Here is a 288,358-nt window from a genome sequence, read left to right on the forward strand (position 1 = left end):
AATACCTTGCCAGAACAAAATTTTCAAAGTAAATTGAATGTCGGTACCTACTCAGAACCAACCGTTATTTACAGTAAAAACAACAATACCTGGTCAAAACTAAGTTTTATAAGTAAACTTTATATTGGTACCGCCTCAGAACCAACCATTATTTACACTAAAAACAACAATACATTGTCAGATACAAATTTCTTAAGTTAATTTTATGTCGGTTACTCCTCAGAACTAATCGTTATTTACAGAAAAAACTAAAACAATACCTGGTCAGAACTAAATTTTCTGGGTAAATTTTATGTTGGGACCTCCTCAGAACCAATCTTATTTACAGTAAAAACAACCAAATTTTGTCAGAACTAAATTTTAAGTAAACTAAATGTCGGTACCTCCTCAGAACCAACCTTTATTTATAGTAAAAACAAACATGCCTTGTCAGAACTAAATTTCCTAAGTAAACTTTATGTCGGTACCTCCTCAGAACCAACCTTCATTTACAGTAAAAAAAACATGATACCTTGTCAGAATCAAATTTTCTAAGTAAACTTTATGTCAGTCCATCCTCAGAACCAACCTTTATTTTCATTGAAAACAACCTTGTCAATACCAATATTTCTCGGTAAAATTTATGTCGGTACCTCCTCAGAACCATCCTTAATTTACAGTGAAATCATTAATGCCTTGTCAAAACCAAATTTTAAATGTAACTTTTATGACTGTGCATTCTCAGAACCAGCCGATATATAGAGTTGAAACAACAATACCTTGTCAGAACTAAATTTTCTTAAGTAAATTTTATGTTGGTACCTCCTCAGAACCAACCTTTATTTACAGTAAAAACATTAATACCTTGTCAGAACCTTTGTTTAAGTAAACTAAGTGTCGGAACCTCCTCAGAACCAACCGTTATTTACAGTAAAAACAACAATAACTTGCCAGAACCATATTTTCAAAGTAAACTGAATGTCGGTGCATCCTCAGACCCAACCGTTATTTACAGTAAAAACAACAATTCCTTGTCAGAACAAATTTTTTTCAGTAAATTTTATGTCGCTACCTCCTCATAACCACCCTTTTTTCAAGATAAAAAACCATACCTTGTCAGAACTAAATTTTTAAATGCAACTTTTATGACTACATTCTCAGAACCAGCCGTTATATACAGTTGAAACAACAATCCCTTCTCAGAAAAAATTATAAGTAAACCTTATGTCGATACTCCTCAGAACCAACCTTTATATACAGTAAAACAACAATACCTTGCCAGAACTAAATTTTTCAAAGTAAACTGAATGTCGGTACCTCCTCAGAATCAACCTTTTTTTACAGTGAAAACAACAATACCTTTTCGTCAGAATAAAATTTTCTCAGTAAACTTTATGTCGGTACCTCCTCCAAACTAATCTTTATTTACAGTAAAAACAACAATACCTTGTCAGAACTAAATTTTCTAAATAAACTTTATGTCGGTTCCTCCTCAGAACCAACGTTTATTTACAGTAAAAACAACAATACCTTGTCAGAACCAAATTTTTTCAGTAAATTTTTTATCGGTACCTCCTCAGAACCATCCGTTATTTACAGTTAAAACAACAATACCTGGTCAGAACTCAATTTTCTAAGTAAACTTATGTTGGAACTTCCTCAGAACCAACCTTAATTTACAGTAAAAACAACCATACCTTGTCAGAACTAAATTTTTTCAGTAACTTTTATAACTGTACATTCTCAGAACCAGCCGTTATATACAGTTGAAACAACAATCCCTTCTCAGAACAAATTTTACAAGTAAACTTTATCTCGGTACCTCCTCAGAACCAACCGTTATTTACAGTAAAAACAACAATACCTTGTCAGAACCAAATTTTCTCGTTAAACTTCATGTCGGTACCTCCTCAGAACCAACCTTTATTTACAGTAAAAAAATACAATACCTTGTCAGAACTAAATTTTTTCTAAGAAATTTAAATGTCGGTACCTCCTCAGAACCATCCGTTATTTACAGTAAAAACAACAATACTTTGTCAGAACTAAATTTTCTAAGTAAACTTACCTCCTCAGAACCAATCTTATTTACAATAAAAACAACAATACCTTGTCAGAACCAAATTTTTTAAGTAATTTTTATGTCTGTACCTCCAGACAACCATTCGTTATTTACAGTAAAAACAACAATACCTTGTCAGAACTTAATTTTCTAAGTAAATTTTATGTTGGTACCTCCCCAGAACCAACCTTTTTTTACAATAAAAACAACCATGCCTTGTCAGAACTAAACTTTCTAAGTAAACTGAATGTCGGTACCTCCTCAGAACCAACCTTTATTTACAGTAAGAACTTCAATACCTTATCAGAACCAAATTTTGTCAGTAAAGTGAATGTCGGTACCTCCTCAGAACCAACCTTTTGTTTTACAGTAAAAACATCACTACCTTGTCAGAACCAAATTTTAAATGTAACTTTTATGGCTGTACATTCTCAGAACCAGCCATTATATACAGTTGAAACAAAAATCCCTTCTTAGAACAAATTTTCAAAGTAAACTGAATGGATGTACCTCCTCAGAATCAACCGTTATTAACAGTTAAAACAACAATACCTTACCAGATCCAAATTTTTAAAGGAAACTGAATGTCGGTACCTCCCCCAGAACCAACAGTTTTTTTACAGTAAAAACAACAATACCTGGTCAGAACTAAATTTTCTCATTAAACTTTATGTCGGCACCTCTTCAGAACCAACCTTTTTTTCACAGTAAAAACAACAATACCTGGTCAGAACTAAATTTTTTATGTAAACTTTATGTTGGTACCTCATCAGAACCAACCTTTATTTACAGTAAAAAAAAATACCTTGTCAGAACCAAATTTTTAAACTAAATTTTTTGTCGGTACCTCCTCAAAACCAACCGTTATTAATAAAAATTTACAGTAAAAACAACAATATCTGGTCATAACTTAATTGTATATGTATACTTTATGTTATAGTACCTCCTCAGAACCAACCTTTATTTATAGTAAAAACAAACATATCTTGTCAGAACTCAATTTTGAATGTAAATTTTATGACTGTACATTCTTAGAACCAGCCGTTATATCATACAGTTGAAACAACAATCCCTTCTCTGAACAAATGTTCTCGGTAAACTTTATGTCGATACTTTCTCAGAACCAACCGTTATTTGCAATAAAGCAACAATACCTTGTCAGAACCGAATTTATATAACTAAACTTTATATCGGTACCTCTTCAGAACCAACCTTTATTTTTAGTAAAAACAATCATACCTTCATGCCCTTGTCAGAACTAAATTTTAAATGTAGCTTTTATGACTGTACATTCTCAGAACCAGCCGTTATATACAGTAAAAACAACCATACCTTGTCAGAACTCAATTTTGAATGTAAATTTTATGACTGTACATTCTCAGAACCAGCCGTTATATACAGTAAAAACAACCATACCTTGTCAGAACCCAATTTTGAATGTAAATTTTATGACTGTACATTCTCAGAACCAGCCTTTATATCATACAGTTGAAACAACAATCCTTTCTCAGAACAAATATTCTCGGTAAACTTTATGTCGATACTTTCTCAGAACCAACCGTTATTTGCAGTAAAGCAACAATACCTTGTCAGAACCGAAATTAAACTTTATATCGGTACCTCCTCAGAACCAACTTTATTTACAGTAAAAACAATCATACCTTCATGACCTTGTCAGAACTAAATTTTAAATGTAACTTTTCTGACTGTACATTCTCAGAACCAGCCGTTATATAGAGTAAAAACAACCATACCTTGTCAGAACTCAATTTTGAATGTAAATTTTATGTCGGACTGTACATTCTCAGAACCAGCCGTTATATCATACAGTTGAAACAACAATCCCTTCTCAGAACAAATGTTCTCGGTAAACTTTATGTCGATACTTTCTCAGAACCAACCGTTATTTACAGTAAAAACAACAATACCTTGTCAGAACCGAATTTATATAACTAAACTTTATATCGGTACCTCCTCCAAACTAATCTTTATTTACAGTAAAGACAACAATACCTTGTCAGAACTAAATTTTTAAGTAAACTTTATGTCGGTACCTCCTCAGAACCAACGTTTATTTACAGTAAAAACAACAATACCTTGTCAGAACCAAATTTTTTCAGTAAATTTTTTATCGGTACCTCCTCAGAACCATCCGTTATTTACAGTTAAAACAACAATACCTGGTCTGAACTCAATTTTCTAAGTAAACTTATGTTGGAACTTCCTCAGAACCAACCTTTATTTACAGTAAAAACAACCATACCTTGTCAGAACTTAATTTTGAATGTAACTTTTATAACTGTACATTCTCAGAACCAGCCGTTATATACAGTTGAAACAACAATCCCTTCTCAGAACAAATTTTACAAGTAAACTTTATCTCGGTACTTCCTCAGAACCAACCGTTATTTACAGTAAAAACAACAATACCTTGTCAGAACCAAATTTTTTCGTTAAACTTCATGTCGGTACCTCCTCAGAACCAACCTTTATTTACAGTAAAAAAATACAATACCTTGTCAGAACTAAATTTTTTCTAAGTAATTTAAATGTCGGTACCTCCTCAGAACCATCCGTTATTTACAGTAAAAACAACAATACTTTGTCAGAACTAAATTTTCTAAGTAAACTTTATGTTGGTACCTCCTCAGAACCAATCTTATTTACAATAAAACAACAATACCTTGTCAGAACCAAATTTTTTAAGTAATTTTTATGTCTGTACCTCCAGACAACCATTCGTTATTCACAGTAAAAACAACAATACCTTGTCAGAACTAAATTTTCTAAGTAAATTTTATGTTGGTACCTCCCCAGAACCAACCTTTTTTTACAATAAAAACAACCATGCCTTGTCAGAACTAAACTTTCTAAGTAAACTGAATGTCGGTACCTCCTCAGAACCAACCTTTATTTACAGTAAGAACTTCAATACCTTATCAGAACCAAATTTTGTCAGTAAAGTGAATGTCGGTACCTCCTCATAACCAACCTTTTCTTTTACAGTAAAAACATCAATACCTTGTCAGAACCAAATTTTAAATGTAACTTTTATGGCTGTACATTCTCAGAACCAGCCATTATATACAGTTGAAACAAAAATCCCTTCTTAGAACAAAGTTTCAAAGTAAACTGAATGGATGTACCTCCTCAGAATCAACCGTTATTAACAGTTAAAACAACAATACCTTACCAGATCCAAATTTTTAAAGGAAACTGAATGTCGGTACCTCCCCAGAACCAACAGTTTTTTTACAGTAAAAACAACAATACCTGGTCAGAACTAAATTTTCTCATTAAACTTTATGTCGGCACCTCTTCAGAACCAACCTTTTTTTCACAGTAAAAACAACAATACCTGGTCAGAACTAAATTTTTTATGTAAACTTTATGTTGGTACCTCATCAGAACCAACCTTTATTTACAGTAAAAAAAAAAAATATCCCTTGTCAGAACTAAATTTTTAAACTAAATTTTTTGTCGGTACCTCCTCAGAACCAACCGTTATTAATAAAAATTTACAGTAAAAACAACAATACCTGGTCATAACTAAATTGTATATGTATACTTTATGTTATAGTACCTCCTCAGAACCAACCTTTATTTATAGTAAAAACAACTATATCTTGTCAGAACTCAATTTTGAATGTAAATTTTATGACTGTACATTCTCAGAACCAGCCGTTATATCATACAGTTGAAACAACAATCCCTTCTCAGAACAAATGTTCTCGGTAAACTTTATGTCGATACTTTCTCAGAACCAACCGTTATTCGCAGTAAAGCAACAATACCTTGTCAGAACCGAATTTATATAACTAAACTTTATGTCGGTACCTCCTCAGAACCAACCTTTATTTTTAGTAAAAACAATCATACCTTCATGCCCTTGTCAGAACTAAATTTTAAATGTAGCTTTTATGACTGTACATTCTCAGAACCAGCCGTTATATACAGTAAAAACAACCATACCTTGTCAGAACTCAATTTTGAATGTAAATTTTATGACTGTACATTCTCAGAACCAGCCGTTATATACAGTAAAAACAACCATACCTTGTCAGAACTCAATTTTAAATGTAAATTTTATGACTGTATATTCTCAGAACCAGCCTTTATATCATACAGTTGAAACAACAATCCCTTCTCAGAACAAATATTCTCGGTAAACTTTAATTCGATACTTTCTCAGAACCAACCGTTATTTGCAGTAAAGCAACAATACCTTGTCAGAACCGAAATTAAACTTTATATCGGTACCTCCTCAGAACCAACTTTATTTTTAGTAAAAACAATCATACCTTCATGCCCTTGTCAGAACTAAATTTTAAATGTAGCTTTTATGACTGTACATTCTCAGAACCAGCCGTTATATACAGTAAAAACAACCATACCTTGTCAGAACTCAATTTTGAATGTAAATTTTATGACTGTACATTCTCAGAACCAGCCGTTATATACAGTAAAAACAACCATACCTTGTCAGAACTCAATTTTGAATGTAAATTTTATGACTGTACATTCTCAGAACCAGCCTTTATATCATACAGTTGAAACAACAATCCCTTCTCAGAACAAATATTCTCGGTAAACCTTAATTCGATACTTTCTCAGAACCAACCGTTATTTGCAGTAAAGCAACAATACCTTGTCAGAACCGAAATTAAACTTTATATCGGTACCTCCTCAGAACCAACTTTATTTACAGTAAAAACAATCATACCTTCATGACCTTGTCAGAACTAAATTTTAAATGTAACTTTTCTGACTGTACATTCTCAGAACCAGCCGTTATATAGAGTAAAAACAACCATACCTTGTCAGAACTCAATTTTGAATGTAAATTTTATGTCGGACTGTACATTCTCAGAACCAGCCGTTATATCATACAGTTGAAACAACAATCCCTTCTCAGAACAAATGTTCTCGGTAAACTTTATGTCGATACTTTCTTAGAACCAACCATTATTTACAGTAAAAACAACAATACCTTGTCAGAACCGAATTCATATAACTAAACTTTATATCGGTATCTCCTCAGAACCAACCTTTATTTACAGTAAAAACAACCATACCTGGTCAGAACTAAATTTTCTGAGTATAAAACTGAATGTTGGTACCGACTATAGGACGGTACGTTATATAGATACAAAGGATAAGCGTGGATTCTTGAAAAAGAAACCATGAGCCCGGAGGGCGAATGGTTTGTTTTTCATGAATCTACGCTTATCCATTGTATCTATAACTTAAACTATTGTGTTAATTTCTTTTCAAAATTTAAGCCTTTTCTTAATTAGAAGGTATTGTAAGTGAGTTTAAATAACCATGTTATCGTGTCCAACGATGCATTGATAAATCTCAGATCACAATTAATTGGTTAACAAATACAAATATAACACTTCTACCTTTAAAGATCTTTATATTACCAGGCATATGAATATTATCTGTTTATACAAAATAAGACATATTCGAAATTATTTCTAATAAAATTGAAAATGGAAATGGGGAACGTGTCAAAGAGACAACAACCCGACCAAAAAGCATATATAAAGTATATATAATAAATATGTTATCGAAATGTTTCTAGCACTCTAGGCACATCACGATTTTCTCTCATAGGAATTTGCGAACAAACCTTTGTAAAATTATGTAGTAAAACAGATGAAATCATACTTTATTTATAAAACAAAAATTGACAAATAGAATGTAATCATTTTTGTTTCAAACATGTGAAATAGCCAATAATAATATAAAAAAAAAACCGGTAAAGCTCGCTGTTATTACAAAAATATCCACTATAACTTGCAAAATTAGAAAAAAAACAGGATAACTTAAGAATTGGAACAACAGAGAGAATACAGAGATTCGAACCTAAACCGACAAATCCCGATCTTTAACTCATTGATTTTAACCATGCTAACCTCGCGGCTACCAACTCATACTATACGACTGCCTATTGTGTCTTTATAAAGGTACAAGCCCTGTGTGTCCGATGAACCGATGTATATCAGATGTTCATTTAAATATATATAATAAACATCTATAGTGTAACCCATTGGTAGCCGAGAGGTTTCGTCGGTGTGTTGATGTCAGTCACACATAACAGATTTCAAGGAAGGGTTCGATTCCCAGTGAAGGCATATAAAAATTACAAAAATTAAAGGTAAGTTTTTAAATTATTTCCATTAGTGAACAGAAATCAGTAAATTAGCCAATTCAAACTTAATGAATTTAGGCACACAAAGGAAACAATTGAATATAATTTGGTGAGTTAATTTCAGCGGCAGATTTAGGAAGCGTTGATTCTAGAAAAAGAATCCACGGTAAATGAATAGGCTGACGTCACCACAATGGTTTAACTCCTCAGAACCAACCGTTATTTACAGTAATACAACAATAAATTATCCGAACTAAATTTCCTAGGTAAACTTTAGGTCGGTACATTCTCAGAACCAACCGTTATTTACAGTACAAACACCAATACCTTGTCAGAACTGAATTATCTATGTAGACTCTAGGTCAGTTCCTCCTCACAACCAATCGTTATTTACAGTAAAAACAACAAAACTTTGTCAGAACCGATTTTTTTATCGACTTTGGGTCGTTACATGTACCTCCTCAGAACCATTTTGTTTATTTGAGACACGAAACGTACCATGCTCAGTACCAACCATTATATACATTAAATTCAACTGTATATACCTTGCAAGAACCAACTTTTGTACTTTTTTAGGATCTAAATGAAAATGAATGGGGAATGTGTCTATGGGACACAGATGATGCCCCCGGCCCGCTTGTATATAGATCTCAAAAACAGTCAAAGTGACGCTACCCAATTTCGTACTTGATCAGAGTTTTGTGGTAATAAGCATTATGTATAAGTTTCATAACATTTGGTTGAGGCAAACTTAAGTTGGAGAACGGAAACGAAAATTTTAACAATTTTCCATTTGTAAAGGGCATAACTCTAGAAAGGTAAAAGTGACGCCACCCAAATTCAATCTTGATCTGTGTTTTGTGGTAATAAGCATTGTGTATAAGTTTCCTAAAATTTGGTTGGGGGCAAACTAAAGTTAGAGAGCTACTATTTGATTTTTAAGGGGGAGGATTTTTTATTAGTTTATCCTGACATTTTTTACATAAATTGTCATCCTGCCTTTTTTTGCCAAGTTGCTCACCCTGCCTATTTTTTTTACTCAATACTCTTGTCCTGCCTTCTTTCTTCAAATTTCATCCTACCCCCCCCCCCCCCCCCCCCCCCCCCCCCCCCGCCCCCCCCCCCACATACAAATCAAATGGTAGCTCCCTAATAATATAAGTCAAATCCAATCATTATTTACAGTAAATTATACACCCTGTAAGAACCTACTTCTGTATTTAAAATATAGGACGAAACCTCCTTAGAACCAACTAATATTTCTGGTAATTCAACAAAATCTTCTCAGAACCCAAATTGTCTTCATTATTAAAAGTTGTTACCTCCTTATAACCAACCATTTTTTTACTTATTTTTGAAGTGAAAATTCAGCGGTTGCGATGCTCTATATTGTCAGTTTTCACATACTCATTTTTCAAGTTATGTAATGAGTTAATGAAAAAATTTTTTAATTGTTAAATATACAGCTAAAATTAAGCAAAAATGGATAGACGTACAAATTTATCAAGAAACAACTGTTTTCCCTTATAACAGCTGTATAATGTGACATAAATGTTTTAATTTGTTTATCTACGACTCCCTATTCCATATTTAAGAAAACAAGTGTATTCGAAGAAAAATTGTACGTGTAAATTCGGACAAAAATATTTAGAAAGAAAATAAACCAAAGATTAAGAAACCAATTGTATAATATTCATATTTTATTGTAGGATTCACTATCTAGCACATAAAACCAAATTGAAATATGTCTCTTGGGACCAATAGATCATGAAGTGTAAATAACAGATGTTTCTAATATATAACTGACAAAGATAATAAAATATAAAGTTATCTAATTAAGGACGCATCTCAAAACATTAAATTTTACATACTGAACCCAAAACACCGGCTAACATGCAATTAATGAAGTCTTTAATTTCTATATTTTATCATTAAATCAGAGACATTGTACAAACTAAAAGTGTATATAATCTAAGGCTACTGTGTTATAGTAGTCTCAGATATAATATATGTCTCCGAGTAGATCAATATATATGTCGTGATTATTGGTGTACATTCAGGTCATAATTGTTTGTCGGTAATTAGCTAACAACTGCTGCGCATGACTTTTGAAGAAGGCTTTTGAATGGTTCTGGAGACGTATTCCGGTGCTGCATTTGTACGGTTCTGTGCTCGTACCGGCTGCCGTATATTGATGTTATTTTGTGATGGTGCTTTCAGGACCACTTACGCAAAATGTTTATGATAAATGTTAGTTTTATAACGTTTCAGACGTTGCCCACCGCTGCCCCCATGTTATTTGTGGGTATATTCGGACAGGAAGGCTCGTTAATACAAGAATTGCTTCAGGCAGAATAACAAAATCAGCTTGCTATCATGATGTGTATTGTAGACAAAGGAATATTTAATTACAGACACAACATCCGGTTTATAAATTCATCTATAGATAATTAGCCCTGTGTTGGTTATTATAAAATATAGACTCAAATTTGAATGAAAGAAACGAACACTTATGTTTCAGTTTGTGTCCAATCTCTTTTTGTAAATAAAATGCGTTAAAGCTAAATTGAGTGTGGCAAAGTGTGTTTCAATTTAGCCAAAAGGTTTCAAGCAAGATTTTAATTCGTTATCACACATTACAAAAATATGTGATAACGAATTCAACACATTCGTGTTCACGAACTTAATCCGTTATAACGAATTATGAATATATACAATTCGTTATAACGATTTTAATTCGTTAAAACAAATTACAAAAAAATGTTATAACGAGTTTAAATCGTAATTACGAATTACAAAAACTATGATATCGAGTTCCACAAATTCGTTATTACGAATTTAATCTGTGATAACGAATTATACAATTCGAGATAACGATTTAAATTCGTGATCTCGAGTTGAAATTATATTTTTAGAAGGTCCTACATTCTGACAATTCTAACGCAGAAGTTTTAATAGTTTTTGTTACAGATCAGATCCAATTTCCGAATTAGGATAAGGTATTAATTCCGGTTAGATTTGTTCTGTAGGAAACCACAAAACATATTCTTTCATCAAAGTGGGCGGGACTTGATACGACAGAGAGGCCTATATGATATATGAAGAAAAAAATAGAAATGTTGGTGATTGAAAAATAATTATTCTAACACAAAATGCAAACACTTACAGCCGATACTTTTACTTACAAAAATCAAGCTAATGCATTCAAATAAGAAATGAACCTCATCTATTGCATGATGACAAATATCACACATTCTTTCTTTAATTTCCAGATTCTGAAATCTTCCTTTTTCTATATCTAAGTTATATTCGCTAAGTCTTAATTTACTTAGCACTCGCCTCTGGATTTAATTTCCATATGCAGATGTGTTTCAAGCTGAAAGCGAGACTTAAACTTCCTGTATGTTCATAGCTTACTTCCAAGTTTACATGGTAATTGTTATGATCTAGTTCTGCTGTCCGTTAATGTATGCATTACGGTATGAAAGTGTATTTTAATATTTATTTCAAATAAATATTTTATTTTTTCAGAGTGTGGTAAACATATCCCATCCATGATTTTTAGATTTTCTTTACATATTGCAAGATTCCATGATCAAAAGCTGCCTCGAGTATGGTATTATCATTTAAACATTTGTGTAGGCTATTCCAATTATTTATCATGTCAAATGACATGATATTTAATAGTTAAATAGTTAAATAGCACGACATCCTTGTTTCGCATTAAATTTAAGAACACCGCAAATTTCTTCTTTAAATGTCCAGTCTACAAATTTTCGTCACAATTACAGGAATAGTCTTAATTGCAATTGGTTACCAGATTGGTGTCCTTGTATTTGATCTAAGAAGAGATTATAACATATGCCAAAATGAGCAAAAAAAAAATGAAATGAAAAAATGTTTAGAAATGTTTTTGACTATATTAAAAAGACCAAAAGGTTCCTTGTTTTATCATGTGTATAATATAAATGTATTTATCCACTAACACACACACACACACATACAAATTTTTCTTTCTCCTTTTATTCCAAACTTCCTGTTTCTGTAATATTCGTTAATATGTTGTCTGATAAGAATTATGTCATGATAAATTTGATATCTTGTATGCTGTGCAATTCGATTAATTATCTCAGGAGAAGACGATCTAAGTTGGACTAACTCGTGCCTAATCCTTTTTGTGATATTTTGCGAATAAAATATGTTCCTTTTATAGGCTGTATCTTTGCGGCTTCATTTAAGTACAAACACTACTGATTTCATTTCTCACCAAAAACAAAGTTGCTCCAAAATATGAAAACAACACCTTATAAATTGTATGTGTCAAAAGCGCTTTTCCAGATTTACCTGCATAAGGAACGCTCAAAGCCGAATATTTGAGAACCAAGGATGTATAAGAACCGAAACATTTAAAGGGCTATATGACCCTAACTATTCTTTTTTGTAAAATAAACCCCAATGAGTTTTGGAAAGATATAATATTCACTTATCTTTGTGTATGAATCTAAATGGTTCTCATAAATATGCAAATAACCTCAATGCTTCTTGGTCAGGGATCGCCGCAATTCATAATTTGACGGAGAAGTGACTTTTACTTGGAAACAAATCAGTTTAGAGAAGTGAAGATCCAACAGTAAGACTTCATGGAAAATTTAAGTGAGGGATCATGATCAAATACTTTGCCTGTGATAGATTTGCCAATTTTAAACCTTCTTATCTCGTAAAGATTTTATTTCTTTGCCTTGTGGTATGAATGCATTATTATTTAGGAGTTAATACCGTGGCATAATGCATTGAACTTTGCATAATGTCAAATTTGATTCAAATAAAAACCCTATCAGATTTGCTCACATTTGTGATAAATATCAATCATTTGAAATGAAAACCAACAGTTCATAGCTATAAGAAGATGTGGTATGAGTGCCAATGAGACAACTCTACATCCAAGTCACAATTTGTAAAAGTAAACTATTATACGTCAAAGTACGGCCTTCAACACGGAGTATTGGCTCACACCGCACAGCAAGCTATAAAGGGCCCCAAAATTGACTAGTGTAAAACCATTTAAACAGGAAAACTAACGGTCTAATCTATATAAAAAATGAGAAACGAGAAACATTTATGAACAACATCAACAACCGACAACCACTGAACAACAGGTTCCTGACTTAGGACAGGTGCAAACAAATGCAGCGGTTTTAAACGTTTAAACAGGTGCAAACCTTCACCACAACCTGAAACAATAGTGTAACATCACATCCTGTTGAAGATGGAATCTTTCATATTAGTTCATATGAGTGGCTACCATGCACACGTCTTAATTTTAAGGATCTATAATCCGTGAGAAGTGACAAATTCTAAAAAGGCTTTAGTTTAAATGCGATAGATTTGTAAGCACATTGATATACATTTTAACTGAATGTATATCATTTTAAGGAGCCCTTTTAATGACTCAACTTCAGATTTTATTTCTTTTGCCTTCTCACATTTTGTGGTCTGATATAAATGATAAAGGAATTAAATAACAAATTGAATTTTGTTGGATCCTAAAGCAATTTCGTACAAGTCTGTTTAGAGTGACTTTCATTTGTAATGATACGAATAAAAGAAAAGAAAACCCTATGCCCCCGATCTTATTTTAATGGATGAACTTAAAAGGAAGTATAAAATAGCAAATAGCAATTCCATTCTTTTTCACTGATAACTCTTAAAATGAATATTAATTACACACCTATCATAGGTATTTGGCTTATTCAATGTTTTAAAAGAAAAAATTGTATTTATAGACAGTAAAGAAAAAGGGTTTTCTGTTATTTTCCCGCTCGTAAAAAAAACAACGCGTAATAAAAAATACTAAAATACACACATATTTAGTATGTGATCATGATCATGGATGTATTTTGAAGATTACTTCAATTGATTAAACTTTGGAAATAGGTATCAATATAATGAATTTATTTCTTTGCCTTGTGGATTGAATGCATTATTATTAAATCAAAACTGTGCCGGGCATAATTCATTGAAATTTGCATAATCTCAAATTTGATTCAAATTAAATTCTAATCAGATTTGCTCACATTTGTATTTACAATCATTTGCAATTAAAAATTCAAATAAGTTCATGTTGAAGATGGAATCTTGCATATTTGGTCCTATGAGTGGCTACCATGCACATGTATTAATTTGAGGGATCTATAAACAGAGAGAACTAACAGTCTGAAGTGAGAGATTCCAATAAGGCTTTCGTGACTACTCAGCGTGACACAAGTTCAGATTATATTTCTTTTGCCTTATCACATGTTGTGGTCTGATATAAATGATAAAGGAATTAAAATATAAATTGAATTTTGATGGATCCCAAAGCAATTTGATATAAGTGTGCTTAGATTGACTTTCGTTTGTAATGATATATAGACATTAATAAAAGAAAACAAAACAAAACCCACCCTCAGATGTTATTCTTAATTAAAGGATGAATTTAAATATAAGAATAAAACAGTAGTTCCAATCTTTTTCACTGATAACTCTTTAAATAAATTCTAATGACACACATGGCACACCTATCCCAGGTATTTGGTTGAGTAATGAAATTTTTACACACAACAATTTATTTATAGACATTAAATAATAGGGGTTTTCTATTATTTCTCCACCCCAAAAACAACGCATGGTAAAAAGTATTAAAATACACACATATTTAGTACACGATTATCCTCATGGATGTGTTTTGAAGATTACTTCAATTGATTAAACTGGGGAAATAGGTATTAAATTTAATGATTTTATTTTTTTGCCTTGTGGAATGAATGCATTATTATTAAGTTAAAACTGTGCCGGGCATAATTTATTGAAATTTGCATAATCTCAAATTTGATTCAAATTAAATTCTAATCAGATTTGCTCACATTTATAATAAATTACAATCATTTGCAATAAAAACCATTCAAATCAGATCATGTTGAAGATGAAATCTTGCATATTTGGTCCTATGAGTGGCTACCATGAACACGTCTTAATTTGAGGGATCTATAAACAGAGAGAACTAACAGAGTCTGAAATGAGAGATTCCTATAAGGCTTTAGTTTCAATGTGATACATGTGTAAGCATATTGATATACTTTTGATATACTTTTTAACGTTTATATGATCTTATATTATTTTAAGGACCGCTTTTCGTGACACCTCAGCGTGACACCAGTTCAGATTATATTTCTTTTGTCTTCTCACATGTTGTGGTTTGATATAAATGATAAAGGAATTAAACTAGAAATTGAATTTTGTTGGATCCCAAAGCAATTTCTTATAGGTCTGTTTAGATTGACTTTCATTTGTAATGATACAAATAAAACAAAACAAAACCCTCATCTACCCCGATTTGTTTTAAAAGGATGGACCTAAAAGGAAGTATAAAAAAAGCAGTTCCATTCTTTTTTACTGATAAATCTTAAAATAAATTTTAATGACATCCCAGGTATTTGGCTGATGACATTTTTACACGCAATAATTTATTTATAGACAGTAAAGAAAAGGCTTTTTCTGTTATTTTCCCGCCCATCAAAAAAAAAAACCAAAACAACAACGCATGGTAAAAAGTACTAAAATACACACATATTTAGTATGAATCAAATCAAATCAAATCAAATAATTTTATTGGTGTAAATTCCAATACAGGAATGATACCAGCTGACATTTACAAAATACAAATACAAAAACAGACAAAAATAAACAAAAAAACAAATATACAGAGATATGTTTCTCAATGATAAGAGACACATATTTTATATCTACATTGCGTGGAGGTGTTATTCATACTATATTATCACTTCAAGCTATTACAATAAGCTTTAATACTACAACAGTTCTTAACAACATTATGTTTGCTTTAAATGAATGTTCTAATCATACATATCGCTAATTCCAGCTACACATACAGTACAAATGTCAGTATCATTACTTTTCAAAATGAAACTAAATTTATCTTGTTCAGACATATTAACAAAAGATGGAACTATATCACTTAAATTACAAAAGAGTATATTTCTATTAAATTCTAACGCTTTACATTTAATGAAGAAATGGAATTCATCTTCAATTCCATCCTTGCAAAGTGGACAAATTCTCTGTTCTAAAGGTGTTCTAGTATATCTACCAACTTCTATTAGTAATTTGCTATTACTAATTCTAATTTTTACCATTTTAGAAATAACATTTTTGTTAAGGTCCAGTAGGAGATATTTTTCTAATTCGTAATTATTTTTAACTTTGCGATATGTTCTTAGTTTATTACCATGACTATCTTTATTAGAGTCACAAAAAAGAGCTTGCTTCCAGGATTTTATGAATTCCTCCTCTAATTTCTTTTGAACTGAAAAAAGTAATTTTGTCTTTGACATAGTATTTTTATTTTCCCAAACATGCTGAAAACCAAGTTTACCTAATAACACTTTTATTTTACTACAAAAACCATTAGACATGTTAAAGTTTTCACTGTATGCTTTCTTTACCATACTCTCGCTATTCATATTAATGATATGAATCCAGAAATTAATTGTATTTTTAAGGGCTGACAATGAAAGTGGGAATAAACCTAATTCACGAAGTACAGCATTATTCACAGCACCTTTATTTACACCCAATAAAAATTTAGCAAATTTGATTTGAATCTTATTTGGACTAAAGTTTGCATAGTTTGACTCGATGGTAGTATTTTGTTTCACTAAACTAACAGTAGCCCAAACTTCACTGCTATATAATAAAATAAGTTTAACACATGAATCGAAAAGCCTTAGATGTGGTAGTAAATTCATCTTTTCAGAATATAATAATTTTCTAATACAAAAAATAGCTTTGCTAGCCTTTTTAGATAACTGATCAATTGCTGTAGTAAAAGATCCAGATGGTTTAAAAATTATACCTAGATACTTGTATTCATCAGTCAGCTCTAGTAGTTTTCCATTATAATAGAAATTGTGTTTTTTAATAATTTTTCCTGTTTTGTTGAATATTATAATCTTTGTTTTATTAAGATTAACAGATAGATTCCATTTATCACAAAACATATTTAATTTATCTAAAGCATTTTGCAGGCCAAATGCAGATTCTGATATTACTACTAAATCGTCTGCATAAAGAAGACAAGACACTTGTTTATCATCTAGGCATGCTGGATCACATTTGTGGTCAAACGTTTCAACCAGTTCATTTATATACAATGAAAATAATGTAGGGCTTAATATACAACCCTGTTTCAATCCTACACATGAGGGAAATGTTTGTGTTAGTCCCTCTTTTAATTTTACAGAGAAAGAGACATCTTTGTACATAATCTTTTAAAATATTAAAAAAGACCCTTTTATATTATATTTTAGTAATTTATGAAAAAGGCCATCTCTATTGATTGTGTCAAACGCTTTTCTTAGATCTACAAAACAAGTGTATAGATGTTTAGATTTTTTAAAGGTCTTGTCAATTAGAGTTTTTAATGTTAAAATGTGATCACTTGTTCTGCTATTTTTCCTAAAGCCTATTTGCTCCTTGTCTAATATATTGTTAGTTTCAAGGAAGTTCTCTAACCTGGTAGATAATATCTTTAAGTGAAATTTACCTAAACAGCTAGAAAGAGCTATATCCCTGTAGTTGGAAGGATCATTAAAACACCCTCCTTTAAATATAGGCTTAATGATGTTTTCTCTCCATATAGAAGGAAAGATTCCACTTTTGAATATCAAATTAAAAATCAACACATATGTTTTAACTAATTTACCACATGACACTCTAATCATTTCGTTTGTTATACCATCACAACCAGCAGATTTTTTTAACTTTAAGTCTTTTACAACCTTTAACACCTCCTCCGCAGTAATACTATCATTTAAACAATCATTATTACAATCAATACTACTAATGTTTTGATCAAAATTATTACAATGTTGAAAATTCATTAAATTTTTAAAGTACTTCAACCATTCATCATGTGAAATATTGGAGCTGGGGTCTTCCTTCGCTTTGTCCTTTAATAAATTTACAGATTTCCAAAATTCCGAAGGATTTTTCTCGGATAGGTCAAGTATATTTTTTAGTATTTTATTTTTATAGACCCTATGTTTTTTTTACGTACAAGCTTGTTGAAGTTTTTTCTCTCTGTAAAATTTTTTAGTCTCAAACTAGAATCCCAAGGATTTCTAATATGTGATCATGATCATAGATGTGTTTTGAAGATTGCCTCAATTTATTAAACTTTGGAAATAGGTATTCAAAATAATGATTTTATTTCTTTGCCTTGTGGATTGAATGCATTATTATTTAGTTAGAACCGTGCCGGGCATAATTTATTGAAATTTGCATAATCTCAATGTGATTCAAATTAAATTTTTATCAGATTTGCTCACATTTGTGATAAATTACTGTCATTTGCAATAAAAACAATTCAAATGAGTTCATGTTGAAGATGAAATCTTGCATATTTGGTCTTATGAGTGGCTACAATGCACACGTCTTAATTTGAGGGATCTATAAACAGAGAGAACTAACAGTCTAAAGTGAGAGATTCTTATAAGGCTTTTGTTTCAATGTGATACATGTGTAAGCATATTGATATACTTTTAAACATTTATATTATTTTAAGGATCCCTTTTGGTGACACCTCAGTCTGACACCAGTTCAGATTATATTTCGTTTGCCTTCTCACATGTTGTGGTCTGATATTAATGATAAAGGAATTAAACTACAAATTGAATTTTGTTGGATCCCAAAGCAATTCCATACAAGTCTGTTTAGATGGACTTTCATTTGTAATGATACCAATAAAAGAAAACAAGACCCCCCTCCCCTGATTTTATTTTAAAGGGTGGACCTAAAAGGAAGTATAAAATAGCAGTTCCATTCTTTATCACTGATTACTCTTTAAATAAATTTTAATGGCACACCTATCCCAGGTATTTGGCTGATGGAATTTTTACACACAACAATTTATTTATAGACAGTAAAGAATAGGGGTTTTTCTGTTATTCCCCCCCCCCCCCCCCCAAAAAAAAACGCATGCCAAAAAGTATTAAAATACACACATATTTAGTACGTGATCATCATGAACATGAATGTGTTTTGAAGATTACTTCAATTGATTAAATTACAATCATTTGCAATACAAAAAAAAAACAAATCAGTTCATGATGAAGATGAAATCTTGCATATTTGGTCTTATGATTGGCTACCATGCACACGTCTTAATTTGAGGGATCTATAAACAGAGAGAACTAAGAGTCTGAAGTGAGAGATTCTTATAAGGCTTTAGTTTCAATATGATACATGTGTAAGAATATTGATATACTTTTAAAAAAAAACTTTTTATATTATTTTAAGGAACCCTTTGCGGGATTTCGTGAAACCTCAGCGTTACACAAGTCAGTTCAGATTTTATTTTTTTTTGCTTTTTCACATGTTGTGGTTTGATATAAATGATAAAGATCGATAAAGGAATTAAAATACAAATTGAATTTTGTTGGATCCCAAAGCAATTAATTCATATAAGTCTGCTTTAACAGATTGACTTTCATTTGTAATGATATATAGAAATTAATAAAACAAAACAAAACCAACTCCCAGATTTTATTTTTAAGGATGAATTTAAAAGGCAGAATAAAAAACTAGTTCCATTCTTTTTCACTGATAACTCTTTACAGCCGATTGCCTTGAGTGTGCAGGTAAAGGTAATATCTTTGGTTAGCTTGCTTGTTAGCTGAACCGTGAAGTCATTATTAGTTAAGGTATACTCCCCTCCTTTCCAAAGTGCCTAGTCCTACAGACAGATAGATTGGTTATCTGTCGGACTAGTCTACTCTTAAAGGAGGGGAGTTTACCTAACCTAATAATGACTTCACGGTTCATCTAGCAAGCAAGCTAACCAAAGATATTACCTTTACCTACACACTCAATGCAATCGGCTGTAAATAAATTTTAATGAAACACCTGTACAAAACTCATCAGCCAAAAACCTGGGATATTATAGACAGTTTCCCGCCCAAAAAAACCAACGCATGGTCAAACGTATACACCTTATCGCTATTCCCGCCTGACCCGAGAATCTGTCCCGCTTGAACTTTTGACGTCATACAACAATCACTTTTCCATTGTGGCGTCAGATAGTTTGTATTATGACGTCGAAATTGTACGGGAACCTGTGTGATGTCCAGTAATGGCGGACAAATAGCGATAAGGTGTATTTAAAAAATACACACCACATTTAGCATGTGATCATCATCATGGATGTGTTTTGAAGATTTCTTACAAGTTACAACTTACATTGATTAAAATTGGGAACTAGGTATTCAGGTAAAGTAAAGCATTTAATATATAACACATTTAACATTGATAGGAAATATTATAGCTGAATTATATAAGCCTGACTGATCATCAACTTGGAAAAACCCAGAGACATATAAAATCAAATCAAATATTTATTATTCCAATCATGGTCCCACAGGGGGCATTTACAATTAACAATTATGATAGTAGAAGCAACAAACATGAGACATTGTACAGTATATAACGTGACAGATATTATAATAGACAATGAAAATAGTATTAATAACAAAAATACATTAAAAGTACTCTTGGGTATTTTTTTTTTCTTTTTACCTTCCTTATGTCCAGCAGTGTAAAAAAAAAAAAGTATTAATAATAAAGTTTGATCAACCTTAACTTATTATCTATAAAGATGGAAATTTGTTCATCTGCAGGAGACACCAAGGGACTGTGCTCTAGGATATACATATATACACATGTGTATATATGTCTCTGGAAAAACCAGAGACGTAATAAATGTATTTATATATCTGTAGAAACCGGAACATATATATAGTTAGATATACGGTTCCCAGGTAGAAACGATACATATAGGCCATGATGATCGGGCAGGCATCGTTTAAGATATACATGGACACACAAGTAGGAAAGGAATAGGAAGTAAATGCTGCTATTAATGTGTGAATAATTTTTATACGGCATGATAATTTATATACTGAAAACATTTATACATCTTTATTTTCACTTTACTGACTTTAGTAAGTTTAGAACAAAATGAAAGTAGAACCAATTTTTAGCTAGTACTTTTTATCAGAAAAGGAACACATATATTTGTGTTTGGCCTCTGCAAGTGTAATAGATAAATATGTATATATTATATAAACTAGAACCATTGACATATTTACTTGTATAAATGTCTGCTAGAACAACGAGTTCCAAAAAAAAACCTAAACTAAAAATAAAGATAGGAATTTTCAAAATTACTCTTGATGACATCAGAGACATATATACACATATGTGTAAATATCTCTGATGACATCAATGATTTATATATAGATTGTATGACATAACATGATTTTGCTTTAGCATGTGGTCTTGCAAGATACTAAATTCATTTTACCTCACAGCCAATTATGGTAATACATATTAAAGCAATTGTAAAGCTAGAATTAATTTATCTTTTAAACTTCAGGTTGGCAGTTGCTACTTGTCTTTAATTTGCTACAGTTACTTTACTTTTTTAGAAAACATTAAGATGTAATCCCATGTAGGGCATATGATAAGATATAATTACAATACTACATAGAAATTGTACCTGGTTACAAGATGTACATGCAGGCCTGAAAATAAATAGTGAGTCATGCATGCAACAAGAATATTTCCAGACCGGTCTGGTAAATCAGTTTGTTTTGAATTCTAAATAGTACAATGTTCTGTGAGTTTTTTGTGTTATATATACATGATATAGAATAAATAATAAAAAAATTCAAATATAAAAAAGTATTCAAAGAGTGACCAAACAAAATTAATGTGTGTAGCACATGAGTTAATTATCAGTGTTTTTATTTCACAAGTTGAATATTTTTCGATATTTGAATTCTTCGATTATTTGTTCTTATTATTGCATTGACCATGGACTTTTTAATGTAAATAAAGTATAGGCTACAAGGAACCTAAGGCGGAAACAGGTTACGTAACTGCTGGACTCCTTCCATTTGTCTGCCAGTGTCTGTTTATCAGGTTGTTTGCATATTGATATCGTAAAATATCAACTGCTCGACACAATATGAAGCCTTTTTGATCTTGTTAGCTGCGCTCACTCGAAAAAAGCTTCATATTGTGACTCGCAGCTGATATTTTACGATATCAGTATGCAAACAACCTGATAATCGGTACATATTTGGTCTGCAGCTTGATAATGTTGAGTTGTAGTAATTAAGCAATTTTTACATCTGTGGTGTATAGCCACTTGCTGTTTTGTGGATAGTTTGAAATTTTACAACACTCATTGTGCAAGGAAAATTTTCTTCAAACTTTTCTTGGCTCCTTTGGGCGGGCAGCACCAGCTGTTTCTGTGCAATAGCCATTCAACCAATGCTTTTCAAACTTTCATAAACATATGTTACTGGAGGTTAAGTTCAATTTTGACATTTAACTGGGTTTGCTGTAATTGGTAGCTTCACTTTTTAAAGGAACTGAAAGACATAAGTATGATGAATATCATTGCTAATGCTTGTAAATTGTTAAAAGGTTAGATAAGATGCTTCCAAAAACACATGATCATGTATATGATTTGTAATTTATAATTCAGAGTATTAATTATTTTTTTTTTCTTTTTTTCAGGTGGTTGTTCAAGACAGGAATAAAATTGTAAGAGTTCTATTTCTTTTTTTTTTCAATGGAAAGTACTTTTTGGGGGAACTTATAATATTATAAATAATGTCATATCCTCTATTCCGAAAATAGAAGTTATTATATGCGGTATAACATCACCGTAGAAGTCGTAGTAATGCTGGCTCCTCCCCTGAACACAAATGTTACAATGATACAATTATCTATTGTCAGTTGTTGTTATTTAGACAGGTTGGGGAAGATCCTCATAAAGGGGTATTTATCAGCAACCTTTTGTTGCGCATACATTTATTGTCCATCTTTTGACTCTTTATTCAAATTAGTTATCAACAACTATCTCATGTATATATTCTAAGTCCATATCAATAAAATACTACAATCTATCTATATAGCTGATAGCCCAACATAACTTGTGGACACTGAATTTATTCATATAAAAAGTAAAATAACAAAAATACCGAACTCCAAGGAAAATTCAAATAGGAAAGTCCCTTATCATATGGCAAAATCAAAAGCTCAAACACATCAAACAAATTGAAAACAACTGTCATATTCCTGACTTGGTACAGGCTTTAACACACTGCATTTGAAAATGTTTATCTATACAAAGTTTAACTGATGTACATAAAAATTCAAATATATAATATTGTGATCATTTGTGTTTAAGAAATATACTGACATACTTTAACACAGGATTATTTTATTTTTATTTTAATTTTCAAATAATATGCTACACTTGATAAATACGTAAACATAAATTTCATTCATTTCTTCATTTTCTATATTAATTAAAAAGTTCGAAGAATAAATAGATTACATCATGTAAAATGTTGAAATCGTATGATACATGTATGCCCTGAAAACCTGATTTGTCCTTATTGATGGGTGTGCCCCACCGTCGAAGGCCATGACTGCTGGTAATTAGTGCCTAAATGACTGACAGATAGGTCAACAGTTTTGTGAGGGGTGTTTTGAGTTCAGTTTTATTAACCGGATTTTCGAAGGAAAAATTGGTTATTGATTTGGTTGGGCGGGCGGCTGACACACAGTGTCCGTTCATTAACATGAAAACGCTTTGACGAAATCTTCTCAAATTTAGATATGTTGTTACCTTGACTAAATGAAGTTCAAGTTCAATTTTCACGATTTTAGCTGTTCTCGTTGGATTTTTGGTTCTTTCAATACATGTAGCAAAATTTATTTTTATTATATGAATTTGAGTTATTTCCCTTTGAACAGAAATTGTGATTTGCAAATATCATTTTCATTAGATAATAATCTACATTACATTGTGTAGATAAAATTATTGACATTGATAGATAAGTTGCAGATCTATATTAGTTTGTGGCAAATGAAAGAAAAAATATTGGGAACTATTAATTATATATATAAAGTTTGATTACACTAAGTGTTTTTAAATAATTTTCACCTGTTTATAGATAACAATGCATCTGGTAAATATCTTATCTCACAATTATAATTGGAGTGACAGATTTATTTGAAAATTTTCTGTTTCCTAAGTGTTGATGATAATATCTGTAGGACAGTATAAATAAAGTTTGAAATTTACTGTTCATTATTAGACATTTTGAATATAATTACAGATAAGTTTTATCAATTTTAAATAGATTTTGTATTAATGATAAATGACATGTTGGATTTTTTTTCTTCTTTTCTTTTGTAAATTGTTTGGAGAATTTTGTGGTTGGTTTATTTGTTATTCTGTATAAACTTATTTTCTGAGTCCTATATATATATTTTTTTTGATGAAGCAAACTCCTATAAAAACTTAGCTTAGTTTGTCTATTAATAAACATATATTTAGATTTCTGATTTTGGGCCCAGTTTTCAAGTTGGTCCAAATCGGGGTCCAAAATTATACTGTGTTTGATTTCAACATAAATTGAATATATATAGGCCCGGTTCTTTGAAATGCTGAATCTAAACCTTTATTTATTATTATTATTAATTGGATAATACCCCATTGAGGTCCAAAGGGTCCTAAATTAAATTTTTGTTTGATTTCATCAAAAATTGAATTATTGGGGTTCTTTGATATGCTGATTATAACAATGTTATTAGATTTTGGAGATTGGACCATAATATGTAAATGTCCGATTTCAAATTTTTCAGTTCTTTGACCACATTCATTTTGTGTCACAAACCTATGCTGTGTCAACTATTCAATCACCATCCAAATTCAGAGCTGTTTTAAGCTTAAATGTTGTGTCCATACTTGCTCAACTGTTCAGGGTTCGACCTCTGCAGGAAAATCCGGTTTGCTCACTCTGACAGCCTTTTGTTGACCTGCTGATTTAATGCCACTGTCTGTTTTTTGCAATTATGGGGTTAAACTGTAAACCTTAAAATGAGTTTCTGCAAGTGGATTCAATCTGTGAAATTATTTTAAAAATTGCATGGCAAGTGATCTCATGTCTGCATTTATTTAGGATATTTATGAAAAAGTTTAAAAGAACCCCCCAAAAATATATTATTATTATACCATCACTCAAGAAGTGGGGGCTTTATTACATGTAGCTTCGGAACTGTAGCTCATAGGTCCTTATGATATTTTTTTGACAATTTGCGTATCATAGACCCTCAAATTGTCAAAAAATATCATAAGGACCTATGAGACACAGTTCCACAGCTATATTGCATGTACCTTAATGTCCATTATTGTAATTGTTTTTTCAGGTTTGAAAATATATCAAGATCATTTTATGAAATATATAGTTTGATATTGATGTTATCCTGATCGTGATGATTAATAAAAATATAATTTGTAATAAAAAATTCAAAATAAACTTTCAGGATTGATATATATGTGACAATATGCCAGCAAGTCCAACCAACCCCTGTGATTCACAATTGTATAAACTACAGCAGGAAGGAACTTCTAAACAAGACCAGCATATAGGTAAGTGTAAAACTTCTTTTTGTAGGTACCTGGTACATATATTCTGTGTAAAAATAGTTATTATTCTTTTGATAATGTGAAGTCCTTAAAAAAATGTTTACATTTAACTTATTTGAAAAAAAGATATATAAATATATATATCCAAAAAATTGCACATCATCATATGGATAATGATATATCCAAAGATTAAAACATTGTATGATGTATGAGATATTTTGAGCTACAATGTAGGCATCTGAATTTATCAAAGTTTATTAAACGAAATAGGATTTTTAGATTTATATGTTTTATTTATATACAGGTGCTTAATGTATGTAATTTTGTCATCAAAAAGATAACATTGATGAGAATTATTTTTTTACTTTTGTAGATCACTTAAGGAATTCAAAGATATGGGCTGAAGCTGATACAGGTAATACATTAATGGAATAATCTGCTGACAAGCAGCAACTTTAGTTCATAGTTTTAACAGTAAATACAGTTTCTAGTTTACAAACTGACTTTTGTACTTTACTTAAGTTGTCAATGTATATTTGTTCCGCCTAACAGAAGTTCCCCAGGAAACTTTGTCATAAACAATGCCATAATATCTGTTACTGTTGACATATATGGTATAACCTTTATTCCATTAGAACAAATACTGTAATATTTGTTCCAGTGGAAATAATATTCCATAATATTTCTTTCATTTGGAACTTATATTATGAGGAACTTATATTTCATGACAGTGTCAGGTTCAGGTCCCTTTATTATGAAATGTTCTAGTCTGTCATGTCTGTAAGTTAATGCTCATTCTAACATGACGTTCTTCAAACGCTTTGAGTACACACCCGTGGTAAAATATGAATATATTGTTTGGGCTGTTCCGATCGTACTCCCGCGTCATATGCTTTTTTATGAATGAGCTACCCGACGTCATAGAATGATGACGTAAGAATATAAGCATTTTACGGGAAAATACACGGTTGTGAAACCGAAAATCATCACAACAAGGAAACGTAAACAAACGATGCTAAAATGTGTTATATAAGCCATTTTTTGTATACATATATGACATATAAGTACAATTATCATTTAGATTCATCCAAACCTATCTAAATATGTTATTGTAAATAGTTTAAGCATGTCATTTATTCAGTTCTTTTACGTCAATTTAATAGTGCGTTTATTTATGGGAACAGCAAATAAAGCCTTCATCTAGAGCGCTTTGATCCAAAACAATTGCCGTATTTGTCCTATTAGAATCGAAATAGTTCATGGGGGCTTGAATATATCGTGATTTTACCACGGGTTGTCCCTTTATGCCGATATTTTACCCCTCGCTATCGCTCAGGGTAAAATATTTGTCATAAAGGGCCAACCCGTGGTAAAATCACGATATATTCAAGCCCCCATGAATTATTTCTTAATTTACAAAAGAGAGGACTTCAATTTCCCAGTTGAAACTTGACATTCATTTGTAGTAGCATCCTAGTTTTACCTACACACATGATAATATAACGAATAATTCACTCAGTTAAAAATCGGTACTGCAGGATGTTAAGTTTTCAATTAGGATTATCTTGATGGAGTTTCAAACAGGAAAACTTCTAAATCAAGGATTCCAAATGGTTAAGTTGAAAATTTTGCTTCTCATGCTTGTTAAAGGATAGAGGTGATCATCTCAACTATGCTGACTATCATCAAATATCAGTGTCACAGATAATAGTTCAATCTGTTCAAGTTTAGATGCTTTCTCTTATAGTCGTGGCCTGTTATCTATTTCTTGCATGAAGAGCTATTTATCGTATCACAATGCACGGAATGTGAAACGAAAAAGTGATATGAAACTGTGATAATTTGATTGGATTATCCAGCATCATGAGACAATCTTATGACATTTCCATCGGCTTTTGTTACGTCAATGATGATTTTCAAAAGGTAAGACGATGAACATTTCATCCATGGCAACAAAATTATGTGATTTCTTCAATTATATACAAAATACCACACTTTTCAAAACGAGTATAAAAAAATGATTACATTTAACTAATTGGAAAATGAGAGAGAAAAAGATTTAAAATCATTATGGATATCCTGAAAATTGCACATCATCATATGGATAATGATATATCCAAAGATTAAAACATTGTATGATGTATGAGCTACAATGTAGGCATCTGAATTTATCAAAGTTTATTAAATGAAATAGGATTTTTAAATTTATATGATTTATATATATACAGGTGCTATGTATGTAATTTTGTCATCAAAAAGATAACATGAGAAATATTTTTTTACTTTTATAGATTACCGGTACTTAAGGAATTCAAAGATATGGGCTGAAGCTGATACAGGTAATACATTAATGGAATAATCTGCTGACAAGCAGCAACTTTAGTTCATAGTTTTAACAGTAAATACAGTTTCTAGTTTACAAACTGAATTTTTTATTGAATTTTTTACTGAGCTATTTATAGTATCACTCTGCATGGAGTAAAACCAAAAAAGTGATACGAAAACTGCGGTAATTTGGTTGGCTTATCCAGCATCATGAGATGATATTACGACATTTCCATTAGCTTTTTGTTATATAAACATGATATAGTGATGACTTTCAAAGTTTAAGACAATGTACATTTCGTCCATGGCAACTGACATATTGTGGCTTCTTTAATGATATACAAAACACTTCACTTTTCACCTGAAAATCTTCTTTTTGTCACATTTTCTTACATTCTGAAGTGTCCAAAAAGTTTTTAAATGTCTGTTGTGAAAGTTTGACGCCAGAACAGGACATATGACGTCATAATGGCATAAGCAAAAGACTAGATCAACGATTCCCAAAATTTTTGATTTAACACAATGAGAGTGTTGCCCATAAGAGAAATAGATTAACAACTCTTGAGAATAGGGTATCGCTTGATATCAACTCTTGTTATTTGTTTTTAATAGTTATAATAAACTTGCCGATGGCTTGTGTATTATTTTATTGAAATTAAAGAACTCGAGTTGATATCAAACAATATCCAATTCTCAATTGTTATAATTAAGTTCCCTTTTTCAGGATGATTTGAGGATACAGACAACAATTCATTCTGCTCAAATAAATATACTTTTGATTGACAGGCCTAACATATTATAAACAACAGCTGAACTGACTACCTGGCTCTTGGAATAATTCATTTTAACTAGATGCCAAAATTAAGAATTTTAATTATCAATGAACATTCTTACAGAAAGTAACAGTTTGTCATAACTATGTACATGTACTTTAAATGAGTATTAACATTTTTTATTAAAACACTATACTTGCTCATAATTTTCTCTCTAGTATTGCACATGTATTTTGGTTTTTAAAAAAAATAGATACTACCAAACGACCAGGTACATGCAGTTATTTGTAATAAAATGTTTTGAAATCTGTTAATATGAAAAGTAACTACTTTTTTAGCTGGAGCTAGGTCTGACGCGAATATTAAGACAGTTATAAATCTTCGGTCAGATTTTGATAATCAGGTAAGAACTTATTATCTTTATATTTGATTTGACTGTACATTTTTCAACTGATTACTGTTTTATGCTTCCCTCACAGAAGTTTATGGAAAGTACCTTACTCTTTCTAAACTATATATATAGTCAACATGTCCAAATCTCATAATTCATTAAGAAGACAAATCATTAAGGTAACACAAATTGAGAGAATTGCATTAACTCCAAAAGGAGCCAGACCAGGTGAAATAAGAAAGCAACTTAAGTTGATAATATTCCAAAAAATGCCAAAATATTCTACATATTTACTGAATTAAAGTGGTACAACTGTAACAAAACCAAGCTTGCTATAATGACTTCTGCATTACTTAATTTCATTCTATGACCTATTTTGATCAAAGAAAAATATATGTAGCTTTACAGTCCAAAAACTATTAGTAAAATTCAAGCTCAAATTGGACAAAACAAGACAACACAGAATTAGGATTGATTGTTTCCATTAACTTATCTTTTCTTGCGACAAAACTTTTAAAACATTATAGTAGTACAAACTTCTACTAATCACATAGACAAAAAATAAAACAGCAACTTTATACACAACTAAGGTACTGGCATGAAAAAAAAAGTTTCTTATAAAGAATGATACATTTAAATCTTGAACCTTAAATATTTAAGGAATGACTATAATATTTTTTCTGTCTATGAAGAAATAATTTAATTTTGGATGTAACGCGTCTTCTGATTGGCTGACGGTGTTTTGTTTATCAGCTCATAGACATAATTTAGCCATGTGACCGTGACGTCGTCAACGTTTTTTCATGATTTACTCCGGTTTAAAATGGAATTTAGAATTAAATTATAAGGAATGACTGTAATGTTTTTTCTGTCTATTCGAAATAACATAAAAAATGTGGTGCACACTTTAAAATAACCCGCTATGCGGGTTATTCAGTGTGCACCACATTTTTGATGTTATTTCTTCATAGACAGAAAAAATATTAGTCATTCCTTAAATAACATAGAAAATGTGGTGCACAAATAACCTGTGTAGCGGGTTATTTAGAAGTGTGCACCACATTTTTGAGGTTATTTCGAATAGACAAAAAAATTTTAGTCATTCCTTATCATTTAATTCTATTCCATTTTTAAGGAGTAAATCAGTTGGAAAGCAGGTCACGGTTTGACCCCAAGTCTATCAGCAACAATAGAGTCACGTGACCGTGAAAATTCAATATAACTACGGATGAGACAAACCTCATTTTTATACGACGGCAAAAAATTTTTGCAGTCGTATATTGGTATGACGTTGGCGTCGTCATCGTCGTCCGGCGTCGTCCGAAGACACATTGGTTTTCGCACTCTAACTTTAGTCTAAGTGAATGGATCTCTATGCAATTTTACCATAAGGTTCAATACCACAAAAGGAAGGTTGGGATTGAGTTTGGGGATTATGGTACCAACAGTTAAGGAATTATGGGCCAAAAAGGGGCCAAAAATAAGCATTTTTGTAACTTCCAGACATAACTTGTGTGTTAGTGTATGGATCTCTCTGACATTGTATCACAAGGTTCCATATCACACAGGGAATGCTGGGATTGATTTTGGGGGTAATTGCCTCAAAATTTTAGGAATTAGGGGCAAAAAAAGGGGCAAAAAAACAAGCATTTTTCTTGTTTCATGACAATAACTTGTGTGTAAGTGTATGGATCTTTCTGAAATTGTACTACAAGGTTCCATATCACAAAGGGAAAGCTGGAATTGAGTTTGGGGGTAATTGCCCAAAACGTTTAGGAATAAGGGGCCAAAAATAAGCATTTTTCTAGTTTCCAGACAATAACTTGTGTTCAAGTGTATGGATCTCTCTGAAATTGTACCACAAGGTTTCATATCACACAGGGAATGCTGGGATTGATTTTGGGGGTAATTGCCTCAAAATATTAGGAATTAGGGACCAAAAAAGGGGCAAAAAACAAGCATTTTTCTAGTTTCATGATAATAACTTGTGTGTAAAAGTATGGATCTTTCTGAAATTGTACTACAAGGTTCCATATCACAAAGGGACAGCTGGAATTGAGTTTGGGGGTAATTGCCCAAAACGTTTAGGAATAAGGGGCCAAAAAGGGGCCAAAAATAAGCCAAAAATAAGCATTTTTCTAGTTTCCAGACAATAACTTGTGTTCAAGTGTATGGATCTCTCTGAAATTGTACTGCAAGGTACCATACCACAAAGGGAAGGCTGGGAGTGAGTTTGGGGGTGATGAATCATAAGGGGGTTCAAAAATTTGGGGGGGGGATTTTTTTTTTTTTTTCCTTTTTTTTCTTTTTTTCCTTTTTTTTTCTTTTAAAATTTTCCATTTTAAGTTGGTTATTTCTGTTTTATATTTAAAAGCAAATAATAATGATATGGTAGGAGATACACACCAACCAGGATGTGTAAATTATTATATAATAAGTATTGTGCAATAGCAAGAAATTTTCAATTGCACAGTATTGCACAATAGCAAGAAATCTTCAATTGCACAGTATTGCGCAATAGCAAGAAATCTTCAATTGCACAGTATTGTGCAATAGCAAGAAATATCCAATAGCACAATATTGCGCAATATCAAGAAATTGTCAATTGTACAGTATTGCGCAATAGCAAGAAATATTCAATTGCACAGTATTGTGCAAAAGAAGATACTTCGTATAAATTGCTTATTTCTTGACCAATTTCAATGGAGTTTTATTCTTGAATTCTTGGGGTTCTTTAATATGCTGATTCTAACCGTGTATTAAGTTTTTGGATTTTGGGCCCCGTTTTTAAATTGGTCCACATTGAGGTCCAAAGGGTCCAAAATTAAACTTTGTTTGATTTCATCAAAAATTGAATTATTGGGGTTCTTTGATATATGCCAAATCTAACCGTGTATTTAGACTCTTAATTTTTGGTTCCGTTTCAAATTGGGTCTACATTAAGGTCCAAAGGGTCCAAAATTAAACTTAGTTTGATTTTAACAAAAATTGAATTCTTAGGGTTCTTTGATATGCTGAATCTAAACATGTCTTTAGATTTTTGATTATGGGCCCAGTTTTCAAGTTGGTCCAAATCGGGGTCCAAAATTAAACTTTGTTTGATTTCAACAAAAATTGAATATATGGGGTTCTTTGATATGCTGAATCTAACCATGTATTTAGATTTTTGATTTTTGGGCCCCATTATCAACTTTGTCCACATTGAGGTCAAAAGGGTCCAAAATTAAACTTTGTTTGATTTCATCAAAAATTGAATTCTTGGGGTTCTTTGATATGCTGAATCTAACCATGTATTTAGATTTTGGATATTGGACCATAATAGGTGAATGTCCAATTTAAAATTTTTAAGTTCTTAGACCACATTCATTCTGTGTCAGAAACCTATGCTGTGTCAAATATTTAATCACAATCCAAATTCAGAGCTGTATCAAGCTTGAATATAATGTGTCCATACTTGCCCCAACTGTTCAGGGTTCGACCTCTGTGGTCATATCAAGCTGCGCCCTGTGGAGCATATTATTACTCACTAAAATACCACTGTCATGATAAAAACTTGTCCATCCATAGGCCATCATTAATTTGTCAGATTTGTATCCAGTATGAATGAAATTTTCTAAGACGTACAGTTTCAAACGCAATAAAAATGACCTTTGTTTCACTTTTCCAATGTGTAAATGTTCACTATGCACATGACTCTGACACATATTTTGTTAACGTTATATGACGTGTGTTGAAAAAAGAAAACAATGTCACTGTCAATTTGTGTAGGGGATCAAGAAGGGTTTTAGTAACTTTGAAATGGAAGTATTGTATGGAATTGTGAAAAACAACAATTTTTAATCACAATTTCATTCATATCTCTAATAAAATCAGTATTTTAGAGTACTTTGGAAACAGGTACAATGAAAAGAAGTTGAACATTCACTGTTTTAAACAAGAAACGCAGCCAAAACCAGCTACAAATTAACATGACTGGTGGTCACTAAAATTGATGTATTACAGTAAAAAATGATGGCTTCATAATTGTGTAGAAACTTGAAATAGGTTACCCGGTTTCATTTAAGATTTTTATCGTTCTTTTCGGTATTTGGATACGCGAAACGTCAAGTTATTTAAATTCAATGTTTTTGGCGAACAAAAAAGATGGCTGATAGTTTTTAGAACGGACAGGATAAAGAAATAGCAAATAAAAGTTATTTTGGACAATGTATCTATGTGGTATTGAAACTATATTGCTCACAAAACCTACAAACTTTAAAAATCAATTATAATAAAAGCATGAGAAGTTAAAAAAAATAGTTTAAACGTCGATTTTTTAGCTGATTGATTTGGCGGACTTTTTGACGTCACCGACGACTGTAGCGCCACCTAATTAATTCCCCCTGCTACTGTTGCTGATAGAGCTTGACGACAACGGACGTTTCTAAGGACTTGCTTTCCAACTGAAATCATGAAAAAAAGGGTTAATGTTGTCATGGTCACATGACAAAATTATGTCTTAGAGCTGATAGACAAATTCTTTCAGCCAATCAGAAGACGTGTTACATCCAAAATTGAATTATTATCCTATAATCCCACCCATGCAAACCGTCAACACTTTCTTCATGACCCATGCATGCACATAAAATTAAACTTTGTGAAAAGTAAGAACTGTTGTAAGACAATTTGTACATAAAATTGAGAATGGAAATGGGGAATGTGTCAAAGAGACAACAACCCGACCATAGACAGACAACAGCTGAAGGGCACCAATGGGTCTTCAATGCAGCGAGAAACTCCCGCACCCGGAGGTGTCCTTCAGCTGGCCTCTAAACAAATAGGTATACTAGTTCAGTGAAAATGGACGTCATACTAAACTCAAAAAGAAACTAAAATTAAAAATGATACAAGACTAACAAAGGCCAGAGGCTCCTGACTTGGGACAGGCGCAAAAATGCGGAGGGGTTAAACATGTTTTTTGAGATCTCAACCCTCCCCTATACCTCTAGCCAATGTAGAAAAAACAAACGCACAACAGTACGCACAGTAAAACTCAGTTCAAGAGAAGTCCGAGTCCGATGTCAGAATAGGAAACAAAAGAAAATAAACAAAATGACAATAATACATAAATATCAACAGACTACTAGCAACTACTGACATGCCAGCTCCAGACCTCAATTAAACTGATTGAAAGATTATGTCTTCATCATATGAATATCAGGCACAATCCCTCCTGTTAGGGGTTTAGTATTATACCATCATAAAATATATGAGAAGAACATAACCCGTGTCATGCCAACAACTGGTTTTAGAATAAATATGTTTAATTCCGATGCAAAGACCCTATAAGTGAATCAATATTAAAGCCAAAATATGCAATCTTTAATGACCTGACAACAGTATCGTAACTATATCCCTTCTTAATAAGTCTGTTTAAAGGTTTTGTTAGCTTTTGAGGTGAATACTGACATTTTTGTGCTTTGTAAAGAATATTACCATAAAAGATTGGATGTGAAATACCTGAACGTATAAGATGTCTGCATGTTGATTTATATTTACGAATGATGTCCTTATACGATGATAAGTTCTTTCAGTTTATGTTTGATACGAGAAATAGGATTTTTATGGTTGTTGTTAAAAGTAAAATGTTCTTTAAAATGTTGTATAGGTATATCAACTATCTTCATTACTGAATTAAAAAAAGAGTCCAAAGATTATTTGTCAGCTTTTTCCCGTTTTATCCATTTCAAACAGTAAGCACGAAGTGAGTCGTGTATGATATTACGACACTCATTCCAATTAATAATTGATGGGGGACGATATTTAGGTCCTTTACTGAGGAATGATTTTAACTCTTGGTCGCGAACGATGTTAAGGTCTCCTGTTATAACATGGGAAATGGGGCCATAAGTGTATTCGGAATTACTACAATTACATGACGTAGGTGTATTTTCACTGATATTTACATCTTTACAGACTTGGCTATAATTAAACACAAATTTTCGGGTAGATTTCTTGTAAATATAACAAATAAGAGGGAGTTCAGTATTATAAAAATATCCAGGAATTTGTTCTTTAACAGAATGGTCGTTAAAAATACCGGCAATATTTACAAAATCAAAACCTTTATTGACATACTTTATTTTAATAAAATGTTTTTTATGATTTTCAGGGCGATCAATTTTGGGAAACAGTTTAGAATAACAAATTATGCCATTATAATTTGAACTATTTCATACTTAGGACTGCAATATGAAATTGTGTTGCAATCTAAAATTTTATTTAATTTATTTATAGGTAAAGAACAGAGCTTGGTTAATAAATTATGTCTGCCGTTGTTTTTAAACGACCGCAAAAATTGAAAATTTTTTGGTCGTATATTGGTATGACGTTGGCGTCGTCGTCGTCGTCGTCGTCTGGCGTCGTCCGGCGTCGTCCGAAGACACATTGGTTTTCACACTCTAACTTTAGTTTAAGTGAATGGATCTCCATGAAATTTTACCATAAGGTTCAATACCACGACAGGAAGATGGGGATTGATTTTGGGGGTTATGGTACCAACAGTTAAGGAATTAGGGGCCAAAAAGGGGCCAAAAATAAGCATTTTTGTAACTTCCAGACAATAACTTGTGTGTAAGTGTATGGATCTCTCTGACATTGTACCACAAGGTTCCATATCACAAAGGGAAGGCTGTAATTGATTTTGGGGGTAATTGCCTCAAAATTTTAGGAATTAGGGGCCAAAAAAGGGGCAAAAAACAAGCATTTTTCTAGTTTCATGACAATAACTTGTGTGTAAGTGTTTGGATATTTCTGAAATTGTACTACAAGGTTCCATATCACAAAGGGAAAGCTGGAATTGAGTTTGGGGGTAATTGCCCGAAACATTTAGGAATTGGGGGCCAAAAAGGGGCCAAAAATAAGCATTTTTCTAGTTTCCAGACAATAACTTGTGTTCAAGTGTATGGATCTCTCTGAAATTGTACTGCAAGGTACCATACCACAAAGGGAAGGCTGGGATTGAGTTTGGGGGTGATGAATCATAAGGGGGTTCAAAAAATTTGGGGGGGATTTTTTTTTTCTTTTTTTTTCTTTTTTTCTTTTTTTTTTTCTTTTAAAATTTTGCATTTTAAGTTGGTTATTTCTGATTAATATTTAAAAGCAAATAATAATGATATGGTAGGAGATACACACCAAACAGGATGTGTAAATTATTATATAATAAGTATTGTGCAATAGCAAGAAATTTTCAATTGCACAGTATTGCACAATTGCAAGAAATCTTCAATTGCACAGTATTGCGCAATAGCAAAAAATCTTCATTTGCACAGTTTTGCGCAATAGCAAGAAATATCCAATAGCACAATATTGCGCAATATCAAGAAATTGTCAATTGTACAGTATTGCACAATAGCAAGAAATATTCAATTGCACAGTATTGTGCAAAAGAAGATACTTCGTATAAATTGCTTATTTCTTGATCAATTTCTATGGGGTTTTATTCTTGAATTCTTGGGGTTCTTTAATATGCTGAATCTAACCGTGTATTAAGTTTTTGGATTTTGGGCCCCGTTTTTAAATTGGTCCACATTGAGGTCCAAAGGGTCCAAAATTTAACTTTGTTTGATTTCATCAAAAATTGAATTATTGGAGTTCTTTGATATGCCGAATCTAACCGTGTATTTAGATTCTTAACTTTTGGTTCCGTTTTCAAATTGGTCTACATTAAGGTCAAAAGGGTCCAAAATTAAACTTAGTTTGATTTTAACAAAAATTGAATTTTTAGGGTACTTTGATATGCTGAATCTAAACATGTATTTAGATTTTTGATTATGGGCCCAGTTTTCAAGTTGGTCCAAATCGGGGTCCAAAATTAAACTTTGTTTGATTTCAACAAAAATTGAATATATGGGGTTATTTGATATGCTGAATCTAACCATGTATTTAGATTTTTGATTTTTGGGCCCCGTTATCAACTTTGTCCACATTGAGGTCAAAAGGGTCCAAAATTAAACTTTGTTTGATTTCATCAAAAATTGAATTCTTGGGGTTCTTTGATATGCTGAATCTAACCATGTATTTAGATTTTTTATTTGTGGACCCGCTATCAAATTGGTTCATATTGAGGTCAAAAGGGTCCAAAATTAAACTTTGTTTGATTTCATCAAAAATTGAATTATTGGGGTTCTTTGATATGCCAAATCTAACCGTGTATTTAGATTTTTAATTTTGGGTCCCGTTTTTAAATTGGTCTACATTAAGGTCCAAAGGGTCCAAAATTAAACTTAGTTTGATTTTAACAAAAATTGAATTCTTGGGGTTCTTTGATATGCTGAATCTAAACATGTGTTTAGATTTTTGATTATGGGCCCAGTTTTCAAGTTGGTCCAAGTTGGGGTCCAAAATTAAACTTTGTTTGATTTCAACAAAAATTGAATATATGGGGTTCTTTGATATGCTGAATCTAAACATGTATTTAGATTTTAGATTTTTGGCCCAGTTTTCAAGTTGGTCCAAATTGGGGTCCAAAATTAAACTTTGTTTGATTTCAACAAAAATTGAATATATGGGGTTCTTTGATATGCTGAATCTTACCATGTATTTAGATTTTTTATTTGTGGGCCCGCTATGAAATTGGTTCACATTGAGGTCAAAAGGGTCCAAAATTAAACTTTGTTTGATTTCATCAAAAATTTAATTATTGGGGTTCTTTGATATGCCAAATCTAACCGTGTATTTAGATTTTTAATTTTGGGTCCCGTTTTTTAAATTGGTCTACATTAAGGTCGAAAGGGTCCAAAATTAAACTTAGTTTGATTTTAACAAAAATTGAATTTTTGGGGTTCTTTGATATGCTGAATCTAAACATGTGTTTAGATTTTTGATTATGGGACCAGTTTTCAAGTTGGTCCAAGTTGGGGTCCAAAATTAAACTTTGTTTGATTTCAACAAAAATTGAATATATGGGGTTCTTTGATATGCTGAATCTAAACATGTATTTAGATTTTAGATTTTTGGCCCAGTTTTCAAGTTGGTCCAAATTGGGGTCCAAATTAAACTTTGTTTGATTTCATCAAAAATTGAATATATGGGGTTCTTTGATATGCTGGATCTTACCATGTATTTAGATTTTTTATTTTGTGGGCCTGCTATCAAATTGGTTCATATTGAGGTCAAAAGGGTCCAAAATTAAACTTTGTTTGATTTCATCAAAAATTGAATTATTGGGGTTCTTTGATATGCCAAATCTAACCGTGTTTTTAGATTTTTAATTTTGGGTCCCGTTTTTTAAATTGGTCTACATTAAGGTCCAAAGGGTCCAAAATTAAACTTAGTTTGATTTTAACAAAAATTGAATTCTTGGGGTACTTTGATATGCTGAATCTAAACATGTGTTTAGATTTTTGATTATGGGACCAGTTTTCAAGTTTGTCCAAGTTGGGGTCCAAAATTAAACTTTGTTTGATTTCAACAAAAATTGAATATATGGGGTTCTTTGATATGCTGAATCTAACCATGTATTTTGATTTTGGACATTGGACCATAATAGGTAAATTAAATAAATTGAAGTTCTTAGACCACATTCTTTCTGTGTCAGAAACATATGCTGTGTCAAATATTTAATCACAATCCAAATTCAGAGCTGTATCAAGCTTGAATGTTGTGTCCATACTTGCCCCAACTGATCAGGGTTCGACCTCTGCGGTCGTATCAAGCTGCGCCCAGCGAAGCATTTTATTTGAAATAGAAATTAGGTCCGAAATATTTGTATGGTTGGTCCGAAATTTTCTTTGATTGCGATTTTTTCTACGCCCGTGAGAACGGTATTTACGAACAGTTTTAGAAACTATATACAAAATGTTCTCTCATATATGAATTATACCAAAAGCAAACAAGAAAAGCACAATTTCAAACAAAAGGAAATTAGGAACAAATGTGTTTTTTAATTAAATTTTAGACATTCCAGACAAAAAATTGAAGATAATGTAAAATAATACTCTATCTAGGACATTCTTGTAATTTTAGGACACTGAGAAGACTCCTATTGTGCCAAAAACAGGTATTTTTGTTATTCAATGTTTACTTATTTTGTGTTATATCTCGTCTCACTATGTACCACCTTTGATAAGTATTTATTATGACGATAAATTTTCACTTCTGTTCTCGTACTATGAACAACAAATTTATTTATTTTGTAAAAAATATTTGCATACTAACAACAAAATTATTATATTTAAATTTACCTGTGTACTTTATTTTATTTAATGCCATTTTGTCCAAGGTTATAGTTGTCTTTTTGACATTGTTTTACATCCCCCCTTTTTATTAGTTACCTACCGACGAAGTTGAAGGGGACTTTAGGTTTGCACTACGTCTATCTGTCTGTCTGTCTGTCCATCCATCAGTCCGGCAAATCAGTTATCCACACTTTTTATTTTTGGGATCGTATAATGGTATGATGTCATCGTCTGCTTCATCTACGTCATCTGCGTTGTCTGCATCGTCGTCCGAAGACACATTGGTTTCCGGACAATAACTTTAGTTTAAATTAATGGATCTGTATGAAATTTTTTAAGAAGGTTCAATACCACAAAAGGAAAGTTGGAATTGATTTTAGGGATGATGGTCCCAACTGTTTAGGAATTAGGGGCACAAAAGGGGCCCAAAACAAACATTTTTCTAGTTTCAGGACTCATAATTTCACTTTCATAATAACTTGTGTATAAGTATTTCGATTGCTCTGAAATTGTACAACAATGTTTAATACCACAAGTAGAAGGTTTATAATAATGGGATTCATATTAGGGGTTATGGGGCAAACAGTTTAGGAATTAAGGGCCTAAAAGGGGCCAAAAACAACAATTTTTGTAGTTTCTGGACCATAACTTGTGTGTAAGTGTATGGATCTCTCTGATATTGTACCATAAGGTTCCATATCACAAAGGGAAGGCTGGGATTTAGTTTGGGGGTAATTGCCTCAAACATGTAGGAATTTGGGGCCAAAAAAGGGCCAAAAACATGCATTATTCTAGTTTCCAAACAATAACTTGTGTTAGATGTGTATGGATCTCTCTGAAATTGTACTACAAGGTTCCATACTATAAAGGAAAGATTTGGATCGAGTCTTGGGGTAATTGTTCTAAGGAGGGATTCCAAAAGTCGCGGGGGGTTCCAATTTTTTCAAATTTTGTAAAAGTTTCAAGAAGTAATCTTCAATTGCACAGTATTGCGCAATAGATTTGTATGATCTTTTACCACATTTATTTTATGTCAGAAACCTATATTATGTCAAAAATTTGATCACAATCAAAATTCAGACAGTATCAAGCTTGAATATTATATCCAAATTTGCCCCAACTGTTCAGGGTTTGATCTCTGCGGTTGTATCAGGCTGCACTCGGTGAAGCTTTTTATTTTCTTCATGCTTGAAGATATTGATTTGATATTTAGTGTATTGTTTTATCATGACAAGTTACAGATCAAGTTCGAATTTTGTTCCGGTCTGATGATTTTGTGCAGAGTTATGGTCCTTGGACTTAAAAGATTCACTCAAATAATCAGTTTTCCACACTATTTTTCGTCATGCTTGAAGATATTGATTTGATAATTGGTATATAGTTTTATCATGACAAGTTACACATCAAGTTCGAATTTTGTTCCAGTCTGATTTGATAATAGGTATATAGTATTATCATGACAATTAAGTTACAGATCAAGTTGGAATTTTGTTCCAGTCTGATGATTTTGTCCAGAGTTATGGTCCTTGGACTTAGAAAATTCACTTAAATAATCAGTTTTCCACACTATTTTTTGTCATGCTTGAAGATATTGACTTGATATTTGTTATATGGTTTACACCATGACAAGTTATAAATCAAGTTAGCATTTTGTTCCAGAAGAATGAATTTTTAACCAGTAGATGACTATGTATTGCCATGCAATACTCTCAGAATGCTTGTTTGAAATTGTATTTATATTGTGTCATAGATCAAATTTATTCATTCAGTGTATGTTTACTTGTTTTTGTTAATATGTCTTTTTGATTGAGTTAAGCCATTTCAATTGATATTTTATAGTGTGTCTTTCTATGTTGTAATGTTACACTACTATTTCAGGTTAGGGTGAAGGTTGGTGCCTGTTAAAACGTTGAAACCCACTGCATTTGTTTGCACCTGTCCTAAGTCAGGAACCTGTTGTTCAGTGGTTGTCAATTGTTGATGTGGTTCTTAAGTGTTTCTCGTTTCTCGTTTTTTATATAGATTAGTCCGTTGGTTTTCCTGTTTGAATTGTTTTACACTAGTGATTTTGGGGCCCTTTATAGCTTGCTGTTCGGTGTGAGCCAAGGATCGGTGTTGAAGGCTGTACTTTGACCTATAATTGTTTACCTTTTACACATTGTGACTTGGATGGAGAGTTGTCTCATTGGTACTCATTCCACATCTCCTGATTTCTAATTATATGTAGTTACTGTAAATTTAGATTTTATTACATGCTTATATTATTGCGATTTTTTTAAGAAAGAACAAACATGCGAGATTTATTATTGTATTTCAGGAAAATCTGCATACAAATATATGTATCGGGTATCAGAATGCAAGTGCTTATTATTGTGATTTTCACCCAATATTCGCAATAATAAAAACCTTGCAATAATATCTGAATTTACAGTAAATCTATGGAAAAATATATGATCCTCTAAGAACTGTGGTTGGAAATGATAACTACATTCAATATTTCTAAATATAGAATATATATTCTGTCGCAAAACAATAAAATCCTTAGAAAATTGATCTTAAGGTTCAATTGATATTAAACTTTTGCAGTATGTAACATGACACTAGAAGTTAAGCAAGCAACAATCAATCAGTCATACTATTTAACAATCTATATGGAAATTTAAAACATGACAATATGAGAAAAATATGAAAAATCTTTTAAAGGATGAATAGAAACCAAACTGAAGAGAACAATTTTAAGGTGATGCCCCTCTTCCCTATTTATGCCTTAACAAAGTCAAGATGGAGAGATTTAGGAGTGTTGTATCTTATTTGCTAAAGTCATGATTTTGTCAATTTAAGTTGAAACACTAAAAGCAAGTCAATGATATTTGATATTCAATTGTATTAGCTTTTGCACATCTCATTTTTATGGAGATTATATATATGACCCTGCCTCCTAAGTAAATTGGTTCATTTACTTTGAAACTTGTGCTTAGTTAATATGTGATTAGGTCAGTTTAAGGGAAATCACGTAAGTCAATGTTATTACTAAAATTTGGCGAGCAGTTGAATAAGCACTAGCATATCTGATTTCCATGGAGATTATATGGCCCTATACCCTCAGTCATAGTGCATTGATTTTAGAAATTTTGCATAGATCACATGTTAAAAGTGTTGCCATTTCAATTTCAAATTTGCATAACACTATTATAATGTGTCAATAGTGTATTGAATTATGCTTGATAGCTCAGCTTTCATTTAACAAGACTTCACCAGCTCTTACTAAAACAATATATATGTTTTGAGAGTTCATTTAAACATTATTGTTTAGATTTACCAAACCTCCTGGAATCAGATTTTGATGTCTGGCTGTCAGTTGTCTCTAACTCTTTCAGTGCAATAACTTGAGAACATTTCAATCAATCTTTTTTTCAATTTTAGTGTGTTGTTTCTTGTGGCAAAATGGAGGCCAAGTTTGATGTTGACCATTTTCACTTTTGATATGTTGCTTCTGATGAGAAAATGAAAATCCTGTTCAGTATCAAAAATTTTAACTTCGGTCATTCAGGAGTTATAATGGTACTTGATTGATTAAAAATGGTGCCTATATCTTTTCTGTGTGATGAATTGAGACCTGTTCAACCAATCATTTTTGTTAAAATTTCAATAATTTGTTTCGGATCCAAAAAGAAGGTCAAATGATGTTCATGTTGTTCATGCTAGTAGTCAGGAGTAATGCTCCTTTTTATTGATTTCTAATGAAGAACTGTGCATTGTCATTTCCATTTGATCATGCCAGAACCATGAGAACTGTTCAACAAATCCTATTCAAATACATTTTAGAAGAGGGGCGAAAGATACCAAAGGTACATTCAAACTCATAAGTCTCAAATAAACTGACAATGCCATAATGGCCTAAAAAGAAAAAGACCAACAGACAAACAATAGTACACAAAACACAGCATAGTAAACTAAAGACTGAGCAACACGAACCCCACCAAAAACTGGGGGTGATCTCAGGTGCAGCGTAAGGGTAAGCAGATCCTGCTCCACATGTGCCACCCGTGGTGTTGCTCATGCCAGTACAGACCCGGTAACAATAAAATTGAGAATGGAAATGGAGAATGTGTCAAAGAGACAACAACCCGACCATAGAGCAGAAAACAGCCGATGGCCATCAATGGGTCTTCAACACAGTGAGAAACTTCCGCACCCTGAGGCGGGCTTCAGCTGGCCCCTAAACAAAAATGTGTACCAGGTCAGTGAAAATGGACATCATACTAAACTCCAAAACATATAAATGAACTAAAATTAAAAAACACACAAGACTAACAAAGGACAGAGGCTCCTGACTTGGGACAGGCACAAAAATGTGACGGGGTTAAACATGTTTTGTGAGATCTCAACCCTCCCCCTATACCTCTAGCCAATGTAGAATAAACAAACACACAGCAATACACACAGTAAAACTCAGTTTAAAAGAAGTCCGAGTCTGATGTCAGAATAGGTAACAAAAGAAACTAAGCAAAATGACAATGATACATAAATTAACAAAGGACTACTAGCAGTTACTGACATGCCAGCTTCAGACCTCATTAAACTGATTGAAAGATTATGTCTTCATCATATGAAAATCAAGCACAATCCCTCCAGTTAGGGGTTTAGTTTCATACCATCATAAAATATATGAGAAGAACATAACCCGTATCATGCCAACAACTGGTTTTAGAATAGATATGTTTATTTCCGATGCAAAGACCCTATAAGTGAATTTGGTAGGTCACAATTGGGAAAAGGGGATGGGATTCTATTACGACATTAGGAACATATCCGCTATCATCTGTGAAACGGACATTCCATAAAGGTCAACAAACTCGTGATGGTGTCCGTAAAATTTAAATATTAATAATTTTCACTTTTGCTTTTTAAGTGTTAAGATTCTGGTTTGATTGAAAAATGGCACTTTATATTGTTTTAATGTGAAAACTGAGAACCTTTCAAACAATTTCTTTTAAAATTGTAATATTTTGTCTCAGATGACAAAATGGAGGTAAATTTGATTTTTGATTTTTGTTTTTTAATTTTCACTTATGCTGTTGAGGAGCTTTGGACCTTAATTGCTTTGAGAATAAATGTAATTAAACCTGGTTTAGACAATCATGACAGACTTATGTCCTGATTGTGTTTGTGTCATGCATATAGACTGTATGTAACCTCTTGTTATGGAATCTAAATCTATCTAGTCAATGCTTTAAAACTGAGTTTTCATTGTTCTTGCATATTCCTTCCTGGAACTTGTCTTGACATATTGTATGAGGAATGAATAAGTATTATAATCATATAATCATAGAAATTAAATGAATAACAAAAATTTATACTTTTTGTTTCTATTCACAGTTACAGATAAAGGAGTCAAGAGTTTAGCACCCCGACCTGAGACCAAGATCCCTAAGATAAACCAAACATGTGAGGACAGAGTATCAGAGACCCTTAACAGAAACCATTTGAAATCACAGGATGATGTTGTCCCATTTATATATAATGTGGTGTATGGGCAAGGATTAATTGTTACAGTAAATCTTAAAGGTTATTTTTCAAGTGTTTGTAGAATTTATTTTTTGTATTCATGATATTTAAACTTGTTTTAATAGTGCAGAAAAAGCCAGATGATTTTGAACTGATAAATACATCTCATCAAATCTACTGCTGAATGTGCCTTTTTAAGTAATATGCAACTATATTAGATATTACAAAGTATTGCTAATGTCAACATTAGAGGCTAACTGTTTTGCTGTAAAATGTGAATTTTTGTCTGTTTCTTATCAATGAAAGCCTTCCAGCTTATGACTGCACAGATAAAGAACCACAATAAAAATGTTGTTACTTTTCCCTAAATGTCATGAGATTTTGTCCATTGTTCAAACTCTTTACTTATTATTCTTTCTATTAATTTGAACTACTGGTAGTTAAAAAAAAATACAATAAGACAGATATTAAATTTTGAAAAAAAAAACCACAGAGATAATCATGGATCAAAAGGTATATAAATATTGACCTTTTTGTATGGTTTTTCCATTGTTAAATTCTTGGATTTGTTTTACAGATGAATGTCTAATTAGATTTGTTGAAGACAGATCCTTACCTCCTTTTAGATCGAAACAAGTTTTTGAACAACTTACACAGAGCTGTAGAGGTAAATGATTCTTTTAAAAATTCAAGATAATAATGTGTGTTTAGCAAAAAGTCTTCTCAATATTCACTATGATTTGAAAAAAAAATCCTTAGACTTTTAGACAAAAAAAGGTGATGCATACCTGCTAACCTCTGACACCTTCAATGACGGAAATCTCCTTCTCCGCTATGACAGCTGAGGGGAAGATTTTGCACAAACAATATTTTGAAGCTAAATTTATGACCTGCACACTATTTACATTGACAAAACACCAATTCATAATTTATTTATTAGTTGTTAATGGCTTTGAACTAGCTTTCAGTAACTGCGAGTGCTCTGAGATCTGTAGTTTGTATTTTTTGTGTTTTTTTTCAGGTTTTTATGAGCCTTGTATGAATTTGAGGATTTCAACTTAATCACATACGGGTTAACTTAAAAATAGATGTGGTATGATTGCCAATGAGACAACTCTCCACAAGAGACCAAATGACAAAGAAATTAACAACTATAGGTCACTGCCTTCAACAATGAGCAAAGCCCATACCGCATAGTCAGCTATAAAAAGCCCCGAAATGACAAATGTAAAACAATTCGAACAAGAAAATTAACAGCCTAATTTATGTTCAAAATAATAAAAATGCCCAGAGCCAGGTGAGCTTTCGTCAAAACTTGTCTTCCATTGTCATCTCGTAGTCTGTTAACTTTTACAAAAATCTTCTTCTCTGAAACAACTTGGCCAAATTTAAGCAAACTCTAGTTTTAAAAAATGTCTGATGACCCCACCTTCTATCCAATATGGCCGACATTGCTAAAATTAGAACATAGGGAGTAAAATGCAAGTTTGCCTATTATTTTGAAACCACTATTAATAGGGTAAATCTGACAGAGGCAAAAATGTTAGAATAAGGAGCTCTACATTTTGTCTATTTAGGTCCAAACTGTCAGACGACTTATAGGAGTTATTAGCTTTAAATGACAATTTTATCATTTTAAAAAAATTTTGCCTATTATCTCGAAATATTAAAATAGATGGACAGAAACTTTAAATGGAGAGAAAAAGATCAGCAAGACAAGATCTACAAATAAATTTTCATAAAAAAAAATCCTTTATAGAGTTATTGCCCTTTAATGACAATTTTTTGCGTTATTGCCTAATATCTTAAAAATTATAACAGATATATAGAAACCTAAAAAGCAAATATGATCCATACAACAGGATCTACAAATAAGTCAACTTAGTTGAAATTTTCAGTCAACTCGTTATTAGAGTTAATGCCCTCTAATGACAATTTTTGTCGAGCCTGCGACTTTTGTCGCAGAAAGCTCAACATAGGGATAGTGATCCGGCGGCAGCGGCGTTGACTAACTTCTTAAAAGCTTAATATTTCAGAAGGTAGAAGACCTGGATGCTTCATATTTTGTTTATAGATGCCTCATGATATGAAGTTTTCATCTGTCATATGTCCATTGTCCTTGACCTCATTTTCATTGTTCAGTGATTACTAGAAAAAAAGTTATGATTTTTTTGTAGTGTTAATTTCTCTCTTATTATGAGTAATAGGATAACTATATGCCTGTCAGACAGCTGTTTTCCCTTGACCTCGACCACATTTCATGGATCAGTGAACAAGGTTAAGTTTTCATGGTCAAGTCCATATCTGAGATACTTTAAGCAATAGCTCTACTATATTTGGTGTATGTAATGATTGTAAGGTGTACATGTCCAACTGGGAGGTGTCATCTGACCTTGACCTCATTTTCATGGTTCAGTAGTCATAGTTTAGTTTTTATACGACCGCCAAAAAATTTTTGTGGTCGTATATTGGTATGACGTTGGCGTCGTCGTTGTCGTCGTCGTCCTGCGTCGTCCAAAGACACATTGGTTTTCGCACTCTAACTTTAGTTTAAGTGAATGGATCTCTATGAAATTTTACCACAAGGTTTAATACCACATAAGGAAGGTTGGGATTGATTTTGGGGGTTATGGTACCAACAGTAAAGGAATAAGGGGCCAAAAAGGTGCCAAAAATAAGCATTTTTGTAACTTCCAGACATAACTTGTGTGTTAGTGTATGGATCTCTCTGACATTGTACCACAAGGTTCCATATCACAAAAGGAATGCTGGAATTGATTTTGGGGGTAATTGCCTCAAAATTTTAGGAATTAGGGGCCAAAAAAGGGGCAAAAAACAAGCATTTTTCTAGTTTCATGACAATAACTTGTGTGTAAGTGTATGGATCTTTCTGAAATTGTACTACAAGGTTCCATATCACAAAGGGAAAGCTGGAATTGAGTTTGGGGGTAATTGCCAAAACGTTTAGGAATTGGGGGCCAAAAAGGGGCCAAAAATAAGCATTTTTTTAGTTTCCAGACAATAACTTGTGTTCAAGTGTATGGATCTCTCTGAAATTGTACTGCAAGGTACCATACCACAAAGGGAAGGCTGGGATTGATGATGGGGGTGATGAATCATAAGGGGGTTCAAAAAATTTGGGTGGGGGGTTTGTTTTTTTTTTCCTTTTTTTTCTTTTTTTTTCTTTTAAAATTTTCCATTTTAAGTTGGTTATTTCTGATTTATATTTAAAAGCAAATAATAATGATATGGTAGGAGATACACACCAAACAGGATGTGTAAATTATTATATAATAAATATTGTGCAATAGCAAGAAATTTTCAATTGCACAGTACTGCACAATAGCAAGAAATCTTCAATTGCACAGTATTGCGCAATAGCAAGAAATCTTCAATTGCACAGTATTGCGCAATAGCAAGAAATATCCAATAGCACAATATTGCGCAATAGCAAGAAATTGTCAATTGTACAGTATTGCGCAATAGCAAGAAATATTTAATTGCACAGTATTGTGCAAAAGAAGATACTTCATATAAATTGCTTATTTCTTGACCAATTTCAATGGGGTTTTATTCTTGAATTCTTGGGGTCCTATAATATGCTGAATCTAACCATGTATTTAGTTTTTGGATTTTGGGCCCCATTTTTAAATTGGTCCACTTTGAGGTCCAAAGAGTCCAAAATTAAACTTTGTTTGATTTCATCAAAAATTGAATTAATGGGGTTCTTTGATATGCCGAATCTAACCGTGTATTTAGATTCTTAATTTTTGGTTCCGTTTTCAAATTGGTCTACATTAAGGTCCAAAGGGTCCAAAATTAAACTTAGTTTGATTTTAACAAAAATTGAATTCTTAGGGTTCTTTAATATGCTGAATCTAAACATGTATTTATATTTTTGATTATGGGCCCAGTTTTCAAGTTGGTCCAAATCGGGGTCCAAAATTAAACTTTATTTGATTTCAACAAAAATTGAATATATGGGGTTCTTTGATATGCTGAATCTAACTATGTATTTAGATTTTTGATTTTTGGGCCCCGTTATCAACTTTGTCCACATTGAGGTCAAAAGGGTCCAAAATTAAACTTTGTTTGATTTCATCAAAAATTGAATTAATGGGGTTCTTTGATATGCCGAATCTAACCGTGTATTTAGATTCTTAATTTTTGGTTCCGTTTTCAAATTGGTCTACATTAAGGTCCAAAGGGTCCAAAATTAAACTTAGTTTGATTTTAACAAAAATTGAATTCTTAGGGTTCTTTAATATGCTGAATCTAAACATGTATTTAGATTTGTGATTATGGGCCCAGTTTTCAAGTTGGTCCAAATCGGGGTCCAAAATTAAACTTTATTTGATTTCAACAAAAATTGAATATATGGGGTTCTTTGATATGCTGAATCTAACTATGTATTTAGATTTTTGATTTTTGGGCCCCGTTATCAACTTTGTCCACATTGAGGTCAAAAGGGTCCAAAATTAAACTTTGTTTGATTTCATCAAAAATTGAATTCTTGGGGTTCTTTGATATGCTGAATCTAACCATGTATTTAGATTTTGGATATTGGACCATAATAGGTGAATGTCCAATTTAAAATTTTTATGTTCTTAGACCACATTCATTCTGTGTCAGAAACCTATGCTGTGTCAAATATTTAATCACTTTCCAACTGCAAAGCTGTATCAAGCTTGAATGTTGTGTCCATACTTGCCCTAACTGTTCAGGGTTCGACCTCTGCGGTCGTATCAAGCTGCGCCCTGCGGAGCATTTTATTGTGTTTTGGCCTGTTTTTATACGCCCGTTAACGGGACGTATTATGGTATACCGTTGTCCGTCTGTCTGTCCGTCTGTCCGTCGTCAACATGTCGGACATTAACTCAAAAACACTTTTACTAGTATGCATGAAACTTTATTGAATTGTTTATATCTATTGACGTGAGCTCCCTTTCGTTTTTTATAAATTTCAGATTTACCATTTCTGAGTTTTGGGGTTTTATTCATTAAAAAAGGGGGGATTTTCCAGTTTTCCGACAATAACTCAAGAATGCTTTCACCAACTTGCAAGAAATTTTGGTGAATTGATTATATTTATTTACATGAGCTCCCTTTCGCTTTTTATGAATTTTAGATATTGCGTTTCAGAGTTACAGGGTTTTTATTCATTAAAAAAGGGGGATTTTCCAGTTTTCGGACAATAACTAAAAAATGCTTTCAGCAGTTCTCATGAAACTTTGTTGAATTGTTTATATCTGTTGATGTAAGCTCCCTTTTGAATTTTATAAATTTTAGATTTTACATTTCTGAGTTATAGGGTTTTATTCATTAAAAAAGGGGGGATTTTCCAGTTTTTCGACAATAACTCAAAAATGCTTTCATCAGTTCTCCTGAAACTTTGGTGAATTATTTATAGCTATTGATGTAATCTCCCTATTGATTTTCATCAATTTCAAATATGACATTGAGAAGAAATAGAACTTTATTTGTTTATAGTCTGACAACAGATTTACTTAGTATTGCGCAACAGCACAGTGTATTGCACAACAGCAAGAAATCTTTCATATAACCAATTTAAAGTTCTTTGACTACATTTATTCAGAAACCTATAATATATCAAATATTTAATTACAATCCAAATTCAGACCCGTATCAAGCTTGAATATTGTGTCCATTTTTGCCCCAACTGTTCAGTGTTGGACCTCTGCGGGCGTATCCAGCTGCGCTCAGCGAAGCAGTTTATTCTAATACTGTATGCAAAAGGTCTACTATATTTGGTGTATGGAAATATTTTACGATGTTCATGTCAGTCTGGCAGGTTTTATTTGACCTTGACCTCATTTTCACGGTTCATTGCTCAATGTTAAGTTTTTGTGTTTTGGTCTGTTTTTCTAATACTGTATGCAGTAGGTCAACTATATTTGGTTGATTGAAATATTTTACGATGTACATGTCAGTCTGGCATGTTTTATTTGACCTTGACCTCATTTTCAAGGTTCATTGCTTAATGTTAAGTTTTTGTGCTTTGGTCTGTTTTTCTAATACTGTATGCAGTAGGTCAACTATATTTGGTGTATGGAAATATTTACTGATGTACATGTCAGTCTGGCAGGTTTTATTTGACCTTGACCTCATTTTCATGGTTCATTGCTTATGTTAAGTTTTATACGACCACGGTCGTATATTGGTATGACGTTGGCGTCGTCGTCGTCGTCTGAAGACACATTGGTTTTCGCACATTAACTTTAGTTTAAGGGAATGGATCTCTATGAAATTTGAATATAAGGTTTATAACTACAAAGAGAAGGTTGGGATTGATTTTGGGGGTTATAGTCCCAACAGTTTAGGAATTAGGGTCCAAAAAGGGCCCAAATAAGCATTTTTCTAGTTTCATGACAATAACTTGTGGAACAGTTTATGGATCTCTCTGAAATTATACCACAAGTTTCCATACCACAAAGGGATGGTTAGGATTGGCTTTGGGGGGTTATGGCTCAAACCGTTTAGGAATTAGGGGCAAAAAAGGGAGAAAAAACAAGGGTGTCCTGGTTAATGGACAATTACTTAAGTACAAATTACAGTGTAAGGGAGGTAATTCAAAAACTACTTTGAATTACCTCCCTTACACTGTTTTAAAATACGTATAAAGAATTTTTGTATTGTCATGAGGTGATTAGCTGTCAATTTATTTTTAGAAGTTAGGCCAAATAAAAATATATGTCTGTTTACGGTTACCCGACCAACCCTACTTTTTAGCACAGACCCTAAGTCATTTTATTCCCTTCAAAAAGTGAAGAATTGACTGAACTCGTGTCAAAAGCGAAGTTAGAGTTGCCATTAAAATAAATCATTTGCCTGATACATCTAAATGTTCACAATCGTGAATAAGAAACTCGCGACTCATGTGATGAAATAAACACTTTGCCGCCATTTTTTTCAATGAATAACCAAGGGAAATAATCCAATCATTAAAAATATTGGTAAACTTGGCCCATGGACAACTAGGACCACAGCAAGACGGAGCGCTCGACTCAAAATCATGTCGCAAAAAACAAAATGAAAACATAAAATAAAATGGAAATACCGACCTACCTACCCTATTTTTTTTAATGATGTAACCTTAAACAGACATATATTTTTTTTTGGCCTTACTATTTTAATAATTTTAAAAATGCTGATTAAGGTAAATTAATTTTAGCTATGATTATGTATGTCATTTTCTATTTTAAGACTTTTATGATGTATTTAAATGGGTTATTATGGTTGCAAACTCCATTAGAAATTTGAATTGAAATTATGACCATGACTGAGGGAAAGAATTTTTTTTGGAAAAAAAGGGGGGGAGGGGGGGGGGGGGTTAAAAAAAAATTAGGGGGGACAATTTTTTCTCCTTAAGATTTCAGAAATCAAAAAGAAAATCCTTCAATTTTTTTTTTTTGAAAAAAAAGGGGTTGGGGGAGGTCAATTCGCAACTGCATAGTGTATTGCACAAAAGCAAAAAATTGAATATAAATTCAAATCATTTATCCAATTCTAATTTATTTGACTTCAGTTATTCTGTGTCAGAAACCAATTTGTCAAATATTGAATTACAATCCAAATTCAGACTTTTATCAAGCGCGAATATTGTGTCCATTTTTGCCCCAACTGTTCAAGGTTGGACCTCTGCGGTCGTATCCAGCTAGCGCTGCTCTTGGCGAAGCAATTTATTGTGTTTTGGTCTGTTTTTCTTAAACTTTAAGCAATCGGTCAACTATATTTGGTGTATGGAATGATTGTAAGGTGTATATATGTCTGTCTGGCAGGTATCATCTGACCTTCATCTCATTTTCATGGTTGATTGGTCAATGTTCAGTTTTCCTGATTAACTTTTTTTCTTAGATACCTTAAGCACAATAGGTCAACTATATTTGATGCATGGAATGATTTTAAGGTGTACATGTCAGTCTGGCAGGGTTCAAATGACCTTGACTTCATTTTCATGGTTCATTGGTCAGTATAGAATTTCCATGGTTTGGTCTGTTTCTTTTATACTATAAGCAATAGGTCATCTTTATTCTGTGTATGGAGGAATTGTATTAAAGGTGTACATGTATTTCTGGCTTGGTTTATCTGATCTTGACCTCATTTTCTTCGATCATAAATGTTAATGTGATACTTGTAGTAAAACTTTATATGTAGGATTATCAACATAAAATCAATGGTCAGTATAGTAGGCGAGACATTTCAGCGTGTGCACTTGTTACCAATTGTTTGGGTTTTGGCTAATATCTTTAAATATAAACTATAATAGATAGATAGAAACTTAAAACCACAAAAATGAACAGCAAGACAAGATCTACAAATAATTGAACATGACCGAAACTGCTTTTCAACTCCTTATTGAAGTTACTCCCCTTTAATGACTTAATTTTACATTTTTAGCTCACCTGGCATAAAAGGCCAAGTGAGCTTTTCTCATCACTTGGCATCCATCATCTGTTGTCGTCCGTCATCGTCCGTCGTCGTTAACTTTTACAAAAATCTTCTCCTCTGAAACTACTGGGTCAAATTAAACCAAACTTGGCCACAATCATTACTGGGGTATCTAGTTTAAAAAATGTGTCTGACAACCCTGCCTGCCAACCAACATGGCTAAAAATAGAACATAGGGGTAAAATGCAGTTTTTGGCTTATATCTCTGAAACTAAAGCATTTACAGTAAATCTGACATAGTTAAAAATGTGCATCAGGTTGTGATCTATCTGCCCTGAAATTTTCCAATGAATCAGACAACCTGTTGTTGTGTTGCTGCCCCTGAATTAGTAAATTTAATGAAATTTTGCAGTTTTTGGTTATTATCTTGAATGTAATTATAGATAGAGAGAAACTGTAAACAGCAATAATGTTCAGCAAAGTAAGATCTACAAATAAGTCAAACATGACCAAATTGTCAATTAACCCCCTTAAGGAGTTATTGCCCTTTAAAGTCAATTTTTAACAACTTTTCGTAAATTTTTGTAATCTTTTACAAAAATCTTCTCTGAAACTGCTGAGACAAATTTAACCAAACTTGGCCACAATCATCATTAGGGTATTTAGTTTAAAAATGTGTCTGATGACCCCGCCTGCCAACCAACATGGCTGACATGGCTAAAAAAAGAACATAGAGGTAAAATGCAGTTTTTGGCTTATTTTTCTAAAACTAAAGCAAAAGTATAATGGTTGCTTTATTTCATGCATCAATTGTAAACAAAAATATCAGGTGAGTGACACAGGCACCTTGGAGCCTCTAGTTTTCATATCTTGCCTACTATCTTGAAAACTATAACCGATACATAGAAACTTTAAATAGCACAAATGATCAGCTAGACAAGATCTACAAATAAGCCAAATTACCGAAAACATCAGTTGACTCGTTATTGGAGTTATGCCATTTAATGACAATTTCTAACATTTTTCTGTATTTTTTGCCTTTTACCTTGAATACTATTACATGTATAGATAAATAGAAAATGGAAAAAAGGAAAAATGATCAGCAGGATAAGATATACAAATATGTCAGCATGACTGAAATTGTCAGTTACCTCTTAATAGAGTTATTCCTCTTTAATGATGATCTTTTACTAATGAGTGACCATTGTTGAAGATGCAGACCAGGTGAGCGACACGGGCTCTTTAGAGCCTCTAGTTATATTGTATTGTCAGAAGATTTTTGAGTTTACAGTTTCTCTAAAAACAGTACTGTTGATATCATAATGGTAGTTCCATGATGTATACATGGTTATGTGTAGAAATCTTTCATTCTAATTCATACAGCACAGAGTTCCTTTGTATTCTTTAAGACTTTCCTGGATGTAGAGTAAACATGTGTTATTTTAATGTATATAGGAAATTTTATTTCGAAGACAAGTGCCTGTGTCAGACACAGCCTTGTACTCAAGTAGAAATCAGTAAAGATGCTTGCATTTCAGGTAGTGAACTATAAACTGTGTTCTTATGGAGTTTTATGTTTGGTCAGTGTGGTGGTAGCTAACCTGTAAGCTATAATAAGTATTATAATGATATAATCATAGAAAATAAATGAATAACAGAGAGTGATATATATGTTTCTATTTACAGTTAAGTTACAAGGAGGCAAGTATATAGCACACCAACCTGATAACAGAATATCAGTGATCCCTGAAAGAAACCATTTAACATGTGATTTGAAAATACAGTTTGATGTCTCATTTATAGATAATGTGGTATATTGGCAGAGATTAATTGTAACAATAAATCTTAAAGGTTATTTTTCAAGTATTTGTAGAATATATAGTTTTCATATTTATGATATTTAAGCTTGTTAAGTAAAAAAGAAGCCAGATGATTTTGAACTGATAAATACATCTCATTTAATTTGGCTTTACTTATCTACTGCTGAATGTGCCTTTTAAAGTATGAATATGTAACTATATTAAATATCACAAAGTATTGCTAATGTCAACATTAGAGGCTAATTGTTTTGCTGTAAAATGTGAACTTTTTTGTTTATCAATGAAAACCTTCCATCTACTGTCCAAACCATTTTATATATTTTTATTTCTTATTTGAATCAGTTAAAATAAAGAATACAATAAGACTTAGGCAGATGTCCAATTTTGAAAAAAAATGCTGAGATAATCATGGATCAAAAGGTATATAAATATTGACCTTTTTGTATGGTTTTTCCATTGTTAAATTCTTGGATTTGTTTTACAGATGAATGTCTAATTAGATTGGTTGAAAACAGATCCTTACCTCCTTTTAGATCGAAACAAGTTTTTGAACAACTTACACAGAGCTGTAGAGGTAAATGATTCTTTTAAAAATTCAAGATAATAATGTGTGTAATTAGCAAAATGTCTTCTCAATATTCACTATGATTTGAAAAAAAAACCTTAGACTTTTAGACAAAAAAAAAATTGAACACAAAAAAAGGTGATACCATACCAGCCAACCTCTTAAACCTTCAATGAGGGAGATCTCTCCCTCAGCTATGACAGCTGAGGGAGAGATTTTGCACAAGCTACATTTTCAAGCTAAATATATGACCTGCACACGATATACAACTACAAAACACTAATACATACTTTTTTATTAGTTGTATTGGCTTTGAACTAGCTTTCAGTAACTGCGAGTACTCTAAGATCTGTACTTTGTGTCTTTTGTGTTTTTGTTAAGGTTTTTTGTGCTTTGTATCGATCTGATGAGTGAAGCCCTTTTCAACTGATTTTTATACGCCTGTCAAAGATGGGATGTATTATGGTATACAAATGTCCATTTGTCTGTCCGTTTGTCCGTGAACACTTCGTACGATAACTCAAATTGGCTTTAACCAATTCTCATATAAATTGAATGTAACATTAGAATTGAATGAAGAAAGCTCCATTTCGTTTTTTTTTATTTTTGGTTTGGTCATTCCAGAGTTACGGAACTTTGACCCTTAGATTTAAGAAAGTTTTTCACAATCCTTGCACTGACTCCAGTATTCCTGATTTGATTCCCTCCAAACTTTACATTATTTTGGGGATTGATAAAAGAAAGCTCCCTGGTGAATTTGTTTTATTTTCCTGTTTGTAATTTCTGAGTTCTGGAACTTTAATTGTTACATTTAAGGCAATTTATTTAAAAATTGCACACTTACTCCAGTATTCCTTGATTGATTTCCTTCAAACCTTACATTATTGTAGGGATTTATGAAAGGAAGCTACCTTTGGATTTTTAAAAATTTTTCTGTGTGTCGCTCTTGAGTTATGGGTCTTTAATTATCAGATTTTGTTGAATTTTTCACATACTTTACTATAACTTGAGTTTGCTTGGATGGATTGAGTGGACACTTTACATAATTGTTTGAATTGGTGATCATAAAAAACTGTTTGATTTAAAAAACAGTATCCCCAGGCATGTTTTTCTACAGAGCCATGTTATATGCTTATGATTAAATGCTTTCAAAATATCCAATTTTATTCTTGCACGATTTCAATATGCACAATAAGGGCTTGTTCTGAAAAAATTTCATATCTACATCTTCTGTGAAATGACATCTCCAATTATAACCAAACTTTGTACATGTAGGAATGATAAGTAGAAGGTCTGTTACAAACAAATGTTCAATTGGTTCCATTCCGATGAAAAATATGACTGCCAGAGGACATCTTTAATTTTGATTGGCCAATTTTCTAAAAGCTTTTTTGGAACTACAGGCTAAATATAAGGCTAAATATAAGGAGAGGTTTGACATTTAACTTTCTACAAATGATCCTGAATTAATGTTGATTGATTTGCAAACATTGCAACATTGCCCAGGTGGATCATATTGAAATTGTTAGGTCAATTTGAACCAACCTTGAAAGGAACTCATAGCTGGTCTGTCTTTTGCTATGTTTTGAATTCTTACAATGGTATTGTCAGAATATTTTTGAATATGCAGTCTCTCTAGAAGTTTGAACTGGTAAATATAATGCTAGATCCAAGATTGGTAAGACTGGTTTCTGAGAATAGTATGCATTTTATCTGTTATAAAGTATCTGACAAAGAACCAGTTTTAAATTATCGATCGCAAGTAAACATGTCAAATTAATATTTGTTTTTATCTTCTTTTCTTGTTTTTTGTTTATTACTTTGATCATCAAAGTTGGATTTAATATATTTTCTTACTTGTCCCATCGGACAAGCTTGATATGGCTTTTACTTGTCCGACCTTTCTTTCCTCTGGTACTGGACAATTGGATAAGCATTATTGTCGAGCCCTGGGATTAGGACATTTTCTAAATTCTTCGAAAAATCTAGGAGAAATGTCTTTAAAAATAAGGAATTGATGATTTGAAGACTCTTTATAAATTGATGTTGTTTGGATTGCAAACATGCTGACATTAGTGACACATAATTACCAGTTTATTGTCCAAAGCTAATTACAATAAGGAAAACTGAATGAAATTTCTTTAAAAGTATTTTAAACACTGACATAGTGTGCTTTTGACTAAATTGCAAGCAGTTTGATATATGAATGTACATTTATTTCAAATCCCATTAACATTATAACAAATAGTAAGGTCATATTTGAACATTTATTGCAAAAGATGATAATTTGGAGTATTTATCATTATCAATGTTATTAACCCACACACTGTAAATCTCATTAACCAACAGCTTCACCTCAATATTTCTCATGAAGGAAGAATACTATTTTTTTTTACAATTCTTTATAACCATTGTATTTTATCTTAATATCTTTTTTTACAAAAGTTAATAATGGGGATACCAATATTGGTGCTGATGAAGTATCACATGTGGTAAAGAAAACCTATGGTGAAAGAAACAATAAAGGTATGTGTCACCAAGGTCCAGAGCACTGTTAGATAAGGGGGAGCTAACTCGTATGTGCTGGAACCAAGGGACAGGGGGTCAGTCTATCGCTAGACTTAATGTTCTGATAGGCATATAGCTAAAATGCAAGGAAGGTTTTTCATAATTTAATAAACGATAACAATTTAGATGAATGATGATAACAATCAATTATTAAACAATGCCAAATAATAATAATCAAATTAAAGTACAAAGTATCAAATCTAAATATAAAATCCAAAGTAAAACTATTTCTCCTTACAATGTAAAATGTAAAATAAATGCCAAAACTACTAAATCATAAAATGAACTTAATCTCAAAATCAAAATGTAAAAGTCTCAAAAATGAAAGATTCGCAAAAGTATTTTCCAAAGTTAAATTATGAGTCAGAGATAAATTTTGTCTCAACACTAAACCATCAACTGGTAGACTGGTAGACAGTCTTGTAGGTCCAGTATCATGACGTGAGTAGTGAGAGGTTACGGTTCCGAAACACTGACTGCTTTCTTAAAAATTATCAAAAGATAAAAGGTGAGTCAAAGATAAATTTTTGTCTCAACACTACAAATGTTTAGAATCGTGTTTAGCTTAGAAATAAGTGTTTTATTTCTAAACACTTTCATTTTTAAACACATTAAAAGTGTTTAAATTCAAGTCATGTTTAGATATTATGTGCTTACTGAGAAATGTGTTTAGAAATTAAACACAGTCCTAAACACTTTTAGATCTAAACATGTAACACAAGTGTTTAATTTCTAAGCATGACTTTTACAGTGTAGAAATACATTATTTGTATTGCATCACTCCTAAAATAATGTCCAGTGTCAAATATTACACATCGATGACCACTGAGATGTTCAACTGATTCAACAGAAAATTAAGCTTAGACTAGGATCAAATGCAATTCATTACGATACAATTTAAACCAATATTTATATTGCTAAAAACATTCAGTCGAGGAAAAGACACAGGTGACATTGATATGCATTGATTTGTTCTAGCCTGATACGGCGAGCGCATGTCGACAAAAACAAAAGGTCATGTTTACAACAGAACAGTTATTGGGAAAATTGACCTATGTTCCAACTTTACTCGTAAATATCAATCTCTAATGAACATGTTGGGTTGTTGAACAGAATGTAGGACAGAAAGTCACAAAACAAAAAGTCACAATTCAGTTTCTGAGACTATTTTCTTTGAATAAGAAAATACTTGTTTAAAAAAAAAAAATTTGTATTTGTCTTGAACTATTGTATACATAAACCAACTCTGTAAACAAATGTATTAAATGATCAAATAATTGTTTAGAAAACAAACTTTCAAAGTGGCTTGGTACCTAAACAGCTTCGTGGAGCTAAGAAATATTATATCATTGCATGATTAAAATTTAATAAATGTTCATTTATCAAGGCTAATGAACAATTTCATAAACTGTAAAAAGTATATACTTAATAAAAGGTAATTTTACAAGATCTTTCTCTTACATACTTAAACTTGGCACTCATACCACATCTTCTTATATCTATTAAACAATTGTCAACAAATTATTTGTGACTTTTTGTCCTGTGACTTCTTGTCCGCTTACTGTTAAGAATTGGACCTCCCCAACCCAGTACCTCCCTTACTCATGGAGAGAAATCTGTCTGGACTACCAATGCTAAATGTTAGAGAGAATAATAAGTACATCAGTCATTCTCAATTTTATATTTATTGCTTAAAAACAAAACTGTTTTAAATGTTGAATTTAAGGAATGCTGATTACAAAAATTAAATCTTTTTCTTTTGCTTTCCATTGATATCATCCTGAATATCATGTAATATTGTTTGCTGAACATTCAATGATCATAGCCAAGCATATGATCTTCGGAATGCAATCTATAGAAGAAAAAAAAACTTTTTTAAATCATGTACATTGGAAATCACGAATCGTGTGTCGTGTTCGACCTATATAATTTATATAAAATAGTTAAAATTGACTATCAATATATTTTTTTTTTGCAACTTCGTAACTCTATATGCGTGTTTTTGCCACTTTGCTTAGAAAGATTAACATAATTATCTTAATTATCTTTCAATAACATTTCCTTATTCAATTTACTACTCGTCTACCATAAAAAAAAAAATTATTGTTTCATTTTTGCCACTTTTTTTAAGTTCTTGGTAGATAATGTATGTCCTTTATGATCTCTCAGGTAAATATCAAAAATGAGTCCAAAGTTTTCACGGTTGTGAATTAAGGATTAGTTACTTTATGGAAAACTTATTTCCTTGGATGGTAGTACACACTTGTATTTTTTCCTTTAAAGTTAGTCTGTCTGTTTAATAATTTACAGTTTTAAGGAGAATTCTTCGTCTTTTGAAATAGATAAAGAATAAAATGAAAATGTGCTTTTGATTGCATTCAGGCAGAGAGAAATATGTTTTGTTTTTTTTCAAATAATTGCAGTAGATTTTTAGTACGTATATAAAACTATTCTTAATCTCTTCCAATTTACAAATATAATTTGGTGGTGTTTTTTCTGCACATGGTAGATGAAACTTGTATGATCTAACTTTTTCAGAGGTCTGTGAAATCTTGAAATACGTCGTTCCCGGAAATCACAAGTCGCTATATAGAATTCTTGTAAATTTTAGAAACGTGTAGTACGCTCATATTTTATACTTTTCTGTTAAAAAAGAAAGTGTAAAAATAAGAAGGGGGAAAGGGGAGGGTTGTTACACGAACATGTTCTTCACAATTTAATGTTGAACGAAAAGTGACTATCTAACATTTTATTTTCAAATATCGAATGCACAATCAAATCTCTAGCTTATTCACGCTTGCAGTAATTTTTTTATTGACAGGTTTCTGTTGGCATTTGATTGGACATCAGTTTAATGTAGGCGTGACAATCTATCACATTTATCCAATCAGCTGTCTTATTAAACAAACCTGTGGGCACCGTCCACATAGTTTTAGTTTTTTTTTATAATGAATTGATCATCAAAAGGATGTTGTTGCTATTGTGGGCCAGGGACTTTCTATACTAATGAAAAAGTCCCTGTGTGGGCTTGTCAGATAAAAAATAGACAACGCTTATATTTAAGAATAAAAAAGTGATGAAAAAGAAATATATCTATACATTGGATGGACATTTAGACTAATTCACTAGCTGTGATATACAGACGAAGAAATAACGCCGAGTGTAGGGAGGGAAAAAATTGATGATTTTAATTATGCTTAAAATGATATATTTTCCAATCAAAGGGGAAACGTACGCTAAGTCGGCCCCTGAATCCGCCACTGACCTAGCAAATTACGACATATTTAAACAATTAACAACCTTGTAAAAAAATTTGTATTCCTTAAACTGGGAATATTTTATGATATTTTGTGGACAATGTATATCTTAAATCAGTGTTTAAAAGTCATATCAGATAAAAAAAAATAATTGTAATTTCTGTAAAAAAAAAACGTATTTTTGAATCACGAAATAATAGTAGTCGGATTTGGATTAGTTTTGTGCTCAATGGAATTTATTAAGACTTTTTAAAATATCTATTCCTTTATAGTCAGTAATATTTTGAGATCGAATTTAATGAGGTTCATATATAAGTATGTGCCAAAACAGAAAAAAAAATATAAGTTGCAAATCAACAAGACTTCGTTTGGATGTGACATGTCTTTAAAATTAATACAGTTGAAATATTGTGGGAGGAGGGATGAAATTAAAGACTGAGAAGTGAAACTTTTTTCTGTTAACTATGTACCATAAATTTAGGTACATCTCTCAACAATTAATCTTCCTCTGAGTATATTCATGACTGGAGGGGGGGGGGGGGGGGGGGAGAGAATAGCAATAGATCTATACTCATGCAAATAATCCTTTCATTTATGAATTCTTATAAACTGGCTTAAAAGTAATCAAACTGAACTCAAACTATAGGACATGTAGGATATACTTCAATTTGACAGCAACCAAACGACAAAAACACCAAAGGTAAATCAAGAGGGCACTTTTAGTCTTCAACAAGAAACAGGTGTCTACACGAAATGTCAAGGTCTAAATCGTCATGAGTTTATATAAATAGTGAATACAATAAACAAAAACAATTCATTATTTTACACATATTCGAAGGTTCGAAATAATCACTTCTACAAATTGCTGTTAAATGAAAGGTTTGATGATGGAAGTTTTTAACAATCTTGACTGGCTATACAGCCCTCACTCGGTCGGCTAGTGAAAGATTTAATGCAATTTTACAAATATTTATACCTGCCTCTGTAAATTCGGTACGTCTAAAAACTGCTCAGGACCTCCTGAGTGCACTCATGCCATAAAAAGTGCACTCAGGACATGTAAAAGATGTATTAGTGAGCGTTAAGGTTATGCATTGGATAGATAATTTAATTTTTGATCTTATATTTTTTGTTTTGATAAAATCAATTCAATATTTGAGCAGTTATTTAAGTTTTTATACGCTCGTTTAAGGGACGTATTATGGTATACTGTTGTCCGTCTGTCTGTCCGTCTGTTCGTCTGTCCGTCCATCCGTCCGTCCGTCCGTCATCAACATGTCGGACATTAACTCACAAGCGCTTTAACAAATTTGCATAAAACTTTGTTGAATTGTTTATATCTATTGACATGATCTCCCTTTCGTTTTTTTTAAATATGAGATTTTACGTTTCCGATTTATGGGGTTTTATTCATTAAAATAAGGGGGTTTTTCCAGTTTTCAGACAAAAACTCACAAATGCTTTCAGCAGTTCTTATAAAACTTTGGTGAATTGTTTATATCTATTGATGTAAGCTCCCTTTAGAATTTTATAAATTTTATATTTTACATTTCTGAGTTATGGGGTTTTATTCATTAAAAAAGGGGGGATTTTCCAGTTTTCGGACAATAACTCAAAAATGCTGTCAGCAATTCTCTTGAAACTTTGATGAATTGTTTATATCTATTGATGTAAGCTCCCTTTTGATTTTCATAAATTTCTAATATGATATTGAGAATTAATTGAACTTTATTTGTTTATAGTCTGACAACAGATTTACTTTGTATTTCGCTACAGCACAGTGTATTGCACAACAGCAAGAAATCTTTGATTGAATATAAATTCAATTCATATAACCAATTTCAAGTTCTTTGACTACATTTATTCAGAAACCTGTAATATGTCAAATATTTAATTACAATCCAAATTCAGACCTGTATCAAGCTTGAATATTGTGTCCATTTTTGCCCCAACTGTACAGGGTTGGACCTCTGCGGGCGTATCCAGCTGCGCTCAGCGAAGCAGTTTATTATCGGCAGGCACCGTTATTTGGGACTAGTTATGCACAACCGATGATCATATTCAATACCAATTATCGTGTTGATTAGGTCGTTTGATCTTTAATAATTAGGTGTGTCACTGTGATTAGTGATGGTTTGCGAGGGAGCGCTTTTTCATAGGACATTTGCGCTTCAATTCATAGGACATTTGCACTTTTTAATATGGACATTTGCGCTTTTTGTATAGGACATTTGCGATTTTACAATATTTTCTTTATGGATAAAAGTTAAACAGTAATTCCATTGCAAATTCGTGTTTAAGTCATTTAATAGCACATTGATATAGTTATATATACCTAAAAGTAAACATTACTAAGTTTAGTTATCACATACATTAAATTTGTTTGTAAAAAAGTCTGAATTTTTATGCTTGAAAGAGACCCACAAAATACCACCAAAGGATGCGTCTAACACTCCAATATAAAACATTTTGTAATGAGATTTTTTAACCAAAAATACTACCCCACCAGAACCAGTCTTGGCATTTCTATGTAAATAGTTTTCGTTAACTAACGACAAATATAAGTTGAATTTATTTACGTAACTCATTAAAATTACAGGTAAATGGCTATAGATAAAAAGCGCAAATGTCCGGTCAATCAACTACAGGTGTATCAAAATTTAAAGCGCAAATGTCCATATTGTTTGGAGCGCAAATGTCCTATCGTGTTACAGTTAAAAAGCGCAAACGTCCAGTGCCCGTGTTGTTAATAAACACATACAAGTAAACTCGGTAAACAAACATGAAAAAAGGTTCCTATGAAAAATAATAAACATACATATTGTTTTTGCAAAAATGCTAAATAAACTTTTCGTTTTGTTTCAACTTTGTAATAATTGGATCCAATTGAGAAATCTTCACAAAGTCTGAAAATTCATTCCATTGAAAATTGTAAAAAATTGTAGATTGAATTAATTACAAAATATGGCGTCCTTAGTGATCAAAACCCCGTTTTAACAGCGTTTGTCTACTTTCGCATATTACGGAACATTCTATAAAACATAATGAAACTCGTTGTCAATATCACCAGAATTACATAAAGTATCAATACATCTAGTATAAATAGAATGTTCTCTCTGATTATTTTGCCATCTACCAATTTCAATAGAAATGTTTGTGTTCAAGTTCTATTTCTACAAAAAGAATCACTATTTTGTTATACAGAAAACCAAAGTAGGCTTTGCAAGTTAGACTGTTTTTACATAGTCTTTAATCGTTTCCCCCCTTTTTTTCTTGAAACTCCTGATAGAGTTGAACATTATTAATAGACAGCTTACATACAAATTTTCTTTTTAAAAAAATATTCGCAATTAAAACTCATTCTTGTCCAGGAATACATTTCTTGAGCGAGTGAAATTTTGAAATAATCATTTTTTTATCTTAATTACGATAGGCTATTTGTGAAAAAAAAATACGATCTAATTTCAAATTTTATTCATTCCCCCATTTAAAATTAACTAGTTCTTGTCCAGTTATAAATCCCTCGAAAGAATTTGAAAAGGGAAATAAAATTTGAAGAAGGAATTTCTCATCAATATTTCCCCTTAATTTTGATGAATCAATATTTTGTTTTGTATTGTAATTTATCGTAGGACATGTAGAAAAATATGTCCGTTCGGAACAAATCTTAATTTAAGTAGCTTGATGCATACGGGCCCAGTATTAAAAGCTTTGAAGGAATTGAGATAAATTCTGAAAAATGAATCTATCTTCTGCGTAATCAAAATTGATTTTTTCGTAAAGCATTTTCGTATCACACTCCGTGCGTGCTGTGTAATACGAGAAATATGTCTACATGCAAGAAATAAATAACAGACAAAGATCATAAGAGAAAGTGTATTAAAATGTATTGAAAGTGTTTTTTTTTTAAATCTTCATAATCGTAAAAAACACACAACACATAAAGTAAATTTAATAACATGAAACAATTCCGAAACAACTTAAAAATATCGTATAACGTGTTTAATCTAATTCAAAACACTGTTAATTATTAAGAACTACTAATGTAAAAGACTTGTGCAACTTAGGAAAATATATATTTAGAGCACTGAAGCTCAGAAATGACTGTTTTCAGTAAGTTGATTTGTAATTCATTTGTTTCATATATTTTCTTTTTATACGACCGCAAAAAAATTTTGCGGTCGTATATTGGTATGTCGTTGGCGTCGTCGTCGTTGTCGTCGTCGTCCGAAGACACATTGGTTTTCGCACTCTAACTTTAGTTTAAGTGAATGGATCTCTATGAAATTTTACCATAAGGTTCAATACCACAAAAGGAAGGTTGGGATTGATTTTTGGGGGTTATGGTACCAACAGTTAAGGAATTGGGGGCCAAAAAGGGGCCAAAAATAAGCATTTTTGTAACTTCCAGACATAACTTGTGTGTTAGTGTATGGATCTCTCTGACATTGTACCACAAGGTTCCATATCACACAGGGAATGCTGGGATTGATTTTGGGGGTAATTGCTTCAAAATATTAGGAATTAGGGGCCAAAAAAGGGGCAAAAAACAAGCATTTTTCTAGTTTCATGATAATAACTTGTGTGTAAGTGTATTGATCTTTCTGAAATTGTACTACAAGGTTCCATATCACAAAGGGAAAGCTGGAATTGAGTTTGGGGGTAATTGCCCAAAACGTTTAGGAATAAGGGGCCAAAAAGGGGCCAAAAATAAGCATTTTTCTAGTTTCCAGACAATAACTTGTGTTCAAGTGTATGGATCTCTCTGAAATTGTACTGCAAGGTACCATACCACAAAGGGAAGGCTGGGATTGAGTTTGGGGGTGATGAGTTATAAGGGGGTTCAAAAAATTTGGGGGGGGGGATTTTTTTTTTTTTCCTTTTTTTTCTTTTTTTCCTTTTTTTTTCTTTTAAAATTTTCCATTTTAAGTTGGTTATTTCTGTTTTATATTTAAAAGCAAATAATAATGATATGGTAGGAGATACACACCAAACAGGATGTGTAAATTATTATATAATAAGTATTGTGCAATAGCAAGAAATTTTCAATTGCACAGTATTGCACAATAGCAAGAAATCTTCAATTGCACAGTATTGCGCAATAGCAAGAAATCTTCAATTGCACAGTATTGCGCAAAAGCAAGAAATATCCAATAGCACAATATTGCGCAATAGCAAGAAATTGTCAATTGTACAGTATTGCGCAATAGCAAGAAATATTTAATTGCACAGTATTGTGCAAAAGAAGATACTTTGTATAAATTGCTTATTTCTTGACCAATTTCAATGGGGTTTTATTCTTGAATTCTTGTGGTTCTTTAATATGCTGATTCTAACCGTGTATTTAGTTTTTGGATTTTGGGCCCCGTATTTAAATTGGTCCACATTGAGGTCCAAAGGGTCCAAAATTAAACTTTGTTTGATTTCATCAAAAATTGAATTATTGGGGTTCTTTAATATGCCGAATCTAACCGTGTATTTAGATTCTTAATTTTTGGTTCCGTTTTCAAATTGGTCTACATTAAGGTCCAAAGGGTCCAAAATTAAACTTAGTTTGATTTTAACAAAAATTGAATTCTTAGGGTTCTTTGATATGCTGAATCTAAACATGTATTTAGATTTTTGATTATGGGCCCAGTTTTCAAGTTGGTCCAAATCGGGTCCAAAATTTAACTTTGTTTGATTTCAACAAAAATTGAATATATGGGGTTCTTTGATATGCTGAATCTAACCATGTATTTAGATTTTTGATTTTTGGGCCCCTTTATCAACTTTGTCCACATTGAGGTCAAAAGGGTCCAAAATTAAACTTTGTTTGATTTCATCAAAAATTGAATTCTTGGGGTTCTTTGATATGCTGAATCTAACCATGTATTTAGATTTTGGATATTGGACCATAATAGGTGAATGTCCAATTTAAAATTTTTAAGTTCTTAGACCACATTCATTCTGTGTCAGAAACCTATGCTGTGTCAAATATTTAATCACAATCCAAATGCTAAGCCGTATCAAGCTTGAATGTTGTGTCCATACTTGCCCCAACTGTTCAGGGTTCGACCTCTGCGGTCGTATCAAGCTGCGCCCTGCGGAGCATTTTATTGATTTTTGGCCCAGTTTTCAAGTTGGTCCAAATTGGGGTCCAAAATTAAACTTTGTTTGATTTCAACAAAAATTGAATATATGGGGTTCTTTGATATGCTGAATCTAACCATGTATTTAGATTTTTTATTTGTGGACCCCTCTATCAAATAGGTTCATATTGGGGTCAAAAGGGTCCAAAATTAAACTTAGTTTGATTTTAACAAAAATTGAATTGTTGGGGTTCTTTGATATGCTGAATCTAAACATGTGTTTACATTTTTGATTATGGGCCCAGTTTTCAAGTTTGTCCAAATTGGGGTCCAAAATTAAACTTTGTTTGATTTCAACAAAAATTGAATATATGGGGTTCTTTGATATGCTGAATCTAACCATGTATTTAGATTTTTTATTTGTGGGCTCGCTATCAAATTGGTTCATATTGAGGTCAAAAGGGTCCAAAATTAAACTTAGTTTGATTTTAACAAAAATTGAATTTTTGGGGTTCTTTGATATGCTGAATCTAAACATGTGTTTAGATTTTTGATTATGGGCCCAGTTTTCAAGTTGGTCCAAGTTGGGGTCCAAAATTAAACTTTTTTTGATTTCAACAAAAATTGAATATATGGGGTTCTTTGATATGCTGAATCTAACCATGTATTTAGATTTTAAATTTTGGGTCCAGTTTTCAAATTGGTCTACATTAAGGTCCGCAAAGGGTCCAAAATTAAACTTTGTTTGATTTTAACAAAAATTGAATATATGGGGTTCTTTGATATGCTGAATCTAAACATGTATTTAGATTTTTGATTTTTGGCCCAGTTTTCAAGTTGGTCCAAATTGGGGTTAAAAATTAAACTTTGTTTGATTTCAAGAAAAATTGAATATATGGGGTTCTTTGATATGCTGAATCTAACCATGTATTTAGATTTTTTATTTGTGGACCCTGCTATCAAATTGGTTCATATTGAGGTCAAAAGGGTCCAATATTAAACTTCGTTTGATTTCATCAAAAATTGAATTATTGGGGTTCTTTGATATGCTGAATCTAAACATGTGTTTAGATTTTTGATTATGGGCCCAGTTTTCAAGTTGGTCCAAGTTGGGGTCCAAAATTAAACTTTTTTTGATTTTAACAAAAATTGAATTTTTGGGGTTCTTTGATATGCTGAATCTAAACATGTGTTTAGATTTTTGATTATGGGCCCAGTTTTCAAGTTGGTCCAAGTTGGGGTCCGAAATTAAACTTTTTTTGATTTCAACAAAAATTGAATATATGGGGTTCTTTGATATGCTGAATCTTACCATGTATTTAGATTTTTAATTTTGGGTCCAGTTTTCAAATTGGTCTACATTAAGGTCCAAAGGGTCCAAAATTAAACTTTGTTTGATTATAACAAAAAATGAATATATGGGGTTCTTTGATATGCTGAATCTAAACATGTATTTAGATTTTTGATTTTTGGCCCAGTTTTCAAGTTAGTCCAAATTGGGGTCAAAAATTAAACTTTGTTTGATTTCAAGAAAAATTGAATATATGGGGTTCTTTGATATGCTGAATCTAACCATGTATTTAGATTTTTTATTTGTGGGCCCCGCTATCAAATTGGTTCATATTGAGGTCAAAAGGGTCCAAAATTAAACTTTGTTTGATTGCATCAAAAATTGAATTATTGGGGTTCTTTGATATTCAAAATCTAACCGTGTATTTAGATTTTTAATTTTGGGTCCTGTTTTTTATATTGGTCTACATTAAGGTCCAAATGGTCCAAAATTAAACTAAGTTTGATTTTAACAAAAATTGAATTTTTGGGGTTCTTTGATATGCTGAATCTAAACATGTGTTTACATTTTTGATTATGGGCCCAGTTTTCAAGTTTGTCCAAGTTGGGGTCCAAAATTAAACTTTGTTTGATTTCAACAAAAATTGAATATATGGGGTTCTTTGATATGCTGAATCTAACCATGTATTTTGATTTTGGACATTGGACCATAATAGGTAAATTAAAAAAAATCAAGTTCTTAGACCACGTTCTTTCTGTGTCAGAAACCTATGCTGTGTCAAATATTTAATCACAATCCAAATTCAGAGCTGTATCAAGCTTGAATGTTGTGTCCATACTTGCCCCAACTGTTCAGGGTTCTACCTCTGTGGTCGTATCAAGCTTCACCCAGCGAAGCATTTTATTCCTGTTTGAATTGTTTTATAACAGTGTCTTGGGGCCCCTAGTAGGATGCAGTTCAATGTGAGCAAAGCCTTTGTGTTGAAGGCTGTATTATAACTATAATTGCTTACTTTGACTACACTGTGTCTTGATGGAGAGTTGTCTCATTGGTATTCCTACCACATTTAAAACAGATATTCCCTCTGACATTTGACAAATCCATTAGAATAATCTAAATATTGAAATGGAACTGAAGTTGCCTTGTAGGTTTCTTATATTGACCTATCCTTTTTCTCTCGTGCTGGATAGTTTTATACTAGTCATTTGGGGGCACTGTATAACCTACTGATCACTGAGATGGCTTGTATTGAAAGAAAAAAAATGTAACCTGTAAAATTTGCTTAATTGTACCACATCGTGTCTTGAAAGGAAGTTGTGTCATTGACATTCATACCACATCTTCTGATTTTTATATTGAAGCAGTTTTTAATGAAAAAAATCATTGATTTCCAATATTGAATTTTTTTTTTAACTCAAATTAGTCGATACTAAAGAAACTAATTCCTCAATTATACATGTCATACAATGTCATGTTTCTTGCTGCTTCTGTTTAAGTGAAAGAAATCGTAAATGCAAACAACAAAGCAATTTAATACCAATAATATTTTATTTTAAACAAACATGGCAAGATCATTTTAGAGAAAATACAAAAGCTCAGGCACTACAAAATAATAAAGTTTCATATAACTTTTCAAAATTAAGAATCTCTTTTAAACATTCAGACACATACAATGTATCAATTTATATGCAAAGATATTACTTGAAAAAATTTTGATTTTGAAACTTGAAGTTAATTGGGAAAGTGTTTAAAGAAGAAATTGGCTAAGATATTGAATTTTTTAACTGGTTATAAAATCCTTTTCTCTGACAGATTAATCATAATTAAGCAATAAACTTGTGTTCTAATAATCTTAAACTCTAGTGTCCATGGTATTACTATAATGTGCACTATAAAGTACAAATTATTAACACTTTTAAGTGGGAGACACCTTCAATGTCGTCTCTCTTCTGGGTATGGTGGGGAGAAAAAGATTTTTATTGTTGCGAGCAACCATTTAATGAAATATAACTGGGTATAAGAATTTTTAAGTAAGACTGTAGAAAGATTTTTACCGCGCAACCATTTGATGAATTAAAAATGGATTTCAGATTATTGTATTTAGAAAGGCAGGACAGATGTATTAAGAAAGGCAGGACAAATGTATTAAGAAAGGCAGGACAAATGTATTAAGAAAGGCAGAACAAATAGCAGATTTTATTTATTTAGTAAGGGGTAAATCTCTAAGTTAATTTATCTTAAACCGGCTTTTTGCATTTGCGCCGATCTGCATTTCACTTGCGACGATTTTTTCTTTCAATTGCACCAGTTTTATACGAGAGCATGACATATGTAAGGTATCTTAAAGTATTTAACGACTAAAAAAAACATCTAAAAACGTAATTATAATAAGAAAAAAAAATCATTAACCTCGCAAGATCTTTCTATGATTTTTTTTAGTATTTATATTGTCTTTCTATTTTTTCCATATTAGATTACTAAAAAATCATTTGAATAGGCTATTGTCTCATTCCTAAAGTCTACATCTCACTCCATCTGCATGGACTTTCAATGTAGCCATTATGTCAACATATGGTAACAACAGGCGTCGCTCTATATAAATAAGATTCTTGTAATCTAATTAATTAGTACAACAACCGATTTGTTTTTGCAACGCAACTTTAACATCACAAAGAAAAACTTACAACCCATACACTGTAGCTGTTATATAAGACACCAGAGAAAGTTTAGTTTACACAGTTATGAGAACAGTTGACCAGGAGCTTTTAATTAATTAGATAACGCCTTTACATTGGTACATTATCACAATGGTCACACGAAGCGCTGCTACTTGTGGTCAAAATTATAAAAATATAACATAAATAAAACAAACTTCAAAATTTCCTAAAAACTATTTTACATGCATAAAACATAAGTATCAACTATCCTGTCGTCTTTCAAAATCTCCTTGCACTATTTTACATTTTCGTATTTAATATATTAAAACTGAAAATTCATCATCTGATCGTTTTCAAGAAATATAATAATTATTATACGACCGCAAAAAAATTTTTGTGGTTGTATACTGGTATGATGTTGGCGTCGTCGTCGTCCAGCGTCGTATTCGTCCGAAGACACATTAGTTTTCGCACTCTAACTTTAGTTTAAGTGAATGGATCTCAATGAAATAATAACTTGTGTGTAAGTGTATGGATCTCTCGAACATTGTATCACAAGGTTCCATATCACAAAGAGAATGCTGGGATTGATTTTGGGGGTAAATGCTCCAAATTTTAGGAATTAGGGGCAAAAAAGGGGCAAAAAACAAGCATTTTTCTAGTTTCAAGACAATAACTTGTGTGTAAGTGTATTGATCTTTATGAAATTGTACTACAAGGTTCCATATCACAAAGGGAAAGCTGGAATTGAGTTTGGGGGTAATTGACCAAAAAGTTTAAGAATAAGGGAAAAAAAAGCCCAAAAATAAGCATTTTTCTATTTTCCAGACAATAACATGTGTTCAAATGTATGGATCTCTCTGAAATTGTACTGAAAGGTACCATACTACAAAGGGAAGGCTGGGATTGATTTTGGGGGTAATTCCCTCAAAATTTTAGTAATTAGGGGCCATAAAAGGGCAAAAAAACAAGCATAATAGTTTCAGGACAATAACTTGTGTGTAAGTGTATGGATCTTTATGAAATTGTACTGCAAGGTTCCATATCACAAAGGGAAAGCTTGGTTTGAGTTTGGGGGTAATTGCCCTAAACGTGTAGGAATTTGGGGCCAAAAAGGGGCAAAAAAAACAAGCATTTTTCTAGTTTCCAGACAATAACTTGCGTTCAAGTGTATGGATCTCTCTGAAATTGTACTGCAAGGTACCATACCACAAAGGGAAAGCTGGGATTGAGTTTGGGGGTGATGAATCATAAGGGGGTTCAAAAAATTGGGGGAGATTTTTTTTTCCTTTTTTTTTCTTTAAAATTTTCCATTTTAAATTGGTAATTTCTGATTTATATATAAAAGCAAATAATAATGATATGGTTTGAATAGGTAAATTAAATTTTTTTTAAGTTCTTAGACCACTTTCATTCTGTGTGAGAAACCTATGCTGTGTCAAATATTTAATTACAATCCAAATTCAGTGCTGTATCAAGCTTGAATGTTGTGTCCATACTTGCCCCAACTGTTCAATGTTCGACCTCTGAGGTTGTATCAAGCTGCGCTTCAGCGGAGCATTTTATTTTTTTTTATTTTGACGAACATTTTGAAGAGCCTTAATGACTACAGGTTAGATAATCTGTTCCCTGGCCCAGATAAATATTAATAGAAATTATTTTTTCTTATCTATGCATGCATCTGTCATCACTCGGTGTCTATAAATAGACATTTGATATTATGCTGACCCTGTTAAGTCTGCTGAAATTGCATGCATGATTAATTTTAAGGTTATCGATCGTAATTAATGCGGCACATTTAATTCGTTATTTCATTGCTTGAAGTAATATTTCTTTCATCTGCATGGTCAAATGTATTTTTATACGACCGCAAAAAATGTTTGCGGTCGTATATTGGTATGACGTTGGCGTCGTCGTCGTCGTCGTCGTTGTAGTCGTAGTTGTCGTCGTCGTCCGGTCTCGTCCGAAGACACATTGGTTTTCGCACTCTAACTTTAGTTTAAGTGAATGGATCTCTATGAAATTTTACCATAAGGTTCAATACCACAAAAGGAAGGTTGGGATTGATTTTGGGGGTTATGGTACCAACAGTTAAGGAATTAGGGGCCAAAAAGGGGCCAAAAATAAGCATTTTTGTAACTTCCAGACATAACTTGTGTGTTAGTGTATGGATCTCTTAGACATTGTACCACAAGGTTCCATATCACACAGGGAATGCTGGGATTGATTTTGGGGGTAATTGCCTCAAAATATTAGGAATTAGGGGCCAAAAAGGGGCAAAAAACAAGCATTTTTCTAGTTTCATGACAATAACCTTGTGTGTAAGTGTATGGATCTTTCTGAAATTGTACTACAAGGTTCCATATCACAAAGGGAAAGCTAGAATTGAGTTTGGAGGTAATTGCCCTAAACGTTTAGGAATAAGGGGCCAAAAAGGGGCCACAAATAAGCATTTTTCTAGTTTCCAGACAATAACTTGTGTTCAAGTGTATGGATCTCTCTGAAATTATACCACAAGGTTCCATATCACACAGGGAATGCTGGGATTGATTTTGGGGATAATTGCTTCAAAATATTAGGAATTAGGGGCCAAAAAAGGGGCAAAAAACAAGCATTTTTCTAGTTTCATGATAATAACTTGTGTGTAAGTGTATGGATCTTTCTGAAATTGTACTACAAGATTCCATATTACAAAGGAAAAGCTGGAATTGAGTTTGGGGGTAATTGCCCAAAACGTTTAGGAATAAGGGGCCAAAAAGGGGCCAAAAATAAGCATTTTTCTAGTTTCCAGACAATAACTTGTGTTCAAGTGTATGGATCTCTCTGAAATTGTACTGCAAGGTACCATACCACAAAGGGAAGGCTGAGATTGAGTTTTGGGTGATGAATCATGAGGGGGTTCAAAAAATTTGGGGGGGGGATTTTTTTTTTCCTTTTTTTTTTCTTTTAAAATTTTCCATTTTAAGTTGGTTATTTCTGTTTTATATTTAAAAGCAAATAATAATGATATGGTAGGAGATACACACCAAACAGGATGTGTAAATTATTATATAATAAGTATTGTGCAATAGCAAGAAATTTTCAATTGCACAGTATTGCACAATAGCAAGAAATCTTCAATTGCACAGTATTGCGCAATAGCAAGAAATCTTCAATTGCACAGTATTGTGCAATAGCAAGAAATATCCAATAGCACAATATTGCGCAATAGCAAGAAATTGTCAATTGTACAGTATTGCGCAATAGCAAGAAATATTCAATTGCACAGTATTGTGCAAAAGAAGATACTTCGTATAAATTGCTTATTTCTTGACCAATTTCAATGGGGTTTTATTCTTGAATTCTTGGGGTTCTTTAATATGCTGATTCTAACCGTGTATTAAGTTTTTGGATTTTGGGCCCCTTTTTTAAATTGGTCCACATTTAGATCCAAAGGGTCCAAAATTAAACTTTGTTTGATTTCATCAAAAATTGAATTATTGGGGTTCTTTGATATGCCGAATCTAACCGTGTATTTAGATTCTTAATTTTTGGTTCCGTTTTCAAATTGGTCTAATTTAAGGTCCAAAGGGTCCAAAATTAAACTTAGTTTGATTTTAACAAAAATTGAATTCTTAGGGTTCTTTGATATGCTGAATCTTAACATGTATTTAGATTTTTGATTATGGGCCCAGTTTTCAAGTTGGTCCAAATCGGGGACCAAAATTAAACTTTGTTTGATTTCAACAAAAATTGAATATTTGGGGTTCTTTGATATGCTGAATCTAACCATGTATTTAGATTTTTGATTTTTGGGCCCCATTATCAACTTTGTCCACATTGAGGTCAAAAGGGTCCAAAATTAAACTTTGTTTGATTTCATCAAAAATTGAATTCTTGGGGTTCTTTGATATGCTGAATCTAACCATGCATTTAGATTTTGGATATTGGACCATAATAGGTGAATGTCCAATTTTAAATTTTTAAGTTCTTAGACCACATTCATTCTGTGTCAGAAACCTATGCTGTGTCAAATATTTAATCACAATCCAAATTCAGAGCTGTATCAAGCTTGAATGTTGTGTCCATACTTGCCCCAACTGTTCAGGGTTCGACCTCTGCGGTCGTATCAAGCTGCACCCTGCGGAGCATTTTATTTTTATATATTTTTATTAAATATATTTTAGATTTAGCTTTCAGTTTTAGTTTTTTTTTCATATTCAATATCTATTTATTCATATTATGTTCCTGGATATACCTATAACAATCTGATTTGTTATTTTAATCAAGGAGGTTATATGACCTCCTTGTTTTTTAAAAAGGAAATAATGTTGCAATATTCAAACAAAGAAAATAACTGTATTTCAATTTGTAATGTACTTTCATAATTAATTTAAACGTTATTTTTAATAAACGATATTTTTTTCGAAAAATCCTCATTTTTTACATCTATTCAAGGACGTATAATAGATTATATACGTCCTTGGTCTATTCTAGACGTAAAATTTTAATAAAGTGCAAGAAAGGCTTCTTTTTAATTTCAGTATAAAAAAAATGAATTAGCCTGCTTTGTACATCAAGTACATCTTCCATAGACTCAAAATCTTAAATGAAATGCTAGTAATACTTCTTTTATAGATTTTAGTTTTAGAGATTCTCCTTCCGAATATAAATTGCATTGTTTACATGGAATCTTATCTCATATCTAAATACAGCTGGTTTCAATGTTCGACTCTAATTAAAATAAGTACGGATATATGTAGGTAAATATTAGCAGCTTGTAATTGTGTGCAAGGAAGTATTCAAATGCTTGTTAAAGTAGCTTGCATCATAATAAATTTCGCATCATATGTAACATATCTCTATAGCAACTTTAAGATGCTAATGCTTATTCAACAGGTCAATTAATAAGCTATTGCGCATGTATATGAAAGGTGGTCATAGAAAGAACAGATGTATTCCAAATAACATCCGGTGTTCCGAAAGACTACAGACATCGTCAAATAAAGAATTATAATAACATGATACTCATAAGTAATAAGGGGAATCCAATCAATTTTGTTGATTTGATATTTCACGGCTGAGTAGTTGTGTAATCAGTGACACATGCCCTCATTGTTAAAAATAATAAATATCTCTCGAAGTACGTGTTCAAAATCTACCCCCACCCCTTCCTGTTTGAGAACTTGTAAACGGCCGAGATCCCCACCCCTAAACCATATATATTCTTGTATGGGACAATAAAACAAATCAAATGAAATATAGGGGAAGTCCATGGGGGTAACCCCACCCCCTTTCTTTTTGATAACTTGTAAACGGTCAAGATCCCCACCCCTAAACCATATATATTCTTGTATGGGACAATAAAACAAATCAAATGAAATATAAGGGAAGTCCAGGGAGGAAACCCCCACCCCCTTCTTTTTGATAACTTGTAAACAGTCAAGATCCCCACCCTGAAACCATATATATTCTTGTAAGGGACAATTAGACCAATCAAATGAAATAAAGGGGAAGTCTAGGGGGTAACCCCCATCACCCGTCTTTTCGAAAACTTGTAAATGGTTGAAATCCCCAACCCTAAACCATATATATTCTTTTATAGGATAATAAAACAAATCAAATGAAATATAGGGGAAGTCCATGGGGGTCTCCCCCACCCCCCTTCTTTTTGAAAACTTGTAAATGGTCGAGATCCCCACCCCAAAACCATATATATTCTCCTATGGGACAATAAAACAAATCAAATGAAATTTAGGGGAAGTTCCTTGGGGTAACCCCACCCCCTTCTTTTTGAAAACTTGTAAACGGTCAAGATCCCTACCCTGAAACCATATATATTCTTGTATGGGACAATAAAACAAATCAAATGAAATAAAAGGCGAGTCCCCTGGGGTCACCCCCACCCCCTTTTGAGAACTTGTAAACGGTTGAGATCTTCACCCCTAAACAACCATATATATTCCTGTTCGTCATTTCAAGAAGACTTGAATGACATACAGGGTCAATCCATAGGCATCAGGTATGCATATCACAAACCAATTTGTACTGGACTTTGCCCGATGTCAGGCAACCATAGGAATGACGAATTATGGGAGCTTTGTTCGGGAGACTTCGTAACAGCATCTTGTTACTGATGAGTTTTATAGATTTTGAAAAGACATTGTATTAATGATAAATAAGATTTTGGATTTTTTTCTTCTTTTCTTTGGTAAATTGTTTGAAGAATTTTGTGGCAAGTTTGTTTGTTATTCTGTAAAAAATAATTTTCTGAATGCTATATATTTTTTTTTTGATGAAGTGAACTCCTTTAAAAAAACTAAGCTTATATTGTTTATTAATAAACATATATTTAGATTTCTGATTTTGGGCCCAGTTTTCAAGTTGGTCCAAAGCGTTATGATTTCAACATAAATTGAATAAATATAGGGTTCTTTGAAATGCTTAATCCGCCGTAGCGGAGGGGGCATTAAGTTTTACCCTTGTTTGTCTGTACGTATGTACGTCCCAAAATTGGTTTCTGTTCTCTGACTTTAGTTTGCCTCAGCCAAATGTTATGAAACTTATACACAATGCTTATTATCACAACACACAGATCAAGTTTGAATTTTGGTGGCGTCACTTTTACCGTTCTAGAGTTATGCCCCTTTACAAATGGAAAATTGCTGAATTTATCGTTTCCATTCTCTAACTTTAGTTTGCCTCAACCAAATATTATGAAACTTATACACGATGCTTATTATCACAAAACACAGATCAAATTTGAATTTTGGTGGCGTCACTTTAACCGTTCTAGAGTTATGCCCCTTTACAAATGGAAAAAATGCCGAAATTTTCGTTTCCGTTCTCTAATTTTAGTTTGCCTCAACCAAATGTTATGAAACTCATACACATTGCTTATTACCACAAAACACAGATCAAGTTTGAATTTTGGTGGCGTCATTTTTACCATTCTAGATTTATGCCCCTTTACAAATGGAAAAATTGCTGAATTTTTCGTTTCCGTTCTCTAACTTTAGTTTGCCTCAACCAAATGTTATGAAACTTATACACAATGCTTATTACCACAAAACACAGATCAAGTTTGAATTTTGGTGTCGTCAATTAAAGTGTTCTAGAGTTATGCCTCTTTATAAATGGAAAAATTGCAAAATTTTTATTTTCTTGTAAATATCAAGTAATTTTTATTTAAATTGGAGTTATCTTCCTTTGTCCATGATTATAATTGAATCAACTACATTAAATGCTTTATATACAACGCAATGTTTAATTTTGACTGCCACTGATAAAACACAGATCAAGTTGACCCAATTTGGGTAGTGTCACTTTAACCATTATTGAGTTATGCCCCTTTATAACTCGAAAGATTGCAAAATTTTTAGTTTCCATTCTGTAACTTAGTTTGCCCCAACCAAACATTATGAAACCTATACACAATATTCATTACCACAAAACTAAGATCAAGTACAAATTTTTTGTTTCCGTTTTCTAACTTTAGTGCCTCAACCAAATGATATGAAACTTATACACAATGCTTATTACTACATCATACAGATTAAGTACGAAATTTGGTAGCAACGCTTTTACCATTCTTGAGTTGTGTCCCTTTATAAACATAAAAATTGCTGAATTTTTCATTTCTGTTCTCTAACTTTAGTTTGTCTCAACCAAATGTTATAAAACTTATACACAACCATTCTAGAGTTATGCGTGTTTACAAATATAAAAATTGCTGAATTTTAAGTTTCTGTTCTCTACTTAAGTTAGCCTCAACCAAATGTTATGAGACTTACACACAATGCTTATTACCACAAAACTCAGATCAAGTTCAAATTTGTGTAGCGTCACTTTTACCGTTCTTCAGTTATGTCCCTTTATAACTATATGATATGCAAGTGGGGGCATCATCTGTGTCCACATGTGGACACTATCCACATTTATCATTATTAATAAGATAATACCACATCGAGGTCCAAAGGATCCTAAATTAAACTTTTGTTTAATTTCATCAAAAATTGAATTCTTTGGTTCTTTGATATGCTGATTCAAACAATGTTTGAGTGTTAAATCATATCTAATTTTAGAGAACTTGAAGTCATCACTGGTTGTTGTTATTATATTATTGATTATAATTTGAAAATTTGCATCATATCTTATTTTAGAAAATTTTTATCCAGTTTGAGTTATTTCCCTTTGCACACAGAAAATATTATGGATAAAATTAACCTGTGTTTCATTTCAACATAAATTAAATATATATAGGGTTCTTTCAAATGCTGAATCTAAACCTGTATTTAAATATTAGATTTTTGGGCCAAGTTTTCAAGTTGGTCAAAATCAGGGTCCAAAATTAAACTTTGTTTGATTCAGCAAAAATTGAATTTATGGGGTTCTTTGAAATGCTGAATCTAACCATGTATTGAGAGATTTTAGATTGTAGGCTCCTTTATCAAATTGGTCCATATTGAGTTCCAAAGGGTCCTAAATTAAACTTTTGTCTGATTTCGTCAAAAATTGAATTCTTGGGTTTCTTTGATATGCTGATTCTAATATGTACTTAGATTTTGGATATTGGACCATAATAGGTAAATGTCCAATTTCAAATATTTCAGTTCTTTGACCACATTCATTTTATATCACAAACCTATGCTGTGTCAAATATTCAATCACAATCCAAATTCAGAGCTGTTTTAAGCTTAAATGTAGTGTCCATACTTGCTCAACTGTTCAGGGTTTGACCTCTGCAGGAAAATCCGGTTTGCTGTCACTCTGACAGCCTCTTGTTTAAAAAGTTCATGGGAATTTACAATTAATTTCCTCCAAGATAGATAAGACTATGCCTGTTGAAACAAAGATCGGGGACGACAATAGTTCTAACAAATATTGATGTGATTGTGATCATCTAACGAAATATTTTTAATTTTTGTCTCCTAGAACAGGTCTTCAAAGATAAAACGAGAAGCATTTAGGATACCCCCGGTAACTGTGTTCAATAACTACTTGTCCACAGCAGTGAGCTGACACAACTACATATTGGCATCCCGATTTTTGACCTTTTATTTACAAATCGATTTATCACACATGCGTTTGAAATGATTGGAGCAATATATGCAACAGAAAAGCATCTATGTGAAAAAAAAATTTCAATGAGAAACTAATTTTGGAGCAGCATGCAGACCAAAAATTTGCAGAAGCGATAATTATTTTTAGTCCCCTACCGACGAAGTCGAAGGGGACTTTAGGTTTGCACTCCATCTGTCAGTCCGGCAAATAATTTTTCCAGATTTTTTTTCTTCGTGCTTGAAGATATTGATTTAATATTTGGTTTATTGTTTTATCATGACAAGTTACAGGTCTAGTTCAATTTTCACTATTTTAGCTTTTCTCTTTTTTCAGTTAAAGCCCTTTTCCTAGAATTAAATTTTTGATGAAATACTTATTAATTAGTAGATTTTTGTTTTAAGGGAAATAACTCATTTTTATACGACCGCAAACAAATTTTTGTGGTCGTATATTGGTATGACGTTGGCGTCATCATCGTCGTCCGAAGACACATTGGTTTTCGCACTCTAACTTTAGTTTAAGTAAATGGATCTCTATGAAATTTTACCATAAGGTTCAATACTACAAAAGGAAGATGGGGATCGATTTTGGGGGTTATGGTACCAACAGTTAAGAAATTAGGGGCCAAAAAGGGGCCAAAAATAAGCATTTTTGTAACTTCCAGACATAACTTGTGTGTTAGTGTATGGATCTCTCTGACATTGTACCACAAGGTTCCATTTCACAAAGGGAAGGCTGGAATTGATTTTGGGGGTAATTGCCTCAAAATTTTAGGAATTAGGGGCAAAAAAGGGGCAAAAAACAAGCAAATTTCTAGTTTCATGACAATAACTTGTGTGTAAGGGTATGGATCTTTATGAAATTGTACTACAAAGTTCCATATCACAAAGGAAAAGCTGGGTTTGAGTTTGGGGGTAACTGCCCTAAATGTTTAGGAATTTGGGGCCAAAAAGGGGCCAAAAAACAAGCATTTTTCTAGTTTCCAGACAATAACTTGTGTTCAAGTGAATGGATCTCTCTGAAATTGTACTGCAAGATACCATACCACAAAGGGAAGGCTGAGATGGAGTTTGGGGGTGATGAATCATAAGGGGGTTAAAAAAATTGGGGGGGGGGATTTTTTTTTTCCTTTTTTTTCCTTTTTTTCTTTAAAATTTTCCATTTTAAATTGGTTATTTCTGATGTATTTATAAAGGCAAATAATAATGATATGGTTTCAAAAGGTAAATTAAAATTTTTTAAGTTCTTAGACCACATTCATTCTGTGTCAAATATTTAATCACAATCCAAATTCAGTGCTGTATCAAGCTTGAATGTTGTGTCTATACTTGCCCCAACTGTTCAGGGTTCGATCTCTTGAGTCGTATCAAGCTTCGCCCAGCGGAGCATATAATTTTAAAATTACATTTTGGATTTTTTTCCTTTTCTTTGGTAAATTGTTTTAAGAATTTAGTGGTAGGTTTGTTTGTCATTCTTGAAGATATTGATTTGATAATTAGTATATAGCTTTATCATGACAAGTTACAGATCAAGTTGGAAATTTGTTCGGGTATGATGATTTTGTGCAGAGTTATGGTCTTTGGACATAGAAATTTCACTTAAATAATCAGTTTTCAACAGTTTTTTTCGTCATGCTTGAATATTTTGACTTGATATTTTTATGTAGTTTACTACATGACAAGTTATAGATCAAGTTAGAATTTTGTTCCAATACAATGAATTTTTAACCGGTAGGGGACTATGTATTGCCATGCAATACTCACAGAATGCTTGTTTTTTATTGAAAAGTCAATTTCTTCAAAACAGGAGAGGGAAAATCAAAAGAACTAGGAATAAAATTGGTGTGGCCTAAGTATCCAATTAAAAAATGGCAGAACAAAATTTATATTTATGGAGTTGTAAAATGTATTCAAAGAACTTGTTGTGTGAAAAAAGGATAACTTTTTACCTGGAAAAGCCATATCTCAAAGGGTTCTGGGGTATGTTAAATAACGGAAAAATGAATCTCACTTCATATCCCAAAGGTTTAACTACATATGTGAAAATGTCTCAACCATCATACATATCCAAGTTTACAATATGGGCAGAGGAATTGATGAAAAGGCTACATTTTCACCTATCTGAAATGAATTTCCCAACTTGAGCCAGATCAAAAGGTTTAGAAATATTGACCTTAGATATGTTTTAAGTAGATGACCTATTGGAAAACTTCCTAAAAAAATATTAAAAAATATTTATAAATATTAATCTTTTTTCGATTGTTAAATTCTTGGATTTGTTTTACAGATGGATGTCCGGTTGAATTGGAAGAAGTCCGATCTTTAAATCGTACGTGTATTAGATTCTATGTGAACACATTTTTTGAACAACTTATGAAGAGCTGTAGAGGTAATTCTTTTGAAAGTTCTACATAATAATATGTATTTAGCGAAAAGTCTTCTCAATATTCACTCTCAATTGAGAGAAAAAAATTCTTAGCCTTTCAGACTAATAAAAACAACCATGAAGACAAAAAAAGGTGATGCTAGTGAACAACCATCATAAAAACTTGAACCTGTGTTTTTATTGTCTGTTATACAAATATAAGTTGAGTGCTTCTTTACACTCATCTATATATTGTTATAATTCTTATTGAGATAGACTGGGTTTATGAAATAATTCATGGGGGCTTGAATTTATATTGATTTTACAGCAGGTTGGCCCTTTATGCTAGATATTTTACCATGAGATATAGCATATTTTCAAGGATCATTGATAATGGCTAATTTCTGTTATACATGTACTTGTAGTAACTTGAAAGAGTTGATCTTAAAGATTTTCAACAAAAATTTGATCATAATCAGTGAAGCAGGCGCGATACATTTTATCACAAGCATTCTTGTTTTTACAGGGGTATTGAAAGGAATAGATGTCAAATGTTTTTTACTGGTGATGGTCTTTATACATTTAGCTGTAGCTTCACCTTTGGAGAGAGTCTGTTTAGGTAACATTGATTAATACCTATTAATTAAATAAAGGAACATTCAAAGACCTTTTTAGTTCACTGGGGTAGGTGAGCATCTCTCATCACTTGGCGTGCTGTGTCCAGGTCGCTGTCCATTTAATTTTCTAAAATTTTACCTGGAAATTACTGGACCAAATTTAACAAAACTTGACCACAATTTAGTTAAATAGCAAAAAAGATCTACAAATAATTTAAACTTTGCCAAAATCATTTGTAGACTCTTTACAGACATTATTGTCCTGAAAAGATGATTTTTTATGTCCCCGACATAGTGGAGGGAGCATTAAGTTTTTACCTTGTCCGTTCGTACATACATCCGTACGTCTGTCCGTACGTCCCAAAGTTGGTTACCGTTCTCTAACTTCAGTTTGCCTCAACCAAATGATATGAAACTTATACACAATGCTTATTACCACAAAACACAGATCAAGTTTGAATTTTGGCGGCGTCATTTAAACCGTTGTAGAGTTATGCCCCTTTACAAATGGAAAAATTGCTGAATTTTTTGTTTCTGTTCTCTAACTTTAGTTTGCCTCAACCAAATGTTATGAAACTTATACACAATGCTTATTACCACAAAATACAGATCAAATTTGAATTTTGTTGGTGTCACTTTTATTGTTCTAGAGTAATGCTCCTTTACAATTGCTGAATTTTTCGTTTCCGTTCTCTAACTTAAGTTTGCTTCCACCAAATGTTATGAAACTTATACACAATGCTTATTACCACAAAATACAGATCAATTTTGATTTTTGGTGGTGTCACTTTTACTGTTCTAGAGTTATGCCCTTTTACAAAAGGAAAAATTGCTGAATTTTTCGTTTCCGTTCTCAAACTTAAGTTTGCCTCAACCAAATGTTATGAAACTTATACACAATACTTATTACTACAAAATTCAGATCAATAACAAATTTGGGTAGCGTCACTTTTACCGTTCTTCAGTCATGTCCCTTTATAACTTTATATGATATGCAAGCGGGGGCATCATCTGTGTCCCATGGACACATTCCCCATTTATTTTTACCTGTTTTTGTGTTTTGGGCAAAACTAAAAAAGATAAAGAGAAACTGTAAACAGAAAAAAATGATCAGCATTACAAGATCAACAATAAAGAGATTTTGACATGAATTACATTCTAGTTTACAATGTTGGAGAGAGTCCTTAGTTGATGATGCTCATTGACCTAGGTGAGCAACATGTTACTAAAACAGACTACTTACAGGAGTGATTGCCCTTAATGGACAATTTTTCCTAAATTTCATTTTTGATTCAGCCATGCTAGATCCATCTCGGCATGATCACTCCAGATTTTGTGATGGTGCAGAATTCTTAGTTGAAGACATATCATGAATCTAATTATGTGTTTTTATGACTTGCAGAAACTTTATACAACATTTTAATCATCTACTGCCAACTTTTGACATGTTATTTGCCCTTAAATTAAGGAAATATTGGTCGAACAGCTGCTTTATGTTAGATATACACTTGCATATAGTTCCTTTGTAAATCAAAATTTATAAGAAATTACTTTTTAAATGGATTTTCGAAGGAAATATCGGTTATTGATTTGGGGATGTACGGCGGGCAGGTGGGCGGGCGGCTGCCAAACAATGTCTCTTCAATAACATGAAAACGCTGGGGTGATTTTTTTTCAAATTTAGATATGTTGTTTCTTGTGACTAAATGAAGATCAAGTTCAATTTTCACGATTTTAGTATTTCTCCTTTTTAAGTTATCACCATTTTTAATATCCAAAAGTGGTATTTTTAAATATTTTTCTCATGTTATCATATTATGACTAAGCATATAGTAAATGTCTTATCTCACAATAAAAATTGGAGTGACAGATTTATTTGAAAATTTTCTATTTCCTAAGTGGTGATGATTATAAGCTATATTATTAGACATTTTTAAGTTAATTACATTATTAATTATTATATATGTAATGTTAGAGTACTATGTTAAACCATAGTTCTGTTCAAAGGGAAATAACCCTTCAGATTTGCAAGTATGATTTTCATTATTAAGGATGTTTGCTACTCTGTTTCAAAATAACAAGCTTTTTAAAAGACTGTTATAAATTGATAGTATATAAATAAAGGAACTGAAAAAGCAGAAAAAAATTAAGGGTCCGTGTGCTTGTTTTCGAGATATAAGCCATTGAAAATTTGGCGGGAAATTATTCTCTCTAGACTTTCCATACATTTAACATTGGCACCCTTTTTCTTTAAAAGAATATGAAAAAATAACAAGGATTTTACAGCATTTTCAAATATGGCTATTAAAACTATATGTAATAAAATCATGAAAAGAAAAATAGGGGTTAGCGGGCAAAATTTTTATTGGCACTAACATGGATAAAACTAGAGGATTCCGAATATCTGACAAAAAGTCAAAAACAAGAGTAGCGAACATCCTTAATTAGACCTGGGAAATATCTTAGCATATGATAATCATTGGAGTGACAGATTTATTTGAAAATTTTCTGTTTCCTGATAAGATCTGTTGGACTGTATATATAAAGTTTGAAATTTACTGGTAGGACTGTATAAATGAAGTTTGAAATTTACTGTTCATTATTAGACATTTTGTAGATAATTAAGTCTCCCTAACCCATATATATTCTTACCCCCAACCCCCTTCAATTTGAGAATGTGCTTTTATCTTGTAAACGGTCGAGATCCCCACCCCTAAACCATATATATTCTTGTATGGGACAATAAAACAAATCAAATGAAATATTGGGGGAGTCCCTGGGTTCACCCCAACCCCTTCTTTTTGAAAACTTGTAAACAGTCAAGATCCCCATCCCTAAACCATATATATTCTTGTATGGGATAATAAAACAAATCAAATGTAATAAAAGGGGAGTCCCCTGGGGTCACCCCCACCCCCTCCTGTTTGAAAACTTGTAAACTGTTGAGATTCCCACTCCTAAACCATAAATATTCTTGTATGGGACAATAAAACAAATCAAATGAAATATAAGGGAACTCCATGATGGTAACCCCCACCCCCCTTCTTTTTGATATCTTGTAAACAGTCAAGATCCCCACCCCGAAACCATATATATTCTTGTATGGGACAATAAAGATAAATCAAATGAAACATAGGGGAAGTCCACGGGGGTATCCCACACCCCTTCTTTTTGAAAACTTGTAAACGGTCAAGATCCCCACCCCTAAACCATATATATTCTTGTATGGGACAATAAAACAAATCAAATGAAATATAAGGGAAGTCCAGGGAGGAAACCCCCACCCCCTTCTTTTTGATAACTTGTAAACAGTCAAGATCCCCACCCTGAAACCATATATATTCTTGTAAGGGACAATTAGACCAATCAAATGAAATAAAGGGGAAGTCTAGGGGGTAACCCCCATCACCCGTCTTTTCGAAAACTTGTAAATGGTTGAAATCCCCAACCCTAAACCATATATATTCTTGTATGGAACAATGAAACAAATCAAATGAAATATAGGGGAAGTGCAGGGGGGTCACCCCCACCCCCTTCTTTTTGAAAACTTGGAAACGGTCAAGATCCCCACCCTGAAACCATATACATTCTTGTATGGGACAATAAAACAAATCAAATGAAATAAAAGGAGAGTCCCCTGGGGTCAACCCCACCCCCTCTTGTTTGAGAACTTGTAAACGGTTGAGATCCCCACCTCTAAACCATATATATTTTTGTATGGGACAATGAAACAAATCAAATGAAATATAGGGGAAGTCCAGGGGGGTCACCCCCACCCCCTTCTTTTTGAAAACTTGTAAACGGTCAAGATCCCCATCCCGAAACCATATATATTCTTGTATGGGACAATAAAACAAATCAAATGAAATAAAAGGAGAGTCCCCTGGGGTCACCCCCACCCCCTCTTGTTTGAGAACTTGTAAACGGTCGAGATCCCCACCTCTAAACCATATATATTTTTGTATGGGACAAAAAAAAAACAAATCATATGAAATAAAGGGCGAGTCCCCTAGGGATCACACCCCCTACCTTTTGAGAACTTGTAAACGGTTGAGATATCCACCCCTAAACCATATATATTTCTATTAGTCATTTCAAGAAGATTTGAATGACATACTGGGTCAATCCATAGGCGTTGATTATGCATATCACAAACCAATTTGTACTGGACTTTGACCAATGTCAGGAGACCATGGGAATGACGAATTATTGGGGCTTTGTTTGGGAGACTTCGTAACAGCATCCTGTTACAATTATTTCTTGTTACTGATAAGTTTATAGATTTTGAAAAGACATTGTATTAATGATAAATAAAATTTTGGATTTTTATACGACCGCAAAAACATTTTGTGGTGGTATATTGGTATGACGTTGTCGTCGTCGTCCGAAGACACATTGGTTTTCGCACTCTAACTTTAGTTTAAGTGTATGGATCTCTATGAAATTTTACCATAAGGTTCAATACCACAAAAGAAAGGTGGGGATTGATTTTTGGGGTTATGGTACCAACAGTTTAGGAATTAGGGGCCAAAAAGGGGCCAAAAATAAGCATTTTTGTAACTTCCAGACATAACTTGTGTGTTAGTGTATGGATCTCTCTGACATTGTACAACAAGGTTCCCTATCAGAAAGCGAATGCTGGGATTGGTTTTGGGGGTAATTGCCTCCAAATTTTAGGAATATAGGGACCAAAAAGGGGCAAAAACAAGCATTTTTCTAGTTTCATGACAATAACTTGTGTGTAAGTGTATGGATCTTTCTGAAATTGTACTTCAAGGTTCCATATCACAAAGGGAAAGCTGAAATTGAGTTTGGGGGTAATTTCCTAAAACGTTTAGGAATAAGGGGCCAAAAAGGGGCCAAAAATAAGCATTTTTCTAGTTTCCAGACAAAAACTTGTGTTCAAATGTATGGATCTATCTGAAATTGTACTGCAAGGTACCATACCACAAGGGGAGGCTGGGATTGATTTTGGGGGTAATTGCCTCAAAATTTTAGGAATTAGGGGTTTAAAAAGGGGCAAAAAACAAGCATTTTTCTAGTTTTAGGACAATAACTTGTGTGTAAGTGTATGGATCTTTATGAAATTGTACTACAAGGTTTCATATCACAAAGGGAAAGCTGGGTTTGAGTTTGGGGGTATTTGCCCAAATCATTTAGGAAAGAGGGGCCAAAAAGGGGCCAAAAAACAAGCATTTTTCTAGTTTCCAGACAATAACTTGTGTTCAAGTTTATGGATCTCTCTGAAATTGTACTGCAAGGTACCATACCATAAAGGGATGGCTGGGATTGAGTTTGGGGGTGATGAATCATAAGGGGGTTCAAAACATTGGGGGGGGGATTTTTTTTTCCTTTTTTTTCATTAAAATTTTCCATTTTAAATTGGTTATTTCTGATTTATATATAAAAGCAAATAATAATGATATGGTTTGAATAGGTAAATTAAAAAAATTTAAGTTCTTAGACCATATTCATTCTGTGTCAGAAACCTATGCTGTGTCAAATATTTAATCACAATCCAAATTCAGTGCTGTATCAAGCTTGAATGTTATGTCCATACTTGCCCCAACTGTTCAGGGTTTGACCTCTGCGGTCGTATCAAGCCGCGCCCAGCGGAGCATTTTATTTCTTCTTTTCTTTGGTAAATTGTTTGAAGAATTTTGTGGAAGTTTGTTTGTTATTCTGTAAAAACTAATTTTCTGAATGCTATATATTTTTTTTGATGAAGTGAACTCCTTTAAAAACTAAGCTTATATTGTCTAATAATAAACATATATTTAGATTTCTGATTTTGGGCCCAGTTTTCAAGTTGGTCCAAATAGGGGTCCAAAATTAATTTCAACAAAAATTGAATATATATAGGGTTCTTTGAAATGCTTAATCTAAACCTGTATTTCTTTTCATTATTTTAAATAAGATAGTACAACATTGATGTCCAAAGGGTCCTAAATTAAACTTTTGTTTAATTTCATCAAAAATTGTATTCTTTGGTTCTTTGATATGCTGATTCTAACAATGTTTGAGTGTTAAATTATATCTAATTTTAGAGAACTTAGTCATCACTGGTTGTTGTTATTATATTATTGATTATAATTTGAAAAATTGCATCATATCTTATTTTAGAGAACTATTTATCCAGTTTGATTTATTTCCCTTTGCACAGAAAATATTAGGGATAAAATTAACCTGTGTTTCATTTCAACATAAATTAAATATATATAGGGTTCTTTCAAAAGCTGAATCTAAACATGTATTTAAATATTAGATTTTTGGGCCAAGTTTTCAAGTTGGTCCAAATCAGGGTCCTTAAACTTTGTTTGATTCAACAAAAATTGAATTTATGGGGTTCTTTGAAATGCTGAATCTAATCATGTATTGAGAGATTTTGAATTGTGGGCTCCTTTATCAAATTGGTCCTCATTGAGGTCCAAAGGGTCCTAAATTTAAATTTTGTCTGATTTCATCAAAAATTGAATTATTGGGGTTCTTTGATATGCTGATTCTAATATGTACTTAGATTTTGGATATTGGACCATAATAGGTAAATGTCCAATTTCAAATATTTCAGTTCTTTGACCACATTCATTTTGTGTCACAAATCTATGCTGTGTCAAATATTCAATCACAATCCAAATTCAGAGCTGTTTTAAGCTTAAATGTAGTGTCCATACTTGCTCAACTGTCCAGGGTTCGACCTCTGCAGGAAAATCCAGTTTGCTGTCACTCTGACAGCCTCTTGTTATAAATTAATGTGAAAGTTATATATCAAATTTTATCAGTTGATAAGAATTATGGAAAGTATTTAATCAGTATCTTATGCTTGTCTAAGTTATTATGCCCCCGCCAAAGCAGAGGGGGCATTAAGTTTTACCCTTGTCCATCTGTCTGTACGTCCCAAAATTGGTTTCCGTTCTCTTAAGTTTGCCTCAACCAAATGTTATGAAACTTATACACAATGCTTATTACTACAATACACAGATCAAGTTTGAATTTTGATGGTGTCACTTTTACTGTTCTAGAGTTATGCCCCTTTCCAAATAGAAAAATTGCTAAATTTTCATTTTTTTCCTAAAAATATCAATGATGTCATTGTTCGTGTAATATTTGTTGAGCCTGCGACTTTTGTCGCAGAAAGCTCGACATAGGTATAGTGATCCGGTGGTGGCGGTAACTTCTTAAAAGCTTTATATTTTAGAAGGTGGAAGACCTGGATGCTTCATACTTTGTATATAGATGCCTGATGTTAGGAAGTTTCCGTCAGTCACATGTCCAATGACCTTGACCTCATTTTCATGGTTCAGTGACTACTTGAAAAAAAAGTTCAGATTTTTTGGAATGTTAAATTCTCTCTTATTATAAGTAATAGGATAACTATATTTGGTATGTGTGTACCTTGCAAGGTCCTCATGCCCGTCAGACAGTTTTCACTTGACCTCGACCTCATTTCATGGATCAGTGAACAAGGTTAAGTTTTGGTGGTCAAGTCCATATCTCAGATACTATAAGCAATAGGTCTAGTATATTTGGTGTATGGAAGGACTGTAAGGTGTACATGTCCAACTGGAAGGTGTTATCGGACCTTGACTTCATTTTCATGGTTCAGTGGTTATAGTTAAGTTTTTGTGTTTTGGTATGTTTTTCTTATACTATAAGCAATAGGTCTACTATATTTAGTGTATGGAATGATTGTAAGGTGTACATGTTCAGCTGGCAGGTGTCATCTGACCTTGACCTCATTTTCATGGTTCAGTGGTCAAAGTTGAGTTTTTGAGTATTGGTCTTTTTATACGCCCGTCAAAATTTTGACGGGACGTATTATGGTGTATTATGGTATACGAATGTCGTCTGTCCGTCTGTCTGTCTGTCTGTCCGGCATAAACATGTAGCACCGTAACTTGAGAACAACTTATCCAAATTTCATGAAACTTAACATAGTTGTTTCTTATGATCGTCAAACGATCTGTATACTTTTTGGGGAAAATAAGATTAAAACTTTTTTGAGTTACGGGACTTAGTAACTAAAACAGGTGTGTGTTTTTTTTCACATGTCACGCTGTATTTCAAAATCAATTTATGATTATTGCTTAAAACTTTACACACTTCTTAGCTATATTAATCTAAAGATCTGTATACTTTTTGGTTTTGATTCAAAATTTTATTTTTGAGATATTGATTTTTTTTTAAAAAGGGGGGTTTTCACATGTAGCGCCGTATCTCAAAAATAATTTATGATTATTGCTTAAAATTTTACGCACTTCTTAGTTATATTAATCTAAAGATCTGTATATTTTTTGGTTTTGATTCATAATTTTATTTTAGAGATATTGAGTTTTTTTGTAAAAAAAGGGGGTTTTCGCATATCAGGCCGTATGTCAGAAACTATTCATGATTATTGCATAAAAATTCACACACAAGAAGACGGGCGTATCATGCGCTTATGGCGCAGCTGTTTATTTTCTAATACTATATGCAATAGGTCAACTATATTTGGTGGATGGAAATATTTTATAATGCACTTGTCAGTCTCGCAGGTTTTATTTGACCTTGACCTCATTTTCACGGTTCATTGCTCAGTGTTAATTTTTTTATGTTTTGGTCTTTTTTTCTTAAACTATAAGTAATGGGTCAACTATATTTGTTGTATGGAAGGATTGTAAGCTGTACATGTCTGCCTGGCATGGTTCATCTGACCTTGAACTCATTTTCATGGTTCATTGGTCAATGTTTAGTTTTCTTGGTTAAGTCTGTTTCTTAGAAACTATAAGCAATAGGTCAACTATATTTAGTGTATTGAATGATTGTAAGGTGTACATGTATTTCTCGTTTGGTTTATATGACCTTGACCTCATTTTCGTGGATCATGTTAAGTTTATGTGATAGTTGTAGTAAAGCTTTATATTTAGGATTATCAACATAATATCAATGGTTAGTAAAGAAGGACAGACATTTCAGCGTGTGCACTCTTGTTAAAATTGGAGTTATCTCCCTTTGTCCATGATTATAGTTGAATCAACTACAATCAATGCTTTATACAATGCAATGTTTAATTTTGCCTTCCACTGATAAAACACAGATCAAGTTGAATTTGGGTAGTGTCACTTTAACCATTATTGAGTTATGCCCCTTTATAAATCGAAAAATTGCAAAATTTTTAGTTTCAGTTCTGTAACTTAAGTTTGCCCCAACCAAACATGAAACCTATACACAATACTTATTACCACAAAACTAAGATCAATTAAGTACAAATTTGGGTAGCGTCACTTTTATTGTTCTTGAGTTATGTCCCTTTATAATGTTGTATGTAAGCGGGGGCATCATCTGTGTCAATGGGGACATATTCTCCATTTATTGAATAAAATTTGGTACAAGATGTGTATTGATATCAAAGTTGATTTCCTCACTTTTTAGTCCCCTACCGACGAAGTCGAAGGGGACTTTAGGTTTGCACTCTGTACATCTGTCCGCCTGTCCGTCTGTCCGTCAGTAAGCCTGTCCGTCCGTCTGTCTGACTGTCCATCCGTCATTCCGGCAAATCAGCTTTCCACACTTTTTTCTTCGTTCTTGAAGATATTGATTTAATATTTGGTATATAGTTTTATCATGACAAGTTATAGATCAAGTTCGAATTTTGTTCCAGTCTGATGATTTAGTCCAGAGTTATGGAGTTATGGACCATAACTCTGGACCATATCTAATGTAATAGTACTATGTTAAACCATATTTCTGTACAAAGGGAGATAACTCATTTTTTAAAAGATGTTCTTTGTTAAATTATTTGAAGAATTTTTTGGCAGGTTTGTTTGTTATTTAGTATAAACAAACTCATTTTCTGAATGCTATATATATATAAAAAAAAATATGAAGAGAAATTCTTTAATTAGATAATAATCTATTTTTATTAATGTATATATTTCAATATATTACATTGTGTAGATAAAAGTTGTTGACATTTTATAGATAAGTTACAAATCTATATTAGTTTGTTACAAATGAAAGAAAAAATATTTGGAACTATTAATTATATTTGATTATAATTTGAAAATAAATATACACTGTATTACATCATATCTAATTTTAGAGAACTATTAATCATATCAAATGTTTTTTTTTCATCATGCTTATAAGATATTGATCGATAATTGCCTTAATTGGTATATAGTTTTATTATGACAAGTTACAGATCAAGTTAAAATTTTTGTTTCGGTCTAATAATTTTGTGCAGAGTTATGGTCCTTGGACTTGAAAAATTCACTCATATAATCAGTTTTCCACACTTATTTTAGTCATGCTTGAAGGTATTGACATGATATTTACTTTTTGTTTACACCATGACAATTTATAGAACAAGTTAGCATTTAGTTCAAGTATATTGAATTTTTACCCGGTAGGGGACTATGTATTGCCATGCAATACTCTCAGAATGCTTGTTTTAAATGCTATTACTCCAGTTCTTTCCTTACTAGGCAAGTAATAGTACTGATACAATACAGTATGATTCACAACTGTCATTAGTTATAAAGGTGGAAGTATTAATTGGAGTCACCTCCAATTTTAATGCCAATCTTAATTGACCACAGTTAATATCTCTTGTAATACATACAGGGTAATTTGATAGGCTCTTTATTATAGATTAATTTGAGTTTGTCAGGTGACTCCTTGTAGGAGTTAATGTCCTACCTTTTTGGCCATTAGTTGAAAATTATAGAAAAAAAATAGAGAGTAACTTGAAGTTTCAAAAATGACCAGCAAGAAAAGATTTACAATTAGTGAACATTGCCAAAATGGTCGTTATACTTCTTATAGAAGTTATCATCCTTTCAGTACATAGTGTTTAAACGTCCACTAAAAATTGACTATGTGGAGAGCCAATTTGATAGGCCATTGTTGAATGACTCTGTGTTGCATATTTAGCTCACCTACCTGGCCTAGAAGGCCAAATGAGCTTTTGCCATCACTTGGTGTCCTTCTCTGTCATCAGTCTGTCCTTCATCGTAAACTTTTTAAAAAATCCTCTGAAACTACTGTGCCAAATGCAACAAAACTTTACCTGAATGTTCCTTGTGGAATCAGTTTAAAAAAAAAGTGTATCCAGGGGTATTGATCCTTCAACAAACATGGCCACAGTTGCTAAAAATAGAACATATGGTTAAAGTGCAGTTTTTAGCTTATATCTCCAAAACTAAAGCAGTTAGAGCATAACTGACGTGGGTAAAAACAATAAGCAGGCCAAGGTCTATCTCCCATTACATTTTACAGATATTCAGATGACCCACATTGGAGTTATTGCCCCTAAAATGTCAATCTTTTGGAAAATTTCACAGCCTTTTATTTATAACCCAAAAACTAAAACAGTAAGAAACAAAACTGTTGAGTTAAAGTGATAAGCAGATCAAGGTCTATCTCCTATGAAATTTTTAAACAACCCATTTTGGAGTTATTGCCCCTTAAATATCTTTTTTTTTTTGGCAAATTTCAAAGTTTTTGATAATAAACCGGAAAATTATAACAAATAAAGAAAAATTATAACCAGAACAATAAGATTACAAATAAAATGTGGTTGAAATCATCACTTGACCTCTTATAGGAGTTTTTGCCCTTGAATGATGATTTAACCCATTTTTGTGTATTTTGCAGAAACTTTTATAAATAGATAGGAAAAGTTACCAGTGTCGTATGGTATTTTGAACCCCCTAAAAAGTGAACCCGGGGTCATTTTTCCCATATGGTATTTTGAACCCCACCATGGAAAATTGAAACTACATATTTGGGTACAGTGATCTGGAAGGATTTTTTCTCTATGGGCCCAGGGCCCCCCAAAAATAAATTCAATGGGCCATTTTTAGAATTAATGGGCCATGTTGTCAAATGAGTGGGCCATTCGTTTACAATAAAAACAAAAAATAAAAAAAGTGTATATTTCACTGTACTTACAAGTATGATTCTAACTAATATCATGGATATTGTTCCTGTGATTTTGTAATTTCAATTTCAATGAATATACAATAACTTCTTCCAAACCGGGCAATATTTACGATAACCTTTATTTACAATGTTAAAACTGGTACTGTTCCCTTGTTCATGTTGTTGATGTTGATGTTTTTTTTTTAACATTAAATTTGGGTCTTCGTCGATACCATACTTATTCCAGACGTTCCGTATTAGAGGAAGTTTCTGGCATTTCCTCTGCACTTGTATTATTATTACTTCATCACGATGACAAGAATAACAGTAGAGAGCAACGTTAATTGATAAGACACAACAACAATTCGCTGAAGGCATGTTTACAAAATGTCAAAACGAGCCAGAGACCGAAAAAAATGACAAGGACAGTTAAGCCCCTTTTATGGAGACAAATACTATGCTATTCATAAAAAGGCTTTTGGGTTTTTCAATCGAAATAATAGCAAGCTTACTTAAAAGATTATAATTAGAGAAGAATTCTCGCCTGTACTAGCCAATTTTCACAAATTTAAAGTTGTTTATAAAAAATTATATCATGAATGATGGTTAATTACGTTTTTTGGGTAATCAGTCATACCGCATGTTGCTATTACTACCATAGGAAAACACCCGAGACGTCCCAAAAGTATATAGGTGCTCCTATCATTGGAGTAAACACTACACAGTTGTGTACTCACAAATGGCGGCACGAAATACAATCGGAAATCCATTTGACGATATCTCAACGTTTCAAAACGAAGTGAAAAATATCATGCGCCACGCGGGCGCTTACATTTGTCAATCTATGCGCCATTTCTGGTCGATAAGCGCAATTGGCGCAAGGCGCACGTCCTTCCCGATCACTGCTGGGTATTATTATACGACTGCAAAATTTTTGCGGCCGTATATTGGTATCATGACGTCTTCGTTGTCCAAAGACACATGGTTTCCGGACAATAACTTTAGTATTAGTTAATAGAAATCTATGAAATTTAAACACAAGGTTTATAACCACAAAAGAAAGGTTGTGATTGATTTTGGGGGTTATGGTCCTAACAGTTTAGGAATTAGGGACCGAAAAAGGGGCCCAAATAAGCATTTTTCTAGTTTTCAGACAATAACTTGTGGAACGGTGTATGGATCTATCGAAATTGTACACACAAAGGGATGATTAGAATTGGCTTTGGGGGGTAATGGCTCAAACCGTATAGGAATTAGGGGCAAAAAAGGGGGAAAAACAAGGGTTTCCTTGTTAATGGACAATAACTTTTAATTACAATGTTAAATTTGGAATACCTCCCTTACACTCTTTAAAATTATGTATAAAGAAATTTTGTTTTGTCTTCAGGTGATTAGCTGTTTATTTTTTTTAGACATGATTATGTATGTAATTTTCTATTTTAAGACTTTTATGATGTATTTAAATGGGTAATTATGGTTGCAAACTCCATTGGAAATTGGAATTGAGACAATGACCATATCTTTAGCGAAATATTTTTTTTTGGAAAAAGGGGAAGGAGGGAGGTGAAAAAAATTGTGGGGGGGGGGGGGGGTGGGGGGGGGGGGAGTTAAAAAGAAATTGTGTGGGGGGGGGACAATTTTTGTTCTCATTACAAATTTCAGAAATTAAAAAGAAAATTTCTTCAAATATTATTATTTTTTCGTTAAAAAAACGGGGGTGGGGAAAACAAAAATTTTTTGACAAAAAATAGGGGGGTGAAATTTATTTGGGGGGGGGGCAATTCCCAACAGCATAGTGTATTACCCAAAAGCAACAAATTGAATTTAAATTCAAATCATATGACCAATTCTAAGTTCTTTGACTACAGTTATTCTGTGTCAGAAACCTATTATGTGTCAGAAACCTATTATGTGTCAAACATTTAATTTCAATTCAAAGTCAGACCTGTATCAAGCATGAATATTGTGTCCATTTTTGCCCCAACTGTTCAGGGTTGGACCTCTGCAGTCATATCAAGCTGTGCGCGGCGAAGCAATTTATTACTATATACAAGAGTTAGAATTGCAAGAACTTTTGAAACTAAAGGTCTATTTTAAGAAGGGGGTTCAATGGGTCAAAATACCATGGCTAAATAAAATTTTCAAAACATCTTTTCAAGCAAGTAAAATACATACCAACTACTTATTGGAGTATAATTACTATGTAAAAGAGTTATAACAGCTAGAATTTTTCAATTTAAAGGTCTTTAGTAGGAGGTTCAATATACCATGGTAGGTGGGGTCAAAATACCATGGCAAGGTAAAATTTTCAAAATTTCTTTTCATGCATGTAAAATACATTACAAACTACTTATTGGAGTATAGTTATTATGTAAAGGAGTTATAATACCTAGAATTTTGAAATTGGAGGTGTAAAAGGGGGGGAGGGTTCAATATACCATGGCAGGGGGGTCAAAATACCATGGCCAAATAAAATTTTCAAAACATCTTTTCAAGTAAGTAAAATACATACAAACTACTTATGGAGTATAATTACTATATACAATAGTTACATTTGCAAGAATTATTGAAATTAAAGGTTTATAGTAAGGGGTTCAATATACCATGGCAAGGGGGTAAAAATACCATGGCAAAGTAAAATTTTCAAAATGTCTCTTCCAGCAAGTTAAAGTTTTACTTTGCCATGGTATTTTGACCCCTGCCATGGTATATTGAACCCCCTATTATAGACCTTTAGATTAAAAAAATCCAGCTGTTATAACTCCTTTACATAGTAATAATACTTCAATATGTAGTTTGTATGTATTTAACTTGCTGGAAAAGATGTTTTGAAAATTTCATTTAGCCATGGTATTTTGACCCCCCTACCATGGTATAATGAACCCCCCCTTTTACACCTTTAATTTCAAAATTCTAGCTATTCTAACTCTGTTACATAGTAATGATACTCCAATAAGTAGTTTGTATGTATTTAACTTGCTGGAAAAGATGTTTTGAAAATTTTAATTTGCCATGGTATTTTGACCCCCCTGCCATGGTATATTGAACCCTCTACTATAGACCTTTAATTTCAAAAATTCTAGCAATTCTAACTGTTGTATATAGTTATAATACTACAATAAGTAGTTTGTATGTATTTTACTTGCTTGAAAAGATGTTTTGAAAATTTTATCTAGCCATGGTATTTTGACCCCCCTGCCATGGTATATTGACCCCCCCCCCCTTTTACACCTCCAATTTAAAAAAATCCAGTTATTCTCACTCTGTTACATAGTAATAATACTCCAATAAGTAGTTTGTATGTATTTAACTTGCTGGAAAAGATATTTTGAAAATTTTACTTTGCCATGGTATTTTGACCCCCATGCTGCCATGGTATATTGGACCCCTACCATAGACCTTTAATTTCTAAAATTCTAGCAATTCTAACTCTTGTTTATAGTAATAATACTCCAATAAGTAGTTTATATGTATTTAACATGCTGGAAAAGATGTTTTGAAAGTTTTACTTTTTGAATTTAACTGAGCCATGGTAATTTGACCCCCTCCCCCTTTTTTACCATGGAAAATTAAAACTACCTGTATATGTATATATATATATATATAAAAAGTCTAAATTGAAAACAACGTTCAAACCTATGATTGCGTTGGATAAAAACCGCAATTTTTATACTTGTGCATGTGAAAAAATTTTCTTGGTAGAGGGGTCTAAATACAGCACAAACAACAATTTCCAAAAGACCAAAAAAAGTGAAAAAGTCTATTTTAACAAAACGCATTTGACTAACAGGTCGAACAACTGATGTTCTTAAACCCTGCTGACTGCCATTGGCGATTGCCAAATAAATTGATCACCAGATCTAACAAAATGGATCTTAATATTAATTAAATACCAAACAGAAAACAATAAACTTGTGGAAAAGATGGTATACCACAAACATGAGGTGCAAAAATTTGTACACCGTATCCGGATTTCGACAATTAATGTCTCTTCAGTGATGTTAGGGATCGAAACGGTATTTGGAAGGCCATATAATTTACCTCAATTTAGGATAGACTCTTGAATTTTAAAGAGTCGAAATAGGATGAACGGATCATATAAACCCGAAGGAAAATATAATACAAGCCCAAACGAAAAAATATATAAAAGTCTTAATTGAAAACAACGTTCAAACCTATGATTGCGTTGGATAAAAACCGCAATTTTTATACGTGTGCATGTAAAACAAATTTCTTGGTAGAGGGGTCTAAATACAGCACAAACAACAATTTCCAAAAGACCAAAAAAAGTGAAAAAGTCTATTTTAACAAAACGCATTTGACTAACAGGTCGAACAACTGATGTTCTTAAACCCTGCTGACTGCCATTGGCGATTGCCAAATAAATTGATCACCAGATCTAACAAAATGGATCTTAATATTAATCAAATACCAAACAGAAAACAATAAACTTGTGGAAAAGATGGTATACCACAAACATGAGGTGCAAAAATTTGTACACCATATCCGGATTTCGACAATTAATGTCTCTTCAGTGATGTTAGGGATCGAAACGGTATTTGGAAGGCGACATAATTTACCTCAATTTATGATAGACTCTTGAATTTTAAAGAGTCGAAATAGGATGAACGGATCATATAAACCCGAAGGAAAATATAATACAAGCCCAAACGAAAAAATATATAAAAGTCTAAATTGAAAACAACGTTTAAACCTATGATTGCGTTGGATAAAAACCTCAATTTTTATACGTGTGCATGTAAAACAAATTTCTTGGTAGAGGGGTCTAAATACAGCACAAACAACAATTTCCAAAAGACCAAAAAAAGTGAAAAAGTCTATTTTAACAAAACGCATTTGACTAACAGGTCGAACAACTGATGTTCTTAAACCCTGCTGACTGCCATTGGCGATTGCCAAATAAATTGATCACCAGATCTAACAAAATGGATCTTAATATTAATTAAATACCAAACAGAAAACAATAAACTTGTGTAAAAGATGGTATACCACAAACATGAGGTGCAAAAATTTGTACACCATATCCGGATTTCGACAATTAATGTCTCTTCAGTGATGTTAGGGATCGAAACGGTATTTGGAAGGCCACATAATTTACCTCAATTTAGGATAGACTCTTGAATTTTAAAGAGTCGAAATAGGATGAACGGATCATATAAACCCGAAGGAAAATATAATACAAGCCCAAACGAAAAAATATATAAAAGTCTAAATTGAAAACAACGTTCAAACCTATGATTGCGTTGGATAAAAACCACAATTTTTATACGTGTGCATGTAAAACAAATTTCTTGGTAGAGGGGTCTAAATACAGCACAAACAACAATTTCCAAAAGACCAAAAAAAGTGAAAAAGTCTATTTTAACAAAACGCATTTGACTAACAGGTCGAACAACTGATGTTCTTAAACCCTGCTGACTGCCATTGGCGATTGCCAAATAAATTGATCACCAGATCTAACAAAATGGATCTTAATATTAATTAAATACCAAACAGAAAACAATAAACTTGTGGAAAAGATGGTATACCACAAGCATGAGGTGCAAAAATTTGTACACCATATCCGGATTTCGACAATTAATGTCTCTTCAGTGATGTTAGGGATCGAAACGGTATTTGGAAGGCCATATAATTTACCTCAATTTAGGATAGACTCTTGAATTTTAAAGAGTCGAAATAGGATGAACGGATCATATAAACCCGAAGGAAAATATAATACAAGCCCAAACGAAAAAATATATAAAAGTCTTAATTGAAAACAACGTTCAAACCTATGATTGCGTTGGATAAAAACCGCAATTTTTATACGTGTGCATGTAAAACAAATTTCTTGGTAGAGGGGTCTAAATACAGCACAAACAACAATTTCCAAAAGACCCAAAAAAGTGAAAAAGTCTATTTTAACAAAACGCATTTGACTAACAGGTCGAACACCTGATGTTCTTAAACCCTGCTGACTGCCATTGGCGATTGCCAAATAAATTGATCACCAGATCTAACAAAATGGATCTTAATATTAATTAAATACCAAACAGAAAACAATAAACTTGTGGAAAAGATGGTAAACCACAAACATGAGGGGCTAAAATTTGTACACCATATCCGGATTTCGACAATTAATGTCTCTTCAGTGATGTTAGGGATCGAAACGGTATTTGGAAGGCCACATAATTTACCTCAATTTAGGATAGACTCTTGAATTTAAAAGAGTCGAAATAGGATGAACGGATCATATAAACCCGAAGGAAAATATAATACAAGCCCAAACGAAAAAATATATAAAAGTCTAAATTGAAAACAACGTTCAAACCTATGATTGCGTTGGATAAAAACCACAATTTTTATACGTGTGCATGTAAAACAAATTTCTTGGTAGAGGGGTCTAAATACAGCACAAACAACAATTTCCAAAAGACCAAAAAAAGTGAAAAAGTCTATTTTAACAAAACGCATTTGACTAACAGGTCGAACAACTGATGTTCTTAAACCCTGCTGACTGCCATTGGCGATTGCCAAATTAATTGATCACCAGATCTAACAAAATGGATCTTAATATTAATTAAATACCAAACAGAAAACAATAAACTTGTGGAAAAGATGGTATACCACCAGCATGAGGTGCAAAAATTTGTACACCATATCCGGATTTCGACAATTAATGTCTCTTCAGTGATGTTAGGGATCGAAACGGTATTTGGAAGGCCATATAATTTACCTCAATTTAGGATAGACTCTTGAATTTTAAAGAGTCGAAATAGGATGAACGGATCATATAAACCCGAAGAAAAATATAATACAAGCCCAAACGAAAAAATATATAAAAGTCTAAATTGAAAACAACGTTCAAACCTATGATTGCATGGGATAAAAACCGCAATTTTTATACGTGTGCATGTAAAACAAATTTCTTGGTAGAGGGGTCTAAATACAGCACAAACAACAATTTCCAAAAGACCAAAAAAAGTGAAAAAGTCTATTTTAACAAAACGCATTTGACTAACAGGTCGAACAACTGATGTTCTTAAACCCTGCTGACTGCCATTGGCGATTGCAAAATAAATTGATCACCAGATCTAACAAAATGGATCTTAATATTAATTAAATACCAAACAGAAAACAATAAACTTGTGGAAAAGATGGTATACCACAAACATGAGGTGCAAAAATTTGTACACCATATCCGGATTTCGACAATTAATGTCTCTTCAGTGATGTTAGGGATCGAAACGGTATTTGGAAGGCCATATAATTTACCTCAATTTAGGATAGACTCTTTAATTTTAAAGAGTCGAAATAGGATGAACGGATCATATAAACCCGAAGGAAAATATAATACAAGCCCAAACGAAAAAATATATAAAAGTCTAAATTGAAAACAACGTTCAAACCTATGATTGCGTTGGATAAAAACCTCAATTTTTATACGTGTGCATGTAAAATAAATTTCTTGGTAGAGGGGTCTAAATACAGCACAAACAACAATTTCCAAAAGACCAAAAAAAGTGAAAAAGTCTATTTTAACAAAACGCATTTGACTAACAGGTCGAACAACTGATGTTCTTAAACCCTGCTGACTGCCATTGGCGATTGCCAAATAAATTGATCACCAGATCTAAGAAAATGGATCTTAATATTAATTAAATATACCAAACAGAAAACAATAAACTTGTGGAAAAGATGGTATACCACAAGCATGAGGTGCAAAAATTTGTACACCATATCCGGATTTCGACAATTAATGTCTCTTCAGTGATGTTAGGGATCGAAACGGTATTTGGAAGGCCATATAATTTACCTCAATTTAGGATAGACTCTTGAATTTTAAAGAGTCGAAATAGGATGAACGGATCATATAAACCCGAAGGAAAATATAATACAAGCCCAAACGAAAAAATATATAAAAGTCTTAATTGAAAACAACGTTCAAACCTATGATTGCGTTGGATAAAAACCGCAATTTTTATACGTGTGCATGTAAAACAAATTTCTTGGTAAAGGGGTCTAAATACAGCACAAACAACAATTTCCAAAAGACCAAAAAAAGTGAAAAAGTCTATTTCAACAAAACGCATTTGACTAACAGGTCGAACAACTGATGTTCTTAAACCCTGCTGACTGCCATTGGCGATTGCCAAATAAATTGATCACCAGATCTAACAAAATGGATCTTAATATTAATTAAATACCAAACAGAAAACAATAAACTTGTGGAAAAGATGGTATACCACAAACATGAGGTGCCAAAATTTGTACACCATATCCGGATTTCGACAATTAATGGCTCTTCAGTGATGTTAGGGATCGAAACGGTATTTGGAAGGCCATATAATTTACCTCAATTTAGGATAGACTCTTGAATTTTAAAGAGTCGAAATAGGATGAACGGATCATACAAACCCGAAGGAAAATATAATACAAGCCCAAACGAAAAAATATATAAAAGTCTAAATTGAAAACAACGTTCAAACCTATGATTGCATGGGATAAAAACCGCAATTTTTATACGTGTGCATGTAAAACAAATTTCTTGGTAGAGGGGTCTAAATACAGCACAAACAACAATTTCCAAAAGACCAAAAAAAGTGAAAAAGTCTATTTTAACAAAACGCATTTGACTAACAGGTCGAACAACTGATGTTCTCAAACGCTGCTGACTGCCATTGGCGATTGCCAAATAAATTGATCACCAGATCTAACAAAATGGATCTTAATATTAATTAAATACCAAACAGAAAACAATAAACTTGTGGAAAAGACGGTATACCACAAACATGAGGTGCAAAAATTTGTACACCATATCCGGATTTCGACAATTAATGTCTCTTCAGTGATGTTAGGGATCGAAACGGTATTTGGAAGGCCATATAATTTACCTCAATTCAGGATAGACTCTTGAATTTTAAAGAGTCGAAATAGGATGAACGGATCATATAAACCCGAAGGAAAATACAATACAAGCCCAAACGAAAAAATATATAAAAGTCTAAATTGAAAACAACGTTCAAACCTATGATTGCGTTGGATAAAAACCGCAATTTTTATACGTGTGCATGTAAATCAAAGTTCTTGGTAGAGGGGTCTAAATACAGCACAAACAACAATTTCCAAAAGACCAAAAAAAGTGAAAATGTCTATTTTAACAAAACGCATTTGACTAACAGGTCGAACAACTGATGTTCTTAAACCCTGCTGACTGCCATTGGCGATTGCCAAATAAATTGGTCACCAGATCTAACAAAATGGATCTTAATATTAATTAAATACCAAACAGAAAACAATAAACTTGTGGAAAAGATGGTATACCACAAACATGAGGTGCAAAAATTTGTACACCATATCCGGATTTCGACAATTTATGTCTCTTCAGTGATGTTAGGGATCGAAACGGTATTTGGAAGGCCATATAATTTACCTCAATTTAGGATAGACTCTTGAATTTTAAAGAGTCGAAATAGGATGAACGGATCATATAAACCCGAAGGAAAATATAATACAAGCCCAAACGAAAAAATATATAAAAGTCTAAATTGAAAACAACGTTCAAACCTATGATTGCATTGGATAAAAACCGCAATTTTTATACGTGTGCATGTAAAACAAATTTCTTGGTAAAGGGGTCTAAATACAGCACAAACAACAATTTCCAAAAGACCAAAAAAAGTGAAAAAGTCTATTTTAACAAAACGCATTTGACTAACAGGTCGAACAACTGATGTTCTTAAACCCTGCTGACTGCCATTGGCGATTGCCAAATAAATTGATCACCAGATCTAACAAAATGGATCTTAATATTAATTAAATACCAAACAGAAAACAATAAACTTGTGGAAAAGATGGTATACCACAAACATGAGGTGCCAAAATTTGTACACCATATCCGGATTTCGACAATTAATGGCTCTTCAGTGATGTTAGGGATCGAAACGGTATTTGGAAGGCCATATAATTTACCTCAATTTAGGATAGACTCTTGAATTTTAAAAAGTCGAAATAGGATGAACGGATCATATAAACCCGAAGGAAAATATAATACAAGCCCAAACGAAAAAATATATAAAAGTCTAAATTGAAAACAACGTTCAAACCTATGATTGCATGGGATAAAAACCGCAATTTTTATACGTGTGCATGTAAAACAAATTTCTTGGTAGAGGGGTCTAAATACAGCACAAACAACAATTTCCAAAAGACCAAAAAAAGTGAAAAAGTCTATTTTAACAAAACGCATTTGACTAACAGGTCGAACAACTGATGTTCTCAAACGCTGCTGACTGCCATTGGCGATTGCCAAATAAATTGATCACCAGATCTAACAAAATGGATCTTAATATTAATTAAATACCAAACAGAAAACAATTAACTTGTGGAAAAGATGGTATACCACAAACATGAGGTGCCAAAATTTGTACACCATATCCGGATTTCGACAATTAATGGCTCTTCAGTGATGTTAGGGATCGAAACGGTATTTGGAAGGCCATATAATTTACCTCAATTTAGGATAGACTCTTGAATTTTAAAGAGTCGAAATAGGATGAACGGATCATATAAACCCGAAGAAAAATATAATACAAGCCCAAACGAAAAAATATATCAAAGTCTAAATTGAAAACAACGTTCAAACCTATGATTGCGTTGGATAAAAACCGCAATTTTTCTACGTGTGCATGTAAAACAAATTTCTTGGTAGAGGGGTCTAAATACAGCACAAACAACAATTTCCAAAAGACCAAAAAAAGTGAAAAAGTCTATTTTAACAAAACGCATTTGACTAACAGGTCGAACAACTGATGTTCTTAAACTCTGCTGACTGCCATTGGCGATTGCCAAATAAATTGATCACCAGATCTAACAAAATGGATCTTAATATTAATTAAATACCAAACAGAAAACAATAAACTTGTGGAAAAGATGGTATACCACAAACATGAGGTGCCAAAATTTGTACACCATATCCGGATTTCGACAATTAATGGCTCTTCAGTGATGTTAGGGATCGAAACGGTATTTGGAAGGCCATATAATTTACCTCAATTTAGGATAGACTCTTGAATTTTAAAGAGTCGAAATAGGATGAACGGATCATATAAACCCGAAGGAAAATATAATACAAGCCCAAACGAAAAAATATATAAAAGTCTAAATTGAAAACAACGTTCAAACCTATGATTGCATGGGATAAAAACCGCAATTTTTATACGTGTGCATGTAAAACAAATTTCTTGGTAGAGGGGTCTAAATACAGCACAAACAACAATTTCCAAAAGACCAAAAAAAGTGAAAAAGTCTATTTTAACAAAACGCATTTGACTAACAGGTCGAACAACTGATGTTCTTAAACTCTGCTGACTGCCATTGGCGATTGCCAAATAAATTGATCACCAGATCTAACAAAATGGATCTTAATATTAATTAAATACCAAACAGAAAACAATAAACTTGTGGAAAAGATGGTATACCACAAACATGAGGTGCCAAAATTTGTACACCATATCCGGATTTCGACAATTAATGTCTCTTCAGTGATGTTAGGGATCGAAACGGTATTTGGAAGGCCATATAATTTACCTCAATTTAGGATAGACTCTTGAATTTTAAAGAGTCGAAATAGGATGAACGGATCATATAAACCCGAAGGAAAATATAATACAAGCCCAAACGAAAAAATATATAAAAGTCTAAATTGAAAACAACGTTCAAACCTATGATTGCGTTGGATAAAAACCGCAATTTTTATACGTGTGCATGTAAAACAAATTTCTTGGTAGAGGGGTCTAAATACAGCACAAACAACAATTTCCAAAAGACCAAAAAAAGTGAAAAAGTCTATTTTAACAAAACGCATTTGACTAACAGGTCGAACAACTGATGTTCTTAAACCCTGCTGACTGCCATTGGCGATTGCCAAATAAATTGATCACCAGATCTAACAAAATGGATCTTAATATTAATTAAATACCAAACAGAAAACAATAAACTTGTGGAAAAGACGGTATACCACAAACATGAGGTGCAAAAATTTGTACACCATATCCGGATTTCGACAATTAATGTCTCTTCAGTGATGTTAGGGATCGAAACGGTATTTGGAAGGCCATATAATTTACCTCAATTCAGGATAGACTCTTGAATTTTAAAGAGTCGAAATAGGATGAACGGATCATATAAACCCGAAGGAAAATACAATACAAGCCCAAACGAAAAAATATATAAAAGTCTAAATTGAAAACAACGTTCAAACCTATGATTGCGTTGGATAAAAACCGCAATTTTTATACGTGTGCATGTAAATCAAAGTTCTTGGTAGAGGGGTCTAAATACAGCACAAACAACAATTTCCAAAAGACCAAAAAAAGTGAAAATGTCTATTTTAACAAAACGCATTTGACTAACAGGTCGAACAACTGATGTTCTTAAACCCTGCTGACTGCCATTGGCGATTGCCAAATAAATTGGTCACCAGATCTAACAAAATGGATCTTAATATTAATTAAATACCAAACAGAAAACAATAAACTTGTGGAAAAGATGGTATACCACAAACATGAGGTGCAAAAATTTGTACACCATATCCGGATTTCGACAATTAATGTCTCTTCAGTGATGTTAGGGATCGAAACGGTATTTGGAAGGCCATATAATTTACCTCAATTTAGGATAGACTCTTGAATTTTAAAGAGTCGAAATAGGATGAACGGATCATATAAACCCGAAGGAAAATATAATACAAGCCCAAACGAAAAAATATATAAAAGTCTAAATTGAAAACAACGTTCAAACCTATGATTGCATTGGATAAAAACCGCAATTTTTATACGTGTGCATGTAAAACAAATTTCTTGGTAAAGGGGTCTAAATACAGCACAAACAACAATTTCCAAAAGACCAAAAAAAGTGAAAAAGTCTATTTTAACAAAACGCATTTGACTAACAGGTCGAACAACTGATGTTCTTAAACCCTGCTGACTGCCATTGGCGATTGCCAAATAAATTGATCACCAGATCTAACAAAATGGATCTTAATATTAATTAAATACCAAACAGAAAACAATAAACTTGTGGAAAAGATGGTATACCACAAACATGAGGTGCCAAAATTTGTACACCATATCCGGATTTCGACAATTAATGGCTCTTCAGTGATGTTAGGGATCGAAACGGTATTTGGAAGGCCATATAATTTACCTCAATTTAGGATAGACTCTTGAATTTTAAAGAGTCGAAATAGGATGAACGGATCATATAAACCCGAAGGAAAATATAATACAAGCCCAAACGAAAAAATATATAAAAGTCTAAATTGAAAACAACGTTCAAACCTATGATTGCATGGGATAAAAACCGCAATTTTTATACGTGTGCATGTAAAACAAATTTCTTGGTAGAGGGGTCTAAATACAGCACAAGCAACAACTTCCAAAAGACCAAAAAAAGTGAAAAAGTCTATTTTAACAAAACGCATTTGACTAACAGGTCGAACAACTGATGTTCTCAAACGCTGCTGACTGCCATTGGCGATTGCCAAATAAATTGATCACCAGATCTAACAAAATGGATCTTAATATTAATTAAATACCAAACAGAAAACAATAAACTTGTGGAAAAGATGGTATACCACAAACATGAGGTGCCAAAATTTGTACACCATATCCGGATTTCGACAATTAATGGCTCTTCAGTGATGTTAGGGATCGAAACGGTATTTGGAAGGCCATATAATTTACCTCAATTTAGGATAGACTCTTGAATTTTAAAGAGTCGAAATAGGATGAACGGATCATATAAACCCGAAGAAAAATATAATACAAGCCCAAACGAAAAAATATATCAAAGTCTAAATTGAAAACAACGTTCAAACCTATGATTGCGTTGGATAAAAACCGCAATTTTTCTACGTGTGCATGTAAAACAAATTTCTTGGTAGAGGGGTCTAAATACAGCACAAACAACAATTTCCAAAAGACCAAAAAAAGTGAAAATGTCTATTTTAACAAAACGCATTTGACTAACAGGTCGAACAACTGATGTTCTTAAACCCTGCTGACTGCCATTGGCGATTGCCAAATAAATTGATCACCAGATCTAACAAAATGGATCTTAATATTAATTAAATACCAAACAGAAAACAATAAACTTGTGGAAAAGATGGTATACCACAAACATGAGGTGCCAAAATTTGTACACCATATCCGGATTTCGACAATTAATGTCTCTTCAGTGATGTTAGGGATCGAAACGGTATTTGGAAGGCCATATAATTTACCTCAATTTAGGATAGACTCTTGAATTTTAAAGAGTCGATATAGGATGAACGGATCATATAAACCCGAAGGAAAATATAATACAAGCCCAAACGAAAAAATATATAAAAGTCTAAATTGAAAACAACGTTCAAACCTATGATTGCGTTGGATAAAAGCCGCAATTTTTATACGTGTGCATGTAAAACAAATTTCTTGGTAGAAGGGTCTAAATACAGCACAAACAACAATTTCCAAAAGACCAAAAAAAGTGAAAAAGTCTATTTTAATAAAACGCATTTGACTAACAGGTCGAACAACTGATGTTCTTAAACCCTGCTGACTGCCATTGGCGATTTCCAAATAAATTGATCACCAGATCTAACAAAATGGATCTTAATATTAATTAAATACCAAACAGAAAACAATAAACTTGTGGAAAAGACGGTATACCACAAACATGAGGTGCAAAAATTTGTACACCATATCCGGATTTCGACAATTAATGTCTCTTCAGTGATGTTAGGGATCGAAACGGTATTTGGAAGGCCATATAATTTACCTCAATTCAGGATAGACTCTTGAATTTTAAAGAGTCGAAATAGGATGAACGGATCATATAAACCCGAAGGAAAATACAATACAAGCCCAAACGAAAAAATATATAAAAGTCTAAATTGAAAACAACGTTCAAACGTATGATTGCGTTGGAAAAAAACCGCAATTTTTATACGTGTGCATGTAAAACAAATTTCTTGGTAGAGGGGTCTAAATACAGCACAAACAACAATTTCCAAAAGACCAAAAAAAGTGAAAAAGTCTATTTTAACAAAACGCATTTGACTAACAGGTCGAACAACTGATGTTCTTAAACCCTGCTGACTGCCATTGGCGATTTCCAAATAAATTGATCACCAGATCTAACAAAATGGATCTTAATATTAATTAAATACCAAACAGAAAACAATAAACTTGTGGAAAAGATGGTATACCACAAACATGAGGTGCAAAAATTTGTACACCATATCCGGATTTCGACAATTAATGTCTCTTCAGTGATGTTAGGGATCGAAACGGTATTTGGAAGGCCATATAATTTACCTCAATTCAGGATAGACTCTTGAATTTTAAAGAGTCGAAATAGGATGAACGGATCATATAAACCCGAAGGAAAATATAATACAAGCCCAAACGAAAAAATATATAAAAGTCTAAATTGAAAACAACGTTCAAACCTATGATTGCGTTGGATAAAAACCGCAATTTTTATACGTGTGCATGTAAATCAAATTTCTTGGTAGAGGGGTCTTAATACAGCACAAACAACAATTTCCAAAAGACCAAAAAAGTGAAAAAGTCTATTTTAACAAAACGCATTTGACTAACAGGTCGAACAACTGATGTTCTTAAACCCTGCTGACTGCCATTGGCGATTGCCAAATAAATTGATCACCAGATCTAACAAAATGGATCTTAATATTAATTAAATACCAAACAGAAAACAATAAACTTGTGGAAAAGATGGTATACCACAAACATGAGGTGCAAAAATTTGTACACCATATCCGGATTTCGACAATTAATGTCTCTTCAGTGATGTTAGGGATCGAAACGGTATTTGGAAGGCCATATAATTTACCTCAATTCAGGATAGACTCTTGAATTTTAAAGAGTCGAAATAGGATGAACGGATCATATAAACCCGAAGGAAAATATAATAAAAGCCCAAACGAAAAAATATATAAAAGTCTAAATTGAAAACAACGTTCAAACCTATGATTGCGTTGGATAAAAACCGCAATTTTTATACGTGTGCATGTAAATCAAATTTCTTGGTAGAGGGGTCTAAATACAGCACAAACAACAATTTCCAAAAGACCAAAAAAAGTGAAAATGTCTATTTTAACAAAACGCATTTGACTAACAGGTCGAACAACTGATGTTCTTAAACCCTGCTGACTGCCATTGGCGATTGCCAAATAAATTGGTCACCAGATCTAACAAAATGGATCTTAATATTAATTAAATACCAAACAGAAAACAATAAACTTGTGGAAAAGATGGTATACCACAAACATGAGGTGCCAAAATTTGTACACCATATCCAGATTTCGACAATTAATGGCTCTTCAGTGATGTTAGGGATCGAAACGGTATTTGGAAGGCCATATAATTTACCTCAATTTAGGATAGACTCTTGAATTTTAAAGAGTCGAAATAGGATGAACGGATCATATAAACCCGAAGGAAAATATAATACAAGCCCAAACGAAAAAATATATAAAAGTCTAAATTATAAACAACGTTCAAACCTATGATTGCGTTGGATAAAAACCGCAATTTTTATACGTGTGCATGTAAAACAAATTTCTTGGTAGAGGGGTCTAAATACAGCACAAACAACAATTTCCAAAAGACCAAAAAAGTGAAAAAGTCTATTTTAACAAAACGCATTTGACTAACAGGTCGAACAACTGATGTTCTTAAACCCTGCTGACTGCCATTGGCGATTTCCAAATAAATTGATCACCAGATCTAACAAAATGGATCTTAATATTAATTAAATACCAAACAGAAAACAATAAACTTGTGGAAAAGATGGTATACCACAAACATGAGGTGCAAAAATTTGTACACCATATCCGGATTTCGACAATTAATGTCTCTTCAGTGATGTTAGGGATCGAAACGGTATTTGGAAGGCCATATAATTTACCTCAATTCAGGATAGACTCTTGAATTTTAAAGAGTCGAAATAGGATGAACGGATCATATAAACCCGAAGGAAAATATAATAAAAGCCCAAACGAAAAAATATATAAAAGTCTAAATTGAAAACAACGTTCAAACCTATGATTGCGTTGGATAAAAGCCGCAATTTTTATACGCGTGCATGTAAAACAAATTTCTTGGTAGAGGGGTCTAAATACAGCACAAACAACAATTTCCAAAAGACCAAAAAAAGTGAAAAAGTCTATTTTAACAAAACGCATTTGACTAACAGGTCGAACAACTGATGTTCTTAAACCCTGCTGACTGCCATTGGCGATTTCCAAATAAATTGATCACCAGATCTAACAAAATGGATCTTAATATTAATTAAATACCAAACAGAAAACAATAAACTTGTGGAAAAGATGGTATACCACAAACATGAGGTGCAAAAATTTGTACACCATATCCGGATTTCGACAATTAATGTCTCTTCAGTGATGTTAGGGATCGAAACGGTATTTGGAAGGCCATATAATTTACCTCAATTCAGGATAGACTCTTGAATTTTAAAGAGTCGAAATAGGATGAACGGATCATATAAACCCGAAGGAAAATATAATACAAGCCCAAACGAAAAAATATATAAAAGTCTAAATTGAAAACAACGTTCAAACCTATGATTGCGTTGGATAAAAACCGCAATTTTTATACGTGTGCATGTAAATCAAATTTCTTGGTAGAGGGGTCTAAATACAGCACAAACAACAATTTCCAAAAGACCAAAAAAATTGAAAAAGTCTATTTTAAAAAAACGCATTTGACTAACAGGTCGAACAACTGATGTTCTTAAACCCTGCTGACTGCCATTGGCGATTGCCAAATAAATTGGTCACCAGATCTAACAAAATGGATCTTAATATTAATTAAATACCAAACAGAAAACAATAAACTTGTGGAAAAGATGGTATACCACAAACATGAGGTGCCAAAATTTGTACACCATATCCGGATTTCGACAATTAATGGCTCTTCAGTGATGTTAGGGATCGAAACGGTATTTGGAAGGCCACATAATTTACCTCAATTTAGGATAGACTCTTTAAATTTAAAGAGTCGAAATAGGATGAACGGATCATATAAACCCGAAGGAAAATATAATACAAGCTCAAACGAAATAATATATAAAAGTCTAAATTGAAAACAACGTTCAAACCTATGATTGCGTTGGATAAAAACCACAATTTTTATACGTGTGCATGTAAAACAAATTTCTTGGTAGAGGGGTCTAAATACAGCACAAACAACAATTTCCAAAAGACCAAAAAAAGTGAAAAAGTCTATTTTAACAAAACGCATTTGACTAACAGGTCGAACAACTGATGTTCTTAAACCCTGCTGACTGCCATTGGCGATTGCCAAATAAATTGATCACCAGATCTAACAAAATGGATCTTAATATTAATTAAATACCAAACAGAAAACAATAAACTTGTGGAAAAGATGGTATACCACAAGCATGAGGTGCAAAAATTTGTACACCATATCCGGATTTCGACAATTAATGTCTCTTCAGTGATGTTAGGGATCGAAACGGTATTTGGAAGGCCATATAATTTACCTCAATTTAGGATAGACTCTTGAATTTTAAAGAGTCGAAATAGGATGAACGGATCATATAAACCCGAAGGAAAATATAATACAAGCCCAAACGAAAAAATATATAAAAGTCTAAATTGAAAACAACGTTCAAAACTATGATTGCGTTGGATAAAAACCACAATTTTTATACGTGTGCATGTAAAACAAATTTCTTGGTAGAGGGGTCTAAATACAGCACAAACAACAATTTCCAAAAGACCAAAAAAAGTGAAAAAGTCTATTTTAACAAAACGCATTTGACTAACAGGTCGAACAACTGATGTTCTTAAACCCTGCTGACTGCCATTGGCCATTGCCAAATAAATTGATCACCAGATCTAACAAAATGGATCTTAATATTAATTAAATACCAAACAGAAAACAATAAACTTGTGGAAAAGATGGTATACCACAAGCATGAGGTGCAAAAATTTGTACACCATATCCGGATTTCGACAATTAATGTCTCTTCAGTGATGTTAGGGATCGAAACGGTATTTGGAAGGCCATATAATTTACCTCAATTTAGGATAGACTCTTGAATTTTAAAGAGTCGAAATAGGATGAACGGATCATATAAACCCGAAGAAAAATATAATACAAGCCCAAACGAAAAAATATATCAAAGTCTAAATTGAAAACAACGTTCAAACCTATGATTGCGTTGGATAAAAACCGCAATTTTTCTACGTGTGCATGTAAAACAAATTTCTTGGTAGAGGGGTCTAAATACAGCACAAACAACAATTTCCAAAAGACCAAAAAAAGTGAAAAAGTCTATTTTAACAAAACACATTTGACTAACAGGTCGAACAACTGATGTTCTTAAACCCTGCTGACTGCCATTGGCGATTGCCAAATAAATTGGTCACCAGATCTAACAAAATGGATCTTAATATTAATTAAATACCAAACAGAAAACAATAAACTTGTGGAAAAGATGGTATACCACAAACATGAGGTGCACAAATTTGTACACCATATCCGGATTTCGACAATGAATGTCTCTTCAGTGATGTTAGGGATCGAAACGGTATTTGGAAGGCCATATAATTTACCTCAATTTAGGATAGACTCTTGAATTTTAAAGAGTCGAAATAGGATGAACGGATCATATAAACCCGAAGGAAAATATAATACAAGCCCAAACGAAAAAATATATAAAAGTCTGAATTGAAAACAACGTTCAAACCTATGATTGCGTTGGATAAAAACCGCAATTTTTATACGTGTGCATATAAAACAAATTTCTTGGGAGAGGGGTCTAAATACAGCACAAACACCAAATTTCCAAAAGACCAAAAAAGTATAAAAGTCTATTTTAACAAAACACATTTGACTAACAGGTCGAACAACTGATGTTCTTAAACCCTGCTGACTGCCATTGGCGATTGCCAAATAAATTGATCACCAGATCTAACAAAATGGATCTTAATATTAATTAAAAACCAAACAGAAAACAATAAACTTGTGGAAAAGATGGTATACCACAAACATGAGGTGCAAAAATTTGTACACCATATCCGGATTTCGACAATTAATGTCTCTTCAGTGATGTTAGGGATCGAAACGGTATTTGGAAGGCCATATAATTTACCTCAATTTAGGATAGACTCTTGAATTTTAAAGAGTCGAAATAGGATGAACGGATCATATAAACCCGAAGGAAAATATAATACAAGCCCAAACGAAAAAATATATAAAAGTCTAAATTGAAAACAACGTTCAAACCTATGATTGCGTTGGATAAAAACCGCAATTTTTATACGTGTGCATGTAAAACAAATTTCTTGGTAGAGGGGTCTAAATACAGCACAAACAACAATTTCCAAAAGACCAAAAAAAGTGAAAAAGTCTATTTTAACAAAACACATTTGACTAACAGGTCGAACAACTGATGTTCTTAAACCCTGCTGACTGCCATTGGCGATTGCCAAATAAATTGGTCACCAGATCTAACAAAATGGATCTTAATATTAATTAAATACCAAACAGAAAACAATAAACTTGTGGAAAAGATGGTATACCACAAACATGAGGTGCACAAATTTGTACACCATATCCGGATTTCGACAATGAATGTCTCTTCAGTGATGTTAGGGATCGAAACGGTATTTGGAAGGCCATATAATTTACCTCAATTTAGGATAGACTCTTGAATTTTAAAGAGCCGAAATAGGATGAACGGATCATATAAACCCGAAGGAAAATATAATACAAGCCCAAACGAAAAAATATATAAAAGTCTAAATTGAAAACAACGTTCAAACCTATGATTGCGTTGGATAAAAACCGCAATTTTTATACGTGTGCATGTAAAACAAATTTCTTGGTGGAGGGGTCTAAATACAGCACAAACAACAATTTCCAAAAGACCAAAAAAAGTGAAAAAGTCTATTTTAACAAAACGCATTTGACTAACAGGTCGAACAACTGATGTTCTTAAACCCTGCTGACTGCCATTGGCGATTGCCAAATAAATTGATCACCAGATCTAACAAAATGGATCTTAATATTAATTAAATACCAAACAGAAAACAATAAACTTGTGGAAAAGATGGTATACCACAAACATGAGGTGCTAAAATTTGTACACCATATCCGGATTTCGACAATTAATGTCTCTTCAGTGATGTTAGGGATCGAAACGGTATTTGAAAGGCCACATAATTTACCTCAATTTAGGATAGACTCTTGAATTTAAAAGAGTCGAAATAGGATGAACGGATCATATAAACCCGAAGGAAAATATAATACAAGCCCAAACGAAAAAATATATAAAAGTCTAAATTGAAAACAACGTTCAAACCTATGATTGCGTTGGATAAAAACCACAATTTTTATACGTGTGCATGTAAAACAAATTTCTTGGTAGAGGGGTCTAAATACAGCACAAACAATAATTTCCAAAAGACCAAAAAAAGTGAAAAAGTCTATTTTAACAAAACGCATTTGACTAACAGGTCGAACAACTGATGTTCTTAAACCCTGCTGACTGCCATTGGCGATTGCCAAATAAATTGATCACCAGATCTAACAAAATGGATCTTAATATTAATTAAATACCAAACAGAAAACAATAAACTTGTGGAAAAGATGGTATACCACAAGCATGAGGTGCAAAAATTTGTACACCATATCCGGATTTCGACAATTAATGTCTCTTCAGTGATGTTAGGGATCGAAACGGTATTTGGAAGGCCATATAATTTACCTCAATTTAGGACAGACTCTTGAATTTTAAAGAGTCGAAATAGGATGAACGGATCATATAAACCCGAAGGAAAATATAATACAAGCCCAAACGAAAAAATATATAAAAGTCTAAATTGAAAACAACGTTCAAACCTATGATTGCGTTGGATAAAAACCGCAATTTTTATACGTGTGCATGTAAAACAAATTTCTTGGTAGAGGGGTCTAAATACAGCACAAACAACAATTTCCAAAAGACCAAAAAAAGTGAAAAAGTCTATTTTAACAAAACACATTTGACTAACAGGTCGAACAACTGATGTTCTTAAACCCTGCTGACTGCCATTGGCGATTGCCAAATAAATTGGTCACCAGATCTAACAAAATGGATCTTAATATTAATTAAATACCAAACAGAAAACAATAAACTTGTGGAAAAGATGGTATACCACAAACATGAGGTGCAAAAATTTGTACACCATATCCGGATTTCGACAATTAATGTCTCTTCAGTGATGTTAGGGATCGAAACGGTATTTGGAAGGCCATATAATTTACCTCAATTTAGGATAGACTCTTGAATTTTAAAGAGTCGAAATAGGATGAACGGATCATATAAACCCGAAGGAAAATATAATACAAGCCCAAACGAAAAAATATATAAAAGTCTAAATTGAAAACAACGTTCAAACCTATGATTGCGTTGGATAAAAACCGCAATTTTTATACGTGTGCATATAAAACAAATTTCTTGGGAGAGGGGTCTAAATACAGCACAAACACCAAATTTCCAAAAGACCAAAAAAGTATAAAAGTCTATTTTAACAAAACACATTTGACTAACAGGTCGAACAACTGATGTTCTTAAACCCTGCTGACTGCCATTGGCGATTGCCAAATAAATTGATCACCAGATCTAACAAAATGGATCTTAATATTAATTAAAAACCAAACAGAAAACAATAAACTTGTGGAAAAGATGGTATACCACAAACATGAGGTGCAAAAATTTGTACACCATATCCGGATTTCGACAATTAATGTCTCTTCAGTGATGTTAGGGATCGAAACGGTATTTGGAAGGCCATATAATTTACCTCAATTTAGGATAGACTCTTGAATTTTAAAGAGTCGAAATAGGATGAACGGATCATATAAACCCGAAGGAAAATATAATACAAGCCCAAACGAAAAAATATATAAAAGTCTAAATTGAAAACAACGTTCAAACCTATGATTGCGTTGGATAAAAACCGCAATTTTTATACGTGTGCATGTAAAACAAATTTCTTGGTAGAGGGGTCTAAATACAGCACAAACAACAATTTCCAAAAGACCAAAAAAAGTGAAAAAGTCTATTTTAACAAAACACATTTGACTAACAGGTCGAACAACTGATGTTCTTAAACCCTGCTGACTGCCATTGGCGATTGCCAAATAAATTGGTCACCAGATCTAACAAAATGGATCTTAATATTAATTAAATACCAAACAGAAAACAATAAACTTGTGGAAAAGATGGTATACCACAAACATGAGGTGCACAAATTTGTACACCATATCCGGATTTCGACAATGAATGTCTCTTCAGTGATGTTAGGGATCGAAACGGTATTTGGAAGGCCATATAATTTACCTCAATTTAGGATAGACTCTTGAATTTTAAAGAGCCGAAATAGGATGAACGGATCATATAAACCCGAAGGAAAATATAATACAAGCCCAAACGAAAAAATATATAAAAGTCTAAATTGAAAACAACGTTCAAACCTATGATTGCGTTGGATAAAAACCGCAATTTTTATACGTGTGCATGTAAAACAAATTTCTTGGTGGAGGGGTCTAAATACAGCACAAACAACAATTTCCAAAAGACCAAAAAAAGTGAAAAAGTCTATTTTAACAAAACGCATTTGACTAACAGGTCGAACAACTGATGTTCTTAAACCCTGCTGACTGCCATTGGCGATTGCCAAATAAATTGATCACCAGATTTAACAAAATGGATCTTAATATTAATTAAATACCAAACAGAAAACAATAAACTTGTGGAAAAGATGGTATACCACAAACATGAGGTGCAAAAATTTGTACAGCATATCCGGATTTCGACAATTAATGTCTCTTCAGTGATGTTAGGGATCGAAACGGTATTTGGAAGGCCATATAATTTACCTCAATTTAGGATAGACTCTTGAATTTTAAAGAGTCGAAATAGGATGAACGGATCATATAAACCCGAAGGAAAATATAATACAAGCCCAAACGAAAAAAATATATAAAAGTCTAAATTGAAAACAACGTTCAAACCTATGATTGCGTTGGATAAAAACCGCAATTTTTATACGTGTGCATGTAAAACAAATTTCTTGGTAGAGGGGTCTAAATACAGCACAAACAACAATTTCCAAAAGACCAAAAAAAGTGAAAAAGTCTATTTTAACAAAACGCATTTGACTAACAGGTCGAACAACTGATGTTCTTAAACCCTGCTGACTGCCATTGGCGATTGCCAAATAAATTGATCACCAGATCTAACAAAATGGATCTTAATATTAATTAAATACCAAACAGAAAACAAAAAACTTGTGGAAAAGATGGTATACCACAAACATGAGGTGCAAAAATTTGTACACCATATCCGGATTTCGACAATGAATGTCTCTTCAGTGATGTTAGGGATCGAAACGGTATTTGGAAGGCCATATAATTTACCTCAATTTAGGATAGACTCTTGAATTTTAAAGAGTCGAAATAGGATGAACGGATCATATAAACCCGAAGGAAAATATAATACAAGCCCAAACGAAAAAATATATAAAAGTCTAAATTGAAAACAACGTTCAAACCTATGATTGCGTTGGATAAAAACCGCAATTTTTATACGTGTGCATGTAAAACAAATTTCTTGGTAGAGGGGTCTAAATACAGCACAAACAACAATTTCCAAAAGACCTAAAAAAGTGAAAAAGTCTATTTGAACAAAACGCATTTGACTAACAGGTCGAACAACTGATGTTCTTAAACCCTGCTGACTGTCATTGGCGATTGCCAAATAAATTGATCACCAGATCTAAGAAAATGGATCTTAATATTAATTAAATACCAAACAGAAAACAATAAACTTGTGGAAAAGATGGTATACCACAAACATGAGGTGCAAAAATTTGTACACCATATCCGGATTTCGACATTTAATGTCTCATCAGTGATGTTAGGGATCGAAACGGTATTTAGAAGGCCATATAATTTACCTCAATTGAGGATAGACTCTTGAATTTTAAAGAGTCGAAATAGGATGAACGGATCATATAAACCCGAAGGAAAATATAATACAAGCCCAAACGAAAAAATATATAAAAGTCTAAATTGAAAACAACGTTCAAACCTATGATTGCGTTGGATAAAAACCGCAATGTCTATACGTGTGCATGTAAAACAAATTTCTTGGTGGAGGGGTCTAAATACAGCACAAACAACAATTTCCAAAAGACCAAAAAAAGTGAAAAAGTCTATTTTAACAAAACGCATTTGACTAACAGGTCGAACAACTGATGTTCTTAAACCCTGCTGACTGCCATTGGCGATTGCCAAATAAATTGATCACCAGATTTAACAAAATGGATCTTAATATTAAGAAAATACCAAACAGAAAACAATAAACTTGTGGAAAAGATGGTATACCACAAACATGAGGTGCAAAAATTTCTACAGCATATCCGGATTTCGACAATTAATGTCTCTTCAGTGATGTTAGGGATCGAAACGGTATTTGGAAGGCCATATAATTTACCTCAATTTAGGATAGACTCTTGAATTTTAAAGAGTCGAAATAGGATGAACGGATCATATAAACCCGAAGGAAAATATAATACAAGCCCAAACGAAAAAATATATAAAAGTCTAAATTGAAAACAACGTTCAAACCTATGATTGCGTTGGACAAAAACCGCAATTTTTATACGTGTGCATGTAAAACAAATTTCTTGGTAGAGGGGTCTAAATACAGCACAAACAACAATTTCCAAAAGACCAAAAAAAGTGAAAAAGTCTATTTTAACAAAACGCATTTGACTAACAGGTCGAACAACTGATGTTCTTAAACCCTGCTGACTGCCATTGGCGATTGCCAAATAAATTGGTCACCAGATCTAACAAAATGGATCTTAATATTAATTAAATACCAAACAGAAAACAATAAACTTGTGGAAAAGATGGTATACCACAAACATGAGGTGCACAAATTTGTACACCATATCCGGATTTCGACAATGAATGTCTCTTCAGTGATGTTAGGGATCGAAACGGTATTTGGAAGGCCATATAATTTACCTCAATTTAGGATAGACTCTTGAATTTTAAAGAGCCGAAATAGGATGAACGGATCATATAAACCCGAAGGAAAATATAATACAAGCCCAAACGAAAAAATATATAAAAGTCTAAATTGAAAACAACGTTCAAACCTATGATTGCGTTGGATAAAAACCGCAATGTCTATACGTGTGCATGTAAAACAAATTTCTTGGTGGAGGGGTCTAAATACAGCACAAACAACAATTTCCAAAAGACCAAAAAAAGTGAAAAAGTCTATTTTAACAAAACGCATTTGACTAACAGGTCGAACAACTGATGTTCTTAAACCCTGCTGACTGCCATTGGCGATTGCCAAATAAATTGATCACCAGATTTAACAAAATGGATCTTAATATTAAGAAAATACCAAACAGAAAACAATAAACTTGTGGAAAAGATGGTATACCACAAACATGAGGTGCAAAAATTTGTACAGCATATCCGGATTTCGACAATTAATGTCTCTTCAGTGATGTTAGGGATCGAAACGGTATTTGGAAGGCCATATAATTTACCTCAATTTAGGATAGACTCTTGAATTTTAAAGAGTCGAAATAGGATGAACGGATCATATAAACCCGAAGGAAAATATAATACAAGCCCAAACGAAAAAATATATAAAAGTCTAAATTGAAAACAACGTTCAAACCTATGATTGCGTTGGATAAAAACCGCAATTTTTATACGTGTGCATGTAAAACAAATTTCTTGGTAGAGGGGTCTAAATACAGCACAAACAACAATTTCCAAAAGACCAAAAAAAGTGAAAAAGTCTATTTTAACAAAACGCATTTGACTAACAGGTCGAACAACTGATGTTCTTAAACCCTGCTGACTGCCATTGGCGATTGCCAAATAAATTGATCACCAGATCTAACAAAATGGATCTTAATATTAATTAAATACCAAACAGAAAACAATAAACTTGTGGAAAAGATGGTATACCACAAACATGAGGTGCAAAAATTTGTACACCATATCCGGATTTCGACATTTAATGTCTCATCAGTGATGTTAGGGATCGAAACGGTATTTGGAAGGCCATATAATTTACCTCAATTTAGGATAGACTCTTGAATTTTAAAGAGTCGAAATAGGATGAACGGATCATATAAACCCGAAGGAAAATATAATACAAGCCCAAACGAAAAAATATATAAAAGTCTAAATTGAAAACAACGTTCAAACCTATGATTGCGTTGGATAAAAACCGCAATGTTTATACGTGTGCATGTAAAACAAATTTCTTGGTAGAGGGGTCTAAATACAGCACAAACAACAATTTCCAAAAGACCAAAAAAAGTGAAAAAGTCTATTTTAACAAAACACATTTGACTAACAGGTCGAACAACTGATGTTCTTAAACCCTGCTGACTGCCATTGGCGATTGCCAAATAAATTGATCACCAGATTTAACAAAATGGATCTTAATATTAAGAAAATACCAAACAGAAAACAATAAACTTGTGGAAAAGATGGTATACCACAAACATGAGGTGCAAAAATTTGTACAGCATATCCGGATTTCGACAATTAATGTCTCTTCAGTGATGTTAGGGATCGAAACGGTATTTGGAAGGCCATATAATTTACCTCAATTTAGGATAGACTCTTGAATTTTAAAGAGTCGAAATAGGATGAACGGATCATATAAACCCGAAGGAAAATATAATACAAGCCCAAACGAAAAAATATATAAAAGTCTAAATTGAAAACAACGTTCAAACCTATGATTGCGTTGGATAAAAACCGCAATTTTTATACGTGTGCATGTAAAACAAATTTCTTGGTAGAGGGGTCTAAATACAGCACAAACAACAATTTCCAAAAGACCAAAAAAAGTGAAAAAGTCTATTTTAACAAAACGCATTTGACTAACAGGTCGAACAACTGATGTTCTTAAACCCTGCTGACTGCCATTGGCGATTGCCAAATAAATTGATCACCAGATCTAAGAAAATGGATCTTAATATTAATTAAATACCAAACAGAAAACAATAAACTTGTGGAAAAGATGGTATACCACAAACATGAGGTGCAAAAATTTGTACACCATATCCGGATTTCGACATTTAATGTCTCATCAGTGATGTTAGGGATCGAAACGGTATTTGGAAGGCCATATAATTTACCTCAATTTAGGATAGACTCTTGAATTTTAAAGAGTCGAAATATGATGAACGGATCATATAAACCCGAAGGAAAATATAATACAAGCCCAAACGAAAAAATATATAAAAGTCTAAATTGAAAACAACGTTCAAACCTATGATTGCGTTGGATAAATACCGCAATTTTTATACGTGTGCATGTAAAACAAATTTCTTGGTGGAGGGGTCTAAATACAGCACAAACAACAATTTCCAAAAGACCAAAAAAAGTGAAAAAGTCTATTTCAACAAAACGCATTTGACTAACAGGTCGAACAACTGATGTTCTTAAACCCTGCTGACTGACATTGGCGATTGCCAAATAAATTGATCACCAGATTTAACAAAATGGATCTTAATATTAAGAAAATACCAAACAGAAAACAATAAACTTGTGGAAAAGATGGTATACCACAAACATGAGGTGCAAAAATTTGTACAGCATATCCGGATTTCGACAATTAATGTCTCTTCAGTGATGTTAGGGATCGAAACGGTATTTGGAAGGCCATATAATTTACCTCAATTTAGGATAGACTCTTGAATTTTAAAGAGTCGAAATATAATGAACGGATCATATAAACCCGAAGGAAAATATAATACAAGCCCAAACGAAAAAATATATAAAAGTCTAAATTGAAAATAACGTTCAAACCTATGATTGCGTTGGATAAAAACCGCAATTTTTATACATGTGCATGTAAAACAAATTTCTTGGTAGAGGGGTCTAAATACAGCACAAACAACAATTTCCAAAAGACCAAAAAAAGTGAAAAAGTCTATTTTAACAAAACGCATTTGACTAACAGGTCGAACAACTGATGTTCTTAAACCCTGCTGACTGCCATTGGCGATTGCCAAATAAATTGATCACCAGATCTAACAAAATGGATCTTAATATTAATTAAATACCAAACAGAAAACAATAAACTTGTGGAAAAGATGGTATACCACAAACATGAGGTGCCAAAATATGTACACCATATCCGGATTTCGACAATTAATGTCTCTTCAGTGATGTTAGGGATAGAAACGGTATTTGGAAGGCCATATAATTTGCCTCAATTTAGGATAGACTCTTAAATTTTTAAAGAGTCGAAATAGGATGAACGGATCATATAAACCCGAAGGAAAATATAATACAAGCCCAAACGAAAAAATATATAAAAGTCTAAATTGAAAACAACGTTCAAACCTATGATTGCGTTGGATAAAAACCGCAATTTTTATACGTGTGCATGTAAAACAAATTTCTTGGTAGAGGGGTCTAAATACAGCACAAACAACAATTTCCTAAAGACCAAAAAAAGTGAAAAAGTCTATTTTAACAAAACTCATTTGACTAACAGGTCGAACAACTGATGTTCTTAAACCCTGCTGACTGCCATTGGCGATTGCCGAATAAATTGATCACCAGATCTAACAAAATGGATCTTAATATTAATTAAATACCAAACAGAAAGCAATAAACTTGTGGAAAAGATGGTATACCACAAACATGAGGTGCAAAAATTTGTACACCATATCCGGATTTCGACAATTAATGTCTCTTCAGTGATGTTAGGGATCGAAACGGTATTTGGAAGGCCATATAATTTACCTCAATTTAGGATAGACTCTTGAATTTTAAAGAGTCGAAATAGGATGAACGGATCATATAAACCCGAAGGAAAATATAATACAAGCCCAAACGAAAAAATATATAAAAGTCTAAATTGAAAACAACGTTCAAACGTATGATTGCGTTGGATAAAAACCGCAATTTTTAAACGTGTGCCTGTAAAACAAATTTCTTGGTAGAGGGGTCTAAATACAGCACAAACAACAATTTCCAAAAGACCAAAAAAAGTGAAAAAGTCTATTTTAACAAAACGAATTTGACTAACAGGTCGAACAACTGATGTTCTTAAACCCTGCTGACTGCCATTGGCGATTGCCAAATAAATTGATCACCAGATCTAACAAAATGGATCTTAATATTAATTAAATACCAAACAGAAAACAATAAACTTGTGGAAAAGATGGTATACCACAAGCATGAGGTGCAAAAATTTGTACACCATATCCGGATTTCGACAATTAATGTCTCTTCAGTGATGTTAGGGATCGAAACGGTATTTGGAAGGCCATATAATTTACCTCAATTTAGGATAGACTCTTGAATTTTAAAGAGTCGAAATAGGATGAACGGATCATATAAACTCGAAGGAAAATATAATACAAGCCCAAACGAAAAAATATATAAAAGTCTAAATTGAAAACAACGTTCAAACCTATGATTGCGTTGGATAAAAACCGCAATTTTTATACGTGTGCATGTAAAACAAATTTCTTGGTAGAGGGGTCTAAATACAGCACAAACAACAATTTCCAAAAGACCAAAAAAAGTGAAAAAGTCTATTTTAACAAAACGCATTTGACTAACAGGTCGAACAACTGATGTTCTTAAACCCTGCTGACTGCCATTGGCGATTGCCAAATAAATTGATCACCAGATCTAACAAAATGGATCTTAATATTAATTAAATACCAAACATAAAACAATAACCTTGTGGAAAAGATGGTATACCACAAACATGAGGTGCAAAAATTTGTACACCATATCCGGATTTCTACAATTAATGTCTCTTCAGTGATGTTAGGGATCGAAACGGTATTTGGAAGGCCATATAATTTACCTCAATTTAGGATAGACTCTTGAATTTTAAAGAGTCGAAATAGGATGAACGGATCATATAAACCCGAAGGAAAATATAATACAAGCCCAAACGAAAAAATATATAAAAGTCTAAATTGAAAACAACGTTCAAACCTATGATTGCGTTGGATAAAAACCGCAATTTTTATACGTGTGCATGTAAAACAAATTTCTTGGTAGAGGGGTCTAAATACAGCACAAACAACAATTTCCAAAAGACCAAAAAAAGTGAAAAAGTCTATTTTAACAAAACGCATTTGACTAACAGGTCGAACAACTGATGTTCTTAAACCCTGCTGACTGCCATTGGCGATTGCCAAATAAACTGATCACCAGATCTAACAAAATGGATCTTAATATTAATTAAATACCAAACAGAAAACAATAAACTTGTGGAAAAGATGGTATACCACAAACATGAGGTGCCAAAATATGTACACCATATCCGGATTTCGACAATTAATGTCTCTTCAGTGATGTTAGGGATAGAAACGGTATTTGGAAGGCCATATAATTTGCCTCAATTTAGGATAGACTCTTAAATTTTTAAAGAGTCGAAATAGGATGAACGGATCATATAAACCCGAAGGAAAATATAATACAAGCCCAAACGAAAAAATATATAAAAGTCTAAATTGAAAACAACGTTCAAACCTATGATTGCGTTGGATAAAAACCGCAATTTTTATACGTGTGCATGTAAAACAAATTTCTTGGTAGAGGGGTCTAAATACAGCACAAACAACAATTTCCTAAAGACCAAAAAAAGTGAAAAAGTCTATTTTAACAAAACTCATTTGACTAACAGGTCGAACAACTGATGTTCTTAAACCCTGCTGACTGCCATTGGCGATTGCCGAATAAATTGATCACCAGATCTAACAAAATGGATCTTAATATTAATTAAATACCAAACAGAAAGCAATAAACTTGTGGAAAAGATGGTATACCACAAACATGAGGTGCAAAAATTTGTACACCATATCCGGATTTCGACAATTAATGTCTCTTCAGTGATGTTAGGGATCGAAACGGTATTTGGAAGGCCATATAATTTACCTCAATTTAGGATAGACTCTTGAATTTTAAAGAGTCGAAATAGGATGAACGGATCATATAAACCCGAAGGAAAATATAATACAAGCCCAAACGAAAAAATATATAAAAGTCTAAATTGAAAACAACGTTCAAACGTATGATTGCGTTGGATAAAAACCGCAATTTTTATACGTGTGCCTGTAAAACAAATTTCTTGGTAGAGGGGTCTAAATACAGCACAAACAACAATTTCCAAAAGACCAAAAAAAGTGAAAAAGTCTATTTTAACAAAACGCATTTGACTAACAGGTCGAACAACTGATGTTCTTAAACCCTGCTGACTGCCATTGGCGATTGCCAAATAAATTGATCACCAGATCTAACAAAATGGATCTTAATATTAATTAAATACCAAACAGAAAACAATAAACTTGTGGAAAAGATGGTATACCACAAGCATGAGGTGCAAAAATTTGTACACCATATCCGGATTTCGACAATTAATTTCTCTTCAGTGATGTTAGGGATCGAAACGGTATTTGGAAGGCCATATAATTTACCTCAATTTAGGATAGACTCTTGAATTTTAAAGAGTCGAAATAGGATGAACGGATCATATAAACCCAAAGGAAAATATAATACAAGCCCAAACGAAAAAATATATAAAAGTCTAAATTGAAAACAACGTTCAAACCTATGATTGCGTTGGATAAAAACCGCAATTTTTATACGTGTGCATGTAAAACAAATTTCTTGGTAGAGGGGTCTAAATACAGCACAAACAACAATTTCCAAAAGACCAAAAAAAGTGAAAAAGTCTATTTTAACAAAACGCATTTGACTAACAGGTCGAACAACTGATGTTCTTAAACCCTGCTGACTGCCATTGGCGATTGCCAAATAAATTGATCACCAGATCTAACAAAATGGATCTTAATATTAATTAAATACCAAACAGAAAACAATAAACTTGTGGAAAAGATGGTATACCACAAGCATGAGGTGCAAAAATTTGTACACCATATCCCGATTTCGACAATTAATGTCTCTTCAGTGATGTTAGGGATCGAAACGGTATTTGGAAGGCCATATAATTTACCTCAATTTAGGATAGACTCTTGAATTTTAAAGAGTCGAAATAGGATGAACGGATCATATAAACCCGAAGGAAAATATAATACAAGCCCAAACGAAAAAATATATAAAAGTCTAAATTGAAAACAACGTTCAAACCTATGATTGCGTTGGATAAAAACCGCAATTTTTATACGTGTGCATGTAAAACAAATTTCTTGGTAGAGGGGTCTAAATACAGCACAAACAACAATTTCCAAAAGACCAAAAAAAGTGAAAAAGTCTATTTTAACAAAACGCATTTGACTAACAGGTCGAACAACTGATGTTCTTAAACCCTGCTGACTGTCATTGGCGATTGCCAAATAAATTGATCACCAGATTTAAGAAAATGGATCTTAATATTAATTAAATACCAAACAGAAAACAATAAACTTGTGGAAAAGATGGTATACCACAAACATGAGGTGCAAAAATTTGTACACCATATCCGGATTTCGACAATTAATGTCTCTTCAGTGATGTTAGGGATCGAAACGGTATTTGGAAGGCCATATAATTCACCTCAATTTAGGATAGACTCTTGAATTTTAAAGAGTCGAAATAGGATGAACGGATCATATAAACCCGAAGGAAAATATAATACAAGCCCAAACGAAAAAATATATAAAAGTCTAAATTGAAAACAACGTTCAAACCTATGATTGCGTTGGATAAAAACTGCAATTTTTATACGTGTGCATGTAAAACAAATTTCTTGGTGGAGGGGTCTAAATACAGCACAAACAACAATTTCCAAAAGACCAAAAAAAGTGAAAAAGTCTATTTTAACAAAACGCATTTGACTAACAGGTCGAACAACTGATGTTCTTAAACCCTGCTGACTGCCATTGGCGATTGCCAAATAAATTGATCACCAGATTTAACAAAATGGATCTTAATATTAAGAAAATACCAAACAGAAAACAATAAACTTGTGGAAAAGATGGTATACCACAAACATGAGGTGCAAAAATTTGTACAGCATATCCGGATTTCGACAATTAATGTCTCTTCAGTGATGTTAGGGATCGAAACGGTATTTGGAAGGCCATATAATTTACCTCAATTTAGGATAGACTCTTGAATTTTAAAGAGTCGAAATAGGATGAACGGATCATATAAACCCGAAGGAAAATATAATACAAGCCCAAACGAAAAAATATATAAAAGTCTAAATTGAAAATAACGTTCAAACCTATGATTGCGTTGGATAAAAACCGCAATTTTTATACATGTGCATGTAAAACAAATTTCTTGGTAGAGGGGTCTAAATACAGCACAAACAACAATTTCCAAAAGACCAAAAAAAGTAAAAAAGTCTATTTTAACAAAACGCATTTGACTAACAGGTCGAACAACTGATGTTCTTAAACCTTGCTGACTGCCATTGGCGATTGCCAAATAAATTGACCACCAGACCAAAAAAAGTGAAAAAGTCTATTTTAACAAAACTCATTTGACTAACAGGTCGAACAACTGATGTTCTTGAACCCTGCTGACTGCCATTGGCGATTGCCGAATAAATTGATCACCAGATCTAACAAAATGGATCTTAATATTAATTAAATACCAAACAGAAAGCAATAAACTTGTGGAAAAGATGGTATACCACAAACATGAGGTGCAAAAATTTGTACACCATATCCGGATTTCGACAATTAATGTCTCTTCAGTGATGTTAGGGATCGAAACGGTATTTGGAAGGCCATATAATTTACCTCAATTTAGGATAGACTCTTGAATTTTAAAAAGTCGAAATAGGATGAACGGATCATATAAACCCGAAGGAAAATATAATACAAGCCCAAACGAATAAAAATATATAAAAGTCTAAATTGAAAACAACGTTCAAACGTATGATTGCGTTGGATAAAAACCGCAATTTTTATACGTGTGCCTGTAAAACAAATTTCTTGGTAGAGGGGTCTAAATACAGCACAAACAACAATTTCCAAAAGACCAAAAGAAGTGAAAAAGTCTATTTTAACAAAACGCATTTGACTAACAGGTCGAACAACTGATTTTCTTAAACCCTGCTGACTGCCATTGGCGATTGCCAAATAAATTGATCACCAGATCTAACAAAATGGATCTTAATATTAATTAAATACCAAACAGAAAACAAGAAACTTGTGGAAAAGATGGTATACCACAAGCATGAGGTGCAAAAATTTGTACACCATATCCGGATTTCGACAATTAATGTCTCTTCAGTGATGTTAGGGATCGAAACGGTATTTGGAAGGCCATATAATTTACCTCAATTTAGGATAGACTCTTGAATTTTAAAGAGTCGAAATAGGATGAACGGATCATATAAACCCAAAGGAAAATATAATACAAGCCCAAACGAAAAAATATATAAAAGTCTAAATTGAAAACAACGTTCAAACCTATGATTGCGTTGGATAAAAACCGCAATTTTTATACGTGTGCATGTAAAACAAATTTCTTGGTAGAGGGGTCTAAATACAGCACAAACAACAATTTCCAAAAGACCAAAAAAAGTGAAAAAGTCTATTTTCACAAAACGCATTTGACTAACAGGTCGAACAACTGATGTTCTTAAACCCTGCTGACTGCCATTGGCGATTGCCGAATAAATTGATCACCAGATCTAACAAAATGGATCTTAATATTAATTAAATACCAAACAGAAAGCAATAAACTTGTGGAAAAGATGGTATACCACAAACATGAGGTGCAAAAATTTGTACACCATATCCGGATTTCGACAATTAATGTCTCGTCAGTGATGTTAGGGATCGAAACGGTATTTGGAAGGCCATATAATTTACCTCAATTTAGGATAGACTCTTGAATTTTAAAGAGTCGAAATAGGATGAACGGATCATATAAACTTGAAGGAAAATATAATACAAGCCCAAACGAAAAAATGTATAAAAGTCTAAATTGAAAACCTCGTTCAAACCTATGATTGCGTTGGATAAAAACCGCAATTTTTATACATGTGCATGTAAAACAAATTTCTTGGTAGAGGGGTCTAAATACAGCACAAACAACAATTTCCAAAAGACCAAAAAAAGTGAAAAAGTCTATTTTAACAAAACGCATTTGACTAACAGGTCGAACAACTGATGTTCTTAAACCCTGCTGACTGCCATTGGCGATTGCCAAATAAATTGATCACCAGATCTAAGAAAATGGATCTTAATATTAATTAAATACCAAACAGAAAACAATAAACTTGTGGAAAAGATGGTATACCACAAACATGAGGTGCAAAAATTTGTACACCATATCCGGATTTCGACATTTAATGTCTCATCAGTGATGTTAGGGATCGAAACGGTATTTGGAAGGCCATATAATTTACCTCAATTTAGGATAGACTCTTGAATTTTAAAGAGTCGAAATATGATGAACGGATCATATAAACCCGAAGGAAAATATAATACAAGCCCAAACGAAAAAATATATAAAAGTCTAAATTGAAAACAACGTTCAAACCTATGATTGCGTTGGATAAATACCGCAATTTTTATACGTGTGCATGTAAAACAAATTTCTTGGTGGAGGGGTCTAAATACAGCACAAACAACAATTTCCAAAAGACCAAAAAAAGTGAAAAAAGTCTATTTCAACAAAACGCATTTGACTAACAGGTCGAACAACTGATGTTCTTAAACCCTGCTGACTGCCATTGGCGATTGCCAAATAAATTGATCACCAGATTTAACAAAATGGATCTTAATATTAAGAAAATACCAAACAGAAAACAATAAACTTGTGGAAAAGATGGTATACCACAAACATGAGGTGCAAAAATTTGTACAGCATATCCGGATTTCGACAATTAATGTCTCTCCAGTGATGTTAGGGATCGAAACGGTATTTGGAAGGCCATATAATTTACCTCAATTTAGGATAGACTCTTGAATTTTAAAGAGTCGAAATAGGATGAACGGATCATATAAACCCGAAGGAAAATATAATACAAGCCCAAACGAAAAAATATATAAAAGTCTAAATTGAAAACAACGTTCAAACCTATGATTGCGTTGGATAAAAACCGCAATTTTTATACATGTGCATGTAAAACAAATTTCTTGGTAGAGGGGTCTAAATACAGCACAAACAACAATTTCCAAAAGACCAAAATAAGTGAAAAAGTCTATTTTAACAAAACGCATTTGACTAACAGGTCGAACAACTGATGTTCTTAAACCCTACTGACTGCCATTGGCGATTGCCAAATAAATTGATCACCAGATCTAACAAAATGGATCTTAATATTAATTAAATACCAAACAGAAAACAATAAACTTGTGGAAAAGATGGTATACCACAAGCATAAGGTGCAAAAAATTGTACACCATATCCGGATTTCGACAATTAATGTCTCTTCAGTGATGTTAGGGATCGAAACGGTATTTGAGAGGCCATATAATTTACCTCAATTTAGGATAGACTCTTGAATTTTTAAAGAGTCGAAATAGGATGAACGGATCATATAAACCCGAAGGAAAATATAATACAAGCCCAAACGAAAAAATATATAAAAGTCTAAATTGAAAACAACGTTCAAACCTATGATTGCGTTGGATAAAAACCGCAATTTTTATACGTGTGCATGTAAAACAAATTTCTTGGTAGAGGGGTCTAAATACAGCACAAACAACAATTTCCAAAAGACCAAAAAAAGTGATAAGTCTATTTTTACAAAACGCATTTGATTAACAGGTCGAACAACTGATGTTCTTAAACCCTGCTGACTGCCATTGCCGATTGCCAAATAAATTGATCACCAGATCTAACAAAATGGATCTTAATATTAATTAAATACCAAACAGAAAACAATAAACTTGTGGAAAAGATGGTATACCACAAGCATGAGGTGCAAAAATTTGTACACCATATCCGGATTTCGACAATAAATGTCTCTTCAGTGATGTTAGGGATCGAAACGGTATTTGGAAGGCCATATAATTTACCTCAATTTAGGATAGACTCTTGAATTTTAAAGAGTCGAAATAGGATGAACGGATCATATAAACCCGAAGGAAAATATAATACAAGCCCAAACGAAAAAATATATAAAAGTCTAAATTGAAAACAACGTTCAAACCTATGATTGCGTTGGATAAAAACCGCAATTTTTATACGTGTGCATGTAAAACAAATTTCTTGGTAGAGGGGTCTAAATACAGCACAAACAACAATTTCAAAAAGACCAAAAAAAGTGAAAAGGTCTATTTTTACAAAACGCATTTGACTAACAGGTCGAACAACTGATGTTCTTAAACCCTGCTGACTGCCATTGGCGATTGCCAAATAAACAGATCACCAGATCTAACAAAATGGATCTTAATATTAATTAAATACCAAACAGAAAACAATAAACTTGTGGAAAAGATGGTATACCACAAGCATGAGGTGCAAAAATTTGTACACCATATCCGGATTTCGACAATTAATGTCTCTTCAGTGATGTTAGGGATCGAAACGGTATTTGGAAGGCCATATAATTTACCTCAATTTAGGATAGACTCTTGAATTTTAAAGAGTCGAAATAGGATGAACGGATCATATAAACCCGAAGGAAAATATAATACAAGCCCAAACGAAAAAATATATAAAAGTCTAAATTGAAAACAACGTTCAAACCTATGATTGCGTTGGATAAAAACCGCAATTTTTATACGTGTGCATGTAAAACAAATTTCTTGGTAGAGGGGTCTAAATACAGCACAAACAACAATTTCCAAAAGACCAAAAAAAGTGAAAAAGTCTATTTTAACAAAACGCATTTGACTAACAGGTCGAACAACTGATGTTCTTAAACCCTGCTGACTGCCATTGGCGATTGCCAAATAAATTGATCACCAGATCTAACAAAATGGATCTTAATATTAATTAAATACCAAACAGAAAACAATAAACTTGTGGAAAAGATGGTATACCACAAACATGAGGTGCAAAAATTTGTACAGCATATCCGGATTTCGACAATTAATGTCTCTTCAGTGATGTTAGGGATCGAAACGGTATTTGGAAGGCCATATAATTTACCTCAATTTAGGATAGACTCTTGAATTTTAAAGAGTCAAAATAGGATGAACGCATCATATAAACCCGAAGGAAAATATAATACAAGCCCAAACGAAAAAATATATAAAAGTCTAAATTGAAAACAACGTTCAAACCTATGATTGCGTTGGATAAAAACCGCAATTTTTATACGTGTGCATGTTAAACAAATTTCTTGGTAGAGGGGTCTAAATACAGCACAAACAACAATTTCCAAAAGACCAAAAAAAGTGAAAAAGTCTATTTTAACAAAACGCATTTGACTAACAGGTCGAACAACTGATGTTCTTAAACCCTACTGACTGCCATTGGCGATTGCCAAATAAATTGATCACCAGATCTAACAAAATGGATCTTAATATTAATTAAATACCAAACAGAAAACAATAAACATGTGGAAAAGATGGTATACCACAAGCATGAGGTGCAAAAAATTGTACACCATATCCGGATTTCGACAATTAATGTCTCTTCAGTGATGTTAGGGATCGAAACGGTATTTGAGAGGCCATATAATTTACCTCAATTTAGGATAGACTCTTGAATTTTTAAAGAGTCGAAATAGGATGAACGGATCATATAAACCCGAAGGAAAATATAATACAAGCCCAAACGAAAAAATATATAAAAGTCTAGATTGAAAACAACGTTCAAACCTATGATTGCGTTGGATAAAAACCGCAATTTTTATACGTGTGCATGTAAAACAAATTTCTTGGTAGAGGGGTCTAAATACAGCACAAACAACAATTTCCAAAAGACCAAAAAAAGTGATAAGTCTATTTTTACAAAACGCATTTGACTAGCAGGTCGAACAACTGATGTTCTTAAACCCTGCTGACTGCCATTGGCGATTGCCAAATAAATTGATCACCAGATCTAACAAAATGGATCTTAATATTAATTAAATACCAAACAGAAAACAATAAACTTGTGGAATAGATGGTATACCACAAACATGAGGTGCAAAAATTTGTACACCATATCCGGATTTCGACAATTAATGTCTCTTCAGTGATGTTAGGGATCGAAACGGTATTTGGAAGGCCATATAATTTACCTCAATTTAGGATAGACTCTTGAATTTTAAAGAGTCGAAATAGGATGAACGGATCATATAAACCCGAAGGAAAATATAATACAAGCCCAAACGAAAAAATATATAAAAGTCAAAATTGAAAACAACGTTCAAACCTATGATTGCGTTGGATAAAAACCGCAATTTTTATACGTGTGCATGTAAAACAAATTTCTTGGTAGAGGGGTCTAAATACAGCACAAACAAGAATTTCAAAAAGACCAAAAAAAGTGAAAAGGTCTATTTAAACAAAACGCATTTGACTAACAGGTCGAACAACTGATGTTCTTAAACCCTGCTGACTGCCATTGGCGATTGCCAAATAAACTGATCACCAGATCTAACAAAATGGATCTTAATATTAATTAAATACCAAACAGAAAACAATAAACTTGTGGAAAAGATGGTATACCACAAGCATGAGGTGCAAAAGTTTGTACACCATATCCGGATTTCGACAATTAATGTCTCTTCAGTGATGTTAGGGATCGAAACGATATTTGGAAGGCCATATAATTTTTCTCAATTTAGGATAGACTCTTGAATTTTAAAGAGTCGAAATAGGATGAACGGATCATATAAACTCGAAGGAAAATATAATAGAAGCCCAAACGAAAAAATATATAAAAGTCAAAATTGAAAACAACGTTCAAACCTATGATTGCGTTGGATAAAAACCGCAATTTTTATACGTGTGCATGTAAATCAAATTTCTTGGTAGAGGGGTCTAAATACAGCACAAACAACAATTTCCAAAAGACCAAAAAAAGTGAAAAAGTATATTTTAACAAAACGCATTTGACTAACAGGTCGAACAACTGATGTTCTTAAACCCTGCTGACTGCCATTGGCGATTGCCAAATAAATTGATCACCAGATCTAACAAAATGGATCTTAATATTAATTAAATACCAAACAGAAAACAATAAACTTGTGGAAAAGATGGTATACCACAAGCATGAGGTGCAAAAATTTGTACACCATATCCGGATTTCGACAATTAATGTCTCTTCAGTGATGTTAGGGATCGAAACGGTATTTGGAAGGCATATAATTTTCCTCAATTTAGGATAGACTCTTGAATTTTAAAGAGTCGAAATAGGATGAACGGATCATATAAACCCGAAGGAAAATATAATACAAGCCCAAACGAAAAAATATATAAAAGTCTAAATTGAAAACAACGTTCAAACCTATGATTGCTTTGGATAAAAACCGCAATTTTTATACGTGTGCATGTAAAACAAATTTCTTGGTAGAGGGGTCTAAATGCAGCACAAACAACAATTTCCAAAAGACCAAAAAAAGTGAAAAGGTCTATTTTAACAAAACGCATTTGACTAACAGGTCGAACAACTGATGTTCTTAAACCCTGCTGACTGCCATTGGCGATTGCCAAATAAACTGATCACCAGATCTAACAAAATGGATCTTAATATTAATTAAATACCAAACAGAAAACAATAAACTTGTGGAAAAGATGGTATACCACAAGCATGAGGTGCAAAAATTTGTACACCATATCCGGATTTCGACAATTAATGTCTCTTCAGTGATGTTAGGGATCGAAACGGTATTTGGAAGGCCATATAATTATCTTCAATTTAGGATAGACTCTTGAATTTGAAAGAGTCGAAATAGGATGAACGGATCATATAAACCCGAAGGAAAATATAATACAAGCCCAAACGAAAAAATATATAAAAGTCAAAATTGAAAACAACGTTCAAACCTATGATTGCGTTGGATAAAAACCGCAATTTTTATACGTGTGCATGTAAAACAAATTTCTTGGTAGAGGGGTCTAAATACAGCACAAACAACAATTTCCAAAAGACCAAAAAAAGTGAAAAAGTCTATTTTAACAAAACGCATTTGACTAACAGGTCGAACAACTGATGTTCTTAAACCCTGCTGACTGCCATTGGCGATTGCCAAATAAATTGATCACCAGATCTAACAAAATGGATCTTAATATTAATTAAATACCAAACAGAAAACAATAAACTTGTAGAAAAGATGGTATACCACAAACATGAGGTGCAAAAATTTGTACACCATATCCGGATTTCGACAATTAATGTCTCTTCAGTGATGTTAGGGATCGAAACGGTATTTGGAAGGCCATATAATTTTCCTCAATTTAGGATAGACTGTTGAATTTTAAAGAGTCGAAATAGGATGAACGGATCATATAAACCCGAAGGAAAATATAATACAAGCCCAAACGAAAAAATATATAAAAGTCTTGATTGAAAACAACGTTCAAACCTATGATTGCGTTGGATAAAAACCGCAATTTTTATGCGTGTGCATGTAAACAAATTTCTTGGTAGAGGGGTCTAAATACAGCACAAACAACAATTTCCAAAAGACCAAAAAAAGTGAAAAAGTCTATTTTAACAAAACGCATTTGACTAACAGGTCGAACAACTGATGTTCTTAAACCCTGCTGACTGCGATTGTTGATTGCCAAATAAATTGATCACCAGATCTAACAAAATGGATCTTAATATTAATTAAATACCAAACAGAAAACAATAATCTTGTGGAAAAGATGGTATACCACAAACATAAGGTGCAAAAATTTGTACACCATATCCGGATTTCGACAATTAATGTCTCTTCAGTGATGTTAGGGATCGAAACGGTGTTTGGAAGGCCATATAATTTACCTCAATTTAGGATAGACTCTTGAATTTTAAAGAGTTGAAATAGGATGAACGGATCATATAAACCCGAAGGAAAATATAATACAAGCTCAATCGAAAAAATATATAAAAGTCTAAATTGAAAACAACGTTCAAACCTATGATTGCGTTGGATATAAACCGCAATTTTTATACGTGTGCATGTAAACAAATTTCTTGGTAGAGGGGTCTAAATACAGCACAAACAACAATTTCCAAAAGACCAAAAAAAGTGAAAAAGTCTATTTTAACAAAACGCATTTGACTAACAGGTCGAACAACTGATGTTCTTAAACCCTGCTGACTGCCATTGGCGATTGCCAAATAAATTAATCACCAGATCTAACAAAATGGATCTTAATATTATTTAAATACCAAACAGAAAACAATAAACTTGTGGAAAAGATGGTATACCACGAACATGAGGTGCAAACATTTGTACACCATATCCGGATTTCGACAATTAATGTCTCTTCAGTGATGTTCGGGATCGAAACGGTATTTGGAAGGCCATATAATTTACCTCAATTTAGGATAGACTCTTGAATTTTAAAGAGTCGAAATACGATGAACGGATCATATAAACCCGAAGGAAAATATAATACAAGCCCAAACGAAAAAATATATAAAAGTCTAAATTGAAAACAACGTTCAAACCTATGATTGCGTTGGATAAAAACCGCAATTTTTATACGTGTGCATGTAAAACAAATTTCTTGGTAGAGGGTCTAAATACAGCACAAACAACAATTTCCAAAAGACCAAAAAAAGTGAAAAAGTCTATTTTAACAAAACGCACTTGACTAACAGGTCGAACAACTGATGTTCTTAAACCCTGCTGACTGCCATTGGCGATTGCCAAATAAATTGATCACCAGATCTAAGAAAATGAATCTTAATATTAATTAAATACCAAACAGAAAACAATAAACTTGTGGAAAAGATGGTATACCACAAACATGAGGTGCAAAAATTTGTACACCATATCCGGATTTCGACAATTAATGTCTCTTCAGTGATGTTAGGGATCGAAACGGTATTTGGAAGGCCATATAATTTACCTCAATTTAGGATAGACTCTTGTATTTTAAAGAGTCGAAATAGGATGAACGGATCATATAAACCAGAAGGAAAATATAATACAAGCCCAAACGAAAAAATATATATAAAAGTCTAGATTGAAAACAACGTTCAAACCTATGATTGCGTTGGATAAAAACCGCAATTTTTATACGTGTGCATGTAAAACAAATTTCTTGGTAGAGGGGTCTAAATACAGCACAAACAACAAATTCCAAAAGACCAAAAAAAGTGAAAAAGTCTATTTTAACAAAACGCATTTGACTAACAGGTCGAACAACTGATGTTCTTAAACCCTGCTGACTGCCATTGGCGATTGGCAAATAAATTGATCACCAGATCTAAGAAAATGGATCTTAATATTAATTAAATACCAAACAGAAAACAATAAACTTGTGGAAAAGATGGTATACCACAAACATGAGGTGCAAAAATTTGTACACCATATCCGGATTTCGACAATTAATGTCTCTTCAGTGATGTTAGGGATCGAAACGGTATTTGGAAGGCCATATAATTTACCTCAATTTAGGATAGACTCTTGAATTTTAAAGAGTCGAAATAGGATGAACGGATCATATAAACTCGAAGGAAAATATAATACAAGCCCAAAAGAAAAAATATATATAAAAGTCTAAATTGAAAACAACGTTCAAACCTATGATTGCGTTGGATAAAAACCGCAATTTTTATACGTGTGCATGTAAAACAAATTTCTTGGTAGAGGGGTCTAAATACAGCACAAACAACAATTTCCAAAAGACCAAAAAAAGTGAAAAAGTCTATTTTAACAAAACGCATTTGACTAACAGGTCGAACAACTGATGTTCTTAAACCCTGCTGACTGCCATTGGCGATTGGCAAATAAATTGATCACCAGATCTAAGAAAATGGATCTTAATATTAATAAAATACCAAACAGAAAACAATAAACTTGTGGAAAAGATGGTATACCACAAACATGAGGTGCAAAAATTTGTACACCATATCCGGATTTCGACAATTAATGTCTCTTCAGTGATGTTAGGGATCGAAACGGTATTTGGAAGGCCATATAATTTACCTCAATTTAGGATAGACTCTTGAATTTTAAAGAGTCGAAATAGGATGAACGGATCATATAAACTCGAAGGAAAATATAATACAAGCCCAAAAGAAAAAATATATATAAAAGTCTAAATTGAAAACAACGTTCAAACCTATGATTGCGTTGGATAAAAACCGCAATTTTTATACGTGTGCATGTAAAACAAATTTCTTGGTAGAGGGGTCTAAATACAGCACAAACAACAATTTCCAAAAGACCAAAAAAAGTGAAAAAGTCTATTTTAACAAAACGCATTTGACTAACAGGTCGAACAACTTATGTTCTTAAACCCTGCTGACTGCCATTGGTGATTGCCAAATAAATTGATCACCAGATCTAACAAAATGGATCTTAATATTAATTAAATAGCAAACAGAAAACAATGAACTTGTGGAAAAGATGGTATACCACAAACATGAGGTGCAAACATTTGTACACCATATCCGGATTTCGACAATTAATGTCTCTTCAGTGATGTTAAGGATCGAAATGGTATTTGGAAGGCCATATAATTTACCTCAATTTAGGATAGACTCTTGAATTTTAAAGAGTCGAAATAGGATGAACGGATCATATAAACCCGAAGGAAAATATAATACAAGCCCAAACGAAAAAATATATAAAAGTCTAAATTGAAAACAACGTTCAAACCTATGATTGCGTTGGATAAAAACCGCAATTTTTATACGTGTGCATGTAAAACAAATTTCTTGTTACAGGGGTCTAAATACAGCACAAACAACAATTTCCAAAAGACCAAAAAAAGTGGAAAAGTCTATTTTGACAAAACGCATTTGACTAACAGGTCGAACAACTGATGTTCTTAAAACCTGCTGACTGCCATTGGCGATTGCCAAATAAATTGATCACCAGATCTAACAAAATGGATCTTAATATTAATTAAATAGCAAACAGAAAACAATGAACTTGTGGAAAAGATGGTATACCACAAACATGAGGTGCAAAACTTTGTACACCATATCCGGATTTCGACAATTAATGTCTCTTCAGTGATGTTAGGGATCGAAACGGTATTTGGAAGGCCATATAATTTACCTCAATTTAGGATAGACTCTTGAATTTTAAAGAGTCGAAATAGGATGAACGGATCATATAAACCCGAAGGAAAATATAATACAAAACCAAACGAAAAAATATATAAAAGTCTAAATTGAAAACAACGTTCAAACCTATGATTGCGTTGGATAAAAACCGCAATTTTTATACGTATGCATGTAAAAAACAAATTTCTTGGTAGAGGTGTAAATACAGCACAAACAACAATTTCCAAAAGACCAAAAAAAGTGAAAAAGTCTATTTTAACAAAACGCATTTGACTAACAGGTCGAACAACTGATGTTCTTAAACCCTGCTGACTGCCATTGGCGATTGCCAAATAAATTGATCACCAGATCTAACAAAATGGATCTTAATATTAATTAAATAGCAAACAGAAAACAGTAAACGTGTGGAAAAGATGGAATACCACAAACATGAGGTGCAAAAATTTGTACACCATATCCGGATTTCGACAATTAATGTCTCTTCAGTGATGCTTGGGTTCGACACGGTATTTGGAAGGCCATATAATTTACCTCAATATAGGATAGACTCTTGAATTTTAAAGAGTCGAAATAGGATGAACGGATCATATAAACCCGAAGGGAAATATAATACAAGCCCGAACGAAAAAATATATAAAAGTCTAAATTGAAAACAACGTTCAAACCTATGATTGCGTTGGATAAAAACCGCAATTTTTATACGTGTGCATGAAAAACAAATGTCTTGGTAGAGGGGTCTAAATACAGCTCAAACAACAATTTTCAAAAGACCAAAAAAAGTGGAAAGGTCTATTTTAACAAAACGCATTTGACTAACAGGTCGAACAACTGATGTTCTTAAAACCTGCTGACTGCCATTGGCGATTGCCAAATAAATTGATCACCAGATCTAACAAAATGGATCTTAATATTAATTAAATAGCAAACAGAAAACAATGAACTTGTGGAAAAGATGGTATACCACAAACATGAGGTGCAAAACTTTGTACACCATATCCGGATTTCGACAATTAATGTCTATTCAGTGATGTTAGGGATCGAAACGGTATTTGGAAGGCCATATAATTTACCTCAATTTAGGATAGACTCTTGAAATTTAAAGAGTCGAAATAGGATGAACGGATCATATAAACACGAAGGAAAATATAATACAAAACCAAACGAAAAAATATATAAAAGTCTAAATTGAAAACAACGTTCAAACCTATGATTGCGTTGGATAAAAAAAAAGCGCAATTTTTTTAAGTGTGCATGTAAAACAAATTTCTTGGTAAAGGGGTCTAAATACAGCACAATCAACCATTTCCAAAAGACCGAAAAAAGTGAAAAAGTCTATTTTAACAAAACGCATTTGACTAACAGGTCGAACAACTGATGTTCTTAAACCCTGCTGACTGCCATTGGCGATTGCCAAATAAATTGATCACCAGATCTAACAAAATGGATCTAAATATTAATTAAATAGCAAACAGAAAACAATAAACTTGTGGAAAAGATGGTATACCACAAACATGAGGTGCAAAAATTTGTACACCATATCCGGATTTCGACAATTAATGTCTCATCAGTGATGTTAGGGATCGAAACGGTATTTGGAAGGCCATATAATTTACCTCAATTTAGGATAGACTCTTGAATTTTAAAGAGTCGAAATAGGATGAACGGATCATATAAACCCGAAGGAAAATATAATACAAGCCCAAACGAAAAAATATATAAAAGTCTAAATTGAAAACAACGTTCAAACCTATGATTGCGTTGGATAAAAACCGCAATTTTTATACGTGTGCATGTAAAACAAATTTCTTGGTAGAGGGGTCTAAATACAGCAGAAACAACAATTTCCAAAAGACGAAAAAAAGTGAAAAAGTCTATTTTAACAAAACGCATTTGACTAACAGGTCGTACAACTGATGTTCTTAAACCCTGCTGACTGCCATTGGCGATTGCCAAATAAATTGATCACCAGATCTAACAAAATGGATCTCAATATTAATTAAATACCAAACAGAAAACAATAAACTTGTGGAAAAGATGGTATACCACAAACATGAGGTGCAAAATTTTGTACACCATATCCGGATTTCGACAATTAATGTCTCTTCAGTGATGCTAGGGATCGAAACGGTACTTGGAAGGCCATATAATTTACCTCAATTTAGGATAGACTCTTGAATTTTAAAGAGTCGAAATAGGATGAACGGATCATATAAACCCGAAGGAAAATATAATACAAGCCCAAATGAAAAAATATATAAAAGTCTAAATTGAAAACAAGGTTCAAACCTATGATTGCGTTGGATAAAAACCGCAATTTTTATACGTGTGCATGTAAAACAAATTTCTTGGTAGAGGGGTCTAAATACAGCACAAACAACAATTTCCAAAAGACCAAAAAAAGTGAAAAAGTCTATTTTAACAAAACGCATTTGACTAACTAGGTAGAACAACTGATGTTCTTAAACCCTGCTGACTGCCATTGGCGATTGCCAAATAAATATATATATACATATATGTTTTAATTTCAAATAATTAAAGCCTTCAAGCTACATGGTCTAGTTATAATGCTTAAATAAGTATTTTGAATGAAATTTTGTTGGTAAAGACTTCAGAGCACTTATACCAAGCAAAGATATTTCTTTTAACCAATCATGGAAAATTGACCTCCCCTTCTTGTATGAATGATTTTTAATCTATGATAAGCTTTAGAATAATGTATAATGTTCTTATAATCATCTAGAATAAAACAAACAGGGGGGTTCAATTTACTATGGAGGTCAATTTTCCATACAGGTGGGTTCAATTTACCATGGGGTTTAAAATACCATATGACACCGGTAATAACAAAAATTGTTCAAAACAATAAGATCTAAAAATAAGTCAACAGGACCGAACTTTCCAACTGACTACTTATACTGATTTCTATAATTTTGACAATTATTTAAAAAAAATTCAATAGATAGGTATAAATTTTAACAGTAAGAATGATCATCAATACAAGATCTACAAAAATTCCACTTAATAGATTTAGAAATAGGCAAACATAACTGATTGCAATAAAATTAAAATTTAAAAATGGCATATTTTAACAAGGTGAGCTATTCAGGCTCTTGGAAGCCTCTTGTTAGAATAGTCGGAAAATTTTGTTACCATTGTTATGGTTCATGGTCTACTAGCATCACTAGGTTTTTACAATGGTACATTTCCAGTATTATTATACCCCCCGCAAATAAAGTTTGGAGGGTATATAGGAATCACCTTGTCTGTCTGTCTGTCCGTTCGTCCATCCTTCTGTCTATCTGTCCAACTTGTGTTCGGCGCATATCTTTTGTACCTTTTGAACTTAGGTTGATCATACTTGGTATGCAAGATGCATCATGGGCTCAGGGTCCACTTTGTGATCGGGTCATATATTTTGTATCATTGAACAAAGGTTGATCAAACTTGGTATGCAGATGAATCACAGACTCGGGTGTGTCATATACCAAATTCAGATCATTCTGACCTTACATTTTACCTCTATTGAAGTAACTCCTTCTCAAATTTGTGTCCAGCTCATAACTTTTGTACTGTAAAACTTAGATTAACCAAACTTGGTATGCAGTTGCATCAGGGGCGTGAATGACTCATATACCAAAAATTTCAAAATGTCACTGTCTCAATACTATATTTCACAACAGCAACTAAAATGCATGTATGAGGGGTACTAGTTTCTTTCTACCCAAAATTTAAATTCTGACTCTTCATTAGTACATAAATGAGCCTTACTTCATTATACTTCTTCGTATGAAAAGAACTTCCAAAGTGTATATATTTTATGATTTGTTTATATTTACCAGCAAAAAAAGTCTGACAATATTAAGCAGCAACAACAGGTCATCTGATCCCATAGTATAATTATGTCATGAAGAAGATGACTGCCATTGCATTTTTGTAAAAAATAAATATATATAACAAAGTCCCCATGATCCTGAATGGCCTTTTTATCCAGCACATAAAGCAGGATGAATAAATGCAATGGTGACAACATAAATATTAAACCTCTGATAACTTATAAATTCCATGCTTAACATGCACTATATAATTTTTATTGCTTTTTTGAATGTTATGTTGATCTCCTCTCTACAATTTCGTATTGAGAATAGATATAGAATTTTAAAAGAAGATTTGGTTTGATTACCAATAAGACAACTTTTCACCAGACACCAAAGGACCTGGATGTAGTACATGCATTGTATTTTGTTTCCTTAAAGTATTCTGTGTTTAAAGTTAACATACACCACATTTGTCAAATTAAAGAATAAGATTGATTGATTGATTGTTGGTGTTTAATGCAAATTTCAGCACTCTTGGCTATATCATGGCTGCCAGTTTTTATCAGTGGAGGAAGTTGCACACCTGGAGATATCCACAGACCTTATAATGCAATTTGTCTTATTTGCAATGAGCCTTTGTTGACAAAGTAATACCAGAGATTGAAGGAATATTGATTTGAAACTTCCAGGTTAAGATTGTTTAACTTTAAATAGATAATTTATGTATTTTGTTTTAGTTTCAAATGATTTGGTAGTAACTCCTTCTGGACCATTACAAGTTGGAAAACGTATGAAGCTGATTTGCAGACACAATTGTTATCAAGGTACACCTAGATGGGACCAAGATAGGCCAATTGGTAGCAAGCTTACCTTTAACGGAGATGTTCTACCACCACATAAACAAACGATAGATTTGGAAATAAACGAGAATGAATACAACATAATTTTTCCGAATGTCACATTTACAGATATCAATTCCACCTATTCCTGTCATTATAGTTTTGTTCTTACACAGATCAGTCCAATTGAATATTATAAAGGTATATATATGGAAAAAACTGTTTATAAAGCTTGTATATTGTCTTCATATTAGATATATTTTAACAGTTGTTAGTGATTGAAGTATTTTAGTTGATAAAGCTTCAGGGGAGATGACTGCAGTTAACTTTATAATGAATCTTCAAAGTTTTTTTTAAAATGGCATTATAATTAGATTTAAGCCAGTTAAGTTTATACTACAACGTATATACATACAATAATAGAATCAAATCGCAGGACAAAGAATATGAAAATATGATATATCACAACCATTGAATAAATTATGATAGAATTTTTTGTCATATTCAAATAAACACTAAGACAAATATGAGTGATAGCCCCAAAACATATGAGGCGACAATTTGGGAAACACAATTTCATAGACAGTTTTTAAAGTTTTCTCTAAAAGACCCACAGTTACATTATGTTATGTGTACCGGGTATATATATTATTTATTACAAAATGCACAATGAAAGCTAACTCGTATAAAAGTATTGCAAAAATGACATAAGAACCTTGTAAAACAGTTTAAAATTTAAGTAGACAAATTTAAGATAAATTGGAAAGTGATATGAAAATTATATCAAGTTTTGAAATAAAACAGTACTTTGACATGTAATTTAAATAAAAATATTTGATTTTTCCCTAAAGCACATAATTTATAAGTGGTATTTTTTTTGGGTAAATAAAACCAATTTGGCTATTTAATTATCAAATATTTTTTTTACAAGTTTCTTGTTATATCCTGGTATTTTTCATATTGGGTGAATCTGGCTGTACAATGTTGTTTAGATATGTTCTGTGGTGCTAAGATTTGAATTTCTCATTGACAAGGTAAAAACAGATGTTAAGAGTGAGTTCAAACAAATAACAATGCATGATGATATTTATGAAAACTTTTACCCCAGTGTTAGTAACAGTATCTTAATCGAAGATTTTGAATCTATTCAGGATTAAATTGATATAAGAAGATGTGGTATGAGTGCCAATGAGACAACTCTCCAACCAAGTCAAAATTTATAAAAGTAAACCAATATAGGTCAAAGTATGGCTTTGGATAACAGCAAACAATCATGTATCTCAGATCAACATAAAATAAATCACAAATCGGTGTATAGAATCAATCTTTGCATTGAATGGTTTTACAATAAGAATTGTTTACTTATATTATCTATTTGGCAAATGAAAGCATCAAGAGAACATGTAGAAAATATCAACAGAATACATAGAACAAAAAGTTTTATTAAATCAGATTTTTTTGTAAAACTTCAATTTTTCTGTCAGACCAAGAACTGATAGAAATCAAACTTTTGCTGGTCCTTCCAAAAATTTGTAGGTCCTTCATTTTTGGGAAATTATTACCTAATTTGTTATGTTAGATATTATGGTTGATACATTAGAAAATGAAATTAAAAATACAAAACGAATCATTTTTGAGACAAGAATATGTATATTAAGGGTTAGATAAAATTTTCCTTTTAAAAATTGTCCAGTCTGAAGGTCAAAAGTTTAATATACTTTTTTAAAATCTGGAATATATTGTTTCAATATGGGACAAAAATCATATCAGATAGTCTGGTTGCAGTATTATATAAATTTTCGTTATTTGCGGAGCCATACTATGTGGTCTGTCAGGAAATTTATTGCACGATTGTTTTTGGCCTTATCAAGGTTCAAGTCCTTCAACATATTGCAGCTGTTTTCATTTTCATGTGCCTATGACAAAAGTAACCTGTCACTCTGCCATTGAAAATACTTTAACTGGTTCTAAAGGTATGATTTCTAAAGGGATGACTTCTTATAGGAGTTATTGTCCTTAAACGACAAATTACCTATTTTTTTTACAATATTGCCTTTAAAAAAATTATAACAGATAGACAGAAACTTTTAGGAAAAACTGATAAAAGACAAAATCTACAAATAAGTCAGATGACCAAAATTGTTATTTGACTCCTGATTGAAGTTATTGGCTTTTAATGATGATTTTTTTCCAATTTTTGCAATTTTGCCTATTATCTTGAAAACCATAATAGATGGATAGAAATTTTATATAGCAAAAATGATCAGTAAGACATGATTTACAAATTAGGCATCATGGCTGAAATCTTCAAACGACCCTTTATTGGAGTAATTGCCCGTTAATGATAGTTTTTTACCATTTTTAGTCCCCTACCGACGAAGTCGAAGGGGACTTTAGGTTTGCACTCTGTCCGTCTGTCCGTCTGTCTGTCCATCTGTCAGTCCGGCAAATCAGTTTTCCAGACTTTTTTTCTTCGTGCTTGAAGATATTGATTTGATATTTGGTTTATTGTTTTATCATGACAAGTTACAGGTCAAGTTCAATTTTCACGATTTTAGCTTTTCTCTTTGTTCAGTTAAAGCCCTTTCCCTAGAATTAAAATTTTGATGAAATACTTATTAATTAGTAGATTTCTGTTCAAAGGGAAATAACTCATTTTTTAAAAGACAAAATGACATTTTGGATTTTTTTCCTTTTCTTTGGTAAATTGTTTGAAGAATTTAGTGGTAGGTTTGTTGGTCATTCTTGAAGATATTGATTCGATAATTATTGATCCGGTCTGATGATTTTGTGCAGAGTTATGGTCTTTGGACATAGAAAATTCACTTAAATAATCAGTTTTCAACAGTTTTTTTTCGTCATGCTTGAGGATTTTGACTTGATATTTTTATGTAGTTTACACCATGACAAGTAATAAATCAAGTTAGAATTTCCTTCCATTACAATAAATTTTTAACCGGAAGGGGATTATGTATTGCCAAGCAATACTCACAGAATGCTTTTTTTGCATATTTTGCCTATTATCTGCAAAATTATCATAGATAAATAGAAACTTTAAAAAGGAATGATGATAAGATTGTCAGTTAATTCTTAGAGTTATTCCCCTTTAAAGATGATTTTTACTCCAAAGTGGCCATTGCTGAAGATGAAAGTGAGCAAATGTTGTTTTTTATGCCCCCGCCGTAGCGGAGGAGCATTAAGTTTTAACCTTGTCTGCTCGTTCGACCGTCCATACGTCCCAAAGTTGGTTTCTGTTCTCTAACTTTAGTTTGCCTCAACCAAATGTTATGAAACTTATACACAATGCTTATTTCCACAAAATACAGATCAAGTTTGAATTTTGGTGGTGCCACTTTAACCGTTCTAGAGTTATGCCCCTTTACAAATGGAAAAGTTTCCGTTCTCTAACTTTAGTTTGCCTCAACCAAATGTTATGAAACCTATACACAATGCTTATAACCACAAAATACAGATCAAGTTTGAATTTTGGTGGTGTCACTTTAACCTTTCTAGAATTATGCCCCTTTACAAATGGAAAAATTGCTGAATTATTTCATTTCTGTTCTCTAACTTAAGTTTGCCTCAACCAAATGTTATGAAACTTATACACAATACTTATTACCACAAAATACAGATCAAGTTTGATTTTTGGTGGTGTCACTTATATTGTTCTAGAGTTATGCCCCTTTACAAAAGGAAGAATTGCTGAATTTTTCGTTTTCGTTCTCAAACTTAAGTTTGCCTTAACCAAATGTTATGAAACTTATACACAATACTTATTACTACAAAACTCAGATCAATAACAAATTTGGGTAGCGTCACTTTTACCGTTCTTTAGTTATGTCTTAAAGTATAACTTTATATGATATGCAAGTGGGGGCATCATCTGTGTTCCATGGAAACATTCTCCATTTATTTTTAAATAACAAATTTGGGTAGCGTCACTTTTACGGTTCTTCAGTTATGTCTTAAAGTTATAACTTTATATGATATGCAAGCGGGGGCATCATCTGTGTCCCATGGACACATTCCCCATTTATTTTTAGTGATTGTCCTTGGACAGATGAAATATCCCTTCCCTAGATTTTCCATCAGACATGATGGAATTTTGTGATGGAAAAAATGCCATCACATTCCATCATGTTGATGGAGTAATGGAACAACTTTCCATCAACTTTCCATCAATGCTGGAAAATGGTTGATGGAAAAGGTTTGATGGAATTTGTGTTCATGATGATGGAAAATTGATGGCATAATTTCCATCTGATGGTATTTATGCCATCTGATGGATAATTGATGGTATTTTTGCCATCTGATGGAAAACTGATGGTAATTTTGCTATCAGATGGAAAACCAATGGAATATTTCCATTACATGTAAAATGCATAGAAACTTGATGGAGAATTGACCATCAGATGGAATTTGATGGATGAGTAAGGAGAATGTCTTTAGAAAATCTTTCCATTGATGGCATTTTCTGTGATTTAATAAAACAATATTTGTTCCCTGTCGTCTATAGGTAGTCCTGTTACATGTGTGTATCTTTTCGTTCAGTGTCCCATTGAACTTGCTGTTCTTAAAGTTGAATTAGTTGATGGCAAATTCTGCAAAATAAAAGTAAAAGAATCTAGCATATATAAAAGAATAAGTTAACATTGTACAGGTATAAAGTTAGTTAGTTACATTTGTTGTCAATTCTGAAATTATCAAATGAAAATAACACTTTTTGAAAAGATTTGTATTAATGTGTCACTTGCAGGGTCAATTTCTAAGAGTGTCAAATCCTTCTAGAAATTTAATATTCAGAGGTGGATTTAGGAAAGTGGGCACCCCCTTTCTGAGCTTTAGAGCTACATAACTTATTAAATAGAAGTTTTATAAGTCTTACTCCTAATGTTGACTTAATTGCCATCACTACCACCCTGGTTCAGCAGCTGATATATAACTGTACAATACATTGAACCTCATGTCAGTACTAAATTATCATCATTATAATAAGTGACTGTCCCTAGAAATAAAGAGGTTGTCCTTTCTTTTTTGTTTAATATTTGTTTTTCATAATCATTGTACTATAACATAATGGGTCTTGCCCATGTTTTATATCATACTTTTGGTGGGTAGTGTATATACTATACATGTATATATAAAGATATATTATTTTACCATTTGTGGATATATAAATGTCATATTGTCAGTCACACCACAGATCTCTAATTTTATAGCAAAATTACTTTTTCAGAAGTACTATTTTACAAAACAAATAATGTTTTAAAATGATACAAAATATGACTCATGTCCTACACAATTTTATGATATGTATATGCATATTTTTTGTGTCATTTGGTCTCTTGTGGAGAGTTGTCTCATTGGCAAGCATACCACATCTTCTTTATTAATACTTTTTATAAATCTATGACCTTCTTTTTTTCTTGACTCTTAAAAGTTAATAAAACACTTTAAATATCACTACTTTGAACTAAAAGAGCATGCACATATATTCAAAATTGTGGAAATTCTAATACATTGTACTTACCAAAAGATATAATCCAAAATATGTTTACACCCGAGACGTCCCAAAAATATATATAGGCGGTGCTCCTATCATTGGCGGTAACACTACACAGTTTTGTACATACACATGGCGACACGAAACACAATCGGAAATCCATTTTACGATATCAAATGTTTCATAATGGAGTGGAAAATATCGTGTGCCACGTGGGCGCTTACATTTGTCACTCTATGCACCATTTCTGGTCGAAAAGGGCAATTGGCGCAAGGCAAACGTCCTTCCCGATAACTGTGTTTAATAATTTATTTAAATGGCTGTCAAGTTCCCATTAAAAAAATTTGACTTGTATTTATTTTAATGTCAGATCCTTAAACTCCCATCAAAATGAGATACTAGTACTTACTACTAGCAAACTTGTTGGCCATTTTTAATGGCTGCTTAGATTGTTAAATTACCAAAATTATCAAAATGGTTCCCAACCCCACCCCCTCCTCCTCATGTTCACTAATACCCTTAAGCATTTCATTGTCTTAATTCAATAATTGTATTTAGATACACATTGTTCACCATGGCTTTACGATGTTCGCTGTTCAGTTTCAAATATTATGTTAGGCCTAATATAAAATATTGTCTGTTTCCCCAATCCCTATACCGACCCTTCAAAAAGGGGTCTGACTCATAAAATTTTATTGTCAAAACTAAGTCAAATATTATTTTATTCAGTTCCAATTTTCAGGCTTGCCAGATCGACCAATATTGTTCCAGCTTTTTGGAAAAAATAAAATTATTTCCCTACCTACCTACCCACACCTGGCTTGGCGGTGTCGGATTGGGGAAACAAACAATATATTAATTTAGGCTTAATAAAAATCAGATATAAAGGATACATGTTAAGTTCTTCTCCTTTCTGTAATTAAATTTGCTGTCTCTGTACTTCCAACTAGTATTGCTGAGTAAAGGTAACTGGAATCTGCATGCAATCTGTTTACTATCAAAATTGGCAGCTCCATTTTAAAATCATTAAATCCCCTAAAAGTAAAAAAAAATCCACAAAGAATCAATTGTTCAAGACGTTTTAAAGCAATAAATTCAATAGAAATATTATTGCATGTTTATACAGTACATTGGAAGCCATTTGGAATCAAATTAATTACCCTCCCCCTTTTTTTATCCCCTGAAGATTAAAAACCGGCGACTTATTATTTTCACCAAATAACCATTCACACAACTCAATATTTTTTTACATGTCTACCAGTTATGCCTGTTATGTGACAACAAGATTATTCATTGTCAAAAACTCATGTTAAAAATAAATATAATTTTCAGTTTATGTTTTCAGACTTTCTGATGTTGATTTGCTCAAAAAAACAATAAAAAAATCATAGTTCTTCAATGAATTATAATTTATAATATACACATGTTGAATTAAATTTCTAATGCACTTATCTGAAAACATCTGCATCAGATTTTCCAGCATCGGATTTTCAAGTTTGATCTCCATATCAGCGTAATCACATTTTGATGACGTGTTTCTAAAGTGCGCTAACGTCGAAGTGACAATCTCTCCCCATATTATATCGACCAGAAGTTGATCCGTTCCCGTACCGGTATTATGAAAATAGATCAAGGGTGTCGCATAATAATCGGCACAGGGTGCATGCGGTGAACTATTGGCCGCATTATCTAGAACGGTATTTTCTAGGGTCGAACTGTTCAGTACAATTACAAATAAAATGCTTCGCAGGGCGCAGCTTGATACGACCGCAGAGGTCGAATCCTGAACAGTTGGGGCAAGTATGGACACAACATTCAAGCTTGATACAGCTCTGAATTTGGATTGTGATTAAATATTTGACACAGCATAGGTTTCTGAGACAGAATGAATGTGGTCTAAGAACTTAAAAATTTTAAATTTGACATTCACCTATTATGGTCCAATATCCAAAATCTAAATACATGGTTAGATTCAGCATATCAAAGAACCCTAAGAATTCAATTTTTGATGAAATCAAACAAAGTTTAATTTTGGACCCTTTTGACCTCAATCTGAACAAAGTTGATAACGGGGCCCAAAAATCAAAAATCTTAATACATGGTTAGATTCAGCATATCAAAGAACCCCATATATTCAATTTTTGTTGAAATTAAACAAAGTTTAATTTTTGACCCCGATTTGGACCAACTTGAAAACTGGGCCCATAATCAAAAATCTAAATGCATGTTTAGATTCAGCATATCAAAGAACCCTAAAAATTCAATTTTTGTTAAAATCAAACTTAGTTTAATTTTGGACCCTTTGGACCTTAATGTAGACCAATTTGAAAACGGAACCAAAAATTAAGAATCTAAATACACGGTTAGATTCGGCATATCAAAGAACCCCAATAATTCAATTTTTGATGAAATCAAACAAAGTTAAATTTTGGACCCTTTGGACCTCAATGTGGACCAATTTAAAAACAGGGCCCAAAATCCAAAAACTTAATACACGGTTAGATTCAGCATATTAAAGAACCCCAAGAGTTCAAGAATAAAACCCCATTGAAATTGATCAAGAAATAAGCAATTTATACGAAGTATCTTCTTTTGCACAATACCGTGCAATTGAATATTTCTTGCTATTGCGCAATACTGTACAATTGACAATTTCTTGCTATTGCGCAATATTGTGCTATTGGATATTTCTTGCTATTGCGCAATACTGTGCAATTGAAGATTTCTTGCTATTGCGCAATACTGTGCAATTGAAGATTTCTTGCTATTGTGCAATACTGTGCAATTGAAAATGTCTTGCTATTGCACAATACTTATTATATAATAATTTACACATCCTGTTTGGTGTGTATCTACTACCATATCATTATTATTTGCTTTTAAATATTAATCAGAAATAACCAACTTAAAATGGAAAATTTTAAAAGAAAAAAAAAAGGAAAAAAAAAAAAAAAAAAAAAACAAAAAATCCCCCCTCCCAAATTTTTTGAACCCCCTTATGATTCATCACCCCCAAACTCAATACCAGCCTTCCCTTTGTGGTATGGTACCTTGCAGTACAATTTCAGAGAGATCCATACACTTGAACACAAGTTATTGTCTGGAAACTAGAAAAATGCTTATTTTTGGCCCCTTTTTGGCCCCCAATTCCTAAACGTTTCGGGCAATTACCCCCAAACTCAATTCCAGCTTTCCCTTTGTGATATGGAACCTTGTAGTACAATTTCAGAAATATCCAAACACTTACACACAAGTTATTGTCATGAAACTAGAAAAATGCTTGTTTTTTGCCCCTTTTTTGGCCCCTAATTCCTAAAATTTTGAGGCAATTACCCCCAAAATCAATTACAGCCTTCCCTTTGTGATATGGAACCTTGTGGTACAATGTCAGAGAGATCCATACACTTACACACAAGTTATTGTCTGGAAGTTACAAAAATGCTTATTTTTGGCCCCTTTTTGGCCCTTAATTCCTTAACTGTTGGTACCATAACCCCCAAAATCAATCCCGACCTTTCTTTCGTGGTATTGAACCTTATGGTAAAATTTCATGGAGATCCATTCACTTAAACTAAAGTTAGAGTGCGAAAACCAATGTGTCTTCGGACGACGCCGGACGACGCCAGACGACGACGACGACGACGACGACGACGACGACGCCAACGTCATACCAATATACGACCAAAAAATTTTTAATTTTTGCGGTCGTATAAAAACACGTGGTCATGATTTGTTAACATTTTACACAAGTTGAGAAACCAATGTTTCACGATGTCGATCATTGATCTGATAATTAATAGAAACGCACTTATGTAAACTTGGGAGAAAATCAGAAACGCCCCAGCTTGTCTGGCAAAACAGCCGTTGGCGTTTCTCGAGTTCCCTGTCGTTTATATCGCGAAAATCTCGGCATTTTTCTTACTTAGAAATACGGTCAAACTGAAATTCGTAATTCTTCCATGAACAGGAAGTTCAGCTAGCTGTGTAAACTGTAAAATTAAGTGACCCATTAAGTGCATGGCTTCACCTGACAGCTTTGGTGTCAAACACATTGTAATTAAACACCAATTATCTTTGCTTTATGTCAAAAACAATTTGTCTATTTCAAAAATGTTTGCCAAAAAAAAATAAAATGCTCCGCAGGGCGCAGCTTGATACGACCGCAGAGGTCGAACCCTGAACAGTTGGGGCAAGTATGGACACAACATTCAAGCTTGATACAGCTCTGAATTTGGATTGTGATTAAATATTTGACACAGCACAGGTTTCTGACACAGAATGAATGTGGTCTAAGAACTTAAAAATTTTAAATTGGACATTTACGTACTAGTATTATGGTCCAATATCCAAAATCTAAATACATGGTTAGATTCAGCATATCAAAGAACCCCAAGAATTCAATTTTTGATGAAATCAAACAAAGTTTAATTTTGGACCCTTTTGACCTCAATGTGGACAAAGTTGATAACGGGGCCCAAAAATCAAAAATCTAAATACATGGTTAGATTCAGCATATCAAAGAACCCCATATATTCAATTTTTGTTGAAATCAAACAAAGTTTAATTTTGGACCCCGATTTGGACCAACTTGAAAACTGGGCCTATAATCAAAAATCTGAATACATGTTTAGATTCAGCATATCAAAGAACCCTAAAAATTCAATTTTTGTTAAAATCAAACTAAGTTTAATTTTGGACCCTTTGGACCTTAATGTAGACCAATTTGAAAACGGAACCAAAAATTAAGAATCTAAATACACGGTTAGATTCGGCATATCAAAGAACCCCAATAATTCAATTTTTGATGAAATCAAACAAAGTTAAATTTTGGACCCTTTGGACCTCAATGTGGACCAATTTAAAAACGGGGCCCAAAATCTAAAAACTTAATACACGATTAGATTCAGCATATTAAAGAACCCCAAGAATTCAAGAATATAACCCCATTGAAATTGATCAAGAAATAAGCAATTTATACGAAGTATCTTCTTTTGCACAATACTGTGCAATTGAATATTTCTTGCTATTGCGCAATACTGTACAATTGACAATTTCTTGCTATTGCGCAATATTGTGCTATTGGATATTTCTTGCTATTGCGCAATACTGTGCAATTGAAGATTTCTTGCTATTGCGCAATACTGTGCAATTGAAGATTTCTTGCTATTGTGCAATACTGCGCAATTGAATATTTCTTGCTATTGCACAATACTTATTATATAATAATTTACACATCCTGTTTGTTGTGTATCTCCTACCATATCATTATTATTTGCTTTTAAATATTAATCAGAAATAACCAACTTAAAATGGAAAATTTTAAAAGAAAAAAAAAAGGAAAAAAAAGAAAAAAAAAAGAAAAAAAAAAATCCACCCCCCCCAAATTTTTTGAACCCCCTTATGATTCATCACCCCCAAACTCAATCCCAGCCTTCCCTTTGTGGTATGGTACCTTGCAGTACAATTTCAGAGAGATCCATACACTTGAACACAAGTTATTGTCTGGAAACTAGAAAAATGCTTATTTTTGGCCCCTTTTTGGCCCCCAATTCCTAAACGTTTCGGGCAATTACCCCCAAACTCAATTCTAGCTTTCCCTTTGTGATATGGAACCTTGTAGTACAATTTCAGAAATATCCAAACACTTACACACAAGTTATTGTCATGAAACTAGAAAAATGCTTGTTTTTTGCCCCTTTTTTGGCCCCTAATTCCTAAAATTTTGAGGCAATTACCCTCAAAATCAATTACAGCCTTCCCTTTGTGATATGGAACCTTGTGGTACAATGTCAGAGAGATCCATACACTTACACACAAGTTATTGTCTGGAAGTTTCAAAAATGCTTATTTTTGGCCCCTTTTTGGCCCCTAATTCCTTAACTGTTGGTACCATAACCCCCAAAATCAATCCCAACCTTCCTTTCGTGGTATTGAACCTCATGGTAAAATTTCATGGAGATCCATTCACTTAAACTAAAGTTAGAGTGCGAAAACCAATGTGTCTTCAGACGACGCTGGACGACGCCAGACGACGACGACGACGACGACGACGACGATAACGCCAACGTCATACCAATATACGACCAAAAAAATTTTAATTTTTGCGGTCGTATAAAAATGAGTTACTCCCCCTTTTTCATCACCTTTTCACAATATATTCCGTTTATTTATGGTTTTTTTCGTAATTAAATAAATATAAAACAAATTGAATGCAAATGCATATTAGAATATTTCTTTTAATTATTTTAAACCTGAAAACACTTAGAATATAAATATTTTGAAAATTGTTTTTTTCATCTTCACCTCCATTCATTGCTCTATCAAGTGCATTAAAATAATAATTCAAATTGCTTTATTGTAAGTTTGCATAAGATCCTAAAGATGAGTAACTAACAGGATAACTTATATGAAACTCATAAGCCACTAAATAATTAAACTCAGCTGCAGTGTGAACATGTTATTAGTCACTATTAATGACCCGAGATTTTTAAAGCTAAACATAAAAAATTGTGCCAAAATTATTGAATTTTATTACTCCCCTTCAACTGAAACTTGATTTTACCTTAGTGCCTGAGTTTTATTTTAGTTTAATTGCCCTTTTTTCAATGACATTTTAAAAATAAAATTGTCATTTTTCTGACTAGAGCACCCTGCCCTTTTTAAATCCTGGCTAGAACACTGTATCTTCATGTGAATGTGAATATATATATATTTAACAAACAATTGTTAATTTCAGTCCCAAAGATTTTCTTTTTTATTTGGTTGAATTTGTAATACAGATTATATTTTTTCTTAAGTCCCAATACCAGGAATCATCCAGGCCTTTTTTTTTTCCATTCAGATAGAATTTGTAAATGTCCTGAAAGTTGGATGAATGATGATCGAAAAGTCCTGATATATTCTGGTTTATATAATATGATTTTTGAAAGTCTTGAGATATCCTGGATATTCCCCCAGTTTTAAGCTGCTTGATTTGAAAGTCCTGACATTTTCTGGAATTCTCCCATTAAGTTTTTTCCTAAAAAAAGGACTTATAGCCTAACAGGATATTTTCAGGATATCCCAGGATAATCTTCAGATATCCTTATTATAAAAGTTTTCAGGATTTATTTCTGCAAGGGGTGTATGCATCATTTGATGGAAAATGTAAAAATAAAAGTATTGGTTACAGAACAGTCATATAAATAGTGACAAAAAGTAATTTTAACAAAAAATAATATGTCACATTTAATAAGTTTACACTGGTTGAAATAAAAACCAAAGTATTCTTGAAATCCTTTCCTGTTACAAGATATATACAAGGTATGGCACAGTTTAGGAAATTGTTTGTTGCAACTTTCTAGCAAACAAACTCTTTCTTGCAACATTGCAGAAAAATACTGCAACTTTCTCACGAACAAATATTATTTCAGTAACATTGAGAGATTATGTTACAAGTTACAGCTGCAACAACATGTAACTTTCTTGCTAGTACTTCTTGTAAACAAATTTGTTTGCTCCAATATAATAGAAAACATTTTACCTCAGTAAGGGATGTTAAATTTTCAGACACAATTATGCTGAAATTTTCTAAGTTTTTTTCCATCAAGCAAAATGACAGAGTTTAAATACCATCACACTTTCCATCAACAAAATATTCTAAGTCCAAATTCCATCTCACTTTCCATCAAAGAAAATGTTTAAGTCCAATTTCCATCAAACTTCCTTCATTTCCATCCTATTTTCCATCAGGTGGAATAAATGCCATCATATTTTCCATCAGAGGGTAAAAATGCCATCCAATTTTCCATCAGGGGTTAAAGATGCCATCAAATTTTCCATCAAAAGAATGCGGATGGAAATAAAATTCCTAATTTCCATCATCCTTTGATGGATTTTTTTGGTTTAGGATGGAATTCCATCAAGTACCATCAACTTTCCATCAATTGTCCATCAAGTGTTGATGGAAAATGAAGAAATTGATGGAAGATCTAGGGAAGGGATGTGCAATGCAGGGGACATTGGAATTTTGTTCTTTTATCAAGTCTTGATTAATTGCCTCTTAATTTCTTTAAAATGATACACTGGACCTGTTAGTTCACTGTATAATATTTTTATTTGCATGAGTACATCCAAGATTTTAAAACACAAAACTGTTTTCTTTACTATTCACTGTTAAAAATTTCACTTTTGGAAAAAAAATATCAAGACATGTATTCTGAAAAGTATATTTATGCCCCCGTAACTAAAAGTTGGGGGGCATAATATTTTACCACTGTCCGTCTGTCCATTCGTCTGTCCGTCCTTCTGTCCGTTCCTTCCATTATGGGTATATAGTTATTCCAGATAACTTCTCCTACAGTTTAAATGCTAGGAAGTTTTCACTTTGCTTGCTATTTGTACGTATATTGAAGGTGTGCATGTGGTCAGGGTTTTAATTTTTAACCGGATTTTCAAAGGAAAAATGGGTTATTGATTTGGGGATGTAAGGCGGGCGGGCGGGCGGCTGCCAAACAGTGTCCATTCAATATGTATTATATCAATATCAATGTATGAATGGTCTAGCACCTGATAATCTATCTATTAAATTTACTGCTTGTACTGATCTTTATAATTATTGTCTCAGGTCGACAACATCAAGACTTCTTCATGTCCCAAGACCTAATTCTGAATTTTTAAAAAGAACATTTAAATATTCTGGTCTTATTACCTGGAATAATTTACCAAATAATATTAAAGAAATAAATAATTTAGATACATTTAAGATCAAATGTTCAAACTATTTTCTAACTGTACAGAATGAAGATGTTTGATTCTAATGTATTTTTTCTTCTTCTATTGAATGCATATGTACTTATTCAATATTCAAGCTGCTATATATAACAGTATTATGTATTTTATTTTGTTTGTATTTTTTTTTATATACGCCCGTTACGGGACGTATTATGGTATACCGTTGTCCATCTGTCCGTCCGTCCGTCTGTCCGTCCGTCGTCAACATGTCGGACATTAACTCAAAAACGCTTTAACCAATTTGCATAAAACTTTGGTGAATTGTTTATATCTATTGATGTGAGCTCCCTTTCGTTTTTTATAAATTTTAGATTTTACGTTTCTGAGTTATGGGGTTTTATTCATTAAAAAAAGGGGGATTTTCCAGTTTTCGGACAATAACTCAAGAATGCTTTCACCAACTTGCAAGAAATTGTGGTGAATTGTTTATATCTGTTCACATGAGCTCCCTTTAGATTTTTATATATTTTAGATTTTACGTTTCTGAGTTAAAGGGTTTTATTGATGAAAAAAGGGGGATTTTCCAGTTTTCCGACAAAAAATCAAAAATGCTTTCAGCAGTTCTTATTAAACTTTAGTGAATTGTTTATATCTATTGATGTAAGCTTCCTTTACATTTTTATAAATTTCTAATATGACATTGAGAATTAATTGAACTTTAATTGTTTATAGTCTGACAACAGATTTACTAAGTATTGCGCAACAGCACAGTGTATTGCACAACAGCAAGAAATCTTAATTAAATATAAATTCAATTCATATAACCAAGTTCAAGTTCTTTGAATTCTTTTATCCAGAAACCTATAATATGTCAAATATTTAATACAATCCAAATTCAGACCTGTATCAAGCTTCAATATTGTGTCCATTTTTGACCCAACTGTTCAGGGTTGGACCTCTGCGGGCGTATCCAGCTGCGCTCAGCGAAGCAGTTTATTCTTTTCTATTTGTATAAATAGTTTTTGAAGGCCTCAAGGAAGATTAAAATGTAATTGTTAAATGTGTTACCTTCGTTAATAAAGAATTTTATTTATTTATAATAACATGAAAACGCTATGACCAAATTTTTTCAAATTTAAATATGTTGTTTCCTGTGACTAAATGAAGGTCAAGTTCAATTTTCATGATTTAAGCTTTTCTCCTTGTTGAGTTATCGCCCTTTTTAATATCCAAAAGTGGTACTTCTAATGAGATTGAGTTATTTTCCTTTGAACAGAAATTGCTAATTATATATATAAAGTTTTATTACGCTTAGTGTTTTTAAATAATTTTCACCTGTTATCAGATTACATAGCATATGGTAAATGTCTTATGACACAATTATAATTGGAGTGACAGATTTATTTGAAAATTTTCTATTTTCTAAGTGCTGATGATTATTAGCTAAATAGGACTGTATAAATATAGTAAGAAATTTACTGTTCATTTTTATACGACCGCAATCGTATATTGGTATCACGTCGTCAGCGTCGTCCGAAGGCATTTGGTTTCTGGACAATAACTTTAGTTTAAGTGTATGGATCTCTATGAAATTTAATCAAAAGGTTCAATACCACAAAAGGAAGGTTGGGATTGTTTTTGGGGGTGATGGTCCTAACTGTTTAGGAATCAGGGGCCAAAAAGGGGCCAAAACAAGCATTTTTCTAGTTTTAGGACAATAACTTGTGTATAAGTATTTTGATTGCTCTGAAATTGTACCACAAGGTTCAATACCACAAGTAGAAGGTTGGGATTCATTTTGGGGGTAATTGCGCTAAACGTTTAGGAATTTGGGGCCAAAAAGGGTCTAAAACAAGCATTTTTCTAGTTTTCAGACAATAACTTGTGTTTAAGTGTATGGATGTCTCTTAAATTGTACCACATTTTACAAAAAGAAAATTTCTTCAAAATTATTTTTCTTTGGAAAGATTTTGGATTTTTTTTTCTTTTCTTTGGTTAATTGTTTGAAGAATTTTGTGGTAGGTTTGTTTGTTATTCTGTAAAAACTAAATTTTTTGAATGCTATATATGGTTTTTTTTTATGAAGTGAACTCCTTTAAAAACTAAGAATTTATTGTCTATTAATAAGCATATATTTAGATTTCTGATTTTGGGCCCAGTTTTCAAGTTGGTCCAAATCGAGTCCAAAATAAAACTGTGTTTGATTTCAACATAAATTGAATATATATAGGGCTCTTTGAAATGCTGAATCTAAACCTGTATTTATTTTCATTATTAATTAGATATTATCAAATTGAGGTCCAAAGGGTCCTAAATTAAACTTTTGTTTAATTTCATCAAAAATTGAATTCTTGTGGTTCTTTGATATGCTGATTCTAACAATGTTTTGATGATCAAATCATATTTAATTTTAGAGAATTTTGTCATCACTGGTTGTTGTTATTATATTATTGATTATAATTTGAAAATAGATGTATATAACATAATATCTAATTTTAGAGAACTATTTATTCAGTTTGAGGTATTTCCCTTTGAACAGAAAATTATATGGATAAAATTAACCTGTGTTTCATTTCAACATAAATTAAATATATATAAGGTTCTTTCAAATGCTGAATCTAAACCTGTATTTAGATATTAGATTTTTGGGCCCAGTTTTCAAGTTGGTCCAAATCAGGGTCCAAAATTAAACTTTGTTTGATTCAACAAAAATTGAATTTATGGGGTTTTTTGAAATGCTGAATCTAACCATGCATTGAGAGATTTTGGATTGTGGGCTCCTTTATCAAATTGTTCCACATTGAGGTCCAAAGGATCCTTAATTAAACTTTTGTCTGATTTCATCAAAAATTGAATTCTTGGGTATCTTTGATATGCTGATTCTAATATGTACTTAGATTTTGGATAATGGACCACAATAGTAAATGTCCAATTTCAAATATTTCATTTCTTTGACCACATTCATTTTGTGTCACAAACCTATGCAAATATTCTATCACAATCCAAATTCAGAGCTGTTTTAAGCTTAAATGTAGTGTCCATACTTGCTCAACTGTTCAGAGTTCGACCTCTGCAGGAAAATCCGGTTTGCTGTCACTCTGACAGCCTCTTGTTAATTAATATTGTTATGATGTTGTTTCGTTTGTGTGCATGTCCCCAGAGGTAATCTGTTAGTGTCATAAGTTCATTTGTGATAGAACAGCATACCAGTATTTACCAGTTTTTGAGAATATCCATTGTGGTTAAACAAATTTTAGTGTGAGGAAACATTTTTAAGGGTTACAATTTTCACAGCATTTTTGTGTGCATGTTTGTTTTTTTCAACTCTAGAAATGATGTCATATCTCTTTTTTTTTATATGAAAATTCTATTTAACATGTTCATGGCATCTGAAATTATGTTAAGTAAGCACGCTTCATTGACTTGTTTTAAAATTCATATTTTAACAGTCTTAGTTAGCTCATAACAATGAAATGTCTGATGAACAGTTTCATATTAACTGTAACATGTTTGCTTGAATGGGTTGATTTGCTGATCATCTGAAAAACAAAGAGAAGTTACTGACTGACTTGGTATTAGTTCTGATCTTTGAAGGACTACAGATGAAAAAGTTGAACAGGCCTTGCATGCTTTGAAATGTCATCCAGGCCACCATGTTCAACTTTGCATTCTCTATTGCAGACTTTGCAAAGGCAGGCAATATATCCCTATAGTTGTATTTGCCAACCCATCTCTAAATTTCACCATGTTTTCTTCTAAGGCAAGGATGGATGTTAAGCAACCAACAATCAATCAATCTAATGCATGGAAAGAACTTTCTATCAATAATTTGTTCACCATGATCACAATTTTTGCACACAGGTAGACAAGTAAAGAGTTTCAAATAATATTTGAATTTACTTGTTTATAATGCCTTCGAACATTTATCACGAGTGAAAACATTCACAATCACAGCAAAGATGGATTTTGATTGACTTATTAATGTTCACTATTGTCTCCCTTGGTAAAAGTTAAAAATTGAAAACCAACAAATGATTCGTGTTAATGACTTTCACAAAATTATGTTTTATGGCTGTTATCACATGCCATTGGGACAAGGGATTAAAATCATGCAGTGCACAGCTTAATCGTGAAGGTTGGCAGGTATATGTATAGAAGTCATGAAAAATGGTGCAGAATAGCTTTTTTTTTTTATTTCATCCCCTGACATTTTGTCTATGAGGAATCAACCGTACTAATTTCAATTGCTCTGGAAATGAAACTTTATTCTTTTTTGATGCAGTATCTGTGATATTGCCTTAAAATCCAAACGATGTATTGATCTTCCCATGTCTTAACAGGGAGTTTCACTGTATGTCATCAGGGAAGGGTGAGTCATTGCACTCATGAATTTATAATCTACGGCTCTTCCAACATCACCATACGAATAGTTCAGAACTATCAAATCTTATCAATAATCTTTCGTTGGAATTTGAAGTAGCTCCTATACTTCATCATTGAAATACATTGCAGTCTGAGATTCTCAAAGTGGTAAATAAGATGTATTAAGGATTAGTGCAATGCTCTCTGGATATCAAAAAACCTTGCAACAACTTGAAGAGGGGTCCGTAGGTGGCCTGTAGCATGTCAAAATTCTGTCCCTATCTAACGTACCCTCATTTTCCAGTGGTAGTCCAAATTTCCTAGCCTTCTTCCTGGTGGATCTATTTTGATAATAATATAACCTATCTATTATATTAATTGCTAATTTGTATGTTCATGATATAGTAGTTTTGTGTCAGGACATGATGCCCTTTTTCTTTTGTTAACTGGATTTTCGAAGGAAATATCGGTATTAAAATGGTTATATACGGCGGGCGGCTGGGCAGCTCTGGCGGCTGCCAAACAGCGTCCGCACAATAACATGAAAACTCTTTAACACATTTTTTTCAAATTTAAATATGTTGTTTCCTGGGACTTAATGAAGGTCTCTATTAATTTTCAAGATTTTAGTATATCTCCTTTGTGAGTTATCTTCATTTTTAATATCCAAAAGTAGAATTTTTAAATATTTTACTGTTGTTATCTTTTGATGATTTGTCTTATATCAGAATAAAAATTGGAGTGACAGATTTATTTGAAAATTATCTATTTCTTAAGTAAGCTATATCATTAGACATTCTGAAGATTATTACATTACTAATTATGTTAGAGTACTATGTTAAACAAACATAGTTCTGTTCTTTTAGATATTATAAATATTTCAGCATATGATAATGATTTATTTTCATTATTAATTAGATCTTTGAAATATTTTAGCATATGATAATCATTGGAGTGACAGATTTATTTGAAAATTTACTGTTTTCTGATTGAAATATAGGGGAAATCCATTGGGGTAACCCCTACCCCCCTTTTTTTTGATAACTTGTAAACGGTCAAGATTCCCACCCAGAAACCATATATATTCTTGTATGGGACAATATATCAAATCAAATGAAATATAGGGGAAGTCCACAGGGGTAAACCCTACCCCCTTCTTTTTGAAAACTTGTAAACGGTTGAGATCCCCACCACTAAACCATATATGTACTTGTATGGGACAATAAATTAAAGCAAATTAAATTTAGGGGAAGTCCCCTGGGGTAACCCCTACTCTCCTTTTTTTTGAAAACTTGTAAATGGTCAAGATCCCCACGGGGAAACCATATAATTCTTGTATGTTACAATAAAACAAATGAAATGAAATAAAAGGTGAGTTCCTTGGGGTCATTTCCACCTTCTTCCTGTTTAAGAACTTGTAAATGGTTGAGATCCCCGCCCCTAAACCATATATATATCCTTGTATGGGACAAAAAAACAAATCATATGAAATAAAGGGCAGGTTCCCTGGGAAAATTAATCAGTTTGTGTGTGTTATATTTGAACATAAATTAAATATATATAGGGTTCTTTAAGTGCTGAATCTAAACTTGTTTTTAATTAGATAATAATCTATTTTTATTATGAGATAAAGTTTTTGACATTGATAGATAAGTTGCAGATCTGTATTATTTTTTGACACATGAAAGAAACAATATTAGCAACTATTAATTAAATTGGATTATAATATGGAAATAGATATAACATCATATCTGATTTTAGAGAAGTATTTTGCTGGTTTTTTGTCTCGCCTTGACGGAGTCAAAAAGCGAGACATAAATATAGGTATGCTGTTTCCGGCGTTGGCGGCGACGGCGATGGCGTCAACAATGTATTAGTTTGTGATTAGGTCTAGTTCATTTATTGGTGAACCACTAGTGGTAGGTCAGTGATATTTGGTATGCAGTTGTATTAGCATTGGCACATCTCATTACCTTGGAGACTATTTGGCCCCGCCCCCTCAGTCAAGGTCTATTGACTTTGAAACTTTTCATAGTTTACATGTATTAGTTTGTGATTAGGTCAATTTATGGGGAACCACTAGTGGTAGGTCAATGATATTTGGTATGCAGTTGTATGAGCATTGGCATATCTCATTACCATGGAGATTATTTGGGCCCGCCCCCTCAGTCAAGGTCTATTGACTTTGAAACTTTTCATAGTTTACATATATTAGTTTGTGATTAGGTCAATTTATGGGGAACCACTAGTGGTAGGTCAATAATGTTTGGTATGCAGTTGTATAAGCATTGGCATATCTCATTTCCATGGAGATAATTTGGCTCCGCCCCCATAGTCATGGTATATAGACTTTGAATATTTTGCTAAGTTAACATGTATTAGTTTGTGATTAGGTCAGTTCAAGGGGAACCATTAGTGGTAGGCCAATGTTAATTGGTGTTCAGTTGTATAAGCATTAGCACAGCTCATTTCCACGGAGAATATTTGGCCCCGCCTCCTCAGTCATGGTCTATTTACTTTGAAACTTTTGCTTAGTTTACATGTATTAGTTTGTGATTAGATCAGTTTAAGATGAACTGCTAATGTTAAGTCAATGATATTTGGTATGCAAATTTATTGGCATTTGCAAGTATCGTTTCCATGGAGATTATATAGCCCCATCCCTGATCATGGTTCATTGACTTTTAAACTTTTATATAGTTTACAAGTTAATGTTTGTGTTTAGGTTTGTTTAAAGGGAACAACTTATAATAAGTCAATGGTATTTGGTATGCAGTCGTATAAGAATTGGCACATCTCATTCCATGGAGATTGTTTAGCCTGTACCTTCAGTCATGGTTCATCGACTTTGAATATTTGCATTACTTACATGTTAAAGTATTTTAATTTCAACATTTGCATTATCAAAATTACAAAAAGGCGAGACATATCTCTGTGATAACAGTTTATTATTGGTTTATGTAAATAAGTTTGAGTTATTTGTTTTGAAAAGTGATGTGTTTAATTGATAGATATAAAATCATATCTAATTTTAGAGATTTATGAGTGGTTAAGTCATATCTAATTTTAGAGAATTATTTTGGTGTTTTGTTACTGGTTCATGGAAAAAAATTTGAGTTATTGGCGAAATATCATTGGTAAATTGTTTGAAAATTTTTTGGTAGGCTGTGTGTCTGTCTGTCTTTCTGTCTCTCTGTCTGTTTGTCCTTCAGTTTGGCAAATCAGTTTGCCACACTTTTATGCCTGCGCTGTAGTTGAGGGGGCATTAAGTTTTACCCTTGTCTGTCTGTAAGTACGTATGCTGTATGTCCCAAAATTGATTTTCGTTCCCTATGGGACAATAAAACAAATCAAATGAAATATAGGGGAAGTCCATTGGGGTAACTACCACCCCCCTTCTTTTTGATAACTTGTAAACGGTCAAGATCCCCACCCTGAAACCATATATGTTCTTGTATGTTACAATAAAACAAATCAAATGAAATAAAAGGCGAGTCCCCTTGTTCTTCTTGTATATAACAATAAAACAAATCAAATGAAATAAAAGTCGAGTCCCCTGGTGTTTTTTTTGTGATCAAGTTATTTTCCTTTGAACAGCAATTGTTAATTATATACATAAATTTTGATTACACTAAGCCTTATAATAGATAATTTTCACCTGTTTATAAGTCCTGTAATCAGTTTACTAAACATAAAATTGAGAATGGAAATGGGGAATGTGTCAAAGAGACAACAACCCGACCACAGAACAGACAACAGCAGAAGGCCACCAACAGGTCTTCAATATGGTTAATGTCTTATCTTGAGTGACAGATTTATTTGAATATTTTCTGTTTTTAAGTGTTGATGATTAAAAGCTATTGTAGTAGTAAATATAGTTAGAAATTTACTGTTCATTATTAGACATTTTGAAGATAATTACAGATAAGTTTTATAGATTTTTAAAAGACATTGTATTAATGCTAAATAAATTTTTTGATTTTTTTTCTTTACTTTTGTAAATTGTTTGTTATTCTGTAAAAACTAATTTTCTGAATGCTATATATATTTTTTTGATTAGGTGAACTCCTTTCAAAACTTAGCTTATATTGATGTCTATTAATAAACATATATTTAGATTTCTGATTTTGGGCCCAGTTTTCAAGTTGCTCCAAATCAGGGTCCAAAATTAAACTGTGTTTGATTTCAACATAAATTGAATATATATCGGGTTCTTTGAAATGCTGAATCTAAACCTGTATTTATTTTCATTATTAGTTAGATAATACCACATCCAGGTACTAAGGGTCCTAAATTAAACTTTTGTTTAATCAACAATTGAATTCTTGGGTTCTTTGATATGCTGATTTTAACAATGTTTGAGTGTTAAATCATATCTAATTTAAGAGAAGTTAGTCATCACTGGTTGTTGTTATTATATTATTGATTATAATTTGAAAAATTACATCATTTCTAATTTTATAGAACTTAGTCATCACTTTATTCATTATAATCATATCTATTTATCAAGTTTAAATATTTATAGGGTTCTTTCAAATGCTGAATCTAAACCTGTATTTAAATATTAGATTTTTGGGCCCAGTTTTCAAGTTGGTCCAAATCAGGGTCCAAAATTAAACTTTTTTTGATTCACAAAAATTGAATTTATGTGGTTCCTTGAAATCCTGAATCTTACCATGTATTGAGAGATTTTGGATTGTGAGCTCATTTATCAAATTGGTCCACATTGTGGTCCAAAGGGTATTAAATTAAACTTTTGTTTGATTTTATTAAAAAATGAATTTTTGGAGTTCTTTGATATGCTGATTCTGACAATGTACTTAGATTTTGGATATTGGACCATAATAGGTAAATGTCCATTTTCAAATATTTCAGTTCTTTGACCACATTCATTTTGTGTCACAAACCTATGCTTTGTCAAATATTCAACCACAATCCAAATTCAGAGCAGTTTTAAGCTTAAATGAAGTGTCCATTCTTGCTGAACTGTTCAGGGTTTGACCTCTGCAGGAAAATCCGGTTTGCTGTCACTCTGACAGCCTCTTGTTTTCTATTTACTTGGTTTTGGGGAATTTGAGGGGCTTGTTTATCAATCCTGAACTTCTCTGAACTCACACTGAAAAGAAATATTGTAAACACACTTATACTATTTCACTAGTGCATGGACTGTATGTTTGCATCAGTTTTGAATTTTCAACCATGCTTACTTTATGTGTTTTATAACCACAAATTGACTTTTCCATCCCCCCATTTAAGTAGGCAATTAATACTACAGCAGGTAATTGCTGTGTTTAATGGAACTTAGAGTAAAACTTATTCACAAATAGGATTTTGTTTCTATTTTCAGTTCTACCAACTATTGAATCAATCAGTAAACAATCAGTCTATGAGAACAATGTTTTGAATGGTACTTTAGAGTTTAAAGAGGTTTACCCTTTACCAGAATGTGTTCTTTACTGTGATGTAAGTAATCAATATGATGAATATTTTAACGTACACATGGCTTAATGAGTCAATGCGAGTTTTTTGTCTTGCCTTGATGGAGTTAAAAAGCGAGACATAGGTATGCTGTTTCTGGCGTCTGCGGTGGCTGTGGCAGCGTCAACAATGTATTAGTTTGTGATTAGGTCTAGTTTGTGGTAAACCACTAGTGGTAGGTCAATGATATTTGGTATGCAGTTGTATTAGCATTGGCACATCTCATTTCCATGGAGATTATTTGGGCCCGCCCCCTAAGGCACGGTCTATTGACTTTAAAACTTTGCTTAGTTTACATGTGTTAGTTTGTGATTAGGTCAGTTTATGGTGAACTACCAATGGTAGGTTAATGATATTTGGTATGCAGTTGTATTAGCATTGGCACATCTCATTTCCATGGAGATTGTAAATTAGCTTCATGACCTTCAGTCATGGTTCATTGACTTTGCATATTTGAATAACTTACATGTTAAAGTATTGCTATTTTAATTTCATCGTTTGCATTATCAAAATAAAAAATAGGTGAGACATATCTCTGTGTTAAAGTTTATTTGACATTTACAGAAGGATTCCTCTTCATTAAGGAAATATATCAAAAATTCAATTGACAAGACTTGCTAGTTTTCCGCTAAAGATTGTTGGTCCTCTAGGAGCACCCCATTTTCCTCCACCAATAAAAGCTGGCAACCACAAAATAGTAGATAGTGCTGAAAGTGCTGTTAATACACCAAAATCAATCAATCAATAAAAAATTCAATGAGGATAAAAAAAAACTTAAATGACACACAGTCTTTTCCTGGACCCCCCTTTCCCCCTTAATTTGGAAAGTATTGATTGACTGGTAAAGGCATATGTGTTGATCTATATTATGATTTACTGCCATTCAAAATTGCCAATTAATATTTAGCATTTAAATGACACAGATACTATGATTAATTTCTCACCTACTCTATCGGTCCCTAATTTGAATAACAGGTACAATTTGATAGCTTTTGTTTGCATGAAAGGTTCTAGCATTTTTATTGCAGAACTTTGATGCATATTTCTTTGTCCCAAAAGTGGATATCTGATAACAAATTTTGCAGCAATATAATTACTTTCAGTGCATACCAGTATTCCCGATGACATACATTGCTATATTAATCAACATACCTTTCAGTGCCAACTCGTAGTCAACAAACTCGTACCAGAAGCTAACCAACTCATACCTTTATGAAATTATACAGACTTGTACCCAATCATAGAGGAACATACAATTTTGCTTATTTGTATATCTGCATTTTTACCAAAAATTATCAAAGATTTAATACAGACTATGTCTACTTTCACAGGAAACACCTGTCTCATAGTTATGTTTTGCTTTCCAGGACAAAAGACAAAAGGAAATACCTATATGTGAAACATGCAAGACATGGGAAAGAGACTTTTTCAAAGTTAAATTTACTTTCAACATAGATTTGAATAATAAAAACTGTAGGTAAGAAAATTACAAATGTAAGAAAATTTGGTAACGTAGTCCTTATTCTTTTAAGTTATGGTCAACTGGTAATATGTGATAGACTGTAAATCTAAGATCAGGAGAGAGGGGATTTGGGTCAGGAGTGATCAGGAGTTTAGACCTCATATCTGTAGGGTTTTTTATTGACATTCTTTTGTTCATAAATGTAATTACCTGATGTAAAAACTGCCGTTTTTGTGTGTTTTGTCATATCAATGAGTTTACTCTTGAAGCCTGTCTATTTGGATGAATTCAGTTAATATTTGAATGATTTCAGTTGAAAGAATAATTGAGAAGAATTTGTTTTTTGTATGGCCGCAAAAAAATTTTGTGTTCGTATATTGGTATGACGTTGGTGTCGTCGTCGTCGTCGTCCAAAGACACATTGGTTTTCGCACTCTAACTTTAGTTTAAGTGAATGGATCTCTATGAAATTTTACCATAAGGTTCAATACCACGAAAGGAAGGTTGGGATTGATTTTGGGGGTTATGGTACCAACAGTTAAGGAATTAGGGGCCAAAAATAAGCATTTTTGTAACTTCCAGACAATAACTTGTGTGTAAGTGTATGGATCTCTCTGACATTGTACCACAAGGTTCCATATCACAAAGGGAATGCTGGGATTGATTTTGGGGATAATTGCCTCAAAATTTTACGAATTAGGACAAAAAAAGGGGCAAAAAACAAGCATTTTTCTAGTTTCATGATAATAACTTGTGTGTAAGTGTATGGATCTTTCTGAAATTGTACTACAAGGTTCCATATCACAAAGTGAAAGCTGGAATTGAGTTTGGTGGGAATTGCCCAAAACGTTTAGGAATAAGGGCCAAAAATAAGCATTTTTCTAGTTTCCAGACAATAACTTGTGTTCAAGTGCATGGATCTCTCTGAAATTATACTGCAAGGTACCATACCACAAAGGGAAGGCTGGGATTGATTTTGGGGGTTATTGCCCCAAAATTGTAGGAATTAGGGGCCAAAAAGGGGCAAAAAACAAGCATTTTTCTAGTTTCAGGACAATAACTTGTGTAAGTGTATGGATCTTTCTGAAATTGTACTACAAGGTTCCATTTCACAATAAAAAAGCTGGGTTTGAGTAAGGGGGTATTTGCCCTAAACGTTTAGGAATTTGGGGCCAAAAAGGGGCCTAAAAACGAGCATTTTGTCTAGTTTCCAGACAATAACTTGTGTTCAAGTGTATGGATCTTTTGAAATTGTAGTGCAAGGTACCATACCACAAAGGGAAGGTTGGGAATGATTTTGGGGTGATGAATCATAAGGGGGTTCAAAAAATTTGGGGGATGGATTTTTTTTTCTTTAAAATTTTCCATTTTAAATTGGTTATTTCTGATTCATATATAAAAGCAAATAATAATGATATGGTTTGAATAGGTAAATTAAATTATTTTTTAAGTTCTTAGACCACATTCATTCTGTGTCAGAAACCTATGCTGTGTCAAATATTTAATCACAATCCAAATTCAGTGCTGTATCAAGCTTGAATGTTGTGTCCATACTTGCCCCAACTGTTCAGGGTTCGACCTCTGCGGTCGTATCAAGCTGCGCCCAGCGGAGCATTTTATTGGTTTTGTTTTTCATTGCTGATTGTTGACTGCTCATGAATTGTGCAATTTGATTTGATATTTCCTTTGAATACAAAGAGAGAATTAAAGCATAGTGTTTTATTCATGCCTTCATCTTTATTATTTGTACTTATTGTCATTGGCTTATAGTCTGGTGTGCAAATGTTTTAGGGGGAAAACCAACAAATAGACTGTAGTTCTGATAATAAAGCTTTAAACAATTTGTTTACTTTCCAAATTCTTAGAAAAAATTTAGTAGTATGGGAAAAAAAAATTGTTATTGTACAATGAAATCATGTGTCTTGTATTTTTCCAGGGAGGAAAATGTATCAGTAAGATGTGCTGTTGGCAGAGAAAACTATAAGTATGACTTTTCCAAATTGCCAAAAAACAGTGAGTATGATTCTTTTTCTCTCTTACAATTTATTAAATAAAGGACCTGCATCAAGGATGTAAGAGCCCTAGATTTTCACTTTTGTTCAATCCTCCATCTGTCTGTCAACAAATTTTTATACATAAACTCAAAAAGGTAGGTGGCAAAATTATACAAATTTGCAAACATTGTATCTTGAACATTTCCAATTCATGGTTTATGGTCAATTCTTGTAAGGTTTTTTTTTTAATTTCTTATCTCATATTCTATAAGCAATAGTCAACTATGTTTTGTTGATTAAATGATTGTTTGGTCTGCATGTTCTTCTTGCAGGGTTCATCTGAACTTGACCACATTTTCCAGGTTCATGGGTTTACATTAACATGATTAAGTTTTCATGAATAGTTTTGTTTCTCAGATTCTCTAAGCAATATATATAGGTTAACTTTATTTTGTATTCACAATGATTGCAAGGTGATTATTTTTGTCAGACAGGGTTAACTTAACCTAGACTTCATTTACCTGGATCATTGATGTTAAGTTTCTGTAAAACCCTATATTTAGACCTTGACATTAAAGACTTTCAACATAAAATTCCTCTAAAAGTAGTAAATCAGGGTAGACATTTTAGCATGTGATCTCTTGTTTGAAATAATGAGTAATTTTAGTTTTCCTATTGTCAACTTTTGATTTTCGTCGAGCCTGCGACTTTTGTCGCAAAAGCCAGACATAGCGATCCTACATTCCGTTGTCGTCGGTGGCGGTGTCCACAAATATTCACTCTGTGGTTAAAGTTTTTGAAATTTTAATAACTTTCTTAAACTATCCTGGATTTCTACCAAACTTGGACAGAAGCTTGTTTATGATCATTAGATAATATCCAGAAGTAAATTTTGTAAAAAAAAAAATCCTGTTTATCCGTATTTTACTTATAAATGGACTTAGTTTTTCTGCCAGTTAGATTACATTCACTCTGTGGTTAAAGTTTTAAAAATTTTAATAACTTTCTTAAACTATCCTGGATTTGTACCAAACTTGGACAGAAGCTTGTTTATGATCATTAAATAGTATCCAGAAGTAAATTTTGTGAGAAAAAAATCCTGTTTATCCGTATTTTACTTATAAATGGACTTAGTTTTTCTTCCAGTTAACATTACATACAGTCTGCAGTTAAAGTTTTTAAAACATTTATTAGATTCATAAACCATCCTTGATTTTTACCAAACTTGGACACAAGCTTCTTACAATCAAAATATAGTATCTAGAAAATGCTAGAGGAAAATTTTAATAATTTTTTCCCCATTTTTGTTGAGCCTGCGACTTTTTTGCAAGCAAAACCTTTTTTCATACATTTCAAACGTTTTATTTCATTAACTGTAAATCTATTATGTGCATTCCCGTATCACACTGAAAACATAGACAACAGAAAAAGTAGGCGAGACACTGGGTTCCGCGGAACCCTTACAAATTTTAGGCAGTTAAGCTGCCTTATGCTAGCACCCTAGATTTGTGTTCTTCCCAACGAATGCTGAAAAAAGTGCCATTGTTATAATCTAGCAGGCTGATATGTTATTTATAACTAATTGGACATTTTTTTCATACTTTTAATTCTGGAATACAACAAATTTAACCAGAATAACCTTAAATGATCGTCGAACGACCCATAATATTTGAAGTTGCAAATAGGAAATCGTGCTCAATAGAAATCTGTACGTAGTTTATTATCCCCTGTGCTTTTGGCTAAGATGTCAAAGAACAATTGTATGAAATATTTCATCGCCGAAAATCTGTAATTACAAGTCGTTTATATTTCCCAAATGGCAAAATGCGCAGGAATATTGTTCATGTACAACAAATCTCTATGATAGAGGATATAAAGTTATATATCTAAGTTGGCTGTAATTTTACAACTTATCTTGCCAAATAAGGTTGTTGTTTTATGAATGAAACGAGGTCATGAAACGGATCCAGAAATTGACGTCGATGGGATGTTTCACTTTAGATCGATTTAAGGGCCAATGTGAACGCGTTGAATCGATCTTTAATCTGTCTGAACTAAAAAACCAAAAGAGGTAGTTTAGTTTGAATCAATCTAAAGTGAACCGATCTTACTTTAAATGTGAACACAGAGATCGGTTTAAACTAGTACGATTGAATCAAAAATAATGTATGCGCATGTATAGCGGCACAACTATATCAATGGTTCGTTGTTTAACCCATATTTCTCTGTTAACCGACCATTGTGTGCATGCACGTAAAAAAACAAACTGAAAACATGTTGTTTTCGCCGTAGCATAAATTTGCGAAATCTGTGTCTTCTTTTTTTAGTTGATTTTTTTCTCTTCAGGAACCGCAGTATTTCATCGTGTTGTAACTTTGTTGCTACAGTTTTTAGCTCACCTGGGCCGAAGGGCCAAGTGAGCTTTTCTCATCACTTGGCGTCTGTCGTCCGTCGTCCGTCATCGTCGTCGGCGTCGTCGTCGTCCGTCGTCGTTTGATTTTTACAAAAATCTTCTCCTCTGAAACCACTGGGCCAAATTTAACCAAACTTGGCCACAATCATCATTAGGGTATCTAGTTTAAAAAATGTGTTTGATGACCCCGCCAACCAACCAAGATGGCCGCTATGGCTAAAAATAGAACATAGGAGTAAAATGTAGATTTTGGCTTATATCTCTGAAACCAAAGCATTTAGAGTAAATCTGACATAGGGTAAAACTGATTATCAGGTCAAGATCTATTAGCCCTGAAATTTTCAGACAAATCTGACAACCTGTTGTTGGGTTGCTGCCCCTGAATTGGTAATTTTAAGGAAATTTTGCTGTTTTTGGTTATTATCTTAAATATTATTATAGATAGAGATAAACTGTAAACAGCAAGATCAAATATTATTATAGAAAGAGATAAACTGTAAACAGCAAGATCTACAAATAAGTTGTCATGACCAAAATTGTCAGTCGACCCCTTTAGGAGTTATTGCCCTTAATAGTCAATTTTTAACAATTTTTTGTAAATTTTTGTAATCTTTTACAAAAATCTTCTTCTCTGAAACTTCTGATACAAATTTAACCATACTTGGCCATAATCATCATTAGGGTATCTAGTTTTAAAAATTTGTCCAATGACCCCGCCTTCCAACCATCATGGCCGACTTGGTTAAAAATAGAACATAGGGGTAAAATGCAGTTTTTGGTTTATAACTCTGAAACGAAAGCATTTAGAGCAAATGTGACAGGTAGCAAAAATGTTCATCAGATTTAGATTCATCTGCCCTGAAATTTTCAGACGAATCCGACAACCCTTTGTTGGGTTGCTGCCCCTGAGTTAGTAATTTTACAAAAATTTTGCAGTTTTTTGTTATTATCTTAGATATCATTATAATATCTAATATCTAATACTATTAATTATGATTTTTACCTTATTTTACATGATTTCCAAAGCATCAGTAAATACAGGTGAGCGACACAGGCTCTTGAGAGCCTCTAGTTTGTTATTATTTTGAATATTATTATAGATATATATAAACTGTAAGCAGCAATAATGTTCAAAAAAGTTAATATGACCATAATTGTCAATTGACCCCTTAAGGAGTTATTGCCCTTTAAAGACAATTTTACACAATTTGTTCATCAAGTTTGCCAATATTTAAAAATCTTCTCCTCTGAAACTACTGGGCCAATTACCTTCAACCTTTAACTAAATGTTCCTTATGGTATCTTGTATATAAATTGTATCTGAAGTTTGTATCTATCGACAAACATGGCCGCCATGGCTTAAATTAGAACATAAGGATCAAATGCAGTTTTTGGCTTATATCTCAAAAACTAAATCTTTTAGAGCAAATGTGACATGGGGTAAAATTGTTTAATTGGTCAAGATCTATCCGCCCTGAAATTATCAGACGAATCGAACAACCCATTGTTGGGTTGCTGCCACCAAATTGGTAGTTTTAACAAAATTTTGCAGTTTTTATACGACCGCAAAAATTAAAAATTTTTGGTCGTATATTGGTATGACATTGGCGTCGTCGTCTCCGTTGTCGTCGTCGTCCGGCGTCGTCCTGCGTCGTCCGAAGACACATTGGTTTTCGCACTCTAACTTTAGTTTAAGTGAATGGATCTCCATGAAATTTTACCATAAGGTTCAATACCACGAAAGGAAGGTTGAGATTGATTTTGGTTATGGTACCAACAGTTAAGGAATTAGGGGCCAAAAATAAGCATTTTTGTAACTTCCAGACAATAACTTGTGTGTAAGTGTATGGATCTCTCTGACATTGTACCACAAGGTTCCATATCACAAAGGGAAGGCTGTAATTGATTTTGGGGGTAATTGCCTCAAAATTTTAGGAATTAGGGGCCAAAAAAGGGGCAAAAAACAAGCATTTTTCTAGTTTCATGACAATAACTTGTGTGTAAGTGTTTGGATATTTCTGAAATTGTACTACAAGGTTCCATATCACAAAGGGAAAGCTGGAATTGAGTTTGGGGGTAATTGCCCTAAACATTTAGGAATTGGGGGCCAAAAAGGGACCAAAAATAAGCATTTTTCTAGTTTCCAGACGATAACTTGTGTTCAAGTGTATGGATCTCTCTGAAATTGTACTGCAAGGTACCATACCACAAAGGGAAGGCTGGGATTGAGTTTGGGGGTGATGAATCATAAGGGGGTTCAAAAAATTTGGGGGGGGGGGGTTCTTTTTTTTTCTTTTTTTCCTTTTTTTTTTTTCTTTTAAAATTTTCCATTTTAAGTTGGTTATTTCTGATTTATATTTAAAAGCAAATAATAATGATATGGTAGGAGATACACACCAAACAGGATGTGTAAATTATTATATAACAAGTATTGTGCAATAGCAAGAAATTTTCAATTCCACAGTATTGCACAATAGCAAGAAATCTTCAATTCCACAGTATTGTGCAATAGCAAGAAATCTTCAATTGCACAGTATTGCGCAATAGCAAGAAATATCCAATAGCACAATATTGCGCAATAGCAAGAAATTGTCAATTGTACAGTATTGCGCAATAGCAAGAAATATTCAATTGCACAGTATTGTGCAAAAGAAGATACTTCGTATAAATTGCTTATTTCTTAATCATTTTCAATGGGGTTTTATTCTTGAATTCTTGGGGTTCTTTAATATGCTGAATCTAACCGTGTATTAAGTTTTTGGATTTTGGGCCCCGTTTTTAAATTGGTCCACATTGAGGTCCAAAGGGTCCAAAATTTAACTTTGTTTGATTTCATCAAAAATTGAATTATTGGGGTTCTTTGATATGCCGAATCTAACCGTGTATTTAGATTCTTAATTTTTGGTTCCGTTTTCAAATTGGTCTACATTAAGGTCCAAAGGGTCCAAAATTAAACTTAGTTTGATTTTAACAAAAATTGAATTTTTAGGGTTCTTTGATATGCTGAATCTAAACATGTATTTAGATTTTTGATTATGGGCCCAGTTTTCAAGTTGGTCCAAATCGGGGTCCAAAATTAAACTTTAGTTGATTTCAACAAAAATTGAATATATGGGGGTCTTTGATATGCTGAATCTAACCATGTATTTAGATTTTTGATTTTTGGGCCCCGTTATCAACTTTGTCCACATTGAGGTCAAAAGGGTCTAAAATAAAACTTTGTTTGATTTCATCAAAAATATAATTCTTGGGGTTCTTTGATATGCTGAATCTAACCATGTATTTAGATTTTGGATATTGGACCATAATAGGTGAATGTCCAATTTAAAATTTTTAAGTTCTTAGACCACATTCATTCTGTGTCAGAAACCTATGCTGTGTCAAATATTTAATCACAATCCAAATTCAGAGCTGTATCAAGCTTGAATGTTGTGTTCATACTTGCCCCAACTGTTCAGGGTTCGACCTCTGCGGTCGTATCAAGCTGCGCCCTGCGGAGCATTTTATTTGTTATTATTTTGAATATTATTTTAGATATATATAAACTATAAGCAGCAATAATGTTCAGCAAAGTAAGATCTACAAAAAAGTTAATATGACCAAAATTGTCAATTGACCCCTTAAGGAGTTATTGCCCTTTAAAGACAATTTTACACAATGTTTTCATCAAGTTTGCTAACATTTAAAAATCTTCTCCTCTGAAATACAGGTGAGCGATTCAGGCTCTTGAGAGCCTCTTGTTTGTTTCAAAATGAAAATTTGAACTTGTGATTCAAGAGAAACAATAACTTCATCCAATATGTTTTTTCAAGTGTGTGTATCAGTGTATCAACACATCAATTTGATAAATTAGTTCTATTTATACACAATGTTTACAGTTTTACAGGTAATAAGGTCAGATCAATTGCATTTTTAATTGTAGTGTGAACGCACTGGTTCAGATTAGACCGATAGAGATCATTATGTTTTAAGATAATGTGAACGCTAACTGGTTTTATTTAGATCGATTAAAGAAAAATGCTAGTGTGAACAGGGTCTTAGTAACCGTCTAAGAAGACAACTCCGACCGCTTGTCAGATTTACTTAGGGTTTCATAAAATGTTAGACTTACATGTCTAGCGGAGCCATCAATCTTTTGTTTGTGCATTGGGGTCTATCTAGGAGTATTTTGAGGGGCATAAAGAAGGGATGGGTTTACTGTAGAACCCTATGGGGTTTTATTTTTTAAATTTTCAAATGACTATTTCTCGAAAACAGTAAGTGATAGACACACACACGGTCTTCGGTAATGAGTAAAGGACATTAAAACAAATCAAATAAAGTATAGGGTGAGTCCCTGGGGGTCATTTCAACCCCCTTCAATTTGAAAATGCGCTTTTATCTTGTAAACGGTCGCAATCCCCACCCCTAAACCATATATATACTTGTATGGGACAATAAACAAATCAAATGAAAATAATTTGGGGGAGTACCCGGTGTCACCCACACCCTTCTGTTTGAGAACTTGTAAACGGTCAAGATCCCCAACCCTAAATTTAATCCTGGATTTCTACCAAACTTGGACAGAAGCTTGTTTATGATCATTAGATAATATCCAGAAGTAAATTTTGTAAAAAAAAAAATCCTGTTTATCCGTATTTTACTTATAAATGGACTTAGTTTTTCTGCCAGTTAAATTACATTCACTCTGTGGTTAAAGTTTTAAAAAATTTAATAACTTTCTTAAACTATCCTGGATTTGTACTAAACTTGGACAGAAGCTTGTTTATGATCATAAAATAGTATCCAGAAGTAAATTTTGTGAGAAAAAAATCCTGTTTATCCGTATTTTACTTATAAATGGACTTAGTTTTTCTTCCAACTAACATTACATACAGTCTGCAGTTAAAGTTTTTAAAACATTTATTAGATTCATAAACCATCCTTGATTTTTACCAAACTTGGACACAAGCTTCTTACAATCAAAATATAGTATCTAGAAAATGCTAGAGGAAAATTTTAATAATTTTTTCCCCATTTTTGTTGAGCCTGCGACTTTTTTGCAAGCATAACTTTTTTCATACATTTCAAACATTTTATTTCATTAACTGTAAATCTATTATGTGCATTCCCGTATCACACTGAAAACATAGACAACAGAAAAAGTAGGCAAGACACTGGGTTCCACGGAACCCTTACAAATTTTAGGCAGTTAAGCTGCCTTATGCTAGCACCCTAGATTTGTGTTCTTCCCAACGAATGCTGAAAAAAGTGCCATTGTTATAATCTAGCAGGCTGATAAGTTATTTATAACTAATTGGACATTTTTTTCATACTTTTAATTCTGGAATACAACAAATTTAACCAGAATAACCTTAAATGATCGTCGAACAACCCATAATATTTGAAGTTGCACATAGGAAATAGTGCTCAATAGAGTCCCTGAGGTCACCCCACCATTAAACCATATATATTTATATATGTGACAATAAAACAAATCAAATGAAATATTGGGGGAGTCCCTGGGGTCACCCCACCCCTCCTGTTTGAGAACTTGTAAATGGTCGAGATCCCCACCCCTAAACCATATGTATTCATGTATGGGACAATAAAATAAATCAAATGAAATATAGGGGGAGTCCCTGGGGTCACCCCACCCCCTCCTGTTTGAGAACTTGTAAACTGTCGAGATCCCCACCCCTAAACCATATATATTCATGTATGGGACAATTTAACAAATCAAATGAAATATATGGGGAGTCCCTGGGGTGACCCCACATCCTCCTGTTTAAGAACTTGGAAATGGTTGAGATCCCCACCCCTAACCCATATATATATTCATGTTTAGGACAGTAAAACAAATCAAATGAAATATAGGGGGAGTCCCTGGGGTCACCCCACCACTCCTGTTTGAGAACTTGGAAATGGTTGAGATCCCCACCCCTAAATCATATATATTCATGTATGGGACAATAAAACAAATTAAATGAAATATAGGGGGAGTCCCTGGGGTCACCTCACCCTCTACTGTTTGAGAACTTGGAAATGGTCGAGATCCCTACACCTAAACCATATATATTTATGTATGGGACAATAAAACAAATCCAATGAAATATAGGGGGTTTCCCTGGGGTCACCCCACCCCTCCTGTTTGAGAACTTGTAAACGGTCCAGACACCCACTCCTAAACCATATTTATTCCTGTTCGTCATTTCAAAAAGATTTGACTGACATATAAGGTCAATCCCATAGGCGTCACATATGCATATCACTTTACTAGACCAAACCAATATGTACTGGACTTTGCCCAATGTCAGGCGACCATGGGAATGACAAATTATGGGAGCTTTGTTTGGGAGACGGCATCCTGTTACAATTATTTCTTGTTTATTATAAAATTTTATTGATGCAAAAAATGAGTCTAGGTTAATTGAATTTACACTAATTATTTTTTGAATTATTTCTCGACCTATAATAATTTTCATTTATGGCTCACTTTAAAGAAAACATATAAATCTTTCAAGCTGTGTAAAGCCCAAGAATGTTTGACCAACTGTTTTATAATCACCTGACATTTTATTCCAAACTTGGTATGGAGTAAAATCATGGACTTGGGGTGAAGATGGGGGTCATTTACATTGATATATATGCATTGCTTTTGAAAACCTTGATGAAATATTAATTAATTTGCCTTAATAATCAATTCATTAGATAAACGTAAATGTACAATATACGAATGTTTAATGTTTGTTCTTTCAAATCTTAAAAAAAACAATTGAAGCAACACTGCCACAGTTTTCATAATACGTTTGCCTTGGTTTTTGGTTAACTGCCTTCAACGCTTACTGTGCTTTGATTTTATTATATCATATATCAAATGGTTTTCTTGTTTCAGAGGAAAACAACGAGGCAACAGCAGGAATTTCGGTAGGCGTTATTATTGGTGTACTAGTAGGATTTGCTGTACTTGGAACTATACTATATAAGCTATATAAGCATGGTGCTTTCAGGAGATGTCAGAGAGGTAACACTTTTGTCAGTATACATTTATAGTCATTTTTCAGATATTTGATATGCAGTTGTATTTGCATTGGCATATCACATTTCTATGGAGAATATTTGGCTATTGTTCAATGACTTTGTTTATTTTAAATAGTATATATATTTATAAAGTAAATCCATTTGAATTTCCACATATGCAGTTCACTTTCAAAATTACATACAGGCTAGGCATATATCTCTGCAGGACGACCTTAAGTGAACAATGAAGAGTATTTTTTTTTATTTTTGCCTCAAAAAGAAGAAGGGTACCAGAAGGTATAATTTGTACATTATACAACTAAAGGAAAAATGTATTCCTATCCATGTTATTTGTACAAAAGTTAGATGATTGAAGAATAAAATAAATCTTTTATCTTTAGCTCATCTTGCCCAAAGGGCTATGTCACAACTATTTTCCCTATATATTCCTGTCAACATTTCCTATATGTTTTTTATACGACCGCAAAAAATTTTTGCGGTCGTATATTGGTATGACGTTGGCATCGTCGTCGTCGTCGTCTGGCGTCGTCCGGCGTCGTCCGAAGATACATTGGTTTTCGCACTCTAACTTTAGTTTAAGTGAATGGATCTCTATGAAATTTTACCATAAGGTTCAATACGACAAAAGGAAGGTTGGGATTGATTTTGGGGGTTATGGTACCAACAGTTAAGGAATTAGGGGCCAAAAATGGGCCAAAAATAAGCATTTTTGTAACTTCCAGACATCACTTGTGTGTTAGTGTATGGATCTCTCTGACATTGTACCACAAGGTTCCATATCACACAGGGAATGCTGGGATTGATTTTGGGGGTAATTGCCTCAAAATATTAGGAATTAGGGGCCAAAAAAGGGGCAAAAAACAAGCATTTTTCTAGTTTCATGACAATAACTTGTGTGTAAGTGTATGGATCTTTCTGAAATTGTACTACAAGGTTCCATATCACAAAGGGAAAGCTGGAATTGAGTTTGGGGGTAATTGCCCAAAACATTTAGGAATAAGGGGCCAAAAAGGGGCCAAAAATAAGTATTTTTCTAGTTTCCAGACAATAACTTGTGTTCAAGTGTATGGATCTACCTGAAATTGTACTGCAAGGTACAATACCACAAAGGGAAGGCTGGGATTGAGTTATGGGTGATGAATCATAAGGGGGTTCAAAAAATTTTGGGGGGGGATTTTTTTTTTTTTTCCTTTTTTTCTTTTTTTCCTTTTTTTTTCTTTTAAAATTTTCCATTTTAAGTTGGTTATTTCTGTTTTATATTTAAAAGCAAATAATAATGCTATGGTAGGAGATACACACCAAACAGGATGTGTAAATTATTATATAATAAGTATTGTACAATAGCAAGAAATCTTCAATTGCACAGTATTGCGCAATAGCAAGAAATCTTCAATTGCACAGTATTGTGCAATAGCAAGAAATATCCAATAGCACAATATTGCGCAATAGCAAGAAATTGTCAATTGTACAGTGTTGCGCAATAGCAAGAAATATTCAATTGCACAGTATTGTGCAAAAGAAGATACTTCGTATAAATTGCTTATTTCTTGACCAATTTCAATGGGGTTTTATTCTTGAATTCTTGGGGTTCTTTAATATGCTGATCTAACCGTGTATTTAGTTTTTGGATTTTGGGCCCCGTTTTTAAATTGGTCCACATTGAGATCCAAAGGGTCCAAAATTTAACTTTGTTTGATTTCATCAAAAATTGAATTATTGGGGTTCTTTAATATGCCGAATCTAACCGTGTATTTAGATTCTTAATTTTTGGTTCCGTTTTCAAATTGGTCTACATTAAGGTCCAAAGGGTCCAAAATTCAACTTAGTTTGATTTTAACAAAAATTGAATTCTTAGGGTTCTTTGATATGCTGAATCTAATCATGTATTTAGATTTTTGATTATGGGCCCAGTTTTCAAGTTGGTCCAAATCGGGGTCCAAAATTAAACTTTGTTTGATTTCAACAAAAATTGAATATATGGGGTTCTTTGATATGCTGAATCTAACCATGTATTTAGATTTTTGATTTTTGGGCCCTATTATCAACTTTGTCCACATTGAGGTCAAAAGGGTCCAAAATTAAACTTTGTTTGATTTCATCAAAAATTGAATTCTTTGGGTTCTTTGATATGCTGAATCTAACCATGTATTTAGATTTTTGGATATTGGACCATAATAGGTGAATGTCCAATTTAAAAAATTTTAAGTTCTTAGACCACATTCATTCTGTGTCAGAAACCTATGCTGTGTCAAATATTTAATCACAATCCAAATTCAGAGCTGTATCAAGCTTGAATGTTGTGTCGATACTTGCCCCAACTGTTCAGGGTTCGACCTCTGCGGTCTTATCAAGCTGCACCCTGTGGAGCATTTTATTTTAAAATGAATTGTTTTTTAAATTTACCTATGACCACTACTTTTTATTTTCAACAAAACTGTACTTCAGCTTTTTATACTGCTGTTTACAGGACGTATTATGGTATACCATTGTCTGTCCGTCGTCAACATGTTGAACAATAACTCAATAACGCTTTAACCAATTTTGCATTAAACTTTGGTGAATGGCTTATATAGATTGATGTGAGCTCCCTGTTGATTTATATAGATTTTAGATTTTTCTTTTCCGAGTTATTGGGTTTTATTAATTAGAAAAGGGTGATTTTCCAGTTTTCGTACAATAACTCATAAATGCTTTGAGCAGTTTTCATGAAACTTTGGTGAATTGTTTATATTTGTTGACGTAAGCTCCCTTTTGATTGTTATAAATTATAGATTTTAGGTTCTTTTTAAATTATGAGATTTTATTCTTAAAAGGGGGGATCCAGTTTTCAGACAATAACTCAAAAGTGCTTTGAGCAGTTTTCATGAAACTTTGGTGACTGGTTTATATCTATTGAAATAACTTGCCTTTAGTTTTTTATACATTTTTTTTTACATTGAGGAGTTATGGAACTTTATTCTTTGAAAAAACGACGAGCATATCATGCACTCATGGCCCAGCTCTTTATTATTTCGAAATTTAAGTTAAATCTTACATAGACTTGTTTGTTATTTCCATTTGAATAGGTCAACACCTCTTTTTCACAGGATGATTCAACGTTTTGTATGTATTTTATATTTCTTATTTCATTAGGTCAATAAGCCCAAATATATGGCGTGAGGTATCCCTCTATAGTGGTTGATTAGTTTTCTCTTTTATTTATTTTCTCTGAAAAAAACAGATCATATGAACCATTGACCACATTTGAGTGTTTCTTTGCAAACTGGTGCCTGATGTCTTCCCTTACTAACCATGGCCATCCTGACTAAAAAAATGTAAGGGGTTAAATAAACAAAATATTTTTGGCCTTCTTTTACTTTAGTGGACTTTACACATTGTAAAAAAATGAGGGGACTCATGAAAAAATAAGATTTTGTGGTAGTATAATTGCTGTATAGTTGTAGGTTTTAGGGGACTACTAATATTTTTAATCCTACTAGGTAGTGTAGATTCCCCAAATTGAGCTGATCTTGTGCTATGCATTGTTGAACTAGTACTATTTCACATAGGTTTTCATTGAACTTTTTATGAAATTTTCTTTTTTTTCATTTTTAACCGGATTTTCGAAGGAAATATCGGTTATTAAAACGGTGATATACGGGGGCGGCTGGGCGGTTTGGCGGCTGCCAAACAGTGTCCGCACAATAACATGAAAACGCTTTAACAATTTTTTTTTTCAAATTTAAATATGTTGTTTCCTGGGACTTAATAAATGTCTCTATTAATTTTCAAGATTTTTGTATATCTCCTTTGTGAGTTATCACCATTTTAAATATCCAAAAGTAGAATTTTTAAATATTTTACTGTTGTTACAAGTGTGGACACAGATCAGTGTGGATAGTATGATTGAATGTTTGACAGTGTTTTATATGATAAAAGGAGTTCTATGTATTATGTTTTCTATGTATTAACTGTGTTGCACAATGACAACCAACATGAGCATAAGGGGTGCTGTTTATTTAATATTTAGTTTTTTATGTTCAACACGGGCATGGAAGAGATACTTATTGCATTAACTACCAAATGATTATGATAGAATATGTTCCACATCTTTGATTTTGGATACATTTTGTAGCTAGGAGAGGAACACATAATAGGTTCATTTTTTCATAATGTAATTTTTTTTATATGGGAGATGGTATCTGAGAACTTGTATTTGCTTACTATTTGTATGGTTCTATTTATATTACTTTGTGGTGGATTGTCAGTATCATAAGTAAAACATTTCTGTTAAATGTCGAAATTGTTTCTCAGATTAGAAGACATTTAATGGTTTTTAGTAATGACAATGCCTGACATGATGATTGGGGCTAGAAAGTGAACTTCTAGTGTTATTTTTTATTAATTCTTTGAAAATATCTCCTCCAAAGCTGGTCAAAGCAAAAAAAAGTTTTGACCAGTATGAAAATGATATCAACAAAAGAACCTTTGTGAGCATGCGTCAAAGACTCATAACTAAATACAGAAGTCATATGATAAAATGTCACGTGGATATTATGAACATCTAATTAATATGTCTAAATATCTAAAAAGTTTTAGTATTCAATATGAAAAAGGTATTGCAAAAGTATTCTCTTTTCAGTTGTTTTTGTTATATGGATACAAATATAAGTGATACCAATACAGTAAGGCAGTTTTGTAATGGTATGAAAGTGTAGTAATTAACATTTACTGTTAATTCACACAAATTAAGAAATAAACAAATGAATGATAAATGTTGAACATGTACAATGAAATATATTTTAGAAATCAATGAGGCCAGATAGGACTTATAAATTTTGGTCTTTTTCTTAACATACTGAATGACCATTTACACTCAAGACTGAGTCGCCAGTAGGCTGTACAGATGTAAAAAAATTAAGTGTAACAAAAGAACCTAGCATTATATTGCTGTAGTAGCGCGAGTAGCATTGTTTGGTGAATTTGTGCTTTTTTTTTTAAATTTGGCTGATGGACAAAAAATATTTGGTTCAAATCTAAATAAAATGCCTTTATCTCCCTATTACTTACATTGTACATAGAATGGATACTACTTTGACAATTCCTTGTACATGAGAGTTGTCTGTCAAATCTTTATTTCACAAAGAATGAATTGCATAACAATGAACTGAGCTCAAAGCAAAGCACTTTAATAATACACTTAGACAATGAGCTCAATCCAGTGATATACTTTGTACTACAGGTCCTTCATGAACATCCTATTGGCCAAAACCATATCTCACAAACATGCCATACTACATGGTTGGATCAGAAGTCCTGAAAAAGACATGAACTTTATTAACATATTTTAAGTATATACACCGGTTAAAACTTTCACAAATTTGTGGTAAAATTCTTCAGTATCTAGCAACTATCAATCGCTTCATGCACAAATTGATATAGGTTGAGTACCCCTCTGTCGGAAATAAGAACATACCTCCACCTAATTTTAGTAAACTGATGAAGAAACATTCAAAACTATAAAATGTTATCTAATAGACTAGCTGCAATGAAATCCCAGTTTTCTAAAATGGTAGGTGGAACCTAAAACTCAAGAAATTTTAAAGGCTACATTTTAAATATTGCAAATACATACAATAATAATTCTTCTCAAAAATTCGATATATTTTTCCTTATTTTGTCTTTTGTTCGAGACCTCTAGATGTCTTTCAATTACATCCAGTTTGGCGTGGGTTGATGTTTGATTGTTGTACATGTTATATAACCGACGTGGGATTTGTTTATATAAATCAGGCGTGAAATAATTTTGGTTCACTGAAATCCTTTAACTTACTTCCAAACTAATGTTAATACTGAGGGAAAAAATTACATTGCTAAATAACCACTTTAAAACACATGCAAACTTTTTGTGAGGAAGGCATAATGAATGTAACATCTATTAGATTTTTTTTAAACCATTCTAAACTACTGATAAGTGATAAAGTTTGTTAACTGTTACTTACCTTCAAAAAGGGGGTTGCATTCACTTTACTACATATACATATAAATTTAATCAACAATACTGCAACACCTAGGATAAATAGAGGATTGTTTTGTAAGAATAGTTGCTGAAATAAGCAGGCAATATTCAAAGTAGAATAAAAAAAATCCTAAAGGATTCTAAGCATCCATATTACAGGACTGTGTTTTAAAGTAATAAGCATTGTGCAGGGCTCGCGCTACCATGCGACTGGGGCGACAAAGTTGCTTTCCCGGTCGTCACTTCGCATTGACCGACCTTCAAAAGCGAAATCTAGTCGCACTGTTGTTTACGATATTCGCATTTAGTCGCTTTTGTCATCGGCAATATTCAACATTTACCAAGTCGATGAAACAGCAATTTTTAATTTGAAAGTAAAGAAATTCAAAGACATAAACGATTTATTTTCTTAAGAAGGTTAAAGCATTGATTTTAAAGTTGGTTGCATGTTATTTTCATAAAGACAATTTTTTTTATCGCTTCTGGTACTTGTTACTCAAGCGTAGATCAAATCATTCTAACTTTCGGCAAAATAAGCTTGTTACTTCATTAGAACGTGATGAAATTAAGGATTTCTTGCTGTTGTGCAATACACTGTGCTGTTGCGCAATACTTAGTAAATCTGTTGTCAGACTATAAACAAATAAAGTTCAATTAATTCCCAGTCATATTAGAAATTTATGAAAATGTAAAGGGAGCTTACATCAATAGATATAAACAATTCACCAAAGTTTCATGAGAATTGCTGACAGCATTTTTGAGCTATGGTCCAACAACTGGAAAATCACCCCTTTTTAGCTCACCGGGGCCCGAAGTGCCTCATGTGAACTTATGCCATCACTTGGCGTTCGTCGTCGTCGTAAACTATTTAAAAAATCTTCTCCTCTGAAACTACTGAGCCAATTACCTTCAAACTTTAATTAAATGTTCCTTAGGGTATCTTGTTTATAAATTGTATCCAAAGTTTGTATCCATCGACAAACATGGCCGCCATGGCTAAAAATAGAACATAAGGGTCAAATGCAGTTTTTGGCTTATATCTCAAAAACTAAATCTTTTAGAGCAAATGTGACAGGGGTAAAATTGTTTAATTGGTCAAGATCTATCCGCCCTGAAATTATCAGACGAATCGAACAACCCATTGTTGGGTTGCTGCCACCGAATTAGTAGTTTTAACAAAATTTTGCAGTTTTTTGTTATTATTTTGAATATTACTATAGATATATATAAACTGTAAGCAGCAATAATGTTCAGCAAAGTAAGATCTACAAAAAAGTTAATATGACCAAAATTGTCAATTGACCCCTTAAGGAGTTATTGCCCTTTAAAGACAATTTTACTCAATTTATTCATTAAGTTTGCTAACATTTAAAAATCTTCTCCTCTGAATAACAGGTGAGCGATTCAGGCTCTTGAGAGCCTCTTGTTTAATGAATAAAATTTTAAACCCCATAACTCAGAAATGTAAAAGGTAAAATTTATAAAATTCTAAACGGAGCTTACATCAATATAGATATAAACATTTCACCAAAGTTTCATACGAACTGCTGAAAGTATTTTTGATTTTTTGTCCAAAAACTGGAAAATCCCCCCTTTTTTCATGAATAAAACCCTGTAACTCGGAAATGTAAAATCTAAAATATATAAAAATCTAAAAGGAGCTCATGTCAATAGATATAAACAATTCACCACAATTTCTTGCTAGTTGGTGAAAGCATTCTTGAGTTATTGTCCGAAAAGTGGAAAATCCCCCTTTTTTTAATGAATAATACCCCACAACTCGGAAACGTAAAATCGAAAAATTATAAAAAACGAAATGGAGCTCATGTCAATAGATATAAAACAATTCACCAAAGTTTTATGCAAATTGGTTAAAGCGGTTTTGAGTTAATGTCCAACATGTTGACGACGGACAACGGTATACCATAGTACGTCCCGTAAACCGGCGTATAAAAATAAAAGGGTGTCATACTACACCAAAACCTTCTGAAGGAAACACTAAGTTGGCAAACAAATTGGTTGTTTTTTCATTGACAACCCTGTATAACCTTGCAGCAGTATCAAGTCTCATAATATGCATTACCTTGTAACACGTTGGACGTCAGAGTAATCTCGGACTATGAGTATGAGTTTTGGGAAATTTGTAGGGGGGCAGGAGGGGGGGGAGGTTTCAAGGGAAGCAAATGCTCTTTAAATTATGCGTGTTTCGAAAATTGAGGAGTTGAGTCATTTTATTAAGACTTAATTTAAATAATGACTAATGAAGACACCTTCTAATTCTATAAAAAAAAAATTCAGAACCGACTACTGAACAGGAACAATGGTACTTTTTTGTCTATGAAACTACACTATGACATCTGATCTGCAAAACCTACAAACAGACACAGAAATATCATCAAATAGTGAAATATAAGATTGATTGCACCTTGTATGGATAGTTCCGACACGTGTTACATGGGGAGCCCGTTTGTTTACAAATAATAATGTCACGTGATCACGCACTGACGTCACCAATTTTTATCACAAATGCATAACCCATTTATCTTGCGGACATGCAATGGGAATGTGCACGGTTATCAAAAACTACAAAAATATTGAATATACAGTTAATGAAGAAGTTATTTCATCAAAAAGATAAGATTTTCACTCATGACACAAATCGACTGGGTGTCATCGGCGATAATTGATCATATTGATAGATGGGATTAAATTGACCGCGAAGAAGGTCTAGAGAACCACCTCTGGAGAACCTTAACATTAATAAGTAATACTTACCAAAAATTCTCTATAATTAACGCTATTTTCTGTTGGAAAATTTCAGAAAGATGCTGATAAACTTATTTGGTGATGCAGATCTTGTTTTGGCGCGAAATATTCTTACTCTTAATGCTTGACGTAACAAAATTTGTATAGAATTATATTTAACTAAAGCTCAGCGTAAATATGCAGAAGCATGACAATACATTAATGATAAAATGTGTAAATATTTCTGTAAAAGAATACAATTTTACTTTACCAGTATACTTCACTTAGAATTACATTTGAGCGCAAGAAAATCTATATGTAAATCAGCTGAATCCCGGGGTCGAAGTTCAACCAGAGACATATGTATATATGTCTCTGGTTCAACATATCAATGGAAATTTTTGCGTGTGCTTGCGTTGCTTTAGATCGAGGCCACAGCTTTTCAACCAATCGGGGAATGTTTACTTGGGGCATACATCTATTTTTACTGCAGGTTTTGGCATATTTTAATCGAAATTAGAGAAAAATGGAAGGATGTTAGGAGATATAAAACAGAAAATGATAAATATTTTTAGCAAAAGATGAATTGGATCGGGGTTCTGTGTATTCACATTATTTGTACAACTTTCCTTACTGATGGCAAAAAATGGAATTTCCGTGACCTAAATGGTTCGCGAAAATTAATATTTTTATATATATATAGTAATTATGTTATGATTTGATCATTTGTCTTATCTCAGAATAAAAATTGGAGTGACAGATTTATTAGAAAATTATCTATTTCCTAAGTGGTAATGATTATAAGCTATATCATTAGACATTTTGAAGATTATTACATTATTAATTATGTTAGAGTACTATGTTAAACAACCATAGTTCTGTTCAATTAGATATTATAAATATTTCAGCATATGATAATGATTTATTTTCATTATTAATTGGATCTTGGAAATATTTTAGCATATGATAATCATTGGAGTGACAGATTTATTTGAAAATTTTCTATTTTCTGATAAGATCTGTAGGACTGTATATATACAGTTTGAAACTTACTAGTATTACTGTATAAATGTAGGTTGGAATTTACTGTTCATTATTAGACATTTTGTAGATAATTAAGTGTCCGTTAATCATATATATTCTTACCCCTACCCCCCTTCAATTTGGTAATGTGCTTTTATCTTGTAAACGGTTGAGATCCCTACTCCAAAACCATATATATTCTAGTATGGGACAATAAAACAAATCAAATGAAATATTGGGATAGTCCTTGGGTTCACAGCTACCCTCCTTTTTTTTGAAAACTTGTAAATGTGCACGCTCCCCACCCTGAAACCATATATATTCTTGTATGTTACAAATCAAATGAAATAAAAGGTGAGTCCCCTGGGGTCACCCCCAGCGTGTCTGTTTGAGAACTTGTAAACGGTCGAGATCCCAACCCCTAAACCATATATATTTTTGTATGGGACAATAAAAGAAATCAAATGAAATATAGGGGAAGTCCATTGTGGTAACCCCCCACCCCTTCTGTTTGAGAAATTGTAAACGGTTGAGATCCCCACCCCTAAACCATATTTAATCTAGTATTTGACAATAAAATTTAGAGGAAGTCCACGAGGGTAAACCCCACCCCCTTCTTTTTGAAAGCTTGTAAACAGTCAAGATCCCCACCCTGAAACCATTTTTCTTCTTGTATATTACAATAAAACAAATCAAATGAAATAAAAGTTGAGTCCCCTGGGGTCACCCAACCTTTTTCCTGTTTAATAACTTGTAAACGGTTAAGATCCCTCACCCCTAAACCATATATATTCTTGTATGGGACAATAAAACAAATCAAATGAAATTTAACGGATCCCTCACCCCTAAACCATATATATTCTTGTATGGGACAATAAAACAAATCAAATGAAATTTAACGGAAGTCCACGGTGGTAAATCCCACCCCCTTCTTTTTGAAAACTTGTAAACGGTTGAGATCCCCACCCCTAAACCATATATATTCTTGTATGGGACAATAAAACAAATCAATTGAAATTTAGGGGTAATCCCCGGGGGTAACCCCCACACCTTTTTTTTTGAAAACTTGTAAACAGTCAAGATCCCCACCCTGAAACCATATATATTCTTGTATGTTACAATAAAACAAATCAAATGAAAGTCAAGTCCCCTGGGGTCATCCCCACCTTCTTTCTGTTTAAGAACTTGTAAAAGGTCAAGATCCCCACCCTAAACCATATATATTCTTGTATGGGACAATAAAACTAATCAAATGAAATGTAGGGGAAGTCCACGGGGGTAAACACTACCCCCTTCTTTTTGAAAACTTGTAAACGGTCAAGATCCCCACCGTGAAACCATATATATTCTTGTATGTTACAATAAAACAAATGAAATGAAATAAAAGGTGAGTTCCTTTGTGTCATTCCCACCTTCTTCCTGTTTAAGAACTTGTAAATGGTCGAGATCCCCTCCCCTAAACCATATATATACTTGTATGGGACAAAAAAACAAATCATATGAAATAAAGGGCAGGTCCCATGGGAAAATTAATCAGTTTGTGTGTGTTATATTTGAACATAAATTAAATATATATAGGGTTCTTTCAAGTGCTGAATCTGAACTTGTTTTTAATTAGATAAGAATCTATTTTTGTTATGAGATAAAGTTTTTGACATTGATAGATAAGTTGCAGATCTGTATTATTTTTTGACACATGAAAGAAACAATATTAGCAACTATTAATTAAATTTGATTATAATATGGAAATAGATATAACATCGTATCTGATTTTAGAGAAGTATTTTGCTGGTTTTTTACTGGTTTATGGAAATAAGTTTGAGTTATTTGTTTTGAAAAGTGATGTGTTTAATTGATAGATATAAAATCATATCTCATTTTAGAGATTTATGAGTGGTTAAGTCATATCTAATTTTAGAGAATTATTTTGGTGTTTTGTTAATGGTTCATGGAAATAAATTTGAGTTTTATCTTGTAAACGGTCGAGATCCCCACCCCTAAACCATATATATTCTTGTATGGGACAATAACACTAATCAAATGAAATATAAGGGAAGTCCAGGGGGTCACCCCACCCCCCTTCTTTTTGATAACTTGTAAACGGTCGAGATCCCCACCCCTGAACCATATATATTCTTGTATGGGTCAATAAAGCAAATCAAATGAAATATTGGGGAAGTCCATGGGGGTAACCCCCACCCCCTTGTTTTTATACGACCGCAAACAAATTTTTGTGGTCGTATATTGGTATGGCGTCGTCGTCGTCGTCGTCGTCGTCCGGCGTCGTACGAAGACACATTGGTTTTAGCACTCTAACTTTAGTTTGAGTGAATGGATTTCTATGAAATTTTACCACAAAAGGAAGGTTGGGATTGATTTTGGGGGTTATGGTACCAACAGTAAAAGAATTAGGGGCCAAAAATAAGCATTTTTGTAACTTCCAGACATAACTTGTGTGTTAGTGTATGGATCTCTCTGACATTGTACCACAAGGTTCCTTATCACAAAAGGAATGCTGGGATTGATTTTGGGGGTAATTGCCTCAAAATTTTAGGAATTAGGGGCCAAAAAAGGGGCAAAAAACAAGCATTTTTTCTAATTTCATGACAATAACTTGTGTGTAAGTGTATGGATCTTTATGAAATTGTACTACAAGGTTCCATATCACAAAGGGAAGGCTGGAATTGAGTTTGGGGGTAATTGCCGACACGTTTAGGAATTGGGGGCCCAAAAGGGGCCAAAAATAAGCATTTTTTTAAATTTCCTGACAATGACTTGTGTTCAAGTGTATGGATCTCTCTGAAATTGTACTGCAAGGTACCATACCACAAAGGGAAGGCTGTGATTGATGATGGGGGTAATTGCCTCAATATTTTAGGAATTAAGGGCCAAAAAGGGGCAAAAAACAAGCATTTTTCTAGTTTCAGGACAATAACTTGTTTGTAAGTGTATGGATCTTTCTGAAATTGTACTACAAGGTTCCATATCACAAAGGGAAAGCTGGGTTTGAGTTTGGGGGTAATTGCCCTGAACGTTTAGGAATTTGGGGCCAAAGAGGGGCCAAAAAACACATTTTGCTAGTTTCCAGACAATAACTTGTGTTCAAGTATATGGATCTCTCTGAAATTGTACTGCAAGGTACCATACCACAAAGGGAAGGCTGGGATTGAGTTTGGGGGTGATGAATCATAAGGGGGTTCAAAAAATTGGGGGGGAGGGATTTTTTTTTTTTTTCCTTTTTTTTTTTTTTTAAATTTTCCATTTTAAGTTGGTTTTTTCTGATTTATATTTAATTGGAAATTTAAAAAATTAAATTAGAGTTTATACATATTTTGATAAATTCCTAGGGTATGTACTTTCCCCGGTTTTATTTTTTTAATGATAAGGTCAGCTTGTCAGCTTGACAGCTTGGCAGTTTTGTTTTAATTAAGAGATTAAGGGATAGGTGTTAGATCATAGATAGGAAACAGCATGATGACAGCATGGGTGTAATCAGAGAACATCTGTATATAATTTTGATATGATGGTCAGTTGCCGTTTGAGCATTGCACTGTTAGCAGTCATATTTTTACTTGTGGAAAATTAATTCAAGAAATTTACTTTTCATTTTCTTGAAAGTAGTTATATTAATTTGTGATGTAAATCAAAACTGGACTTTTAACACGTTTTCATGGGACATTTGGAAACTTCTTCGTATTGTCGTTGATGTTCGTAACATGGATATTGATAATTCATTATTGTACTTGCTTCTAAAGATGCTGTTAATTATTCTATTCATTATCAACTTCGTTAGTTAATGTGTTTGCTTCTCATTAGCTATTGGACCTCTCATTCGGTATGGGACGGTAATAATCAGGTAAACCGTGCAAGTGCAATGTGACCTGGGAACAGTATATCTAACAGTATATATGTTCCTGATGTGACCCAGAAAATATGAGTCAGTTAAGGAATAATAGTACCGATAAATGATAGAAGGTGCTAGTCAGAACTCTGAATATTGCTTTTCAAGACGTTAATACCAATAATGATAATATAACCGAAATGCTGGACATTATTCCGTTATTAGCAGATAAATTCAAGCTACACCATATATGGTAGTGCGCGATCCCACAATGCATCAGTTAGTACATAAGAGGACCACGTGGTTTCGAATTCCACTTCATCATTAAATGGACAGAAGAAATTTAATCAACTTGGCCTCCATACTTTCATCACCCATGCAGTCTTCCAGTGGAAATGTTATGTTTCATCACCGAACGGAAGCTAGTAATCATCAAAATTCTTATAGAATAAAAATACTTGACAGGACATAAAGCAGCCGATTTTTCTACTTTCACTTCAACCAGAAGTTTACGATGTGACTATGTCAACAATTGGAGGAATCCCTACAACCTGGAGTAAGCATACGAAGGATCAGGATATGCAGCCTTCACTAGAAATACTCTATCAAAGACTGCAGCTGGTAGAAAAACCAGGAAGTGTGTGGTGTCCGGAATACAAGGTGATATGCGGCTGAATTACTGCCTTTCTCCCCACTGAGGAGAACATAACGTCAGGTACGAATTTCTTTTTCAACCCTTATTATGCCGGGTCTGAAAAAATGAAACTTCAATTGGGGCAATACATAACAAATCTATGCCTAGGCTCACTAGGTCTTCATCAAGAAGGGGAGTTTATTCAAGTTTTTAGTATATTATATATAGTAACATGCTCTTGTCTTCCCCCGATGGAGAATAATGTGATTTCTATTGGAGGGATCACGTAGATTAGACCACTTATTACCCAGGTATGGGTTTCTACGAGTATTACTACTGTTTATGTGCAGCTCATTTGCCTTTTTACAACACAGCAGCAGAGTTGTCTACTATAAACACTACTTTATTTTGTATCATTTTTTCGCTAATACTCATCCAAACCTGTGTGGTAACACATTTCCCACTCCTGGTTTTGCAACAGTCTTGTAAGCACAAGAGTAAGGAATAACTAATCGTGTAAGAGACAGAATATTTCTTTTAGGGGGAAATTTATAATATTTTCAGAGGTATCAGAGGATGCGCAACTATGAGATGCTGCAATAGTCATGTTTGTTCGATTTGTATAGGGGAAATCTAAAACATATGTAGATACTGACAAAAAAAAAAAAACGAGAACTATATGGGCCCCAGAGTATCAGATCTGGCAACTTAAAGACTTTTTAGATCCCCATGTCAGTTTTGACTTTTCAGTTTCCACTTTACAAAATTAACAGTTTATCAGAATATTTGATTGACCATCCGTACTATGGATTTCTAAGTAGTTGAATTGGTGGATTAATAATCAGGCTTTCATGCAGAATTGCCACTGGAGTTAAGCAAACAATAATCAATCAATCAATCATGCAGGGGTGAGTGCCTTACCGTCTAGCCTGAGTATTTGTAAAAATCTACCTGAGGAATTCTCATCAAAAACACCTGTCTTCGACCAACCACAGGTGTCTTACACATGTATGTTTTTTAATGCTCACCTATCAGGGTTCTAGCTTCCATAGGTTTCAAGATTTTTTTACCTGTCTGGGTTCTGGATATTGCATGTTTTCAACTGTCAGGGTTATACCACATTTTCCAGAATTTCCTGTCTGGATTTATCACAGGTTCATATATTATTTCCACCTGTTTAGGTTGGACCAAATGTTTAAGACATGATACTTTTATATTTCAACAGTATTTGGGACTATTATAGCACATGTATAATAGTCCCAGCTGGAATGCTGTTTATGGTTCTCAAGGAATGATAGTAGGTGAAATTGTAACTATAAATCCGCCTGAGGAGTGCTAGACGACTTGTCAGTACAAGTGAACTCAAGGTTATGATATCTGGCAGATTCAGCTGTGCAGGATTCAACATTCATATATCCAGTGAACATTGGGACGTTAAGCAACCAACAATCAATCAATCAATCCAGTAAACATTGTACCACATTACGTACATTGTACATAGCAAGGCTGGCAGACCTGCTCTATTTATGCAGTCTCAAGAATTTTTACCTTTCTTGGTTCTACCAAATGTTATTGCATTTTCACCTATCTGGATTCTACCACATGTTGTTATATGTCTCACTTATCAGGGTTTTACTACGTACAGTATTCAAGTATTTTTAACCTGTCTGGGTTCTACCACAGGTTATTGTTGTTTCACCTGTGGGTTCTACCACAAGTTTCTAGGCATACTTATAATTCTGGTTTTCTATGTTTTAAAACATTTATGGCTATGACTAATCCGAATCATATAAATAGTGTGCCAATAATAGATAAAGATTGTTTAATTTATCTGGTAACCTATTGCAAGAATTCTCTTAATCTACCCCATGCTACAATTAAATTGTATTTAGCAGGAATTAGGCATAATTACTTAAGAATAGGGCATCCTGAGAGAGAAACAAAAGAGATTACCTATAACATCTCAAATTTTGAAACAATTGTGCTGTATGTTTAAGCAAGGAGTTTTTTCTCCATTTGTTGACTTAATGTTGCAGAGTGCATTTAATCTAGCTTTTTTTTTTTGGATTTCTCCGATGTGGTGAATTTACGTATAGTAGTAAATTGCAAGTCAGGACACACTTTTAATTCAAAAGATTAATTTAGACATAAATTTTTCAAAATTTCACATTACATCTGAATTCCTCCAAAGGTGACCATTTCGAGAAGGTATTAACATTACTATTTTTGAAAATGATATTTTCAACCCAGTTGATTTGATGAGAAGATATATACAGTACGAAAAAATTATGGAGCTAGACCAGATTCCTATTTATTTGTTAGTGATGAGTATAATAACGCTCCTTTGTCTAGAGATACATTTATATCTCTGCTTCGAGATTTGCTGTTCAGATAAGGGTATAATGATAGAAAATTTTGTGGTCATTCTTTTCGAATTAGTGCTGCAACATCAGCAGCAGCGGCAGGGGTTGAGGATCATATTATCCACACATTAGGTAGATGGTCATCTGATTGTTATATACGTTACATTCCAACTGACCCAAAAACTGTTTGTAAAGCATAAAGCAGAATGTGTCGTTCCTAACTTATATCAAAGGAGTTATAAGAACTACATTTTGTTAATTATTTTAGTATTGTAGTTATTTCTTTTTTTTTGTTTGTTTTCATTTTCATACATGAAATTATATTCAAGTACTTTTTTCTTTCTAATGGTATATTGAATTTATATATATGTACATGTATCATTTCTTGGGGGCTTTCACTCATGCTACTCGCTCAATTTAGCCTTCTTTATTTCAGGGAAATTATTTTCCCCGAATTCATTAATACATCTTATAAATTATTAAGGCTTTGTTTTATTTCAGGGTGATTATTAAGTTAGTTTTTGTACCTGTTGGGATTTACCGCAGGAATTCTCTTTTTTCAAATTTATACCCGTCTGGGCTCTACCAGTCAGGTTCTAATAGAACCTGTTGGGATCTACCGCAGGAATTCTCATTTTTCAAAATTCATACTTGTCTGGGCTCTACCACTCAGGTTCTAAAAGTACCTGTTGGGATCTACCGCAGGAATTCTCAGTTTTCAAAATTCATACTTGTCTGGGCTCTACCACTCAGGTTCTAAAAGTACCTGTTGGGATCTACCACAGGAATTCTCAGTTTTCAAAATTCATACTTGTCTGGGCTCTACCACTCAGGTTCTAAAAGTACCTGTTGGGATCTACCGCAGTTATTCTCATTTTTCAAATTTATACCTGTCTGGCTTCTACCAGTCAGGTTCTAAAATAAATTTTTCACCTGTCAGGGCTCTACTGCAGGTTCTTAAAATTGCATAATTTATTTTTTAATTAATTTAAAATTATGTTGAGTAGGTAGTGTTTTTGATTTGGTTATTTTAATTAGTATTATTGTACGTTTTAATGAGTAGCCCCCTAGAAAGCCAAATAATACATTTATTATTATTTTCATATGTATTCAGTATAATAGATTTAGAACTGATTGTGAATATGATACTAGTATACTGTTTATACAATGGTGTCTTAGTATATTAGTTTGGTAATAAGATTAGAATAGTTATTATAAAGTTTTGCGTATGATATCAAGTATCCAGTATGGCAGGATAAGGGTTTCATTCAAGTAGAACATTTCCTTTTCTACTCTTAGTATCTATATTAGTATAGATACATGTGGTATGATACATGAGACTAGTTATTGTCTATAAGGAGACGTCTACTGTTCAATGTGGTATGGTATATGAGACTAGTTATTGTCTATAAGGACACATCTACTGTTCTTTGTGGTATGGTATATGAGACTCGTTAGGTTTTATTAGGAGACTTCTACTGTTTCTATGTGGTATGGTATATGAGACTTGTCAGTGTTCTAAGGAGACATCTACTGTTCTGACAGTAATAAGTATAAATGGAAATTTAAAAAATTAAATTAGAGTTTATACATATTTTGATAAATTCCTAGGGTATGTACTTTCCCTGGTTTTATTTTCTTAATGATAAGGTCAGCTTGTCAGCTTGACAGCTAGGCAGTTTTGTTTTAATTAAGAGATTAAGGGATAGGTGTTAGATCATAGATAGGAAACAGCATGATGACAGCATGGGTGTAATCAGAGAACATCTGTATATAATTTTGATATGATGGTCAGTTGTCGTTTGAGCATTGCACTGTTAGCAGTCATATTTTTTACTTGTGGAAAATTAATTCAGCCCACCCACCGTTTCCCCAGCTGCACCTTGAAAAATTAAATAGTCATGATTTTAATGTCAATTAATTTTTATATGTTTATTTAAAAGGGGCTACTCATAACAATATGTGTTTTGTTTGTTTTAGTTTTATGTTTTTCGTTCAATTTGTCCTACTAATTTCAGGGAAATTATTTTCCCCCAATTCATTAATACATCTTATAAATTATTAAGGCTTTGTTTTATTTCAGGGTGATAATTAAGTTAGTTTTTGTACCTGTTGGGATCTACCGCAGGAATTCTCAGTTTTCAAAATTCAGACTTGTCTGGGCTCTACCACTCAGGTTCTAAAAGTACCTGTTGGGATCTACCGCAGGTATTCTCATTTTTCAAATTTATACCTGTCTGGGTTCTACCAGTCAGGTTCTAAAATAAATTTTTCACCTGTCAGGGCTCTACTGCAGGTTCTTAAAATTGCATAATTTAGGCAATTTATTTTTTAATTAATTTAAAATTATGTTGAGTAGGTAGTGTTTTTGATTTGGTTATTTTAATTAGTATTATTGTACGTTTTAATGAGTAGCCCCCTAGAAAGCCAAATGATACATTTATTATTATTTTCATATGTATTCAGTATAATAGATTTAGAACTGATTGTGAATATGATACTAGTATACTGTGTATACAATGGTGTCTTAGTATATTAGTTTGGTAATAAAACTAGAATAGTTATTATAAAGTTTTGCGTATGATATCAAGTATCCAGTATGGCAGGATAAGGGTTTCATTCAAGTAGAACATTTCCTTTTCTACTCTTAGTATCTATATTAGTATAGATAAATGTGGTATGATACATGAGACTAGTTATTGTCTATAAGGAGACGTCTACTGTTCAATGTGGTATGGTATATGAGACTAGTTATTGTCTATAAGGACACATCTACTGTTCTTTGTGGTATGGTATATGAGACTCGTTAGGTTTTATTAGGAGACTTCTACTGTTTCTATGTGGTATGGTATATGAGACTTGTCAGTGTTCTAAGGAGACATCTACTGTTCTGACAGTAATAGGTATAAAAGCAAATAATAATGATATGGTAGGAGATACACACCAACTGATTTATATTTAAAAGCAAATAATAATGATATGGTAGGAGATACACACCAAACAGGATGTGTAAATTATTATATAATAAGTATTGTGCAATAGCAAGAAATTTTCAATTGCACAGTATTGCACAATAGCATGAAATCTTCGATTGCACAGTATTGCGCAATAGCAAGAAATCTTCAATTGCACAGTATTGCGCAATAGCAAGAAATATCTAATAGCACAATATTGCGCAATAGCAAGAAATTATCAATTGTACAGTATTGCGCAATAGCAAGAAATATTTAATTGCACAGTATTGTGCAAAAGAAGATACTTCGTATAAATTGCTTATTTCTTGACCAATTTTAATGGGGTTTTATTCTTGAATTCTTGGGATTCTTTAATATGCTGAATCTAACCGTGTATTTAGTTTTTGGATTTTGGGCCCCGTTTTTAAATTGGTCCACATTGAGGTCCAAAGGGTCCAAAATTAAACTTTGTTCGATTTCATCAAAAATTGAATTATTGGGGTTCTTTGATATGCCGAATCTAACCGTGTATTTAGATTCTTAATTTTTGGTTCCGTTTTCAAATTGGTCTACATTAAGGTCCAAAGGGTCCAAAATTAAACATAGTTTGATTTTAACAAACATTGAATTCTTAGGGTTCTTTGATATGCTGAATCTAAACATGTATTTAGATTTTTGATTATGGGCCCAGTTTTCAAGTTGGTCCAAATCGGGGTCCAAAATTAAACTTTGTTTGATTTCAACAAAAATTGAATATATGGGGTTCTTTGATATGCTGAATCTAACCATGTATTAAGATTTTTGATTTTTGGGCCCCGTTATCAACTTTGTCCACATTGAGGTCAAAAGGGTCCAAAATTAAACTTTGTTTGATTTCATCAAAAATTGAATTCTTGGGGTTCTTTGATATGCTGAATCTAACCATGTATTTAGATTTTGGATATTGGACCATAATAGGTGAATGTCCAATTTAAAATTTTTAAGTTCTTAGACCACATTCATTCTGTGTCAGAAACCTATGCTGTGTCAAATATTTAATCACAATCCAAATGCAAAGCTGCATCAAGTTTGAATGTTGTGTCAATACTTGCCCCAACTGTTCAGGGTTCGACCTCTGCGGTCGTATCAAGCTGCGCCCTGCGGAGCATTTTATTGATAACTTGTAAACGGTCGAGATCCCCAACCCTGAACCATATATATTCTTGAATGGGACATTAAATCAAATCAAATGAAATTGAGGGGAAGTCCCCTGGGGTAATCCCCACCCCCTTCTTTTTGAAAACTTGTAAATGGTCAAGATCCCCACCCTGAAACCATATATATTCCTGTATGGGACAATAAAACTAATCAAATGAAGTAAAAGGCGAGTCCCCTGGGGTCACCCTAACCCCCTCCTGTTTGAGTACTTGTAAACGGTCGAGATCCCCACCCCTAAACCATATATATTATTGTATGGGACAATAAATCAAATCAAATGAAATAAAAGTTGAGTCCCCTGGGGGTAACCGCCACCCCCTTCTTTTTGATAACTTGTAAACGGTTGAGATCCCCAACCCTAAACCATATATATTCTTGAATGGGACAATAAAACAAATCAAATGAAATTGAGGGGAAGTCCCCTGGGGAAACCCCCACCCCCTTTTTTTTTGAAAACTTGTTAATGGTCAAGATCCCAACCCTGAAACCATTTATTTTCTTGTATAGGACAATAAAACAAATCAAATAAAATATAAGGCGAGTCCCCTTGGGTCACCCCCAACCCCTCCTGTTTGAAAACTTGTAAACGGTTGAGATCCTAACCCCTAAACCATATATATTCTTGTATGGGACAATAAAACAAATCAAATGAAATATAGGGGAGGTCCAGGGAATTAACCCCACCCCGCTTCTTTTTGATAACTTGTAAACGGTTGAGATCCGCACCCCTAAACCATATATATTTTTGAATAGGACAATAAAACAAATCAAATGAAATTGAGGGATACTCCCCTGGGGTAACACCCACCCCCCTTCTTTTTGAAAACTTGTAAATGGTCAAGATCCCCATCCCGAAACAAAAAATCAAATGAAATATAAGGTGAGTCCCCTTGGGTGACCCCACCCCCCTCTTGTTTAAGAACTTGTAAACGGTTGAGCTTTTCATTATTAATAAGATAATACCACATTGAGGTCCAAAGGGTCCTAAATTAAACTTTTGTTTAATTTCATCAAATATTGAATTCTTTGGTTCTTTGATATGCTGATTCTAACAATGTTTGAGTGTTAAATCATATCTAATTTTAGAGAACTTAGTCATAACTGGTTGTTGTTATTATATTATTGATTATAATTTGAAAAATTGCATCATATCTTATTTTAGAGAACTATTTATCCAGTTTGAGTTATTTCCATTTGCACAGAAAATATTATGGATAAAATTAATCTGTGTTTCATTTCAACATAAATTAAATATATATATAGGGTTCTTTTAAATGCTGAATCTAAACTCTATTTAAATATTACATTTTTAGGCCCAGTTTTCAAGTTGGTCCAAATCAGGGTCCAAAATTAAACTTTGTTTGATTCAACAAAATTTGAATTTATGGGGTTCTTTGAAATGCTGAATCTAACCATGTATTGAGAGATTTTGGATTGTGGGCTCCTTTATCAAATTGGTCCACATTGAGGTCCAAAGGGTCCTAGATTAAACTTGTGTCTGATTTCATCAAAAATTGAATTCTTGGGGTTCTTTGATATGCTGATTCTAATATGTACTTAGATTTTGGATATTGGACCATAATAGGTATTTAAATGTCCAATTTCAAATATATCAGTTATTTGACTACATTCATTTTGTGTCACAAACCTATGATATGTCAAATATTCAATCACAATCCAAATTCAGAGCTGTTTTAAGTTTAAATGTAGTGTCCATACTTGCTCAACTGTTCAGGGTTCGTCCTCTGCAGGAAAATCCGGTTTGCTGTCTCTCTGACAGCCTCTTGTTCTGAGATAATTGACAAATTTGAACCTAACTTGGATATGATTATGTGTGGAATTTAATAATAAAAAAAAACATTGTCTCTGATTCAGGTTGATAAAAAAATTTCCCTATAAAGATTTCTTAACTGTGACTCACTGGTCAGTTTTGAAGAGAAGCAAATATATTGCAATACGTCTTCTTTTTCAATTAGAAATGAAGAACATCCTGAAGGTATTCAGTTAAAATCTGAACATTCACCTGATTGTGGTAATGACTCTCAAAATATAAGCCAAGAAAACAATAGTTTACTTCAAGAGGAGGCATTGAATTTAAGTGATACTTATGATTCAAACGGACAAATATCTAAACAATGTTATCAGTCAAATGAAATAAGTGGAGAAACTGAAAATGGCAGATTTAGAGAAACTTTAAATCAAACCAAACAAAAACAACAAGAGATGCATTCAGATGGCTTGAAAAATTCAAAAACAGTTGCGAAAATTGCAAACACAAAGCCAGGTGTAAATAATGAAAGTACATCTGTTCAGTCCGGTCACAATGCTGTGAATAGTTGTAAAGAATGTAATGGTACAGGCCAAATGCCTCAATCACCTGATGATGTTGCTATACCGGAACATTGTGATAGAAGAAAGTCAGAAGACCAATCTACAAGCTTAAGGGCAATTGGTAGTGAATTGAATGATACGAAGTCAAAAACGGAAATTTTATTGGAGAACACAAATGTGAAAGCCAGTGAAAAAATTTCTTCATCTGATGTACCAAATTTACATGCAGATTTTTCATTTTCTGGAGGTAATGAACTGCATTTGTTTATTTATATGTAAACATTTACCTAGGAATTCAAACAATAATCTATCACCAAGTATTTTGCAATTTTTGGGTCTGGTTCTGTTTGATATTTCAGCCTTATATATATTTGGCAGTTATTTCATTGCTACAGTGAAATGTTCGTATGGGATAAATTAGACACATATAAAAATTATCCAATATATGGTTACAAATTGTTGATGCTAGCACAAAATTTTGAGTTTTTCATCATCTAGCTATAGAAATAGCATGCGATTTTTGAGGAGTATATTTTGGTTGAATATCTCTGTATAGGGAGATGTCAATTAAAAAAAGAATTAATAAAAAATACTCAAATAATCACACATCAGATGAGCAATACTTGCTTGGAAATACCAAAAGAATATGATTTTGAAGGAATAACAATATGAGTAAAAGTGTTTTAAAATTGTCAATAATTTCTGCTTGGAAGGATACAACTTCCTTTGCAGTTTTAACATTTTTGTTTCAATTTGTTAACTCTACCCTTTCATCTTTCAAACTTGAAAAGGTATTCTAGTGAAATAATTGCAAACATAATCGAGTTTTTTTTTAGGTTTTCTGTTTTTTTTTCTTTTTCAAATTTTTATGCCTGAGCTACATTTATAGTAGAAGGCCATGGTGTTGTCTTGTCTGTGCATCGTATATTATTCCCCTGTCCCTTCTCATCTATATCAGCTATGTCTGGAATAATAAATTGAAAGACAAAAAAAAGCAAAAAAAAAACAAACTGCAGCTCTTGGCTCACATCTTAAGAACTTTAGTAATTGTAGACAGTTTACAAGGAGGGAAATGGTCAGCAATACAAGTTCTATCTTCCCTAAAAATAGGACAAAAAATATTTTGAGCCATTGCTCCTGAAATGCTGATTTTTTTTTTTGGAACACAATAGGAGCTAGGTTAAAACTGTAAATTGAAAAAATTATCAACATATGGTAAATTCCATTTTCCAGGAAAATATTTTGTAGTATTATTGTTCCTGAAATTTTTATTTTGCTTTGTTTAGGCAGTAAGCTTGAATTTTATAGGAGCTATGTTGAAAAATGTTATTGTAAAAATAATCATATACCATACCGAAGACATTATGAATAAGTGGATCTCTATAAAATTGTACCACACGGATCCATACCACAAATGGGAATGTTGAGATTGATTTTGGAGGTTATGGCTTAAACCAATAAGGAATTTGGGGTCTAAAATTAAACTAACAGGTAGTTTCATTTTAACAAAAAGTTAATTCTTGGTGTTCTGTGATATACTGGATCTAACTATGTAGTTAGATTTTGAATTTGGGGCCGGTTATCGCATTGAGGTCCAAAGGGTCAAAAATTAAACTTTGTTTGGTTTCATCAAAAATTATGAATTCCTCATCATCTTTGACATACTGAATCTTACCATGAATTTAGATTTTGGATATTGAATCATATTCAGTAAAAGTTCGATTTCAAATTTTTAAGTTCTTAGAACACATTCATTTTGTGTCAGAAACCTGTGCTGTGTCAAATATTTAGTCATGATCAAAATTCAGAGTTATATCAAGCTTGAATGATGTGTCCATATTGTTCAGGGTTCGACCTCTGCGGTTGTTTCTATCTGGGCCCTGCAGATAATTTTATTTGCTGTTATATTGAACGCTTAAGAAGCTAGGTTAAAAGTTTAAACTGCAAAACAATTCAGCAAGACAAAATCTTTCTCCTCTGTAAATTTTAGAAAATCTGACAGCTTAAGTACCAATAAAAAGTCAGTAATTTTTTTTGGCAGTTTTTTGGTGGTTATTTTAAAAGTACAGTATAGCTAGTTCAAAAGTGTAAATTGCAATGCTCATTAGCATCACAAATAAAACCAGTATGTGCAACTATTTATATTAAAGGTCTTCATTCGCAGATTGTCATTATTTCACCAGGTTAGATAGACTCTAGTTTCCTTGCTTGCAGATGTGGAGGAATGTATATTATTTTATATATTCTTCCATAAAAAGGTCAGTTTACATCTAAACATTGATGGTTCCTCAGTTCGAGTTTGAAGCTATAGAAAAAATAGATACATTAACATGTGAAGCTAAATATAGCGTCCTGATGGAAAAAAAATATTTAGAATGGTTTTAAATTTTGTATCTGTATATATGATCATCCAATATAAACATTACTACCCTCCTGATAAAATATGAAGTTAAATGTTGATCTTACTCACCATCTGGCTGTTGAACGCTAAAGAAGAAGGTTAAAAGTTTTAACTGCAAAACAATTCAGCAAGACAAAATCTTTCTTCTCTGTAAATTTTAGAAAATCTGGCAGCTGTTGATCTTACTTACCATCAGGACCCGGTTGTTCATCTCTTGGTTTAATTTTAACCAAGGGTTAAATATCATAACCCTTGGTTAAAATTTAACCATAGGTTATTTTCTGTTGTTCATCCTGTGGTTAAATTTAACCCTTTGTTAAATCCTTGGTTAAATGATTCAGATTTAACCTTGCTTCGGACCTCTGTTAAAATTTTAACCAAGGAATAGTTTTGTCTAAAAGTACGATTCTCTGTTTATTACTAGATTGGAAAGGTCACTAAACGTTTGATACAACATATTCTTCTTTTTCTACGACCATTTGTTATCAAAAACTGATCAAAACTGATTAATAATGTTTTACAGTCCTTCCCCCTTTTTTGCATCATGATTTACATCTTTCTATCATACATTTTTAAATCGACATTTTTTTTACCCTGTCATCTTCTATGTTAATAAACAAATTTATGCAGCAAAATTAAACAATTTTTAGTAAGATAATGTTTTTATCTAGATAATCAAATAATTTACTATCAAAGCGTCTTTCTAAACAAAAGGTGCTCTCTGTCACGTCCGCGTTGTTGTTGTTCTATTTAATGAACTGAGTCGCTGAAAAGCGTATTGTTTTTTATAAGAAATATTATTTATTGACCAAACAGTTTTTCTAGGACACGGAAAAAGTGTTCATAATTCTTATTTTGATATAAAAAAAGAACATTCAATGAAGATTGAACCGTGGGTTACGTAACCAAGGGTTAAAAAGAAGTCGAACAACGGAATTTTAGCCCTTGGTTATGTAACCCTCTGTTAAAAGATTTAATCCTGGGTTATATTTAACCAAGGGTTATATTTAACTGAGAGATGAACAACCTGGTCCTGGCTGTTTTGATCTGTAAACTTTTTTCCAAAATCATCTCTGAAACCACTGGGCCAAATGAAAGTAGTCTGTATTAAATATCATTATCATTAATGGGTTGTTTAGTTTCAAATTGTTTTATTACCCATCATCCTAGAATATTTTGTTAACAATAGAATATAGAGAGTAACAGAAAGAAAAAGGAATTTGCCACTTTATATAAAACAAACAATATTAAATCGATCAATCATAAAACAACAGGGTTATTTTTTGTCTTTACCGAATAAAGGCTTGTATAGTCCAGTTTTATTCTCAAAAAATTGAACCTGCTATACAGGGGTGTGGAGTACGAAAAGCATAAAATAAGAGAAATAATCTGATTTTCTGCGGTTTGTTTACGTTCCACCATGTTTGTTATTGAAGTTAATAATTTTACCTAATCCAAATTAATATGTAATTTTTATTCAACATCAAATATAAGCTGATAAATTTTAAAATTAAACGCTTCACTACAAATTTATCGTTTCTTTTCACTGCATTGCTTTAAACAACTTCCAAGCAAGGACCAAAGCTCATAAACACAGCAATCAAAACTTTAAACAGCAATAGTGATTAAAGAAAGAGTCATACACTGAATAGGTCAACAGAAAAATAAAACATAGGTTGATTAATATTGTTTTATTTTGTAGATTTTGCAGGAATAAATCCAAATAGAAATGCTGAAGAAGAATGAGAAATTATGGTAGTGCATTTTCAAGAACCTGTCTTGCCAGTATAACTCTTTGCAATACATGTACCTGGGAACAGTATATCTATATATCAATATATATGTTCCTGCATGTACCAAGCTTTATATTGTAAATTATTTATTTTATGGAGATAGATTTGCATATGAATGAGAAGGCTCAACTAGTAGATTCTTAGCCATTATTAGCACCCTTTGAGGATATAATTTTTTCTCCAAATATTATGAATTAACATGGATAGCTGAATTTAAAAACTATTTTGTTAGTGTTAAAAACTATTTTTAAGTCTTAGCTTAATAACATGAAAAAAAGGTTGACCAGTATTTTTTATACAAACGCAAAAATAAAATTTTTTTTCGTCATATATTGGTATCACGTTGTCGCTTCAGCGTCGTCCGAAGACAGATGGTTTCCGGATAATAACTTTAGTATAAGTAAATAGAAATCAATAAAATTTTAACACAAGGTATATAACCACTAAAGGAAGGTTGGGATTGATTGTGGGGGTTATGGTTCCAACTGTTTAGGAATAAGTGGTCAAAAAAGGGCCCAAATAAGCATTTTTGTAGTTTCCAGACAATAACTTGTGTTAAAGTGTATGAATCTCTCTGAAATTATACAAGTTTCCATACTACAAAGGGATGGTTAGGATTGACTTTGGGGGGGTTATCGCTCCAACCATTATGGAATTAGGGGCAAAAAAAGGGGAAAAACACTGCTTGTAAATTATGTATTAAGAAATGGTGATTGTCTGAGATACTGACCATAACTTGAGGGAAAGAATTATTTTTTGGAATAAGGGAAAGGGGGGAGGTGAAAAAAATTGGGGGGGACAATTTTTCTCATTTTAGAATTTCTTCAAATATTTTTTTTGGGGGTTAATATTCAACAGCATAGTGTATTGCACAAACGCAAAAAAACAGGGTAAATTTTTTTTTTGTGGAGGGGGGGGGGGGGGGGTCAATTCGCATAGTGTATTGCACAAAAGCAAAAAATTGTATATAAATTCAAATCATATAACCAATTTGAAGTTCTTTGACTACAGTTATTCTGTGTCAGAAACCTATTATGTATCAAAAATTTAATTACAATCCAAATTCAGACCTGTATCAAGCATGAATATTGTGTCCATTTTGGCCCCAACTCTTCAGGGTTGGACATCTGCGGTTGTATACAGCTGCGCTCAGCGAAGCAATTTATTTTACATATTTGTAATTTTTTGTGATATATATAGGTACCTTTATGATAACCATTGTATTTAATTGCCTTATAATATCTATTTTTGGAATGAAATAATTTTTTTTTTATTTCCTTAGATTAAAAATTATAATACTTTACTTTGGTTCAGTCCGGGTACACTATTAACATTGCTGGTTGTATGTTTGGAACCAGTTCAGTTGGACAATCATTTGTACTTTTAGTTCAGGGATTAAAACAATCATGCACACTCTATAGCATATATGATAACATAACTAGATTTAGTCCCCTTCATCTGTAATGACCTGTTGATTGTACAATTTCTGAAGAAGAATAAGTGATTTATTGAATTATTTAAACTGTTTTATCAAATACCAAATATTTGTTTTTGTTCGAATCAAATTGTCAACTAAGCAATTAAAAGAGAGATAACTCAAAAGTAAAACTGTTATAAAGGAATGATAGAGAAATTTTCATTGTTACTTGTAGCAAGAAAACAAGGTCGGTGACACCATTTCTATACGACCGCATACAATTTTTGCAGTCGTATATTGGTATGAAGTTGGCGTCGTTGTCCGTCGTCGTCGTCGTCCGAAGACACATTGGTTTTCGCACTCTAACTTTAGTTTAAGTGAATGGATCTCTATGAAATTTTACCATAAAGTTCAATACCACAAAAGGAAGGTTGGGATTAATTTTGAGGGTTATGGTACCAACAGTTAAGGAATTAGGGGCCAAAAAGGGGCCACAAATAAGCATTTTTATATGACCGCAAAAAAATTCTGGGGTTTTATATTGGTATGACGTTGGCGTCGTTTTCGGTGTCGACGTCGTCGTCATCGTCGTTGTCGTCCGAAGACACATTGGTTTTCGCACTCTAACTTTAGTTTAAGTGAATGGTACTCTATGAAATTTTACCATACGGTTCAATACCACAAAAGGAAGGTTGGGATTGATTTTGGGGGTTATGGTACCAACAGTTTAGGAATAAGGGGCCAAAAATAAGCATTTTCTAGTTTCCAGACAATAACTTGTGGAACGGTGTATGGATCGCTCTGAAATTATACCACAAGTTTTCATACCACAAAGGGATGGTTAGGATTTGCTATAGGGGGTTGTGGCTCAAACCGTTTAGGAATTCGGGGCAAAAAAGGGGGAAAAACAAGGTTTTCCTGGTTAATGGACAAATACTTTATACAAAACATAATTTTAAGCAGTGTAAGGGAGATATTACAATACAATATTTGAATTATCTCCCTTACACTGCTTTTAAATTCTGTATAAAGTAATGGTTAATGAACAATTAAGACAATTTAAAACAGTGTAAGGGAGGTAATCTAAATACAACGTTTTGATTACTTCCCTTACACTGCTTTTAAATTATGTTTAAAGAAATGCATATTTATAAATGAAGACCATTAAAAATATCTGCAAATGTTGCATCTTTTTTTTTTTTACAAAAAAATCCATATGAAAGATTTGACACCATATTTTAAATTCTATTATAAAATAGATTAAGTTAGCACTATGGTAAATTTAAATCGGTAATTGGAAATTTGAATTGCGATTATGACCATAACTTGAGGGAAAGCATTTTTTTGGGGGGAAGGGAGGGGGGGGTCAATTATTTCTCATTTCAGATTTCAGAAATTAAAAAGAATTATTCTTCAAATATTATTTTTTTTTTCAAATTTCAAAAGTAATCTTCAATTGCACAGTATGGCGCATTAGATTTGTAAAATCTTTGACCACATTTATTTATTTGTTATGCCGAATCTAACCGTGTATTTAGATTTTTAATTTTGGGTCCAGTTTTCAAATTGGTCTACATTAAGGTTCAAAGGGTCAAAAATTAAACTTAGTTTGATTTTAACAAAAATTGAATATATGGGGTCCTTTGATATGCTGAATATAAACATGTATTTAGATTTTTGATTTTTGGCCTAGTTTACAAGTTGGTCCAAATTGGGGACCAAAATAAAACTTTGTTTGATTTCAACAAAAATTGAATATATGGGGTTCTTTGATATGCTGAACCTAACCATGTATTTAGATATTTTATGTGTAGGCCCCGCTATCAAATTGGTTCATATTGAGGTCAAAAGGGTCCAAAATTAAATTTTGTTGATTTCATCAAAAATTGAATTCTTTGGATTCTTTGATGTGCTGAATCTAACCATGTATTTAGATTTTGGATTTTGGACCATCATAGGTAAATTAAAAATTATTAAGTTCTTAGACCACATTCATTCTATGTCAGAAACCTATGCTGTGTCAAATATTTAATCACAATCCAAATTCAGAGCTGTATCAAGCTTGAATGTTGTGTCCAAACTTGCCCCAACTGTTCAGGGTTCCACCTCTGCGGTCGTATCAAGCTGCGCCCAGCGGAGCATTTTATTGTAACTTCCAGACATTACTTCTGTGTTAATGATGGATCTCTATGACATTGTATCACAAGGTTCCATATCACAAAGGGAATGCTGGGATTGATTTTGGGGGTTATTTCCTCAAAATTTTAGGAATTAGGGGCCAAAAAAGGGGCAAAAAACAAGCATTTTTATACGACCGCAAACATTTTTGCGGTCGTATATTGGTATGATGTTGGCGTCGTCGTCGTCGTCGTCCGGCGTCGTCCTGCGTCGTCCGAAGACACATTGGTTTTCGCACTCTAACTTTAGTTTAAGTGAATGGATCTCTATGAAATTTGACCATAAGGTTCAATACTACAAAAGGAAGGTTGGGATTGATTTTGGGGGTTATGGTACCAACAGTTAAGGAATTAGGGGCCAAAAATAAGCATTTTTGTAACTTCCAGACATAACTTGTGTTTTAGTTTATGGATCTCTCTGACATTGTACCACAAGGTTTCATATCACAAAGGGAATGCTGGGATTGATTTTGGAGGTAATTGCCTCAAAATATTAGGAATTAGGGGCCAAAAAAGGGGCAAAAAACAAGCATTTTTCTAGCTTCATGACAATAACTTCTGTGAAAGTGTATGGATCTTTCTGAAATTGTACTACAAGGTTCCATATCACAAAGGGAAAGCTGGAATTGAGTTTGGGGGTAATTGCCCGAAACGTTTAGGAATAAAGGGCCAAAAAGGGGCCAAAAATAAGCATTTTTCCTGTTTCCAGACAATAACTTGTGTTCAAGTGTATGGATCTCTCTGAAATTGTACCACAAGGTTCCATATCACAAAGGGAATGCTGGGACTGATTTTTGGGGTATTTGCCTCAAAATTTGAGGAATTAGGGGCCACAAAAGGGGCAAAAAACAAGCATTTTTCTAGTTTCATGACTATAACTTGTGTGTAAGTGTTTGGATATTTCTGAAATTGTACTACAAGGTTCCATATCACAAAGGGAAAGCTGTAATTGAGTTTGGGGGTAATTGCCCGAAACGTTTAGGAATTTGGGGCCAAAAAGGGGCCAAAAAACAAGCATTTATCTAGTTTCCAGACAATAACTTGTGTTCAATTGTATGGATCTCTCTGAAATTGTGCTGAAAGGTACCATACCACAAAGGGAAGGCTGGGATTGAGTTTGGGGGTGATGAATCATAAGGGGGTTCGAAATATTTGGGGGGGGGGGTTCCTTTTTTTTCTTTAAAATTTTCCATTTTAAATTGGTTATTTCTGATTTATATATAAAAGCAAATAATAATGATATGGTTTGAATAGGTAAATTAAAAGTTTTTAAGTTCTTAGACCACATTCATTCTGTGTCAGAAACCTATGCTGTGTCAAATATTTAATCACAATCCAAATTCAGTGCTGTATCAAGCTTGAATGTTGTGTCCATACATGCCCCAACTGTTCAGGGTTCGACCTCTGGGGTCGTATAAAGTTGCGCCCAGCAAAGCATTTTATTTCCTTTATTTTCTTATTTTCTATGCAAATTTTGCAATTTTGGACGACTTGTTGCTTAAAGTATATCAAGGTGACCCAATTTTATTATTATTTTTTTTTTTTTAAAGCATATACAGAAAAATAAAACTTCATTTTGGCAAAGTATAAGAAATGTTGCACCTTAAAACTATATTTGTTTTGCAGTGAAATTCTGTAAGAATGTATGTGATGCATTGCACAAGAGTTTTTTCCCTGTACTTTATATGCCATTGCAATATAAAATCTTCTCCATAATTGCAATGTATGACATAATCACTTCATATCTGCATGTTGCTTCTTAAGATTCTTTCTGAAACTGCATGCATTCTTAAATATACAGATTCAATTTTGAAAATATTTTATTTTAGCTTGTTCTTTTACCAATTCTTATTTATTATATATTTTAGCATGTACCCTTTGTTATTGTGTTGATGTTGCGTACAGAAAGATATTTGAGATACAAAAAAAATCTAGTATGCCTAAATCAATTTACTTAACACCACTTTTGGATGGATTGGTTAATTCTGTATTTTCATTCCAAATAATAGGACTTTTTATGATAAAATCTAGGCAGTTTTTTATGCTAAAGGGTATTCTCCTAGTTTCTGGAATTGATAAAAGTGAGTTCGTATTTCTTTTTGAAAATCATCTGTTTTGTTATGGCAGAGTTCGGGGATTTTCAACTTTTAGGTTTAAATCACAATATCACATTTTATACAATAATTCAAGGATTGTTACATCAATCTTTCTTAAACTTTACACTAAAAAGCAAAGGTAAGCAACCTTTTGATTTTCCCCCTTCTTTTAAACAGGCGTTATGAGACTTAGTTAAACAGATTACTAGCACCTTTTCACATGTCACAAACGAGCCCAGGAAATGAAAGTATTGCCTATTGAAATCTGACAAGAAAGAAATGTTCTAAATGTTAAAAAAGTTAATACCGGTACATGAAATGTTTCAAATTCCAAAAATATTTCTAAAAAATTTGATTATATCCCTCTAGATCTTATAACCAGTCTCCTGACTTGAATATTCTATGAGCAAGGGCTGTGATATGGACAAATGAGAGGAGGGCATGTTTAATAACACTTGGATGGGGAGGATATGCTAGACTTGCAAAATCATCCCTGTTTCATTGTTTATTATAACTGGTTGATTATCTTTATGGAATCAAATCCAAAATAAAAAGAGAAATAAATGTAATTAGTCCCCTACCGATGAAGTCGAAGGGGACTTTAGGTTTGCACTCCGTCTGTCTGTCTGTCTGTTTGTCTGTCTGTCTGTCCATCCGTCAGTCCGGCAAATCGGTTTTCCACACTTTTTTTACTTCATGCTTGAAGATATTGATTTGAAATTTGGTATATAGTTTTATCATGACAAGTTACAGATCAAGTTCGAATTATGTTCCTGTCTGATGATTTTGTGCAGAGTTTATTATGGTCCTTGGAGTTAGAAAATTTGCTAAAATCATAAGTTTTCCGCACTTTTTCTTTGTCATGCTTGAAGTTATCAATTTAATGATTGGTATACAGTTTATCATGACAAGTTACAGATCAAGTGATGATTTTGTGCACAGTTATGGTCCTTGGACTTACAAAATTCACTCAAATAATCAGTTTTCCACACTTTTTTTAGTCATGCTTGAATATACTGACTTGATATTTGTTATGAAGTTTACATCATGACAAGTTGTAGATAAAGTAAGCATTTTGTTCCAGTACAATGAATTCTTAACCGGTAGGGGACTATGTATTGCCATGCAATACTCCCAGAATGCTTGTTTTGTGAAGGTTGTTATTTTCCAAAACAAAAAAAGAAAACCTTTTATAAATGTACAGTATCATATTATTATTTTGTATGTTTTTTTTCTGATTAATTTTACAATTTATTTTGCTCATAGTATCTTTTGCTCAATATGCTGTTCTTTATCAAAAAGCCTCAATGTAAAGCCTAATCCTGTGTTTAATCAAATAAATAAATAAATGAGTGTAAATGTATTGTTAAAAATACACTTACCGGTATTTGCTTATATATAATGTGTTGTATAGCAGTTTTTAGATTTGCAAGTAATTGTTTGTGTTGTATAGTAGTTTTTATACGACCGGTCCTATATTGGATATGACATTGGCGTCCTCGTCGTCGTCGTCCGAAGACACATTAGTTTTCGCACTCTAACTTTAGTTTAAGTGAATGGATCTCTATAAAATTTTACCATAAGGTTCAATACCACAAAAGGAAGGTTGGGATTGATTTTGGGGGTTATGGTACTAACAGTTAAGGAATTAGGGGCCAAAAAGGGGCCAAAAATAAGCATTTTTGTAACTTCCAGACAAAAATTGTGTGTTAATGTATGGATCTCTCTGACATTGTACCACAAGGTTCCATATCACAAAGGGAATGCTGGCATTGATTTTGGGGGTAATTGCTTCAAAATTTTCGGAATTAGGGGCAAAAAAAGGGGCAAAAAAAAGCATTTTTCTAGTTTCATGACAATAACTTGTGTGTAAGTGTATGGAGCTTTATGAAATTGTACTACAAGGTTCCATATCACAAAGGGAAAGTTGGGTTTGAGTTTGGGGGTAATTGCCTTAAACGTGTAGGAATTTGGGGCCAAAAAGGGGCCAAAAAACAAGCATTTTTCTAGTTTCCAGACAATTACTTGTGTTCAAGTGTATGGATCTCTCTGGCATTGTACTGAAAGGTACCATACCACAAACGGAAGGCTGGGATTGAGTTTGGGGATGATGAATCATAAGGGGGTTCAAAAAATGGGGAGGGGGGGTTCCTTTTTTTTCTTAAAAATTTTTCATTTTAAATTGGTTATTTCTGATTTATATATAAAAGCAAATAATAATGATATGGTTTGAATAGGTAAATTAAAATTTTTTAAGTTCATAGAACACATTCATCATTCATTCTGTGTCAGAAAACTATGCTGTGTCAAATATTTAATCACAATCCAAATTCAGTGCTGTGTCAAGCTTGAATGTTGTGTCCATACTTGCCCCAACTGTTCAGGGTTCGACTTCTGCGATCGTATCAAGCTGCGCCTAGCGAAGCATTTTATTAGATTTGCAATTAATTGTTTTACTATTTTATATTGTTAGCTATTGTATTTCTATAACACTTTTATCAAATTTCTACTTATGCTATATTTCTACATTTGCTCACAACCAAATATTTACTTATGCCATATTTCTACATTTGCTCACAATAAAATAATTACTTGTGTCATATTTCTACGTTTGCTTATAACAATTAGATAATTACTTATGCTGTATTTCTACATTTGCTCACAATCAAATCTCTACTTATGCTATATATATCTACATTTGCTCACAATCAAATATCTACTTATGCTATATATCTACATTTGCTCACAATCAAATATCTACTTATGCCATATTTCTACATTTGCTCACAATCAAATATCTACTTATGCTATATTTCTACATTTGCTTACAATCAAATATTTACTTATTCTATATTTCTACATTTGCTCACTATCAAATATCTACTTATGCTATACTTCTACATTTGCTCACAATCAAATATCTACTTATGCTATATTTCTACATTTGCTCACAATCAAATATCTGCTTATGCTATATTTCCACATTTGCTCACGATCAAATATTTACTTATGCTATATTTCTACATTTGCTCACAATCAAATATCTACTTATGCTATATTTCTACATTTACTCACAACCAAATATTTACTTATGCTAAGTTTCTACATTGCTTTCTTAGAACCAAAGTACATTTTGGCAACACATTATCAATTACAGTCTTTGTACTTTATAGCCTATTTATGATAAAAATGATACTCTAATAGTTCAATTAGTCATAAACAACATCTTTAACAGAATTGATGTGATAATGCTTTAAAGTAGTGAGGAAGATCTCATTTTGATTTTTAGGTCAATAGGGTAAAGGATCTAGGTCACAGCAGCTATTAATTTACTGAAATTCAGGCAAAATTTTGGTTTCCTGTTTAAATCTTTTAAATTCTATATACATCATTCACTATTCTGCTTTGATAATGCCTCATGGAATAATGATTTGGGGGGGTCAAGGTCACAGCAGTTATTGATTTACTGATATTTTTAGCAAATTGTTCACATATTTGAATGCTATTTTTAGCTCATCGTTCCAAAGGAACAGTGAGCTTTTGCCATCACTTCCCGTCCTTCATCGTCTGTCGTCATCCGTCTGGTGTAAACTATTTCAAACATCTCCTCTAAAACAACTGAACCAATTCCAACCAAACTTAAGCTGAATGATGCTTAGGGTATTTAGAATAAAGTTTTTGTTTTATTTACTGTTTCTTCAAATAACATGGCCGCCATGGCTAAAAATAAAACATGGGGGTAAAATGCAGTTTTTGGCTTATATCTCAAAAACCAAAGCATTTAGAGCAAATCTGACACGGGGTTAAAGTGTTCATTAGATAAAGTTCTATCAGCCCTGAAATTTTCAGTTGAATCTGATAACCCATTGTTGGGTTGCTTGTTGGGTAATTTTACGGAAATTTTGCAGTTTTTATACGACCGCAAAAACATTTTTGCGATCGTATATTGGTATGACGTTGGCGTCGTCGTCGTCCGAAGACACACTGGTTTTCGCACTCTAACTTTAGTTTAAGTGAATGGATCTCTATGAAATTTTAACATAAGGTTCAATACCACAAAATGAAGGTTGGGATTGATTTTGGTGGTTATGGTACCAACAGTTAAGGAATTAGGGGCCAAAAAGGGACCAAAAATAAGCATTTTTGTAACTTCCAGACATAACTTGTGTGTTAGTGTATGGATCTCTCTGACATTGTACCACAAGGTTCCATATCACAAAGGGAATGCTGGGATTGATTTATGGGGTAATTGCCTCAAAATTTTAGGAATTAGGGGCCATAAAAGGGGCAAAAAACAAGCATTTTTATATGGACAAATACTTTAATACAAAACATAATTTAAAGCAGTGTAAGGGAGATAAATCAAATGCATCATTTGAATTACCTCCCTTACACTGCTTTTAAACTATTTATAAAGTAATGGTTAATGAACAATTAAGACAATTTAAAACAGTGTAAGGGAGGTAATCCACATATAACACTTTGATTACTTCCCTTACACTGCTTTTAAATTATGTTTAAAGAAATGCATATTTATAAAGGAAGACCAGTAAAAATATCTGCATTTTACAAAAAAATCCATATGAAAGATTTGACACCGTATTTTAAATTCTATTATAAAATAAATTAAGTTAGCACTATGGTAAATTTAAATGGGTAATTATGGTTGCAAATTCCATTGGAAATTTGAATTGAGATTATGACCATATCTTGAGGGAAAGATTTGAGGGGGGGGAAGGGGGGGGGGGGGGGGGGTAAAAAGAAATTGTGGGGGGGTCAATTTTTTCTCATTTCAGATTTCAGAAATTAAAAAGAATTATTCTTCAAATATTATTTTTTTCTTCAAATTTCAAATATTTTGGGTCCAGTTTTCAAATTGGTCTACATTAAGGTCCAAAGAGTCCAAAATTAAACTTAGTTTGATTTTAACAAAAAATTAATATATGGGGTTCTTTGATATGCTGAATCTATACATGTGTTTAGATTTTTGATTATGGGTCCAGTTTTCAAGTTGGTCCAAGTTGGGGTCCAAAATTAAACTTTGTTTGATTTCAACAAAAATTGAATATATGGGGTTCTTTGATATGCTGAATCTAACCATGTATTTTGATTTTTGGGCCCCGTTATCAAATTGGTCCACATTGAGGTCAAAAGGTTCAAAATTAAACTTTGTTTGATTTCATCAAAAATTGAATTCTTTGGATTCTTTGATATGCCGAATCTAACCATGTATTTAGATTTTGGATATTGGACCATAATAGGTAAATTAAAAAAATTTAAGTTCTTAGACCACATTCATTCTGTGTCAGAAACCTATGCTGTGTCAAATATTTAATCACAATCCAAATTCAGAGCTGTATCAAGCTTGAATGTTGTGTCCATACTTGCCCCAACTGTTCAGGGTTCGACCTCTGCGGTCGTATCAAGCTGCGCCCAGCGGAGCATTTTATTGGTTATTATCTTGAATATTATTAATGATAAAGATAAACTGCGAACAGCAAAAATGTTCAGCAAGGTAAGATCTACAAATAAGTTCATATGATCAAAATTGTCAATTGACCCCTTAAGGAGTTATTGCCCTTTAAGGACAATTTTATACAATTTGTTTATCATGTTTTCTAACTTTAAAAAATCTTCTCTGAAACTACTGAACCAATTCCAACCAAACTTAAGCTGAATGATTCTAAGGGAATCTAGAATAAAGTATGTGTTTTATTTTCTGTTTCGTAAAAAAACATGGCCGCCATGGCTAAAAATAGAACGTAGGGGTAAAATGCAATTTTTGGCTTATATCTCAAAAACCAAAGCATTTAGAGCTATGTTTATTAGGCCAAGCTCTGTCAACCCTGAAATTTTCAGATGAATTTAACAACCCATTGTTGGATAGCTGCCACTTAATTGGTAATTTTAAGGAAATTTTGCAGATTTTGGTTATTATCTCGAATATTAGTAATGATAAAGATAAACTGTAAACAGCAAAAATGTTCACCAAAGTAAGATCTACAAATAAGTTCAATGACCGAAATTGTCAATTGTCCCCTTAAGGAGTTATTGCCCTTTAAAATCAATTTTTCACAATTTGTTCATTTAGTTTGCTTACTTTAAAAAATCTTCTCCTTGGAAACTGCTGAATCAATTTCAGTCAAACTTGGGCTGAATGAGTTTCAGAGTATCTAGTATAAATTTTGTATTTTATTTTCTTGTACGTCAAGAAACATAGCCACTATGGCTAAAATGAAACATAGGGGTAAAATGCATTTCTGTGATTTTGAAGAAAATATGACAGATACAAAGAACATTTCAATGGAAGTTTTAAGCCATTTATTAATATATATTGAAAAGCAAAAATAATCATTGATGAAAGATTTAAGCAAAAAAATACAGGTGAGCGATTCAGGTTCTTGAGAACCTCTTGCTTATATGAGTAACAATAAGCGTACATATTCATTTTTTATATGCATATGCTCATGCAATTTAGTAAAGTTTGTTTAATGCTCACTTTAGTTGGGAACTTAAATGAATTATAAGTTTCTATTATTCGCATTTTATAATAGATTATTGTATTTGATCATAATATTATTGATATGACTTCTTTATGCGCTTTTCAAGAAATAAAACCATGAAGAAACTTCACTGTTTTATTCATTTCTGTTTCAGGCCTTTGCTCATCCCCCTTCGAGACCACAAGGAGTGCTATAGGTTAAGTCCTAGTTTAGCAGTAAAGCTACAAATGTCAAGAAAGTCAATTCTGATAGTTCTTTTCCAATGATCAGTAAAATTATGTGTTCTTTTTATGCTAAGTCATGCATTGTGCCTTGTATTTCTTGACGTCACATTAGCAAACTCAGAGAATAGCAAGAAATTTGCCTTATTGAAATTGAGCAACGAAGAACTAAGATCAAACAAACCACACGTTATGAAATGTAAAAGCTTTATCCAAGATAAAATATTCAACGGATGTTTCCTTTGACGTCCTCCATCAAGTGGTCTAGTTTATGTAGACCGAATAATCTGTCTCTTGTGGGGTTATATTTGTCATTTTATATTTCTTTAATATCATTTTGATTTTTTTCTTGAATAATATTGTTACATTTGCAGTTGTCAAATTGTTTGGAACTTGTTTTAGGTATAATGATCTTTCAAATTATATATTTCAGATAAGGTAATATTTCCTCCGCTCTAAATATTATATTATGAAGGATATTTTGTCTTGGCCACTAGCTTTATTGGCGTTAATTGGTTAATTCAGTAACTTTGTTATTTCATTTTTATACGCCTGTTTATGGGATGTATTATGGTATATTTTTTGTATACGTCCGTCTGTTCGTTGTCAAAGTTGTTAATATCTATTGACATAAGCTCCATTTCGATTTTTATAAATTTTAAATTTCACTTTTCTGAGTTATGGGAATTTATTTAACAGCTCTTAATTCTTAATAATAGAATTGAGAGTGAAAATGAGGAATGTGTCAAAGAGACAACAACCCGACCGAAGAGCAGAAAACAGCCCAAGGCCACCAATGGGTCTTCAACACAGCAAGAAAATTCTGCACCCGGATGTGGGGTTCAGCTGGCCCTAAAAGAAGAATGTGTACTAGTTCATGTTGTTGTCTTCAGTCTTAATTTATTTACTTGATCCTATATTTTATTTGAAGGCATGCAGGTTGTCGGTATTCCTAAGGGAACTAACTGTGCACCTCTCCTGGTCACCTTTTCTTATGAGTCAGATTTCCATCGACACTTGAGGATCACCTGATATCAACGCCAGTTTTTGGTGGGGTTCGTGTTGCTCAGTCTTTAGTTTTTTATGTTGTGTTTTGTGTACTTTTGTTTGTCTCTTTTTCTTTTTAGCTCACCTGACCTGAAAGGTCAAGTGAGCTTTTCTCATCACTTTGCGTCCGTCGTCCGTCGTCCTGCGTCCGGCGTCCGCCGTCCGTCGTCCGTAAACTTTTACAAAAATCTTCTCCTCTGAAACTACTGGGCCAAATTTGACCAAACTTGGCCACAATCATCATTGGGGTATCTAGTTTGAAAAATGTGTCCGATGACCCCGCCAACCAACCAAGATGGCCGCCATGGCTAAAAATAGAACATAGGGGTAAAATGTAGATTTTGGCTTATATCTCTGAAACCAAAGCATTTAGAGCAAATCTGACATAGGGGTAAAACTGTTTATCAGGTCAAGATCTATCTGCCCTGAAATTTACAGATGAATCGGACAACCTGTTGTTGGGTTGCTGCCCCTGAATTGGTAATTTTAAGGAAATTTTGCCGTTTTTGGTTATTATCTTGAATATTATTATAGATAGAGATAAACTGTAAACAGCAATAATGTTCAGCAAAGTATGATCTACAAATAAGTCAACTTGACCAAAATGGTCAGTTGACCCCTTAAGGAGTTATTGCCCTTTATAGTCAATTTTTTACAATTTTCATAAATTTTGTAAATTTTTGTAAATTTTTACAAAATATTTTCCACTGTAACTACTGGGCCAAGTTCATTATAGATAGAGATAATAGTAAGGAGCAAGAATGTTCAGTAAAGTAAGATCTACAAACACATCACCATCACCAAAACACAATTTTGTCATGAATCCATCTGTGTCCATTGTTTAATATGCACATAGACCAAGGTGAGCGACACAGGCTCTTTAGAGCCTCTAGTTCTTTTTTACCAATGGCGTTTTCAGCTTTATTTCGACATATGAATTTGAATGTTCCTCTGGTATCTTTCGCCTCACTTTTTCCTAATTGTCTGTCACTTCTTCTTCTTCTTTCGCAGTTCCCTTCTGTCTAGGAGCACTCTGATGAGACCGATAAATTATATTAAAAATATCTACATAAAAAACACATTTAATCATTTGTAAAATATGAATGAACATTATACTCTCCCATAATATCCAGTGTATTAACAGCAAGTCGTGAATTTAAATACTTCATTAGCAATATCAAAACTTTAGTTTAGTAATGTATAATAATTCACAATGTTACTTTTTAAAATCTAAAAATATGTATTTGATTGGCTTGAGTAGCATTGTTGTCTTAGAGGCTATTTTATGAATTTGCCTCCTTGGCGCTATTTTGCCGGCTCCTGCAAAATAGCGCTCTTACTCTATATAGGGTTTTGCTATTTTAACCGTCTTTTTAATCAGACTATGTCAAATAAAATTTTTATTGAAATTATTTATACACAAATCGGATATGATGACAAAAACCTGAATACAATCTTCTTTCAAGATGAAGCTATATATGTTGTCAACTTTCGAACAGTTTCCCGAAGTTATTGTTGCTGATGCGACATACAAGACAAACAATCTACGAGTGCCCCTTTATTTCATAATTGCAGTAGATGGTAATGGACAGCGTGAAATCGTTGCATTGTTACGATCAAGATTTGTTGTCATCCGTTATAGAACTGTTTAAAAAAACATAATTCTTAATGGGAAAATGTTAAATGTTAAAGTTATATTAACTGATAAAGATATGTCCGAACGGAAAGTATTGGGAAAGGTCATGCTTGATGGTAATCTCCAGTTATGCCTTTTTCATTTGCTGCGCAATTTCAGAAGAGAGATAACACCTGAAAACTTGTTATCACCCCTGGGGAAAAAATTAGAGCCTTAGAAATTATACAGAAAATATCTTACTCAAGATCGGAAGAAGAATATAAAACTTTTTATGAAAAATTGACCTCTGAACTTCCCGGTCCGTAGTCTCCTATTTCAACAGAAACCGGCATATTTTTATATGGATTTGCATGTTTTGGCTAATGTGTATTATATTTTTTTTTAATATCAATTTTTATATTTATGCTTTGTAAAAGTGTTCTGAAAAATACATACTTTTTAGAGACTTCTTATTAGGTAAAGAATATCAATTTAAATATGCACGCTTTGTATAAATGTTTTAAAAGAAGACATATTTGTTGATAGAGATATTCTTATTAAAGTGTACATTGTATTTTTCTATATTTTTTTCTATTCTTAATTCATATACTGAAAATCTTAAGTTAGACCGGCAAAATAGCAAAACTTTATATAGATCGTTATTTTGCCGGAGCCAAGGAGGCTATTTTGCTGGAGCCGGTAAAATAGCCCATAAGAGCCTTTAAAATAGCTGAGTGTTTGTTTAAAATGCCAAGAGTTAAAATTAAAGTACAAGTTCGTTCGGCTTAAGTACTATTATTATAAAAAGTAAGTGTCCGTAAAGAATGCTATTTTTAAAATCTAAAAGTATGAGTATATGATGTTAATGTAGTATTATTAGGTCTTTCCACTTTTCTGTGGAAAGACCTATTGTATTTGTTCTGAATATTATTAGGTCTTTCCACTTTTCTGTGGAAAGACCTATTGTATTTGTTCTGATTACTAGGTCTTTCCACTTTTCTGTGGAAAGACCTATTGTATTTGTTCTGATTATTATTATTATTATTATTATTATTTTTTTATTTTTTTTTTCTTCCGCCTAATTTTGTTCTTGCGATAAATATTTGTTTCGCAATATGTCGCTTAGATATTTCTCATATTGTATCGTATAGTTTATGCGCTTTTAAATTTCACCCTGCTAAGACGAACAATTTTCTTTGTAAGAGTTATCTCCCTATTCACTGTTTATCAAGTGTGTGCATCTCCTTCGTAACAAAAGAAGATATCGACAAAATTCTTTTCTAAATTTTTGGCTAATTTGAAACGAAGCGATTCGATGAAATTTTATAGGAGTTATCTACCTTTACCAAAAAAATTTGTCGGTATGTTTTTTTATAACCGTATAACCCTGGAATGTTTTTATTTGAGGCCCCTAGGTCCTAACTTAGAAAATGAAGTCAAGGTCAAAGGTCAAGGTCAAGTTCTAAATTTTGACTTTTCCTTGTTTTTGCATTTTCTCAAACACTTTTAAAGATATATATAAAAGAACAGGTGCAAAATGTTTGCTTTATTGTAATGAAGATATGTTACATTTGGTTTGAAACAATCTAATGGCATCTTATAGGAGTTAGTGCCCCTGAAATGTCTAATTATAAGGTTAATTGATTATTACTTCATCTTGGTTCATTATAAAGCCATATGACCTTTTACAAAAGGTTTGGTGACATATGACCTTGAAAAATGTCAACCGGAAGTGACCTTGAGAAAACCGGAAGTAGCCTTTTTTGCACTTTTTTCATGGAAAAGTACTCAGAATTCATATATTTTGTAATATAAATACATAAACTTATCACCAAAGACCAGAAGTGACTTTCGATAAACCGGAAGTGGCCAATTATCTTCTGTTTTACATGCAAAAGTATATAGAAACTATATATTTTTGGAATCAGTGTAAACGAAGCTATCAAATGAGACAGGAAGTGACGTTTTATTCACCGGAAGTAGCACATTATCCCCCTTATTTCACTCAAAAGTATATAGAAACAATTCATTTATCGCATCAGTTTGAAGAAACTTATGATTGGATACCAATTTTAACTTTGAGTAAACCGGAACTTGCTTCTTTTCAATAACTTTGAAAATTTATGTGGAAAGACCTTCAATTGTTATCTGAACAATTGGTTTTTAATTAGGTCTTTCCACTTTTCTGTGGAAAGACCTATTGGTTTTTTTCTGATTATCTTTTTTTTTTCTTCCGCCTAATTTTGTTCTTGCGATAAATATTTGTTTTGCAATATGTCGCTTAGATATTTGGTATATGATATCGAACAGTTTATGCGCCTTTGAAATTTACCCTGCGTAACCAAATAATTTTCTTTGTAGGAGTTATCTCCCCGAACACTGTTTTCCTTGTGCACGCATCCCCTCCATAACCGTAAAAGAAAGCAACAAATTTATTTTACAAAATTGCTCGTTATATCCTCAGGATGTTTTGTCCAATTTTGAACGAAGCGATACATAAACTCCATATGAGAATTATTCCCCTTCTGTATTTGACATAAGTGATATATAAATGTATAGCATGAATGGTAAGTGATAGAGACCTAAGGTATATTGATTTGAGTTCCTTGGTTCATTTAAATGAAATTGAGGCCAAGGTCAAAGGTCAAGGTCATATTCTAAATTTTGACTTTTCCTTGTTATTTGATCTCCTCTGTCACTTTTAAAATTACAAATTAAAGAACTAGTGCAAAATGTTTGCTTAATTGTAATTAAGATATGATACATTTGGTCTGAAATAATCCAATGATATCTTATAGGAGTTATTGTCCCTGAAATGATTCAATTTAAGGTTAATTGATTATTACTTTAACTTGGTACATGATAAGGCCATAGGGTCTTTTGCAAACTGTTGGTTGACATATGACCTTGAAAAAAGTAAACCGGAAGTGACCTTGAGTGAACCGGAAGTAGTCATTTTTGCGCTTATTTCATGTAAAAGTACATAGAAACCATATATTTTTTAATGGTCATACATTAATCTATCATTTGAGACCGGAAGTGACATTTCATCAACCGGAAGTAGCATATTATCTCTCTTATTACAGGCATAAGTATATATAAACTATATATTTTTGGAATCAGTGTAAATAAATCTATCATATGAGATCGGAAGTGACATTTTCTAAACCGGAAGTAGCCAATTATCTCCCTTTTTACAGGCAAAAGTATATATAAACCATATATTTTTGGAATCAGTGTAAATAAAGCTATCATATGAGACCGGAAGTGACATTTTCTAAACCGGAAGTTGACAATTATCTCCCTTATTTCAGGCAAAAGTCTATAGAAACCATATGTTTATTGAATCAGTATGAAGAAACCTATGATTGGACGCCAATAGTAGCTTTGAGTAAACCAGAATTAGCTTCTCATCAATTATTTAGAAAATTGATGTGGAAAGACCTTCAATTGTTCTTTGAACAATTGGTTTTTAATTATTTTTACTTTTTTTCCGCCAAATTTTGTTCTTGCGATAAATGTTTGTTTCGCAATATGTTGCTTAGATATTTCTCATATTGTATCGTATAGTTTATGCGCTTTTAAATTTCACCCTGCTAAGCCGAACCATTTTCTTTGCAAGAGTTATCTCCCTATTCACTGTTTATCATCTGTGTGCATCTCCTTCGAAACAAAAAAAGATATCGACAAAATTCTTTTTTTAAATTGTTTGTTACATCCTCAGGAATTTTTGCCTAATTGGATCGAAGCGATCCAGTGAGATCTTAAAGGAGTTATCTGCCTTTACCTAATTAATTTGTCGTTATGTTTTTGTAACACGTAAACCGTAAGCCGTATAAAAAAAATTTGACCAAAATGTTAGTCGCGACATGATATAACTGGAAAGTTTTTGTCAAAATGGTACACGTCATATTTTTAAGGGTTCCATGCCACTGAAATAGTAAAATGAACAAAATGAACTAATTATAGCCTCAAACTTTGCAGCTATCATGATGTATACATGCATCTTATCTTAATTTATCAACCAAGGTCCACTATCCTCCACTTTCCCCCCCCCCCTTTTTTTTTTGAGGAATCCCATTTCGCCTTGAAGTTGAGTCCTGTACATTTTACTGTAAAAAATGCAATCCTTCTGATGTACAAACTTCTTAAATAGAAATTCATTCCTGCAAAGATCGGCTCCAATTCATGTTCCCGTTAGACGCGGTCCGCTTTGATTGAGAAATAAAATTCAATGACGTAGAAAAATCGTAAATATTGCTGAAATCCTACAATCAAATTTTTTAATCATGCATTAAAATACAAATCTGTGCTCCCGTAAACATGTGTACGTAAGATGCATGCATGATCCGTCATCAATGACCTGTAAATAATAAAACCAATAGTGATCATGTTTGTCCGATCAGTACACATGTGCTCTGTTCAATGGTCTCCCCTGAAAAGAAATTAATATTCCAGACATATATATTCGAGGGTCACGTGACTTCACAACACCATCTTGCGCGCGGACCTAAATTTAGAATAAAACATTCCATATCCAAATAAGGAAAATAAAACTTCCAAGATAAAATTTACTCCGTTTTCCTAGAAATTCAATCAAAATGCATACAAAACAAATAGATGAAAAATGGAAGTCCGAGGTAACATAGAAACTAGAGAAAATGTATAAACGAATGATGCTAGGATCAATTTTTATGAGGACATCTCAGGCGTCCGTTTGGCTGTGCGAGATGTATAAGTACGCAGTCACGTTCGGTCAGAATATAGGCGTTATTTAAGTTAGCTGCGTCGCACAGAGAAAGTGCCATGCAATCAATCAATTAATCAATTAATCAATCAATCAATCAATCGACCGACCGACCAACCAACCAACCAACCAAAAAACCAATTAATCATGTTTCGGAGGGGAAAGACCGTTTAACAATTGTTTTTAAAACAATTGATTTTTATTTTTAATTGATATTATAATGTTCATATAGAATACTACTTTAATTTATGATCTAAGATATAAGATATGAGGTGGCAATAGTCCCTTGATTCATTTCAATTGTTCTGAGAACTTCTTTGTCATTTGGTAGAATGTTCATTTCAACAAAACTTTGACAGTTTACCAATAGTTCTGTTACAGCCACTTTGTTATTGAAACAGTTAGTCCACACTTTACTTCCAATTTTACTAATCACATATTCTTTAATTTGTTGAAAATGAGATTTCCGAATGTTTCTTTATGCTGGGCAGATTGTTGGAAGGTGTTGAAGGTCTTCGTATTCAAGTTTACATACAGGTCAAGTAGGGTCTACCTCTGCTTGGTTGAACTTGTCTTTTAAGGTTTGAAGCATATTATGTTCCAGTTAGCATGCGTACTTTTGTTGTAGCTTTTCTGACAACTTTACGGAGTCAGGTTAATTATTTTCATATAACCATATATTGCCTGTTTGTGTGAGCTTGCTGTTTATGTTTTCTTTCAGCCAGTCGTACCGATTTAAGATAGTATTACCACTAATACACCAACATTGCCAATTCACTGATAAAATCCCTATTTATTTTGGGCTTTTTTAAATAAATGTTATTGTAAAAGACATACCGACTTCGAATGTACAACTAAAACACAATATCAATCGGGATAAACAGTAAAATCTTTCAAATCTTCGGTCCTATTCAGATTCACATCTCTACTCTTCAATCACTCATCCACGTCCCAACCAACGAATTAATTAATTGTCCTTTGTTTAAACACTTCATGTGCAGGTGTGTCTAGAGGTGCGATTCGGACGCAAGCAATTTTTACAGCGTTTCATTTTGTTTACCCTTGTATTTATATTTTACTTAATATGTACTTTATCCCGATAGTGTATACTGTATGCACTATCAACTTCAAAAACGTGTTTGTTGGCATCTTTGTCAATTTCACTATCAACTACAGCAACATTTTTTTGTTGGCGTCTTTGTTAAGAGTTATTTGTATGTTTGTTTTATTTATTTAGTAAATTGTGTTGTATTGCTGTGATGTATGCTTACACAGTTTTTGGCTGCTGGATCTCAATAATTGTCACGTTCCCCTTTTACGTATATTGTATGTTTTGGATGCTCACCAAATTTTTGTCAATATACCGGAACTATCAACAACTTCCATACAAGTGGCAGTTTAAGATAGCTATAACATCAGGAATAACCCAACATCTTCTTCAGAAATTGTTTGTACCTAGTCATGAATATGACAAGTTTTTTTGTCATGCGTTATGTTGCTTGATAAAGTCTACTGTTTGATTTTGTCAGTTTTTATGGACGCCCCTTTTTTAATTAACCTTGGAGTCATGTAATTTTGTTACCAGTATACTTGTTTTCCTGTAAATACACACTGGAACTGGTTGTTTAGTGATGCGTTGGATGTATTGTCCTCTTTCATTTGTCCAATCTATATTCAGTGTTGATACAACGCTGTTCTTGAGATTTCTTGAGCTGACATATTTTCAAAATTGTTTTGTGATTCCTTGCGTAGTTTACTCGATATTTCTCTTTTTTCTCAATTTCTAATAAGCGTTTTGGATTCTAGGATGGGAGAACAGAATGAATTTTTATCTGTTGTGTATGCTTTTTTTTCATCCTGTTTTGTGCAAAGTTATTTATTTTCAGTTCTTATCAGGCCAAGTTATTTATTATGAAAATCATCATGCCACCCCACCTTCCACACCACGCTCAGAAAACCTAATGATCGTTCCCTTAGACGAAATGACATTTTAAAAAAAGCAAAATTCACCCGCTACTTCGTGGGGTTTGGTTTAAAATGTATTACCTTTATGTGAAAAGAGTTACTCATTTGGAATGCATCAATATTCAATAAGGCTCTCTTCATACAATGTTAACTTTAATAACAACACATAATCAATATATCAATACACAATGTTAAATAATATATATACACGACTATACATGACAAAAACAATGGCAAACTAATAGGTTGAAAGTTTATATATATTAAACATTCTCACTGTTAAAAATATTATGACTTGCATATTTAAATGCAGAAACATTTTTTTGTTGTTGTTTTTTTTTTACCTCACAGAATAGGGAATTCCACACTTTTGTACCACTTTTTTGTAGAAGTCTGTATTTGGCTTAAGAACAATGAAATAAATGAATAATTTGATTATACAAATTCTAGTTTTTATGAAACTTTGCAGTTTGTAGGCAAAATAATATTTGACAAGTATGTCAGTACTAGTTTTTTTTTAATTTGTGCGTTAATAATGACTTGTTGTGCAGGAATAACTCCAGATTTCTGAAATAATTGAATACATAGATGGTTTTCTAATAGCATATTCGTTTAAAATAGTTCTAGCTGCCATTTTTGCAATTTAGTAAACAGTTACTTAAAATTTTGCTATAGTTTCCACATATTGAACAACTGTAAATTAAATGTAGAAGAATATAATAATGCATTGCACAATGAAATGTCGGATTATGGTTAAACAAAAATTATTGAACTTCGAGGAAAATTCAAAACGGAAAGTCCCTAATCAAATGGCAAAATCAAAAGCTCAAACACATCAGACGAATGAAAAACAACTGTCATATTCCTGACTTTTGGTTCTTTTCCAAACGTCAATGAAGAAATCAACTACTTTTTTGATACCGTAATAAAAACGATCAGACCAAGACCACGAACCAAATTCAAAATATTATCTTTCGTTGAGGACTTCGGACATGTAATAGGCAATACTTTATCTTGTGCTCGTTTGTTGTTTGTTATTTGTAACTAAAAAAAATCTCTCTTATATTTTTACAAGCGGAATTCAAAGAGCGCATTCGAAGATATTTGTAGATAAAATTTTCTATGTACAATTACATTTCCTCAACTACATCTGTCCCGAGGTTTTGGATCCTTTCATAGCTGTTAGAATACTAATGGCAATCGAAACCATTCTATGTATCCCATTCTCCTTTCCGCTTTGTTTTACTGACTCGTTCAGGTGGCAACAGTCAATATCTTGATCAGAAGTACTTTAAAGGTACATGTGATCGTTCACTATATCAGTTTGTTCTTTCACTAAAGTTTCGTACACATTAACTGACGCACACTCGTCATAAACGTGTGTTCTGTCGTCCAAGTTTTCTTCACAAGAAATTTGGTCGTATGTCTTGGGAATACATTCGTCGTAATTGTGGGAGCTGGTCTGCCAATTTCCAGATAATGGTTGGTAAGGACTGGACGTATCAATAGTTATAAGTAAATGTGCATTATGTGAAGTGTGCTCAATAATTTCAGGCAAATCCACTGAACTTTGGGTAACTGTTCGGTTAAAAACATTTCCCGAATGCTCATTGTTTGAAAGCCTTTCAAATGTAGTTGGATTACGTTGAGAACGCGGGCTGCTTTCGGTGCTTTCGTAATTGTTTTCATTTGAGTTTCTTCCGTTTGGAGATTCCCTATCTACATCTATTCGTGAATTCGAATGCTTTATTTTGATAGCATCTACATATCTGCTTTGTGCTTGGAAAATTACAAATGCTACAATCCCAACGAAAATGATTATTCCAGAGGTAGTAGCAGCAATTATGTATATTTGTAGACTAGCAAAACCTATAAAGAATAGCAAAATATTATTTGTTTATATTTCGTAAAGCGTAAGGTGAAAGCCTTTAACTCTTCCGATTATAGATACTACAAATAAGTTCTAAGAAATCATGAAAATGGCTCATTGTTGTTTGCATAATGTATAGTGGCAAATATGTCATGTATATTCAGAACGAGTATGGAATGTACTTGCTTTTTATATTGTCGCTATAAAATATGTAACCGAATATTTCGCACAAATCCAATCTATATATTTTCATATCTTCTTTATAATATACTCTATTCTTCTCATTTTCAAAATTGTCCTGAAAGAGCTTGACATAGTCTTCTCATTATTTATACAATTCGAATGAAACATAATTAATCCATGATTCCCCTTAACTGTATGATATTTAGTTGGTCAAGAAGACATTGTAATATAAAGAATTTTCTTTGATATAATATGCAAATGTCAATAGAAGTATTGCTTTTATTCGGGATTCTTGGATGAAGCTGTAAAAGTCTGTTTTAGATATATATACATGGGAACATTAGTTTTTTGATTTTTTTTAGTCCATAAATGATGTAGATGTGTTAACATGACTATGATTGCAATCTGATTAAAAACAACCCACGTTTTAATGCCTTGTAAACGAAGCGAGAGCACACGATCTGCGTTTTTATCTGAGTGACAAAGGTTACATATTCATTAGCTTAGAAGACATTTAATGTTTATACACTGTATTTGACTTTTAAAACTTTTAGTCTCCTGCGTTCTCATTAAATGTTATTCCAGGAACACGTGTCAGGAGCACAGAATCGGTATCATACATAACATTTTCTACATTTCAGTATATTATAAACTTTGAAATAGTCAGTACCCGTAGACGTTTCATCACTGATCATTATATCTGATACCACATCTACATTTACAGTCCTCTCAGATGACACTTTCATCGGCTTCTCCTCGCCACTGTTGGTTGTTTCTGTTTTGATTAGTTCAGTGGTCCATTTGTATTCTGAAAATGTTGTAGGTTAAATGAATTAAATGAAATGATATATCTTTGCAAATTAGTATGCATATCGACATAAAAAAGTTAACGCATTAGAATAAATGATATGGTTGGTGTCAATTTACTTTATACTTTTCAGAAACATATATTATCATTTAATAGGAAGTGTTGAGGACTAAACATTTATTAAAAAAAAACACTTTACTTTGACTATCTGAAAATCTGATATATGTAATACGAAGCATACATTAAAAAAAGAAGTTGATATGACTGTCTGGTTTATACAATCAATACATTAACCATGTTAACTGAGAATGATAACCACCATGCAGACATTCTGTATCATAAATTATAAATTAGCATTTTTTTCCGAAGTTAAATATGTTACCTGTCTCAAATCAGGAGCCTGAATTTCAGTAGTTGTCGTTTTTTGCTGTATATATTATATTTGTTTTTCGTTTTTTTTTTTGTTGCTTTGTACATAGATCGTTAGTTTTCTCGTTTGAATTGTTTTATTTTACATTTGTCATTTCGGGACTTTTAATAGCTGACTCTGAGGTATAGGTTTTGGTCATTGTTGAAGGCCGTGCGATGACCTATAGTTGTTAATTTCTACGCTATTTTGTCTCTGGTGGACAGTTGTCTCATTGGCAATCATATCACATCTTGTTATTCTTATATATATATATATATATATATATATATATATATATATATATATATAGAAATTTCAAGGTGAACCACTGAAGGTAAGTCACTAATATTAGGTACTATGCAGTCGTATTACCATCATTCAGTACATCTGACTTGAAAGATTATTAAGTCAAGCCCCTCATCTATGTCCACTGAATTTTATAAATAGTTCCTATGTCAAAGAGTGTGCTCTTTATATGTTTCGGAGTGACGTCTATTTTCCCTGAGATAGTATTTGTTTAGGGGCAATCTGAAGTCCGCCTCCGGGTGCGGGATTTTCTCACTGTGTTGAATACCCATTGGTTGCCTTGGACTGTTTTCTGCTCTTTGGTCGGGTTGTTGTTGTCTCTTTGACACATTCCCCATTTTAATTCTCAATTGTATGCTTGGATAGTTTAACGTACTAAAATTTGCACTTCTCATTTTCATGGAGATTATTTGGCCTCGCCCGCTAAGTCATTATATCTTGACTTTGATGTTTACGGCATATTTAACATGTCAAAGTTTTTAACTTGTTACTTGTATTGGGCCAGTCAGTTTAAAGGGAACCACGTATGGTTAGTGAAAGATATGTGGTATGCAGTTGCATTAGCATAGACACATCTCATGTCCACGATGACGATTCAGCCGCGCATGTTGTATCGACACGGTCAAATTATCCCCGAAAGGTTTTAGCTTAAATGCTAAGCAGAATTACAAAACCAACCTGAACGACTCGCGGCTGATATATTCAAGTATAGAAGTCGTAATAATCTATTCATTTATACGTCCGTACATTTGTCTTTTACTTCTTATGAATTGTTTCGTTGCGTATTTACCCTCTGAATTTAAGCTCTGATTTCCCTGTTTACGTATATTTGTATGTATTTCTACCTGATAAATTTATATGTACCTTTTACAGCCAACCTGACGTAGTTATACAAGGTTTCATTAACCGTGTCAACAGTACAACAATATAACCCCGCATCTTGGAAACTACTGTTTGAAATTTCTAAATCATATTTTTCTCCACCTTCTTCGCCTATAATTCGAAGTCTTTCATGGAATGGTAATTTATTATTTATTCTCCAGCCATCTGTATATGTTATGCCTATTCCTGTAGATGTATCCCTGTTTCCATTCAGATTAAGCCATTGAATTATTCTGTTTCCCAGTATATTCCGGCATGGTAGGTAAACAGAATCGCCAACTATACATCTGATTTCAGGATATTGATCAGAAAATACTGCTGAAAAAAGAAAGCAACGGATGCTTATAAAAAGCCACATATACACTAAATGTACATTTTTATATATATATATATATATATATATATTCTAGGCACTTTATATAAATATATATATTATATAAACAAGTCTAAATTGAAAACAACGTTCTAATCTATTATATATATATACATTATACTAATGTAGTAGCCATGTAAATATGATACAATATTGTACAATGTTGTACATTCATTTATAGAATATCAATCTAAACTTAACTAGTCTTCCTGTGATCTTTCTATTTAAATACCTTTAACCAAACATGCATATAATGAGATAAAAACGAAGACATCCATTCAATCCAATGTCCATTAGTGTATATAATGATTACTTATTGTTATATTTTGAATACATTGGAAATTAAGGAAACAATGTTATTCATAGCTATGTATTTCCCGTTTCCGTAATCAATTGAACTTGGGGAAAAAAACGAAAGCAAAACAATGAATGATGATTGTTATTGAATACATTGTACTTCCGTCGTTGTCACGTATTTTAAAATTAATAGTATTTTTAGTATGTTTTGGTAAGAGGAAATATTGATGAAAATCTAGCAAAATTGATGGTTTCGATTGTATTTCCGTTTAGTTAATTTAACACATACACTGTATAGAGATATTGTCTTTGGTATGGCAATAAATGATATTTAATTGAATGCAGATACAGTTTTGATTTTTAAATTTCACTGGTTATTGAATTCAACACTTTTGGACCACTGAAAGAAAAACTTGATTTGTATAATTCTGTATTTGATAAAAGGAACAATAAAATTATTTGATGATGAAAGTCGAGTATTGTATGATTGTTTACTATTTGTAGGCACAATGAGATTTGGTATATATTTTGGTGCCAGTTTGTGTTTTGATTTATGCATTATTAATGACATGTAGGAAATAATGTTTAATTATTCATTTTACTGTGCGTATTGCTGTGTGTTTGTTTATTCTACATTGGTTAGAGGTATAGGAGGAGGGTTGAGATCGCACAAAACATGTTTAACCCCACCGCATTTTTACGCCTGTCCCAAGTCAGGAAATTCCGGCCTCTGTTAGTCTTTATGGTTTTTTTTTTAAATTTCGGTTCATTTATATGTTTCGGAGTTTAGTGTAACGTCTATTTTCTCTGTACACATTTTTGTTTATGTACCAGCTGAGGCACGCATGCGGATGCGGGATTTTCTCGCTGTACGTGTTAAAGACCCATAGGTGGCCTTGGATTTTTTTCTGCTCTTTGGTCGGGTTGTTCACACATTGCCCGTTTCCAATCGTAATTTTATTTTTTACAGAGCCGCGTGTAGACAGTAGCGTGCCTCTTCGTGCTTAAGGTTTATGCTCTGATAATATACAAGATAGTTGAGTATGTGTCCGAGCGAGAACTTTTCAATGGTCATTACTTTAGGAATATTTATCTTAAACTCATATTTCACTGTTCATTCCCATTCTTCTTTTAAGTCAGACGTCAGGCGCTACTCTGATATACCCTGTCTTTTGTTTTTGTACTCTGGTTTTTTAGTTTATACATTTTGTCGGTACTTTCTGACGGATAGCGGTTTTACCGGATTCAATTCCTGTGTGTTGGTTAATATTCTAGACGCCAGTCTTTGCTCCTTTCAATTACAAATACGGATAACAAAATGAAATTCAGATTATGGAAACATACTAAATACCAAATTCGTTCCAAGGTTATCTACACGTCTCAATCTTCAAAATCGCTTACATCCCGTCATTGTGTTATTGTTCTATGGTAAAAATTTTGAATTCTTGTCTTTCATTTTTGCTAATGTGCTTTGTCTATATGCCTTTTTGTGTTTCTTTTTTTTACATATTTGTTTGTTTTTAAGTGATTAAGATTATAACACAATGTTGACTGCTGTACCCTTATTTTTGACATGTTTACCTATTATGTCTGTTTGTTTTGTTCACACACCGTTGTCAATATAATGGAATTTTATGCGACTGTCATACAAGTGAGAGATTTAGCTAGCTACAAAACTAGGTTTAATCCACCATTTTCTACATAAGAAAATGCCTGTACCAAGTCAGGAGTATGACAGTTGTTATCCATTCGTTTGATGTGTTTGAGCTTTTGATTTTGCCATTTGATTCGGGACTTTCCGTTTTGAATTTTCCTCGGAGTTTGGTATTTTTGTTATAATTTTAATTTTTATTCAAATATACTACAATCGCTAACATATTTAATTAAGATATAATGCAAGGGGGCTTGAATTTATTGTGATTTTATTATTGAGGGGTTTAAATACCCCATAAATTTGAAAGTATCATACATAAACACTTCAAGAAGCACAATCATATATTTAACAGTTCAACCTTTAGAAATAGTAAATAAGCAGTCGGGGGAATCTCATTCAAAAATTGTACGATCACGGAAAATAGTTGAATTAAATTGGATAAAAACATTATAGACAGTCTATCCTATCAGTCTAAATGATAATATTTAAAATATAATTCTAAAACTGTTTGGATATAGTTTCTGAAACTGTTTTGAAAAAAAACGTCCCCATGGGCGTTGAATAAATCGCAATCAGAGAAAATTCGTACCAACAATACAAATATTTCGGACCTAACTTCTGTTTGAAAAACAACGGCAGGCATCATCTATTAACCAATCTCTGTTCTTTACCTTAATAGATCTATTCCTCGTATCAAACATAACCTAAAAGTACTCGCCAAAGAATTTGTTTTTGTCCCGACTTTTAAGGGTGCCAATAATATGATTATTATTTTACGTACATATTACGTTGAGGTTCTGCAAAAATAATTCAACAATTCACCATCATTATAACTGACTCCCATTTTCGGAAACAGACATAAACTTTTAGCTACTTCTTTATAGGCAACACCGAATAACATGAAAGTTCAAACTATGTACTATCTTCCGAAGCTGCACAAAACACCTTACAAATATAGATTTATTTCGTCTTAAAGTCATTGTTCCCCTACACTACAAACCAGTAAAAGTCTGAGATGGCCTATATCTGTACTCGACTGTACTGATTTTTACTCGACCAGTCTGAACTGGTCTGAAATTTACTTGATAATACTCGACTGTAGTCTAAACCATACTTAACAGTTTGAACTTGTACTCGACCAGTACTTAACCATTTTATACGCGTCTGAACCGTGCTCGACCTAGTCTGGAACCGTGCTCGACCTAGTCTGAACCATGCTCGACCTAGTCTGAACCATACTCGACCTAGTCTGAACCATACTCGACCAAGTCTTAACCAACCTAGACCTATTTTTTGTATCTATCTATTGTATTTCATCAATTTAGGAACTGTTTTTAACAACAGCTATTTCCCCTGGCTAGAAATTTGAACAACAATTTGAAATTAAAAATGTATTCAATATAGCATTAAAACCAAAATTTCACAATGAACATAATATAACTTCATCACCATATTCATCAACACTTATATACATACATATATATCACCTTTAAAATTAAAATAAAACAAGCTGATCAAATAATCTCAAAACTGAATTGTGACTAATATTTTCAATGTTATTCAAAATTTTTTGAATGTTTCAGATATATTTTATGGTTACTACTGGACAATTTTCACCATTAACTTAAGCCTCGTATAGATTTATGGTGTCAGTCGAGTTAAGTTAATAATGCAGTGAACATTTTTTTTTATTAAAATATATATAAAATAGCATATAAAGTAACTTAATAAATTTTAAAAATGACACTTTTGTTTTGTTAAACCAAGAATTTAATATAATCATGATAATAGAACTTCCATAGTAATTATTCCTGTGATAACTATTAAAAAAGGAAATGTGTTCCAAAGTTACAGTAAAAATTTATTTCAATTAAATTTATATAATTTTTGTCAAAATTAAAGACATGGCATACAAGAAGCACTTTGATAAGGTTTAATTGCCTCAGTACATGTGTGTTTTACAGGTAAAAAGAAAGCCCTATTTTTCTTAAACTCGTGTATTACTTATCTAGTGAATTAAAAAAAGGCCTTGCGATTTAAGTTTCACAAGATGTTGCAAATTTGAATGAATGTTAATCATGTTAATTAGAATTTAATACTCTCTGACCATGTTGTGATCTTTTTAATGAGTTTGCCCCAAGCAGGAGGTATTACTTTATACTTCACCACTAATCAGAAGAAAAATTTTATTAATTTCTTTAATTTTTATCCCTTTTTGATATATATTGTATATAATATATCCCAAATTATAATAATAGATGTATTTCTAAAATAAGGTTAAACAATTTCAGTGATTTTGTTGGCTGTTGTTACCTCATTAAAAAGATAATTATATAACTATTGTACATTTTTTATATGTAACCATGAAACCTATGTAGTTTTTATTTAGGAATTAAGGAAAATTAATTTAAAAAAAAACACATGCCAAACAAGAAGCACCTTAATAAGGTTTAATTACCCTCAGTATAGGTGTGGTTTTTAGGTAAAAGAAAATCTTTTTTTAACAAAACTCTAAAATTTTAAAATGAATATAATTAAATTATTATATAAGATAATTTGATTTAACTATCTCTATTCCATAAATCTGAGAATCATGTAAGAATGTAAAAATCTGTTTTTATAATATATCTTTATTTTATTGTGTCTGTTGTCATGTCAGTTAAAAAGAAATTTATTTTAACAGTTTGGTCCAGTATGGTTCAGACTGGTCGAGTATTGTTCAGACCTTTGGTCGAGTATGGTTTAGACTGAAAAAAAAAAGTTCGAGTACAGGTCGAGAATGGGTTAAGACTGTTTCAGACTGGTCGAGTAATAGTTCAGACTATTTTCAATGGCAAAGATAAGGGTCAAGTACAAATCAGTACAGTCGAGTATGGTTAAGACTGGGGTCGAGTACTGTCGAGTAAAATTCAGACCAATTCAGACTGGTCGAGTAAAAATCAGTACAGTCGAGTACAGATATAGGCCATTTCAGACTTTTACTGGTTTGTAGTGCTACTAAATTATCGGAATTCCAATAGGGACTAACTGTGCACCACTTATTGCGGACCTGTTTCTGTATTGTTATGAGTTACAATTTATGACTAAAATAAATAAAGACCCATCGAAACAACATCTGTTACAAAAATTTAATAACACTTTTAAATATTTGGATGATATATTGGCTCTCAATAATGACGACCTCAGTATGTATACTATATATATATATATATATATATAAAGAGATTTATCCGGCTGAACTGACTTTAAATAAAACTAATACTAACAATGAACACTGCCCTTTTCTGGATCTTGATATATATGTATCTTTAACAAGAAGCTTAATACCAAAACTAATGATAAAAGAGATGATTTTTCATTTCCTATTGTTAATTATATATTATAGATACAATGCATACGCGTTGATTCTTGAAAAAGAAACCATGAGCCTGGAAAGCGAATGGTTTGTTTTTCATGAATCAACGCTTATGCATTGCATCTATAACTTAAATTATTGTGTTGATGTCTTTTACAAATTAAAGCCTTTACGTAATTAGAAGGTTATTGTAAGTGAGTTTAAATTACCACTTTATCATGTTCAACGATGTGTTATTAAATCTAAGTTACCAATTAATTGTTTAGAGAAATACAAATATAACATAACACATCTGTCTTTAATTTACCAAGTATCTGAATATTGTCCGTAATTTACAAAATAAGACATATTCGGATTTTTTTTTAAGTACATGTATATATGATAAGTATGTTACCGAAATTTCTAGCAAGTAGCCTAATTCTAGGCACATCATTATTTACTCGCATAGTAATTTGCCAATAAACATTTGGAAAATTATGTAGTAAAACAGATGAAATCATACTATATTAATTAAACAAAAAAACGGAAAAACTAAAGAATAGGGCTTCAAAGAGAATATAGGGATTCGAACCTAAACCGACAAGTCTCTACCTTAACTTGACTCTTTTAACTCATTGATCTTAAGCATGCTAACCTCGCGTCTACCAACTTATACTATACGATTCCCTATTATGTATGTACAAAGATACAAGCCATATTTGTCCCTTGCACCGACTTATATCACATGTTCATTTATATATATATATATATATAATACACATCTAAATTGCAACCCATTGGTAGCCGAGATGTATCGTCGATGTATTGATGTCAGTCACACATAGTTGATTTCAAGGAGTTCGATTCCCAGTGAAGGCATATGAAATTACAAAAATGAAAAGTAAGTTTTTAAATTAATTTCATTAGTGAACAGAAATCATTGAATGAGCCAATTCAAACTTAATGAAATTAGGCACACAAAGGAAACAATTGAACATCATTTGGTGAATCCATTTCAGCGACAGATTTAGGAAGCGTTGATTTTAGAAAAAGAATCCACGGTAAATGAATAGCCTGACGTCACGACAATGGTTTAACAATGTTTTGACAGCGACGTTCCCTTGTTACCATCTCATGGTGTTTATATATCTCAACTTGTTCGATTCGCTCGCGTATTTAACAAAGTATTGATTTAAACGAAAGAAAATCTCTGTATTACTAAAAATTATCACACTAGCGTTTTCGATATCACAAACTAGTCAAAACATGTACTAAATGTTATCATCGGTACAAGGAAATTATTCGTAAATATAAATCAACATACAGACATCTTATACGTTTAGGGATTTCACATTCAATCTTTTATGGTAATATCCTTTACAAAGCACAAAAATGTCGACATTCACCTCAAAAGCCAACCAAATCTTTAAACAGACTTATTCAGAAGGGATATAGTTACGATACTGTTGTCAGGTCATTAAAGATGGCATATCCTGGTATTAATATTGATTCACTCATAGGTTCTTTGCATTGGAAATAAACAAATGTATTCTAAAACCAGTTGTTGACATGATACGGGTTATGTTCTTCTCATATATTTTATGATGGTATGATACTAAACACCTAACGGGAGGGATTGTGCTTAATTTTCATATGATGAAGACATAATCTTTCAATCAGTTTAAATGATGTCTGGAGCTGGCATGTCAGTAACTGTTAGTAGTCCTTTGATAATTTAAATATCATTGTCATTTTGCTTAGTTTATTTTGTTACCTATTCTGACATCGGACTCGGGCTTCTTTTAAACTGAGTTTGACGCATTCCCCATTTCCATTCTCAATTTTATGTCTATTCTCCTTACTAGTACACTTGGTACAAACAAAAAGCTGGTAATAAATTGTTCAAATAAGGCCTTTGTAAATGGTGGAATTAATTACTTTTTGGGTGTCAAAAATTCGTTGGAGGGACTTGATAAATTGCTTGCTCATATTGGTGATTTCGAATCTGTTCAACGTTTTGCTTTTTCTACCCTGTATACCACTTTGCCTTATAATCTCATTAAGAAAAAATCACAAATCAAATTATTTGGCATTAAAAAAATCAGAATGCCAATATATATATGATCAAACTCTTTTATATCATTTTTCAGTAGCAACAAATAAAAGAAATAATTTCAATTAGACCTGCTATGATACGATAACTGCACTTCAATTTTTACTTTATAAAATTTTTGTTTGCTATGTAGATTCCGTATATCGTCAAGTTATCGGAATTATAATCATGGGGACTTACTCTGCACCACTTATAGCGCACCTGTTTCTGTATTTGAACGAGTTACAAATTATGACTAAAATCAACAAAGACCCACCGAAACAACATCCGATACAAAAATTTAATAACACTTTTAGATATTTGGATGATATATTAGCTCTCAATAATGACAACTTTATTATGTACACTAAATAGTTTTATCCTGCTGAACTGACTTTAAATAAAGCGTATACTAACAATGAACACTGCCCTGTCCTAGATCTTGATATCTATATCTTTAACGGGAAACTTAATACCAAAATTAAGGATAAAAGAGATATTTTTTTTTCACTTCCTATTGTTTATTATTCAATTTAAATGGTGATGTTCCCTTGTCACAATCTTATGGTGTTTATATATATAAACTTGATAGATTCTCTCGTATAATGTAAGAACGTATATTTGAGTTTAACGAAAGAAATCTCTTTATTACTGAAAAATTATTACACCAAGGTTTTTGATATTACAAATTGACAAAACATTTACTAAATTTTATCTCTGGAGGTCCACGACCAACTTCGAACAGACTAAAAACATTCGTAGTGAAGTTGTAGCAAAAACTGGTCGTAGTAGAAGCGAGGGAGGTTGTAGTTAGGACGTAGTGAGATCGAGATAGGCGTAGAAGCATCGTATTGGAAATCGTGGTGCAATCGGGAACCCAATGTTGATATAAAAACGGTAATTAAGTTCTACCAGTAGTTCAACCATGGACACACATGGGCAAAACCTACTTCTGCAGTCTTTAATTCAGCTGCACTGTATCGATTAAACTGATCAGGCTACACTTTTGGTAATAAGAAAAAGGAGAAGATATAGTAGACAGCGTTGATTCTGTTGGGTGCGTCCTTGACTTTCTGTTGAAAGAAGACTCGAGCTTGGTCTTTACGACAGACTTTTGAAAGAATTAAGGATGGAGAATCAACAGTCATTCATTAATTTTAAGGAAGTCTCCAGACATTTTTGTGAACATTTGAACAGAATTTCCTCGAATTCAGAAGATAGACACCCGATTCAGAAAGGCACTATATTCCGGTCTGAAAGTTGCTATTAGCTTAAGGCGACAGGTATCCAACCCTTCTGTACGACTTCAGAATACTTTTATTCGTGAGATTTGCCAGGCAATTGTTCATGAATATAAAGATGAAGTCATGTCCTGTCCAACAGAACCAAATGAATGGCGAGCTATTGCCAAAGAATTTCAGAGAAGATGAAACGTGCCACAAGCACACTCAATGGAAAGTGTGTTGCCATTAGAAGCCGGGGATTAAAGCTGAGCCTTGTTTCATAACTAAAAACTAAAAACAAATTATAAGTGCTCCTTGCCTTGGTGGATGCAGACTTCAAATTTTAATGGATAGATGTATGAGGATATGGTTCCTTGTCGAACGCCCAGATCTGCAACGCGCCAGAATTAGAGAACTGTGTTTGAAAGATAAGACTATTGGATTTCCAGATTCAGGTCCCTTACAGATCTAATGCCGACCTGAACATGCCATGGGATATACTCAACTCATTTGGTATTCAAGAGCATGCAGTTGCTTCCCAGAAATTTTCAAACGTCACCAGTGTTTGAGCAGAAAGTTGATGAAATTAGGTTATGTCAAAGAACGTCTCGCCATTTTTCTCAAAAAATTCATCGGAAGATATCAAGATCTTGTTGATAAATATTCCGTATCAACTTCACAAATAATACATGATGGTCTTGATGTATAAATTCTATGTACTGACGTTGTTTATCATCTTAATAACGTGTTATAGTGTTCTTTTACTTGTCTTTGTAAATTATTAACTTTCATTGTTTAGTCCATATGTTGTAATATTATATTGACGTGGCTCGGTACTTATGCATCCCGCCAATGTGTTGTTGTGCTGTGGTCATATTTGTATTCTCGTCTTTCATTTTTGCTTATGTGCTTTGTCTACATGCCATTTCGTTTTTCTTTGTTGACATATTTTTTTGTTTTATAGTAATTAAGATGATAACACAATCTTGATTAATGTACCCCTATATTGTTTTACATTTTTACCTTGTATTATGTCTGGTTGGTTTTTTTTCACAAATTGTTTTCAATATAATGGATTTCTATGCGACTGTCATACAAATGATAAAGTGGTTTAGCTAGCTATGAAATCAGGTTTTTCCACCATTCTCTCGTGACATAAGGAAATGCCTATACCAAGTCAGGATTATGACAGTTTGTTTCCATGTGTTTGATGTGTTTGTGCTTTTGATAATTGCCATTTGATAAGGGACTTGACATTTCTTGGATAGAGCAGGTGCGAATTTTTTTAAATTTGCGTTTTCTGTCTTAGATAAATTCACTACGATATAACTGTTTTCTCGGAGCAATTTTTGCTATATGTCTGTTTTGTTTTACTAACGTCATTCTGTCGGACTGTTCAATATGACTGGCCAAGTGAGCTTTTCTCATCACTAGGCGTCCGTCGTCGTCGTCGTTCGTTAACTTTTAAAAAGTCTTCTCCTCTGAAGCTACAGGGTCAAATGTAATCAAACTTGGCCACAATCATCATTGGGGCATCTAGTTGCCAACATCGTTGGGCTAAATTTGAGACGAGTTATATATATATTGTACAAAACATATTGGTTAATACAATTTGGATAAAATGTAATGTGTAATTTAATTAATTACTTTAGTAAAGTCATAATAATTTAATTAATTACATTTCAAAAACTGTGAAATGGTAAGCAGTGTAATTGATCATTTTTGCAATGTAATGTGTAATTTAATTAATTACATTCCTATGTAATTGACCCCAAGTCTGACAGACACTAAATAGACTAAACGATCAGCAATATAAAGATAAATTAATTCTGTTCTCGTCTATAATGATGGAGAGAGTCTTTTGAAGTTTCAAAGTTATAAATACGATCTTGTGGTCACTATATTGATAGAGTATATGCTTTAGATCTCTTATTTTATGCTTTAAGGCTTCAGATATACATATTTTGTCTATTCTAGTTTTAGCACCTCTATTACCTATAAAAGTATAACTTATTTTTAGGATATTTATATCTATAGTTATCCAATATATTTAACATGCTACACAATTCTTTATATAACAAAATTATATTGTTATCAAGTACTACATTTGGGTTTTTTGTATCAATCTGTTGATCTATACAATTAAAATCTCCTAACATAATATTTCTTTGCGATTCTACGTTTACACTTGCACAGTATTCTATCATTTCTCTATAAAACATTCCTTGTTGTTCTGTGGATTTTGTAGGACTATAAATGTTAATTAGATTTAGTACTTTGTCATCAGTTTTAAAACTAGTATGTACCAATCTACCATTCAAAATATGGTTGTTAAAGTAATGGTTTGTACATTCAATATCTTTTTTAACCAATGTAACCACGCCTTTTGTATGCAACTCTCCTTGAGAAAAATATATTTTAAAGTCTGTATTAATCTCTAAATCGTTAATAACATTTTGCTTGATATAAACACATTCCTGCAATTTCACAATCTCCATAATCTTTAATAATACCATCTATTTTTGTTTCAAAACTCCTTCTAATATTCACACTTATAATTTTCAAAATACTTAACATTAGTAGTGTGCTATAAAGAAATGTTATTTTAGCATGCATCATTTTGAAATGTGAGTTGTAGGTGTTTGTACCTTTGTTTTCTTTTGTAAATGATCTTGCTTTTTGCCTTCTAAATGGGAAAATGGTTATTGGAAAATGAATGATAGTTTATTGGACAAAGAACTTTATATCGAATACATAGATAACTTCTGGATAAATTGGAAACAAAGGAAGAGTAACTAATATATAATAGGTTGGTGGGAAATTGGAAAGAAAAAAATCAAAGAAATGACAGTACGTTTCTCCAAAATATTAGTAGCTCGTGAAAGAAAAGAACTTTCAGATACAAATATACAACTTGAGAATGAAGAAAATAAAACTCAGCCTGATCAAGTCACTATTAATTACTTAAGTGAAATCATGATTGATTTAGAAAATAGGGAAAAAACGGGTACAATAATACGATCAAGAAAAAATTAGTACGAAGACGACATAGATAACATTGACTTTTTTTTAAAAGGAAGAGAAAAAAAGAGGAGATAAGCGAGAAGTAGAAAGTGTATAAGACAAAAACGGGAAGTCATGCACATCTAAAAGTGAGGTGATTAAAGTAGTGACAGACTTTAATTCCGATGTATATAAGTCACAAAACATTGATAGACAATCAATGACTGATTATTTAGAAGACCTTGAACTAAATAAACTAACAGACGAAGATAAAACAAACTTTGATACATTTATAACACAAGAAGAATAGATATAAGAAGATGTGGTATGAGTGCCAAGGAGACAACTCTCCATCCAAGTGACAATTCATAAAAGTAAACCATTATAGGTCAAAGTACGGTCTTCAACACGGAGCTTTGGCTCACACCGCACAGCAAGCTATAAAGGGCCCCAAAAATTACAAGTGTAAAACCATTCAAACGGTAAAACCAACGGTCTAAACTATATAAAAAACGAGAAACGAGAAACACTTATGAACCACATCAACAAATGACTGACAACTACTGAACATCAGATTCCTGACTTAGGACAGGTGCAAACAATTGCAGCGGGTTTAACGTTTTAATGGTACCAAACCTTCACCCTTATCTGAAACAATAGTGTAACATCACAACATAGAAAGACACACTATAAAATATCAATTGAAATGGCTTAACTTAAATTATTAAAAGAATTCAAAATAATAAATCTCCCGGAGTTGATGGAATTGGACAGTCTTTTTATACCAAATTCTGGAATATAATAGGGGAAGACCTGGTTGAAGTATTGAATAACGTGTACTTGAACGGAGAATTGACGGAATCAATGAAGACAGGACTAATATCATTAATTTATAAAAATAAGGGTAATAGAAAAGACCTGAAACAATGGAGACCGATAAGTCTGTTATGTGTCGATTACAAAATTCTTACCAAATTCTTAAGCAAAAACTTATCAAAAGTAATAAACAAACTGTTAGATACATATATTTGCTATTTGGACTTCTATTTATAAGCATTTATTTTTATGTGTATTTAACGCTTCTGTCTGTTTTGTCATGATCGTATATTTTTGTAATCTATATCTAGTATATATTAATCATATATGTACCTATATGCGGTAAAACATTTGGTTAATAAAGAATTGTAATTGAAAGAATCAAACAGGTGCAGGACCAGAAAAATTTATTTCAGACAATCTTTTGTCAATAGAAAGCATTTTGGAGTATATGGACTCAAATGACATTAGTGGTATATTAATTATAGCTTTTGACCAAGAAAAGGCTTTCGGTCGTGTTGAGCACGAATTTATTATACAAGTGTTAAAAGCGATGAATTTTCCGTCAAATTTTATAAGATGGATTGAGATAATTTAAACCGACATAACAAGTAAGGTTATTATAAATGGAGCACTTAGCGACAAGATCGTAATTCCAAGGTCCATAAGACAAGGATGTCCAATTAGTATGAGTATATATGCTCTTATAATAGAAACATTAGCTTGCAAAATTCGTACAAACAATAATAAAACAAAACAGAAATTGAAAAAATTGAAAATCCTAATACAACAAACTTTGACAATATAAACAAATTAATTAAAGACGAAATCAAAGTCCTTGGAATATGGTATGGAAAAACGCAGTGGAAATTAACTTAAAAGAAATATAATGGACTCGTAAACCAGATTAACAAATGGAAAAAAAAAGAAAACTTCGATATGAACATAAAGTTTTAATTTTCAACACTTATGTGCTTAGCAAATTCTTATATACTGCAAGGGTATATCCACCTAGTGAATATTATATAAAGAAAATAAATAAAGTAATTTATGATTTTTTTTCTGGGACAATATTGAGGTATTAAACAGAACAACAATTATCAAACAATATAAAGATGGAGGGCAACAAGTACCAGATATCAAAATGAAAAGTGAAGCATTACTATTATACAGAGTATCGCAAGTTTTTACTGGGAATAAATCTGTATGGACATCATTATTTATATACTTTATAGGAATCACCACAAGAGCCATACTCCCAAAGTTAGCAGACAATATGTATAGACACTCTGTGGTCACTATAGGGCAATATGATAGATTGAAATTCATATATCTAAAATATAAAAGTAATGTTATACTTAATAACAAAAGTTTTGAAGAAATTTATTTACAGCTGTTGGAACTAAACAATATTAAAACAAGATTGAAATACAATACCCGAATGTAAAATTCCAACATATATGGAATAACTTACAAAGGGTGAACAATCTGTATATAAGAGATTTTATTTTTTTAAGTTGTACATATGATATTACCAACAGGAGAGTGGCTCTCAAGGAGACATTTTTACAGGCAAACATATTTATAAATGTTGTTATTGTAATAAACATATGGAGACGTTAGAACATTTATTTACAGAATGTGTGATTTTGACATATTCAGAAATTTAGTTTGTAGTATTATACAAAATGAGAAAAATTGTCATAATTTTAGTATGAATACAAATACATGTATACTGTTTGATATAGAATGATATAGACTTGATTCCATATATTTATGGGTATGTACATAGCATTTGGACTTGTAGATATATGCCAAAAGAACACTTATTACAAATACTATAAAGATAAACTTTTATACAAACATTTAAATAATATTGTACAGTAGTTTATTTCTCTCAAAATAAAATTTAAATAACAAAGCACAATGATGAGAAAGTTGACATAAAACCATCAACATCGACCCTAATATAGGTGATCAAAGTGGTGTTAAAATGTGGTTTTTTTTTCCTTAAGATTTTTATTACATTTAAGTTGTAATCTTTTTTTGACTCTAGCTTTAGACTTCCTTCTTAACATATGTAATCACAACTAAACTGAACTCAAAACTTTTATAACTCGCTCGGGAGAGTGTCCTTTGTTGAATATGCATATAGACCAAGGTGAGCGACACAGGCTCTTTAGAGCCTCTAGTTTATTTAGCTGCCAGTAAAGACAATCAGTTTCTGAGTGTTGTTGGAAAGTTTGTTAAAGTCAATATGAGTTCGCTCTATTTATTTTTCATGAAGCTATATTAGTATACTATAAACCAATGGTTTTATTACAATCTTATTGTATTATGATTGTTTATTTAAATTCTATGTATCTATGCTAACCAATATATTTTTTTTCTTATAAATGTATGCTCTGTAATATTAACATGCCCTTTGTGTGCCTTAATTGGTAACAAAAATGTTCTTGTTCATTTCAGAAAACACAAATCTTATTGAACAAAATGTATGTTTGAAGAAGCGAAAAAGAAATTGCAATAGACTTAAAAATAGACCTGTATGTTTCAATGTCTGTTCTGATCTTTAGTGTTACCTTCATGAAGATAAAATTAACAACTGTTTAAAAGGCTTTGAAATGCACACAAATGTTAACAGGTTTGTTCATTTGCATGAAATAAATATGGCTAAAATATCGTTCCGAAACATGAACATTGCACTGATACTTTTATTGGAATATATTGGGGTAACAAGTCATATTCTGATCGTAAGCTTTCATGTCGACGTCTGCCGGTAGATAGCGCAGCATTATAATCACACATGTATTACCTGTTGTCTTAGGTCATCCTGACACTCCAACATTTGCGCCAGAAACATACCCACGGCCAGGAACTTCAATAAGTTAATTAAGAACTTTAAAATTGTCACCAAATACCGTTCTACGTTTAGGGGGTAAAGACAATCAGCATGTGGTAATCGTTTATTTGCATTTTCTACATTTACACGTGATCATCGTAAAGGTGCTTTTTGTTTGGATGCAGCCAGTTACAACTGCGACCAATAGAGATCATTACTTTGTGTCTCCGAAATTCTATCTCAATCCGCCAAGGGTGGAGAGGAGGGGAATGGATCGTAACCCTGGGCTAGCGAAGATGCTCCCATATTGAAATCTCATCATGCAGAAGTTCACCTAATGTGTTCCTTTCCTAGCTATCCAATATCAAAGAAGTGGAATATATTTTATCATAATCCTTTGGTAATCAATGCAAATAGTGTCTCCTCCATGACAGTCTTGAACATTAAAACTAAATATTAAATAAACAACACTGCTAATGTTTAGTGTTTGGTTCAGGTTGGCTGTCATTGTGCAATACAGTTTAATATAGAATACTATGGAAAAAAACAGAGAACACTTTTTGTCAGAAAACACTGTCAAACATCCAAACATACTATCCACACTGATCTGTGTCCAAACTTGTTATGCAGTATAAAATAACAAGTTCACCCTTGGTTTAAAGCAAGGGGGGGTTCTTTCTCCTATTTTATTTCTTTCTAATTGAATGATTTTGAAAAAGAATTTATTGCTAATGGTAATTGTGTCTTAGATTTGCAAGATAAAATATTATATTTGTTGATGTATGCTGATGATATGATTTTGATGTCTGAAACAGTTGAAGGTTTACAGGAAAAGTTGAATATTTTGTCAATTTACACAGAAAAATTGGGATTGTCTGTTGATACAAAGAAAACAAAAATTGTTGCATTCCGGATGGATGGAATTGTACGGCCTAATGAGTCATGGGTCTATGACGGTCAAACAGTGGATATTGTAGAACTATTTTGTTATTAAGGTGTATTACTACCATAATATGTAAATTTCTTAATACACAGAAACATTGTGCAGAAGGGGTAGAAAAGCTATGTTCAGTATGAGGAGAACTACTTCATCACTATGTTTAAATATATTTACAATGCTAATAGATATAGGAAGATGTGGTATGAGTGCCAATGAGACAACTCTCCATCCAAGTTACAATTTATAAGTCTGTTTGATACTTATGTTAGTAATATATTAATGTATGGGTGTGAGATATGGGAGTACACAAATCTCCTATGATAGAAAAGGTCCATTTGGCCTACTGTAAAATTTTATTACGTGTCAAAAAAAAATGACTTCAAATGTGATGGTCTACTTTGAATCAGGTAGATTTCCACTGCAGTATGAGTGTAATTTTAGAATACTTAAAATTTTGGTTCAAAATTTTAGTGAGTGACAATTGTATATTAAGGCCTTGTTATAAAGAGCTTATGTTAAATTGTTAAAAATGTTTGAATTGGGCAACATAATATGTAAAAAGATTGTTATATAGACTTGGTATGAATAATTTGTGGGTTAATCAGTGGTTGTTGAATGTAGACAGCTCAAAATTACCTTTAATAAGAAAGCGTTTGTTTGGTCAAGCTAAACAATAGTCACATTTTTTATTAGATTCTTCTGCAAAGTGTAGATTATATAAGTATGTGGTAACAAATTTAATTTTGCAATTTTATTTACAGAAATGCATTCCTGTACTTTTTCGTAAATGTATAACAAGGATTCGTTTGTCTTCACATAACCTTAAATTTGTATTGAAACTAGTTGGAACTGTAAGAAATGAAAGAAGTTGTATTTTTTTGTGGTTTAAGAATAATAGAGGATGCATTTCATTTCATTCTTCAATGTAGCAGTTAAACTGATTTGCGTAAAAAATATATCAAAAAATATTACTGGTCTAGGCCATCAACTTTCGAGTTGACTTACTTTGACTTAATCCACTTCGTCCCATGGGGGACATAGGGCGACCACAGTAGCTTTCCATCTTTTCCTGTCCTTGGCTAGTTTCTTTGCTTCACCCCATGTTTTCCCAATTTTCTGTAGATCAGATGTAAGATCTCTGCGCCAGGTGGATTTTGGTCGCCCTCTTTTACGATGACCCTGAGGATTCCAATCTAACGCCTGTCTAGTTACATTTGTGTTGTTTTTACGTAAAGTGTGTCCAATCCATTTCCATCTGCGTGTTGTTATCGTTCTTTCTATTGGTTCTTGTCTTGTCCTTTTCCACAATTCTTTGTTGCTAATGGTGTTTGGCCACTTGATTCCAATGATGTTTCTTAGACACCTGTTTATGAAAACTTGTAATGTTTTCGTAGATGCAGCTGTTAGTCTCCAAGTTTCTGACCCATAGAGAAGTATAGATTTTACATTTGAGTTGAAGATCCTGATTTTGGTGTTTGTTCTAAGTGCTTTGCTCCGCCAGACTGGTTTAAGGATAGCAAAGGCTTGTTGAGCTTTTCTTTTTCTTGATTGGATGTCTTCATCTGTCCCTCCTGATGTACTGATGACACTTCCAAGATATGTAAACTCTCGGACATCTTCAATTTCAGCATCTCTCACTTTGGTTTTGTTAAGTTGGTTTGCGTTTACCCTCATAGATTTTGTCTTTTTCGAATTGATGTATAGTCCTACTTGTTTTGCCGTTGTTTCAAGGTTGGTTGCTTGGTTTTGTGAGTCTTCAAGGCGATGGGAAAGCTGGCAGATATCGTCTGCAAAGTCAAGGTCTTCGAGGCATGACTGTAATGTCCATTTAATACCTAGAGGAGTGTTGTATGATTTCCGACTCACCCAATCTATAACTATCAGAAAAAGGAGAGGGGAAAGTAAACATCCTTGTCTGACACCGGTTGATACAGGAAATGGATCTGTCAGAGTCTCTGCATGGCTCACTTGACATGTAAAACCGTCATAGAGCTGTTGGATGACGGATATGATTTTTTCAGGTATTCCATAATATCTAAGGATGTTCCACAGTACTTGATGGTCTATACTATCAAAGGCCCTCTCGAAATCTACAAATGTTAGGTATAGGGATGTCTGCCACTCAATGGTTTGCTCAATGATGATTCTTAATGTGGCAATTTGGTCAATACATGATCTCTCTTGTCTGAAACCGGCCTGTTCATCTCTCAGTAACTTATCAACTTCTTTCTTTAACCTCTGTAGGATGATGTGACATAGGACTTTGCTAGGAATGGAAAGCAAAATAATACCTCTCCAGTTGCTACAGATTGAGTTAATAGAATTATATTCTGGTAAAAACAAAAAACTGCTTTGTAACTTAGCAAAATATATACAGTTCTCTCTTAACTTAAGAAACAGTTTATTGTTAAGATATTTTGTAATCATGAAACTTCTGACGTCACCTATTGTTATAATTTATGCATATTGTTAATATTATTTGTAACATGCCATATGTATACACTGTATTGAATAGTGATGAGCCGTAATGCTCAAAGTTAATTTTAATAAATGATTTGAATTTGAACCTTAAATGAATACGGATGATTTTGCAGTGTAAAATAATTATTTTTTTATTATAAAAATATAACAATTAATCACAAGAACTTTAAATAAAAGCTTGATTAAGTGAATTCAATCAATCATGATTTTGATTTAGATAATTAAGCGGTTACAACTGGCGTTACTCTGAGGCGTTACTAATTAAGTTTGGTTCACGATCACCAAACAATTGTTGAATAACAAGCCAATTATAGATTTATGATTTCAATGATTTTAACAAGTCATTATGCTGATTACATAATTATATGTTGCATTCCCTTACTGAAAAAATCAGCCTCCTGCAAATAGATGCTGCAAGTCTGCAGCGAACTTGCTGCAGACTTGCAGCGAACACAGAGTCTGTATTTGCGGCATGTTTGCTGCAAATACGCTGAAGGTCTGCTGCAAACAATTTACCATGCAAATGAGTGTTTGCTGCAGACCTGCTGCAAACATTTATATGCAAATGAGTGTTTGCTGCTGACCTGCAGCAAACATATTTATGCAAATTAATCTTTCACCTGCGTGTTTGCAGCAGACCTGCTGCGTGTTTGCTGCATACTTGCGGCAAACATTTATATTCAAGTTAATGTTTCTCCTGTGTGTTTGCGGCAAACTTGCAGGTACTACATAGTACATTATACAATTAACCAATGTCATGTTGTGTACACATCACATTATCTATATTACACAGCAAATTCTGAAAAAGTTACATACAATAATTCAAATACTTTTTCATTTGCAAAATCATCATAGCATAAGTTAATACCTTTTAAAAATTAATTTAAAGTTTTGTTGTTCACGTATGTGCTCAAATGAATTGCATGCATTAATATCTAAAATACAAAACAGATTTATTTGAAATTTTATTGTGTGCATATATACAGTTAGTTAGAATAATATTGTCACAGAATTCTACTTGACTTAGAACAACATAATATTTTAAAATAAGTTATAATCTCCAAACATACTAGAGAGTACTGTATATTTGTTGCATGTTTGAAAATGTTTTTCAAACATTCATGCAGCTATTTGTGGAGGGGACCCATTTCATAAGTTTACACTTCTATGAAGATTTGTACTTACAAATAATGTCTTTGAAAACTAAACTTTTCCAACCTAAAATGCCTCCCTGAACACTAATATATAACATTTATAACATGACTCAAACGCCATCAACATTTTCATATTTCAAATCTTCATCTTCCAGGAAGTTACCAATAGGCATGCTCATTCATTTTATGTAATTTTTGCAATGCTCTTGCAAGCATATAGAATTGTCAAAGATTCAGTCTGCAATCTAGCTGCGAACATCTCTTAAATTTTAGTTTTTCCTGCAATCTTACTGCAAACATAATTGTTTCTGCAAACTTGCCGCAAGCTTGCAGCAAAAAGCTGCAATGTTTGCAGGAGGTTCGCAGCTAGCTGCAAACATCTGCAAACATTATTCAAAGGGTTCCTGCAAGGTTTTTGTTTGCAGCAAACATGCAGCAAGTCTGCAGCAGATCTGCTGCAAACATTTCAGTTCTGTAAGGGAATTAGTTTGTAAATATCTATTTATCTCTTCTGTGTGTGCGTTATAAAAAAAACTTTATACCTCACCCCACCCCATGATATCCCCAAGTTATCATGGAAAATGAAATCAATACTTATATGCTGATGCTGCTTTACAAACAGTACCAATCATACTCATTTTACAAACAGTACCAATCATACTCATTTAAAATAATTCATCTGAATGTACCCTGGCAATATTAAGCCATGCAGAGACATATAATTATTATATATACATTAATCATCGATACTATTTACGTAAATTACATTTATCCAGGGACTTTTCATACTAAAGTTAGTATAGAAAGTCCCTGATTTATCCTGATTCAAATACGTCACCAAATCCTCCGAAGTTAATATACATAATTCATTATTTTTTTAATGGGGCCGGATCAACTTTGGGCCGGATCGACGTGGGACATCCGACTTGGGGCCGGACAGGCTTGTTGACGGAACGACCTGATACCGATCTTAAGCTACAGCGATAAAAAAACTCAATTGTAGAAAAGCTGCTGATGAATTTGGAATCTCATCTGAACATCTTAAAAATTCTCCGTACTCTGTTACAACGTTTCTCACAAACCTATTTGGAAAAATTCTGAAAGAACGAAAGTCCCTGGCAATCTCAAATCTGGAATTCTTACACCAGTATTGAGAAATGGAAAAGAAGCATCTATTATGGACAATTACAGAGGCATTACAGTGACGCCTATTATCTCCAAGCTCTTTGAAAGTTCCATCCTCCCAGGTCTTTCCAAAATCTTCTTGCTTTCTACTCTCCAATTTGGCTTTACAGAGGGACTCTGCATGCTAATGGCCGCTTTTATCATCAATGAAGCGCGAGCTGAATCCAAACATACAACATTAGATTCATTATTTCTCATGACAGTAGATAGTAAAAAAGCGTTTGATGTAGTAGACCACATTATAATGATGGACAAATTCTATGAAAATATTCCAAATAGCTCATTATGGACAGTTATCAAGGATTTCTATTCGGGACTGACATCAAAAGTCAAATGGAAAGGTATCCTCAGCCACTCTTTTGGCATCAAAGAAGGAGTAAGACAAGGAGGAGTACTGTCACCCTTTCTATATAAAATGTATGTGAATGACCTCCTTGAGGACCTAAAAACACATAATATCGGATTAAAAATTGGAACAACCTACGTAGGCTGCCCAACATGTGCAAACGATATTGCTTTCTTGAGTAGCGACCCGTCAGAACTTCAAACAATGGTATCTACCGCTATCTGGCATTCTAAACAGGACCGGGTAACGCTGCACCCTGAAAAAACTAAAGCTGTCATTCTCAATAAATCCGCAAAAATGGATAGATCAACACTAAGTTGGACATTGGACAACACCACCATATATCCTTCCAAAGAAACAACCCATCTGGGAATCATAAGATCAGAACTAAAAGAAAACGACCTTAATATTGATGCTAGAATGAGCATAGCCAGGAGAACACTTTATTCTCTTATTAAAACCGGAGTACATGGAACTAATGGATTAAACCCGGCAACATCTTATAAAATCTACCAGTGCTATGTTTTACCAAGACTGATTTATGGATTGGAAATTTTACCACTAAACAACTCCCAGATGGACAAATTAAATATATTTCATTTAAAGAACTTGAAAAGCTTCCAATCTCTACCTATCAGGACAGCAAACTGTGCAGTATTATTACTTATCGGAGCATTGCCCCTTGAGGCAGAAATACACAAAAGGCAACTGACATTCCTCCATAATATACTTTCATGCGAAAACAGTACAATTAGGGATCTCTCTGAGCGTCAAATCCTCATGAATATGCAAATCCAATAAGCTTCTTTAACAGGATCCAACCGCTTCTAACAATATATCAACTACCAGAGATAACTGCTCTCCAACAACGCTTGCCCACTAAACTATCGTGGAAATCTACAGTTAAATCATCTATCCGTGAGTTCTGGACACAAAAATTAAAATCTGATATATCACAAAAATCTACCTTAAAACATTTAAGTCAAAACTGCCTAACCTTTGGATCCACTCACCCATCCTGGAGCAGTCTAAATTCAACTATCTCAGATATAAAGAAAGGCACTGTAAAAGCACGACTAATTACTGGAACATATCTCTTACAAAGTCTAAAATATAAATATTCAGGAGGAAAGGAAGCACCTACTTGTAAATGCTGTGGATTGAGCGATGAAGATGAGATTCATTTCTTGCTAGACTGTCCGGCTCTATTTAAACAAAGAAAAGAAGCTTTTCAAGAACTGAAAATGTATACAACATGTACAATAAACATCATTGGGCCACAAACTTGGAAAAACACTTTCTCAAAGAAACAAGATACTGTACAGCTTGTAATCGACTGTAGCCACTTCTGTGCATTATTCAAGAAGCAGGACATTATCAATATCCATAATCTTTCGGCAAGTCTATGCTATAAACTTCATACACATAGAATCAGACTTTTAAAGTAATAACTCAGATATATAGGATACAAGGAGATGATCATAAACTGACATTGTATATAATGTGGCTACTGAACAGTGCTTTGCCAAATTTTTGTATGTATGTATATAGACAGATAAACAGGGAGAGACAGGGTATTCTTCCCGCTTAACTGTATAAAGTATCCTTGTACTAAGATTTTAAGTTTATTCCCGCTTAACTTTTACTGTACAAAAGTATCCTCTTAGATTTTAAACTTAGTCGCATATATAAATTTTAAAATTAATTCCCCATATTTATACGGTTTAAAAGTGTCCTTTTAGATTTTAAATTTATTAGCATAAATAAATTTTAAAAATTGTGTGACACATTTCAATACACATACAGAAAGGCTGTATGTGGTGTTCTAGAATGGAAGGATATCCATGCAATAGAAGAAGAAGAAGCTGACATGAACGGAACAAATTACGAGGAAAAAAGTGATTTAAAATTAAACATATTTATAAAATATTAGGTATTATTGTTGTTAAAATATAATTAAAATGTCTTTAATAACATTACTATCGAATCAAATTATGTTGAAACTGTTTATTTTGGTATATTGGGGTATGTTGGGTTTATTGGGGTAAAAAGTCACACCCCTGTTAATAGACCTTCCCCTTCCTATGTTGCGCATGTCACACAACTATACAGGATAATTCCTATTTTGGAAAACTCGATATTGAACCAGGATCAGGATGACCCAAGACAACAGGTATATACACATTTGGACATGTTGATAGAGATGAACATTTCTTTATCAAAGGTTTTTTCGTGTGTGATAGTCATGATAGTTTTTAGATTTCGTTGAATCGGTTGATTTCGTCAGCCATAAAAATGATTCATGATGATTCATAGTCATATGCATATTGTGAAATCATGAGATTGTGTAATACCCTCCAGGAGTTTAGATCATCAGAGGGTTTTTATCGACATTTCTTTGGTCTGATGTAAATATTGTCATTTTTTGTTGATCATGTCAAGGATTTGTATAGTGAGCCATGTTCATTGATAATTTTCTATGTTTTCTATGTATTGGGTGCGTTTTAGTCCCATGTACATTTACTCCATATCATTTCAGTTTCTATTTTACTGTTGTTTATAATCATGAACTTATTTTTAACTTCCTGCCAGTCCTTCAATGAACTTGAACCTTTACATGTATAGTTCGATCAAGTTTAGGAGGGTGCCCAATGTCCAAAAAGTCCTCTTGTTAACGAGTTTAAGTTAACGGATAACACACGGCTGATTTTTTTGCACATTATAGGAAAATCATTATATTTTACAATCATGATTGTCGTCGTAAGTTCCCGTGGTCACGATTTTCTAAATTTCGTGTTTTTATAGGGTACACCCAGATACCGTATTGTACGGGGAATCTTTAACATGAAAAATAAAATTATTGCGTACTTTGTTGGTAGTTAAAACAGTACCTATAATATAGTTTGTATATTAAATATATCATATAACGAAATCGAAAAGTATTTAAGTGATTTTGATATAAGTATTTCAGCATTTTAGTAAGAGTAAAATTTTACCAGAAATTTACCCTATTTTCATCGAAAGCAAAATTATTACGTGTATCATCACAATATTTTTTACTCTGATCTAAGCAATAAGATATAGTGCATGTGTGTACCAAATTGCATGCGTGAAATAAAAATCGTTTTGAAGAAATTAGCAATTAAAAACACAAATTAAGTCAACATTTTGGTATTCATTAAACACGGATTATCTCGTGTCATTAATCATTTTGTTGCTAACACTATTAGGTCATTAACAAGGACAGAGGTCACTCAAAACATTACTCTTTTTTGATTGTTGTGTGGTTGATTTATTTGTTGTGAATAGCCTGCTAACTTTGTAGATTGTCACTTTGTTCGGCGAAATCTGTTTTGTGTTTGTTTTTTAAAACTTTAAACTTTTTATTGAATAAATATTTTTTTATAATTGTAGTATAAGAATCAAATCGGTCGGTTTTGTTTCACACCCGGAATATGGCAAATCAAAAGTCTTGTATGATGTTTTCGACATAAATCCCTCCGAGGCTCTGTGGGAATGAAAATATACCACCGTTCGTGCAACAAAATAAAAACAGGTACAACAGACAGCAACCAACGACAACCGTTGAATTGCAGGCTCCTTATTTTGGACAGACACATACAGAATTTAGAGGGTTAAACATGTTTGTGATCCTTCAACCCTCCCCTGACCTGGACAATGGTATAACAACACAGCATAAGAAAAATCTGCTGAAAACAGTTTGAATTGGCTTGACTTATCAAATCGGCATGAACCACAAAAACAACTAACATGAAGACAAAAAAACACTAAGTACCGATATAATAGTACTCACTGTTAGGGTAGAACATTTTATATTCTAAAGAAAGGAATGGGGCTGGCGGCGCGGAAATTTATTTTCACTTTTGTACACATTCATATCCTCAACTACAAATGTATCCTGCATTTCATGTTGAAGAGTGTTCATTCTCATCCTTTCTTGTGCAAAGTCAATTATTTCAGTTCATATCAGGCCAAGTAATTCATTTTCAAAATCCTCATTCCCTCCCTGTTTTCGAAATCAAATGGATATTCCCTTACAGAGTTCGCGAAAACTTTTTTTGACCTGTCAGTCATGGGACTGACTAAGCAAGATTATTTGTCAGTCCTACAAAATTTTTGCTGGTCCTACAAAATCTATCAATTTTTCCTGAAATAAAATAAATAACATTTTTAATCAAAATTATCAATTTTATTCTTCACAAGAAAATTTCACAATGAATGACCAGTTCTGGTCTTCAGATTGTTCAAATTCAAAGTTATCTTCTGTTTCCATTTCATCATCATCATCTGAATCATCTTTCTCATCAGTAGTTGTTTGAACAGTAATAATGTTCTCATTAGTAACAGGTTCAAGAAGCAGAGTTTCCTGATCTACAGTAACATCCTCATTTAGTTCATCCTGGACCTGATTCTCATTTTCAGGTTCAGGTTCCTTATCTGCAAGCTCTTGGTCCATGTCAACATTTTCAACATTGTCATTTTCATTAAAAGCAATATTTTCATTATCATCCTGAATAGATTCATTGTCACTGTCCACAGCAATTAAATTATTATTAGCATTCTCTTTCACAGCTGATTTTAGTTTCCTCTGGTACTGTGTTCTCCTTGAACCTTGTCCACATGACTGAAATAAAAACATTTTTATCAGTGTTAGAAAATAAGAACAAAAGCAGTATTCAAAACCCTAGAAAATCAAATTCAACACACAATTTCATGCCAAGCTCAAAACACATTAGGGAATAGGGAATAGTGGATTTACTACTGTAAACTGTTCATAACAATTTTAAATACCTAAAGCTTAAGACTGAGTCAATTTTGTTTTAATACTAATTTTCAAGGACCTTTTATCTCATTTCAGAAGAATCAAATTTTTACAGACTGAAAGAAATTTGAGCGGGATTGTCAATTTATTGGAATATTATTTCAAACCATTTAATATTCAAAATATTTTGTAATAGTAAATTACCATCCATTTGTCAATAGCATCACTTGGGTCAAACTCCTGTACACTAGGGGCCTCAAGTTTAGTCATCATGCAGTCATCGAGACGAGATCCACCCAATCTATGCCTTCTATCAGTCTTTAGAAGCTTCATCTGATTAAATGCAGTTTCATTGTAAACTGATGTAGGGGGCAAACTGTTTAACATGTCCAACAGCAGAAGAACATTGTTAACACCCATAGATGAAAAACTCTCATTCAACTGTACCAAAGATACTTCACTCAAAGCACAGTGTGTAAACCTGAAAAACAAAATATTAATAAATTCAATATTCATTATTGTCAATTGAGCTTTGAATTCTTTTTTTCATTTGAGATTGACTAGAAAAAACCTTTCCGATTCATACTCAAATGTATAATATTAATATATTATACATAACCAAATTAAGATGTACATATATGCAAACAAAAAATCTAGTACTGACATAATCACATGTCATGCAATGGAAAAATAAATGTGATAACAAGAGCAACTACTAGTATATATGTAACAATATATACATTAACACATACTACATACTTGCGGTATACAAGTCGTTGAAGGTGTCTCCATTCTCCTGGTAATTCCTCAATATCAACACCAGTTGACCTCAGAACAGTTCCAAACCTTTTGACTAATTTTTCAATGTGTGTTACACCAAAATCTGAAAACAGTTATTAATAAATTGATTAATTCATTTACTTGTAGAGGCCTCAAAAATATAGCTTTGGAAATGATGCATTTATTTAACATGTTTAATCATGATTTAAATCACATACTGGTTTAAATTGAAATGTCAAATACAATTAGACAAAATATGAATGACATCAGTTGGAAAAAGAGTACTAAAAGACAAAAGCTAGGTAGTAGCAGTAAGCACTGCACTGCAGTGGCAAGCATAGTATTAGTAGTATTATTAATGGAGCACTCAGCAGTGAAGTCAAGATAGAATGCATGGGATGATTGATTTATATGTTTATAAATATATCATATGTGAATACAGAGAAATTATTAGTCTACTAATAGTATAGCCATCACCTATAATATATGATATTATTACCTTCTGTCATATTCTGTAAATAAAAAAAAACACACAATATAAATAAATTATAATTGTTAATTCTTTAAAGTTCCTGTACTACTACTACTGATCAGTGATGACAGATGTATTTCATAATGCTTTTGCTTTGTTATTAATTTAATCATCTAAAAATAAATCCTTGGAAGTTAATATGTAACAATAAACAACATTTATTTTCCCAAAAAGGTTTCAAATAAGAGCTTTTCATATATGAATGTGCATACCTGCTGTAAGCTCCGCAGGCCAGAGTCTCAATGCGCTTATCACTGTTGGCTCCAGATCTTCTTGCAGGACATCACTAAATCTGGTATTTATTGCAGTCAATATGTTGTCTATGAGTTTGGTGTTATCAACGGAAATAAAACCCCTAGATGTCAATGTATACCCCATGAATCTTTTACTCTCGATCACCTCTACCATTTTATCAGATTTCCTTTAAAAAGATGAATTGATATTATACTATATTTACTCTTTCTATGGGATACATGCCACAATTATTGTTTTCAAACATGAACATGCTGCTTTTAAATACAATGTTGAACTCAACTGATTTCATAAAAAATAAAATGTCTTGCTTTGAACTGAAATTGGACAAAAATAAATATAGAAAAGGGAAAACAATCATAAATTACATACTGGCCCTGTAGTTGAGCTAAGGCATCCTTTGTTGACAAGACCATCAGAATAGCTTCCCCTAAGGTGAATTCATCTGCCTGTAGCGTCAGAGAGAGGCGACAAAGAGGATCAAGCACTTCCTAAAAATTAAATAAGTCAAATAAATATGAAAAACAATATTTCTTTTCAGTATTATCATGACTATCAGTCACTGCAATACACTTGTTCATGTTGATTGAAGCAGTTAGTTGTTTCATTTTAAACGTCATTGATCAAAACAGTAATGTTCTCCGTCTTAAATACATGTATACTATAGTATAATTACTTAGAATTGATTATTGCCAAATTTACTTGCTGTTCATTAAAAATCAGAGACAGACATGACATGTTAGTAATAGTTACAAGCTTGAAATAACAAATTACAATGCCATGGTAAATTAAATTCTGCTTACATATAACATCAAGGCAAACACCACAACATTCAGGCTTGCTAAGATTTTCGCCAGTCCCTCTGCTTTTGGATTATTGTGGGATTGGTTCTGCAGATGAGTTATATACCCAGAGTAACTTTTAAAAAGTGACCCTAATGCTGTCTTCATGTGTGGCATCCATCTCGAGCCCCCTACACACTTTGGTAGGCAACCTTGTACCATTAACAACTGGAAAGAATTTGAAATACAGTAAATTTTATTTATAATTATTTGTTTAGTTTTAAATAGTTTGGTACATTAAGTCATTTCTTTTTTTGAATGTTTTTACTTTGTCATAATTTTATTTTATAATTAATATAGACTATAGTATATACAATGTACTTTACCTTTTTGGCAATTTTAACTAGAAAAAGCTAGTGTACATTTATAAAGCTTAATATCATAAAGTCATATGTCAAAAAAAATTGCAACATTGAAATATAATTTGCTTTGTGTAACAAACTGTAAAATATGTTGTCATACCTTGAAAGTTTTCTTTAATCCTTTCCTCTGAAGCGGGCTCCTCTTATAGAAGTAATAAAGTCCTAAGAGCAGGGTAACCAGTTTGTCATATGTGGCATGGTTTTTTTTTATTGCATCCTTAAATGACAGTTCTAGCCTATGAGCAAGGCAGTGAATCCCTATAATGTTCGGGTAATCATTCTTTAGCTGAGTTATCAGGCCATTTCTTACCCCTGTCATGTTTGACGCCCCATCAGAGCCAAAGCCCACACATTTATTCATTTCACTAAAAATGTTTTTTGAATGCAACTGTTCAATAACAAAACTGTATAGGTCATTAGACGAAGTGCTTTCAGGTTCACCCATGGTTACAAATTTATGCTCAACTTTCCCTTTGTTACAATAGCGTAGAAAGATTGATTCTTGTTCTACAGATGAATCATCAGTACTTCCGTCCATAGTCAATGAAAAAAACTTAATATTTTGCACTATTTTAACTAGCTTCTCTCTTGTCACATTAGCTATGGATTGAAGGAAAACTACAGCAGCTTTATCATTGTTATAAGTGTCACCCGTATCTAGGCCTTTACTTTTGTCCAATTCATTTAGCCATATATAATCTGAGAAAGGGCGGTTGTGTTTCACTATTGCATGTGTTTCTAAATTTCAATTCTAGTTGCTTTCTTCTATGTTGATTTAAAGACAGTAAGGAATTGTATGCTGGGGTCTTTTTAGGTTGTAATGATGCACGTTGTTTTGCCATAGAGTCTTGATGGCTTTTAGACTTTTCATGGTCTAAGATAGAACTTAATCTAAAATTGGAACACCCTGTGATGAATAAGTTCCGGTTTTTTAAGTGTTCAATACACTTGGAACCGCCTGCGCGTGGGTACTTAATGCATATCAAACAGGTCATGATTTTTTTTTCAGCGTCGTAGTTTAGCCATTCCCTTTTCTCCAGCCAACTAGCAGAAAATGAGCGGTCTGGTCTACGTTCCCCCTCATACTGCTTTCTTTTATTTTGTTTTGTTTCATCAGAAGTATCTGGCGCCGATCGTTTGCCAGGGACAGCTCCTTTAACAAATTTGATAGGCCACATGTGTAACTGGTTTGTTTATAATAAAATTAGGGAACCAGTACCGGATATTAGCCCCGATACATCTGATGACCGATGAAAAAAAACGAACTCGAAAATTAACCGCGAATACATCTGATAACCGATGCACTGCAACGGCCGTTTTTGCATCGGTCATCGGGACCGCCGTTAGTGTACAAAATACAGGTCCGAGCCTCATTTTGGCGGTCAGGACCGACAGGACCGACCATTTTCGCGAACTCTGCCCTTACTGAAAACTTATGAAAGGACGTCATCAATAGTCTGAGAACCCGACCGTGCGAGGGCTGTATAGCCAGTCAAGGTCGTTAAAAACTTCTGTCATCATAGTCTGAGAAATGTATGATCATAAACATCATTACTGTAAAAACTAGCTTTTGTTATAAATCAGGCCGTTAGTTTTTTTTCAAATGAATTCTTTCATTTTTTTCATTACTGGCCATTTTATAGCCGACCATACGGTATGAGTTTTTCACATTGTCGAAGGCCGTACGGTTGCCTATAAGTGCTTGCGTCCACATCTCCTAATTTTTATATTATACAACAAGTTTTACATAAAATTAACACTATCTATGTTCCATGTAAATGAGGTAAGGTCAGATGAACTCTGCTACAAAATCATGTATACCTTGTTACCATTCCATACACCAAATATATTTAACCCACTACTATCTGAGACTGTACGGACTTGACCGTGAAATTAGGTCGAGGTCAGGTGAATCATGTCTGACGGTCATGACTTGACCACTGAAACTTAACCTTGTTCTGATCCGTGAAATTATTTCGATGTCAGGTGAATCATGTCTGATGGTCATGTAGACCTTGCAAGGATACCATATATTAGTAACCAAATATAGTTATCCTAGAACTCATGATAATTGAGACCTTCACATGACGAAAAAAGCTATACAGTTTTTTAGCAGTCACTTAACCATGAATATGATGTCAAGGATATGACGGAAACTTCGTAACACAATGGATCTATATACAAAGTATGAATCATCCAGTTCCTCTGCCCTCTGAAATATAAAGCTATACAAACAGTTTACGGTGTTGCCGTCACCATTATCAGATTGTATTCTGTATTCCTCGCATTCTGCTACTTGCGTTGAATGCGATTTAAAAGAAAAAGAATATCTGAAATTAGCTCTCTTACCTAAAGCTAGTCGGTGGGCTTTCAACTTAACAGTAGACAATGAAACGTAATAGCTGCTACTAGCTCGGCAATTTTTTATACGATCGCAAAAAAATTTTGTGGTCGTATATTGGTATGACGTTGGCGTCGTCGTCAGGCGTCGTCGTCCGAATACACATTGGTTTTCGCACTCTAACTTTAGTTTAAGTGAATGGATCTTTTTGAAATTTGACCATAAGGTTAAATACCACAAAAGGAAGGTTGGGATTGATTTTGGGGGTTATGGTACCAACAGTTAAGGAATTAGGGGCCAAAAAGGGGCCAAAAATAAGCATTTACTAGTTTCCAGACAATAACTGTGGAACGGTGTATGGATCTCTCTGAAATTATACTACAAGTTTCCATACCACAAAGGGATGGTTAGGATTTGCTTTGGGGGGTTATGGCTCAAACCGTTTAGGAATTAGGGGCAAAAAAGGGGGAAAAACAAGGTTGTCCTGGTTAATGGACAAATACTTTAGTACAAAACATAATTTAAAGCAGTGTAAGGGAGATAAATCAAATACATCATTGAAATTATCTCCCTTACACTGCTTTTAAATTATGTATAAAGTAATGGTTAATGAACAATAAAGATAATTTAAAACAGTGTAAGGGAGGTAATCCAAATACAACGTTTTGGTTACTTCCCTTACACTGCTTTTAAATTATGTTTAAAGAAATGCATATTTATAAAGGAAGACCAGTAAAAATATCTGCAAATGTTGCATCTTTTTTTTTACAAAAAAATCCATATGAAAGATTTGACACTATATTCTTAATTCTATTATAAAATAGATTAAGTTAGCACTATGGTAAATTTAAATGGGTAATTATGGTTGCCAACTCCATTGGAAATTTGAATTGAGATTTAGACCATATCTTGAGGGAAAGAATTTTTTGGGGGAAAAAAGGGGGGGGGGATAAAAAGAAATTGTGGGGGGTCAATTTTTTCTCATTTCAGATTTCAGAAATTAAAAAGAATTATTCTTCAAATATTTTTTTTTTTTCAAATTTCAAATATTGAAAAATTTCAAGAAGTAATCTTTAATTGCACAGTATGGCGCATTAGATTTGTAAAATCTTTGATCACATTTATTTATTTGTTATGCCGAATCTAACAGTGTATTTAGATTTTTAATTTTGGGTCCAGTTTTCAAATTGGTCTACATTAAGGTCCAAAGGGTCCAAAATTAAACTTTGTTTGATTTTAGCAAAAATTGAATATATGAGGTTCTTTGATATGCTGAATCTAAACATGTATTTAGATTTTTGATTTTTGGCCCAGTTTTCAAGTTGGTCCAAATTGGGGTCCAAAATTAAACTTTGTTTGATTTCAACAAAAATTGAATATATGGGGTTCTTTGATATGCTGAATCTAAACATGTATTTAGATTTTTGATTATGGGCCCAGTTTTCAAGTTGGTCCAAATTGGGGTCCAAAATTAAACTTTGTTTGATTTCATCAAAAATTGAATTATTGGGGTTCTTTGATATGCCAAATCTAACCGTGTTTTTAGATTTTTAATTTAGGTCCCGTTTTTTTTAAATTGGTCTTCATTGAGGTCCAAAGGGTCCAAAATTAAACTTTGTTTGATTTTAGCAAAAATTGAATATATGAGGTTCTTTGATATGCTGAATCTAAACATGTATTTAGATTTTTGATTTTTGGCCCAGTTTTCAAGTTGGTCCAAATTGGGGTCCAAAATTAAACTTTGTTTGATTTCAACAAAAATTGAATATATGGGGTTCTTTGATATGCTGAATCTAACCATGTATTTAGATTTTTTATTTGTGGACCCCGTTATCAAATTGGTTCATATTGAGGTCAAAAGGATCCAAAATTAAACTTTGTTTGATTTCATCTAAAATTGAATTATTAGGGTTCTTTGATATTCCAAATCTAACCGTGTATTTAGATTTTTTATTTTGGGTCCTGTTTTTTAAATTGGTCTACATTAAGGTCCAAAGGGTCCAAAATTAAACTTAGTTTGATTTTAACAAAAATTGAATTCTTGGGGTTCTTTGATATGCTGAATCTAAACATGTGTTTAGATTTTTGATTATGGGCCCAGTTTTCAAGTTGGTCCAAGATAGGGTCCAGTATTTAAACTTTGTTTGATTTCAACAAAAATTGAATATATGGGGTTCTTTGATATGCTGAATCTAAACATGTATTTAGATTTTTGATTATGGGCCCAGTTTTCAAGTTGGTCCAAATTGGGGTCCAAAATTAAATTTGTTTGATTTCATCAAAAATTGAATTATTGGGGTTCTTTGATATGCCAAATCTAACCGAGTTTTTAGATTTTTAATTTGGGTCCCGTTTTTTTTAAATTGGTCTTCATTGAGGTCCAAAGGGTCCAAAATTAACCTTAGTTTGATTTTAACAAAAATTGAATTCTTGGGGTTCTTTGATATGCTGAATCTAAACATGTGTTTAGATTTTTGATTATGGGCCCAGTTTTCAAGTTGGTCCAAGTTGGGGTCCAAAATTAAACTTTTTTTGATTTCAACAAAAATTGAATATATGGGGTTCTTTGATATGCTGAATCTAACCATGAATTTAGATTTTTTATTTGTGGGCCCCCCTATCAAATTGGTTCATATTGAGGTCAAAAGGGTCCAAAATTAAACTTTGTTTGATTTCATCAAAAATTGAATTATTGGGGTTCTTTGATATTCCAAATATAACCGTGTATTTAGATTTTTAATTTTAAGTCCCGTTTTTTAAATTGGTCTACATTAAGGTCCAAAGGGTCCAAAATTAAACATAGTTTGATTTTAGCAAAAATTGAATTCTTGGGGTTCTTTGATATGCTGAATCTAAACATGTGTTTAGATTTTTGATTATGGGCCAAGTTTTCAAGTTTGTCCAAGTTGGGGTCCAAAATTAAACTTTGTTTGATTTTAACAAAAATTGAATATATGGGGTTCTTTGATATGCTGAATCTAACCATGTATTTTGATTTTGGACATTGGACCATAATAGGTAAATTAAAAAAATTCAAGTTCTTAGACCACATTCTTTCTGTGTCAGAAACCTATGGTCCGAGTACACAGTTATTTTCCCCTATCTGTCTATTATAACATAATGATAAATAAAAAAAATCCCACCTGCGCTTTTCTAACAAGATTTGGTGTACATAAAGTTTGGCATTAACCACAAAACATATCAAAAAATTAGAAAACTTCATCGGCTCATTTTCTCTTGGCAACACAAAACACAAGGACACCAGTATGGGTTAAGCCAGAGAGCTTCCGAAAAGAGGAAATTACACCTATGTTTACCCAACCAAATCACTCATTTCTGCTCAAAATATCAAAAAGAAATTTTACAGAAATTATCTTAGATGACTTTACATTCACATAAAAGCAAAAAAAGGGGAAAAAATTCAAAGGAAAGGCAAAAAAAAAAATTAAGAAAAAATATACTGAAATTAAAGGGAACTATATTTGTGGACAACGAAAATTGAGGGAAGATAACTGTGTACCCGGACCTAATAGACCCTTTTTAGTTATCCAAATGAAATAAAATTTTATATTTATTAACTTTAATATATATCAAGACTGCATACCAAATTTCAGACCAATCGGACAATACTTGCACCAGCAATGACATTTCTTAAACACCTACCCTCATACCCAAATTTCAACAGTTTTCCTAGCATGAATTTGTCATTTTCCTAAAGACACCCACTTTATCAAAAGATTCATAACTTTTTTATTAGTGCAAGTTTTTTAAAAAATTAAAGTGATTCTGAAAGGTAAATCATTACCCAAATTTAATCTAAGATAAAAATTCCCAAAATCAGAATGGTTCATGGTGCAATTAAAGTTAATTTTTCATTTTTTGTTGTAAATCAGTGAAATCCCAACTTAGAATACTTTTAAAATTCAATTAAAATTTCAAAACTCATCCCTAAATTGTGAGAATTGCATTAAAAAATTCCAAATTCATTCTAGAATAAACAAAATGAAACTTTATGGGGGTCTTGAATAACCTTTAGGCTAAATTACCTGTATATTCAACACCCCCTTTACATCATCTGCCCAAGGCTAAATATGAATGTAATAAAAAATTTTAAAACGATATAAAATCCTTATTTCTTTGAATATTGAGATGAAATAAAGTGTTTTGGAAAGGTTAAGAAGTGAGGAAATAATTGCAATTGAAAAATTTAATAAATAGTACAGTTTTTTTTTTCATTTGTTTTTTTTCTTAATTTAAAAAAAAATCAACAAAAAAATTCAACAAAAATTCACAAAATCACATTTTCTGAACAAAACAACTTTTAAAATTTGCCTAAATTAATGTTTTTTGAAATCTAAACAAGGAAAACAAAATATTTCCCATTAAAAAGGCCAAACAAAGGCATTTTCTTTGAAGCAGACCAAACCCTTTGAAGTTAAAAATCACTTTCTTTAATCCCACAGCTAAAAATAGATCAAAACAATAAACAAAAATGATTGACAGCATCATTAAGCCAATTAAAAATCAGCATCAAAGTTACACAATGCAAAAAAGTATAAAAACTAACAATTTTGAGGTCTGTCATCAAAGTTTCATTCGACGCTTTACACCGCACCAGAATATTCTATTTATCATCAAAATGTTTCCAAAGGGTTCCCCTCCATTCAACAAGGGCCTTATTGGACTGCAGAGAGGGAGAGTTGCACCTGGTTACAAGTTCAAGCATAACAGTACGCCATGGAATAAAGTCCCTGTCTTACAGCTGTCCACATCACCAGATCCAGAAGAAAACCATGCTCCTGCTGTTGAAATGAATGTTGAACAGAATGCTATCCTTGATGAATCCCCATGCACTTCTTCTACTTCACCTGCAGACAATGACAGCAAAAGGACTCGTTCCCACCTACTGGTTCCATCAGCTGACCTGAAAACAGAAAAAGAGTGGTGTTCAATATCTGGTATGAGGTTCGTCGACCATGAAGAGATGATGAAGATGCTCAACACAGTTATAAATGTCCATACAAAGAAGTTTAGGCACTGTAAAAATCCTGAAATACTAGCACACAGACAGGAAAAATGGGGAGTCTGCTGGAAATATACACTTAGATGCAAGAACTGTACCTACATGAGTCCAGTTATGAAGCTGTATAAGGAGATTGTTACAAATAAACCTGGTACCAACCCTGGAGCACCCAATGTAGCAGTAGCAGCAGCAATACAAGACTGTCCAATGGGGAGTACTAAACTCCAGGAGTTACTTGCCAGAATGGACTGTCCTCCTCCTTCAAGAACCAGCATGCACAGAATGACCCACAATGTTGGAAAAGAACTGGTACAACTTAATAATAGAGATATGGCAGAAAAACTGGAGATTGTAAAGGCAAAAAATCAAGAAAGGGGACTTGCAGAGAATGAAATCAATGTCACAGTCGACGGAAGGTACAACAGTCAGACAATAACTAGTCGAAAGAAACCTGGACTAAATGCTACCCAAGGTTTTGCACTTGCCATGGAGACAACAACAGAAAAGAAATATATTGTGGCATCATTTGCCCAGAATCAGATGTGCTGGAAAGGGGCCTGGTTGAGAGGAAAAGGATTTAAAGTGGAATGTCCCAATGGTCATGAAGACTGCACCGCAAACCTACACAGAACAGCTCCATTGTCAGAGTATGAGATGGGAAAGGAAATTGGTACACAGCTTGCTCTTCAAGACATCCTGGTGAAGAACGCCACAACTGATGGAGACGGACGGGCAGCTAAAGGAATAGACGATGCAACTAGAGCCCTACATCCTATGTGGAAAGTGGAACGACTAGCCGACTATGTACACCTTGGACAGTCACAGTTTCGGGCATCACTGAGAGCTAAGTTCAGTGAATCCATGTTCTATGGGCGTACGAAAGAGATAAGGATGGAAATGAAGAAAGCGTTCAGCCAAGATGTGAAGTGCAGGAGCTCAATGATCATTGGACAGCTAATGGAGAAGCACAACAAAGTAACAGAAGATGTGTGTAAAGACTTACCCAAAGTCCTGGAGGCTACACTCAGATGTTATGATGGTGACTGCTCCATGTGTAAACAGTACTCTGTAGTTTGTACCGGCGATGAGGGTTATAACTGGTGGACTCGGTCCAAGTATCTAGGATGCTACAATATCACTGTCCTGCAAATGGATGAAAAAGACAAATTATTACTACAAGAAATATTGAAGATGAAGCTAAGTGAGCAGGCATTAAACAGCATGAAGTTATATGACACCACCAATAAGAATGAAGGTGTTCATAGAGCCCTCAGTGTCAACTTACCGAAGAATGTTATTCATTCAAGAGGCATGCAAGCAAGATTGGCATCCGGAATACACCGTAACAACAACAAGCCAGGAACATCAGCCAAAATGAAGTGTGAACACCTTGGGATTAATTTGTCGGAGAGCAGTATACAGTTTTTGAGCAAAATGGACAGCGACTACACTTACAAACAAGAATATGAAAAAAAACCTGAAGTTAAACGTAGACGGCTAACTCGGAGTGGTGAAAAAATATTGGAACACAGAGAAGCTAAGCAAAGCCGAAAGAAGTGTGATGTTTACAGAAAAGGACAGTTAGACCCGGTTCCTGCATTGCTAAGCCATAGTACAAACTGTAAAAGGCCACTTCCACCTGCACCTTAGATGACAGCCAGCCAGCCAGCCAACCAACCAACCAACCAACCAACCAGCCAGCCAGCCAGCCAGCCAGCCAGCCAGCCAGCCAGCCAGCAGCACATAATATTAACCAAAGGTCCTTTTAAGGACCAACCATATCTTTCAAAAAGAAGTTTGAAATTGTTGTCTAAATCAATAAAATAATTAAATAAATAAATAGACCTTAAAAGATAAATAATATAAATAATACCAATATTATTGTTTGCCATCTTCAAGTGTACCATGCAAGGTGGCAAAGGGTCTGGGTGCCCAAGACAATGACCACACGAAATGCAGGTTTTTCTACTGTTGTTGAAGCCGTGTGGCTCTAACACAAGATGATCAGCATTTATACATTTTGTGTTGTGGCACAGGTGCGAGACATCAAAATTAGGTAGTTGAAAATTAAGATGCCTTATCATGAACGCAAGTCTGTGCACATGCATTTGTTTCCACCCGCCAGCATTGGGAAGCTTGCAATTTATCACCCCATATTTTCTATTTGGTGTACAAGCCCCAGTCCAAATCAGACAATGTCCATTTTGGCCAGGGGCTGAATTTTCTGACAATTTTCTTGAATATTTTTGTATTATTCCCTCCATTAAACTTTAAAGAACTTTTTTTACATTTGTATGTGTAGTAATTTGCCCCAAAAAGAGAAAAATTATGAACCCCTGTTAGCAAAATAGTTTCAAAAGTGTCAACAAGTAAAAACATTTTAACCAGAAGGCCAAAAATTGGTTTTTTTTTGCAATTTAAAATTTTTTGTTCATATTTTCTATAAATAAACAATAAATTATCTTTAAATTTCAATTTTGAGGCAAATAGAGCAAATCAGGGGGCCACAAAGTCGATTTTTAGATAAAGTGGGTTCTGCCTCTTAGGTCCGAGTACACAGTTATTTTCCCCTATCTGTCTATTATAACATAATGATAAATAAAAAAAATCCCACCTGCGCTTTTCTAACAAGATTTGGTGTACATAAAGTTTGGCATTAACCACAAAACATATCAAAAAATTAGAAAACTTCATCGGCTCATTTTCTCTTGGCAACACAAAACACAAGGACACCAGTATGGGTTAAGCCAGAGAGCTTCCGAAAAGAGGAAATTACACCTATGTTTACCCAACCAAATCACTCATTTCTGCTCAAAATATCAAAAAGAAATTTTACAGAAATTATCTTAGATGACTTTACATTCACATAAAAGCAAAAAAAGGGGAAAAAATTCAAAGGAAAGGCAAAAAAAAAAATTAAGAAAAAATATACTGAAATTAAAGGGAACTATATTTGTGGACAACGAAAATTGAGGGAAGATAACTGTGTACCCGGACCTAATAGACCCTTTTTAGTTATCCAAATGAAATAAAATTTTATATTTATTAACTTTAATATATATCAAGACTGCATACCAAATTTCAGACCAATCGGACAATACTTGCACCAGCAATGACATTTCTTAAACACCTACCCTCATACCCAAATTTCAACAGTTTTCCTAGCATGAATTTGTCATTTTCCTAAAGACACCCACTTTATCAAAAGATTCATAACTTTTTTATTAGTGCAAGTTTTTTAAAAAATTAAAGTGATTCTGAAAGGTAAATCATTACCCAAATTTAATCTAAGATAAAAATTCCCAAAATCAGAATGGTTCATGGTGCAATTAAAGTTAATTTTTCATTTTTTGTTGTAAATCAGTGAAATCCCAACTTAGAATACTTTTAAAATTCAATTAAAATTTCAAAACTCATCCCTAAATTGTGAGAATTGCATTAAAAAATTCCAAATTCATTCTAGAATAAACAAAATGAAACTTTATGGGGGTCTTGAATAACCTTTAGGCTAAATTACCTGTATATTCAACACCCCCTTTACATCATCTGCCCAAGGCTAAATATGAATGTAATAAAAAATTTTAAAACGATATAAAATCCTTATTTCTTTGAATATTGAGATGAAATAAAGTGTTTTGGAAAGGTTAAGAAGTGAGGAAATAATTGCAATTGAAAAATTTAATAAATAGTACAGTTTTTTTTTCATTTGTTTTTTTTCTTAATTTAAAAAAAAATCAACAAAAAAATTCAACAAAAATTCACAAAATCACATTTTCTGAACAAAACAACTTTTAAAATTTGCCTAAATTAATGTTTTTTGAAATCTAAACAAGGAAAACAAAATATTTCCCATTAAAAAGGCCAAACAAAGGCATTTTCTTTGAAGCAGACCAAACCCTTTGAAGTTAAAAATCACTTTCTTTAATCCCACAGCTAAAAATAGATCAAAACAATAAACAAAAATGATTGACAGCATCATTAAGCCAATTAAAAATCAGCATCAAAGTTACACAATGCAAAAAGTATAAAAACTAACAATTTTGAGGTCTGTCATCAAAGTTTCATTCGACGCTTTACACCGCACCAGAATATTCTATTTATCATCAAAATGTTTCCAAAGGGTTCCCCTCCATTCAACAAGGGCCTTATTGGACTGCAGAGAGGGAGAGTTGCACCTGGTTACAAGTTCAAGCATAACAGTACGCCATGGAATAAAGTCCCTGTCTTACAGCTGTCCACATCACCAGATCCAGAAGAAAACCATGCTCCTGCTGTTGAAATGAATGTTGAACAGAATGCTATCCTTGATGAATCCCCATGCACTTCTTCTACTTCACCTGCAGACAATGACAGCAAAAGGACTCGTTCCCACCTACTGGTTCCATCAGCTGACCTGAAAACAGAAAAAGAGTGGTGTTCAATATCTGGTATGAGGTTCGTCGACCATGAAGAGATGATGAAGATGCTCAACACAGTTATAAATGTCCATACAAAGAAGTTTAGGCACTGTAAAAATCCTGAAATACTAGCACACAGACAGGAAAAATGGGGAGTCTGCTGGAAATATACACTTAGATGCAAGAACTGTACCTACATGAGTCCAGTTATGAAGCTGTATAAGGAGATTGTTACAAATAAACCTGGTACCAACCCTGGAGCACCCAATGTAGCAGTAGCAGCAGCAATACAAGACTGTCCAATGGGGAGTACTAAACTCCAGGAGTTACTTGCCAGAATGGACTGTCCTCCTCCTTCAAGAACCAGCATGCACAGAATGACCCACAATGTTGGAAAAGAACTGGTACAACTTAATAATAGAGATATGGCAGAAAAACTGGAGATTGTAAAGGCAAAAAATCAAGAAAGGGGACTTGCAGAGAATGAAATCAATGTCACAGTCGACGGAAGGTACAACAGTCAGACAATAACTAGTCGAAAGAAACCTGGACTAAATGCTACCCAAGGTTTTGCACTTGCCATGGAGACAACAACAGAAAAGAAATATATTGTGGCATCATTTGCCCAGAATCAGATGTGCTGGAAAGGGGCCTGGTTGAGAGGAAAAGGATTTAAAGTGGAATGTCCCAATGGTCATGAAGACTGCACCGCAAACCTACACAGAACAGCTCCATTGTCAGAGTATGAGATGGGAAAGGAAATTGGTACACAGCTTGCTCTTCAAGACATCCTGGTGAAGAACGCCACAACTGATGGAGACGGACGGGCAGCTAAAGGAATAGACGATGCAACTAGAGCCCTACATCCTATGTGGAAAGTGGAACGACTAGCCGACTATGTACACCTTGGACAGTCACAGTTTCGGGCATCACTGAGAGCTAAGTTCAGTGAATCCATGTTCTATGGGCGTACGAAAGAGATAAGGATGGAAATGAAGAAAGCGTTCAGCCAAGATGTGAAGTGCAGGAGCTCAATGATCATTGGACAGCTAATGGAGAAGCACAACAAAGTAACAGAAGATGTGTGTAAAGACTTACCCAAAGTCCTGGAGGCTACACTCAGATGTTATGATGGTGACTGCTCCATGTGTAAACAGTACTCTGTAGTTTGTACCGGCGATGAGGGTTATAACTGGTGGACTCGGTCCAAGTATCTAGGATGCTACAATATCACTGTCCTGCAAATGGATGAAAAAGACAAATTATTACTACAAGAAATATTGAAGATGAAGCTAAGTGAGCAGGCATTAAACAGCATGAAGTTATATGACACCACCAATAAGAATGAAGGTGTTCATAGAGCCCTCAGTGTCAACTTACCGAAGAATGTTATTCATTCAAGAGGCATGCAAGCAAGATTGGCATCCGGAATACACCGTAACAACAACAAGCCAGGAACATCAGCCAAAATGAAGTGTGAACACCTTGGGATTAATTTGTCGGAGAGCAGTATACAGTTTTTGAGCAAAATGGACAGCGACTACACTTACAAACAAGAATATGAAAAAAAACCTGAAGTTAAACGTAGACGGCTAACTCGGAGTGGTGAAAAAATATTGGAACACAGAGAAGCTAAGCAAAGCCGAAAGAAGTGTGATGTTTACAGAAAAGGACAGTTAGACCCGGTTCCTGCATTGCTAAGCCATAGTACAAACTGTAAAAGGCCACTTCCACCTGCACCTTAGATGACAGCCAGCCAGCCAGCCAACCAACCAACCAACCAACCAACCAGCCAGCCAGCCAGCCAGCCAGCCAGCCAGCCAGCCAGCAGCACATAATATTAACCAAAGGTCCTTTTAAGGACCAACCATATCTTTCAAAAAGAAGTTTGAAATTGTTGTCTAAATCAATAAAATAATTAAATAAATAAATAGACCTTAAAAGATAAATAATATAAATAATACCAATATTATTGTTTGCCATCTTCAAGTGTACCATGCAAGGTGGCAAAGGGTCTGGGTGCCCAAGACAATGACCACACGAAATGCAGGTTTTTCTACTGTTGTTGAAGCCGTGTGGCTCTAACACAAGATGATCAGCATTTATACATTTTGTGTTGTGGCACAGGTGCGAGACATCAAAATTAGGTAGTTGAAAATTAAGATGCCTTATCATGAACGCAAGTCTGTGCACATGCATTTGTTTCCACCCGCCAGCATTGGGAAGCTTGCAATTTATCACCCCATATTTTCTATTTGGTGTACAAGCCCCAGTCCAAATCAGACAATGTCCATTTTGGCCAGGGGCTGAATTTTCTGACAATTTTCTTGAATATTTTTGTATTATTCCCTCCATTAAACTTTAAAGAACTTTTTTTACATTTGTATGTGTAGTAATTTGCCCCAAAAAGAGAAAAATTATGAACCCCTGTTAGCAAAATAGTTTCAAAAGTGTCAACAAGTAAAAACATTTTAACCAGAAGGCCAAAAATTGGTTTTTTTTGCAATTTAAAATTTTTTGTTCATATTTTCTATAAATAAACAATAAATTATCTTTAAATTTCAATTTTGAGGCAAATAGAGCAAATCAGGGGGCCACAAAGTCGATTTTTAGATAAAGTGGGTTCTGCCTCTTAGGTCCGAGTACACAGTTATTTTCCCCTATCTGTCTATTATAACATAATGATAAATAAAAAAAATCCCACCTGCGCTTTTCTAACAAGATTTGGTGTACATAAAGTTTGGCATTAACCACAAAACATATCAAAAAATTAGAAAACTTCATCGGCTCATTTTCTCTTGGCAACACAAAACACAAGGACACCAGTATGGGTTAAGCCAGAGAGCTTCCGAAAAGAGGAAATTACACCTATGTTTACCCAACCAAATCACTCATTTCTGCTCAAAATATCAAAAAGAAATTTTACAGAAATTATCTTAGATGACTTTACATTCACATAAAAGCAAAAAAAGGGGAAAAAATTCAAAGGAAAGGCAAAAAAAAAAATTAAGAAAAAATATACTGAAATTAAAGGGAACTATATTTGTGGACAACGAAAATTGAGGGAAGATAACTGTGTACCCGGACCTAATAGACCCTTTTTAGTTATCCAAATGAAATAAAATTTTATATTTATTAACTTTAATATATATCAAGACTGCATACCAAATTTCAGACCAATCGGACAATACTTGCACCAGCAATGACATTTCTTAAACACCTACCCTCATACCCAAATTTCAACAGTTTTCCTAGCATGAATTTGTCATTTTCCTAAAGACACCCACTTTATCAAAAGATTCATAACTTTTTTATTAGTGCAAGTTTTTTAAAAAATTAAAGTGATTCTGAAAGGTAAATCATTACCCAAATTTAATCTAAGATAAAAATTCCCAAAATCAGAATGGTTCATGGTGCAATTAAAGTTAATTTTTCATTTTTTGTTGTAAATCAGTGAAATCCCAACTTAGAATACTTTTAAAATTCAATTAAAATTTCAAAACTCATCCCTAAATTGTGAGAATTGCATTAAAAAATTCCAAATTCATTCTAGAATAAACAAAATGAAACTTTATGGGGGTCTTGAATAACCTTTAGGCTAAATTACCTGTATATTCAACACCCCCTTTACATCATCTGCCCAAGGCTAAATATGAATGTAATAAAAAATTTTAAAACGATATAAAATCCTTATTTCTTTGAATATTGAGATGAAATAAAGTGTTTTGGAAAGGTTAAGAAGTGAGGAAATAATTGCAATTGAAAAATTTAATAAATAGTACAGTTTTTTTTTCATTTGTTTTTTTTCTTAATTTAAAAAAAAATCAACAAAAAAATTCAACAAAAATTCACAAAATCACATTTTCTGAACAAAACAACTTTTAAAATTTGCCTAAATTAATGTTTTTTGAAATCTAAACAAGGAAAACAAAATATTTCCCATTAAAAAGGCCAAACAAAGGCATTTTCTTTGAAGCAGACCAAACCCTTTGAAGTTAAAAATCACTTTCTTTAATCCCACAGCTAAAAATAGATCAAAACAATAAACAAAAATGATTGACAGCATCATTAAGCCAATTAAAAATCAGCATCAAAGTTACACAATGCAAAAAGTATAAAAACTAACAATTTTGAGGTCTGTCATCAAAGTTTCATTCGACGCTTTACACCGCACCAGAATATTCTATTTATCATCAAAATGTTTCCAAAGGGTTCCCCTCCATTCAACAAGGGCCTTATTGGACTGCAGAGAGGGAGAGTTGCACCTGGTTACAAGTTCAAGCATAACAGTACGCCATGGAATAAAGTCCCTGTCTTACAGCTGTCCACATCACCAGATCCAGAAGAAAACCATGCTCCTGCTGTTGAAATGAATGTTGAACAGAATGCTATCCTTGATGAATCCCCATGCACTTCTTCTACTTCACCTGCAGACAATGACAGCAAAAGGACTCGTTCCCACCTACTGGTTCCATCAGCTGACCTGAAAACAGAAAAAGAGTGGTGTTCAATATCTGGTATGAGGTTCGTCGACCATGAAGAGATGATGAAGATGCTCAACACAGTTATAAATGTCCATACAAAGAAGTTTAGGCACTGTAAAAATCCTGAAATACTAGCACACAGACAGGAAAAATGGGGAGTCTGCTGGAAATATACACTTAGATGCAAGAACTGTACCTACATGAGTCCAGTTATGAAGCTGTATAAGGAGATTGTTACAAATAAACCTGGTACCAACCCTGGAGCACCCAATGTAGCAGTAGCAGCAGCAATACAAGACTGTCCAATGGGGAGTACTAAACTCCAGGAGTTACTTGCCAGAATGGACTGTCCTCCTCCTTCAAGAACCAGCATGCACAGAATGACCCACAATGTTGGAAAAGAACTGGTACAACTTAATAATAGAGATATGGCAGAAAAACTGGAGATTGTAAAGGCAAAAAATCAAGAAAGGGGACTTGCAGAGAATGAAATCAATGTCACAGTCGACGGAAGGTACAACAGTCAGACAATAACTAGTCGAAAGAAACCTGGACTAAATGCTACCCAAGGTTTTGCACTTGCCATGGAGACAACAACAGAAAAGAAATATATTGTGGCATCATTTGCCCAGAATCAGATGTGCTGGAAAGGGGCCTGGTTGAGAGGAAAAGGATTTAAAGTGGAATGTCCCAATGGTCATGAAGACTGCACCGCAAACCTACACAGAACAGCTCCATTGTCAGAGTATGAGATGGGAAAGGAAATTGGTACACAGCTTGCTCTTCAAGACATCCTGGTGAAGAACGCCACAACTGATGGAGACGGACGGGCAGCTAAAGGAATAGACGATGCAACTAGAGCCCTACATCCTATGTGGAAAGTGGAACGACTAGCCGACTATGTACACCTTGGACAGTCACAGTTTCGGGCATCACTGAGAGCTAAGTTCAGTGAATCCATGTTCTATGGGCGTACGAAAGAGATAAGGATGGAAATGAAGAAAGCGTTCAGCCAAGATGTGAAGTGCAGGAGCTCAATGATCATTGGACAGCTAATGGAGAAGCACAACAAAGTAACAGAAGATGTGTGTAAAGACTTACCCAAAGTCCTGGAGGCTACACTCAGATGTTATGATGGTGACTGCTCCATGTGTAAACAGTACTCTGTAGTTTGTACCGGCGATGAGGGTTATAACTGGTGGACTCGGTCCAAGTATCTAGGATGCTACAATATCACTGTCCTGCAAATGGATGAAAAAGACAAATTATTACTACAAGAAATATTGAAGATGAAGCTAAGTGAGCAGGCATTAAACAGCATGAAGTTATATGACACCACCAATAAGAATGAAGGTGTTCATAGAGCCCTCAGTGTCAACTTACCGAAGAATGTTATTCATTCAAGAGGCATGCAAGCAAGATTGGCATCCGGAATACACCGTAACAACAACAAGCCAGGAACATCAGCCAAAATGAAGTGTGAACACCTTGGGATTAATTTGTCGGAGAGCAGTATACAGTTTTTGAGCAAAATGGACAGCGACTACACTTACAAACAAGAATATGAAAAAAAACCTGAAGTTAAACGTAGACGGCTAACTCGGAGTGGTGAAAAAATATTGGAACACAGAGAAGCTAAGCAAAGCCGAAAGAAGTGTGATGTTTACAGAAAAGGACAGTTAGACCCGGTTCCTGCATTGCTAAGCCATAGTACAAACTGTAAAAGGCCACTTCCACCTGCACCTTAGATGACAGCCAGCCAGCCAGCCAACCAACCAACCAACCAACCAACCAGCCAGCCAGCCAGCCAGCCAGCCAGCCAGCCAGCCAGCAGCACATAATATTAACCAAAGGTCCTTTTAAGGACCAACCATATCTTTCAAAAAGAAGTTTGAAATTGTTGTCTAAATCAATAAAATAATTAAATAAATAAATAGACCTTAAAAGATAAATAATATAAATAATACCAATATTATTGTTTGCCATCTTCAAGTGTACCATGCAAGGTGGCAAAGGGTCTGGGTGCCCAAGACAATGACCACACGAAATGCAGGTTTTTCTACTGTTGTTGAAGCCGTGTGGCTCTAACACAAGATGATCAGCATTTATACATTTTGTGTTGTGGCACAGGTGCGAGACATCAAAATTAGGTAGTTGAAAATTAAGATGCCTTATCATGAACGCAAGTCTGTGCACATGCATTTGTTTCCACCCGCCAGCATTGGGAAGCTTGCAATTTATCACCCCATATTTTCTATTTGGTGTACAAGCCCCAGTCCAAATCAGACAATGTCCATTTTGGCCAGGGGCTGAATTTTCTGACAATTTTCTTGAATATTTTTGTATTATTCCCTCCATTAAACTTTAAAGAACTTTTTTTACATTTGTATGTGTAGTAATTTGCCCCAAAAAGAGAAAAATTATGAACCCCTGTTAGCAAAATAGTTTCAAAAGTGTCAACAAGTAAAAACATTTTAACCAGAAGGCCAAAAATTGGTTTTTTTTGCAATTTAAAATTTTTTGTTCATATTTTCTATAAATAAACAATAAATTATCTTTAAATTTCAATTTTGAGGCAAATAGAGCAAATCAGGGGGCCACAAAGTCGATTTTTAGATAAAGTGGGTTCTGCCTCTTAGGTCCGAGTACACAGTTATTTTCCCCTATCTGTCTATTATAACATAATGATAAATAAAAAAAATCCCACCTGCGCTTTTCTAACAAGATTTGGTGTACATAAAGTTTGGCATTAACCACAAAACATATCAAAAAATTAGAAAACTTCATCGGCTCATTTTCTCTTGGCAACACAAAACACAAGGACACCAGTATGGGTTAAGCCAGAGAGCTTCCGAAAAGAGGAAATTACACCTATGTTTACCCAACCAAATCACTCATTTCTGCTCAAAATATCAAAAAGAAATTTTACAGAAATTATCTTAGATGACTTTACATTCACATAAAAGCAAAAAAAGGGGAAAAAATTCAAAGGAAAGGCAAAAAAAAAAATTAAGAAAAAATATACTGAAATTAAAGGGAACTATATTTGTGGACAACGAAAATTGAGGGAAGATAACTGTGTACCCGGACCCTATGCTGTGTCAAATATTTAATAACAATCCAAATTCAGAGCTGTATCAAGCTTGAATGTTGTGTCCATACTTGCCCCAACTGTTCAGGGTTCGACCTCTGCGGTCGTATCAAGCTGCGCCCCAGCGAAGCATTTTATTCTATGTTGTTTCGCTCTTATTAAAATTCTGATCTTTATTAACTAGCATGCTCTTATATATAAGCTCAAATGAGGATAACGAAATCAGAGATCTATATTTTAATTAGATTGATGTTGTTTACAAGTGTTTGTAAAATACATCGATGCTGTACAAAACGTTCTTTTTGTAGATAATCTTTAACTTCATGTCAATTGTAGGCCAATTTATGTTCGATAAGTCATGTACATTACACTTGATATAAGTGTGTACGATGGAGTGATGAGCCTGCTGTTTCTAATTCTCATTTTGTTTTCATAACTTGTAACAGAAACCCTCCCCCTTTTTCACCGTTTGCAGTTTGTTTTTTTTATTTCTGTAAAGGAAATATATACTCAGACCTGCTAATTCAATCAATTCTGCGTTAATATTCATCAGTTTTGGAACTAAGTACTATTTGATGTGCTTCCACGTTCATCAAAAGAGAATTGGATATTTACCCAGAAAATCATGACGAACACCTTCTATCAAAAGACGGAAAAAATAACAATTTTAGGGGGTAACTTATAAATGTTAATATCTAAAAAACATCTCTAAAGATCACTTAAATCGAACTTTATGTAAAAATTCCGATTTTGGAACTTTTAAAAGGTCAAGGTCACTGTTATTTAACAGCTCAATGAAAATTGTAAATGTGCACCTTTAAGTACAAATGTCAATCTCGAACCATATTTGGCAATAAAATTATCAAATTATTCCTAAATATAGAAACTATAGTTATAATCCTTTGAATTATTTGAATTTATTTTGTTATAAACACAAATATGTAGGGGTGGCCAGCTGTCTAAACGTGACTCTACGTTTTCCTTGAAATTTTAGATTTGACCTTTGACCCAAATTTAAGAAAATCGTGACCACTGTAGACAACGACGACATCAATTTTTCGACGAGGCTTGTTCACCTCTTTCCAATGATATAAAATATAGCCGTGTGTTATTCCGTTAACCCAAATCGATTAAATTTGTTGACTGGGCACCCTACTAGTTACAACTCATGTATTTGCAGTTTGAACAGACGAGAATTCTTGAAAATCAATGAATTCATTTAATTTCTCATTTGTTGCGGACCTTACATTTGTACATGTATATTGATTCTGTTAAATTTATTCATAACTTAACTATGATAAAAAATCAACATACAGATATTGTATGGAGACTTACTATTCTTGAAGACTGTATGATTTCCTCTAACTGTCAACATGGTCAATGCTCTTGTGTTAGTTGGGTCAGTTTCATATACTAGAAGAAAGGACAAAGACAAGCTGCGAAAATAAATAATTGTTTTGACCTTCTCTTTGGGGTTATCTTAAACAGCTATTACAAGTATCATAAAGATGTGTTGGGCTACTCAAATTACGATCACAGGAAAAATAACAACATAATTACGATAATTTTCGGCAACTGCCAAATGTAAACGACTATCAAAGTTTATTTTCCAGCTTGAGAGAGGTCCTCAATATGACATACTCAGAAGGAATCGTGATATCTTTGCGAATTAAAACAAAATATTGATCAAAGATGCTAAAACAAACTAAACCTAACAACAAACAAGTCAGAAATGATTATTTAGATTACATATAAATCTTAAAAATAAAAATGGATCTTCACAAGGAATAAATGGTAATCAATCATATCATCTTGCATATCTATCTATGCTACTTATAACCATAGCAAATGACATAAACCTAAATCCAGGCCCAGACACAACAGTATTTCTATGCGGAACCTGTGACGAACCTGTTACATGGGAAGACAAAGGTATCATGTGTGATACCTGTAACCAGTGGTACCATACCACCTGCCAGTCAGTCAGCTCTCGAACATACAACATCTTAGTAGAGGACAGTGCAATAGCTTGGGACTGCCTTATCTGTGACTGTCCTAATTACAGTTCAGTGTGCTTTGACATAGTATTATCCACCTCAAATTCATTTAGTATTCTATCTGATACATCTCTCCAGAGTCCACTCCCATCTGACTGTATCAAACCTATCCACGCATCAACACCAGACAGAAAGAAGCAGGATAAAAGACCAAAAAGCGTACCAATCAAGATGCTTACAGTAAATTTTCAGTCCATCAAATCAAAGCAAGGATTAGTTAAGAACTTGGTTGAAAGCACTAAACCAGATATTGTCCTAGGAACAGAAACCTGGATAGATTCTTCTGTAAAAGATAACCAGATTTTTCCACCAAATTACAACATCTACAGAAATGACCGCAACATGAAAGGAGGCGGGGTGCTAATAGCAATAAATCATGACCATCTAAGCACACCTGTACCCGAGTTACAAACAAATTGCGAGATTGTTTGGGCTAAAATCAGCTTAGCTGGTAGTAAAGACCTGTATCTTGCATCCTACTATAACCCCAAAACATCAAATGAAGAAAGCATTGAAGAACTTGGGCGAAGTCTTGAAAGAGTAAATGCTACAAAAAATGCCTTCATAGTAGTTGGTGGCGACTTCAATCTCCCAGGCTGGAACTGGATAACAAGAACCCTGAAACCAGAATCAACATGTCAGAAAAACCACTACAAATTTGGCGACATTCTTGACGACAATGGACTTGTTCAACTAGTGGAGGAACCAACAAGAGGCCCTAACACGCTGGACCTAGTGATTACAAACAATCCAACACGCTTCACACGCACAAAAGTGATACCTGGGGTTT

General features: G+C 32.9%; 5 protein-coding genes and 2 long non-coding RNA genes across 7 annotated transcripts; 4 read left to right on the plus strand and 3 right to left on the minus strand.

The window, feature by feature from the left end:
• Window positions 1-24,133: 24,133 nt before the first annotated feature.
• Window positions 24,134-183,370, plus strand: LOC127701867 (uncharacterized). Its single transcript, XM_052205840.1, has 17 exons — window positions 24,134-25,767; window positions 26,138-26,179; window positions 28,056-28,103; window positions 29,201-29,265; window positions 39,259-39,292; window positions 44,850-45,038; window positions 45,556-45,645; window positions 55,074-55,238; window positions 55,692-55,781; window positions 58,218-58,298; window positions 82,945-83,046; window positions 83,549-83,641; window positions 146,310-146,612; window positions 170,339-170,454; window positions 171,837-171,946; window positions 173,868-173,944; window positions 183,213-183,370. The coding sequence occupies exons 1-17, from the start codon at window positions 25,683-25,685 to the stop codon at window positions 183,368-183,370; spliced, it is 1,848 nt and encodes a 615-aa protein (XP_052061800.1). The 5' UTR covers window positions 24,134-25,682.
• Window positions 36,562-38,796, plus strand: LOC127701127 (uncharacterized). The gene is made up of 2 exons (XR_007981834.1): window positions 36,562-37,494; window positions 38,018-38,796. It is a non-coding gene; the product is annotated as an uncharacterized LOC127701127 (long non-coding RNA).
• A 437-nt stretch (window positions 183,371-183,807) lies between the features above and the next one.
• LOC127701115 (uncharacterized) lies at window positions 183,808-221,037 on the plus strand. The gene is made up of 2 exons (XR_007981822.1): window positions 183,808-183,969; window positions 220,374-221,037. It is a non-coding gene; the product is annotated as an uncharacterized LOC127701115 (long non-coding RNA).
• On the plus strand, window positions 206,093-211,539 carry LOC127701104 (uncharacterized). Its single transcript, XM_052204912.1, has 2 exons — window positions 206,093-206,691; window positions 210,548-211,539. The coding sequence occupies exons 1-2, from the start codon at window positions 206,337-206,339 to the stop codon at window positions 210,589-210,591; spliced, it is 399 nt and encodes a 132-aa protein (XP_052060872.1). The 5' UTR covers window positions 206,093-206,336; the 3' UTR covers window positions 210,592-211,539.
• Window positions 221,038-232,562: 11,525 nt separating the features above from the next.
• LOC127701071 (uncharacterized) lies at window positions 232,563-237,545 on the minus strand. The gene is made up of 4 exons (XM_052204865.1): window positions 237,490-237,545; window positions 236,867-237,202; window positions 235,150-235,287; window positions 232,563-234,295 (listed from the first exon to the last, which is right to left on the minus strand). The coding sequence occupies exons 1-4, from the start codon at window positions 237,533-237,535 to the stop codon at window positions 233,718-233,720; spliced, it is 1,098 nt and encodes a 365-aa protein (XP_052060825.1). The 5' UTR covers window positions 237,536-237,545; the 3' UTR covers window positions 232,563-233,717.
• Window positions 237,546-262,684: 25,139 nt separating this feature from the next.
• LOC127701091 (uncharacterized protein DDB_G0283697-like) lies at window positions 262,685-264,333 on the minus strand. Its single transcript, XM_052204900.1, has 3 exons — window positions 264,167-264,333; window positions 263,612-263,888; window positions 262,685-263,269 (listed from the first exon to the last, which is right to left on the minus strand). The coding sequence occupies exons 2-3, from the start codon at window positions 263,825-263,827 to the stop codon at window positions 262,835-262,837; spliced, it is 651 nt and encodes a 216-aa protein (XP_052060860.1). The 5' UTR covers window positions 263,828-263,888; window positions 264,167-264,333; the 3' UTR covers window positions 262,685-262,834.
• Window positions 264,334-264,682: 349 nt separating this feature from the next.
• On the minus strand, window positions 264,683-267,580 carry LOC127701868 (E3 SUMO-protein ligase KIAA1586-like). Its single transcript, XM_052205841.1, has 5 exons — window positions 266,276-267,580; window positions 265,775-265,981; window positions 265,344-265,462; window positions 264,932-265,140; window positions 264,683-264,699 (listed from the first exon to the last, which is right to left on the minus strand). The coding sequence occupies exons 1-5, from the start codon at window positions 266,711-266,713 to the stop codon at window positions 264,683-264,685; spliced, it is 990 nt and encodes a 329-aa protein (XP_052061801.1). The 5' UTR covers window positions 266,714-267,580.
• Between the last annotated feature and the right edge of the window lie 20,778 nt (window positions 267,581-288,358).

Source organism: Mytilus californianus, unplaced genomic scaffold (genome assembly GCF_021869535.1).
Source record: "Mytilus californianus isolate M0D057914Y unplaced genomic scaffold, xbMytCali1.0.p SCAF_5, whole genome shotgun sequence".
Taxonomy (NCBI): domain Eukaryota; kingdom Metazoa; phylum Mollusca; class Bivalvia; order Mytilida; family Mytilidae; genus Mytilus; species Mytilus californianus.

Excerpts from the sequence above, each read along its gene's own strand:
- LOC127701868 (XM_052205841.1), bottom strand. The coding sequence starts at position 266,713 with ATGGACGGAAGTACTGATGATTCATCTGTAGAACAAGAATCAATCTTT. Across the intron at positions 265,982-266,275 it reads GATTAAAGAAAACTTTCAAG|TTGTTAATGGTACAAGGTTG; the intron begins GTATGACAACAT and ends AATTCTTTCCAG. Across the intron at positions 265,141-265,343 it reads TTAGCTCAACTACAGGGCCA|GAAATCTGATAAAATGGTAG; the intron begins GTATGTAATTTA and ends ATCTTTTTAAAG.
- LOC127701071 (XM_052204865.1), bottom strand. The coding sequence starts at position 237,535 with ATGGATGTCTTCGTTTTTATCTCATTATATGCATGTTTGGTTAAAG. Across the intron at positions 237,203-237,489 it reads ATATGCATGTTTGGTTAAAG|CAGTATTTTCTGATCAATAT; the intron begins GTATTTAAATAG and ends TTCTTTTTTCAG. Across the intron at positions 234,296-235,149 it reads CAGTGATGAAACGTCTACGG|GTTTTGCTAGTCTACAAATA; the intron begins GTACTGACTATT and ends TATTCTTTATAG.
- LOC127701091 (XM_052204900.1), bottom strand. The coding sequence starts at position 263,827 with ATGGGTGTTAACAATGTTCTTCTGCTGTTGGACATGTTAAACAGTTTG. Across the intron at positions 263,270-263,611 it reads ATGCTATTGACAAATGGATG|TCATGTGGACAAGGTTCAAG; the intron begins GTAATTTACTAT and ends TTTTTATTTCAG.
- LOC127701104 (XM_052204912.1), top strand. The coding sequence starts at position 206,337 with ATGCATTCAGATGGCTTGAAAAATTCAAAAACAGTTGCGAAAATTGCA. Across the intron at positions 206,692-210,547 it reads AGATTTTTCATTTTCTGGAG|ATTTTGCAGGAATAAATCCA; the intron begins GTAATGAACTGC and ends TTTATTTTGTAG.
- LOC127701867 (XM_052205840.1), top strand. The coding sequence starts at position 25,683 with ATGCCAGCAAGTCCAACCAACCCCTGTGATTCACAATTGTATAAACTA. Across the intron at positions 58,299-82,944 it reads TGGTGAAAGAAACAATAAAG|ATGGATGTCCGGTTGAATTG; the intron begins GTATGTGTCACC and ends TTTGTTTTACAG. Across the intron at positions 83,047-83,548 it reads ACTTATGAAGAGCTGTAGAG|GGGTATTGAAAGGAATAGAT; the intron begins GTAATTCTTTTG and ends TTGTTTTTACAG.